We start from the raw sequence: 288,358 nt of genomic DNA on the forward strand, positions 1-288,358 counted from the left end.
AAAACAATACTAAACTAGCAAAACAATAAGGATTAACATCCATTATCCAAACCCAGATAGATTTATTTGATTAAAGTTTGAATTTGAAAGCATAAATTTGGAATCTAAACCAATTTCCATTGCAAACAGCCAATCTCAATTTTATTTTTTATTTTAAAAACAATCAGAGTAACCAAAAACTAAACTTGGAATGGAAACAACAAGAAGGGGTTTGGATTGGAAATAAACTTGCATCTGATTCATTTTCCCCAAATAAATGAGATTTTTCCCTCTTCACACAAATTTCTTAAAAATCCAAAACAATTTCGTTAGAACAAGGAAATCAATGAAATTAACCAGAGGCCTACCTGGCTCAGCAATCCTGGCAAGATTGAAAAAGAGCCCCATTCTTTAGCTCAAGAAATTCCCTTTCTTCCCAAAACCCCCAAATTTTCCATCCAAGAATATTTTCAAAAAAAATATTTTTCCAAAAATATCAATCTCCCATATTTTCCAAAAGTCTAGGTTAAATGGGAAAAGTTTGACCATAAATTTTATTTTTGGATTTAAAATTTTTATTTAAAATAAATCACAAAAATCATTATTTTAAACTATATCAATAAATTAAATTTTCTTTTCAATTTAAAATTGATTTTTCCAAATAACTGAATTTAACCTTTCTATTTCCAAAATGCCAAGAAGATAAAATTAATTCTGTTTCAATTAAATTTAAATCTTTCTTTTCATAAGCATAAACATAACAAATTTAAAATTAAAATTAACTATTTAATTACACTTGCTACCAAACTGAATCGAGCAGTTCAATCAATGATTAATCACATAAAAAGGGAGCCTATTTAATTTAGTCCCCAGAATACTAATGCGTAAACACACATTAAATTAAATCAAGCACTAAGGATTAAATATTCGATTTAACCACACACACCAAACACACAACCCAAGCAAGCCACACAGACAGACGACCCGCAAACCCAACCAAAGGGAATACCGACGACAACAGACGACGCTCACTTGAGCACGACTATGGTCAAATGAGGGTCTCACAACCACCTAATCCAACTCTAGGGATTAAAGAGGTACACTTAAACCTGCGAATCCAGGTGGAGACGAACCTCGCACCCATGCGGTACAGTACCTAAAATCTCTTGCAACCAAGAGTTAGACATGCATACATATATAAACTTAATGAAAGCGTTAGCCCGAAATAATAACACGAAATAGGAGAATTAATAACTTGCATACAAATTGGTGCAAAAACCACATTAACAACTATGCACTAAATCAAAACATCGGACTATAATCATTATATTATGATAAACTAACCAAGGTCAAACTAAGATTAGAAATTGATTAGAGTAGGGGTACTATAGATGATCCAGAAGAGATAGTAATTCAAGATGTTGTCGGTGAAGAAGTTCAAGGGCTTGAAAATCAGAATAATGAGAAGACCCTGAGGTATGTAAGATTAAATCATTCAGAGAATCAAATTATTGGTGAAAAAAATAAAAGTGTGATGACTAGGAGAAGAATTGTTGCTGAAGAGACATGTTTGATTTCTAAAATTGAACCTAAAGATATTGTTGAAGCTTGTAAAGATGAAAATTAGGTAAAATCTATGGAAGAAGAGTTACATCAGATTGAGAAGAAAAAACATGGGAACTTGTTTCGACACCTAAGGACAAGAATGTAATAGGTACTAAATGGGTGTTCCGGAATAAGTTGAATGAAGACGGAGAAGTCGTTAGAAACAAAGCAAGACTGGTATGGAAAGGATATTCACAAATGGAAGGTATTGATTTTGAGGAGACCTTTGCTTCGGTAACTAGAATTGAAGTTGTTATCTACTATTTCTTGCATATGTTGCTCATAAGAAATTCAAGGTATATCAGATGGTTGTGAAGTCAACGTTTTTGAATGGTGAATTGGAAGAGGAAGTTTACATTGAGCAACCAGATGGATTTTCATTGACAGATGAAGAAGACATGGTATGCAGATTAAAGAAAGCATTGTGTGCACCTAAACAAGCTCCTAGAGTTTGGTATGCTAGATTGGACAAGTATTTGATGAAGTGGGGATTCTGTAAAGGTACCGCTAATAGTAATTTGTATTACAAAATTGATAATGATAATATTTTGATTGTTGAAGTTTTTATTGATAACATTATTTTTGGAAGAGATGATGATTTGAGTAAGAAATTTGTTGATGATATGCAAAAAAAATTGAGATGTCTATGATAGGTGAGATGAAATTCTTTTTGGGATTGCAAATTTCACAAATTGACAAATGCATTTTTATATCTCAATCTAAGTATGTGAAGGAATTGTTGAAGAAGTTTGGGTTAGATGATTCCAAACCTGTTGGAACTCCTATGGTGACTGGATGTAAGATGACAAAAGATGATGAATCTTCGAAGGCTAACCAGACCCTGTATAGATCTATGATTGGTGGACTGCTATAGTTGACTCAGAATAGGTCTAACATTATGAATGTTGTATGTCTTGTCGCAAGATTTCAGGTTGATCCTAAGGAAAGTCTTGTTACTGTTGTAAAGAGGATATTTAGATACTTGAAGGGAACAATTGATTATGGTTTGTGGTATCTAAAGGATGATGATTTCACTCTAAATGCTTATATTGAAGCTAATTGGGTAGGTGATGATGATGACCGAAAGAGCACTACTGGTGGAGCATTATTTTTGGGAAAGAAATTGGTTGCCTGGACAAATAAGATGCAAGATTCTATTTCTTTATCTATTGCAAAAGTTGAATACATTGTTGTTGTTGGCAATTGTACTCGAGTACTTTGGATGAAACAGATGTTGAAGGATATTAGAGTTGTTTATAATGAGTCTATTGTTATATATTGTGACAATTCCAATGCTATCAATATTTCTAAGAATCTTGTGTTGAAATCTAAGACAAAGCATATATCAATCAAGTTTCATTTCTTGAGAGAAAAGGTGAATGAGAAGGAAGTCATATTACAATATGTACCTAAAAAGTAATAGATTGCAGATATCTTCACTAAGACTTTGCCTGCAGATATATTTGTATATACGGGAGAGAAGTTAGGGATGATTGCCCCTCCTGCTATGAACTAGATGCATTGAGTTGCATCAATCTGGTGGACTTCATTGTCTTGTCATGTTATCCAGATTGATGAGTTGGTGTTGTTGCTTCGAGGGAGTAGTCAGTGTGTGATTCAATTGTTTATATTTGTGTTTATGTAAGGAGGAGAGATTATCAGACTGAGAGATTAAAGATTTGTATGTGTCTTTGGCATTGTTGTCAAAGAGGGAGAAGAGCATGTGAAAAACCTTGAAGTATTTTTGAGTTGTTTGTCAAAGGGGGAGTTGATCCTTGTGATTTTTGGGGGAGATTATTGGTTATTGATTTCTTTCTTTGCATTTTATTGTTTTTCACAATCATATGTTGGCATCAATGCCAAAGGGGGAGATTGTTGGATATTAGAGATGTTGGAATGTGTTGTTGTCATTGATGTCAACATATTCTTGTGTTGCAAAGAATTGGTTTGTTGCAAAGAGTTGGTTTGGGTGATCTGTTGCAGATGTGCTGATGTGGTTTATTGGGTTTTGAGTATGATTTTCATGATGCTATGTTGTGATTTGGTCAAGTTATGAGGTCTGATATGTGGATTAATTTTTTCAGTGTTCGGTATCGCAAAGTTGTGGTATTTGATCCATATTTCTCTGGAATGATTATATCTTGAGTTGCAGATTTTGGAGAGTGTTTGGGACGTTCATGTGTGTCCTCTGATCGGATGGTTCACGATTTGGAACTTCGCAATCATATCTTTCAGTTTGTCAGTTGGTGTTCTTGAGCTTCAGTGATGAAGTAATGATGAATCATATTATCCGAGTTGTTGTGGTGATTGTGGTGGAATTCACATTGTTTTTTGATGCTCTATGATTGTGTCCTATGTGTTTTGGTGGTCCACGTTGATCGTGGTGCACATTATTGAAGATTTTATTGGTTTGGTGGTATTCTTCGTGTTATGTGACATATTCAGTGGTTTAGCATGTTGCAGATGATTTTGGTGAATTAATTGGCGGTGTTGCATGTTCAAGGATTTGATTTGGGTCCATGATATGTCCTTGTCGACATTGTATTGGTCTGGTTATTGATTTATGTATCGTGTGGTGTAATTTTATAATTAGGTCTTATGTGTTGAGCCGACCTTGAGGTTAAGGTTGGTGATCTGTACAAATAGGTGTTGTAATCATGTAAGTTGTGTGTTTGCGGTTTTGTTTATGATTTGAGAAAGTATTGTATGTGTGAACAAGAAAATCTATCATTCAAAAGTGTGGAAGAGCAGAGATGTGTTGTTGTGCAGGCAGTGTACTTAATCGGAACTGTAATCGAGCATTTGGAGATGTCATTCTTTTAGTTCATGTAATTTGAATTGTTGTCTATGATAACTCAATGATGAACTAATAACCCGGTACTGAGGGGGGGGGTGAATCAGTATAGACAAAAATACAGTCCTAAACCGGTCTGACAACAGACACTTCAACTGACTGGCAAACAGTGACACCGGTTTGAAACAGAGTGCAACCGGTAAAGCTAAGACTGACCGAGACAAGCATTAACCGGTTACTCACTTAGCTTTTCACTCAACTCAAGACTACCCTAACATTTCTCCCTTATGCATAAACAGGTAATCTATCATCAGATCATAATAACTGCTAGTTCAACATGTTTTATTGACAGGCATAAAACACAAAACCATCATATGTTTGACAGACAATAGCAAAGCATCACAAGATAAAAGCATCACATATGACACACATATTTTTCACGTGGAAACCCAACTGGGAAAAACCATAGTGGGGATGAATACCCACAAACTATTTTTGAACTCTTTAGAAGTCCGCTTTGTTAGGAGCCTTGTCCGGTTAGAGACATTACAATAGGTTCTGCTAGGAACCAATCCTGTTAGAGATCACTCGGTTAAGGGTTAAACCCTGTTAAAGGTTACCTTGTTAGAGGATTTCAAGAACTCAATAGCTAAAGGATTTCGAACTCAATAGCTTTGAATTACCCTGTTAAAGGATTTACAGCAAGTCGGTTAAGGCTACCCTGTTAAGGGATTTTCCAACTGTTGAGGTGGTTAGAGATCAACAGGTATTACAATGATTTGGTAACAACACTCAATGCCAGTGCAGATCCTCTTAAGCTCCTCTTCACCTTCTGCACTTACACTCTGTAGGTATCACTTCTCTCCTTTTGGTCTAGCAAGAATCACGTATCGCTTCTCTTGGATACTCACACACAACTTTTGCCAACAACCTCAAAAAAGGACACAACATCGACCTTATAGGAAAACAGATAGGTCGGTAGCATAAACCCTAAACCCTAAACCTGTTAGGTTAAGAAATTCAAACGGTTCAATCCTGACCGTTGAGCACACTACATTAAATGCATCAGTTCTTGATCCAATCTCAAGACATTCTCCATCGTCCACTTCCACCGATTTTATGGCGGCAGATAACCCATCACACGTTATCACTGTTTTACAGACTTCTCACATTCCTGAGGTAGATAGGAACAATCTCCTTCATGCAAGATCCTTCACGCGCACAAGGCTTACTTGGCAACACGGTCTATTCTTTGTTATCATGCTAACTCATCACACAAAGTCATCGGTTGAGCCACACAAGCTTGAAGCACTTCAATCAAAAACCCTAAAGTTGAGACTACCAACCGGTACTCATACAACGCTTCCATGTGCCGGTTCCCATAACCATATGTCGGTTCACCTTTGAACAAGCACACCGCTTCACTTTGGCACATATGTCGGTTCACAGAGTTATACTGATTCTCTCATATGCTAGTATTAACCTCTTCAGCATATTGACATCAATGACAACATACAATGTCATTATGTCCTCATATCGGTTCACATAATGCCAACAATCTGATCTTTGTAAGACAGTGAGCCTTCCTCAAGGTTGTAGTTGTTCTTGTTTTTTAGCAGTGGGCTCTAGGCAGTGTGCTTGAATGCATGTGAATTCCCTATTGTAATATTGCACATACTACTGCAGAGTATCATCTTATTGTGGGTAGGTTCCCACCGTGGTTTTTGCCTTAAATCGGTTTTTCATATCAAAAATTTGTGTGTTATGTGTGTTGTTGATGTGGTGATTATCTATGTTATTGTTGTTCATGATCAGATCTGAAGTTAAGGTTAATTTGTTTAATTTTGGTGAAAATTGATTCACCCCCCGCCCTCTCAGTTTTCCTACATTATTGCTGCCCTTCTACCAACACTAAGTAGTCTATGAGGTATATAAAGCCCACTTCTAGTAGCTTTTCTACCTCTACCTTAACTAGTAAAGCCACCTTTGGATGCATTTTTCTTATCTTTTGTTTCATAGGTTTCGCATCTGTATTGATAGCCAAATGATGCTCTGCTAAGGTAGGATCCAATCTTGGCATGTGTGTGTATGACCAAGCAAAATTAATCGATGCTTCATGGAGGAGAGCGCATAAGTCTCCCTTTTCTGCATTTCATAAAGAAGTTGCTACATAGGTGATGAAAGGATACTTAGGAGTATCTAGATTAATTTCTTTGGTTTCTTCTATGAGGATGGGTGACCTTTCTGACCTTATTATGTCCATAAGGGTTAGAAGGGGCTCCTCATCCTCTAGCACCTCAGAGATGTTTTCACTAAAAGATACGTCTATTATTTTTACTATTTTCTAATCTAAAAGTGCCTCAAAGAGGTTTTCACTAGGAGACCTTTGATTTTTCTTTTTATTTTCACTTTTGCAACTAAGGAGTTCTTCTACCCCAAAATAGGCCTAAGGATCAAGCTTGTAGACACACGTAGAATCATGCCCTTGGTCAAATGAAGGTTCTGTATCACCCATGAATTCTAGGATCACTTAATCACTCTGAAAAATGTCAAGGTGTGCAATTGTTTGTTGGTCCCAGTCAATAAGTTCAGGGTGATGAAAGGAAAGTTCAATGGTCATGATGGAATTTTCAAAAAAGGAGGGGGAGATATCGATATCATCACAGGCTCTCTTGACTTCCTCTTTGGTAATGTCTTTCATAGTCACATAGTCGTGCTCGTCATCATAGAAAATACATTCAAAAGTTGTTGATTCATTATTAGTGATAATGTCAAAACCTAAACCTTGAGCGTTTTGAGCGACATGTGATAGGAAAGAGTGATAGAAGGACAAATTTTTCAAGTATGAGTGATCTTGGAAGATTTGGCATGCGTTGCTCCAAATGAAAACACCTAGATCTTTGAGTGCCTATTAATTGGATTTCTTCAAGTCTCGGCCTCATTGTGTGGAAAGGTAGTTAGTTGTGGCACAAAGCTTCTGGTTGTGTTCGTGTTTGATTTTGGTTTCACTCAGGGCACACTTCGTCAACATTGGATGCATGAACTGCGAGGAGATGTTGGATGCTCAACTATGCAACTTGTTTATCTTAGAGGAGTATGCCTACGACGCTATTAAGGGACTTGTTGGGATCACGCTCAATTTCAACCGCCATTGGTGTGATTCCACAGTGTATGAAGTTGTTCTTATGCCTCTTGTGGACGTCATCGAGTCTAGGGAGAGAGCCGTGGAGTTGTTGTGCAGATTTGTCAAACCTGTCAACGAGGATAGCATTGCCAACTCCATCTTAAGCTTGCCAGAGAATGAATGAATAAGCATACTGAAGAGCTACTTCCAACCGAAAGTATTTTTGGCCGCTGATTCAGAGGACGACTGGGAGGAGTCTGAAAATGAAGGGAGTGAAGATTCGAACAACAGTGAAAGGATCAGAGTCAAAAGCAAGCGTTTAGATAAGGTAGAGGAAAGAGAGAAGATGAGAACATTCAGCGAGAACGCTTGGGAAGTTTTTCGGTGTGTAGTGCAGAATGGGAATATGGCTACATTTCGCAGGATAACAAACTCAGAGGAATGGTGGTTTTCGGATGGGGCTATTGAAACTGTGATTAATTTCGGAGAATTTGTTGGGGACATCATGCAGACCTTTAATGGCGGCGCATGATTTGTATTTGGTCTAAGTTTGGTTCTACCTTCTGGTGTGCATGTTTAGGCTTGAGTTTATGTATTCAGGGTGGTGGATGGGTTGTGGTGTTTTCTTTGTTTTTTACTATCAGACTTTGATGGCAAACTTTTATAATCTTTATATATTAATATAGGGCGCCATCCCCATAAACGATAGCACTTACCTTAAAAAAAAAACAAAAAAAACCTAAAGCTTGATTTTTAGGATGTAATGTAGGTTGCAGGGGATCTCTTACTCCATTTTCTTCATGACTTAAGCCACCACCTTGATAGTTCCATTTCTGAGTGACTAGCTTGTGATATTTTGGATACTTTTCCTTGAAATAATTGAGAAGTTTGTCATTGGTTTCAAGAGGATCTTGATACAACCATTTGTCGTCATCTTCTTTGAGCTCGTTATCATCCAAACTACTTGTTGACTAAAAAGTACTGTGACCCATTTTCTTGACAAGGGATGGCTTATGTTTCTGCTAATGGGTAGATTTACCATGTGTGTGCAGATTAAGAGGCATTGCCCCCATTGCAAAGGCATCTATGATAAAAAAAAATCCACAACATCCCTTGTTGTTGATCTTGACCTGGGTTAAGGTGGCGGCAAGTGTGGCTTCATTTTTAGTGGATGACTTGAGGGTCTATGGGTCCATATAGGAGGAGGAAGAACTAGCCTGTGAACTACCAATATTTGTCCTTAGGCAATAATTGGAATGGTGGAATAAATCCTCAATAGCGCAACAGTTTCAAAAGGTTGGCGATTTGCATGTATGTTGACTTCAGTGCCATGAAGTTAAGACATTTGTGGTATCTAGATGGAACAACTTGTATGGCGTGAATCCATGGGCAACCAAAGACGATATTACAGGGTAGGTCAAGATCAACAACATGACAAACTGTGTGGTGCAAGGTGGATCCTAGTAGAATAGGTAAGGAAATGGTGCTCTCAGAAGTGCATTCCAAGTTGTCATATGCTTTTATGGTGATGATTTGCTTCTAAATATTTGTTGCAATGTACCCCACTTGCTTAACAAATTTCAAAGTGCATAAATTAAGGGCCAAGCCATTATCCAACATGATTTGTTTCACGATAAATTTATTGACTATGATAGTGACCCGAAGTGGGAGAGTATGATTGGGTTGAATGGAAGTCATATCAATGGGTGAAAATGAGAGGCTATGGGAGGATGTTAGGTGTCCCGTGATAGCTTGGATTTGTGTGGGATCTATATTGTTAGGAACACAAGCATCTTGTAAAGACTTTTGTAAGGATCTCGTGATGGATAGGTGATGGGACAAGGAGATCCAAGATGGATATTTGCGTAGGTGCATTACCCAAGTGTTCCAAGATGTTGTATGGTGCCTTGGAAGAGGGAGTGAAAGATGCCCTCGCAACAAATATCCATCCTCTATGGGTAGTGGTTGCACAATGGGAATCTTGCCCCTTTATGTGGATCATGTCAATTTGGTCCTCGACCTAGGTGATGTAGCTAACTATATTGCCAAAGTCAAGTGTTGTAGTTGTATTATTGGTATTATTGTAATTGGCTTGATTCTTGTTATTGGTGTTGGTGTTTGAAGTACTGGCACCTTGATTATGCTTGGGGAATGCATTCTGGTAGATTTTTAAATTAGCATTAAATGAGGCATGATTGGGAGGGTCAATTATGATATCCTTTTTATCATTAAGATCTAGGGGATAATGCCTCAAGTTAATGCACTTGACCATTGCATGTCCCTTGACACTATGGTAATCACAATATTCATTCTCCTTATACCATGCAATATTTTGAGCAAATGGATCTAAAGGTTGTGTTTCAAGATAAATAACCAAGTTTGCAATAGCCATTTTTTGGAAGATCATATCTAAAGGCTCACCCAAAAGGTGTGAAATTGTTATTTTGCTTGCCTTGGTTCCTTTGTTTTTGTTGACCTTGTGGGACAAAAATTGTAGCAGTTTGACAAGCTACTTGTTGGATAACAATCGGGGATGAATTTTTGGTGGCCACTGTTTGAACATGTTTGGTATTAGTAACCTCATCACCAATGACATTCTTATTTTTGTTCCAATAACGGGATCAATCATTATTAGGTTTATCATTGCATTCTTTGTAATATTTAATGATCCCTTTAGATATCAATGACTTTTCTATGTCAACCCCTTTCTCACTAATATCCTTTAAGGGTTGATACAATTCATGTGCATATTGTAGGCCATCTTAGGATGCAAGTTGTCAATGAAGATGGTCACACGCCTCTCAGGGGGTTTGTAAGAAAGATGCACTAAAAGAGCCTTTCATCATTGCAAGTAATTTGTGAGACTCTCACCACCTTTTTGTTTCATGTTACACATATAAAGTAGCGTAAATTCACTTTCGATATTATATGAATATTGTACTAGGAACTTTTCTGACAAATCTATGAATGTATTGATTGTCCCAAAAGGGAGTTTAAGGAACCATTCTAAAGTTAGACCTCCCATACTTTTGGGTAACAGACGTAGGAGATAATTTCATTGTAGGTGACTTCTTGGCAAGACATATAGAACTCTTTAACATGATTGATAGGGTCACCTTTCCCTTTGTATTTATCAAATTTAGGAACATCGAAATGTTTGGGAAAGAGGACCATAGTGATGGACTTGTCAAACGGGTATAGACAAAGTTCCTCAAACTTGAATGTTTTCCCAAAGGTTCCCATATGTAGCTCATTAAGAGCCATTTTCGTTTCTTCCCACTCAGGATTGACAGGATGTGGAGTAGGTACACTTATAGAATTGGATCCTAGTATCGTAAAAGGATCTAATGGGAGTGATAGATAGGTAGATAGTTGATGTTGAGGGTGTGCAGAGGTTAAAGCATGTTGTTGTTGTGGTTGAGTTTTCTGCTAATAAATGGGGGTGGTTGCAGTTGGTATGTGGATTGTGGTTGCTACTGAGAGTGTGATGGCATTGGTTGGTAGACAATCGTTGGTTGTGGGTGATACTGTGGATACGTGGGTTGTGAAGCTCGAAGCTCCATCCTAAGGATGGTGGATTGATGGATTGGGAAGCTGAAAGAAGGACTAACTAGTGCATTGTTGATGCATGACTGTGTTTCCTTGGGGTACATGTGTTAGGTCTGACTTGGAAAGCTAATGTACTGAGAGGGGAGGGGTGAATCAGTACTACAAAACTTTTCTTGAAAAACAATTTTATTGATAAACACAAACTAAGTATTGCTGATCTCATAAATATATAATACTGAAACATAATCATAGAAATGACATCCATCAAAATTTCACTCCATAACACAAAGATTTTTGGTCACGCAGAAACTCTTGGTTAGAGAGAAAAACTGTGGTGGGGATGGCACCCACAACTTCACTACTACAGTAATCAAGATTGCTCGGTTCGAGCAACATGTTTAGCTACTTCTGATAGCTTACCCTATTAGGAGTCTAGAGATCTTTAGATCTACCTTGCTAAAGGATTTTACAAACACTTCTACAAAATGTTGTACCTGGTTAAAGGCTTTACAATTTATAGACTTTATTAGAGTCTTTTACCCTGTTAAAGGTTTCTAACACTTAATAATTCAATCAAAATCTTTACAAAATATCTGCAACTTCACATCTGAAATGTTATAGCAGACTCTATGTGCTCAATATAAAATTACCTTTCTCATAGCATTCCTCAATAATTGATAAATAAACTCGATAACCACTTCTGTATACTCTGTCCCTTAAACTGTTCTTTGAAACCTTCTCGGTAACTTCTGAATATCTCTATCAATCTTCTTTCTTCACTATATCATCACTTTGTATCTTCTCTCTTGATTTTCCATGTCATATCTCAAATACTCAAATCATTCTCTTTATATAGATCTCTGAGATGGTGATTTGTTCATGCTTCGATCATACAAACATGTTTTCTTGAATGAATAAACATAGATATTATTTCATTGGATATTCTTCCTCAAAATCATACAAAATCTTTAAATGCAATTTCCTATGTAATAACGGTTTCATCTTCTCGAATCTTGTAACACATTTCACATGTGTGTCCAGGTTCATTGAATCTAGTAACACGTTTCCACTCGGTTCAGATTAACTTGGTATACCTTCTTTGCTTCTCGGTAGACATTAACTCGATTCATAGCTCGGTGTATATCATCTCGGTGATTTGTCTCTCTACTGTAACCGACACCGGTAGCCTTGGTATTTACCTACTAGACTTTTCAGTAGTATTAACCGACTAGTGTATATAGGATGACTTTGGGCATAAAACTAATGACAACTTAGTAAATAGCAACAATCTCCCCTTTTGACATTAGTTTGGTATGTTTGACAAAACTCCTTTCAAAGTCATAACACAAAATCTATATACTTGCAAAATAAACTGAAATGTCAGTATATACATTGTTCAAATACATACTCCCCTTATCAATATTATGTACATAACTTGATGTTCCATACTCTGTATCCCATGCTCTTGATGTTTCATGCTCCCCTTGACAATTTCAACTGTACACTCGGTATATATGATAAACTTTGTACACTCAGATATTCTATATACTCAGTACACTCCCCCTTTTTGACAAACATCAAAACTAGTTACCATTTGGTGGGGGCAACTGATAAAAAATAGATTTATACTTTGTACGAGCTTTTGTAAGAGCATTGGTAAGTGCATCCTTGACACTTTCCAGTATTGTATTCTAAGTTGTAATATCAACTAACAGTGTGATCAAACCATCTAAAGTGCTTCCCTCTAATTGAGTTGACAATTGGGTAGCTCAGTTGATTTGCTCTTGAACTGATGACAAATGGGGAATAAATAATGTTTGAAGAGTCATGATATCCATCATTATTTTATGCTCTTCATTCCGAAGTTCTAACTGTTGAGCCATAAGGGTTTGTAGCCTTCTATAAAAATTCTGAAGAGAATTTGGCTCGGTAGTCAGTTTGTTTGAGAGATCAGTAATCTCTTTTTCAATGACTTCAGTCTTATTCTTGATATCTTTGATGAAGAATGAGAATGTACATAACTTCTAGAATAAATAAATAATATGCTTGAGTTGAGGGGACAACTCATCAATAAATTCAATAAGCTTTATTTTACCTATATCAATTGCTTTCTGCACTTCTTCAATCATCTTGGCAATTAGCTCTTTATCTTTCAATTTGCTAAGGTATTCTGATGCTTCTACTCCTGATTCCTCCAATTGAGTGAGTAGTTCATCCAGTTGCACATGGATGGCAACATCTTTATTGATGGTAGCTTCAGGTATCATGTCTATCAATAATGTTTTGACCTTCTGAAGTACTCGGTTCTTCTTCTGAATAGCTATCTGTCTTTCCTGCTCTGCTTTGGCTTTACAAAGCTCACCGACTTCTATCAATGTTTGCCCTTTCAATTTTGTAATGTCAACATTCGGTAACACAATGGGCTTTGACAGAACTATCTTAAAACTGTGTCTTTTTGCTTTCTTCTCCTTTGATGATGATGCCTTCTCCGGTTGAATGGGTACAATGGCTTTTGAGGCTTGTCCTTCCTCGGTATGCTGCTCGGTAGAGGCAACACTTTTGTCGGTTCCTGTAGCCTCTGTTGTATCCTTCGGTGTTTCCTTGCTTGGAGTTTCAGTGGCAATTGTCTCAGTGCTTGATGGTACTTGGGAAGTTTTCTCATCGGTGGCCTGAGAGGTAGATTCATCTGGTTTAACCTTTTGATCCTTTGTGCATTGATCTGTGTCCTGAAATTTCTCGGCTGTCACTTGTTGGGTGATCGAAGGATAGGACTTAATTTGTTCCACAACTGATTCACTTGATATTAGTTTGGCATAGGAGCTTCCTTCTATCATTTCTCCTTCTTGTGCTTCAGTGTCTATTACATCCTCATCTGACTGAATAGTGGAAGCAAGATCTTGCTCGGTTATGTCAACTATCTCTACTTCACCTTTTGGTTCTTCAACATGAATCTTGAATATTTTCTTCCATTTTTCTTCAGTTTATTTTTCAACTTCAAGAAGTAGGCCATTCATCATTTTCAAGGCCCTTTGTTTTACTTGAAAATTTGTCTGGTAGTTTTTCAAATGATCTCTTATCTCATCTACCGACATATCTAGAAAGAGATGAACCAAAACTCTTTCTCTTATTTGCTTCTCCAAGTCCATAGCATATTTCCATCTATTATCAATGTGAGAGTATAATGCTTTTGGAAGAAAACCAGCCACTTCCAATGGAACTACTCGGAACTTCAGAAGTACACAAATTACTATCTCTTCTATTTGCCTCTTCTTTTCATCTGTTCTAGTATCATATTTTACGTATCTAAACGACCCAAATCCACCATATTCCTTTAATTTTGCACAAAAGTTGTCAACACTATGTACATCTTCCTTTGTGCTTTTCACAACCTGAAATTTATTTACATCTTCTAACTCTGTGTCACTTTCCTCTTTATCCAAAATTAGTCTTCTAGTCTTCTTTCTATAGGTTTTTGTAACCTTAGGCATTTCTACATTCTTCTGCTTCTTACCAGGTGATGCAGCAGATGATCTAGTGTTCGGTCGCTTTGCTAGCATGGTCGATGACACCTTGGTTGTATCCTATTTCTTTCTTTTCAAAACTTTGCCCTTTGGCAACTCGGTGCTCAGTGTAATTGTTGCTTCTTGAGCTTCAGATTCTTCCTCGATCGAAAGTTGATCACTCTTCCTTCTTGTTGTCTTAGTAGGTGTGGAGGTAGAACCTTCTCCAAACTTCTCAGTTGAATCCTTGATCATTCTAGTGGCTTTTCTAGCAGCCTTTGGTACTACAATGCTCATTTTTACTTTTTCTTTCACCTCTTCATAGGTGCCATATCTGATCTCGGTAGCATGCCTTGGAAGTGCTAAAAAGGCATCTATCTGCTATTGAGAAATGTCAAAATCTATCTCATAACCCATAGGCAGTAATGATTGAGTCCTAGGTTCTACTGCATTGACATAACAATAGTCGGTATCCACTTCAAAACATATAGTATCCTTGTACTTTTCCACTAGCTGAGGTGGAATCCTGTACCTACTATGCATCTTTTCCTGGAATCTCTTGAAGTAATCATCCATTATCATATTGAAATTATCACCTAGCTGATTGATAAAATCATTTATTTGATGGGTGATAGGTCGATGTAATTCTCAAACAATGTTACCGACTGATGGAAAGAATTTCTGAAAATAGAAGAACATACACACTAAAAGTGACCCAAACTTTAGTGTGTTTGCAGTATTATTCTTCTTCGATTTCCTTATTGTATTGAGATTTTCGAAAAGATTATTCAATAACACTTCACATAAACCAATTTGCATACCCTTTTTAACAATTTTATAAGCCAAATCTACAACTGCACACAATACACTATTTTCTCTTGCAAACTGGAAGAAACAATAACCAATAACTCTAATAGCAAAATTGAGTTCTGCATCAGTCACATTGTTGAACTTAAGACCTCTGCTATTAGACTCAACACCTGTTAATGTTATCAACTCCTGTGAAATCATCTTCTGTGCTCGGGCATGGTCAAATATAGGGTATCCGGTTATCATGTGAATAATCTCCTTGGTGATCTTGAAAGGTTCATCCTCTAACCACATAAAATCGTCATGCACACGGCTCAAGACAAATTTGACCCATTGGGGTTTGAAGAGTCGAGGATAAGTTAGGGCTTCGGTCAATCCCTTAACTTTGATATGCTCAAACTTGCTATCTAGGTTTCCATCGGTGCACATTTTGTCATACATATGCTTAATCTCAGTATGACCTAGCTCTTCAACTCGACACTTGGTATAAAATCTAACATCTTTGATCAACATAACCCTATCCGAAATAAGAGAGAATGCAATTTTCTCATCGGGTTTGGATGCCACTTTGGGAGGTAAGGTGTATTTCAGTGTAGGCTTCTCAATGATCTCTACTACAACGGGTTTTTGTACCTTGGGAGCCATTTCAAACTTGAAATTCTACTTACGAAATGGCTTAGGGTTTCAAATAACCAGAAAACACTTCCAAAATACTTAGCAAATATTCACAACTTGACTTTGATCGGTTAACTGCTAAAAATGTGGTTTAGATTATGCTAAACACCTTGAATTCGCTCTTGGAAATGTTTGATCGCCTTTTGATTCGCTTGCTTTGCACTGGGAAAATTGGTAAGTGAAAAATGACCGTGCAAAATACTTTAAGTACCTCTTTTTGACCTTATCGAGTTTCGTGTGGTTAAGTAAAATAGGCATTAAATGCACTCGGTTCCACTATACCGACTATCTCTCTTATTAGCTTTTACCGACTAGACAGGTTTAAAACTTTTGTCGACTTCTCTAGTAATTCAAAAGACTAGATAATATTTCAAACATGCTATTGCATCTTAGCTATGCAGATTTTGGAATTATGTACATGATTATATAGGAACTGTTAAGATATTACCTTGTGAGAATGCAGTCCCTCCATAACTTTATTGATTAATTCGAAGTTGATGCACCTAACTCGGTAGGTAAGGTGCTTCCTTCATTAGTTGACACATTTTCCTTCTTTTTCCAAAATTTCTGTAATTTGCTTCTTATCTCCTCAGTATCTCCTCTAGGTTGGTCTCTGCAGTCTTTAGCCAAGTGTCCAACTTTGTGGCAACGAAAACATGCCATTCCGGAATTTCTCCATGATCTCCTGTTGTTCATTCCAAACCTTATCATACAATTTGCACTTATATGTTTGTATCTTCAACATCATTCACACCATATTCTTGTATTGTAATCCCATGGTACTGAAGTATATTGTCGATTGAGATCTGTGTGAGTTTGGTAGCTTCTATTGTTTGCTCGGTGTGGAGTCCACATATAGTTTTTCTGCTTAAACCAACATTTCTCGGTATTGTGTCCATATCTATTGCAATTTTTGCAAAACCCCCTGAATTTTGCCTTCTGATAATTGTTAACAGACTCTGTCTTACATTGCTTAGATGTGTGACCATACTTGTTGCAATTATAACAATAACCATCAAACCTAGTAACATTCGGTTGCTTACCTCTTCTGATCCGGCAAACGTTGGCAGTATGTCCTTGTTTTCCACAGTAGTTGCAAATAGGCTTCTTGTCCTTCATGTTATCTTTGTTTCCAGCTTTCTTTGATGATTCTCCTTTCTCAGTGGTGTTGATCCCTTTCTCGGTAGAGTTGTTTCCGAGTCCTGCAGCTTTGTTGGGTGTTCTCATATTTAGTTGCTCATCCAACATTCTTGGTGATTCATGGCTTTTCCTCACTGTTTCTTTTGACTTCTTTTCTGCTTCTAGTTCATCGGTCAATCTTGATAATTCAAGTTTCAATGCTTGGATCTCATTTTCCTTTAGAGTAGCTTCATGATGTGCATAATCCAATTGATCAGACAGATTATGTTGAACTTTGGTCATCCTTGATATTTCGTCATTCTTTGCAGACACCATTGCTTCTAGCTATTGTATTTCTCCTTCTATATTTTGCTTATTATCTTAAGTTGTTCTCAATGCTTCAACATTTTCAGTCATTTGTGTGCTGAAATACTCATGTTCCCTTCTCATTGCTTTTAACTATTTATTAAGTGCTTTGTTCTTTTCTTTCAATTCTGCAATCATTTCTTCAGATTCTTTTGATATGCTGTTCTCAGATAATGTCTCAATTTGTTCCACCAACTCTTGTGAGTCCTATAAATCATCAGACAACCTTCTTTTGACTTTTAGTGATCTTTGCATTTGCCTCTGCATATCTGCAATCACTTGATTAGCATGATCCAATTCTTCTTGAAGATTCACAATCCTGCGTAATTGTTTATAGCCTTCCATTGATAAGATCTTTCTCTTTAGGCTGTTAGTCCCTTTACCAAGAATTAAGCTCTGATACCAATTTTTAGGTCTGACTTGGAAAGCTAATGTACTGAGAGGGGAGGGGTGAATCAGTACTACAAAACTTTTCTTGAAAAACAATTTTACTGATAAACATAAACTAAGTATTGCTGATCTCATAAATATATAATACTGAAACATAATCATAGAAATGACATCCATCAAAATTTCACTCCATAACACAAATATTTTTGGTCATGTAAAAACTCTTGGTTAGAGAGAAAAACTGCGGTGGGGATGGCACCCACAACTTCACTACTGCGGTAATCAAGATTGCTCGGTTAGAGCTACATGTTTAGCTACTTCTGATAGCTCACCCTGTTAGGAGTATAAAGATCTTTAGATCTACCTTGCTAAAGGATTTTACAAACACTTCTACAAAATGTTGTACCTGGTTAAAGGCTTTACAATTTATAGACTTTATTAGAGTCTTTTACCCTGTTAAAAGTTTCTAACACAACTTAATAATTCAATCAAAATCTTTACAAAATATCTACAACTTCACATTTGGAATTTTATAGCAGACTCTATGTGCTCAATATAAATTTACCTTGCTCATAGCATTTCTCGGTAATTGATAAATAAACTCGGTAACCACTTTTGTATACTCTGTCTCTTAAACTGTTCTTTGAAACCTTCTCGATAACCTCTGAATATCTCTATCAATCTTCTTTCTTCACTACATCATCACTTTGTATCTTCTCTCTTGATTTTCCATGTCATATCTCAAATACTCAAATCATTTTGTTTATATAGATCTCTGAGACGGTGATTTGTTCATGCTTCAATCATACAAACATTTTTTTTTTTGAATGAATAAGCATAGAAATTATTTCATTGGATATTCTTCCTCAAAATCATACAAAATCTTTAAATGCAATTTCCTATGTAATAACGGTTTCATCTTCTCGAATCTTGTAACACGTTTCACATGTGTGTCCAGGTTCATTGAATCTGCTAACACGTTTCCACTTGGTTCAGATTAACTCGGTATACCTTCTTTGCTGCTCGGTAGATATATTAACTCGGTTCATAGCTCGGTGTATATCATCTCGGTGACTTATCTCTCTTCTGTAACCGACACTGGTAGCCTTAGTATTTACCGACTAGACTTTTCGGTAGTATTAACCGACTATTGTATATAGGATGACTTTGGGCATAAAACTAATGACAACTTAGTAAATAGCAACAACATGCATGTATTCTAAGTGGTAGTTGTGGTGGTAAGCATGGCTAAATAATTGACGTAGGCAGGTGCAAGAGTATCTTGTAGGTGAGGTTGACTAACTGGAGGAGGGACAGTGGTAGCTTGGGTGGCATTTTGCGAAGTGTATTATAATGGGTGCATGGTAGACTGGCTCGCTGGATGGTAAGTGGGAACTCTTTGTGCTTGAAGTGCATCTTGGGAGAGTCTAAAGGTAGTGGATTGGGAAGTTTGAGTTGAATGGGGGATGTGTGAGGATTTAGGGAGAGTGGTGACAAGCTAAGAAATAGGGTGAGATGCAGAATCGTGTAGTGCAAATTAACTCTGGATGATGGAGGCAACATATGGTGCGATAGTAGCAAATGAAGGAGGAATCGTAAGTGATTGATAAGGGATGATAGGTGTAGTGTAAGTAAGCCACATCAAGGGCATGCCAAATTGAAATGGAACCCCTGAGGATAATGGGAGACTATGATACACAGTCTGAATGGATTGTTGTGAGACGGGGTGCGATGAGGTGCATGCGATAACCAATGGCAGCCGATATTGGTGCGAAGTGGTGTGGACAACAAGTTGTGTGTCTATGGGTTGAGTGATTTGAGGTAAAGACCACCAGAGTTGAGTCAAAGAAGTACCATGATCCACTATCTACTGAATGACAGGGTCTTCGCTTTCTGGGACAAAACAATAGGTGTGACCCGAGAGGGTACATATCCTTGCGACAAAGGTGTACCTTGTTGTAGCAAATTGACCATGATGGCCTCACAATTGTTTCCAATGATTTGACTAATCATGGCAGCATTGTTAGCTTGAAAGTATCTGAGAGACTAAGACCCGAGAACCTTGAGATGATCTACCTAGATTTGCTCAACCTGGGCGGGTTCAGATAGTAACAATGTGAGAATAGCATCTAATGAGGTGTAGACGTATGATTGTTGATCCATTTTTCTCTTTTGCAAACATGTTTGGGGACAGGACATGAAAATATTTGATGACGTGGAGATGATGGGCAATAGATGTAGACGATAAGGGAAAACCTACCAACTAGTGATGATGGAAGGATGATGTGATGCTAGGAATTATAGGTTAACCAAGTGTCAACTGAGAAACACCTAATGAAGATCGTGATGGATGGGAGATATCGCTTCAGACGGACTAATGGACTCAGGCGATAAGAAGTCAATGTTAGCCTAACCTCTGGATCGAGGTGATGTAGTGAACATAAAAGAATAACGTTGACTTCTAGGAAATAATTAGCCAAGGAAGAAAATGTAAACATGATGAAGGATTAAGATGTCGGTGTACACAACTCAAGAACTCAACACTAGATAAAATTAGATTTGATTTGCTTGCGATGTGGCTGGGATTGGATATGATGCAACGGAAGTCCTACAAGATAGCTAATGAATGGAAGACAAAGATGACTCTAAAAGAGTTGGGATATGTTCGCAAAAGAGTTAAATTCTGGATCATAAAGAAATTGTCCAATGAAGTCAGGTGCAGCGAATCTGCCAAAAGGACTACCGAAACTACGAAACACAAAGTGTGTCCACCCAAACATGGAGCGTATTTGTGGGAATTTCGGGAAAACTAACCAAGTACGAGTCCACTGAACGAAGGAGCAGATCTGCTAAAGAACAAAGTGGATCCACCGAGCGACATCACCCTAAAGCCAAGCGAAGGTAACAATGGTTGCACTAAGTTTGTTCAAATTCGCCAACTGAAAGCACAAATCCACTAGAACACAAAGAGAATTTGCTAGACTAAGGATTGACAAAAACGTAAGTCTGCTCAAACACTGAGTGAAACCGTTGGACTGGAAAACCAAGGAAAAACGTGAATATGTCGAAACACCGAGTGTGTTCGAAGGATTGTGGACTAGATAAAGCATTGATCCGCCCAAACACGAATCGAATCTACTGGACTGGACATGGAAAAATCTGAATCTGCCCAAACACAGCGTGTATTCGCTGGACTGAATGACTTGACTATTTATAGCAAAAGGATTGAAAACACTAAAAATAGTAATGTAAAAGTTGACGCGGAGTGGATCGAAGGAGATAATTTGTTGGATATCCACAAGAATACACGCCAAAAACCTAGCTAGACAAGTAGGAATACCGAATACCTACTACACTAGGCTCACAGTGCAAGGGCTAATACCACAGAGGGCAGATAGTTAGAGCTCCAGGCCTATAAAAAGGTTTCTCTTCACTCTCTCTCAAGGAGGCTAGATAAGCCCATCCAAGAGATTCCTATCTCCACCCAAATAAGTACATCGTGAGTAACTTCAAGGCATGATCTACATCCATTGCACCAGTATAGGGATGGGAAAAGTCTTCTCTCTCAATTGATACAAGCAACTAAGAGCGTCCTCAATATACACAAGGTATGTGAGGCTCAACCATGAACACCACTCTGTCACAAGCGTGGGCTAGGAAGGTCAGTTAAGCCCTTTGGACCTGCCCTACACCCCTATCTTGGTATCACCCAAACCTCGAGATTTTGCTAAATACGATGTGAGATGGATTGGACTACAAGTTTAGTTCTCACCCCTTTATATACCCTATCGGTATGAATGGTTGAGGTCGTCCTTTGGGCTGATGAAATCACCAAACATGCCCCATATCAAAAATAAAAAGCACTTGTGTGTTTCTCTTACACCTAAGATCCTAAAAGGCGAGGGGAGAGGATATACACACACTGTCTTGGGAAGACAAAAATGTAAAAGTGCACCAGAGACAGTAGGCAATCAGTATTTCCTTTAGAAAATTGAGGTGTTCCTAAATTAGTGATAAAAAGATTGTCTTTGACCGTATCCTGCAAAAGATAAGATAGTAGTTTGTGTTCTTCTATACCATCTTTTCGACATTTTGGTCCTGCAAGAACAAGGTATTAGTAGTTTGGGAGGGGTCTTTGACAAACAAAGCAGGCTGCACATGCTAATTTAGTCAATCACAACAAGCAAACATTAGTAGATTAGTTCAAATTATAATGTTGGAAATTGTATGAAAAGAAGCTCTGCTAATCAGAAGATCAGATATGCTAAAATATTGCAAGTTCGTTGATTCACAGAACGGGTCCACTAAACAACAGTGTATCCACCAATTAGTAGGTGAATCTGCTAAAGTAATGATCGTATCCGCTAATGACGGGACAAATTAATTAACCTACGCACAAATCTATTAAAATATAAGTCATATCCAGTGACACACTTGGACCATCTGCTAAACTAAGTGCAAATCCACTAAACCTTCAGCAAATCCATTGAAATAATAGTGTATCCATGGAATATTATGGGTTTTGGATCATTTTCCACTTTCAATGTATCCGCCAATTAATGGTTTTTATGCTGGTTGAGAAATAAAGTGAATTTGTTGGAGTCTTTAAGTGAATCCGCTAATACGTAGAGTGTATCTTCTCATAGACAAAATGGAATCCACTAGTTGACTGGGAAAGTGTTTTGAGTCTTCGATTAGCGAATCCGCCAATCTAGGAGTGAATCTGTCGAAGCGACTGAAGATTCGCCAATCTACAACCTGCAAGCTAGTATACTAAAGACAAAAAAAATGATCAAAAGAGAACTGTGATGTGGGTTTCACTGGGCATGCCAAAATGTGTATGCAAAGGACATTAACAACAATGAAAATATCCAAAACACACAAATTAACATAACATCATGATTGTACAAAAAAGGAGATTTAACAACACTAACAAGAGTAAAAACTAAGCAAAGCCAATATTATTGAATACCCCTTTTGATGCAATGATATGTCATTTTCTTGAGGATTGGATGTGTGCTTACAAATTCGACAGCATAATAGTGTGGTAGCTACAAGATTGCTCAAACTTGCATGAAGACGAGATGAAAATTGCTCAAGTGTTGCAAATTCTAGGTTGCATAATGGAAGAATGAGGATTGTTTTTTGTTAGGTGTTTTGGAATTGACCAAATAAAGGGCTAGGATCAAAAGTGAAGATCCAAGCAATGGGAAGGCTTATGGTTCTCATAATCATTGTGTGGTTGACAAGTGTCAACATGTGATAAGGTGAGAGGATAAGGTGGTTAAGGGAATGGATGGGGAAGAGTGTAAGAAAGATTTTCCATAAAAGAATTTCTTGTCCTCATACTCCAAGGTACTTGAGTAAAAGGAATAAAAGAATCTTTATTCCTTGGCAGCGACAAAGTGGGAAGAGACCCATGTGGGGTCCTTCTCAAAAAGTACCTGGCATTTAAGGTTGAGGTGGACATGGGTTGACTTTCAAGAATAATCTTTAAGATTAGGAATGTGCACATGTTTAGTGAGGATGATTAAATCAAGGATTAAAAAGGAAAGTGGGAAATGTATGAAGATGTGATGGAGGTTTAAACAATGAGTGGAGGGAATTAAAAATTGATTTTAATTCCTAGTAGAGGAAGAAAGGGGACTTAAATTAAATGAATTTATTTATTTAACATATGTATTATGATTTAAACCTATTTTGGAGGAAAAATGAGGAAAAGGATTCTTAATTAAATAAATTATGAAATTTATTTAATCAATTGGAACCAAGGGAGAGATGGATAGGCAAATTAATTAATTTAGCTAGGATTATGGAAGAAATGGGCTTTAATTTAATTATTTAATTAATGTATAGACATTAGAAGAAATAAGAATAAATTTAATCAAATAATGATGATCAAATTTAGGTGTCTACATATTTTTCTATTTTTAGTTGATGACATCAAGCCAAACTCCTAATACTCATGAAACAATGGAGGTGGGCATTTCTACAATAGTTTTATCTTCAATGCCTTTGATAAAGGTATGAGCTTATAAATTTTATTTTTATATTTCTTTCTTAATCTCACATCATTTAGTGTCAATTTAAATGATAATCTTCTTTAGTCTAATTTTATTCATGTTTTTCATACGATACGACAACTCCAATTCATACATGTACCCCTCAAATAGATGAAGAGCAACAATGAATAATTGAGGCAGATTATCAACATGCAATACATAATTATTCACTTATTTCATTTTTTTTAATCTTAATATGTATATTATTCAATTATATTAATAGTTGAGCATCTAAAAAGTTTAAAGAGGATATCAAGTCAAAAGGTAAAGTAACAACCATTAATTGCTTCTCCATCTTCATCATAGAAAAATAGTTACAACTCTTCCATGAAAATCTATAGGACTTTTCATGTTATAAATTTGTTGTATACCTAGATGGTTATGTTGTACATATATTTTTTGTTTATAGATGTGTAACATTGTATGCCTATATAGCTTTGTTGTACATACTTTTTTGTTTGGTTGATTATAACATTCTATGTCTAAATGGATTTATTTATACATTTATTATATTCATAAAATTGTGTATACAGTATATGGCATTAACATGACGTTACCCTTTTTTAATGGTGGATTGATAGGACTCACTAATAATACTGGTATTATCATCTTTCCTTCTCTCTCCCTCTCTCTATCACTATCTCTCTGATATGTATATGGTTTTCGTAAGGATTCAATGTTGTATATGGCATACTATCATACAAGTGTCATGGATTTTGTATGAAGCATGCATCATGGCTATTGTGCATCAAAATCCTATGACCATTTGCGTAGTCTTCTTATTCCTACATTATGGTTAATAACTTTCAATGTTGTGTATGATCATAATTCTATATGAACGTCCTAATGAAATATATGACATTATATTATATGATTTTTTTAAAGTTTTAATGGAATATATGTCATTTTATTGAATAGGTTTCAATTGAAGGTTGATTCAAACTCTTATGGTGTCCCTAGTGTGCTTGTTAATGCACCATGGTTGAGTGAAGTTGATTCATATGAATGATATTATTCATCTCTTGCATGAAAGGTATAATTCTTAACATGTTATCAAGTTGTATGGGTTCTATTTGTTGTATTGTGTATCATAGTTGAGTGACATGACTCTTATTAATTAGGATTGAATGACTTTTGCATGAAGGGTTTAATGAAATTTTTATCAAGTTCTATGGAATTTGTTATAAGGTTCTAATCACATATATTTCATTGAGATATAATGAACTTAAATATTAACAACCAATCCTTTATTAACATGGTTTTGGCTCTTTATAACGCTTTAATTACCTCTATTATTAAGTGGGGTAAGTTTGTTCTTAGGCTTGCTCACCCTTCTTTTTCATGGTAAACGTCTTTATGTTTGTGATATTCCTTAGCACATTCCATGTGTTCTCATTCCATTTTATAATTTTTGTACATACATGTACCCCAATTATGTTAGATTTTGAGTCTTAGACCAACAATCAGACTTTCAATATGTAATTTCAGATTAGGATTCAGTGAATAAAACTAGTAAATGAAAGAAAGAAATGAGTGCACAAGAGACCAAATCAATTACCATGGGAAAACCTCCAAGGAGGAAAAGCCCAGCACTAAAGACCCACAGGTCAGATTATGTATTCAATTCTGAATTGTAATAATACAATACTTAGCTCCAAAATAAGATCTTCAAACTGCACACTTGCATGAATCAGATCTGCCCCTTTTAGACACCAGGTCTGCACTTTAACATCAACCAGATCTACACCTTGACATGCACCAGGTCTGCACTTTCTTGGCAACTGAATCTACACTTTATGTTTGCAATTAGGGCATAGAGATCTTCACACAAGGTTGAATCTGGTGTTATCAGCAGAGTCTTCAACTTTGCACAATAATATTTGCACTTCTAGGTTTCAAGGTCGCACTTAGATTAGACTGAATTTGCACCTTGACAGAAGTATTTCACATAGACTGAATTCGCACCTTGCTGGAGTTATTTCACATAAACTAAGAGCATAAGCAAAACTAGATGAATTTAACCATGCCAAACGTCCTTTATTTATATGGTGTGTAGGCTCATTTAGGTCGGCTATATTAAATTATTTTGGCACCAATTTGTAGCGTGGCGTTATAGTGCAAGTGTGGCGTGCTCATTATAGGGTTGGCCTTACACGCTATCTCCTTTATTATTTACACGTTATCCTTGAGAAAGGGCCCAACCCCTTTTTGGGATTCGAATGTTGCCTTAGGCAATCCGAATCCCATTTTCCCTAACCTAGTTACAACCAACACTCCCTCTTAACTAGGGAAGAAAATGAATACATAATCTGAACCTTTAGAGTTCCATCTAGCACACAAGCATAGAATGGATCTAGCACATAAGCATAGAATTACATCTTCCACCTAGCACACAAGCATAGGATGGTTCTAGCACAGAAGCATAGAAAGTGTAATACACAAGTGGGTCTTTATAATTACAATTATCCATCTAGCACACAAGCATAGAGTGGAACATTCCATTCTTGCACACAAGCGAAGAATGAACAAAACTCTGCAGAATAATGAATCACTGGGTTTGAAGCTCCCTCTCAACTAGGGCTTCATTTTCCACAATACCAAGTTTGTCCCTAAAGTATTCAAACTTTACTCTGGATAAAGGCTTGGTAAGAATATCTGCAACTTGATCATTTGTGCTGATATACTTCAGCTGAATGGTGTCTCTTTGCACCATATCCCGAATGAAATGATAATGAGTTTCCACATGCTTGGACCTGTCATGAAATACATGATTTTCCGACATCTTTATGCAACTTTGATTATCACAATGAATAGTGGTAGGGCCACTAGGTTGACCAAACAATCCAACGAGAAGTTTGTGGAGCCACACTGCTTCTCTAGAAGCAACAGATGTTGCAATGTACTCAGCTTCTGCAGTGCTCAATGCAACTGAAGATTGCTTTCTACAAGCCCAAGAGATTACTGTAGAACCCAGGCTAAAGTAAATACCCGAAGTGCTTTTCCTGTCCTTGGCACTGCCTGCCCAATCTGAATCTGAATAGCCTTCCAAGGCGATTGAGGTGTTAAGTGAATACTTCAGTCCATAACCAATAGTACCTCATAGATATCTCAGAATGTGCTTGGCTGCAACAAGATGAACATGTTTAGGCATGCTCATGAACTGACTGAGAGCATTCACAGCATAACAAATATTTGGTCTAGTATTGACTAGATACATCAAGGATCCGATCAACTGCCTGTACTCAGATGGATCTGTAAAATCAGAGTTAGCTGCAGAAGCACTCAACTTCTTTAAGTTAGATTCCATAAGAGTAGCTATAGGTTTACAATCCATCATTCTAAATCTTTTCAGAATATCAATAGTGTATTTACTTTGACTTAGAAAAATTTCATTGGATCTTTGCCATAATTCTAAACCTAGAAATTAATGCATTAGGCCTAAATCCTTCATTTCAAATTTTGAGGCTAATTCTTTCTTACATCTCATAATTAGTCTATCTTCACCAGTGAGAAATAAGTCATCCACATATAGAACCAGAATTAACATATCATCATTGCATATTTTCAAGTAAAGTTAGCATCAGCATCATTTTTACAGAAACCTTAACTTAGTAAATACTTATCAATTCTTTCATACCAGGCACGAGGAGCCTGTTTGAGCCCATATAAGGCTTTCTTCAATCTGCATACATGAGAATCTCTTTTACAGATCACATAACCTTCTGGTTGTTCAATATAGACTTCCTCCTCAATGACACCATTGAGAAAGGTTGTCTTAACATCCATTTGATGTAGCTTCCAACCTTTAGCTACAGCAATAGCTATTATAGATCTAATAGAAGTATATCTAGCAACAGGGGCAAATGTTCCCTCATAGTCTATTCCTTCCTTTTGAGAAAAACCATGAGCTACAAACCTAGCTTTATATTTCTCAATACTACCATCAGTATTATGCTTAATTTTAAATAACCATTTAGAAGAAACAATAGACTTACCTTTGGGTTTAAATACAATATCCCAAACATCATTCTTGATGATAGACTCACACTCTTCATCCATGGCTAACTTCCATGCATGATGATCCATAGCTTCTTCGATATTGTGAGGCTCAGACTCAATGATGTTACACATGAGTGCAATGTAGTTGGCATGGTTTGAAGGCCTCTTTCTTTCTCGAAAGGTTCCACTGGGGGTTGCAAATCTTTCAGCATCTTGAATGGTATTTCTTACCCAAAATGGCCTTTTCTTGCCGACCACAATATCTCTGGGAATATCTGTTGGGTTCATAGGTTCAGATGGATCATCCTGCGATTCCTGTTCGGGGGGATCAATAAACTCCATCTGAATCTCAAGGTTAGTGTCAACACTTCTTGATTTTTAGTTAAAATGTTATCATTATCAGACAATGAACCTTTAGATCTCTTAAATGCAGTATCTTCTTGAAAGGTAACATCTCTACTTACCTCAACATACTTTTGACCTGCAATGTAAATCCTGAAGGCTTTAGAAGATTCACTGTAACCTACTAAGATACCTTTCTTTTCGGAGGGCTCCAGTTTGGTTCGTTTTTCCTTAGGCACATGAACATATACAGGGCTCCCGAAAATTCTTAAGTGGCTGATGTCTGGTCTGATTCCTGAAAAAGCTTCTTCAGGAGTTACATTCTTCAGAGCACAATGAGGACATCTATTCTGGATGTAAACTGTTATTTTGGATGCCTCAGCCCATAAGAAAGGTTGCAAGTCCCGATCATGAATCATGGCTCTTGCAGCTTCAATGATAGATCTGTTCTTTCTTTCAACAACTTCATTTTGCTGAGGATTGTAGGGAATACAAAACTCCCTCTTAATTCCTGCTTCAACACAATAATCATGGAAACTACTTGAGGTGTATTCACCTCCATCATCAGATCTTAAACATTTAATTTTCTTTCCTGAAAGATTTTCAACCAAGGCTTTGAATTCTTTAAATCTATTTAAGACTTTGTCATATTCTTTAGACTTAAGAAAGTATATCCATGTTTTTCTAGGGAAATCATCTATAAAGATAACATAATAAAGAAATCCACTAGGAGAGGCAACAGACAGAGGACCACATAGGTCTGAGTGAATAAGTTCTAACTTCTCTCTAGTCCTGCTATCACTCTTATGAAAAGTACTCTTAACATTTTTACCCATTGCACAACCTTTACATGAATCATCATGAGTTAAACTAAGTTTAGGCAGACCTTTAACCATTTTACCAAGAGTGGGAAGAGCCTGGAAGTGCAAATGTCCAAGTCTTCTATGCCATAGCTCGCATGATTCAGGAGACTCATGAATGAGAGCTTGAACTGGGTTAGCTGCAAGCTTATACAAACTATCACATCTATTTCCAATAACACGAGCAGATTTGAAAGTAGATTTCTTAGACCAAGCAAGAACTTTACCTTCAGAAAATGCTACTTGCAAACCCTTATTTTCTAGAGCAGAAATAGAAATGAGGTTTCTTTTAATTCCAGGAACAAAAAGAATATCACAGAGTTGTATGGAGATACTAGAATCTAGTTTTAAGGAAGTAGTACCAAAACCTTTTACCGAATATCGCGCATCATCACCGATTACCACATGAAGGTTGGTGTCATTTTTTGTCAAATCTGAAAGATGCTCACGGAACCCTAAAATGTGTCTGGAGGCACCACTGTCAATTATCCATGTATCACAATCCGTAGGGACATTGCCTGATAGAGAAGAGATAAGAAGATAGTCCTCATTTTGTTCAACAACATTGTTTAGGTTGGCTTCACTTTCCTTGGAATCATTCTGACAATCTCTAGCATAGTGACCATACTTATGTGGGAGGAATCTCTTGACTTCTTTCTAGGATCGTATGAAGAAGGTCTAAAATCTTTGCTTCTCTTTTCTTTCTTCCAATGTCCACCTTTCCTAGACATAGCTATGAGAACATGATTATCATCCTTGTGAGAGTTCTTGTGTTTTACTCTTACCTCAATGCGGGATTCCTCTTCAATACAATTAGATTGAAGATGCTCAAAGTTGGGTCGTTTAGCTCTTCCACCAATGCTACGAATGAATGGTTCCCATTCATCGGGTAGACCATTTAGTGCAATCATAACAAGATCTTTATATGAAATTTGGCAATCAAGAGTACTTAGCTTATCCTTCAGTTCATTGATCTTCATGAAGTAGGCCATGATTGAGTCTTCTTCTTTCATTTTGATGTGAAGTAGTTGCTGCCTTAGACCAAGAGCCCTGCTGAGGTTGTTAACTTCATACACTCCTTCCAAGTGTTTAATCATTTCCCTGGCAGAAGTAAATTTTGATATGATGGTGACAAGGTGATTCTTGACTGATTCAATAATGATATTCCCGACCTTGACAGAGTCTTTCTTGAACTGCTTTAGTTCTTCAGCATCTTCAGGAGGGGACAACTTTTCTTCTTCTACAAATTTAAGTAGCTCATTTTCTTCAAGACACAATAGAATATGGACTTTCCAAGCAGCAAAGTCCAGGGCTCCATCAAGTCTATCTTCAGCCCTCAAACCTAACATTTCAAACTGAAAACAAACAACAACTAGATGCAACCAAATGATTTTACTGAAATCTGTAGTTAGTAAAACCTTAGCTCTGATACCATGTTAGATTTTGAGTCTTAGACCAACAATTACACTTTCAATATGTAATTTCAGATTAGGATTAAGTGAATAAAACTAGTAAATGAAAGAAAGAAATGAGTGCACAAGAGACCAAATCAATTACCCTGGGAAAACCTCCAAGGAGGAAAAACCCAACACTAAAGACCCACAGGTCAGATTATGTATTCAATTCTGAATTGTAATAATACAATACTTAGCTCAAAAGTGAGATCTTCAAACTGCACACTTGCATGAATCAGATCTGCCCCTTTTAGACACCAGGTCTGCACTTTAACATCAACCAGATCTACACCTTGACATGCACCAGGTCTGCTCCTTTTAACAGCTAAATCTGGACATTCACATGCACCAGGTCTGCACTTTCTTGGCAACTGAATCTACACTTTTTGTTTGCAATTAGGGCATAGAGATCTTCACACAAGGTTGAATCTAGTGTTATCAGCAGAGTCTTCAACTTTGCACAATAATATTTGCACTTCTAGGTTTCAAGGTCGCACTTAGATTAGACTAAATTTGCACCTTGACAGAAGTATTTCACATAGACTGAATTCACACCTTGCTGGAGTTATTTCGCATAAACTGAGAGCATAAGCAAAACTGGATGAATTTAACCATGCCAAACGTCCTTTATTTATATGGTGTGTAGGCTCATTTAGGTCGGCTATATTAAATTATTTTGGCACCAATTTGTAGCGTGGCATTATAGTGCAAGTGTGGTGTGCTCATTATAGGGTTGGCCTTACACGCTATCTCCTTTATTATTTACACGTTATCCTTGAGAAAGGGCCCAACCCCTTTTTGGGATTCGGATGTTGCCTTAGGCAATCTGAATCCCATTTTCCCTAACCTAGTTACAACCAACAAATTGCACACTTTACTTTCCTTTTTCTCCTTCATTCTTATGAGATGTGACCAACTCTATATCCTATGTACACTCTCATTCATTTGTACCATATTTTATTTGTGAACCTATTCTTAGTGTCTCAACCCTAAATATGTAGAAACAAGTTCTCTAATTTACATGTAGAATCTTTAGTTGGCCTAGGACGCTCTTTCATTAAATGAACAATGCAACATAGAATCTAAGCTCCTGCTCGCAAATAGAAATGAGTGGTAGTACATTCCTTGAGACAATGAAATAGACAAATTAGTTATCTCCCTTATTTGATGTCCCCCTTCTAACATGTCTACCTTTATTATATTTTCTTTCTTTAATTTTTCCTAGGTCATACACAATCCTCTTTCATTAAATTTTCTCTCTCCTACTCAACCTGAACTCACATATAGATAGGTTTCCACTCATTTATCCTTCCATGGAATTTGAACCATCCTTTCTCTTCCTTGCATGGGTTTTAACCTACCTTCACTTGATTTTACCCCTCCAAGATACGCACTCCTCTTACACTTTATTCTTCCTTCCATCCTCTCTTTGTAGGATCTTCTTCTAGTGTATTTTTGTACGCTTCCCTTATATCATTCATCTTCTACCATCACATCATCCTCACTTGCATGCTCCTCCTTAAGAATCCAAGGCTCTTATTCTTAACACTAGAGTGGTCTATCCCCATGCACACTCCATCTTTCACCATTTTTGATACCTATATTATAAATTTATCCATAAATTATTCATTTTTTACACCCTCTGCAAGGACCTCTTCCTTTGATAATTTTAACCAACCCCCATCATTCCTTACAAGTGTGATTCTCATGTAGCTAATTTTTTGTGTAGTTCTCTAACTACCCTCTTCTCTTATGGTTGGACCTCAAAATTTCGATCATATTACATTCTTGAATTGCCTCTTCCCACCTATATTATCAATTCCTCCTCTTTCTAACTCATTTGATTTCTTTTGCATGCTCTTTCACCATCTATCTTATAGCATCTACAATCACTCTAGTTGTAATTTTAGATGTATCACCTCATCTACAAGTTTGACAGCGATTTAGTTCTTGTCATGCCCACATTTAAGTGGACATATTTCACATTACAATTAAAAGGAGCTATTTTTCAAACTTGTTACATAATCTACATAAACAAAGACTTGATTAATATAATTAATATGATATAACATTACTATATTAATGCTTGTTTAAATTATGAGTACTTTTGAGGATAACCATGATAACACAATGAATACTTGGAAGTACCCCTCAAATATCTAAACACTCAATTACATCCCAATGCACCCATCTAGGATTAGCCATATATCGACTCAACACTCCCATTGCTTGGGAAATGTTTGGTCTTGTACAAAACATAACATACATAATATTTACAATAGCACTCGTGTATCGTACATTGGCCATGTCCTCCAGCACAAGAGGACATTTTGGACAATCTTTCATAGACAACTTCGTTCCCAATGCAACAAGAACTATCATAGATCTACAAGTTATCATGTTGAATCTCTCCAACATTGAATTTACATACTTTGGCTTAACCAAAGCTTTAGGTTAGATCTATCTCTTTTAATCTCCATTCCCAAAATGTACCTAGTTGTAGTTAGATCTTTCATCTCAAACTGTGCTAACAACTAAGACTTCAAATCAAAAATCAAATATTCATTCCCAAACGGTAACATATCATCCAAATATAATGCAATAATGATCAAATTTAGATCTTTGAAATCTCATACCGAACATAGAGGCATCACATTTTTTGTACCACATCCTAGAAAACTGTTTAAGACTATACAAAGACTTTTTTAACTTGCAAGACAGATTTTCTTTACCTTTCATCACGAAATGCTTTGGCTATGACATATAAATCTCTTCCTCCAAATCACCATGAAGGAATGTTGTCTCCACACACATTTGCTCAATTTCCCAATCACAAACTATAGAAAGTGATAACAAGAAGTGAATAGATGTCAACTTTGAAACGAGAGAGAAAATCTCAACATAATCTACTCCTTCAAACTAGGAATACCCCTTCATGACCAACTATGCTTTACGCTTCTCAACCTGCCATCAACAACCAACTTTTTGTTGAACGCCCATTTGCATCCCACGAGCTAATATCCTTCCGACAAAGGTACTCGATCCCAAGTATTATTCTTCTTCAAAGATGTCATCCCATCACTCATAGCGTACATCCAGGAATATGCATCGCTCATACTCATAGCCTACTAACAATCCTAGGATCATTAGTGTTAGTAATCAAGGCAAAAATACAATGGGAACCCAACAATAAAAAACCAAACTTATTTAGTTGCCGCTTCATTCTTGTAGACCTCGTAAAAAGGATGATGTTGAGGTTTTCTAGCTTATTCTGAACTCTCCTCATCATCAAGTCCATCAGGAGCTTGTAGTTCTTCTTTCTCAGGGGTAGAAGGAATTTGAACTACCTCATTTTGTTTCTCCTCTTTCTCTAGTTGTAGATCAAGAATGGGAGATTTCAACTCTTTGAAAATGACACTTCTACTATTGAAAATATTGGAGTTGGGAAAAAATCAACTCTACGGGTCCCAAAGATCACTTGCATGCAAACATGTCACAGAAAGAGAGAAGCAAAATAACTATGAAGACCAGAATTAAGAGATCTTGAAAAGAGGAGTCATATTGATTGTGCAACAAGAATGCAATTCAATAATTACAGTTGTTATTAAAATACAAAGAGAGAATCCTTATAAGAGGATACTCGAAACCCTAAAGAATTATAAGATTCCTAAGTTTAGCTTAAGCATAGAGTATAATGGACTAATAATTAAATAAATAATTATTTACTCTAACACCCCCCCTTAAGATGAACTTAGGGAGTAGCTAAAAAACAACTAAGGACTAAAAAAACATGTAAAAAATGCAGGAAACCAACAATGGGTCCCGACAACTAAGCCTGATGAGGTACCCAAGTACAATAAAACCTCTGTAAAGTGGAGAAAAATGAGAAAACCCTGTGGGAACAAAACTCCTCTCCAAGAAGAGATGAAAACTCAAGTGAAGGACTAAGATGGGAACAAAAAAAAAAAGCATGAAGAACACTATTGAATCATGAAATAGCTGCAAACATTGTCGAAGAGTAACTGTTGATTTGAAGAAGATCCACTGAAATAGAACATGACCAGGTAGAGAAGACTGTACTTTGCATGAATGCCTTCAAATGACACTACTCGAATCAGATGACAAACAAAGGCAAACAACTGAACTCGAAGATACAGATGGCATAAAACACCAAAGCCTAGAGAGTTGATCAATCAAACCAAGGAAACATTAGCAACAACAAGACAAACCTCCCCATAATGTTGAAAAGGGAGAGGGACAGGTATACTGAAAAGAACGGCCAACAAAAACTGCATGACGAAGAACCAGGAACATTGAAGGTGCAGAGAAAGTACATAGTGTCGTGGAAGGAACACTCACTTGACACACATCACGAGGCCAATGTCATGTAAGGAACACTCATGTGACAAAGGTAGATGGCAAACAAAGGCAAATATCAACCCGCCATCCCACTTTATAAGTAGTGCATGTACAATAAGGCACAAAATGTGCAAGATCCCAAATATATAATGCATAGTGGCACTTTATCTCAATGTGTTTGCATAAATAAAATGCTACAATGACCAGAAGAGACAAAAGACTGGAAATAGAAAGAACAACCAAAGACGAGACATCCTACTCAAAGATAGAGATCCCAGGACATGAATATCCAAGATATTCACCAAAGTGCTGAAAAACAAAAAACTAAATAAAATGTACTTGGAGCAGAATCTGGAAATAAAACTCATATGACTAGAAAGTGCACAGAACAAGTTTTCCAACGATATAAAGTTTTTGGAAAATGCAGTTCGGATGCTCAAGTTACGTCTCTCGGAGTGCAAAAAATAACTTTGGTCTTTGACAACAAAAAACGCTATCAAAATAGCAAAATCAAAAGTTCAAACCTCCAAATCTGGATAGAGTTTGGAAAGAGCTTTCTGACGATATAAGATTTGTTGAAAAATGCCTCTATATGACCAAGTTACGCCCAAAAGAAAAAAAAAAAACCCTCTTTAGGGCATAAAAAAATTGACGAAAATTTTCTAACACATTTGTAAGTACATCCGTACGGATTTTTGTGCCTCAAAAAACGTGCCAATCAAAAATCATGCCCCAAATGCCCTTGTCACTGAAATAGGTCGAATTATATATCAAAATTCATAGAATCGGCCCCCTGAATCCGACTGTGAGGTCCTTTTGGCACCAAAATGTACCAAAAAATCAGCTACCCCCAGAAATGGAAAAAAGCAACTTCACAAACCCTCGAATACACAGATTTGAAGAACAAGGCCCAAAATCTCTCATGAAGAGAATAGGGGCATGAAAATCTAGAGCTCTAATACCATATTGGAGTTGAGGAAAAATCAACTCTACAGCTCCCAAAGATCACCTGCATGCAAACTTGTCACAGAAAGAGAGAAGCAAAATAGCTATGGAGGCTAGAATTCAGATATCCAGAAAAGAGGAGTCATATTGATTGTGCAACAAGAATGCAATTCAATAATTACAGTTGTTATGAAAATTCAAAAAGAGAATCCTTATAAGAGGATACTCGAAACCCTAAAGATGAAAACCCTAAAGAATTATAAGATTCCTAAGTTTAGCTTAAGCATAGAGTATAATGGACTAATATTTAAATAAATAATTATTAGCTAATAAAATATTACTCCAACAGAGAACTATCTTTGTTATTGGTTCTCATAGCTTGTACCCTTTTACACAAACGCCATAGCCAATAAAGATACAATTAGCAACCTTGTTCTCCAACTTAAAATATTTTTTCACTTGTAACATGAGCATAAGCGTTGCGACCAAATACTTTGAGATGTCTCAAAAAAAGGCTTCTTTTTAGATCACACCTCCATAGGTGTCTTATCAACAGGTGTTAATGTAGGAGATTTGTTTATCAAATAGTATGCAATGGCTATAGCTTCGTCTGGAAACTTTTGTTTAAGGCTTGCACCACTAAGGATACTCTTTTCTCTCTCCATCAAACTCTTGTTCATCCTCTCTACAACTCCATTCTATTGAGTGGTGTATGGAGTTGCCTTATGCCTCTCAATCTCATGATCCTTATAGAACATGTCAAAATATACTAAGCAAAACTCACCACTATTGCCAACCCTAAAACACTTAATCTTTCTACTAGTCTGATTCTCAATGAGATCATTAAACTCTTTAAACCAACTAAAGAATTCATATTTAATTATGAGAAAATAAACAAATATCCTTATACTATATTCATCAATGAATGAAACAAAATAAATAGATTTTGAAATTGAAGGAACATTAACAGGACCGAAAACATCATAATGTATCAAGTCCAACAATCCAAAAGAATTGTGAGAACTAGAGTAAAATTGAACATGGGTGTTTACCATAAATGCATCAAGCCTCTCAACAAGGCATTAATTTTTTATGGTTTTGAGACCCTTCTCACCAATGTGACCAAGTCTTTGGTTCCATAACATTGTCTTATTTGCTTCAAGTTTCATCTTCGAAGAATTGGCACCCTTAGGTACCTAGAAAGCATGACCATTAGATGTAGAGGCAACAAGCCTCTTTGCAACTTGATCTGATGGTGAGGATAGAGAATCTAGAGCCATCTTCTTGAACTCCACATAAACACTATTGCACTAAACTGTGCATGCATCCAACTTATACAAGGTTCCTATTCAAACACCCTTGGTAACCACCACGAAACCTCTAGTCATTTTACATCTTCCTTGGGAAAAAACAACCTACACACCCACATCACCTCATTTACTTACAGAGAGTAGATTTCATGCCCAACCCAAGATGTGCATTACACCATTGATCCCCTTCATGCCCAACCCAAGATGTGCATTACACCATTGATCCCCTTCAGTCTTCTATAATGGAATCTAATTGGACTCTTCCACAACCAACAATTTTTAGATGAAGGATCATTGAGACACACCTTCCCACCATCATGCCTTAGACTTTCCAAGAGACTTAGATCTCCCACAAGATTTGGATCTACCTCTTTCATATTTCTTGTCTTTCTTCTTTCCTTTCTCTTTCCATCTACTACGAGCCACAAGAGCCTCTTTACATGACTCATAAGAATTCGTTTGCATCTCTTCATAAACTAACAATGCTACCACCTCATCCATCTTGAACTTGGTGGTTGTACTCCCAATAGCCATAACAAAATGGTCCCATGAGTCAAGTAAAGAACACAACATAATCATGCAATGATCCTCCTTGACCTAGTCATAGAAAAAACCCAACTGAACAAAAATCATGTTGAATGCATTGAGATGATCAGCAATAGACCCTCCGCCTTCCATCTTCAAAGAATACATCTTCTTTCCCAAGAAAATCTTGTTTACCAAGGATTTAGCTTGATAAACATCTCCAAGCTTCTTCCAAAGATCTTTTGCAATCTGTGGACATTTAACAAAATAGTCAATTAAACCTTATGAGGCCCTTAGCTTTTCGATCCATCGTATTTCAAACATCATATGCTATAGTTTGAGGTTTTGTTCCAAATATTGTAGCCCACATATTGATCTACAAGCATATCCTCCATATTTAACTTATACAATTTGAACTTACTGTCGTTAAACTTCTCCTCAAACTTTTGTGGATGTTCTTGCCATCTTTCTACAACAAGATTTTGAAAATACTCTGCAAAATCTCACACTCAAACAAAGATTAGTATTAAAAACCCACTACCCAACACCGAGACCAAAACTGGCTAGGCTCCAATACCAACTAAAAGGAAGATAAGATGCGAAAAATGCTTCCTAACACTAATCTAGTGGGAGAGAGAACACAAATTTTCTTGATAATTAGGAGGTAACACATATTTTCTTACAAATCTTAAACTATTATAGAATAAGGAACGCATACAAAAGGACATATAAAACATGCAAATAGATTAACAATAAACACAAGATACATCATGGGGAAAACCATTTCATGAGGAAAAACCCCCACTCCAAAAGCCGCCCAATATATTATTCAAAATTCAACAACATAATACAACGTACTTGCAGAGCAAGATTCTCATAGGAGTATCATCAACCTGAGATCTAAAGGTAACTCAATAGTTATAAGACTCTTACACAAAACCTCCATCTCATGCACCTAATGTATAGGAGTTAAAATGCATGAAACCGTCAAATGGTACTACAAAACCATGAGCTACAACCACTCAAAAAAAAATGGCCACCTTATCTCTAATCCAAGATACCCTATTACATGTCAACACACACACCAAAACACAAGAAGCTCCCTTTTACAACTCATTTATGTGTCCAACATGTTTTTTATATTTCCTATTTCAGGTTACCCAACTTTCAGAGACCGTAACTTTTGAATCGGGTGTCTGATTGACAAACCATTTGAAGTGTCATATCTTGCGACGTGTTCTATCAAGCTATAACTCGCTACACCAGTTACAACACTTTTGAGCCATTTCAGAGCCTCTTAAGTATCTCAAAATTGACTCCAAAACTTCCATCCACGGATTCCAAAAACATATACTTTAATATCTTCAAATCTAGACATGATCTCACAACAAAAGCTTGTCGACATGCTTTTATCTAGCCAATCTGAAGCTTATGGGAAAGTTTAGACTAATTTGTGCTCAAATGAAAACTTACTATAAATAGTAACCTTATGTAAGTGCAAGGTTGAGATGACATTTTCCTAACATCCTCTACCCTTGTCATGATCAGCATAAAAATGAGTGCAATCTTTCCATATCAAGTTAAGTGTTGTTCCAACATGAAAGTTCACAACTTTTACTTCTTGCAGAAAGACAAAATTTGTATTCTTATTAAGGTTCATGTAGCTTCTAGCTATGCATGTCCTATCAGGGGCCACTAGTCCCCTAACATTCCAACTTGTGAATTTAGGATCATTAGTAATTGTGTTTGAAGAATCTTCCTTCAAATTCCTAAATTTATCTAAGCATTGTGGATTTTATCTTTTTTTACTTTCCTCTTTAAGAAGGGTTAGATTTCTCCTTTGCTCCTTTATTTCTTTTTCTTATCAACTTTTATCCATCCATTTACTAGAGGGAGAGTTTCATCATCTCTTGGTAACTCATCATCATTAGCGAAGGGAGAAGCTTCAAGAGAAGTGTAAACACTCCCTTCTCTAAACTCCACATTAGACAAGGACTCTACATCCCCTATTGGTTCCTTATTTTTATTTTTTTAATTTATTTTTCTCATTATAAGTAGAGCAATACTCTACTTAATCTTGTCTATAACTAATTCCTGAGCATTTTTCTTGTGTCCAAGGTTAGAATTAGGCATAAAAATCATGTTGGAGCTACTCCTAGTATCATATTTCATTTAGGAGCTATTATTATGGAAAACATTTATGCCAATCTGATCAATAATTTTTGCCTCATTGATCTTGGTCTCATTGATATCATTTATAATGATATCATTATTATTGTTGGAATATGTATTTTTGACATTAGGGTAATCACCCTTTGACTATGTTGTTTCAATAATCATATTTTCATTATTAATATTAGGGTTATTCCTAGACATTGTTTTCTCATTACTATCTATCATTATAATGCAATATTTATTACTAGCATTAGGGTTTTCATCATTCTACTTTTCCTTTGCTTGTTCTCTAAATTAGGGTCTTAAACTTTTAGATGAAATCTAGAAGTCATCCATTTTCGTATTAACAAACTTGGGGTAATTTTTTCTCAAATGGCCTTATTTTTTACATAGAAAACATGCATTCAAACCCCCTAAAATCTCAATACTACAAGATAAAATCCTTCCCGCAATATCAACTCCAATCTCATCAAAGATATTCACCCCAAGAGATCATGAAACCAATAATCCTGCATCTATGTGCAAGAGTGTAAATCTAGCTTCTTCCACTTTCAAAGTTCTTCCTATTGGTGAAATCGATTGTGCTAAGAATGACACAGTTGAGGAGGCACATTCTTAACAATGACCCATATAAGGTAGGAGAGTGCTAAAACCTCCTCATTTGAAACTTCAGCTTTGATAAATGGGGATGAGGTCCCCCATTTGTGACCTCATCAATTCATAGCTATGGTTCAAGAGTGTTGCATGTGGTATCAAAGGGCGTGTCATGCCAACATCATCAGTTGCATTAAAAAGTTTACCTGACAGTTTTGAAAAAATGTATCAAAAAAACATAATAGATACTCTCTTTTTAGTAATCCTTCGCAATCCTTTCAATTCTTCTTAATCAAATCTTCCAAAACATCTAAGTGTTAAAATACTATTTGATCAATTAGTTGCTCCAATCATAATGAGCATGAGAGTTAAAGTTCATCCATAAGATACTTACCAATCTTTGTGTGCAATCATTTATTCCAATGCTTGTCTTCCTATGATTTATCCAAGGCCCCATGTCTAGCACACAATTCATTTTTGTATTGTCAATTTATGACTATGCTAATGTATGCCAATCTAGTTAGACCTCATCATTTGATGTGGCAAAAAGTATCATCTCAATTGTGGAAGAATCACTTAAAGCCTAGTATAAATGAGAGTTTCAGTGTTCCTAATTTGGTTACTAAACCAAATTGAAATGATCATGATAAATGATTAATAGAGTAATACTTGTAAATCATTGTGACATTAAGTTCCCTTTGATGTCAATGAGAGTATTTCCAACAACCCTAGTCATAAGCTCCCCATATTCCACTCACCAACTTGGGGGCCTCATTTGACTCCACTCTCTATTCAAATATGCCTTAATGAGTGTCATCACGTGTCATAAATTTGTAAAATATTGTAGCTCCCTCTTACGATTCCCTTGTGCATTACAAAATGTTCTAACATTTCCAATATGAAATACCCCATTTACAGAGGCCATAACTTTTGATCTAAGAAGACAACTGAGCCTATTTCTTTTATATTCAAAATTTCCAAAATATGTCACTATAACCCACATGCTCTAGTTAAAAAAAAATTTGACCTTTTTTTGGGGCCAAAATCAACCTAGAGAGCCCTCAAAATTATATTTTAATATTTTATAGCCTAAATATTGCCACTTTTAGTTCTTAACAATGCAAAGGTGAGACACCTCTCCTAAGACGAGGGCTACAAACACTTTTCTGACAAATCCGTGGTATGATGAAGATTGTAAGGCAGCCAAGAGATAATTAAAAGATGGTGGAATGGACAAAGAGCGCAATCAAAAAAGGAAAAATATGTTCACGAAAGAAGGAAGGAACTGCATAATCCCAAGGGTTTTTGGAAGGAGTTGCAGCAAAAGAAAAAGAAGACTGAAAATAGCATTACGGATGCACAATGGTTGGAATATGCCAAGATCCTTTATGAACGTTCTCATGAAAAAAACTATCGACTTGTTCTTAACACTTCAATGAAACTTTTCACAACAAAGGATATTCACCGAGGCATAAAGAATTTAGCAAGAGGTAAAGCAGAGGACATAGATGGGTTGCAAGCTGAATTCTTTAAATGGGGAAGCGAAAGGAGAATTTTCAATAACATCATTCAGAAAGGTTTCCCGGGGTAATGGACAACTAGTGTGGTCATCCCTCTCTTTAAAAATGCGGATATCAATAACCCTTCTAACTATTGCATGATTATGGTCAATCCTCTCTTTGGCAAGCTCTTTGGGAGAATGTTAGAACGTAGGATTAGCAATTGGGCAGAGAAGGAAGGTAAAAGGGCTAAAGGGCAAGCAGGTTTTAGGGCAAGACATTCTACCATTGATAATTGCATCACTCTTCGACACTTGATAGAAAAAATCTAGAACACTCAAGGTGAGGAAGCATATTGTTGTTTTGTGGACTTAAAGAAAGCTTTTGACAGGGTACCTAGAGATAAACTATGGCACAGAATGGAAGAGCTAGACATACTGTATGAGTATAGAGCTGCAGTTCATAGGTTATATGAGATGGTTAGAGCCAAAATCAGAACAAGTAAAGGCACGTCAGAGTGTTTTGACAATGATATTGGAGTTAAACAAAGCTGCCCTCTATCTCCCACGCTTTTGGGGTTATACATTGACAAGTTAGAAGCTTGGTTAAGCAAAACAGAGGGTGAAGGTGTTTAGTTGGCAGGTTATGTGGTGAAACTCCTTTTGTATGTTGATGATCTTAACCTAATTTCAAAAACAACTCATGGGTTAAGAGAACATTTGAAAGCTTTAGAAGTCTTTTGTCAGGAGTTTAGCATGCAAGTGAACATATCCAAGACCAAAATCATGATTTTCTCATTAAAAAGAAAAGACAAACAAGTTACCTTTCTTTTTGAAGGCAGTCCATTGGAAATAGTGAAAGAATACAAGTACCTTGGGATCGACTTTCACTACAAGTTCAATTGGGAGACTTGTAGGACAAAAAGGATACAAGGAGGTTGGAGAGCCTCATACTTACTTCAAAATAGGTGCAAAAAAGGTGGAACTTTGGGATTGGAAAACCAAGAAAACCCTTTTTGGTCTTCTAGCCACACCGGTTATTCACTATGGTTGTGAAGTATGGGGTAGCAGCATGTCAAATTGCAATTGGAGGCAACTAGAAAAAATCCAGAAGTATTTAATAACAAGCAATCTCAAAGTTAAAAGCACGATCCCGTATGAAATTTTGTTAGCTGAAGCAGGTACTTTTCCTCTAGAAGCCTCGGCTATAGTCTGATTGATATGTTATTTAAAGAAAGTTGTGAACATGGATAAGCATCACTAGCCTAAAATGGTTGTGGAAGAGATGCTAAATCAGAGGAAGAAAACCTGGATGAAGCAAAACAACAATTGGATGAACAAGTGGAACATTGATTTGCATGAGTGCCATAACACCAATTGTGAAATAAAAAGTTATGTTATTGAAAAATTTTGTATTACCATGTGGACAAAGCAGGTTGGGCGGAAAAAAAGCATACTACATCAAAGAGTTTAATCCAACAAAGGATCAGGATGAGAAAACATATTTAGGGGCTATTAAAGGTAAAGCGCATATGCTAATTGCACAACTGAGAACCGGGTCACACCACCTTAGATGTGAGACCGGTAGGTGGAAGATACCTAAAGAAGAATGGGAGGAAAGAACTTGCATATTCTGCAATAAAGGGGTTGTAGAAACAAAATGGCACTACATCATGGAGTGTGCGGCTTATGAGGACATCCGCACTCAGTATGAAAAGGGATTAAAGGTTGACAACATGCATCAGTTATTTGAAGAAGATAGAATTAAGCAAATTGCTAGCCTCCTAATCAAAATCAATAGTAGAAGATTGGACAAGGAAAAGAATCTAAAGATTAATTAAGAATGCTATCCTCGGTCCCATAGATTGGTCAGTCTCATGGGCGTCATTAAAATCTTTCATTCATTCATCCTCACATAATTCATGTCACCAATCTCAAAAAATGTTCATCTACAATTTTGCCAAAGAGAATATCCAACAAGTTTAAATCCTTCTCCTTCCTTGGGTTGGGTGGGCCCTACTATTCTAAGGGGCAGTCGTATAGAATATGAGGCATCATCATATTAACACCAGATGGACTCCCCATCATCCGTTGGGGCAACCATCACTCCAAAGGAAAAGGGCTGAACCCGATTTCGGCTTATTACCAGCATGACATAACCAATCAAAGGCACACATACCCACCCCCCCCCCCCCCCGCCCCCCCCGCCATTTGAGATATAACTTGATTCATCTTTCCTCTAATGTTGAAAAGATTTATCCCATTTTCCATAAGAAACCAATAGAGAGATTTACGTAGATTTACGTCTACAACAATATCATAGCCTTGCCTGTATAGGTAAAGTATCCAATCTTTATGGGATATATGACAAGAGGACGACTCGTTTTTTTCAATAAAATTTCACCAAGAGAAGAACATCAAATGCATGTCTTACTAATATGTAAAGTTTTCCCTAATGAGGATAGTTGAAGGGGTTGAGACTAAAGCTAACCAAAATTGAGGCTTGATTATTATGTGGTAAGTACATGAAGGTAAGGCTCGTTCCTAGATACTTTTTGAATTTAAGTGATAAAGTGAGTTAGAGGCAACAAAATAATTTTGTAATCAATTGATTACATACTATGAATCAAAAGATGTGAATACAAGATTAAATCTAGAAAATAAAAATTTAAAAAATTGGAAATGAAAAAATCACAAAATATCACTCCATAGAAAACAATTTTAATCTTAAAAATCAATTGACAATATGCGGGTGAGTGATTATAATGTTGTTATAACACTCCTAGGTATTTTTCTACTCATATTCAAGATTGAAAGTAATGCTAAACACTCAATTTGATCTAGACTTGCACCTAGTAGCAACACACCTCAAGAGGAAGTTGGTGTTATTACAATTTTATTTACAACTAGATATAAGTCTTATAATTTAAAAAAAAATCTCTAGCATCTCAACATAATGCCTCCATGAATAACAATGACACAAATCAAGAGAGAAAAAAACAAAGGTGATTTCCTTGAGGAAAGTAAGCACTAAAATTTTTAAAATAAGAAAATATAGACTCGAAAATATTAAAAAAAATGAAATCTAAATCCCATTTTACCAATCTCACTACAAACCTTAAAAAAATAAATGCCATTGTTTTTCTTTTGGATGTGAATGCCAAATCTCTACAACATAACACTATGAGTGGGTGAAAATTGATTATCCATTTACACAAAATGAATTTGCATAAAGATATGAGATTGTTTAGAATGATGAACAGAATGATCGTATTTATTTATTTATTGAAGAACTATGTACACAAAGTTTGCATATAGAGGTTGAATTGAAGGAAAAATAAATAAAAAATTAAATGATAAGGAGTTAAATTTAGGAAGTAATACTGAATTTCTAAACGGCGATTGAGTTAGCTGATTAGGTGGATATAACAACTTTAAGTGTCTTATTGAGGACTCGAGATGAAAATAATTTTATTTGCAAATGGAAATTAGCTCACATTTAATTAAATAATTGAAATATTATTTAACTAAATGGAAATTAGAAAATGAAAGTGACTCGAGAGATGAAAATAGAAATCATTTGCAAATGGAAATTAGCTCACATATAATTAAATAATTGAAATATTATTTAACTAAATGGAAATTAGAAAATGAAAGTGATAATTAAATGATAAATGGATAATTAGAATGAAAAAAGTAAGGGAATATTTTCAATGTCTACACAAAGCTGTACGAAATTTCAAGAAATAAAACTAAAAACAGTTAGCATGGTTAGAGAGGTGAAGAAAAAGAACACAAATGAAGCTTGCAGTTTCAAGTCATGACCAAGAAAAGGTCATCGACAATCATTACATTCCCAAATTTTGATACATCAAAGTGTTGTATACAAAAGGAACAAATCCATTCTCAGAGATAACATGCATGGTGTGATATGAGTGCTTAATATCAATTTTCAGATATCCAATGGTGTATGCAAGGAACTTCAAGATGTATGGCATGTGTCCCTACTTTGGCTTAGAAACTAAGAGCAATCAGGAAAATTGTCGATGCTGACATAGTGCTGTATTTTGACAGCAATGCGTGTCTTCTAAAAGACGTAAAAGGAACTATTATTACTGAAGGGGTTATCGAGGGAAACCTTGTAAGCTAATTCTAATCTATACAATACGCATTGTCCTTCAAGGTTTCATGGGTAAATACACACTGTAGTTAGTAGTTAGTACTGTTACTGCTATGAGATAGTAACTATGTGGTAGGACAATATGATCATGAAGACGATGGATTTGTTTAGTAACAAGTTACATTGCAACGACTACATCAGATCATAGAACACGTTTATATGGCAAGCCCATACAGTGGAATTCCTATACTATTACAACGATATCTTCAGTCTTATTTAGTAGATGAGACCAAGCCATGTTTTGTAATAGGAATGAATGCTTGACTTCGATCTAGATGATGGTAACCATTTTGAGAGCAACAGGACTGAACAAACACTAAGAGTTCGGGTTATAAGCTGTCTATTATTAAAGCCCCCATTTATGCATGTACGTACCTTATTGTATTTCTTCTAATATAAGGAATCGTGACACGCATTCATCATAATTAAGACACTGATGCCATTAATCAATCTTAGCATGCCTCCATGTATTATACAAGGTTTTATGAACTGTTCTGTGAAACATGATTTGTAAATGCCATTTGACTTCCATAGATTGCTTAAGTCACCTAGAAAAATGAGATATATATCCACCACCACATTCTTAAAAATATACCTACTATTTGATAAGATGGGCACAAAAACTAGAAGATCAAACGGCTAATGTACAGCTTAACTTGTTATAGAACTATTTAGTATTTACCTGTTCGCTGTTAATTCCCTGTGTAACTTAAGAATCAGTGAGTTTTAAAAAAGTATGTTGCAAAAGAAACTGGTATGACTTGTGTTAAATAGAGCTTATTATTAATCTCACAATATTATCTTGTTAACCCGTCCTATCCCTTTTACCCCAGATCTCTTAAATAAATAAAAATTGTTGAGCTTTATAAAAGCATGTTGCAAAAAAAAAGGTATGGCTTGTGTTAAATAAAGCTTATTACTAATCTCACAATACTATCTTGTTAACCCCTCCTAAGCCATTCTGTCTAAAACATGTTATATTAGGGAAGTGCCAAAAGTTAAAACTATAAGCTCAATATTTTCACGATCAAATAAAAATGTAGTAAAAATTTATTTCGCACATAGTTATATAACAAAATTGAACTTCAAGCTCAAACACAAGTTTCCACAACAGGCTTAAGGACAAAAGGAGCTTAAGCATACCTGGCGCATGTTTTTTAACAAGTTCGTAGCCTATTCTTTTCATCATGAATGGAATCAGCCTTGCAAACTCAAAATTAAAATCCTTCCAAGCAGGAGTACCAAAGTTTACTATTCTTTTCTGATATTCCTCTCCTCTTACCCACAAGGCTGCTTGCTTATTGTGGCCAAATTTGCATATAACAGCCTACTCATTACCCTGATCAACTAATTTGCAAAATTTCAGTCTAAGTGAACAACAACCTCACTCCATACAGAATTTTTCTGTTCAAAGCAAGTTTTATGTTCTTGTCTAAGTGATAGTACGAGATTCATTATTGGCAATATATCAAAAATAAAAAAGAATAAACTTCTCACATGGTGTAATTTGTTACCATAAATGCCACCAAACTTGACAGCGTGCCTTAACATGGCAGCATTGGTAGGAACAAATAATGCTTCCAAACCTCAAATTGCTAATTAAAGATGACAACAGAATAAGCTTGGAAAGAGTAGGACTTTATGGCTGATATTTGTGAGATCTGGACCTCTCTTTAACAGTTGGCCTTGAGATTTAACATCCTGAAAAGCATACTGAAACTAATTTAAACTTGCAATGGTTGGATGGATGTTATCAAGTTGAAGGATTCTGTTGGTCGGATTCATAAAATCCTGCAAGTGTGGCAACCAATACCCAAAACATTAGGAGAGCCACTATGATTGCCCTTAAAACGTGACTGCCAACATCTTGTGAGGTTTCATTGTCATAGGAAGTCCCTTCAATGTCCATTTCATCATTTCCGTGAAGCGATGATTTACTGTTCATAACAATATCCATGTCATCATTAAAGCGGACCCTGGTACAGCTGGTACATTTACAATCACCACCTAAAAAGGAGGGGACTAACTCAAGATATTCAGAAAGTATCCTTGGGTAGTTGTCTCCAAGAATATGTAGCTTCTCACGTGTAACAGGCTTCAAAACCTGAAAAAATGAGAATCAATTAACTGTTCCAGACACAAGATGCAGAAGACCAAATATGAAAAATATCATCTTTCTTACCTATCAAATATAACCAAAAAAGAACTTATTTTCATTACCTTAATGCTGGGGCATTCTTAATGTACAACATAATAAGTACTACAGCTTATGCAAAATTGCATGTGCATGTATATCAATCAGTCTAAGGTTTACTTAGAATAACAACTGTTGCAAGACTTCCATAAATAAGCATTTGCAATTAGCATCTTTTTAGTTTAAGAAATCTACCACTCCTCACAAGACATTTCATTATCATAGCTGAAATTCACTTTAGGTACAGTAACATCCAATCTTATTCCAGTATTGAAAATTAGTTTCCAAATTTACAGTTTCCCATGAAAAATCATGTTTATGAACAAACTTTAATATTAAGGAGCACATAACATCTCTTAGGTACAGAATAATTGCACAATAAATGTGTATAATCATATTGAATATAGAATAAAAGTATAATAATAGAAAAAGAGAGAATAAATGAAAAAGGTGATAGGAATTAATATATGGATCAAGGCACACATTCAATGAGAAATGTCTTATAAGGTAAGAAATCATATCGCTTGGTGACAACAGCTTAATAATTTATTAGGTCTATAACATGCTTCCCTGGATGGAAAGCTTCAACCTCAAAGCTCTGGTAGAATTAAATAACCAAGTTAATGCCAATTATATTGCAACTGTACTTATGATAAGAATCAAGATCAATCTGTCCAATATCAATCTTCATGTATGATGTAATTCGAGCAAACATTGGAATTATGCTATTGAAACAATATCTTCTACCATTATTCTGGATTTCTTGTCCCAAAAAAAGATGGAACAATACCATGTTTTATATTTTCCATAAATTTCAACAATTTGATAATTAATAGCAGATTGTTACTTTAGGATTTGAACAATAAATCAGATATAAAAATATTTTTTGTGTGATATTTGGCAATGTCCCATTAAATCTTAACTTTTATATTGCATTTGCTTTTCAAAACAAATCTCCATTAATTCTTATTTTAATTGATTATTTTGCTTCATTATAACCTTAATAATATTTATATTACTCTTATGAACATTAACTTATCTCTTAAGCTTGTTGACTTGGTGGTCAGCACCCCCTTCGGGGTTTGCGACATGGCTTAACCACCTCCCATGGATCTGGGTAAGTCTGGCGTTTGTAGCGGGGATTGATAGCTCGAGATTTTGGCGCAACGGCAAACATACCTACAATTGGTGTCAGAGCCTTGGGTCACGGGTTCAAATCCCGAGAGGTCTCCTTCATTTCGTTGGTGTGGAACCCTCAGTCAGTGCTGTGGGGGAGATTGTTGACTTGGTGATCAGCACCTCCTTCAAGGTTCGCGACATGGCTTAACCACCTCCCATGGATCTGGGTAAGTCTGATGTTTGTGGCGAGTGTTGATAGCTCGAGCTTTTGGCACAACAGTAAACATACCTACAAAGCTATCAATTTAAAATGTTTCATTGCAAAGGTGGTAGAAACATAGCGTAGGCATAGAAGACCTTTTCCATGCGCTAGCATTTTTACTTTTAATAACTGAATTTCTTTAGTGACACCACTTACTTTCAAACAACTTAAACTGTCTCTTATTTTATTTGCATTGTTATGGAAATTCATAGTTACAATTTAGACCTTTTCTCATCTAAGTTTGTCACATCTCATCTGTGACTTTATGTTTTTTATTTTGAATTCAACATTAATTTCACCTAAGTTATAGTTGCATTCTTAGAATAGAGAAGTTGACCTTTCCTATAAATAAAACTATGTTGGCTAGTGAACAATGGTATACATTCAACATAGTGAAGGTGGGCACTTATCTATAATCTGCTTCAGATACTCTCGGGCAGTCCTAAAGTAACAGATTATGACTTCATGACTACTCAAAACAACCTTCGATTGCATAAAAAAATGGTAGCAGTCCTTAGAAACAAGGGATGGTCATAAATATGCATCCTAAGTTCTAAACAATATCACCAAGCAATAAAAAGCATGAAACATCAGCAACAAATGCTGGGTAATGACTGAAACATGGGATATTTGTCTGGAGAAACCCCCCGAAGGAGAAAACTCTAGTTTAAATGAGAAAATCACTCTCCAACTCTATTATCAACAGTCATATACCATCAATGAAGATGAATATAGATCTGTACACAACTAATACAGCTCCTTAACAATTTACAAGAGAAAATTATCCATCTCTATGCTGTTCTCTGACATAGCTTAGAAAGCATCAAACCACTTATGCTGAAGGTAAAACAAGAGTGGCAAAAAATATCCCTTCTTTTCTTTCACACTACATATATACCTCTTCTCCTCATTCATGCCCAGATTGGAAGAGCAACAATCCTAGGTATCCAAGTTGCTTAAAACACTGACTTCTGGCTACTAGACAGTACCTGCTGAAAACTCTTCAACTTATGCTAACCCACCAATACTCTCTTTGCTGGTGTTCCAATCAAACTGTGGCATTTTTGCCATGTGCACTGCTGCTGTTATATTTTGCATGCCTGATGTTTTATTTGCCACTTAAATGATTGTTGCTATTGAAAACCATCAATAACAAAATCATCGATATTTGCCATCTTGCAGCATTGCTGCAGGCTTAACATTGTCCTATGGCACTATGAACATATCCTATGACATTTGGAACAAAGCGGGAAGATCAACCTTATGACTGTAGCAAATGTAATGTCCAACACAATCCTCATTTCCCCCATAAGGATAGGAAAATATTTTAACAATGGGGCCTTTGGACATTTAAATTTTGTAGTGGAAATAACTAATGATAAAATAATAACTTGGTAGAGCGTGGGATTATAGAAGTGGATTGTTGTAACCATTAGGACACTTGGCAGCTTCCTCATGACAGGTTTCTATACCAGCTTATTTATGAGGCCTTGCAAGTTGAAATCCATAACAAAGTGGAGGATAGTTTGGAAAAAGTATCTTGTTAATATTTTATTTGCTATCTTCGAGAGGGAAAGTGGGATATTAAAATGTGTGCCCCATTTGTGCTATATACTGAGGTGCTTGGTTTCCTTTGAGACATCTACCAAAAAAATTACTCTTTTCTGTCATAATTTGAGCCTTATGTTCCAACTAGGATTCAAGAATGAAAGCCCTTGGATACTAGAGATCAAAGGATAAAACCCCTTTGGTTTCCTCCAGATTAGGGGATGAAAATCCCTTTATTTCTTATAGTAATCTCATTGCAGCTATTCTTAATCAGAAAACTAGGAAATTCCTTTGTTCCACCAACTGTTTGACAAAATGTCAGTGTGCAAATATTTAAAACAATTGTGTTAAAATATCTCCGTAGGGACATTACACACAAAGGTTCTGCTTGTTCTTCAAACTTTGTTTATATTTTAGAATATATTTTGGTATTTGCAGTAAGTTTTGTATTACTGAAGCTGACACATATTGTGGAAACATGTATTTTGTAATCATTGAAGCAGCACAATTTTGTGGAGAAAGCATTGTTCATATGTGTATATTAATTTGTTGAAGCTTTAGCATATTCTATTATTTGTGCAATCCATTGTTACATCTTTCTAGGCATTATTGTTATTGGAAATAAAATATACAATAATCATTATTCATCCACCATATGCTCTCACTGTGCCCTCACCAATTTTTCATCACTTTTCTCCAATTAGAAAGCTTTTGGTCCCCAAAGCTTGGGAACTCATAAGATGCATTAATTTCTACAAAAGTTCCATGGTTCCCTAATCACTCAAGGGTTTAATGGTGATGTTTAAAAAATTGTAGCAAAAATCTTTGGTGTGTCAGAAATAAAGGTCAGACAATTAAGATGCATGGCCTTTTGCAACTTTTGGCTATTCCTAGCTAGAGGTAGGAACAAGCCTCCATAGACTTTAGCATAGGCCTTCCAAAGTCTGAAGGCAAGAGTGGCATCATGGTACTTGTGGATGGAATTACCAAATATGCGCATTTTTCTGCATTATCCCATCCTTTCATATGAAGTATAGTGGCAAAACCTCTTATGGAAAATATACAAAAGTTATGTGCTACCCTAAAGATTATTGTACGTGACCATGATCCTATATTTATTAGTAATTTTTTGAGAAATTCATTCTTTTGTTTGGGTACTTAACTAGCTTGCAGCTCTTCATACCATTCCCAATTAGATGGGCAACTGAGGAAGTCAATATGTGTGTAAAGGGGTATTTACTTTTTTATACTTCAGATAAGCATTCTCAATGTGTGGCTTGGCAACCACAAAAAAAATGGTGGTATAACACTTCCTTCCATGGTGCTTGAAAGATGTCCCCATTTAATTAGGTTATGGAAGGTCGCATGAATCATCAACAACGGGTACATTAATGTTATAAGAAGAGTTTGGCCATGCCACAAAAGTAAATGAAATAGCATACTAATACAGACCCTAGCCAAAGGGATTTTGAAGAATCAGGTCTTTTTGAGGTTGCAACGATATAAGCAAATGTCCTTGAAACAACAAAGCGTAACAAGCTCTCGCCTAAATATTATGGTCTATAATTTTGTACAGGATTGGTCGAGTAGCATACAAGCTGGAACTCCCTCCAACAACAAAAATACATCCAACTTTTAGTGTCTCGTGTTTAAACAAGAATATTGGTCAATGGATCTTGCACAAGTAGTGTTACCTAAGCTAGACAAAGAGGGAATAACCACCTTGGATCTTAGGTTAATTCTCCAAGCAAACACAAAGAAGTTGACGAGTAGGTCAATCATAAAGTACCTCATTTAGTAGAGGAATTTGCCTATTGCTGATGTCAAATGAAAAAAGGGTAATATTTTATGCAGAAGCATCTACAGTTGATGGCAATAAGGGCAATGATTGTGTGAAGGAACCTAAGAGACCATGTTATTGCCTTAACCTATAGCATGCATGGGTATATGCATAGAGAACTTGCAGCTACATTAAAACTTAATTAGGTTGTATGGTCATTTACATAGTCTTGATATACAAGTAGTTAGATCAGCGCCGGTGGCATCCAATATAGGAGGCAATGATTAATTTATTATAAGTATAAACATATTGTGAATTTTCATTTTTATTCTTATTGAAGACTATGGAAGTTTTCCCCTTGGAGTGTCTTATTATTATCAAGTATTGCAGCATATTTTCTGTTATATTCTTGTCTTGTACAAGTAATTTCATTGCATGGAGCAGCTACACCAATGTCCTATTAACCACATCAATTCATCCATCCATTTGAGTGGATAGTTGTACTTCTCTTCAAACAAATATCCAATTTATCTCATAATGCATGCTATAACTTACCAAGAAACCTTGAATCTTAGCCTGAAATGTTTCTTTGAAGCAAGCCAAAGTGAAAATAAACTTTAGAAAAGAAATTTTCAATTGCATCCTTACCCATCAAAGTCTTCTTGCATGGGATTAAGATACACATTTTACTAAATTTGTCAATCAAACAAATAGTCATGCCCTTTACGTGTCATGGGCAACCAACCTAAAAGTTCCATTATGATGTTCTCCCATGAACATGATGGAACTAGAAGTGGCCTACAACATAGTTGAAAAAATCAGCAATAACTCCGCAAATTTCTCGAACATTTGAAAATATATAATTTCTCAAAATATTCTTAAAAATACACATATACACTAAATTAGTATATTATGTTACAATATAATATTAATATTATAATATTATATAATATAAAATATCAGAAAAGTTAATATTAAAATATAATATTATAAAATATATATAACCAAAAATTAAAAATACTAGATGTAATATACTTTTTTTTACAGTAATTTAATAGCTGGTAGGGCCAACACCCCTTGTATTGATCTCAAAAAGTTTGCATAAATTGTCAACTTTAACCAGTCTGCACCATAACCGAGTTCAAAAGAGAAGAGGATGCATACCCATACCTATCATATACATCAAAATGTGCCACCAAAACCACAATATTGGCAGCCCCATAGCAGCAAATAAAACATACACCAAAGCATTCTATTCAAACTTCTATCGTATCATCCTAAATCTGACCATTTACATTACTACTAGCTCAGTGTAAAGCCATGACTTCTATCGACAAAATATTAACATAACAGAAAAAATAAAAAAGTTTTGCCTTTTTGCCCACCGGGCAGCCAGGACCATAGTTCAGATTTACAACACCATCGTCAGCCACCACAGCATCCTCCACAGATGGTCCCTCTTTAAAGCCTGTGACACCTTCATCTTCTCCAACCTCTACCCCATCCTTCTCCATCCTTCGTAGCATTTTACTTTCTAGGGCCTTTGCCACCATTGGACACTCCAGGCCCCAGGCATCATGGGCAAAGCTCTTTGCAATTTCTTCAAAGTCTCATCCATCATCCTCAAACCACTCTTCTCCTTGCACAAGGGGTCCCAAACCCAAGTCGCCAAACTCATCTTCATCCTCTTCTCCCTCTTCTTCCAACAATCTTTCCTCTTGCATATACTCCTTTACCCACCCTTCACCCTTGGGCTCCATTATCCCAATCAAGCATCGTAGAAATACAATACTCCGCTCAATGCCATTACACCTTCCCTCAAGCATTTCCGGTTCCAAGGTTCACACGATAGGAAATTTCCCAACTTCCCCTTTCTCAGCTACTCGACATGTAGTATTTTTGTGACAAAGGAACAAGTAGATTTTTGTCTACATTGTCCAAAGTCATATCAATCTCCCCTAGGAAGGAGCGCTTGAATATATTTGGCAAAGCTTTTCAGCTTTGGCCTTTGACACTCCCATGTACAACTTGATAGCCGAAAACATTGTTGTTATATTTGTGTTGACCTTGTACCGGTGATACACCATGAGAAATTCCCATCCCAACACAACCTTGACAGCATGAGACCAAAGGATGACCCACCGCAAGTATGGTTTCCATCCACTTGTCAGTGACTTCGCCAAAAATGTAATATACATATTTTTAATATTTTAAATGTATAACAATATTTATAAATATTCGTATGCATGCTTTCAAGATATAAAAATAAAGAAAATTAACCCCATCAAAAGGATGCAGTTTGCACCTGACTAAGAAGAATAAAAATCATGCATAGTTCATTTATTGTTTTCTGTCTTGGTGGAGAGATAAATGTTAGAGTAAAGTAATTAATTAACTTTGCTCTCCTCTTAAGATTTCTCTTTATGCATACATTAGTCATTTAATAATTAATATTTAATTATTAAATGCTCACACCTTAGGGTTAGGTTTTCCTTTTGGTGTTGATCTCCTTTATAAGGATTGATCTCTTGTATTATTCATATTCTTGATTCATTTTTCTCTGATAATACATCTTTTCTCTTTGTCAGAGCCAAAACCCTTGTATTCGTTCTCTCTCTTTCTCTGTGACAGGTTTCTTGCATGCAGGTTTCTTTTGGGTTCTGTGGATTTGTATTTCTCAAATCCTACATGGTATCAGAGCTGGATCTGCTGCAGCTTGTTCAGACTTTTGAAAGATTTTGAGATCCAGGTTTTGGTTGCATCAGATCTGTGTTTGTCTTCTGTTTTTTATTTTGGAATAGGGGGTATTTTTTTTCGGTGCACTTTGAGCCCAAACGGACCTCACCGTTGAGCTCGTAGCGCCCAAAAACCCCTATTTCCATATAAAATTCGTCCGATTTGGACACAGTTGCTCCAGGAGGCAAAAAAAATTTTGGCCCCAAGGCCGTACGGCCAAAGGGCACGAAAACCGAGGCGGAAAAATCACAAAAATCAAAAAAATATATATAAAAAAAACAACGCAGTTTTTATTACAAAAACGCGCAGCCCAGCGCGCCGCCGGTGCGCTTCCAGGCGGCCCCCCGCCCGGCCACCGCCGCCGCCGGCGGTAACCTCCGCCGCGCAGCCCGCGCACCGCCGCCAGCCGCCCGCGCGCAGCCCGCGCGCCGCCCGCGCCCAGCCAGCGAGCCGCCCGCCGCCAGCTGCGCCGCCCCCGCGCCGCTACCTCCTGCGCCCACCCCTGGTCACCCAGAGGACCAGGGGCTGATTTTTTTTAAGCCCTTGAGGGCTTAAAGGCCCATCTGGGTCCCTTTAGGAGCAGTTTTACAAAATCGGGCATAACTTGGGCGTCCGATCTCCGTTTTTCGAAAACGAATAGGCGTTGGAAAGCTGGTTCCGAGCCGGATCTAATTAATGGAGATCTTTTTTTCTGATTTTTTCGTTTTGTAGTGTTTTTTGCCAGTCGAAGTCAGAACAAGTTTTTTGCACTCCAGGAGCCATATCTTTTGCATACGAACTCCGTTTTTCGAAAGCGAATAGGCGTCGGAAAGGTGGTTCTGTGCTCTTTTCAGATCTACAGTCTATTTCATCAGAAAAATCTTCAGGTGCTCCAAATTTTGTCTCAACCCGTTATTACTTTCTATCATTTTCTGGCTTTCAGTTTGTACTGGGGATTAGTTTTTTGCATTGTGGGGGGGTCTTTTCTCTTGCTTTCTGTTATTTACATCAGAAAACCAGAATTTACAAACACCAATACAAAAAAATCAAACCCCCTTCTGCATCTTCTGTCTAGTTCTGAAAGACCACTTAATAATAATTAAAAATTCAGAGCAGTTGAGGCACAGTTCACAGGATGGCAGACAGACCTATTGAATCTCTCACACCGCATAACTACCACACTTGGAAGGGTCGCATGATGACTCTTCTCCAGTCAAAAGGGTTATGGTCCTGTTTGGATGAGGTTCAGCCTCAGTTGACACGTCCTTTTGAGATTATGCAGCACAGGAACAATATGGATCAGGCTATGGGATTGATGGCTTTACACATTTCTGACAGTCTTCAGTTTCATCTTGAGGGTTGTCTCACTCCTCGAGCCATTTGGACCAAGTTTGAGGGACTTTTTGGTACTGTCAACGAGTTCAGAGCTTTGCAGCTTGAGGCAGAGTTAACTTCCTTGGTACCTGATTCATTTCCTTCTATTGAGGACTTTCTGATGAAGTTCAAACAGCAAAGATCTATCTTGCAAGGTTGTGGTAAGACTAAGACTGATACAGAGTGCATTTTCCTGATTCTCTCTAAGCTTCGGGGTCCATTTCAGATCTTCTCTTCGACCTTCTATTCCACCATGGATGCCTTGGGTGCTCGACATGTCATGCCTTCTTTTGAGGTCTTTTGTGATCGTCTAACTCGTGAGCAAGCTAAGCTTAAGCAGTTGGATTCACTTTCAGGTTCACAGAACCAAGCATTGGTAGCCCAGTCCTCCAAAGGAAAACAGAAGCAAAAACCGAAGCCTAAGAAAGATTCAGAGGCTAGTGAGAATCCCTCCAAGCCACCACCTAAGTCTGATTCAAAACCACAATTCAATTCTAAACAGGGCAAATCTTCAAAGTCTGGTGAGTCTTCCTCCAAGACTAAGAAGAAATCAGGTGATCCTTGCAGTTTTTGTGGCAAGGAAGGACATCCCGTTTCCAGGTGTTGGAAACGTTTAGAGGCTTTGGAGGAAGCCATGCAGCAGCATAATATCAGTGCAACACAGCCTCCTTCACAGCCCACAGGGAAAGGTCATGCTCTTTCTGCACGAGCATTGTCCTCAGCGTCCACTTGGATTCTAGATTCTGGTGCCTCTCACCATATGACACACACACAGGATTTGGTCACTGCTCTTGCTCCTACAGGCACTCGACATATTGCAGTTGGTGACTCAGCACAACTTTCCGTTCAGGGTTCTGGTACTGTTTCATTGGATGGTGGTTGTCTTCAGGATGTGCTTTTGGTTCCTGACATTTCGACAAACCTTCTATCTGTTTATCAGATTTGCCACTCTGGCTCTGGTAAGACAGTTGAGTTCTCTCCACATGATGTGGTTATTCGAGATCTTCATGATCCTGACTTGGTTGTGGCTACTGGGAGTGTGGATTCTGCATCTCACTTATATAGTTTTGATGGCTTTGAGAGTTCAGACACTGTTGGTTCCTCTCTTATAGCACATGCAGATTCAGTGAGCAGGCTTTGGCATGAGCGTTTTGGTCATGTCAATTACAGATATCTACAGCAGATGAGTACACAGGCACTTGTGATTGGGCTTCCACAAATTTCTTGTACAGATGGTGTATGTCATGGTTGTGTCCTTGGTAAACATCATCGAGATCCTTTTCCTAAGGGTCGAGCCTCTCGTGCTAGGGCAGCCCTAGAGTTGGTACACAGTGATCTTATGTCCTTTCCGACTCCTTTTTCAGGGGCCCGTTATGTACTCACTTTTATTGATGACTTCTCCAGACGTACATGGGTGTACTTTCTTAAGTACAAGTCTGATGTCTTTGACTCTTTCAGGAAGTTTAAGACATTTGTGGAGAAGCAATCTGGACTTTCTATCAGGAGGATACGCACAGATAATGGGGGGGAGTATGTAAATCAGGCTTTCAGAGATTTTTGCACTGAGCATGGTTTACAGCATCAGTTTACAGTTCCTTATACCCCTCAACAGAATGGTGTTGCTGAGAGAAAGAACAGAACCTTACGGGAGATGGCAAATTGTATGATACAGTCTCGAGCTATGAGTTCTTCATTTTGGGCTGAGGCAGTCAATTGTGCCAATTATATTCAGAACCGGATGCCCCATAAGGCATTACGACATATAACTCCTGAGGAGGCTTGGACCCATGTCAAGCCTGATGTTTCTACATTCCGAGTTTTTGGTAGTGAGGCTTGGGCATTTATTCCTGATGCTCAGCGGATAGCCATGGAGAGGAAGAGCCGACCACTCATATTTGTTGGCTACTGTGAGGATGTTAAGGCATACAGGTTGTTTGATCCTGATTCCAGAGAGGTCTTGTTTCGGCGGGATGTCCAGTTTGATGAGTGCTATCCTCAGATGGATTCTCCATCACCAGCTTCTCCCTCATTGCCTACTCCTTCCTCTTCATCTCTTGAGGATTACTTATCTCTTGAGGATGATGTAGATCATGATCCACCATCTCCACCACCACCAGTTGCTCCGTCTTTGCCGAAGTGGGCCCGTGATACTGTTGATGCAGCTGGTTCTTTGGCAGGTGATCCTTCAGATACTCGTCGCACTCGTGCTCAGACATCTGGTTCTAGTCTTTTGAGTCATACCCTTTCAGATGATCCTCAAAAGTTTTCAGAGGCGACAGGACACCCAGAGTGGGATAGGGCCATGGATGAGGAGTATTCTTCTTTGATGAAGAATCATACTTGGGATCTTTGTCCTCTTCCTAAGGGAAGAAAGTTGGTTCGGTGCAAGTGGGTGTATCGTACCAAGTATGCTGCAGATGGTTCTATTGATAAGTATAAGGCCCGTCTTGTTGCGAAGGGGTTTTCTCAGGTAGAGGGTATTGACTACTCTGAGACCTTTGCTCCTGTCGCCAAGATGAATTCTATACGCCTGGTACTTTCACTTGCAGCTTCACAGGGATGGACAGTGTTTCAGATGGATGTGAAGAGTGCCTTCTTGCATGGAGACCTACATGAGGAGATCTATATGGACCAGCCTCAGGGTTTTGTGCAGGACACTTCTTTGGTTTGCAGACTTCGACGTTCATTATATGGTCTCAAACAAGCCCCCAGGGCTTGGTATGAGAAGATGGACTCCTTCTTGCTTTCCTCGCACTTCACACGCTGTCATTCCGATCACACAGTCTATATTCAGCGTCAGGAGGGTGATCTTTTGATTCTAGTGCTATATGTAGATGATCTCATCATTACAGGTAGCTCATCCTCCATGATTCAGAGTGTTCAGAGAGCTTTGATGGAGCAGTTTGAGATGACCGATCTTGGTCTCTTGCACTTCTTTTTGGGTCTACAGGTTATTCAGTCTTCGGATGGGATTTCCATTTTTCAGGAGAAGTATGCTCTTGATATGCTTCAGCGATTTGGCATGCTTGATTGCAAGTCTGCCCCCACTCCATTTCAGTCAGGTGTTGTTTTGTCTTCCACTTGCTCTACTCCTTCAGTAGACCCCACTTTATACAGGCAGTTGGTTGGTAGTCTGTTGTACCTGACACATTCTCGTCCTGATCTTTCCTTTGCGGTTGGCCTTGTCTCTCGATTCTCCCATGATCCTCATGAGAGCCATTGGCAAGCAGCCAAACGTATTTTGAGATATATTCGGGGCACCACACATTATGGCATTCACTACTCTTCAGGATCCCCTCACATCATTGGCTTCACTGACTCCGATTGGGCTGGTGATGTCAATAATCGGAAGTCTACTTCTGGCTTCGTTTTTTGCCTTGGTTCTGGTCCTATCACATGGTCTTGCAAGAAGCAATCTGCTATTGCATTATCATCTACAGAGGCTGAGTACCGTGCAGCAGTGTTAGCTAGTCAGGAGGTTTTATGGCTTCGGCAATCGATGACAGAGTTTGGGTTTCCTCCAGATTGTCCCACTATTCTTTGGTGTGACAACCAGAGTGCCATTCACATTTCTCGCAACCCAGTGGAGCATCAGCGGACAAAGCATATTGAAATCCACATGCACTTCATCAGACAGTTGATTCAGGATGGTTCTCTCATCTTGGAGTATATTCCTACAGAGGAGCAGGTTGCAGACATCTTCACTAAACCTTTGGCATCTCCGCGCTATCTTCAGTTGCGCTCAATGCTTGGGGTGAAGGAAGTTGTCCTTGGGGGGTCTCAATGAGGCCTTCCTTCCTTCATTCATGTTTTCTTTTCAGCATGATTCTTTATCTCTTTTTGGAGAGGAGTTTTTTCCCACTGGGTTTTCTCCTTTACTCCACTTTATAGAGATTTTCTTGTATTTGGGTACCTCATCAGGCCTTGTTGCCGGGACCCTCTTTTGCATTGTAGTTCCTTTGCTTTCTTCTGCATTGTTTGTAGCTGCATTGTAGCTCATCTTAAGGGGGGGTGTTAGAGTAAAGTAATTAATTAACTTTGCTCTCCTCTTAAGATTTCTCTTTATGCATACATTAGTCATTTAATAATTAATATTTAATTATTAAATGCTCACACCTTAGGGTTAGGTTTTCCTTTTGGTGTTGATCTCCTTTATAAGGATTGATCTCTTGTATTATTCATATTCTTGATTCATTTTTCTCTGATAATACATCTTTTCTCTTTGTCAGAGCCAAAACCCTTGTATTCGTTCTCTCTCTTTCTCTGTGACAGGTTTCTTGCATGCAGGTTTCTTTTGGGTTCTGTGGATTTGTATTTCTCAAATCCTACAATAAATATTTTTGTAGTTAGAGAGAGACCATTCGTGTGCTCATGTAGTCATACTAACCAGCAACCACAAAATGCCCAAAATGGTTCTGTGATAATGAGAATGTTGGATATTGCTGAGAAGTTTGTTGGAATGATGTGTTGTCATTGATGTCAACATATTCTTCTGTGTATTCATGTGATTGGATGAGTTGGTTTGGTCAGTGTGTTGTAGTTGAGTTGTTGCGGTTTAATGGGTTTAGAGATACTTATCTCTAATTGATTCAGCAGAAGTTTCAGTGGTCAGCATGACGATTTGATCGAGTTGTGTGATTCAGTATTATGGTTGATATTCAATTGTTCTTGTTATTCGGTATTCTGGATTGTGCTCCGCATTGCTCCGGAATTGCAATATCTTGGTTTGCAGATTTGGCAGAATGTTTGGGACGTCCATATGTGTCCTCAATTCAAATGGTTTGTGATTTGGAGGTCCGCAAGTGAATCTTTCAGTTTGACAGTCAGTATGGTTGGTGTTCTTGAGGTTCGGTATAATGATGATGAAGATTCTAGTTAGTGGTGATGTTGCGGTTGTTGTTTTGGTGATTCATGTTGTTTGTGGATGATTCTAGATCGTGTTCTATCTGTGTTGATGGTCCGCATTGATAGTTGTGTGTGTTGTTGATCATTTTCTTGATCTGGTGGTGTTCCTCGTGTTATGCAACATTCATGATGATTGTAGCATGTTGCGAATATTCGAGGCGCAATCTTTAGAGGTGTTTCTTGCATGTGGTGTTGGTTTAGGTCCAAACTATGTCTTAGCTAACATTGTTTTGGTCCGCATGTATTGTTGTAGCATGTGAAGTTATTGCTTTGTAATTTGTGTTGAGGGTTTAGCCGACCCTGAAATATAGGTTGATGATTTGTATAAATATATGTAATAGTCATGTTGCAGATGCATCTGCTTGGTATCCGCGTGTGCGAATATTGATTTGATCTTTCAGTAGCAGAGGAGAAGTGCAAAGAAGTGTGTAGAAGTGTTGAGGAGCAGAGTTTGAGTTTGTGCTTAAGCAAAACTGTAACCAGGCATGAGAAGATGCTATTTTATCAGTTCACGATCCTCCGGATGTAATCCGAATGTCTTTGTAAGGCAATCAGCCTTCCCAAGGGTTGTAGCCCTTCTTGTTTTGTGATATGAGCAGTGAGTTCTAGGCAGTGTGCCTAAATGCATGTGCATTCCCCATTGTAATATTTACACTTACTCCTAACAGAGTATTATCTCATTCTGGGTAGGTTCCCACTATGGTTTTTACCTTAACCGGGTTTTCCACGTCCAAAATCTTGGTGTTATATGTGTTATTGATGTGGTGTTGATTTATGCTTTTACTGCTTATTATCAGATCTGAATTTAAGTTTGAGAAACTAATTCACCCCCCCCCCCCCCCCCTTCTTAGTTTGTTGCATTGTTGCCAACAAAGAAGAGTAGCCAAAAGTCGTGTTTTTGCTCGTCGTGCCCTACCAATCACGCATTGAAAAGAAGGCTCTCGTCATGTGAACAAGAAAAAAGAAATTAGGTTTTCTAAAGTTCGCTTTACGCTTTCTATAGGGACCGATTTTTCACGATTATTTTTGCAACTTTTCACAATTTTTTGATAAAAAATAGCTACGAGTTTTGTGCAAGTGACTCGCAGCCAAGTCTAGCTCGCAAGTCTAGCAATTTTATGGCGATTTTTTCAACTATGGCTAATACAATCCTAATCTCTAGTTATCAAGCTTCCTTACACTACATTACTTACAACTTCAAAAAAAGTTCACATCTTTCTACATACAGGGCCAATGAACATATTGTTGCAAATATGAAACTATTTTTGTAAAACCAAAATGACCAGCTACTTGTGAAGTATCTGTTTTCCTCAAAAACACGTCTCCTCTTTCAGAACACAAAAAAAAATACACTTGAAGAGTAGCCCATCTCTCAAAAACTAAATCAGTTTTAGGAATAAAATAATCGTGCTTACCTTACTTTGGCTACCAGTACAGCTCTCCGAAGTTTGTCATGCTCATAGCCATCTGCACAAACCTCCTTTCCAAAAGGCTTGAAAAGAGATAAAGTGAAAGGAGTGGAAATCAATAGTGGCTTTGACAATAAAATCAGCAGTTTTTTGTTGCATCTTTCTCGTGCTTAATAACCAATTGGAATTGTTGTAGAAAGCCCATCCACCTGTAATCTATCAGATTCTCTCTTGTTAATGTTTTGTTTGAGCTTAAAGGTACTGGAGTGATTGATGATCCATAAGCACAATTGCCCAACAAGTAATGCTTCCACCTTTCAACTACTTGCACCAATGCATATAGCTTCTTATCATAGGTGCAATACCCAAGGACAGACCCATGAAACAATATGGAATGATAGCAAATAGATCTTTCACCATGTATCTTAACTACTTGCATCATTTCCTACATCAAAGGGAAGTTGCAAACTAGGTAAATCCAATACAAGTGCATTACTGCTTCACTTCTTCAATTCATCAAAACTTTTACAGCACGTTGCACCACTTGAATCTCTTACCATGACCTAATATTGCATGCAACAGAGCTGTAATAGAAGAAAATGATTTCACAAATTTATGCGAGTCTTGGATTACCCCAACAAATCTCCTTGTTTTGGTTACACTTGTGGGCTCGGTCCAATTCACAATGGTCTCACCTTTTTCCAAATAAATTTGAACTACATTATCTCCCACCACATGTCCAAAGTAAACAAAATTTGTTTCACAAATTCACATCTTACTGTTCAACTGAAGCTTTTTCTCCTTCAAAATTTGCAACACATTTTCCAAATGTGCAAAATGTTCTTCATCATCAACCTCATGAAGCTTGTCAACGCATTACACAACCCAATGGAAGCACCAACCATTCAAACAAACTTCATCTAATCTTCACACAATTTTTCAAACATTCTCTTCTCTTATTATTAATTGATGATAATCAGACCTCGAATCTAATTTTGTTACATATCTAGCATGCTACAATTGGTTAATAAAATCATACATGCCTTGTAAAGGGTATAAATTTTTTACTGTAAACAAATCTCTATAATCAATGCATATGTGCCAAGATCCATCGTTCTTCAGCACCCCTAAAACTGGAGAACCACGAGATGATGTACTAGGCCTTATAACTCAATGCTCCAGCTAATCTTTTGTTGATGTTTTGTACCTAGGTCGGATTCCTTCTAGGGCCGACCTAGCATATGGGTGATATGCAAAATTAAAATGTAACTTGTAAATAGGGCTGACCCTATAATGTGCAATGTAACTTGTAAATGCATATAGGGCTGACCCTATAATGGGTGCCACTCTAAGAGCATATTATTATTATTATTATTTGTTTATCTTGTGAAGCCGACCTAAGGAGAATAAGGTGGCTAAAGCTCATATATATACAAAGCTCATTCATGCATTTAGGTCATTCAATTCACTCACATTCACGCAATCAAGTACTCAGCAAATTCTACTACAAAACATCAGCGAATCTTCTAAGAGCAGTGAATCATTGTCTAAGGGGCAGCGAACTAATTCCTAAGGGCAGCAAACTAATTCTGAGACAGCGAATCTGCTCCATGACCAGTGAATCAAATTCACGATCAGCGAACTGAATCCATGATCAGCGAATGATCCCTGTGATCTGCAATTGATCTTCATGTCAGCAAATTGTCTTCTTTGATTTGCACATCATCTTCAGTCAAGGATATTCCAGATAAATGCCCTAGATCAGATTTACATGCTGCTGTTCATACCGAAGTAGCATTAATCATTTGGGGAATAAATCCGCAAACCAAAAGTATAAGATTTTTTGAAAAAATCTGGAAAAAATTGGATAATATAATATTTCTTATTATATTATATTAATATTTTTTTATTATAATATTATATAATTATGATATTCCTATGGATAGAATTCAAGTGCTCCCACCGATAATTATCAAGGCCGCAGGGGTAAAAGGTATGCACAGAAATGATATGGGGGCCTCTAGTAGCCGTGCAGAACCAAATCGAACTGGGAAAAGTACCCCGCACTCCGCTGCAGAGGATATTGTGGACCTATCAGACATGGAAGAGGATTAACGGAGGTTCTCTGATAAGGGATAAGGGTTAGGAATTAACCAGTTTACATAAGACTGTTTTTTGAACAACTTAATCTCTGTTTTTAATAATAGACACTCTTAGTAAACTTTAAATAGACCCTTGTATAATGGGGCTGAACTTCTTTTACTCTTAAAAATTGTCAAGGACATATATTACTGTGTTCTATAAATATATGATAGTACTAACGGGGTATGTATCTACAGGACTTTAGCTATCTCTTGGTTTTTAAGTAAACAAATTGGAGGATTAGATTCCTTCTTGGTTAGATGGAATTGACATATTATTAAGATTCATAGTAATATATTGTTCTTGCTTCGGTGATGTATAGTCTGATGTAATTCAAAGGGTAGGAATTTTGTGTATTGCCTCTTCTGTTTATATATATATATATATATATATATATATATATGTGTGTGTGTGTGTTTAATATATTTAGTTGGTTCCAATATTCAGAGACAATAGCAGGCATTTATTAGGCAAGGAGCCCAAATCAGCAGAAGGGCTAGGATATGTGTGATGTATTCGTTTCTTTGCTTAGATCTTTGGTTAGATTAATGATAGACCTTTGGTGCTACTCTTTACATTGACTAAAAAGCTCAGTAGATTCGATCTCCAATGTTAGGCTTAAAATAGCATGGCAATTGATTGTTTTTCTGCTATGAATCTGTCATTATTCTTATATGCTTTGTCCTTCTAGGATATGGAGGAGGACAGGGGCAGCCTTTTTCTGTTTATACACCAGATTTAACATCTTGATCTATGCAGGGATTGTAAAGGTTCGATGGCATATAACAGAAAAAAATGTCTCTAATATTGGTTCATTGGTTCTGACATTACAATCATGATATCTTTTTACTCTGAATATTTGGTTATTTCACCCCTCCTTTAGGTTGTTGTAGCCATGATAATCTCTTACATTGGAGTACAGTCCCAAAATGAGAGATTAATCAGGGTACAACATCCTTTAAAGGCAGGAGATTTCTGATACTTAGTAAGGAAGTGTAAATTAAATTAATTAGTTACATTTTACTGATTAACAAGGTTTCCTAGAGCTACTGACAATGGTCTTGGCTGTGAGGTGTGGTAAGGTGCTCTTTTTGCAGAACTCGGATACTCGGTTGCTTCTAACCTGAGCTAAAAGAAGTAACAGGGCTTTTACCTGAACAAAGAATTCTAAAGAGGTCTGATCTCCAATGGATAAAGGGTGATCCTAAGACAATTCCATTTGATCTTGGAAACATATGTAACCAGGAATGCATGTCTCCTGGAATGTAAGCATTAGTATAGGTAAATTATGAATAGGATTTTCTGATCCATTATTGGATCTGGGCTAGACCGGAGGTTTTCTTCCCTCCATTATTTCCTATCGGTGCCCACACAGAATGGAGGTGTAAAACTCATTTTTAATTATAAAATTTCAGCTACGGCCTTTTACCGATCAAAAAAAAAAATATATATATATATATATATATATATATATATATATAATGATCAATCATCATTTTAATATACTTGACATTATTATATTATAACTATAATATGATAATGTATTAATATTATAATAGTATTTTATCTAATTATAGATTAATACTAAAAAAATTATTATAGTATTAATCTATAATTAGATAAATATACTATTATTATATTAATACATTATTATATCATAACTATTATACTATAATATTCTAACTTATACCATTATAACATTATAACGATTATATAAAAATTTAATTTTGCCAAAGCTGCGTGATGTGTGAAGGTGCACAGTGTGGCATGGGCAAGGAAGCATCTGGAGATCAAGGTCAATGCAAAGATGGTGAACGAGGACTGGGGTCAAGCATGGGAGACTGGCAACAACTATCAAGGAAGAAGAAGAAAGAGAGGACTTTGGCAAAGAAGGGCTTTGAGCCTCATACGAGAAAGACTAGGTCACGGAAGTTGGGTGACGATGTTAGGGTTTCTTTGGATGAGAATTTTTTTGGCTCTATCTCTTGCTGGTCTAGTGAATGTTGATGCTCAAATGACGGCCCCATTTTTCACAGGCCAAAGACACGAATCAGATCCTCGAATTGACGTATAACTGTGTGTTCAAATCTGTAGACCCTCAAAACTCGTCAGGAAGATGGTCAAAGTCGTTGGTCAACGATTTTATATAGTGCCGTGATTTTTTGGGGGAAAAAATCGGCATTTCAAAAGTTTCACGATTTTTGCCAATTAATCCGAGCTTTTGCCGATTAATGCTACTATGGTTCATACTACTGTGTATGCCCTAATTCAGTTTTATATTCTGCTCTTCATATTACTTCAAGTTGTGAAGCAAATTTGTAAGGCACACACTGATTACTGTCTAAGATAAACTAAGATTCATTGCTGGGTTTTTCACCTCCAAGAGGGAGGTTTTCCTAGGGTATTGTGTTCTCTATGTTCATTGTGTTAATTTTGTTAATTGCTATCAGTCTGATCTAAATCTAACATCTTTCAGCTGTTCTTTCATCTCACTTGCCTCTAGCATGTTTGAATCAATAGAGAACTATATTTGGAAGTGGGAAACTACGTGACAATTGAATTCATGCTCAATAGATCTGCAAAGGGGCAGCCCCTCAGGCTCCTTAGAAAGGTCATTAAATTGGCAACAAACCTTTGTACCTCCAAGAGACCTCAATAGAAGAAACCCAAGACTAATAATTATACCTTAACAATACAAGGATCCCTAAAACAGCCTCTTCAATCTTCAAAGGAATCAAGACCATAGAAAAAATTTCCAACAGCTAGCAAAGAGTATAGTACTACATAGAGCATAAAAACAGGTTTTCAATGCTTTGAAAACTGGCTCAAACAACATTCGTATGCAAAAGTTACAACTTACACAATCCAAGTGCTCAAATAGCACTAGATGCAATCATACGACCATCAACCATAACCATGCCTAGAAGTTTAAATTTGAAAATCATCCAAGTTTCAGAAAAAATTAGGAAGCACCTAGTGCAACATGTGATGTTCACAAATCTGCCCACTGAATGCTAAATTTGACTACTTCCAGTGATCGTGTAAGTACACTTCTCTTGTTGATCAGTTTGATGACTGGACAACTGATTGGAAAAATTCAAAATAGGTATAAATACGCCAAACTTTTGGCCAACAACACCATGCACATGTTGGCCAACTCAACCCATTTTTTAAATATTTATTGAATTTTGCCATTAGTATGTCTGCTTCAATCAGAACATGTCATGCAGCACCCACAATCAAACATTTATTCCCATGACATATTAACGTCTTCTTAATATCATCCTCTTTGTTGACACCATTATCAACTTCGAACAAAACCAAGCAAAATGGTGTTGGTGGCATTTGAAACCCAATATCTAAGAAAGCAACACCTTCGTGCCAAAAGCATAACAGCTAGGAAAAATCCACTGCCACAACTGTCAGCATCATCCCCTCAGACAAATCCACTCACCAACACTAACTATTCACTCAACTATATACTCTACTTCTCACTTCCACTAATCAAACATTACCCATCATGCAAGAATCTACTAGCCCTGGGAATGCTAATCCTTGAAAGTATTCTCAGAAAAATCTGAGGGTACATAAGAATGAACCAAATATGGGTTTAACAATTTTTTGCAAAGCATTCAAAAATGTAATCAAATCTAATCCATGGCACACCTGAATACAAATTGTTTTTTATCTCCTATGTAGGTAAAATCTTTCACTTGATGAGATACATAGAACCAATTCTTTTCAATATAACTCCACCTTGAACCTCTCTCCACAAGAAATGCAAATCTAAAATTAGAGCATCCTTTTAATACAAAATTATTAGATCTCACTCTTTCAGAATATTGACCCTTCAGGGAACGAAAATTGCAACCATACATAAAATAAGAAACTGCCACTTCTCCAAACCCACTTCACAGCACTAAAGGACCATAATCTAGGGCATTTAAACCATAGAAGACTCGGACTCGGCAAGGCAGACCCGACTCGGGACTCAGCAAAAAAACCAATTTCTAGTGATTTTTGCCTAGAGCGAGTCTTGGAGAGTCACGAGTCCCTGAGACTCAGCTAGGGTCACTCGGCTCGGGACTCGCCAGGACTCTTGGAACTCTGATTTAAACCCTAGACTCTAATAACATATATTATACAAGCAAAAGCAAGTCCATATCAAAAAGATAGATAAACCCCACAAGCAAAGAAAATTAACACCAATATGTAGAAGAGTTAAAAGAACCCAGAAAGAAGAAATTGTTTCATATTTTTCGAAATGGAATTGGAATTAATTAGATTAAATGGTGAGAGGAATTGTCTTTATACACCACTTACAACAGAAGAATGGGCTTACCCGAAGAGTCAGTAATCCCAATATAACAATAAAAGATAACTTACATGTAATCCCATTAATAGAAACAGGATCTATACACAAGATAAGATGCAGATAACCCGATGGTGTACCACAAGCATAGCCGCATCAGTAACTCAAAGGGGCCCAACAATAATGGTTCTACATTCTAACAAACAAATTTAGCTGCATTAAAATATAGGAAGTAACATAAGATTGTCAACGACTTTAGATTACCAAAGATTAGGCATAGCTCAATAAGAGAAAATTTGTTTGTTTCTAAATTAATAATTACAAGCAGATTATCTTTTGAGATTTAGAACTTGTGCCCAAAAGTATAGTGCCATACATTAATATTTCATTTTATCAAGCAAATATAAAAAAACTAATATCAAGGATACTCCTCTAAAGAAATTTTGCATACTTGATTTAGGTCCTTGGCTTTTCGCCAACTTGAAGAATGAACTCTATCTAGCAAGTAGCTCTTGCAGATGAAGATAGCCGATCATTCAATAAGGTTCAAGAAAAGCATGGAATAATCTACATTATAGACATGCAACTACATTGACTTAATCAATTGTATTTCCCCCCGAGTTAGCCATTTGTTTGTCCCTTTCTCATTTCTAGCCTTGTAGAGCATAAATTGGTAATCACTACATATACAGGATAAGACAAATTAGTGAATAAAATAGTGCGCCATTATTTGCTTGAACGCACCTAAAGTTTGAGTTAAATCATATTTTTGAGGGTTGTCAGATATAATAATTGTTGAGGCCAGCCATTGCACCTAACAGTTCTTCAATACATGCACATTATCATGAGTCATTTGAGCTCCAGCATGTGTCTATTTCCATGTTATGTCAGCCTGCACTTGGGTTTCAAGTACATCATGTTCACATACATTGATGACAACACTCCATTCCATTCTTTGTTATGATGTTTAATAATGTAATGATGACTGTTGATGTCCTTAAAGATAGTTCTTAGTTCTCTATATCATCAGTGTTCAATTTTTGTTTGTATTGCACACCTACATTTTTGGCACAATGTTTCCAATCTGTAGCTCAAGTGAATTACCAGTGCCATTGTCATTCATTCTTGCCATTTAGTAATGTAGTTTATGGGCATTATCATAGGAGTACACAACCTATATTGTTGGTTGTATATAGTAGTTCACCCCATGAACCCAATTATAGATGACAGGAAAATTTGGTGGCAGAATTCGGTTTGCCCTGGCATCTGATCCTGGATGATAGTTTGTCGCAAACGCAGAAGACAGGTTCTAGCTAATCAAGTGACTTATAACCTGATACAGAATTAACACATTGAGAGATCAATCTGCCTGATTTTCTGACATATCACTAAGTTTACTTAAAGAATTACAGAAAAGAGCAGCATCGTATATGATAATGTTGTGAAGACTACATGAGAAGAGAGCAAGATAAAGAGAATGGCGTCATTGACAATTGATGCATTTTATCATCCAATCTTATATAAACTAGCTAATAGGTATCTCCAGGAAGAGATGCCTAGAACATCCGAGGAACCAGCAAAAAGTAACAAGAATGCAATCAATGTCAAAGGCAATCATGTATATAATGTTGAAGATGTGGAAGAATAAGCACACAATTTTTTTATTGACTGCAATAGATAGCCAAATAGAGATGGTAAATAAAAGCCTTAGAGGGGTAGCTCCATTGCTTTGCTTCTAATAAAACAGCACTGGCCATATAATTACTTATGACTAAATGGTGATAAAATAATTTGTTTTACACAAACCAAAATGGCATCCTTTGAGGCATTATACAACTATCCTTCACCATCCACTACTACATATCTGCACAAAGTTTAAACACTCCAAGGTCAAGGTGATGAGTCATATTAAACATCAAAATGTCCTACAGATCCTAAGGGATAACTTGGGCACCAAAGAATAGAATGAAATAGCAAGTAAATCAACATACAAGCAAGCAACAATTTTATGAAGTGTATTGGGTTCTCTTTGTCTACTGCCATACAACAAAGATCTCCTGAGAAGAGAAGGGAAACGAAATTGGGTCCTGAATTTTTTGACCCCTACAAGATAGTTTCCAATTTTGACAACCTCCCTTGCAAGTTGGATCTATGTCTGTCCTCAAGGATCCATCCAGTTCTCCATGTCTTGTTTGAAGAGAATGATCACAAAATTGGAAATCCTTGTACAGACATAGTTGTTACCAAAATTGGATGATGAGGGACAAATCATATTGGAAACAAAAGAGCTGATTGGTAGGTGAGTCAAGCAACTGCACCAGAGTTATCATTGGATTTCTTATCAAGTGGGATAATTTTCGAGTCGAGGATTCAATATTGAAGGACAAATATTTCATGAATAGAAAATGAAGGGAAGTGGCATTATAAGCTCCCATTGTACAGGCTTTATGTTTGGATTAATCATTTAGTAGCCTACAAGTAGCATGTATAAACCTTTTTAAGTTTTTATAATCAAGTAGAAGTTTCTACATTCTAGTAGGAAGACTTTCCATCATTAAATTTTATGGAGTACACAAACCTAATTGAGCTATAATAGGTTTTAGATATCAATTCAGTCATTCTCAGTTGTTTGAATTCATCCATCTTAGGCATTTAGGAGATCACTGAATAAAGTCGCCTTGATTTCTTACATACACAGTAGTTTTATATGACTCCACAATTTTGTAAATATTTACTCCAATTCCTGCATCTATGGTTAATGTTATTGCAAGGCTAAATAAGCAAGACGATAGCCACAGCCTCAAATCAATAAGGCAATAACCATAGATAAGTTGATCCCCTTGCCTTATAACTGTTGCCAACATGCATCAAAAATATAATTAGTGTTATGACCACTTATTTAGATTAACTTGACATGACATAAAAACACACATGGATCCAATACCACCCAAAAAAAGTACACTATATTATTTCAAGTGGAAGCCTTCAATTACGTTGCACAAATACCCAATTGGGTTGTAACTGGGTTACTCCCGCATTGGCAATAATTGTGGCACAAGGGTATTTTATAAAGCATTACATGCTCCAAAAGCTTTGCCAATGCAAGAAGATGCTAAACGGTAGAAACCACAAAACAATAATTTACATTCACCATTTGTCACTCTTACTAACATAAGCTTGAAGGTGGTTTGTGTTTACTGTTTCCTTTACCTTGCAATCATTATAAATGTATGAAGGAAAATCTCAGTAGCGTGATATATATATCAAACACATAAAGAACCAAGATATTCATTGACTAAATAAGAAGCCAAAGCTTTCTTATATTGGATTACAATGAAGGACAACATGTGACAATATTAATGTGGGATAAATAAAAGAACAAACTACAAGCAAATAAGATATAAAGTATATCCTAAAGTTGGAACAACTTTATTAAAGAATATGACTAAAAACTAATTAACCTTTACTAAATAAGTAGTTAATCTACTCATTCCACCAAGTTTATCCCAAAATTTTATAAATTTCTCAAGTCCCAAAGACTTGGTAAGAATGTTTGCAATTTGATCCTCAATTGGACAATACTGCAACATAATAAAACATAGTCACCAAGAGACGGGGATGCTTGGAGACACTAGAGACTAGCACCGGTACCAGTATGGCTAATTTTCAAAAATAGGAGATGGGATACTTGGAGACACAATTTATTTTTTAAATATAACTTGATAATCTCCAAAAAATATCACAGCATAGAACTTTGAAAACAAGAACAGTATTTTAGTCAAGGGGGTCACCCATGTAGTACAGCGGTTAAAACACTTGCTTGGTGAAACCGTCACCAAGGTTCAAATCCACGCTAGGCCGCTTGGCTCGCAAGCTTGGTACTTTTGTTGGGCTGGTATGCTCACAGATTTGAACAGCAAGAGTGTTTGACACCTTAAAAAATGCCCACTACCGACCAAAAAAACAAAATAAAAGAACAGTAAATCAGCCATACAAGAACAGTAAATAGTTAAGGCAATTTCTCCTTAGACGATTACAATGACAAGGAATCAGCCATACAACTGTTAATGTCCCTCTCAAAAAGTCTACATTGTCAATAGATCCAAACACTATAACTTTATATGGATTTTTGTATCATCCAAAATATCAACATGAAACATTATGTGAGCTTATTTTACTTTTTTACCTTTTTAACACGTTTGGCCATAAGTTTTCTAGCGAGAGATGTTAATATCTAGTCAGGAACTTTAGAGATGGTAGCCAAAAGAACCCTATGCATCAAGATGTTTCCAGGGACATCTCTGTTACTAGAATCGCGTCTCTAGGGATGGGAGACACATCACTAGGTTACCATGTAATAAAACCATCTTCTACAAGTTGTCTAAAGAAGTGACAACATATTTCCACATGTTTGGTACACTCGTAGAAGACTAGATTCTTGGCAAGTTTGAGCACTCCAGTGTCACAAAAGAAGGATGTAGACTTCAGGTTTGAAAGCATCCTTCTAAGCCACACTGCCTCACATGCTACTTTTACTAATCCTTGATATTCTACTTGAGTCGAAGAAAGAGCTATTGCATCCTATTTCTTGCTCCATATGACCACTTGTTTCAAGGCTGAAAACATATCCAAAAAGTGGACCTTTTTGTCATCCATAGAACCTACCCAACCTAAATCTATAAATCCACACAGCCTAGGATCTTTGCTTCTACTATACAAAATGCCAAAGTCAAGTGTTCCTTTCACATATCTCAAAACTATCATGTCCCCTCCTTGATCGTTATATATATCCTAAATGAGGCAAGTATTACTATTAATTAATATAATGATTAACAACGAATGATTATTTGAAATTTATAATATATTAATATTTATTCTTGAAATGTGATAAAGTCAATTATTAAAATGATGTTAATATATTAAATAATGTTAATATATTAAAAGAGGAAATGAATTATTAAATAATATTAATATATTAAATAAGTTAAATATAAGAAATAAACTATTAGAAAATGTTAATATATTTAAATATATTAAATGATGATAATATGAATTATTAAATAAATATATTTAATTACTACATGAAATGAGGTTTAATAAGTTACAGCATTTTACAGGAGTTAAACACCAACTACCGTCACACCCCTTCCCTCAGAAAGGAAGTGGTGGGACGGGAGTCGCAGCCTGGGCTGCGACTACCGTCACACCCCTTCCCACGGAAGGGACCCCGTGGAGGGACACAACCATCCCCCTCCACGGGTATATAACAAGACAACCGCAGAGACAGTGGGGGAGCACAGAGAATAAGTAAAAGGGTAGGAACTGCAGCTACATCGGCAGAGGCAATAGAAAAAGCAAGAAGATAGCAGCGACGCCACAAGTATGTATATGTGTGTGGATGTGTGTGCCACACACACACATATAAATATACTTGTAGTTTTTGGTAGATCTGTCATTATTATTATAATGTGTATGTTACAGAATTATGTCATCATTATTATAATGTGTATGTTACAGAATTATGTCATCATTATTATAATGTTGTATGTTACAGAATTATATCATTATTATTATAATGTTGTATGTCACAAGATTATATTGTTACTACCATGTTGTCTCATACAGATATATAAATATGTGTATAGGTGTGTATCCACACCATATATATATGTGTATATATCTACAGTCTATTGTTCATGTAGAATCGATAGTAGGGATAAGGAAGTAGGTAGAGGCTGACATAAATTATAATTTCAATGATAATGATAATATGAATTGTTATGAAATGTTGGATATCAATGAATGACAATAATGTGATTATATGATGGAGGCAATTGGGAGGAAATCCCCGTAGTCTAATTCACGGATTATGATAATCCCTAGTAGGCAATATATACTGAGTATCTATATGCATATATGTTATGGCTTGGGTGACAAAGGCTCATCCAAGAAGAGACGGATCTGGCTGGTCCTCTCTGGTAGACTTGGATGATGAGATGCATCATCCAAGGCAAGGAATTGATCATATATGATGGTCTTCCTTGATAGGCTTGGATGTAAGATGTACATCCAAGTCAGGAATCGAATTTTCCATCAATTTCCTGGTATGGCTAGGAACCAAGATGGGTTCCAAGAAGGCGAGCATTACAACCGCCCAAGGACATGTCCCGGTGCTGCACTCGTATCCTTTTTATTAAATAAGAATTGAGATTAGTGTTAATTAAGTAATTGAAATTTCATGGCAAATTAGATTAGTTACATATATATTTCTTGCATTCTAACAGTCTGTTTTGCAGGACAGTGATCCCTAATTAGTAGGGACATTAAAAAAACCTAATTGTAGTCCAAAGTTATATCTTCGGTTATGAGTTTGGAAATCAAACTTAGTGTGGCTAAAATTAGGTCTAGTGGCTATAAGATATATTAGGCTACCTACTAGCTGCTTGTAGGCTGAATTATTAACTATCTTAGAGTCAATTTTGACTAAAAGCTTCGGTCCTTTCTCCATAAGTGAGATTTTGTAATTTGTCATTTTAAATTTGTCAAGCAAACTCTTGGCATGTATGGATTGTGAGACAAAAAGGCTACACCTAATTGCCGACTCTCGACACCTAGGTAGTGATGTAAGAAGCCTAGAACAATCATGTCCAAAGATTTACTTATCAAAGTTGATCTATCCAATGGCATGTGCCTCACTACTTGTCTTATTGATGCCATCTACATATATGAACAATAGAATGAGATCATTGCAATGCTTTTGAAATACAAATTGGAATCGAAAAGACTTTGTTGGACTCCCTGTTCAACCTAATGCCTGTCAATTTTAATACACCATGCCTTGGGTGTTTGCTTCAAGCTATAGAATGCTTTCTTCAATTAGCATACAAATGCTCTTTCCCTATAATCTAAAAACCATGTGGTTGATACATGTAATTTCTTCCTCCAAATCTCCCATTTTTTACAACTATTTGATAGATTGTCGAACCAAACTAGGTTGTCATGGTTAGGTCGAACTAGATAGTATTCACTCTTTGTTGCAAGGGCAAAGGTTTCCTCATAGTTAATGCCCTCTTTCTATTAGGACCCTCTCACAACCAACCGAACTTTGTATTTTTCTAAAGTGTCATTTGCCTTGTACTTGACCTTGTACACCCATTTGCAGCCAATATATTTCTTCCCTAATAGAAAAACTTTCAGGTACCAAGTCTTAGTTTTCATAAGATTTATGTTATGTTGTCATAGCTTTTTCCCATGCAAGTTTTCCTTTTACCTTCTCAAACACCTATGGCTCATAAACTTCCTAAATATTGGCCACTAGAGAAAAGTTGATTGTATTCCTCTTACTCCTGTCTTTCAGTGATCGCTCCTTGATAATTTCACTTACCTGGACAACTCCAAAGGTGCTTTGGCACCAATTTGGTCTCTTCTTATGACTCTTCATCCAAATCAGGGTTGTCACCATGACTAAGGCTACCTCTTTTTGTGTCATCTGAATGTTGAGTTTAGGTTGTCATCAATAGACTCTAGGACTATTACCAGCCCAAGAGACTTCTCATGCTCAAAATCCTCCCCCTTTCAAGTGAGGCTACTGAAAGTTGAACACCTAAATCCTTTGCCATAATAGGATGTTCTTCGATAATTTTGAACTCTAGAGAAGATTGGAAAGGTCTAGTTTCTTCAACAACCACAACATCTTGGCTAAAGGTAAACTGATTAGTGTCAACATCAACCCATTTGTAAGCCTTGTGTGTCAATGAACCCAACAATTATCAGTTTCTTACTCTTGGGATCTAACTTGGTTCTCTTCTCATCTAGAATCCAAGCACAGGCAATTGAGCCAAAAAACCTTTAGATGATTTACTTTGGGCCTCCTCAAAAACCAAGCTTCCTCTAGGATCCTCTACTACACCTCTTATGTCAAAGATCTATGTAGCAAATATACTTCTATAAATACTACATCAGCCCAAACCTCTAGGGGAAATTCTCATTCTCCATCATACTGAAGGCCATCTCCATAATGGTGTGGTTTCACCTCTCAAGTACTATGTTTTGTTGTGGAATGTAGGGTGTAGTGAACCATCTTTTTGATACCATGTTTAATACAAAAGTTGTTGAATTCTTTTAAACAAATTCTCCTCCACTTTTAAATCTAAGAGTGGTTATATCTGACTTTTTTTCTAATAATATTTTGAACTTTTGAAATTCATTAAACACATTTGATTTTAATTTAAATAAAGACACTCACATTTTCCTACTAAAATTATCAGCACAAGAAACTACCTAACACTAGTGATAGATACCATGTACATTGGTCCAAAAACATTTGCATGAACCAATTGTGAGATTCTCTTTTCTCTCCAATCTTGTCCATTATCAATTGGAGCTCTCAATCGCTTGCCTACCTGGCAAGCTCCACAAACACCCTATATTTGTTGTTGAATGCCACTAAGTGCATCTACCTTGTTCTCTTGAGCCAATTGAGAGACATAGTATAAATTACAGTGCCCATACCACTAATCCTAAAGTGTACAAATGTTTGATGCACACTTGGCTACCAATGCATGCTCCCTAACTTGTCCACTGTCATCCATACAATCCATGATCTTCTACACCAAGAGCAATAGTCTTCTTGGTCTCTTTGTCAACCATGTAGCATTTGTGGTTGCTAAAGATGACATCTAGATGGGGACAATGTCCCATAATTTGATCAAGAGTAGATTAATCTCTATTCCCAACACATTGTACACATTGAAAAAAAAAAGATAACATTTCCCTCCATTCACATTTCCGCTACCAAGCACCATGTACTTCTCCTCACCATCAAATATCACTGAATCATTGCAAGCAATGTACCATGTGAACCATTCTTACCTATTGGTGAAATGACATTATGCTCCTAAATATATGTACCATGCAAATGACCTAAATTGATCTATCAGTCTTCATTTCACCCATCTTACCACAATAGGATCATGTGTCATTCTTCAAATTCTTAATTGCATCTAAATTGGATTTGCCCTTGTCTTTGGATGCAAAGGCATATTCTACACCCTCTGTTCATTGCTACTATCAAGTTGTTTCTTCCATTGGTTCTGCTATAAGAGCAGAAAATTATTGCATAACTCTTCAAACTTCAAGTCAATTTGTAGAGGTGATATTTAGGATCTCAATAAAGTGTTCATAAGCATGTGGTAAGTTTTTCAACATGATTACCACCATGTCCTCTTATTCCATTTTCCAACCAATTTCCACCAATTGATGTTTGATGTCCATGATCTCCAGTAAGTGCTCTATAATGAAGCTTTCTCATCCATCCTGATCTGTCATGTCCCTTTTTCAAAAGAAAAAAAAACTATATGATTCCTGCTAGAACAAATCCACAATTCAATAAATTTCAGCCCATAAATCCCATGAAAGAGGCTCGCTAAAAAATCCTTTTGGCTCTTTACTTTGCTAGCTAACAATTCCTCAAATTGTCTCTATCAACAGCAATACCTAGGTCTTCATGCTCCAAAAATCATGGCTCTAGCTAAAGCTCTGATACTATACTGTGGAAAATGACACATAAGAAAGATAGCTGTAATGTCCCTTCTTCAGATGCTTTGAATGTCCTTTCAAAAAGATAACTATAGCTTGCAACTAATACCATTAAGTCACTTTGGGTTACTTAAGGAAACAATTCTATCTTAATAATGGTTTGATACTTGATCACATATGTATATTTCAACAGAAACAATGCAATTAATAACAGTGTAATATTCTGATCTGAATCACAGTCATTGAAAATCTGATATAATGATTCTCTTTAAAAGGAATAGAATACAAACAATTCACTGTTTCAGATTACTCTATATGATCATGTGATCGAGATATCAGGGCTATCCCTCACTTGATTAGCTGTGTTTGATTGACCTTTATATCCTTGCTATATCTTGCACTGTATCTGATTATTGCTTTCCAATTGTGCGCACTTAACCTTGTATATGGATGGTTAATGCCCTCCTTGCACAAGGCTGATAATGGCTTGATTGAGCACTGCTAACTGCAGAAGTATATATTAAAAAGCAATTCTTCACACACTTCAATTGTCTCAAAATAACCTTTCATGTATATCTTTTCCAAGAGAGTTGTCTTTTCACAAATAGACACACTCCAACCACCGGTCACATCTCTTTCATTAACAAATTGTTTCTTTCTTTAATTGCACCCTTTAGATAAGAAACATTTCTTTAAAATGTTTCCTTCGAATATTGTTTCAACAATCTTAACAAATCGCACCTCTTTTGAAGAGTATTTTCTATTTAAATAAAAACAAGATACACTTCTTAATCACACCGCATCGAACGCAATAAACTGCTGCAAACTAATCACTATTTAATTGCTGCATATTAGTGACTATGATTATCTGTTGTCATTTTATGACACCCTTGGTCCATCAAAAAGAACCGATCAGAGATATGTTCCATAGACCAGTGCTTCCCCAGTTGATCAAGGATAAAAACAGTGAAATCATGGTTTGAAGTGTTGCCTTGTTGGAAGTTCCTAGGCCCTCTTTTCTCTTCCCCGGTAACTCCGGAACCCCGAAGTTCCGAAGTTCTTTGCCTTAGCCACTTTCTTTCCTGCTCCAGAACTCCGGAACCCCAAGGTTCCGAAGTTCCCTTCCTTCCCTTAGCTTTTCTCCAGTATCTCTGGAACTCCGGAACCTCAAGGTTCTGAAGTTCCTTCCCTAGCTTAGCCCCTCCTCTCCTTGGCCTTTCTCCCTCCTCCTCCGAAACCCCAAGGTTCTGAAGTTCCTTGTCCTTTTTTCTTCCCTCTTCGGAACTCTGGAACACCGAGGTTCCGAAGTTCCTTGCTCCTTCCCTTGTCTTCCTCACTTCGGAAGTCCGTGCTTCCGAAGTCTCTGAACTTCCTTCCGACTGACGACACTTCCAGATGGCGTGATCAGCACTCAAGGCTTTTAATGCTCCGACAGTTTTGGTGACTTATGCACTTTCTTTTGTGGGGTCACAAGGGTGCATTAAATGCTTTTGACAGGATTTCCATCAAGGGAAGTACGGGGCCATGCTTGGTGACTTATGTCATGTCTGACTTTGGAAGGTTAGTTAATCCATCTTCTCAGGATTGCCCTTTGTGGGTATGGCTAGGTTGCTTGCATGTACACGTCAAGTGCATGCACTTCAAGACTGACATGCAGGGGTCATGATCACCCTTGTAACTATTTTTTCTATATAAAGGTTGTTAAGCCTCATTGTAAGGGGTTCTCTCCCTGTTGGGCTTGAGCTATTCCATGCTCTCCCACTTCTCTTGTATTTATCTTGCATTTATGCAACTGTAAGTTTGGCCATTGGCCTTATAATTAATTGAAAATCACCACTCTTGCCTTCTTTCAACCTATGTATGTTGTGTATGTTTTCTTACCTTCATTATAGGTGTCTGTCTTGCGGCTTTTCTCTCCCTATATGCTGTGTTAACTTGTTTTTTGAGTGTGACTTGTGGGAATCCTTCTCCCCGCTTGACACTTAGCGAATTCTAACCTCCATACATGCATTGGAGACACTCATGCAGCTGAATTTTGTGCATCTCTTGGGTGTTTCAATTAATTCTTTGTGTCATCTCGGTGGGGAGAGGAACAATCTCTTCTTGGTGCATCACCTCCTACTTCAAGCATTTATCTCTTCCCTTTACCTCTGCAATTTGTTAGGATAGGCCTAGTAGTTAGTTTTGAAGTGTTGAGTTGGTTCAAGACCTGCACCTAATTGAAGAAGGAAGTCGGCCTCCTTCGGAGATTCAACCCCTTGCGCAAGGTCCCACACTTCGGGGTTGTTTCCATGTTTCATAAGGTTGCTGAGTTGATAGCTTAGCAAGGGTGCAAGCTTTTGTGATAACAATTTTTGGCACGCCCGGTGGGACTTCATTCGAATTACATACTAAAGATTTAGTGCTATTCTTAGTATCTTAGCTTTTACAGGCAGTCATCTTCAAGCACTTGGCGACTCTGCTTACTTTTTGAACCCCGAAACTCCGAGCTTTCCGTTACTAGTCACTGAATTCCGGAACCTCAGAACCCCGGGTTCGTGAGTTCTCTCAACCTTGCAACTTCAGAACCCCTAGCCTCCGAACTCCCGAACTTCCTCACTTCGAAACCCCGAGGTTTTGAGGTGCCTTAGTAGTCATACTCCGAATGTCCAAGCTTCTGAGGTCAGTTGCAGATTTCATGCCCAGAATTCATACAAGGGCGTCTTCTAGAGGCAGTTTCCAATTCGTAGAGCTCCCATCTGCAGATTCTAGAAAGCAGAGAGGTAGACCTTCATTGTCACCACTCAGGGGTGTCAAGGTTATAAACACTCCATCTCCCAAGTCTCGTTCTACTCCTCCATTTACAAGACCATTACTATCAAGGGCTCCCACCACTCATATCAATAGACCATTGTTTCACATGGCAAGAAATCAGGTTTTTGTTACCTTCAATGGAGGGAGTCCCCTTATTTTGACTCAATGGAGTGACATACCAGTGGCTGTGTTGAAGAGTATACCAGACTTCACTGGTGAAATAGCTACTACCCCCATTGAGCACATTCAAGACATTGCAAACATCTACTACGTCCATAATATCACTCAGGATGATGTTGCTGTCAGACTCTTAGCCACATCTTTGAAAGGCAAAGCTTTGCAGTGGTATAGAGGGTTATCGTCTAGCTCCATTCACAATTGGGGTGAATTGGAGGAGAGTTTGTGCAACCATTTCGAAGACAAAAGTGATCACCTATCATTTGTGGAGCAGTTGACTACAATCAAGAGGGCACCCCACGAGTTCATGGGAGATTTCAATTTCAGATTCCATAAGACATGGAATAGAATTGTTGCTCTAGTGAAGCCATCTCCAAATCATGCCTTCTTGTATTATCTTAGAGCTCTCAACAGTGATATAGCTGTCATGGTACAATCAATGGGTGGAGCCTCTCTACCGGGTGCATATAACATAGCCATAAGAGCATAAAATTGTTTGATTCAGGTTGGGAACATAGCTCCAAGGCCTCCAATGCCTCTCTTCCCATAAGCTCCTACTCAACAACCCACCTTGGCTCCTATCCCCATGGCTCCCGCGGGACAATCATCCACACCCTCTACTTCCTCCAATGAGCTCCATGAGGTCAAGGCCCTACTACAAAATTTTGGCAATGAATTAGTGGCACTAAAAAGGCAACAAACTCAATATAGCAGACCTTACCAAGCACAAAATCTGAACTATCAGCAAAATAGGCCACCCTTTCAAGGGCAAAACCAATGGAGCAATGTCAGGTCGTTGAATAGTGTGAACCCCACAACCGCAAGCAACTCAAAGGCGATAGTTCCAATGCAAAATAACCTCGCTCAAGAGCAAGATTGGTGTCAACCGTGCAATCAGCCACACAACCAAAGTGCATGCCAAAATGGAGGGTTTGTCCAAACTTTAGTAGTACAAGATGAGCCGGCCACTTCTGGCCAGCAATATGACCCAAATCAGCCTAGTGTTGGCACTCAGGCTCACTTACAAGGAGACTCTACCTTCGTCAATTGGCAGGAGGCAGAATTCTATGGTTTGAACCAAACAAATGGTGAGTACATGTTGCAGTATGCAAGGTCAAAGAAGAGAGTCATGGAAGCTGCCTCAACTTCAACATCAGCCCAAGCTCCAACACCCAATGTAGTCGTCCATGATACAAGCCAAAGTACCATGCAAGGGAACAAGAGGCAGGAGGAGACCCAAGTCGTCCAAAGAGCAAAGGCAGACCTTGTAGCCTCAAAGGGGCCTCTAAAGTCAGTTGGTGTTCCTTTCAACATAGTTGATCAGATGAAGAAAGCCAACCTCAACATCACTATGTGGGAGGCCCTTTCAATCCCATCTCAAAGGGATTTGCCTAAAGAGGCACTGAAGGATGTCAATCAGTCAGGTGATGAGGCAGCAATCAGAAAAAAGGCAGTCTCCACCAGTTTGGTGCAACCCAAGGAGGAGGAAGATTCAAGCAAGATCAGCAAGCCTCCCCCTTTCTATCTCTCCTTAATCATAGGAGATAACTTGGTTCACAAATGTATGATAGATTCAAGAGCTAGTAGCTCAGTCATGCCTAAGAAGGTAGCTAATCTTCTTGGCATAGAATACGAACCTGTGACCAAAGGGGTGGTCCAATTAGATGGCACTTCTATTAAGACAGTAGGGGTGGTGAAAAATTTGAAGTTAACCTTGCATGCATGCCCTAGTTGCACTGTTTTGCAGGACATATCCATCATCGACCTCCCTGCCTTCTTTGCCATCTGCCTGTCTAGAGATTTCAACGCCAAGATAGGTGGGTACCTGTCTTCTGACTGGTCCCATATGCTATTTCGAACAAGGTATGGTACCAAGGTCACGATAAGGGCAGAACCCATTGCCCAAAACCACATAGAGCCCTACACCCCCAACCCTATAAACATGAATTGCACTTTGCATGAAGAGGGGGAGGAGTGTGTTGTCTGTGAGCCTGCTACTCTTTTGCAGGAGGTCCCTAATTGCTTGTTGGACAAATGGGCCAGTGCTTTTCAGTTTGATCCATTAGCTAAGACTGAAGAAACTGGGCTTGGCACCTATTGTATCCATGAAGAGGATACTCCTATCCCTAACCTCATCAAGACACAAGGAGATTCATAGGGGTTATGGAACATGTTTTTTGATGGTTCAAGAAACAAGAATGGTGTAGGTGTCGAGGTAATGCTTGTTTCTCCTGAGCAGGAGAAATATTTCTTCTCTTTTAGGCTTCAATTTGGTTGCACTAACAATGTCGTTGAGTATGAAGCCTTGATCCAAGGTCTCCAACTTGCACAAAGTAGAAAGATCAGATCTTTGCAAGTATTTGGAGATAGTGAGTTGGCTGTTAACCACATCCGAGCCCAGAGTATAGAAAAGAACAACCTACTCAAATCATACAAACACAGGATTTGCATTTGATTGAAGGATTTGAGGCCTACAATATCCAGAGCATTCGTAGGGGTCAGAACAAGCATGCTGATAGGCTTGCAGCGGTTGGTGCTCAATTCGACATACCAGCGCATGTTGCAAGTGTGAAGGAGCAACATATCAGGCTTGTTGTGACGCCTGTTGTCCCAGACAATCAAGTAAATTGGCAAGTATTCGAAAACGATCCGCAGATTGTCAACTTCTTGCAAAATGAAGCACAATTTTCTGCTAAAAATCAGTCTAAGCTGCAAGACCAATATGGAGATCAAATCATGCAGCTCAACTCCAACAAGTTGCCTAAAGGTCTAGTTACCTTGGAAGGCATTTTCAACTCGAATGATCAGTTGAAGAAGAAAATGAACTTGGCCGCAAAGAGGGGTGATTACAAGCCAGTTTTTGTTGTTGAGGGTAGGTCCTTAAACTTGGGCAAGTTGTGTTCCTCAACCGAACAAGAGGCCTTTGTTGAGCTTTGCCAACAATATGATGGCATAGTTGCTTGGACCTATGAAGACTTGAAGGGTTTTCACCCTAGCTTAACCCAACATACCATAGAGCTAAACCCGAATGCAAAGCCAGTGAGACAAAGTAAAGGCCAATAAACCCCAAGATTGAGCCACTAATAAGGAAGGAGTTGACCAAGCTCATAGAAGCCAATATCATCTTTCCTATCAAGCACTCCTCCTGGGTGGCCAACCTTGTCCCTATAAGGAAGAAGAATGGGGAAATTAAACTATGTGTACACTTTAGGGATCTCAATAGAGCCTCCCTCAAGGATCACTATCCCCTTCCCTCTATGGAGCAGATTCTCCAAAAGGTCAGTGGCTCGGAAAGATTTCCATTCTTGGATGGGTATTCAGGCTACAATTAGATCTTGGTCCAAGAATCAAACCAATCCAAGACTGCATTTACTACTAAGTGGAGTACCTATGCTTATTGTAAAATGCCCTTTGGGCTAACCAATGCAGGTGCCACGTTCCAAAGAGCAATGGACATGCCTTTCAAGGGTGTATTAGCAAAGTTTGTGCTTGTATACCTTGATGACACAACTGTTTATTCGAAGCATGCAACTGACCATCTTGGTCATCTTGAGCAGGTGTTCATGAAATGTCGGGAGTATGGTGTGTCCTTCGTTCCAAAGAGCAATGGACATGCCTTTCAAGGGTGTATTAGCAAAGTTTGTGCTTGTATACCTTGATGACACAACTGTTTATTCGAAGCATGCAGCTGACCATCTTGGTCATCTTGAGCAGGTGTTCATGAAATGTCGGGAGTATGGTGTGTCCTTGAACCCTAGCAAGCATGTATTTGCTACTGATCAAGGAAAATTGCTAGGACACATTGTATCCAAGGAGGGTTTGACCATTGATCCAGAGCGAGTGGAGGCTATTCTTTCTCTTCCACTCCCCAGTCACAAGAAAGGATTTCAAAGTTTCCTTGGTAGGATCAACTTTGTGAGGAGGTTCATTCCCAACCTTGCCACCATGGTAAAACCCCTCACTTCCATGTTGAAGAAAAACTTGGCTTTCAGTTGGACCAAGGAGGGAAGGGCCGGTTTCGAAGAGATCAAACAAGCAATTGCTTAGGCCCCTACCCTTGTCAATCCTAATTATGAAAGGGATTTTATCCTCTATACCTTCGGAGGAGAATCCAGCATCTCAGCTGTCCTAACACAGTTGAACGATCACAATTTGGAGCAACCTATTGCTTTCTTTAGTGAGGGGCTAAAGGACTATGAGCTTAAATATAGCTACGTAGAGAAACAGGTCCTCGCTGTTGTAAGGGCATTAAAAAAGTTCAGACACATGTTGTCCAACAACAGGATCCAACTCTTAGTTCCACATGCAAGTGTCATAGATTTCCTTCTAAACAAGGATATCAGTGAGAAGAGGGCTGGGTGGATAACCAAGGTCATGGAGTATGACATCAACATCAAGATCACCAAGCTTGTAAGAGGCAGGGGCTTATATGAACAACTTGTCTCATCTTCTGAGACCACTTCAGAGGTAACACAAGAGGATCAATCAACTGGCAACAACACTCAATTCAGTTGGGTAAGTGACATGACCACCTTCTTAATGGAAGGTAGATAACCCCCAAGGTCTGGACCGGACCAAAAGAAGACACTTCAGGTTGCAGTCCATTCCCTATGTCTTAGTGAATGGCACTCTTTTCCGAAAAGACTCTAAAGGAGTCTTACTAAGATGCATCGAGCAAAACCAAGTCAGCAGATTGTTAGAGGAATTTCATGATGGCTCTTCAAGGGGGCACTTCTCTGCAAGGACTACGGCTATCAAAATAATGAGGACTGGTTATTACTGGCCATCCTTATTCAGTGACTCACATAGATGGGTGAAGAATTGCAAGAAATGTGCTCTCTTCTCTGGGAAGCAAAGACTAGCTGCCCTACCTCTTCATCCCATCCAAGCAGATTAACCGTTAGCCCAATGGGGTTTAGACTTCACTAGCATGATCAACCCACCTTCTAGTGCTGGCCATAAGTGGATCTTGGCCGCAACAAATTACTTCACTAGGTGGACAGAGGCAGTTGCATTAAGGGATGCCACTGAGGCCTCAGTGTTGGAATTCCTTGAGGAAATTGTGACAAGATTTGGTGTCCCCTCCACCATCATATCAGACAATGCCAAGGCATTTGTTGGAACCCAAATCAGTTCTTGGGCAGTTAAGCATGGTGTATACTTGAAGACATCATCCAACTATTACCTCAAGGTAACGGCTTAGCTAAATTTTCCAACAAGAACCTCATCAGGATAATTAAAAGGACAATTGAAGACAATCAGAGGGCATGGCACACTGAGTTGAGGACAGCCTTAAGGGCTGACAGGATCACACCTAAGAGGGCAATTGGTAACTCCCCTTTCATGCTGGTATATGGTAAGGAAGTAAGACTCCCAACTTCCCTGGAGTTACCCTCTCTTGAACTAGCACATCAGCTGAAATTAACAGAGAATGATGCCATGACAGTAAGGCTAGCAGAGTTGATGGAGCTAGAGGAGGTTAGAAGTCAGTTTATGCATACACTTGAGACTCATCAAGAGCAAGTCAAGAAAGTTTTTGACAAAAAGGCGACTAATAGGGTCTTCAAAGAGAGAGATCTAGTTCTCAAGTGGGATGCAAACAAAGCCAAAGCTGGGCGGCACTCCAAATTTGATGCTCTCTGGAGTGGTCCATATGTCATCACTAGTTGCAAGGAGGCCAATGCATTTCATCTCTCCAGGCTAGATGGCGAAGTCCTTCCAATCCCAGTGAATGGGGTTCATCTCAAGCCCTGCTTCTAAAGAGGGTGTTGATGACTATGTAAATATTAGACTAGAGGTTGTTTTGCTTTCACAAGTGCTTATGCACATGCCAAGTTCTCCTTAAGAGGGTGTGCGCTCTAGTTTCTAGTTTTCCTCCAAGTGATGACACAAACATGTTTTGGGTCTTTTCAATGACTCAGTTCCCAATGGATGCTCAAGGCTTTTGGATATCATGCTTAGCAGGCAAGCATCCCGCAAAAATAGCCAAAAATGTTGTCATTTTATGACACCCTTGGTCCATCAGTAAGAAGTTAGAACCGATCATAGATATGTTCCATGGACCAACGCTGCCCCAGTTGATCAAGGATAAAAGCAATGGAATCATGGTTTGAAGTGTTGCCTAGTAGGAAGTTCCTAGGCCCTCTTTTCTCTTCCCCGGGAACTCCAGAACCTCGAGGTTCTGAAGTTCTTTGCCTTAGCCTCTTTCTTTCCTACTCCGAAACCCCGAGGTTCCGAAGTTCCCTTCCTTCCCTTAGCTTTTCTCCAATCTCTCTGGAACTCTAGAACCTCGAGGTTCTGAAGTTCCTTCCCTAGATTAGCCCCTCCTCTCCTTAGCCTTTCTCCCTCCTCCTCCTCTGTAACTCCAGAACCCTAAGGTTCTAAAGTTCCTTGTCCTTTTTTCTTCCCTCTTCGAAACTTCGGAACAAGTTCCTTGTCCTTTTTTCTTCCCTCTTCGGAACTCTGGAACCGCGAGGTTCCAAAGTTCCTTGCTCCTTCCCTTGTCTTCCTCACTTCGGAAGTCCGAGCTTCTGAAGTCTTTGAACTTCCTTCCGACTAGCAACACTCTGGATGGCGTGATCAGCACTCAAGTCTTTTAATGCTTTGATAGTTTTGATGACTTGTGCACTTTCTTTTGTGGAGCCACAAGGGTGCATTAAATGTTTTTGGCAGTATTTCCATCAAGGGAGGTACGGGGCCATGCTTGGTGACTTATGTCATGTTTGACTATGGAAGGTTAGTCAACCCATCTTCTTAGGATTGCCCTTTGTGGGTATGGCTAGGTTGCTTGCATGTACAAGTCAAGTGCATGCACTTCCAAACTGACATGCAGGGGTCATGATCACCCTTGTAACCATTTTTTCTATATAAAGGTTGTTAAACCTCATTGTAAGGGGTTGTCTCCCTATTGACTTGAGCTACTCCATGCTCTCCCACTTCTCTTGTATTTATCTTGCATTTATGCAACTGTAAGTTTGACCATTGGCCTTATAATTAATTGAAAATGACCACTCTTGCCTTCCTTCAGCCTATGTATGTTGTGTATGTTTTCTTACCTTCATTATAGGTGTATGTCTTGTGGCTTTTCTCTCCATATATGTTGTGTTAACTTGTTTTCTGAGTGTGACTTGTGGGAATCCTTCTCCCCTCTTGACACTTAGCGAATCCTAACCTCCATACATGCATTGGAGTCACTCATGCAACTAGATTTTGTGCATCTCTTGGGTGTTTCAGTTAATTCTTTGTGTCATCTCGGTGGGGAGAGGCACAAGCTCTTCTTGGTGCATCACCTCCTATTTCAAGCATTTCTCTCTTCCCTTTACCTCTACAATTTGTTAGGATGGGCCTAGAAGTTAGTTTTGAAGTGTTGAGTTGGTTCAACACCTGCACCTAATTAAAGAAAGAAGTCAGCCTCCTCCGGAGATTCAACCCCTTGCGCAAGGTCCCACACTTCGGGGTTGTTTCCATATTTCACAAGGTTGCTGAGTTGATAGCTTAGCAAGGATGCAAGCTTTTGTGATAACAATATCCACAACCACTTCTTAATTCCCTTCTTAATAGAGTCATTGTTTTTGGTTTAGCACTAATCACTGTTTTGTTGTTCTGTTGGTTGCTGCCATAGTTGTTCATTATGTTATTAAAATCATTGATTCCAACTATTACTTTGATTCATCATTTAGACTTTTTCCTTGGTTGATTCTCATATTTGTAAACATATCACTGTCACTGTATATTTATTCACTGACCTACATCACACAATCACTGGTCTGAATTCATTGCATGAAATTCTTCCATTAAAATGCTACTATCTTAATATTTTGTCGATACTTGGATCATGGCATATTCAGCATACTCATTTAACTTTTCTAAGACAGCTTCCTTTGTCCATGTCTTGCAAAACTGCTTTGTCTTACAAACTTATCATTGCATATTAATGACAATATTCCAAAGTTACCCCGAGTTTCCGGGACGGGGATGGCGGGACGCGTTTCTGGGACGGCAATTTTTTTGGCCAAATTTGGGGACGGCGGGGGACGGCAAAGGGGACGGCTATATAAAATATAGGAAAAATTTTAAATATATAGGAAAATTTCAAAATTCTAAATGTTCACATGAAAACATGGATAAAGCATGCATACATACATTATATTCATATGAAAACAATAAAACATGGATATAGCATGTGTATGATACTATGAAAAGTTGAAAACATTTTAGAATGTAAATTCTGAATTTTCATTGTTAATACTCAATACACAATATGTAATTATGCATTCATAAATCAGAATTTCAATTCATTCACATTGTCAATATGCATATCAATAGACTCGGAGGTTAAATTTTCCCTACTTCGATCGACGCAGTTTCCCCCCATATTTTTCAACAAGGGTTTGGGGGCAGCGCCCCCAAGGTGGGGTCAAGGGGCATCGCCGAGTTTGGGTGTTATTTTTCTATTGACTCGCCGAGTTTGGCGATTTTCTAATCTCTGTGTCAAAATGCCCAAAGGCTACACTGCTGCCATATAGTTTCATTGTCAAAATTATGAATTAAATTAATAAATTTAAAATTTAATTAATGTTATCTTTTAATTTTTTTTATTTTTAATAACAATTTGAATTAATAAGGGGCCTATATTAGAAAATTTAAATAAAAAATTAGAAATACAACTTTTTTAATTTTTTTAATATTTTTTAAGGGCCTTAGAATGGGGGACGTATGGCCGTCCCCGGGACGGATTGGGGACGTCCCAGCCGTCCCCGGGACGTACGGACGTCCCCCAAAGCTAGGGCAGGCGTCCCCCCGTTTCGGGGACGTCCCCTCCAAAAACAGGGCAATTTGGGGATGGGGGGAAACGTCCCCTAGCCGTCCCCAAGTCCCCGAAACGTCCCCGGGAGGGGAACGGGGGTTTTCAGGTCGAGGACGCGTCCTCGGGTAACTCTGCAATATTCCCAATATTGTATGCTATCATCCTTTATAAAGATAATACAAGGAGCTTTCTCAAAACTGTTTGCTGCATATCAAAAATACCCAATGAAGACTCATAAACATCTTTATTTACTTATTCTTGCTAAGTCCAAATGCCTGCCACACCTAGACCACAAAATGTTTGGATTCAAAAATGGGGAAATATTACAATAGCCAAGATTTTCATCGATTAAATAGAAATCAAAAGCTTTCTTATATAGGATAACAATAAAGGACAATAAACCATTCATCAATGTGGGATAAATAAAAGGGCATACTAAAAGGATATAAAACATAAACAATATATCCTAAGTCAAAATGACTTTATTAAAGCCTACGATTAATAACTAATTGACCATTACAAATAATGATTACTTATACACACAAACATTATATAAAACCAAAAAAGTCCATGGAAGCCTTCAAATACTTAACATAGATAATTGATTAGAATGTTACTAAGTTAATCCGAAACTGAAGACAAGGATCACTTGTAAGGCATTACATGCTTGAAAAGCTTTGGATAATGAGGATAGTGACAAGAGAGTGAAAATCCCAAAGCAATGGACTAAATTTTGTCCCTCTTACAAATGATTGCATAAAGGTGTTCCAAGGTGAAGTGATCTCCTGGCATTCTAATTTTTACCAACATAAATGAGGAAAAACGGTATTAATTTAGTGACTTAGTGGAGGTCATATGGAGATGACAGAAACACACACAAGTCAAATCTAAAAAAACTTTGAAACTTCAAAAATCTAATTACAAATACCTATGGTAATCTTCAATTACTTTTAACATGATACGTAATTGTGTTGTAATTAGGTTAATCACATAATGAAAACAATTGTGAGATGAGTGTGATTTATAATTTTGATCTATGTTACCCCAAGTTTCCAAGACAGGGACGACAAGGGATAGGGGGAAGAGGTTCCAAGACGGCATTTTGTTTTGCCACTTTTGGGGATGGCTATATAAAATATAGGAAAAATTTTAAATATATAGAGAAATTTTAAATGTTGATATGGTAACATGGATATAGCATGCATATGAAAACATTATAGAACCTTAAGTTTTAACCTACAACATTTGTGTTCAAAATTCATTGTCAATACTCAATAAGACGATATGCATTCATTATTCAGAAATTAAAATTCATTGTCAATATGCATGTGATCTTAAAAACCTAACATACAAAATGCCCAAAGGCTACACTGCTGCCATATAGTTTCATTTTCAAAATACCAAAAAACAAAGTATAAACATAAGATTTTGAAATCATGGCAAATGAAAGGATTCCAGCAAAATCAGTCTCCAACATCATGGCCTTGCAAGGCTGCCATGAAGTTTCCACTTTAACATTCAGGATGTAAGGGTTGTAAAGGAGTACAAAATATTAGTATTTGCAGAGATTACGGGTTGCAATACTTCAACTTTAAATCTGAATATACACCTTTGACTGTAAACATTTCTTGTATCAACAATATTTATTGTTAAAGAAGCAATATAGAAAAATTACTTGATCAAAATACCTCCCAAAAATTTATTAGATGTTTGATCTGTAAATACAATGCAACATGCCTTCCAAAATGTGGGCAACCAATAGATTCGAATATGTAATAACTTATTTGCTGAAACAAACTAAACAAAAATGGCAACCATCAATATTTCACTATCAAAATACAGTAAACCCCCCATTACGGAAATGTACTATTGCTGAGGTGTGGGGACCACAAAAAGAAATAGAAAAATGTTTTTTTTCTTTTCAAGCGTTTGAGTCTTTTTTAATATTTAAATGTGCTGGGAAAAGGGGTACGGCTGGTCATCCCCAGGATGGTTAGGGGACATCACACGCATCCCCAAACATTGAGGGTACGGGGGGGACATCCTCTTTGACAATTACTACCATCCCCAAGTTTCCCACAAATTTTGCAATCTTGGGGACGGGGGGCTGTCCCCTAGCCATTCCCAAGTCCCTGAAACATCCGAGGTATGGGGATGGAGGATTTTAGCCCGGAAACATGTCCCCGAGTAACATAGATTTTGATATATTTACACAACAAGAGTTGCCCAAGAATTGCCAAAGGCATTGAACCTGAACCTTAAGTGTTAAAACTCTATAACTTTACTACTCCACCATGCTTATCGAAGTCCATTGTCTTGCACTTGTTAGTAATTACTAACATATATGAAGAGAAATGACTATTTAAGATAGTCATCTAGAGATGACTTTAAAATTTGTGTTGAATCCCACCTATATATCACTAAAAATATGCTAGGAATCCTTCACTTACTTACCTTCTAAATGTTCCACCCCCTTCAAAGGTGGACCGGAGAATCCTAGCAGTTTTTTTCCATGAAGCAAGGAATAGGGCAAAAGAACAAGTAGAAAGAGGTACTCAATCCTAAACCCAAAGCTTTAACATAAGGACTATCCTGTAAATATGTTTGATGTGGAAAGTAAATAAATACAAAGTAGAATTGCTAGGAGTATTTTCTTTATGAGATACCTCTCAATGTAGTTTTCTCTCCTTGTTGCCAATGTTATAAGGAGAACTATCATTATTACTCCTCAAGGGATCCTGGGCCCAAACTCTAAGAAGGTAAAATTAACTCTTCTCGCAAAGAAGAGGGAAGACATTGATGCATTATCTTCCATGAGTGGCTCTTGGAGAAGTACAGATGTAACAATTGTGCCAACTAAGTAGACAAAGCAAAGGCCAAACCTCTAGATAATGGCATTGCTTCATCCTCATTCTCTCTCTAATGCTCCGATGAGTGTTGGATAAAGCTACAATTGGATGCAGTTCCTTGATATGGATCATCAAGAACCCTAATGAGGCCTAAGACTTGCGAATGTGAATGATCTGAAAAATGGATCAATTTAATTGGACCAGAGGGATCAATCTACAGTGGCGTAAGTGCTGCTTTGCAGTGTTGCAAGTTCACCTACAGCAAAACCCACAATTGCTAGAAAACTCAACTGAATTGCTTCAGTAGGGGCAATATAAATACTTGCAACATTGCTGCAAGTTGCCCGAATGGTGGAGCACATAATCAAGCAGCTTCTTGATAGTTTCCAACAACAATTTAGACAGTAGAAATAAAATTCCTGCAACCAAATAAACCATAAATTACACAAAGGACAAATGCTACAGGTGGGTATGTTGGTGTCAGCAGAGAACAATGCGATAGAGGAAGTTGGAGAGTTAAGAAACATTCTTATGTGGCAACTGTTTACCCTTTCTTGGGAACTGGCCATTTTTTTCTCTATTTTGACAATGTTTTTCCATTCATTGGTGCATGACTTTTCTTATTTTGGCAGCAACCATTTTCCCCTATTCTTCAGCGGCATCTATTCATCTTTCCTCTTTGGCAAAGATTCTTTCATATTCCCTAGGCAACAAGTCTATTTTTCGAGCACAATCATTCATTTTCTCTTCTCAGTGTGTTTGTTCTCCTTTGCCAGGTGTGTGTATCCCTTTTCTAAGTGGCATTTTTCCCCTAATGGTGCACCATTTTCTTGTTTCAGTCACGAATGTTTACCCCTTGTTGGGAAACAATAGTTTAGGCCAGCATCCATTCATGTTTCTAAGTGGCAGAAATCTAAAGGGATACAAGTGGAAATTGAAGAATGGAGAGTAGATGAGCCTCCTTGTTTTATGGTATAGGAAACCATTTTTTAGGAGGCTTGGGTGGCTAGTAGAGAATTTGTTGAAGCCAAGTAGGATGACTGGTAGACCAAAGGCAGGCTAGTTGACAAAGCGGGAGGAAGAAAAAGGCTGCTATTGCAAGTGTGGCAAAGCAGCTCCTTTCAGACATCTAAATTATGTGTCCATTTTTGTCCCAGTTGAGTCGTAGAAGTAACTCTCTAAACAAGTTGCATATTGAACCATGATCTTTAATATTAGTCATTTCTTTAGTTTCTTAAAATTCGGGGGCTCTTGTTTCCATCCTTCATGGTTTGTACAAGATATCATGAAATTGTTGATGACAAGGCATATGAGAGGATTATGACTTCATTTTATGTGCAATATATGCACACCCCTCATCTGAACTAGGAAAAGACGCAAAATTCATTGACAAATCTAGAGCATCTTGATATGAAAAATTGGATTTTAACCCAATGTTTGTGCTTCTATATCGTTTCACAAGTATAAACTACTTGCATCAGTTATTTTTCATCATTTGTATCATACATCTAATGTATAAGCTAGCCTTTTCTTAATGATTATTTACAATTATCACACCATAATAATGAAACATCAAATTGCAACCATGGTATTTGATAGGCCATATAGACACGATCCAAGATGATGTATATGTTGTTGGTAATTCACTCTTGTGATGAAACCAAAGACAACATTAGCCACAAAAAATTAACTTAGTCATCGAGGGCCCATTTAATCCTTCAATGAGAATTTTGATCACTTAAATAATTGAATCTTGCGAGTCCATTTACTTTCTATTTGCTGGGAACATTGGTAACAAACCATTTTATGATATAGAGTAATAAGCTAGATGTGGCAGAGTTGGATGAAGTCGGGAATTAGTGAGCAAAATGCCAGGAGGATGTTGATGCTAAATGTTATATGGTTGACTCCTCACTAAAAAATATTGTGATTACCATACTCCAGTCTTCACCCTGAGGACTTAGAAAGTTAGCAGCAGTACTTTTACATCATTTCTCTTAATTTGTAATCAGCAAGTGCATTGCAATCTACATTCTAATTTTCTTTGATTGTTTTCCACCTATGAAACATGGAGACACATCCCCAGGGTTTTCTGTCCCTGTCCCCCCACCAGGGACGTCCCGGGGATGACAGACGGCTTGGGAACGTTTTCCAATCGTCCCCAAGAAATTTCAAATGCCCAAAAACATGCCGGAAACGAAGGGTAACTAGGAAATGGGGCGGGGACAGCCAGCTGTCTACTATTTTCCACAGCCAAAAAAAAAAAATTTAAAATGCCCAGAAAGAAAAAAAAAAACACATTTTTAATTGCTCTTTGTGGCCCCCATGCCCCTCCAGCCATAGCATGACAACACAAAACACTTCATTCGTAGCATTTGACTTCATTGTTACATGTAAAAAATATTGCAGCCAAGTTAGAAAGACAAACAGCAAGGTTTCAAGGTGCTGTTGGAAAAACCAGCATTGATTAGCAACAAAGGAGAGAATTGAGGTAGCAACCAACAAGAGAAGTGAAAGAGATATGTTAATCAACAATTTGTTTCTTTTTTTTTTCAATTTTTTTCCAAGTTTAAAAAATGAAATGCATGATTCTTTTTTTTTTTTGGTTTCCAAATACCAAAACAAAACAAAATGAGCAGCACTAGTGGTAGTGGGCATGATGAGAGGAAAAAAGAAAATGAAAACGAACTTGGGGGCTCATCAAGGTGTGGGACTGGTATGGATGAAGGGGGACAACCTCAAAAAAATCCATTTGAATGCCCTTTCGAAGCTTTAAAAAATAATGCAAAAGGCCCCTTTGATTATAAAAAACCTCTTCTTCAATTGGTGATAACCATAAACAAAGAAAAAGAAAACTTAGGGGGGTAGTAGATTGTGGTTGTGTCACATTTGTAAAGATCATTTTAATGGGAGCTATACAAGAGTGTATTCTCATATATTGGGTTTTACTGGTCAAGGGATGAAGGTTTGTAAAGAGATAAAGGAAAAGGAGAGGGTAGAATGTTATAGATTGCACATGGAGGTAGAATCAAAGTCTACAAGGCTTCCAATGCAAACACAATCTAAACAATCAGCTATGCATATGCCCTCTATGTTGGTAGTCCTAGTGGTAGTGCTAGTGGTGATATTCAAGTTTCCACAAGAGGGAAGAGAAAGAATAGTTCTAATGAGCAGCCAAATAGAGTTTCCACTTTGTTCAATGTACATGCACGAGATGTGGCAAAGTCCTCCACAGCCATATTTTTCTATGTCCATGTCATCCCATTCCATGTAGCACGTTCTCCTTACTTCAAACAAATATTCAAAGATGTAATTGTTGTTGGTCTCTCATTCACCCCCCTAGAGAACATAAACTACTAAATACATTCCCTGACAAAGAATATTCCAAGGTGAGTGTGGTGATGGATGAAATGAGACAGTGTTGAATTAGGATGGGCTGCTCTATTGTCATGGATGGGTGGACCAACATTAGACATTGGCCACTTACCAACATCATAGTCATAATCAGCTGGCTCGTATTTTCTTAAGAGCTATTGACTGTTTTGGGAAGCACAAGAATGCAGAATTCCAATTTCATATTTTGAGAGATGCTATAGAGGAGGTTGAGGCCTCCAATGTTGTGTAAGTAGTCATTGATTCGTCATATGTGTACAAAACAATGGTTTGATGGTGGACGGTGCTTAAAAGCACATTTTTGGACCCCTTATTGTGTTCATGGATTGAACAATGCACCGAAAAACATAGGGAAGATAGATTGGATGCAACAAGCAGTTATAGAGACTACAAATATTCAGATACTTGTTGCAATCATCATACCTCGCTCTTTTTAGGGCATTTTCAAAAGGGATTCCTCAAGCCTATAGAGACAAGGTATGCCAGTAATTTTTTATTTTTTAGAAAGGATGCTTGAAGTGTAGGAGGTTCTACAATTGATGATGGTTGATTCAAAGTGGAGTAGATGGTCTAATGCAAACACTTTGGAAGGGAAAAGGATCAAATGAAAAATTCTTCATCATTGGTGGTCCAATGTGAGGTAAAAAAAATTGTTATTAGTATTTTTTAATAACTTGCTGATTTTCATTTTATTAATACATTTAAAATTTATGATTTTATTAAAATAAAATAAAATTGAATCTAATTTTCTAACTTGTCTTTCAAATTTTTGTTTGCAAATATATTTGTTCCTTCATTTCACTAGTTGTGGATGTTATTAAAAATGCTAATATAGACTCTCCAAGTCTTGGAGAGATTTATGAGACATTTGACAACATGCTTGGAAAAATGAAGCAAGAAATTTCTAACAGACATCCTCATTTGGAATTATATGAGCAACAAATTAAACCCATTGTGATGCGGCCGTGGAACACTATGAACAACCCGCTTCATATGGCAGCAGCCTTTGCTCTCGATCCCAAATGGTATGCACCAAAACTTGGTAGGTTGCTTCCTTGTGATTATGAAAAGGTGAAAGAAGGGTTTATGAAGGCCCTTGGAAAGATGTATTCAATTGAGGAGTTGAATTTACTTCCCACACAATGGCTTTCCTTTACTAATCTTCATGGTCCAACACTTGGCAAACCAGAAGCGAAGATAGATAGAGCTACATTAGCTCAAAAGGATCCTATTGGGTGGTGGACATGGCATGGAAAAAATGGACCAAAGTTGAGAATTCTACCATTCACTTCCTTTCATAAGTTGCTAGTTCATCTACTACAAAGAGGAATTGGTCCACATACAATTTTATTCACTATATTAAGAGGAGCAGATTGACCTCTAGACTTACAGAGAAATTGATGGTCGTGCATAGTGCTTTGTGACTCTATGATCATCAAACTTTAGATTATCGACAGACTCCAGCTTTATGATGGGATGTTGATCCAAAGGATGCCACCCAGATTGATGTGGAGGAGATATAGGAGGAATTGGTTGGAATTCCATAGAATGCGACAGCCACTCATACTCATAGTGGCAATGACTCAAAGTCAAACTTCGATTATGATGCAGTGTTGGCAAATGCTGGTTAGAGGCAGCCATCATACTTTCCATCACTATGTTTTACAGTTTTTAACATTTGTGACTTTTGTCATTTTGACATTTGTAGTGCAAACTTGTAGCCTTTGGGCATTTTGGTGAATGCAATATTAATATTTTTCAATTTTATATCATATGCAGATTGACATGAATTATGGAAGCAATTAAATATTAATTTGTGACTCTCATGTGAACTCTATTGTTGTGTTTTGAGGGTTCTATAATGTATATGTCAATATGATTAGAGCTTTGCAGCTTTATTAATGTTATTATATGAATATTTGAAATTTATTTTTTAAATTTATATATAAATAACTATATTCTTATATAGTCGTTCCCTTTCTCATCCCCTGCCATCCCCAAAATTGGCCTAAAAAAATCCCGTCCCCGAAACACGTTCCCTCTTCCCCACATCCTCACATCCCGAAAACTTGGTGGAACATAGTTTTCCCTCACCAGTTTTCTCCAATAGTAATGAAACCTGATAAACAAAAGGCATTCTTTTTCCTAATTTCATTAACCAATCTCTCTCTCTGCCACAGCAGTATTTCATAGCATGTAATGCAGTTTGTTGATGATCAATAATGAAGCCTTTATTTTCTCAAAGCTGCAACTCTACCTAGCTGATACTGAAGTCTGAAGCCTCATAACACCCAAAAAAGTACCTTTATAATTTATGATATATGATAAACTCATTTATCACTAATCAATAATTCTTCGATGTAAACAGTTAATATTTGTAGCTCTGTATTTTGACTTTTTCACATCCCCTTGTAGACCTCCAAAATTATTTATTAATAACTTGTAGTCTATTTTCCCTGACATATACAACATCACAAAATAGCTCTTTTGGATTAGTTATAGCCTGCCATTACTTTCCCTATTTGCATGAAGAGCAAATAATCAATGAATTACATTGACAATGATAACATGAAAGAGTTAAAATGCCTAATGCATATATTATACACTGCATTGCTTTCATACTTTGAAACACAGCATTCCAAATCAATTAGATCAAAAAGGCTAAACAATTCCATTGTAAGAGAATAAACCCATTCCTGTACAACCTCAAATAGTAAAACTTACCTGAATAAGAGTTTGTGCAATGACTCGCACAATAGGAGAAAGATTAGTCACATATAAGGCAGCAAGGCGAGATGGATAATGATTTTGTAGAAGATTAGAGCAAGACTTCACCATATGCATTGGAAATCTTAAAGTAGATATCCCTTCACAGTCCATCAGAACTGTAATCCTTGGATCCTCCAAATTTAGTAAATTCAAGATTCCATACTCTACCTGGGAAACTGGAAGAGATTAAAGAATTTAGGATATATCAAACCATATTGATTTTTAGAAGCAACAAAATTTGTTATCAAGGAAATCAACATTCATAAGGACATTCATAAAATACTTATGATTAAAATTTGCAAGAAATAACTGAAAAAAGTTCATAAAGTCAGAGAATGGCTCTGAAAATAGATTCTTGTGAAATTCAAATATGGAACACTGCAAAAATTTGAAGAATTATATTGAAGCACAAATGCAAAGCAAAGCTATAAAAATGTCATTTAAAGTAAAGAATGGAAATTCGAACTTCCTCAAAAACCATAACTTAGCAATTATCACACTGTTTAGTTGAAATTTCTAAATCTGTTAAATTGCACCAATAATATAATGGTTATATCATGAAGAAGAGCTTTACCACAAATCGAAATTTTGATTTGAGAGTGTGCCTTTGATATACCTTAGGATGCATAACAAGAAAAATTCTTAATAGATGGAATGTATTGATATACAAATAGATACACTTGTAAGATATCTACTATAATATAAATGCAGATGAAATGGCATATCTTGACAGAACACAACCTAGAGTTAACAAATTTACCATCACACATTGCTTGGAGCCAACGATAACCTTCTTAAAACAATTCAAACTCATATAAAGCAATGGCAAATGACAGTAAGACTGACACAAGTACATGTAGAAAAGCAGTGCATAAAAGAAACAGCACTCCAAAATCATTCTTTAGAGAAATCACATATGAAAAAATTCTTCAATCAAAACTATTTTGATTGTGACTCTACGATCAATAATTTGGCACTTGAAATGTTTTTGTTCATTTGAAATTTTTGTTGCCTTTTATATGATGTGGATGTCAATAAACTTACTATCCGAAATAATAACTTACATGACCAGGAAGATTATATGGTTCTATTTTAGGATGTCCCTTGGTGATCTCATGAAGAGTCTTATAACAATCGCCCATCAATTTAGGGGTAGGAACAAAGTTCTTCATAACAGCAACCGTTGCTATATTAGTAACAACATACTTATATGAGTATTAAATTTTGTGGACTTATTTTGTCACTAAAGTGCATCCGATTTCATCCTACAACATCCTACCCTTCAAACCTTTGACTTCAGTAAGCAAACCTTTGACTTCAAACTAGTGATTTTAATCTCTTTGGGATATAGCTTCATCAAAATCTTGCAATTTTGTCTTGTCAATTTCACTTTAAAAAAATATTTAATTGATATCAACAGAATATTATTTACATTCCTTGTTCTTACTATCTTGTAATTTCATTCTCTCAAATTAGGTTTTCAAGGTCTTGAATTTCACCCCAAATTGAATTGGGACAAAGCTACCATCAAATTTCCATAGGGAAGTGTTCCCTACATTCTGAAAGCATAAGGGGATGTCCCTTTTGTTTTGGCAAAGTGGGGTTGTGAATATATATAGGGACAAATCATTCCCCATGTATCCCCCATTTTCCATCTCTCCTTGCCATCTTCAAGGAATTTACCATGAAAACCCTGTTATCATCACCTGCATGAGTGGGCGTCCCTGGTACGTTGGGACTTCAATCATCCCAGGGATCAGTCAACTTTAAAGAAAAAAATAATAATAATCAAACTTATACCAAAAAAATCAGATTTTATTTATAAAATTACATTTTGAAATTTTACCACAGTGCTTTAGAATGTTTTACAATGTTTATTTATGCAACTAAAAACCCATAAAATCCTTGCCATCCTAGAAACTCAAACAGACATAAACCACCAGTACCACTAATAAACTAATATCAAACTTGGAACCGATGTATTCATTTTACATAAATTTCAGTGTTCTGTATCTTAACCAACAAAAGTATAAGTATAGGATTGCTAACATCTAAAAATGGCATCATTTCTTATAACCTTAGATACTCATAACAAAGTTTTGAATTTATATCCTCTATTTCTTTTTTTGTGTTCACTTAAATCTGAGATTGAATAGAATATTTATCACATCAAAAATGGGAAGATTTTTATGGTTAATATTTAATATCCACTTTGACAAAACAATCTAATACAAAAGATAAGATCTGGAACAAGTATTTTGCAATGAAACTTGGAAATGCAAATGTCTCTCAAACAGAATTTGTTTTTCATCCTCGCCCTTGTTCAGTGCATAGCTCTGGTGAAAGTGTTTTTGGAAAGATTACACAGATTTTACATTCCAAACAATAAAATTTCACAAGGGCAAATTAATGGCCCTACATCCATTTCTCTTATTCATATTCATCCAGTAGTTAGACATTTCCTGCTTTTCATCGAGTCCTGGGTGCAGCTACAGCAGAACTTGATGCTATGGATCAAGCAACAGTGACTGACGGATGCTATGAAGCCCACAGATCATGTTTAAAAGGCTTCTAAGTCATAGCATTTTCTATTGCTTTGATTTGATCTCCTGTTGTTCATCAGTTTGTGAACATTTAGTTATTTAATTCACAATTTGCTTTTTCATTTCTAGTTTTCCCAATGATAATAAAAAATGATTTGCAAAACATAAGATCAAACATTGAACAGTAAAAAGATGGGGGCAACTGCACACCTATGTATAGAATTAACATAATATTTTCTCTACCAAAACAATACATAGACCAAGATCCCAAGGACAAGATAAAACATAACACACTCCCATACTATGTTGTGTTTAGATACATCTTTTTCTTTAATGCTCAAATTGAAAAATAAATTGAAAGAATGATTCAATAATCGGATAAATACATTGAACAATATACACACGTATATATAGAGGTTACAAGACGATGTTCTATAAATAGAACTAGTCGTTAAAGTGAAATCAAATAAGCTAAAAAGCTTAAAAAGCTAAATATAGCTTAAAAGGGTGAATATTAAAAAGCTAACTTAACAAGATAAATAAGTCGACTAAAAAGCTAAATAGTTAAATAAGTCGACAACTAAGATGACTACTAAAAATAGAAGATGACCATTATAGAAGATATTAATATTATTTTAACACCCACCCTAATGGTCATCGTACTCAATACCCTACAGAAGACACTGCAGGTGTTATGATCACAAATGCAAAGACCATCTACTACTACAGAGGCCCTCCCAAGATCTGCAAAATGTAAATGACCAATAGTACCAAAAGCCATCCAAGCTAATGTAGCCTTCACACGCGAATTAGAGATCTGACACATATGAATTACTGAAGCCTCAAACCATGATTTTGAGGAAAAAATCAGCAAACCCTTTTGCAGAAGAGTACTGAGAACTGTTTGCTCCAACAACTCCTAAACAGACTGCAAGATACCACGATTGCAGATGTTCGCCCTGACAGTATGACCCAAAACTAACTGCAACAAAACACAATTTTTTAGGAGAAAAATCGATCAAAAATAGAGAATTTCGCGAATCACAAATCCCACGCGAACTTCATGCATTACAGATGATTTTTGAAGAAAAAATCGTAAAAACCAACAAACAATTTTTGAAGAAAAAATCGTGAAAACCTAGAAATCCCACCCAAGCTTTGTGGATGACAGATAATAATTTTGAAGGAAAAAATTCTAAACCCTGTGAACAATTTTTGAGAAAAAAAATGTGAAAACCAGCCCATGATTTTTTTGTGGAAAAAATCAAAAAACCGACAGACAATTTTTCAGGAAAAAATCGTGAAACCCCTAGGACTGTAAGATGAGGTCTAGCCTAAATCAATCTGATAAAGGTCACGATATTCAGATATCGTGAACATGCACTGTTTCCAAGTGTTGTGGCAACAGTTGAACTTTTGACTGTGTTCCAACATAATGTTAATCAAATATGCCATCACGAAAATGGAGGTTGAACGAGGTCAACCTAGTGAAAGCATGAGACAAAAGAACCTAATTCAAAAATCAGAATAAAAGCAACTGCACAAAAAATCTGAAACCTTGGAGTGGAAATCGAGACACGAATCCCAATGCATGAATTTTGAGGTTTGGAAGAAACCCATAAATTAAAATTTTCTGCAAACTTAAAACCTGAAATTTTTCCTGAAAATAATCAGAAAATAAAAAAATACTTCTGATTTTTTTTGTAAAAAAAAAAGAAAAAATAGATGATTTTATTTTTTCAAAAAAAACGCAAAAAAAAATAGGGGCAGAAACCCTAGGTCAGATGTACAACATAAGCGGTGCCCAGAAAACACCACAATTTCCGATGTCCACAGAATTAGCAAAAATCGCGGACTGTTTTTAAATTCCAAGGCAAATTCGCTGGCACAAAATTCGAGGCATGGAAAACGAGGCACCCAAAAAAATATGAGACCAACCCAAAAAAGCTCTCGAAAAACCCAAGAATCTGAAATCAGAATGCAAATCTGATGGCTCAAAAAATTGAGGTACGGAAAACGATGCACCCAGAAAAATTTGATGACGATCCAATTGAGGTCTCAAAACACCCACCAAGAATAGCAACCAAAATAAATTTTCGACTTGAATTGAAGGGTCAAGACCCTAGTTGAAAATTGCAGAAACCCTAGAAAAATTTTCAACCTGCAAAAAATAATCCGCCCAGGAAGAGAAAAAGAACCTGCTCTTTTTAAAAAAAAACACTTTTTAAAAAAATCTCTTCAATAAAAACTTCAAAAAATTTTAATAACAAAAACTTTCGAAATTTTTAATTTCCATGCTCTGATACCATGAAAAATAAATTGAATGAATGATTCAATAATCGGATAAATACATTGAACCATAGTTGAACTACTCGCGACTCAGCTCGACTCGCCGAGCCCTTGGAAAAAAAACTTGGCGAAAAACTCCGCAACTTAAAAACACGCTTAAACTTAGTAAAAAATGCATTTTTTTTGCAAAATTTAATGAGAAGATGCATCCAATGAGTCAATAAATGATAACACAAAAGAAACAAGCTGGTTCTAGATATATTTAAATGCAAAGTGTCTACAAAATCACATCCTCATGAGGAATGCTGATGGCTGGAAGCCTGGAAGCAAAATAGTAAATTACTAAATAGTTTTTGTAAAAACAAAAGTAAATACATCATTACAAATTACAATTACAACTTCCCCTTCCCAGCTCTAGCAAAAACTTGGGGAGAGGTAGAACTAGAGGGTCTAGACTGTCTAGTCGTATAAGTCTGTTGTGGGACTGGGCGTGACTGTGCCTCCTCGCTTGGTATGGTTGATTCAGACTCATCCTCCATCCTGGATGAAGCTATGTCTCCACCTGCCTCTGGCACTGGCAATGAATCCTCATCCTCATCCTCCTCAATGTCATCCAACCTGAAACCAAATCCACCCCCTCCTCCATAGCCTGCCTCTCCAAATTAGTGATGTCAGTGTCGGAAAACAATGGAGGTTGCTCCTGTGATGTCCAATCACTGTAAGGATCTATATCATCCAAATCAATTGGACCACCTTCTAGTTCCTCTACCTTCTTTACACGCAATTGAAGATTATATTGCACCTAGACAAGGTCATTGAGTCGTTTCTGCGCTAACTTGCTCCTCTTCTTCGTGTGGATTGCTTCAAACAAGCTCCAATTGCGCTCACAATTGGATGAACTGCAAGGCTGACATAAGACTCTGAGGGCAAATTTTTTGAGATGTGGGGTGTTTCCACCCCAATTTTGCCACCAAGCATCTGCAAAATAAATAAAATGGAAAAGTTAGAAAGCTAAAAGAAAAGAGAAAACATAATTTATCAATCATTTAGTCTTTAGATCCCAAAATCCAAATGGCAAATGTTATACCTGGGGTTTGAGTGGTTCTTCCTCTCCTAGCCAGCTCTGAAGAGAATAGCTTACCCCTTCCTCCCTCATAATTTTGGAGCTCACTCACAATGAGGTCTCTCTCCTCAACATCAGGTACCATCCTCTCAATGCATGTACTGAGGCCCTCCATGACTTCTCCATTCGAATCTGAGTAAGAACCCCCGAACCTAAAACGAGGGTTGAGGAAGTACCCTGCTGCATGAATGGGTTGGTGGAGCTGATTGTTCCACCTCCTATCAACAATTTCCCAAATGGGATCAAATTTGAGCCTATCCCCCTTGTAGTAATTTTTGATAGACTCCCTGGCCCTATCCATGGCCTCATAAAGATATACCATTGGGGTTTTATCCCCATCCACCAAGCGAAGAACTCGAACCAAGGGCTCTAACACCTACAATTGAAAAATACAAATTACAAAATGATCAAAATTTAAATAATGAAGTCACAAATTAGTAATGAGAGACTTGAATCAAGAATAACTAAAATTTAAAAATTAAAGATTTGAAGTAACTTAGTAACAACCTTCACAATCTCTGCAGCCCTTTGTGCAAATTGGTTGTCGAAGACTATGCATGCGATAGCCTCTCCTTCAGGCTTCTTTGAATAAGGTGAGTTAAGCCATTCTCCACTCACAAACATTTGTTTCAAAGAAGTCAATGCAGCAAGAATGCTTTGCAACGTCAAGAAAATCGTTGCAAACCTTGTGACACCAGCTCTCACCAAATCTTTCCCTTGGGTGTGCTGTCTCATCAAATTTAGGACCCAAGGGTGATTGTAAATATATTTGGTGATCCTTCTTGCATCTTCCACAACTGGAGTCACCCACTCAAGTTTTCCTATGTCCTCCAAAAGAAGGTCAAGGACATGTGCTACACAAGGTGTCCAAAAAAGAGTGGGGTGCCTCTCTTGGAGGATTCTTCCTGCAAAAGAAGAATTTATTCTTAAGAAACATGCAACCAAGTAAAACAAAGCCCACAACAATAGAAAATATTGATAATGCCTAAAGGTGATAATTCAAAAGGATTCTACCTGCTGACACATATGTTGTTGCATTATTTGTGATAATTTGCACCACATTCTCTACCCCCACCTCCATGATGACATGCTCCAACATTCCAGCCAATGTTTCTGCATTTTTCACCTTGCTGGAGGCATCAACAGATTTCAAGAACACTACATTGTCCTTGCAAGCAACCAAAAAATTGATGATGGTGCAGTTCTTGCCATCTGTCCACCCATCAGAAAGAATGGTGCAGCCATTATTTGCCCATTCAATTTTTTGATCCTCCATCACTTCTCTTGCCCTAGCAACTGCATTTGTGAGCAACCTATAAGTGCAAAGTGAAATTAGGTCTTAGTACACAATTTTGATTTAATAAACAAGAAATCTAAAAAATAGTTAAAAATGAAATCAAGTGGACTATGTAGTAATTTACTAACCTCCCACTCAAATCCTTGCGAAAAGGGGCCTTGCACCCCTTTCCTGAAACTATCATAGCAATCACCAAATTCAGCCAATAAGCATTCTCCGCCACATTGAATGCAATGTTGTTGAAGTACCAAAAATCAGCAACTGCAATGTCAGTTTTCTCATGTACCTCCTTATTCCATCCAGTGGCCTCTAATGATGGTTGTGCTCCAGGTGTGTTCCTAGGCACAAAATAATCACCTATCGACCCTGATCGTTGTGATGGAAGTGGAACAGTGCCAGGTACTCTACTAGAGGAAGCAGAAGCAATGGGCGAGTTGATGGTGGGTTTGCGGATACGTGGGCCACGCCGAGAGCCCACTATGCCCTCAAGTGCTTCTTCTTCCTCTTCAAGGTCAATAGAAACACCTTGAGATTCAGCTATGGCTGATCTCATGGCTAGCTTTGCCCTCTTCCTTTGCAATTTCTTCTCTTCCCCAGCTGCAAGTAGGGCAATCATTTGTCTTTTTATTTCTTCACTGGTCCCAGGGCATGCTCTAGCATCATGCCTATCTATTCCTGCAAGGTGGTATTTGAGGCGGTTGATGCCTCCATGAAGTATTTTCTCACACTTTATGCATATAATTGACCCAGGATTGGGTCCCTCATAGGCATACCTCCATGCCCCATCTCTAGCACCTCTAGGATGGGTGCCTATATATCCAGATGGGCATGGATCTAGTGGCCATTGCTCCCTTGCCATGATTAATGCTTACTTAACCTACACATACAAAGTGAAAAAAAAAATTAACATTTTAGTTAAACAATTTAGCACTAAGTAAACTATCTACATTAATTTAAATAAATTTAGACATCATTCGAAGTTTTTTTTTTAAAAAAGTAGGGTTTGAAAAAAATTTTGAAAACTAGATTCTTCAAAAAATTGTGAAAATTCAACAAAACTTGTGTTAAATCTTGTGTAAATAACTTAGAAATGATTTAGACTACCGAGGAATCATTTGTAATCAATCTAAATGCAACAAAAAATAAACAAATTATTTTAAAAAAACATAGAAAAATAAATAAAAAAACTTACCTGGAATCTGATTTTCCCTTCAAATCCCCTTCAAATCCACTTGGAATCACTCAATAATCACTCCAAATCACCTTGCAAGCCCTTCCAAGTGAGTTTCCCCCTTCTCAGCCCAAAACCATATTGAAAAACAAAAAATGAATGGATTTTATGCCGTTTTCGGCTGATAAGGGAATGCGGGCGAGTTTTCCTTGCGAGTAGAAGTCATTACTACTCGCCAAGTCCAAAAACCCGGCGAGTTTTTGTCACTCGCTGAGTTTTCGGTGAGTGTGTCATCTATGCATTGAATAATATACACACGTATATATAGAGGTTACAAGACGATGTTCTATAAATAGAACTAGTCGTTAAAGTGAAATCAAATAAGTTTAAAAAGCTAAATATAGCTTAAAAGGCTAAATAATAAAAAGCTAACTTAACAAGCTAAATAAGTCGACTAAAAAGCTAAATAGCTAAATAAGTCGACAACTAAGATGACTGCTAAAAATAGAAGATGACCATTATAAAAGATATTAATATTATTTTAACACCAATGGCCATCCAACAAATCTTCCTTTTGATTACTTGAGAAAATCTCTTAACTTTTGGTATTCTTAAAGGTGCACATTGGAAGGGGGTTGATCCTACAGTGTTATGGTTAAGTTGTGGAATATATTGCCACCAAGGTTAAAATCCTTGTTGGGCCACTATGATAGCGGGCTTGTGCCTTCGCTGATCCAATGTGCTCACGGATTATGAACCATAGTGGCCTTCATGCCATTGGTTTCACACGTGTTAATATCTATGCCAGACCCTCGCTAGGTTGGTGGGCTCGGTGGCCTTGTGCCCCAGCTGGACTATCGTGCTCACAGGTCTAGGTTGTTTTCGATGTGTTAATGTCGAGGATGAGGTCCCCCATTTGTGGCCTCACCTAGTGCAAGCCAGGTTTAAAATCCTTGCATTTCACCAATCAAAAAAAAGAAAAGAAAAAAGTGCACATTGGAAGAAAATTTTAGATAAGCTTCATATAAAGATTAGTTATTGGACATTCAAATGGTAATCTATTGGAAGAAGGTTGACTCTCATAAAGTTTGTTTTGCAAGCTCGTCCTCTTTAGAGATTTATGATTTTATATGCTCCAAAAAGCTTCCTCAAATGATTCTCATAAAAATTTCTTCGGGCAGGAAATTTGTCCCAGAAATGGAATTTAATTAGTTGGGACCAAGTTTGTAGTCCTAATCTCATGGTGGCCTATTGTCACATTTTCACATTTTCACATATCACCCCATTGCAAATGGGGGGACCCCCACATTTTCGCTTTTTAGGGTAGGTGTTTTGCTTGGATTACCATAGTTTAGCAATAATTTCCTAGTGTTTGCCTTTGCTTATGAGAGGGTGTCATGTCAAAATGCAAAAGGGTGTTAAAATTGCAAGGAAATGATCCTAGGTGTCAAATTGCCTTAGCAGCTTGTTAGTTTATTTTTCTAAGTGTTGAGTCACGATTTGCCTTCAAAATTTGAGCGAAAAATGTTTAAAATGTTGCAAATTGGTGTGAGTTTCGGGCTAGAGCATCAAAAGTCCTTATAGGAGTCGTTTTTCCACTCCTAGGAGATAGAATAAGTCAAAAATGCACAAAGTCCCGATGGACTCCTGTTTTCCACCCCTCAAATCCAGTTAAAATGTTTTAAGTCCCGATGGAAATAGAATTTCCATTGCACGAAATGACAAAATTAAGTTTGGGCTTTTACAGTGTGAAAATCATCAGAGTCCCGATGGAAGATAGTTTTCCCCCATGAAATTAAGGTGTTAAAGTAAGTTGTCCTGATGGAGGTTGTTTTTCTACTAAGCCTACAAGAGCAAAATGTATGAAGTATGTGTCCCGATGACCCACATTTTTCCACTAGGAGGTAAAATGACAAGTTTTATGTGTCCTGATGGGGTTCAATTTTCCCCTGGAGGACATTATGATGGAATTTGATGATTTTTAATTGGAATTTGAGTCCCGATGAAGAGCGAATTTCCATCGGGGGGTATTTTACATGAAAATGATCAAATTTGTGTGTCCTGATGGCCATCAATTTTCCCTTGGAGGGGATTTGTCAAGTGGAATGAGTTAAATGAGGAAATTATTGTGTTCAAATGAGGGTAGATTTTCCCCTCAAGGTTTTAATTTGCAAATTGGGATGAATTTAAGTGAAAATATGTGTCCCAATGGGGAATGAATTTCCCCAAGAGGCTGAAAGTGAAAGTCAAGTGAAATTTTAAAGATAAATATGTCCCAATTGGCATCGATTTTCCCCTACCACATATATTTAATGATTAAAGAAGGTAAAATCTGAAAACATTGTCTCCAGCCATTGTCTACACCAAATACGTGGTGATTTTCAGTTGATTTTGGGCAAATCGCATTAAGGGTTGGTGTGGCACATTGATCATGAGGGTTTCCAGCCATTAAAACTCAGTTTGTAGAGGTGTTTTCAGACCTCATACTCAGAAAATCAAACCTGAGACAACATTACCAGCCATGGTCTCAAACTGAAAACACATAATTTCCAGGCATTGAAACACGATTTTCAGAGGTGTCCTCAGAAATTTAAACTTAGCAATCAAACCTGAGACAGTGAAATATCATTCATTTTCTGAGTTTAAGGGTGCATTTTCAGACTTAAGCATCAAAATCAGACTTATCCTAAGTCTGAAAATCAGGTTTTCTAAAGACAAATTTTCCAGATTTTGATCAAATCCTTTGTATTTTCCAGAATTATGTTACACAGTTCCAATTTTCTGATTGAAATCAGAACCTAAGTTAACTCTGGAAAATTGATTGTTCAAATTACCTATCACAAGCTGGGACAAAAGTAAGGAACATTGAAGTGTCCAGATGAGGTTTGAATTTCCACTCCATCAAATGGTGATCAAATCAACACAAATTTTTCAAGGACAATGAGTCCCAATGACCGTTGGATTTCCACTTGAGGGCAAAATTATAAAGGAAGAGCATAAGTCATGAGGAATGAGAAGTCCCTATGGGCATCAAAATTCCACCAAGTGAAGAAATGGCGAAAGATAATGTGGATGTTTTAGGAACTGATCTATCTTTCTGAGGATCGATTTCCCACCAAGGTTGAAACAAGGTTTATCCCCTAGGTGTTTGATTCAATATTTGTTTGTTTTGCAGGTCTGCTACAAGGAAAGGAAGCATGATGATCAAGGCTTGAGGTGAAAGAGGATTGCCCAAGGCAAGGAGGAGACTTGACAAAGATATATTTCCAGGAAGAAGATCAACATTTCAAGGATTGGAAGGGGATTTCGAGACAGAGATTCCAAAAGCAAGGATGTGGACAAGCTCAAACATGAAGCAAACTTCACAATGATGGTGAACAAATGAGGAAAGACAAATCCAAGACATGAGCACGGGGGATTCCACATTACAAAGTAGAAACTTCATCAAGGGATCTCAAAGTCAAACAACGTTAGTGGGGAATTTGTTCAAGGGGAATTCCCTAACATAAGGATGAAATGCAAAATATCACAAGGAATTCCAAACATCATGAGGAATATTGAAGGCAAATTGATTAAGTCTACAAGGCAAGCTGAGGTGGCATTCCGGTCACCATTTGACCAATCAAAGGGGTACCAAATCAGCATTCATTCAAGGATGGAGCAAGTAACACGTGGCGTTACATCAAATATTATTTATCTTACCTATCCTCATCTCTCATTGGCCAATGTAATGGTGGTTGTAACAACCCTAATTAGGGTTTCTATCTTTTGATCTTGGCCATTGATTGTGAATCAATCTGAGCCATTCATTGTAGTGAGACCTCTATATAAGGCTCAAAGTTCTCATTTGTAAAGGTTTATAGAAGAATGTTAGAGGAGTAGAAGTTGGTAAGGCAATTAGGAATTAGAAGTTAGAGTAGAGTAGGGTACGAGAAGAAGAAATTGTTGCTAAGACTTGTAAATGAATATACTCTTTTCATTGAATATATGGTGAAATGTGTTGTTTCAACAAGTTGCATGGTTTCTACTTCTCATTTGTTTTAATGTTTGTTAATTGAATGAAAGATCTTGTGGATTATTAATGGTGAAGTTCGCATATCCATGCTACTAGCAGTTTGTTGATTGTAAACTTGCCTTGTGTGGTCAACTAGAATCCTTATTCAAGCTTAACTTCAATTGCTATTAACACATTGATATGCATTGTCTCGATGGTGTCTATGTTGTCGGTGGTAGTTTGAACATCATATATTTACCTTAGAAGATTGCACTAGTTTTGTGGAGTTGTTCATTGATGTCAAAGCAAAGTCTAGTTGAGTTTCACCAAGTCATTCATTACTTCTTACATTCTTAGAAGTAGATTAGTCTTCCTAAACCCTTCCCCTTTTGTCCTTTTTTTTCAGTTCAAGTTAGTTTAGGAAAGAAAGCATCATAAGATTTCAATATCAGATAATCAAGTTCCAACAACATCCAAGTATCCAAACATTCATACATTCAACGTAAGTCCCCTTGTGATTCCAGCAATATCACATCAAACCATTGAGCTTATCCGCATGTCAAGACTTGACATTTCAAAATATTCGAGTCTTCCAATTGATCACATGGTTTTACATTTGGGAAGATTTTGTTCAAGAGAGGGTAAGATACCTTGGTATTTGTTCTATGTTTGAGGTGCATAAAAAACACATCAGCATGGCCTTAAGCCTACGGCGGTTGGAATTTAATTATCAAGCTCATTTTAAGTATTTGGGAGGAATTATTGAATGGGACATTCCCAAAATTGATTCGATTGGGAGAGGTTCTATGGTCCAAAATGCTATCAAGAGAGGAGCTTTTGTTATTAAGGAAGGCTTGTTCCAGATTATTAATAAAGGTAATAAAGCTCTTTTTTGGAAGGATTCTTGGGATTCTCACCCTTCAATCCTTTCAAGATTCATGCATCTTCAACGCTTAAGTGAATTTTTTTACGCAACATAGTGGTCTACCATTGCAGATTTTAAGAATAGTATTTTAATGAGGGAATCTAGGATATGCTATTAGAAGGATCCTAAAGTTTGGCCTAAAAGGGGATCATCTAAAGATTGGGCTACTATTTTATCAATTCTCAAGAATGAATAGGCCATGTAATTCTTTGGAGGGATATGATGTGCTTGCTTGGGCTAGTGACTCTAAAGGATTTTATTGAGTTTTTCTTGGTTATCAGTATCTGGAACAGAAGCAAGGTTTTTGTGGAGAGCTTCATAGATGGAGAAAAATTTGGAACAAATTTAGTTGGCTGACTATTCAGCCAAATGGGTTTCCAAAATGAATAATGACTAGAATGTCACCGACTAGGAGGCTTTGCCTTTAGCACACACTTATACTAAGAGGGAGGGTGAATCAATACAAGATAATCCCTTACTTTTTCAAATTAATAACCACAATAATATCTATTGCAAAACATCAACAATTAAGAACACAAGAAGAACACAATTTATGTGGAACCCCTTCAACAGAAAACCATGGCAAAATATTGCTTATAAAAAATCTTCTAACAGACTTTGTAGGCACCAACCTACTAGAGATACCAATCCACACTACTGAGCACCAACCCAGCAAGAGACACAACCTCTAACAAAAAAATTCTTCTCCAAAATCTCCTATAAATCTGCTCCCAAAATCTGCTATAATTTTGCTCACAGATCTGTTAATAAATCTGCTATAATCTTGCTCTCAGATCTGCTATGATTCCTTCACAAAATCTGTGTTGACAATCTTCTACGTTTCCTTCTCCTCAAATCAACTTGTGCTTGTATGATATAAGTTTATAACTTTTATTCAACACACACAAATCTGCTGGTGTATATATGATATATCTTTATCACTCAACAATGTTCACTTCATTTATTTCCTCCATGATGATATCATTTATCTCTTTAATCATAAATATCCTTCATATATCTCTCACATTTATTTACCTTCACAAATAGGCTCACACATACATTCTCCTTCACAATAATCTGCCTTCTATCAAATGATTTTTCTTTTCTTCATAAAAGGCTACTTGAGTTTGAATTATAGATCCTTTTATTTTGCTCTCACTTGCCTTTCTTGAAAAAAACTGCTTGTGTTTAAATGACAAGACATTCTACACATTATACATTTTCCACTTATTCCTTATTTCCTTTCATATCCTCATGTCTCTATATGAAGGGAGGTGATAGCATAGAAGGGAGGTGTTGATTCAAAGGAGGGACAAATTCTCACCAAAGGTGACGTCCCTTTGTTAACAACCCTTAACAAACTTAATGTTGTCTTTTGTGAATGATTGATCGCTTCTCTTTATGCTTCACTATCACTGCCTTATTAACCTCTATCACTTAATCTCTGCCTTGCAAATAAATCGATGCCTTGTAAAAAATAATCACTACTCCTTACACATAAATCGCTGCTTCTTCAATATTGATTGCTACATCTTATAATTGCCTCCTTATGGAATCACTGCTCTTAAGGATAATTCTATTACCTTTTAAAACTTAGAATTTAAACTTTATTTACAAATGGCTTTGGAACATTTGTTGTCGCCCAGCATAGAATATAGTAACTTTATTTATATGCCAAAGTATGGTTGGCCCAAAGATAAATATTAAGGTAATGTGAATTTGCATATAACAAAGGGAGTCCGCCAGCAATCTTCAAAGGGAATAATATAAGTATGAGTGCTGCTAAGGAGAAACGATTAGCGGCCTTTGGCCTCTTTCTCAATGAAGACATTGATACGTTGCACCAATTAGATTTCCTTTGATATCTCCTTTGACATCAATGGCAATAATTTTAACAGGATCTACACCAACAGCTTCATCATGATCAAACTTAATTTCTTCTTTCTGAATCTTGTTGGGGACATGAGTTTGGTTTAGGGGCTTGGTGGTATTCTGTGAAACCTCCCTAGATATTTCAGCTTTTGACAATCTTGATAGCTATGGGTATTTGAAAATCTCAAATTTGTATTTGGATGTAATTTATTTTCATTAATTTAATTTATCCTTTCTGCAAAAAAATGTTCTGCTTAATCTTTGGATACTAAAGGCTTTTGAGATGGTTTTGATTTTTCAACATGGTTAACCAGAAACACTCATACTTGTCTCCCATATAATAAAAACATCCCCATCTCAGAGACATATGGGGATGACTTAGACATCAAGAAAGTTTAAATAATTTATTTTTGTGTCTATATACATCTCCAATAAGCATCCCTTATATGTGAGAAACTTCCTATAGATGCTTCTCATAAATATCATAGAAACTGAACTGATTTTTCCTTGAGAATTTATATAAGTTTGACAAGAGCTAAAAGAACTAAAGATACAAACTAATAGAAATGTATTTTATGCTTCAAATTGAGTTATTTATCAAAGCCTAAAGATCTAATTATACAAAATGAACAATAATAATTCTTAAGATGCCTATGTGCATAGGAGTTTTATTGATTGATTTATGATATAGCCACCTCTAAACGCCCTGTTACCATTTTATTTTTTTAATGCCATTCCTGTCCTGAATTTCCTGTCATTTCCAAGTGTTTCAAAAAAAAATTGTCATAATAGTGGTTATCAAATATCAATATAATTAATCTTTGCTTTGTTTACATCTGTTTTTACACTTTGACATGTTATTTTTTTTATTTTTAAGCATTTAATATAGCCACCTCTAAGTATACTCTTACCACATTTTTAAAATAATAGTATAATACCATTCTTGTCCTGATTCTCCCATCAGTTCCAAGTGTTTAAAATTAAGTTGTCTGTCATAATGCTGGTTATCAAATATCAATTTAATAAATCTTTGCTTTGTTTACATCTGTGTTTTCACTTTAACATGTCATTTTCTTTATTTTTATACATTTGATATTCTTTAAGGTGACAGCATAAAATTATTTTTACCAAGTTTAGATTATATATTTTTTTTTTTAATTTCTGCCATTTTGACATACATGTCCACAATACCAGTTCCAGTCCCTGCCTCCTGTTAACTGTGATTATAATAGTGACATTTTTATGACATCAATATCTCGAGAAACTATTTTATAAACTTGGAATCTTAATTTCAGAAAGAAGAACAATTTACAAACCCTTTAATCTTCAACCTAATATAAACATCTATCTATCTATATGTGTATACAGTTACTGACAGTATACACACACATGCATACAGTAAGCCTCATATTGAGCTTCATTTTCAAGTTTTGTCGTCTTCACTTTCCTTTTATGTCTAAATTCAAGGTTATTTAAACTTGTCTATCAAGACCATATTCTGTCTTTCAAGCCATATATTTAATTTACAACTTGTCACCAATGTTTCATCAGTTTAGTTTGCTTGTTGACAAATAGATGGACTCCAATATATATCACTTTTTTATTCAACCAAAACACCTTTGACTGGTTAAATTTATACCTTGTACTTCTAATATTTATCACAACTATTTGAATAGGCCCGCTTCAAGGATTCTTCCAATGCCTTTTTTAAAAACTTTTCTAACTTGGCCTAAGTTTAATAATCTTATGGAGGCTTCATGATTCTAAAGGAGGTTTCGTTTATGGAGGCTCACTCTTATTATGTATAAGGAAAAATAATAAAGCAGAATGGGAATGTTGCTTGCAGGTCTGCAGCTGCACTTTGCAAAAGGAAAATTAAGTAGTTGAAAATGATTCAATGATGGTAATAAATGCTGTCAATAAAGGGAGCAATCTGAATTGGATGCTAAATAGATATGTAGAAGTTGTCTCTGGGTTAAAGGAGAAATCTTATTTTATCAGCTTTCATCACAAGCACATTTAAACTTTGCAGCAGATTATCTTGCTCGTTAAGGGATTTTTCAAGAGCCCATAACAGTCATATAGTCAGTTCCAAAGTTCATGGACCGATCAAGTTAGCCACCTAAACTTTCAGCCTCCATGAAAATGCAAACTAGGCTCCATGTTGGCAGGCTGATGTTAGGCCAAATCATTATTTAAATGATTTGAGGGCTTCATATACCATTTCCTAGTGAAGTACCCACATTATATGCAAAGCATGTGTGAAATTAAATGAGTATTTTGTCAATTATGGTGCAGAGGATGGGGATTAGCAAAAATGTAGGTGCTAAATCCTTTGGCAATGGTATGGTGGACAACAGCATTAGTTGTGTTAATACCTCAAGCATGCCAAGGAATTGATATCAAGAGACATTAAAGGCTCTAGAGTTGTCTAGTGGGTATTTCTCAGGTTGTAGTCTGGTGCAAGATTTAGAGTAAGCAAAGTTCAGAAAAGGGAAGACACGCAATATTGTCTCTAATAGGAGGCTAAAAATAATCTTTTCCTATGAGTCTAAAGCAGCATTAGGTTTTATGAAAGGTTTGCTACGCAAAAAAGGGTTGGAGGTGACTTCATTTCTAATCTAGCATTTTATATTGCTTAGGCAAATTTAAGGCTCTGACTTCTAAAATTGTTTCTCCTTGATCAATTTGGAAGATGGCAATGGCAAAGGTATAAGATGCTATAGGGATGGCAAAGCATAGGAATGCTATATTTGATGAAGGTGCAGCCTCTGCTTCCTTGCTAGTGCCAAAATGACATGAGGAGATGAAGGAACTTCATTGAGAAGTGTCATGCCCCCGAATTGACAATCTTAATTAGCAAACCAATCTAGGCCATGAAATTGTCTTACAAAGTAAGACATCACAATTTCATGGGATCGAACCCTAAGGTCAAATCATCCAGTTCCTATCAAGCTAGTCATCCCCTAACTCATATCGGGTTTGTTTAGCATTAAAAAGGTGCAACGATTTTGTTATCAAATTATTAATTCCCAAGGATTAAGTAAATTGGTTCAATAAAGATAAAACGTGGATTATGAAGGGGCAACAATTAATTATAGAAAGGTGCCAATTCACAAATGAAATGACTACAGGGAATAGGCATGATCCTCCAGCATGAAAGAAAGGCTAAAGCGTATAAGAAACTACACAAACATCCAAGGGACTATCGATGGCATAGAGGATCTGATATATCTCAACACATAATCTCAGGCAGTCCGTCTAACTACTTCTATGTGGTATGGTCATTCTGTGCAAACACCTAAATGCTAAAACAATATTATATATGTCTATTTCTACACATCATTGTCTCCATAGCTATTTCAGCATCTTTGTGATTATTTACATATTGTTGACTTCACTAATTATATCATAGCTAATGTAAACCAGACCCTTATATTCTACAATTTCTTCATGTAATATCTCAAATACCGGATTTTGCAGGTAAGGCCCGGAATCAAAGCCGGGTACAAGCCAGGTTTTGGTATGAACCAGGTTCACCCCTGGATTCATCCTTGGTGCGGCTCAGGCAGATTCAGAAAAAATTGTAATTTTTCATTGCCATTTGCCATTGTTCGGATTTGTCAGAAAATCATGGCATTGCATCCGTGTCTCACCTCCATGTTTTGCCTCTGTGTGCAGTTCCTCAAGCTTCCATCCAAGCCATATAAATTTACTTTTTGAACAAATTAATTTTTCAACAGTGTTTATTTTTGTCATTTACTTTTCGTCATTATTTTTTGAACCATTAATAGATATATTATTATATATGTATTATTTATATTATTATAAATTGATAATATATTAAAAAAAAAAATTAAACATATTTCATTATAATCTATATAGATATATATATATCGGGTATTAAGTATATTTTTTATTTAATATTATATATTTATTTTATCACTATATATATATGTGTGTGTGTGTGTGTGTGTGTGTACAGACGTACCCGTACCCGTAAATTGTTGCTTCCGCAAATCCATACCCAATTATTGTTAATTTTAGCAATCAGATATAACAGACTGAAAGTGCAATGAAAAACACAAGACAACAACACACTAATACCCTAGGAAAACCTCCCTCTTGGAGGTGAAAAACCTAGCCTCAAATCCAATATGTATTATCTCAAATGTAGGCAATTACAAGGCAATAAAACTTATCTCAGTTTGCTGTTCAGACAGTAAGATAGCTAAATCAGATTTGAAAGGATGCTTCCTGCACCCTTGAATACATAGACAATGTAGTTCGCTGAAATGGAAAAGGTATTTGCAGCCTTGAAGTAACAGACAGCAGATGACACCTTCAATTCCTTCAAGGGATTCGCTTGAAGAGAGACTTCAATAAATTCACATGGATCTTGAACAAATTCACCCCACTATCAGCCTTAATAAATTCACACAATTGACTTGAACAAGTTCGCACAAGTGAAGGAGAAATCGCTGATTTGGAGAGCAGATTACATTCGCATAAGATGGTGGTGATGAATGCCTTGAATGATGTTTGTTATATATCCAACTTTGGGCGCTATCTTGCAAGGTCGGCCTTGCTATGATATTTTATTTATTTACATTTTATTGAGCCACCTTAAATAGGACAGGACTCATAATGATAATATTGCCTTTATCAAATCATATTGCCTTTATCAAATTACATTGCCCTTTTGGGCCCAGCCCCATAATAGTTCGATTTAACATAGATAAATACATATTGAATTTTAATTGTCCATGACAACATTCAAATTCAAACAATCAGGTATCCGAGCTAGCTATTATTTTCAACACTCCCTCTTAGCTAGGGAGGATTCTAGCAAATAGTGTAATCATGCATCATGGACTTCTTCATCTTAAATTGCCCGCAGTGGATGAAAAAGTAACCTGCAAGAAGACAACAAAACTTTCCATCTTTCATTGCCCACAGAGGATGGATCCACCTTGCATTGCCCGCAGAGGGTGGAAGAGGTCTTTCACCTCAATCTTCTCCCAAAGAAGGAAATACTGTCACCATGCATTGCCCGCAGAGGGTGACTCCACCATGCATTGCCTGCAGAGGTTGGAAGATGCAACTTAGTGCATCACTAAGACTGAGACTCCCTCTCAGTCATAGCTGGATTCTCCACAATTCCAAGCCTATCTCTGAAGTATTCAAACTTCACACGAGCAAGGGGCTTGGTGAGAATGTCTGCAACCTGCTCATCAGTGCTGACATATTTCAGTTGTAAGGCACCTCTTTGTACCATATCACAAACATAGTGATAGTGAGTTTCCACATGTTTTGATTTGTCATGAAACACAGGATTAGCAGACATTTTAATACAACTTTGATTATCACAATGAATAGCTGTGGGTTCCCAAGGTTGTCCAAACAACCCAGCAAGAATCTTTCGAAGCCACACTGCTTCTATCAATGCAACACTCGATGCAATATACTCAACCTCTGCAGTACTCAAGGCTACAGAGGACTGTTTCTTGCTAGCCCAAGAAATCATAGCAGAACCCAAACTAAAACAGATACCTAAAGTGCTCTTCCTATCGGTAACGCTTCCTGCCCAATCAGAATCTGAGTAGCCTTCCAAGGTAATGGAAGTGTTCATTGGATATTTTAGCCCATAGCCAACAGTTCCACGCAAGTATCTCAGAATATGTTTGGCTGCAACAAGGTGAACATACTTTGGCTTGTTTATAAACTGGCTGAGTGCACTCATTGCATAACAAATGTCTGGTCTAGTGTTAACTAGATACATCAATGATCCAATCAACTATCTGTACTCAGAAGGATCTACAAAATCAGGGTTAGCTGCAAATAAACTCAATTTCTTCAAGTTAGTTTCCATAGGAGTAGACATAGGTTTGCAATCCAACATTCCAAATCTCTTCAAAATATCAACAGTATATTTTCCTTGACTTAGAATAATTTCATTAGATCTTTGTCACACTTCTAACCCTAGAAAGTAATGCATTAGGCCTAGATCCTTCATTTCAAATTCAGTAGCTAATTCTTTCTTACACCTAATGATGAGACTATCTTCATCAGTTAGGAATAAATCATCCACATATAAAACCAGAATTAGCATTTCACCATTAAATACTTTAAATGTAAGGATCAACATCATTCTTACAAAACCCTAAACTAACCAAGTACTTATCAATTCTTTCTTACCAAGCTCCAGGAGCTTGCTTGAGGCCGTAAAGAGCTTTCTTTAATCTGCATACATGTGATTCTCTATTATGAGTCTCATATCTTTTTGGTTGCTCAATATAGACTTCTTCCTCAATGACACCATTAAGGAAGGCAGTCTTTTCATCCATCTGATGTAACTTCCAACCCTTAGCTGCAGCAATGGCTATAATAGTTCTAATAGAAGTATATCTAGCAACAGGAGCAAATGTTTCTTCATAATCTATGCCTTCCTTTTGAGAAAAACCACAAGCTACAAATCTAGCTTTATATTTTTCTATACTACCATCAGCAGCATGTTTAATTTTAAACAACCATTTAGAAGAAACAAAAGACTTACCTTTAGGTCTAGGAACAATATCCCAGACATCATTCTGGATGATGGACTTGTATTCTTCATCCATGGCTTGCTTCCAAGCTTGTTGACTCATAGCATCTTCTGTGTTGGATGGTTCGGTCTCAATGATGTTGCACATCATTGCAACATAGTTGGAGAACTTCTGAGGTCTCTTACTTTCTCTGAAAGTGCCACTAGGAGCTACAAACTTTTATGCTTCTTGCACTATACTTCTAGCCCAAAGTGGTCTTTTCTTGCTTACTGCAATATCTCTGGGTCCATCAGTTGGATCTAGAGGCTCAGAAGGATCACCATGCTCAATAGGTTCGAGAGACATAGAAAACTCCCTCTGAATCTCAGGGTTAGTATCAACATCCATATTTTGATTATCATTAACTTCTTTACCATTATCAATAAGAGAACCTTTAGATTTCTTGAAAGCAATATTTTCTTCAAAAGTAACATCCCTACTTACCTCAATATACCTTTGACCGGGAATGTAGATGCGAAATGCCTGGGAGGATTCACCGTATCCAACAAGGATACCCTTCTTCCCGGAAGGCTCTAGCTTAGTCCTCTTTTCCTTTGGTACATGAACATAGACAGGACTTCCAAAGATCCTTAGGTGGCTGATATCTAGTTTGACTTCAGTGAAAGCTTCCTCAGGAGTTATGTTCTTCAGGACACGGTGAGGGCATCTATTCTAAATGTACACTGCAGTCTTGGATGCTTCGGCCCATAAGAAGGTCTGCAGGTCCCGATCGTGAATCATAGCTTTGGCTGCTTCAACAATGGCTCTATTCTTCCGTTCAGCTACACTATTTTGTTGAGGATTGTAGGGGATGCAGAACTCCCTCTTAACTCTTGTTTCTACACAAAGGTCATTGAAGCTACTTGAGGTGTATTCACCTCCATTGTCAGTTCTTAATACTTTAATTCTTTTACTAGACATATTTTCAGCTAGAGCTTTAAATTCCTTAAACCTTCTTGCACTTCATCAGATTCTTTTGATTTTAGAAACTAAATCCAAGTTTTTCTAGAAAAATCATCTATAAATGTAACAGTGTAGAAATCCACTAGGAGAAGGAACAAACATTAGTCCACATAAATTAGAATGAACAAGTGCTAGTTTTTCCTTAGCTCTATTTTCACTTTTATGAAATGGACTTTTAGTGTTCTTACCTAATGCACAACCTTTGCAAGCATCATCATAAAATTGACTAAGTTTAGGCATACCTTTAACCATCTTTTCAAGTGAATGAAGTGCCTGATAGTGAAGATGGCTGAGCCTTCTATGCCATAGCTCACTAGATTCAGGAGCTTCATGAATGAGTGTTCGAATGGGGTTAGCTAAAAGCTTATACAAACTATCATATCCATTTCCAATAACACGAGCAGATTTAATACTAGATTTCTTAAGCCATGCAAGTACTTTACCATCAGAAAATGCTATTTGATAACCTTTATCTTCTAGGGCAGAAATAGAAATTAAATTCCTCTTAATTCCAGGAACAAATAAAATATCACTAAGATGCAAGGACATGTCAAATTCTAAATTTAACGAAGTATTACCAAAACCTCTTACCGAATACCAAGCATCATCACCAATTACACATGAAGGTTGGACTCTTTCTCCATCAAGTCTGAGAGATGCTCTCGATATCCCGTGATATGTCTAGATGCGCCACTGTCTATCAACCAAGTGTTGCTATCAGTTGGCACATTGCTGGACAAGGTAGATATGAAGAGGTAGCCTTCATTATCCTCTAAATTTGCAACTTCATTCAGGTTGGCTTCTCCTTGCTTGGGCAGATTCTAACATTCTTTAGCATAGTGACTAAACTTGTCACATCTAAAGCACCGGATTCATGAAAGATCTCTTTGCTTCTTCCTTGAATCATGGACAGCAGGAGGTCTGAATTCTCTATCCCTTTTGAAGTTGTTCTTCTTCCAATGGCCTCTCTTTTTAACATGTTGAGATGCAAGCACATGTTGATCTCCTCCATGAGTGCCTTTATGCATTCCTCTTGTAGCTAAGCGTGACTCCTCTTGAATGCAATTTGACCGGAGGCGATCAAAGGAAGGAAACTCAGCTCTTCCACTTATGCTTTGAATGAATGGATCCCAAGAGTCAGGAAGACCATTCAAAGCAATCATGACAATATCTTTGTCCACAACTTCGCTTCCAATGGCGTTGAGTTGGTCCTTCAATTCTAAAATTTTCATGAAGGACATGACTGAATCTACTTTGCTCATTTTGACTTGAAGAAGTTGCTGCCTCAATTTAAGTGCCTGACTGATGTTGTTGATCTCATACATCCCATCTAGATGTTTAAACATCTCTCGGGCTGTCTTCAATTTGGAGATAACTAGAACAAGATGATCCTTCACGGAATCAATAAGGAACTTCTTTGCCTTGAGAACATTCTTCTTGAATTGCTTTAGCTCATCTAGATCTGAAGGCTCAGTCAGATCCTTATCTTCCACAAACTCTAACATCTCTAATTCTTCAAGGGCAAGGAGGATACAGACCTTCCATGGTGTAAAATTGAGGGCACCTTCAAGTCTATCCTCTACATTTAGACCTATAACCATCTTGCAAAAGTAAAACAGCAAACTGAAAGTGAAGGACAACTAATAATCTGATTATTTAGAATGAACCTGAAGATCTGATACCATGTTAATTTTAGCAATCAGATATAACAAACTGAAAGTAAACTGAAAGCGCAATGAAAAACACAAGACAACAACACACCAGTACCTTGGGAAAACCTCCCTCTTGGAGGTGAAAAACCCAGCCTCAAATCCAATATATATTATCTCAAATGTAGGCAATTACAAGGCAATAAAACATATCTCAGTTTGCTGTTCAGACAGTAAGATAGCTAAATCAGATTTGAAAGGATGCTTCCTTCACCCTTGAATACATAGACAATGTAGTTCGCTGAAATGGAAAAGGTATTTGCAGCCTTGAAGTAACAGACAGCAGATGGCACCTTCAATGCCTTCAAGGGATTTGCATGGATCTTGAACAAATTCACCCCACTATCAGCCTTAATAAATTCACACAATTGACTTGAACAAGTTCGCACAAGTGAAGGAGAAATCGCTGATTTGGAGAGCAGATTACATTCTGCAAAAGATGGTGGTGATGAATGACTTGAATGATGTTTGTTATATATCCAACTTTGGGCGCTATCTTGCAAGGTCGGCCTTGCTATGATATTTTATTTATTTACATTTTATTGAGCTGCCTTAAATAGGACAGGACTCATAATGATAATATTGCCTTTATCAAATCATATTGCCTTTATTAAATTACATTGCCCTTTTGGGCCCAGCCCCATAATAGTTCGATTTAACATAGATAAATACATATTGAATTTTAATTGTCCATGACAACATTAAAATTCAAATGATCAGGTATCCGAGCTAGCTATTATCTTCAACAATTATGTATCTTTACTAGTACCCAATCGGTAACTCAGTGTAATTTATATAACCTCATACATTCTAAGTGTTTTTCATGCTGTGATAGAAGGAAGAGGGTCTGCAAGAGGGGTACGGTGATGAGGCATTCCTCTATGGTACACCACCTCTATGAGGGAAACAAATTGTCCCATGAGGCCAAGGGGGTATAGTGGGTACTGCCCTTGGGCCTAGAGGAGATCATTTTTATGGCACCCTATTGCAACCTCTCTCTCCTATCATGATGCATAAGTACAGGGGGAGCAATCATAAAGAGAAGGAGAAGGTTGGCAAGATGAGGGGATAACAGAAGGAGATACCTCACTAGGTAGGCCACCTCATCTGGATGGTGTGGGCCACATGAGGCCAAGAGAGATGGCATATCCGCACTTGGGCCCAGAGTAGAGGGTCTGAGACACCCCATCGAGGTCACTTTTCTCTATGCTCTCCTATAGTTGAGCCTCCAAGGCATTTAGAGTATTTAAAGGATGAATCACCACGTCTGTATATATATATATATAATACTGTTGTGGATTCACTAATCTGGTTACTGTTCTGCTATGATTTCACAAATCTGATTTCTGAGATTATTGTTGTGATAAATTTCTAATCTACTGCAGGGTTTCAATTGGGTGAAAGGTATTCCTTAAATCCACTTATCCACTTGGAAATTAGGAAATTAGGGCAAACTTACGGCATGCACACTTAGAGCACATTACAAGAAGTGAGGATGCTTTGACCCTACCACCAAGATGTGGACGAAGTTCTAGTAGGGTTGTATCTTTATCACTCTCATGGTAATTTGGAAGTGGTTACCAATTTCATGACTCCAATATCTTGCGGCATCTCTATGCATAGGGCATATTGCTGTCGAAAAATTTACATGGAGTCTACTTCCCCTCAGTAGTAAAGTCTCTACAAGGGAAAATGGTTCTTGGGGTGGTGAATTGGGTTGAGGAGGTTATAGGAAGCAGCCAGCTATTAGCACTTTGGAATCATCTATGGATGGCATTGGTGAGGGTTTTTGCTCAATCATTATGTAGGCTGGTTTCACATGTTCTCTTATGTTAATTTTTGTTGTGCAATAATATGTTGTCTGAATTTTGGATTTTTTAAGTTTCATGCTTATGGGTTTGTTCGATATTGTCTACTGTTGGACCATAGAGCCATTTTGTAAGCAATGTCTCAATGTAATATTTTATGATGGTATTCAAGATGTATGAAATTATGCAAAGGGTCCCAATAGAACCCCCACTAAATTATCTGTGAAAGGAAAACCTGATAAAGTTACTTACATTAGCTTATTTATATATAAAAGTTCTTTAAACAAAATACTTCATACTTCTTAACCATTTTTCAGAACCTAAGAAGGCTTTTTAACAAAACAACTTGGACTTTATATGATGTCATAAAAACTAACAGGAATTTTAAACTTAATCACTTCGTCTTTTTTATCTAATGTCAGAAGTCTTTAGGCAAAATGCTTGAAGCCAAACCCGAATCAGTAGTAAATAAAACTTCAATCCTTATCAAATTAATTCTTAAACAACTTAAACTTTTAATAAGCTTCAATCTGAAAACTGAAAGGAATGAAAAGAGATGCACAATAAAGACAATGCACAAGATTTACATGGAAACCCAGGATGTAAAAACCACGGTGAGCACGCTGCTAGGATCTACTGTCCTAATCCAGCCTCACGATCGAAACTTCAATTACAATGTTTAAGGGCACCAACCCTAAGGAGTCACCAAACCCCTATCTATATGAGCACCAACTCTATCAAAGTTCTTAAGAGGGCACTAACCCTCCAAGTACACAATACAATGACTTAAGCACCAACTCCAGAAATAACTCAGTTACAAGGTATGTTTATTTTCAGATCAATTATACAAATCAACTCCAACAATCTGAAACATTAAGACAGAAAAATGTATTAAATATAACAAGTCTTGATGTCAATAGTCTCTGTATAACTGCAAGATAATGCACTCAAACCAAAATTGAAAATTAGTGTGTTTCTGTATATCTGAAAAGAAATAAAGATCCACAAACAGAACTTTTGTTTACTGTCTTCAACCTTCAAATAATCCTGTTCACATAACTTGATAGCAATTAGTCCTATTCCACCTTCAAATAATCATGTTCATCAAGTTTTGTTTCTAGAAACTTGCAAAAGAAACTTACCGAGTTTTTGGCGAGTTTTTCACAAAAACTCGGCAAGTTTCTAGAAAAAACTCGGTTGTATTAAAAAAAGAGACCCAAACATGCCAAAAAATTATCTCTCTTTTTTTTTCAAGTTAGTCTCATTCTCTTCATCAGAATATATACATGAAATATAACATTTAAATGTCTTTTTCCTTTCTTATACTTTAAGTTATATTTTATGTATATATTGGCAGGATGTTTGAGAGTGGTTTTAGATCTCTAGGAGTTATAATGCAAATTCTAGGTTTTAGAAGATCTTTTAAATTTTCAGACTTAGTCAAATTTCAGTAATCAGTAGGTTCCTACCAACATTCTCTCACTCTCTACATCTCACTCACTTTTTCTTGCCCCAAATTTTAGACCTATCTATCTCCCTATCACTCTTCCTCTATCCCCCTCCTCTCTACCACTCTCCATCTCACTCTCTCCTCTCCCCCCCGAGATCTAGACCTATCTCTCTACCCCTCTCTTTCTCACCCTCAAACCCCTACGAGGGGTGCTACCCTCAACCTAATTTTATTTTGCAGATGCTTGGTGGCAAAGTTGGGGTGGAAACACCCCAAATCGCAAAACAATTGCCCTCAAAATCTTATGTTAGCCTTGTAGTTCATCCAGTTAGGAAAGCAATTGGAGCTTGTTTGAGGCCATCCACATGAAGAAGAGGAGCAAGTTAACTCAAAAACGCCTCAATGACCTTGTCTTTGTGCAATATAATCTTCAGTTGCGGAAGGTAGAGGAAGCACCAGCCGGTCTATTGACGTGTTTTTTAAGACAGCATCCAACACAGAATAAAGTCACCAACAATCACCTTATCCTCTCTTGATCAAGATTAGTCCGTATGCTAGGATTGCTTAAAGTTGAAACGGCTAATTCCAAGGTTCCTTCAGTGCGTGGACGTGACTCAATTGTTTGATGGGTTTGTTGATAACCCAAGGGGCCTTACGTATGTTCAATTGAAGAAAACTTATGCAAGCTCAAGGATTTCTACAGGGATGATTTGCAATGAAAGCTCTAGTTTTGGATCTTTTGGATCTTTTGAAATATGCGGAAAATAAATGAGAGTAGGGTAGAGAAAACTATGCTAAAGCTAATCTAATCCTAAGAACATGAGACAGGATAACTCATGCAAAATCAAACCGCTTCGTTTCACCAACAAAGCACAACTACACGAAGGCGGTGCAATCTTCAAAGGGTGCGTGGAGGTTTTTCAGATCATCAATATAGACCATCGGATCAAACAATCTTTACTGATGATCGAAATTAAGCGTATACACATCAAAAGGCTCAGACTAACTTTGCACGGTATACAACAATTAGCTGCACACCAAAAGTATGAGCTCGGATTCCGCAACAAGCAATCCTATCAAATCCAGTTCTCCTAATAACATATAAGCAAATCTAATCTAATTGAAGAGAGCAAGACCATGCAGATTGACAAAATAGAACAAGAATACACCATCGAAATCGAACAATGTATTAAGTTGGCTACTTCACAATCCTGATGCAACAATCTCAGATAATAATCTCTCCCCCTTTTACAAATGAAGGGGGTCGCCCCCTTATATAGGTCTCAGGCCATGCAAACCCTGATTAGGGCTTCACCCCAGAAGATTCCCCACTCAAGATGCAACAAGGTGGGAATCGACAATTAATAACCCATCATGCCCATATACAATTAATTCAAAAGCCTAAAAGAGCGCTCACTAGTGCATTAAATGTGCCCCATGATGCTGATTATGCCCAAAATATAATAAACACCTCCATACAAGGAATAAATGTCCATCATTCTTCATGTGACGGCGACATGCACGAAGAATCTATCATAAAACCATAAATGAGGAGGCTGTATGCAAGAAGATTTCTCATCCAACGGCGACATGCATTGACTGGACCCACACTTAGTCAAAATACCCCCAACAGTAAATACGCCATCACTATTCAACTAAAAGATTCTCATCCAAGAATGGACAACCATTATCCCGCTCATTTAAGGTGTATGCAAAGGAACCTGCTGACGATGGCTTCCAGCTCTTCGATGGAGACACTTGGCACATTTTCAATGTCAAATTCCATCAAGGCAATTTCTTCCTCGCTCTTGGAAAAGAAGCTCTCCCACTCCATCATGACTTCCTGTGTCTTCTTCATTATACCGGAGAATGAAGAAACATTTGCATAATGCTCCTTGGGGAATGAACCTACGAAGAAGAAATCGTGCAACTGAGATTTCAGGAAGTTCACTATTATTCCACCGTCATTGAGTTTCCTTACGAACAATGCTTCAATTGCACTAATGATTTCCTCCTGCACCCCTCTGATGGACTCTTTCAAAGTAAAGGAGTCTACGCTGAATTTATCGAAGGTGTTCTTTCCTAAGCAAATGGCGTAGAACCATCGAGAAAAGTCATAAGCTTCATTTTCCTGAATCACTTTCCTGTCAACCAGAATTTGCCTTGGAACCTTCGTCAGAGCCCTGAGTCACGGAATGGTTAAGTCCTGGTAAATGTGCACATCCTCCCATAATCCTTTTGTTGTCTCTAATTTGCTCAAGAGGGCCACGAACTTTGAATGAAGGTGAGCTAGGTCTTCAATGAATTTTCCTGCTTCGGTATAAATATCCTCTATCCATTCCCTGGAATTTTGCGCCATCGCTCTAATAACTTCTGCATCATCAACCACTTCCATAGAGAAGGAGGAGGAGTGAATGAAGGACCTGCCTCCCTGAGGGGTCTTTTGAAACTCCTGACGTACTCGCATAGGGCTATATTTTCTTCCCTCAACCGCTTACATTTCGCCTTTGATTTCAGCATCTTCTCCTTCATGGCCAAGGAAGATTCTTCAAAGTCTCCCGTTACTTGACTTGTGGAAGCATGGCCAAGGTCAATTTGTCTGATAACATAATCCTCCTGCCTGATTTCGTTTCTGTCTTTATCTACTACAGGCTCAACAATGTGCAGGGTCCGAGATCCAGATTCTTCCCTAACAACCTTGGAAAATTTCCAGGGATCCTTCCTTTCTGCTGGTTGATCCATCCTTTTCAATAATTCTTCCAACTCCCGAGCAGGATCAATTTCCCTTTCTGATTCCCTTCTCAGCCTTCCCACCAACCAATCTGGAGTAGGGATGGAGTGACTATGATCCTCTACGTGCTCCTGTTCCTATGACTCTTCCTCCATTTCACCAAGGATAGCTTCCACGAAGCTAACCTGGCAAGCCTCTTCCTGATATGGGGGACTTTCTTGCCTTTGACTTCTTGGCTGATGGTGTCCCTGTGAAGCGTCAATGTTGAGTATATTTGGTGTCGGAATGCTCTCTAGAAGTGGACCTGCTGGATGTGGAAACATCTCTACCTCCTGCACACTCGAGGAACTTGCCAGTGAATGCTCCCTCTCCGTCCTCGCTTTCTTTTATGGAGGTTCTTCCTATTGGACTTCCTGTTGAACCTCCTGTGGGATTTCCTGCTGGATATCCTTCTTCTTTGTTGTCCTTGGTCTCTTTGGGGCATTTTTTCGTTTATCCATCCGAACTTCCTTTCCTGCCTGAACCTATGAAGAGCCCTCGATTGTCTCACTGTGGGAATCTAGACTTCCTACTTGTCAATCCAGTGCTTAGTGAATTTCAACACTGGTCTAGCTAAGACACTCAAATCATCCATCTCGAGCTCAAACCAATCTGGCAACTGAATAGGCTGATCTTTCACTCTCTCAAATTCAGGTTGTATCAAATCTGAGTCCTCCTTTACCTGATCTGGTACTTGATAAATTTCACTTAACTTGATGGTGTCGAGGGGCAATCTAGAATGCATTCTCTTCCTGACCTCAAGGTCATCCTCGGCACCTGCCCAATAATCTTCTAAGTGAAACTTGTGTATGAACTTGACGCCAGCAACCTTTCTTATTTGGCGGTAAGGATCATACTAGGCCCTGTATGTATAAAACGGCAAGCGATAGAATGTCAATTCCCCTGCTGCACTTTCAGCGGCTTCCAAGCCTGGGCATATTTCCATGAAGTCACCCAAGACAATTGGGAATTCAATTGATTGCTTTTTCTTCTTCTTCAATTGATCATAGGCAGTTAACTGTCTCATGAGCTCCAGCAATACGAGCTTGTCTAATGGATATCTTGGCAATTTGTATGACTGGAATGAGAATCCTTGCGTCTTGATGTAGGTGAATTTAGGAAATTACAAGAACGCAGCTCCATACTTCTGGACCAAGGCACTTGCTTGCGGCAACACCCTTACGTGCAACTTCTTCTGCATAAGCCGTGTCAAGTACATGGTGAAGGTGTCATTTGCCAACCTATAAGAATTGACATTGTGAAGATGCAGCTGGGGATAACACTCATGTACTTTCAGCTGAGCTGGTCCGCAACCCATAATTCCTCTTGTTGGTAGACCATCAAATCCTTCCCTTCACGCAAGCATATAGAACAGGTAGGAGCTCATGACAAAAGGACAGGGACCTTTTTTCTTTTAAGTTTTTCAGCTGCTCGTGCAAGTAGTGACTGATCAATCTGGCCTAGTCGATTAGCCCATTTGAATTCATGATCTCGCCTATGTAGAAGAACATCCAGGTCTCAAAGTTCACAGAATCCGAACACCCCATTACTCTGCTCAGCATCTTTATCAGGTCCACATACTCCTGCTTGAACTTGAAGATAGTGAGAGTCTTTGGCATCTTGGAGGCATGCACCCTAGGCTTCAGCAACCACTACTTATTAATCAAATCAGCACACCTAGCGGGACCTGCTTCATATACTGCCTAAGCTCCACTACTGGTCCTGTATGTCATGGAATAGTGCGAAGGGATTTTGAAAGCCTCACCAATTGACTCTGGAGTCCATGTTGCCAACAACCTGCCATCTGGCGTTAAGATTGTCTTTCGCTCCAAATTATAATGTGTTGCACGTTCCTGGACCAAGTCTGGGCACTGAATACCAGGAGGAAAACCAGCTGCCGCAACAATTCCGCTTTTGACAATTTTGACAGCTGTTAGTGATGGACTGTGCCCTGTTGTCCCGAACATTCTGATCTTGAATGCAGCCAAATTGAATGTGCCTAAATTAGTATCGCTCATTTCTTCCCATCTTGAATTCAGTCGAGAATGGGGAAGGAAACCTTTCATTTCTACCTTGATCAATGCCTGCCTGGAGAGGGTAGCTACCTTGCTTGATTTCGCCATCCGGGAAGCACCTTGGAAATGATGAAAATAGAGACTAAGTATGACCAACCTTCGCTTCTCCAACTCTTCTTTCTTCAATCTTGCATGTGAGAAATGAAATGCATCTCCAAGCTTATATAGAATTCTCCAAAACGTCTTGCTAAGTTAGGAGGCATTAAATTAGCAATTGCATTCATGATGCGTCATACTTTCCCAATCACTGCGCCATGCCAAAAGAAACTTCCCATGCGAGTGAGTTTGAATTTAGAAGTTTCATTAAATGCACTGAGTCATGCGTCATATTTGGAAGATTCTCTTTACCAACTCATTAATTTCCATTCTTTCCAATTTCGGATGGAAATTGAAGGATTTTTTTCAAGATTTGCTTGATTTCATTCTAACTTGTTGTCTTCCGCTTTTGAAGGAATTTTCACGCCTCTTTTCAACATCCCTATTTTTTAGGGATCCCCCTAAAATTTAGGAGCCAGGTTTATTGGATAGAGAATTTCGCCACGATTTCGAATCTATAAAATTTTCCACATTCCGGCGAGATTCGGTGTCTAAAAATAGTAAATTCAACAAATTTGCTCGAGGGGATTTTTACTTTTTGATTCCTCCTTGACCCCTTGGCTTTCATGCCTTAGGCAAATTTTCAATTTTCAAGCTTGAGCGTGGATTTTCACTGGTGGGGGAAATTCCATCAATTTCATGAATCTTCCATGGATGCTTGATTTTGGCGCCCAGCTGGGGAGCAGGGCGGAATTTTGCCTTGGTGATGGAATTCATAATTTTTTATCCATCCATGCACATTACATTCTGGCGATTCTCATCACCTTTAGGCGCTATTCTTCACCAAGCGTGGAATTAACACTTTTTCATTCTCTCCATGCACATCTCATTTTGGCGCCCTCCACAAGGCTGGGGCAGAATTTTGCATAAGTGAAGGAATTCATCATTATTCCTTGCTCTCCATGGAATGCTGAGTTTAGCGCCCTCCCTAGCACTTGGGCACATTTTGACTTGAGGAAGGTATTTCCTCACTTCCATGGATTTCTTCTATCCCTCAATTTGGCGCCCTTTACCTCTCTTGGGCGCTAAAATACCATGGAGAAGGATTTTAGGTCTTTTCCCTCCTTCCATGCCTTGGTGGATTTAGCACCCTACCTCATCCCTAGGCGGATTTTTACCTTGGCTGAGGATTCACGGACTGCGGCGGGAATTCCATGGTGCATCAACTTTGGCACCTTTCTGTGGCCTAGGGCGGAATTCTTCACTGGTGGAGGATTCAATGAATTTGTGAATCCTCCATGCCTCTTTCATTTTGGTGCCTGGCCAGGACTTTGGATGATTTTTCCAGACTTGAGTATTATCCCGAGCTTTCCATTTCAGGAGTGGGCTTTCAGCATTCAACCATCTTCTGGCTTTCTCTGTCTGCTTTAAGACTTTCCGGAATAAGAAATAGTTGCGAATGTATGATCTTTGTCACCTTGCCCGAATGGTCCTGTCAGAACTGACTTTCCAAAATAGAAAGCTTCAAAGTGTCAACGTTAGACCCCTAGACAAGATACAAGAAAGACTTACTATAAATAGAAACTTGCTAAAAAATAAAAAATTACTAAAAATAGTAAGTTTAATTTTTGGCAAAATGACGACATTCTGGGACTCAAAAAAATCCCTAAAAAATAGGAACTTTCTAAAAATAGAAAGTTACTCCGTTTTGGCTCAAATTTTACTGGGAGATTCCTTGAAGGGCCCTGATTCCAATCGCATGTTCAATTTTTCCAAAACCCTAACAGAAACCCCTAACATCTAGGGCAAAAGGCAGAAACCCTAAAAAAGAAACAACAGGCCCTAGACTTCACCAAACTCGCACAAACAAAAAGCAAACTAACTCCAAATGACCCCCGAACATCCGCAAAGCGAAGAGACTGACGAGACTGCCACCAAAACCCACAAAAAACCAAAACCAAACGACCAAAAGGGCCTAAAGGTTAGGGGGGTCCCTATCTGGGATGGGGTGATGTGTGATTAGGTCACAACACAGTCCAATTGATTCGGATGATATGGATCCTTACAGTGATTCGGATGACATTGAGGAGGATAAGGAGTCATTGCCAATGCCAGGTGCAACTAGAGGCAGAGCTACATCCAGGATGGAGGACAAGCCACACCCTAAGCCAGTCATACTGAGCAAGGACACACAATCGCGCCTACAGCAAACTTCTAGGACTAGACCCTCTAGTTCTACCTCTCCCCTAGCTTTTACTAGAGCTAGGAAGAGGAAGAGGTAATTGTATTGATTTATTTACTTTTAGTTCTACAAAAACTATTTACTATTATGCTTCCAGCCATCAACATTCCTCATGAGGATGCGATTTTGTACCCACTTTGTGTTTAAATATATCTAGACTCAGCTTGTTTCTTTTGTTTTCTCATTTATTGACTCATGGGATGCATCTTCTCATTGAATTTTGCAAAAGAAAATGCATTTCTAATTAAATTTAAGCAATTTTTTAAGTTCTCGAGTTTTTTGCTGAGTTTTTGCCGAGTATGGGCCAAGTTTTTCACATGTTTTTTTTTTTGAGCCTTGGCGTGTTTTTGGTTTTGGTGAGTAGTTCAACTATGGGATAAACAAAATTACTTTTTGCCTTTTCCTTTTTTTTTGAGATTTTGCTTTTTTTCTCCTATTTTCTCGCAATTGCTTTCTCCCCCCTACTTTATTGTGATTGCTTTTTTCCTTTAATATTTCCCATGGCATTTAAATAATTTTCCCTTCAACTTAAGTCCCCAAACATTCTCTGTCTCCAATGTGTTATTAAATAAAGGGACTTTAAATACTTCCACTTAACTATAGTCCCGCATTAATAAAGAAAAATATTTATTTTAACTTTATAACTTAACTTTATTGATAAATAAATTAATAATCGCAAACAATTATTAAGAACTTCAATCAAAAACAAGTATCATCATCACAATATTATTTATGAGTTCACTATTGATCTCAACCTAGCCCAGCTAACTTACTATAAATAGTAAGTATCACAAAAACCCATCAAAACACATCAGAATCACTTGCAACTGAAACTGCCTAGGCCAAATATCCTTAAGATCTCTAAAATGTCCTAGTTAGCCTACAGGACCACGGAGAAATAGGCTAACAACAACCTCATACAACATGTGCTAGAAAGGGGACATTACAAAATGATATTTGCCACTGCTGACTCTGTTCTCAATCTGATTCTACAGAAACTTATACAGAATTCTGGAAACTGATTTTCATTTTCAACAATAAAACAGACTATGTATGGCTGCTAAAGATGAACTCGATTGCTATTTAACTTGTCAAAACTGAACAAACATAGTATGCCTCTCTTTTTTCTTTCAAAACTTAAGAAAACCTCCAATACACTGCATTCATTCCAAGTGACTCTTTGACATATCATTCATTTCTCAAACATTATAAAGTTTTTTAACATTCTCCAAGATCATTGCAATCTGATTACAAATATACTTCAGGTTTCTATCTTCAAAAACTCAGTCATCATTTGAAGATTCTTACACATACGCTGTTCAAGATTGGAAGCCAATGCCAATAACGTGAATCCTTGGTCAATATTCTGAGACAATTCTTCTAACTGAGAACAGACTGAAAACAAATCTGATTGCTGAATGAATTCGGTGAACAACTTAGAAAAGTTTCTTTAATCTGAAAGAAAACCTAAATCTGTTCGTTACTTAGAAAGTAATCTAATCTGAAAACAAACAATAATCTGTTAACAGTGTAGAAAGCAATACCCTGTCATAAATGATCCTGAAAATGATAACAGGAGACTTTATCGAACTCTCTTTTGTTGACTGCAATAAGTTCATCCTTACTGATAAAACGCACCAATCACTGCTCACAGATCTTCCTTCAGTTTACACGTACTTGCACCACAAAAGCATCATCAATCCATACAGCATCGGCACTCTTAAATAATGTCTTCATTTATCTCATCACCAAGTCAGTTCTTGTGGTTATAATTCTTAACCCACAACTAATCATAACCAATACTTGCGATCTGTTGATGAGAGAAATACACATTAAAAGAAACTTTGTTGTTAAGAATTTGTTATCAATTCTTCCAACCGAACCATAACTCCAAATAACTGTCACACAATCTTTTAAGGTTGCAACCAAAACTTCAGTATTATTCGTAATGCTGTGTGAATAGAATTTGATCATAATATCATTTGTATGCAAATATGAAGCAGCATCGAACACAATACATGTTCTGTTCTGAACGAAATTATTCTCTCTTTTCTCTGCAAACTTAGTACTGTAAGTATTGACATAGGAACAATGTATCATTTTAAGATCATGTTTGAAACATATATAATGACCCTGTTTCATTTTGTGACATAAATGACAAAAATGGTAATACCCTTAAGCAGAATTACAGAGCGCAAGGTACTAAGAGATTTTGGAGTATGTCTGAGACTTCCAAATTTGAGATTTTAATTCTATGCATTGGCATCCGCATAATGCAAGAACTTTTGTTTTGTTGGTAAAGAAGTATAAAGCATAATTGATTAAAGTATAGCAGGACTTTAAGAGGAATAGAAGTGAGTGATTAGGCTTCAAAATTTTGTTTGGAATGAAGAAACTATCTCAATAGGAAGCAGATTCCTAGATATTTCTTTGCAAGCATGTTCAATTTCTCTTTTCCACTATAGGATGATTTGTTTACGACAAGATGATAACCATAAAGTTTGGTCTTGATAAGCTCTCCAACGTCTGATCACCCTCTCCAGCATCTCATCTTTTTGAAAAAAACTATTTTGAATCACCCTCTGTTTGGGGTGACCATTCTTTAGGACTAGCTGAGTGTTAAACCTAACTAAATTTTGAGTCTGAAGTCCCTTAACCTCCAGTACTTTTAAAAATATATGTATAGAAAAGAGAATCTGTTATTTTATTTTATTTTTTACAAAAATTAATTATCTCTGAAGCATGCATGCACTCTGATACACTTAACTCATAAAACACTCATACATCTTATAAAGATCTTACCAACTGCCTGAGAAAAGCGTGCTCGTGCATCCGGTTGCAAACAAGAGCAAGCAAGGCCAAGGCGAATAAGAAGACACGGTCTGAATTGAATGTCATAACCATGCCAAAATACCAAGTCTGACCAGCCATCTAACTCTTGTGGTGTGAGAATGTAGTATGTTTCCCGCCACCGTATGGTTTTCTTAACTGATGACAATAACATAGAAAAGTCACCACCTGCTGCAATATAGAACCTTTCTAGTTCATCATCCTTTATCCTGTCAATATAAGAATCAGATTGTCATTAAAAGATACTGCTCTATTAAGATGAATCAGTTTATCTTAACACTTTGATATAAGAGAATGAATTAAAATCATAGAGGCAAAAGTGTACAAGATATAATAGATTCCCTTCCAACATGCATAAAAAATAAATCTAAGAAAAAACCATCTCTTAAACTAATATATACATGGTATAAAGAAAAAAGCTACAACTTTATGATTCAAACCCCTATTTGAAAAATGTAAATAATTCTACTAGCTTTTCAAACTAAGTTCCTGATTCTCATCCGGTGCCTGTAAATTTGGGAAAAGTTCAAAGATACAGAATGTTTCAATAAAATTTGTAATTAAATTCAAAAAATATCTGTAAGTTTTATTATAAAATCACAATTCTTACAAATACAAATAAAAACAAATTAATGACTCAAAATACTCTATTTTGTACAAATATTATTTGTGTCTAGTTGTTAATACTCGGTGATGAATTAGTGATAATCCAATAAAATTATAAAAATAACAAGTATATCATTAAGTCCCAGTAAAATTTTGGATGTTATTTTAATTTTTATGTACATTCTATTAACAAACTATAGTTATTTTAATTTGAGAGAGGTTTGTTCACAGTGTATTGTTTTGCAGCATTCCTGCAGATTAACTTTAGAGGGTTGGCATAAAGCTGGTAGAAATTCTTGTGCATAATTTATATCTAAACTTAAATTCAAAGTGTAAAGCACAAATAGTAAAACAGATATAAAAGGATAATTTTAGTAACAAATGAAACAAGCTTTTCCTTTAAATAAAATAGTAAAAATACTTTTTAAGTCTAAACTCTACAAAAACTAAAGAAAACTGAAATACATAGACAGTATACTGACTTCAATGACGTCATATCTATATTTTACTCTAACCTGTTCAGCTCTCCCTAAACTAATCAACTCTCCTCATGATGGTCACTTTCCAACAATGGTGTTCAAAAGGTCATCTCACTCAACCTCTAAAATTAGACCTCAACCCTGCGAAACTGGTTCAAGACAACAGGCAGATCGACTCTAAAACAGACTTCTACAAATTGGTGGCAAAGGAGGGAAATGATAGGAAGAAGATAAAACTCCAGAAATTGATAATTTATTTATTTATATATTTTATCACTTCTATAATTTTATATTGAACTGAAGACCAACTTCAGGAACTTGATGGGTTTTATCATCCATCACTCAACCTGGCCTATATTGCTCAATGAATGCCACAATGTGTCTACCTACGGCATTTAAAACAGTAGTAGAAGAGAATTTTTTCTTCCACATTTCTTTAGCACTTATACTTACAAAAGAAAGTTTCAATCTTACATGACAAACAAACAAAAAATACAATTCTCCAAACTATCGAAAAAACATACATTAAGTAGCAAATATTTGGAAAGTCATTATTAAAAATGTGTCATGTCTATTGATCTTATCCCTCAAACATTCTCTAAAAAAATTGGTAGTGAACATTTTGAACACCCTTGGGAGCGAATTTGATGGAAACCCTAATTTTGCAATAACTGCTTGAATTTTGCTCCAAATGACCTCAAATCTAGACCAAAGTAGCTTCAATATGTCCTTGATCAACCCTCCAAAAATCAGAAAAAGATTTGCAACCTCAGGAGTGAATTTGGTAGAAATCCTAATTTTGCAATAACTCCTCTGAATCTGCTCTTTGCCAATATGAGAGAAATATGCACTTCCCAGTATGATCTCCAAAATTTAAAAAAATTGTCTTGTTTCCTGCCTTCACATTGCCAAGATCATGTTTTGATGCCACTTGGAATGAAACAATTTTCAAAATAGATGAATATGAAAGGAAATATGCTGCAAAGACTTGATAATAATATGCCACTTCAAGAGCACAACCTCCTAAACCACTTCAAGACGGGTACCTCCACTAGTCTTAAATAAGAACACAATACTCAATATTATGATAATAACTAACCTCTACCTCCTATATATATCATATGTGCGCCTTCAATGCCACCTAACCTGATTAACTACCTATATTGTACTATATTAATGAATATATAACTTAACTAGCATAAAAGATAGCAACAAGCCAACTACACATAACCCTGTGCACACCATAAGATTAAGGGTATAGCACCACAAATGTTTACACTTATTCCTTGATATAAGTTCTCTCTAAATAGTTTATGTTCTATTGAAATCACCTCGAACATAGAATGTTGAGAACTAAACCATAGTTATATAGAGAAGATAATACCAAAATATATTTTGATTCCATCAACAGGATAGATTTTACATTCATATGCATTGGCTTTATAAAAGACTCCTATTAACTACCTATCGGTGTGGTTTTTATGCACGCTCAACTCAGGAAATAAAATATCCAGAGATATCCTATTCTCTCTTGATCAAAATCTTCTATGTGCTAAACAGATGGACTATGTGATGACAAAGACAACTCCGGGGTTCCCAAATCCATGCGGATAGTCTCTGTTGGTATGTTGTGATTTGTTGGAAATCTCAAAGGGGACTTACATAATTGTTCGAGGAGTAAATCAATCTAAGGATTCTGCTGATTCCTGATTTTCTTTTCTTGGGAACGATTTTTCAATAAGTTCTACTTCTACTCAGACTTGGAAAAAAAGGGCAAAAGAATGAGGGTTTAGGAAGATAGTTCTAATCCTAATCTAATCCTATGAACTCCAAAGACGGAAATTGCAAAAGTGGAATTTAAACCAATCCTTGCTTCGCCAAATTCAACAACTACATAAGAAGAGTGCTATATTCTGGGGAATTCAAAAGATTTTCATATTACTGATATTCACCAACATATTGGACACATCGGCTCCACATTAGGCAATTCTATCAAATCCTTCATTCAATCCACCAACTTGGAAATGAAATCTATTCTAATGAGAGCCAAGGAACCATGCTAACTTGCAGAAGTAGACAAAGATTCACCAACATTTTGAACAATGAATTATGTCTTAGCACTTAAGAAGTATCACTACAACAATTTATCCGAAATCTTTCCTCTAACAAATGAATCTACTACTGGTGCTTCCCCTGCTACTGCTTCTAATGCTACTGTTGTCATTGGTACTATCTTATGTCGATCCATCTTACAAAAAAGAGGGGTTTAGGAAGGCACACGCTAATCTACTTGTAATATCCTTCTTTCCCATCCCGTCTAGCCGTTGGTACTCCGCATCTTCACGGAGAATTCAATTTCACTGGAAGAAGAGGGTTTATATAGACACCCCAATACAGAGCAACGGTCAAGATTAATCTATGATCAACGGCCACGATTAACAGATAAAACCCTAATTAGGGTTTGTTACAACAAACTTCTCATGGCCAATGAGAAAATTACAATATTTCGAATAACCAATGAGAAAATAGGAGCCATTTAATATCTTCCACTTGTTGAATCTGGTTCATTGCACCTAGACATACTTGACTTGGAACCCTTTGATTGGTTGATTGATGACTGGGATGCCACCTTAGCTTGTCTTGCAGATTTGATTCCTCCTCATGAAGAAGTATCGATACCTTAGGCAATATCTCTTGATACTCGACCTTTCCAATTACTGATGTGATGAAGATGCTAGGACATATTCCCAAATTGCATCATCTTTGGATGATCAAGTTTTCTAACTTTGATTATCTCCCCTGAAATTGTCTTTCCTTCCTGATCATTCTTACATTTTACTCTCATATTTGGGAATTTTCCTCCTTTATAATGCATTTCATCATCGATCCTTGCTTTAGACTTGAATTCCTTTAATTGATGTAGGGATACCTCCGTGTTGCAATATTTCTCAACCAGGATTACTTTGATTTTGTGCTTCTTGAACAATCCTCCATATTGACAATTTCTTTCTTTTGATTTTGGATTTCCAAAGGAAATCCAACGTCAATGTAGAGTCTTCAATCCTTGTATGACTTGATCTTCTTGAATGTCTTGATGAAGTGCAAGTCCTTCTTCTTTGTTCTATTCATCCTTGGATTCCACATTGAAGCGTGAATGTTGTCCTTCCATGCATTGTGGAATCATCTTTCCAACCAGTTCCTTTAATCTTGAACACCTTGAGATAGTCCTTTGTGCAATTGAGTCTTCCTAGTTCCTCCTCCCTTATTCCTTGGTGCAAACATGGTACCTGTACAAAGCTTATAGTTAATGAATTTTAAAACAATTATTGAAATGTCAAGGATGATAGATTGATTCCAGAATTCCTTAAGTTCTGATTTTGTTTATGAATTCCAGACATTTTGATCTTCCAAAATCAGAATTCAAAACTATGAATGCTCAAACCTTAACAAAATCTGGAAAATGGAATTTTAAAACCTGATTTTTACCTTTCAAGGAAGTCTGATTACATTTGGAGCTTAGAAATATAAATCTGGAAATATAATTTCAGTCCCAAAATCGAAAGACAAAGGGAAAAAAATTCTGCAATTTTGAGCTCAAATTATGATCACCAAGGCTGAATATATCTCTGAAACTTCTTTGCCTGTAAATAACGAGGGCTTTGCTTGGTTGAACAGCCTCTCTTCTTCACGAGTTTGTTGTTGCTAGGCTTGCCTAGAGCAAAATTGAACTTGTGAAATGAAATGATTGTTGTTCGTCCCTTTAATAGACTTGCAAATCCTTCTAGGAGGAGGATGACCCATGCCTTGTCTCTCTTTAAAAAAACAAAAAACAATAACTCTAGCCTCTCATAAGCAACTTGCAAAAAAAGCAATAAAGCCTTTGCTTTCTTTCTTTAATGAATTTGTGAATAAAGCAATAAAACTTTTTGATTCCTTCCATGAGCGATTTCGGCAAATAAAACAATTAATTTCTCTTTTTTTTGAATAAAATTAATGATTTTCCCCTCTCTAGGAAATCGACCTCATGAAGGAATTATTCTTTCACATCTAAGTGGATTTTCCACTTAACCACCTCATGAAGGAATTATTCTTCCACATCTAAGTGGATTTTCCACTTAACCTCGCTTACTTCTTTACTTGGGAAATTCAACCTCCAAGTGGATTTTCCTTTTTATCTTGCAAGGAATTTTCAAGTACTTCGAAAATTTTTGCTTGCCTATACTTAGGATTGGACCTCAAGTGGATTTGTTCACTTTTTCTTTGCAAGTGGATTTTTCTCTCTTCCAAGTGAATTTTCCACTTCCTTCAACTTGGAAATTCGAACTCCAAGTGGATTTTATCTTTCCTTCCAAGTGGATTTTCCACTTCCTTCAACTTGGAAATTTGATTTCTCCTTGGGTGGATTTCATGCCTTCAACAAGATTTATTACTGAGGTCGGACTTCATAGGATTTTCATTTCCTTGCACACAGAAGTAACCCCTAACAACTCCCAAAATAGAAATTTCTAAAAATAGAAAAGCAAAAAGCAAAAAAGCAACTTCCAGAATTGGCCCCAAAATGCCAAAAACGAAAAAGCAAAAAAGCATTTTTTCTAAAAAATAGGAAGTTGTCATTAATGATCCCAAAAATTTGCGATTTTACTCCTTCGATATGTCTGAGCACATCCATAGCATTAGAACGCTCTTTTGACCATTTTTTCTCTTTATTGATTTTAAAGACTCATCCAATTTTCGAAAAACTTGACTCATTTGCAAAGGTGAGAGATCAGAGCAAAGATGAAAAACTCTACAAGATTTAAAAGACTCACGAGCCACAGTTGCTCGCGAGTCACTCGCAGATAAACTTGGCACTGACTTTTTTAAAAATGCGCAGCAAGGAAAACCCTAAAAACTCTTCAAAAATCGCAAAGACTCGCAGAAAAAATCAGCACTAAAGATTAATAAAGTTTTTCGTTGCGAAAAACTAATTTTTATTTCATATTTTCGCCTTTGTAAGCCACGACGCGAAAGGTTATTGCGACGTCGCCAACACGAACAGGGCACAAAAATGGGAACAAAAAGTGGATGCACAAAGTCTTTAGGTTATAATCAATTTCCACTGTAAATGTTCGGTTTCTTTCTAGTTTCTATCAGCGCTTTAGGAATTGTTAAACATATTATTTGCTACATCTTTAACATTGCCCAGAAACACTGCAATATCAACTATGATTATACAAGTTGTATAATCGTAGTTGATATTGCAGTGTTTCTGGGCAATGTTAAAGATGTAATTTTTACTAATAGTTAATAGTTATAGAACAATGTAATTTTTTTTTAATAAACTCTTGTAATTTACATTAATATATAAAGAACAATCTATTAAAAAGAATAGTTCAATAGAGATTAAATTAAAAGAACAATTTATATAAAAAACACGTAGATTGAGTAAAATATATATGTTGTAGAAATATTAAAATTTAAGATAATCCTGATTCCTGATAATGCAACATTTAGAAATGTAAGGAAATTAGTAATATAGCTAGGAATTGTTTAAACTCTTTACAATTGCTTGATAAACAAAAAAGGTAAAATAAAAAATAATATTTGCTAAGAATGTTGAACAAAAGAGAATAGCTATTTTTATAAACTAGGTTCGTTGTTAATGTGAAAAAACACTCCAACAGGGAGTCAAAGTCAATTGACTTTAACCATGGACTATAGCACTTTCAGAAATCAACATGTTATGAAAGTCAACTAGCTAAAGTCAAAGGCCCAAAGCACTATAACAAGTCAGTATTGAAATAAAGTTAAGAAATTTGACATAAATATGTGTTTTTGAATAATATTTTTAAAAAATGTATTTTCAAATATTCGATAAAGTTGTCGAGTTATTGCCGATTTTTTCCCTGAGTTTTTGCGAGTCTCGAGCTTTTTAAAAAATTTGGGCTTCCTGAGTCCAAGTTTTTCAACTATGGATCGGAGACAAAACTCTAAGACGCCGAAACAGTACCCTAAAAAGAAAAAACAAGGGGGGGTCTTGTTGACGTGTATTTTGTACACAATCATACACAGAATAAAATACCCAAAGGCATCTTATCCTCTCTTGAATAAAGTCTCTAACTGCTGACGATATCGCAAGAAGGATCAGTTAGGGTGACTCCAATGTTCTTGTAAGTAGGGTCTCTACGTGTGGATAAGCACCAGTGGTCGTTGTGATTGCTGTGTCATCAAGGGGCCTTACGTTTCCGAAGAATTTTCTAAACTAAACAAGCTCTCAAAAAATATCAAAGGGGAGGGTTTGCAAGAGATCTAATCTAGTCTAATCCTAAGAATGACTCCATGTAGACGAGACTTGGCAAGATTCTACCAACTTCAATATTGCCATAAATTAACAACTCAATTGAAATTGATGCGATCTTCTAAGGTAACAAATGATTTTTCAATACATCAAGTATCAAGGACACTATCACGAAGGTACATATCCAAGATACAACAATGATTGAAGGTTTAAGCGATTCAAATATCTCCAATTGACCACGCAAGGCGTTCCTACAATCAGCAAGAAGCTAGTGGTTTGGAAAGCGAATCCTACCAAAGATCAAGTCCAAAACTTTGTCCCTCGAATTAACACACTATTTTGATTGAGAATGATTCAAGAAAATGAACAACCATGAAGATAACCACGAGAATTGCAATAAAACACCATAATTTCAATATTTCATTGATCTCAAAGCCATCATGTACAACAATTGTTTGAAATTCCTCCCTCAAAGCTCAATCTTGCTACAAAAACAACTTGCTTCTAATCTCTCTAATTTCTCCTTAATCTCTAATTTTTCTAGTTCTAGTTCTAATTACAAAATGAAAAGAAATGAGGGTATATATAGCATCCTCAATTACAATGAACGGTCCAGATCGAAAGAAGATCAATGGCCAAGATTATGACACCTAAACCCTAATTAGGGTTTTATTACAAAAGTCCCCATTTTATTGCACAACATTAAATGCATAGCCAATTATTAAATTTGGCACGAAAATCTAGGAGACATAAACCAATGACAATTAAGGTGCCATGTCATCTATAGCAACCTCTCATCTAAAATCTTATTCCCTTTCCAATGCTCCTTTTTAGCATATGCAATGAATCTAGACACGATTCCTTCGATCTCAACAATTAGAATCTCGGGAAGATTCTTCATTCTCTCTTCCAAGTGGATGACCTGATCAAATGCCTGGAGAAGAGTAGCGTCCCAACCAGGTTCAAGTTCCTTAGTCTTCTCAATCAAGAGCATGGTAGCAAACATCCGGTCCCGTTGCTCATCTGTGATAACATTAGCATCCTTGCAAAAGATGATTTTGACTTTATCCTCCAATTCCTACAAATCCACATCTGTCTCAACTTCGATCCTCCTGCCAAGAATGGTATGCAGTACCTCAAATACTCTGTCCTGGATCGGGTGGATAACCTCCTCAACATGATTGCACCTAGTATTGATGTCCTCGAAGAGAACTTCCTTCATCTGGAGTAAAGTTGACCACTGAAGCAAACTATGAAGTCCTCCATCCATTATCTTTTCCTGTGCCAGGACCTTCCTTGATGTTTGTCTGATTACTTGCAAGACAGGAATGATAACATCTTTAGTATGAGCAAAAGCAGCTACAGTTATCATCAAGTTGTGGATGACCTCAAGAACCTGAATAGCTCGGTGAATGGTCTGCATCATCCTTGTTGCAAATTCAATAGCAACCGTATGGGATTTGTCAATCCATGAGCTCATAAGCTGAACCAAACTCTTGACTCTCTCTGCCTCACCAATTGATTGAAGGGGAAGTGCCTGTACGGGTGATCTTGCTGGATCCTGACGTCCCAAAGGTTGATTGAGATGGCTGAAGTATGTTCTCCATGCACCAACCTCTCTCTCAAGCTTTCTATTTTTCTCCATTTCAACCCTAAGCTTATCTTTCAATGCCTCAAATGAATCGGTGGCATCATCTAGTGTCTGCTCGGCCGTGAGTGGACCAAGCTCAAATGTCTCTACATCATATTCTTCTGCAAGGATCTCACCTTCATACTTGTCCACGGCCGGTGTAGCTATCTGCAATATTCTAGATCCAGTCTCATCTCTAATCATCTTGGACATCTTAGTAGCCTTCCTCTTCTCTGTCACTTCCTGGGAATGTCCAACGAGACTCTCCAAATCAATCACATTGTCCTCATCCTCGACCACAATTACCTTCGTTAATCTTTCCTTTAACCAATTTGGGATGGCAGATCTTGTTTCTTTAACCTAAATCTCCTTAAGCAATTCTTCTTTTCTGGGAGGAGATGTCACTTCGTTATCTTGCCTATCTTCATGCAACTCATTATCTTGGAGAGATCCTCTTGGTGACCTTTGAGATGCCTGTCCTTCTTTATCATTCTGCACCATTGATTCCATGGATTCCTCTATCTCAAATGTCCTCTTCTCCTGTCGAGAAGATGTGCCGGATGAACGATCTCGGTTGGCCTCTTGCTTCTTCTTGGAGGATTCCCTTTTCTCAGGTCTTTCTTTCCTCTTCGAGCCTCTAGGATGGAGATTGCCTTCACTTGCGCTTCGAAGGTTGCCTTCACTTGTATTTCTGGGATTAGGATTACCTTCGCTTACACTTGCCCCACCTTCAACTGGTCTCTCCTCCAAAGTGAAAGTCATAGCTATGCCCTGTTCTCTCAACTTTTGATGTTGCACATCAACCCATCTGCGAGTACAAGACAAGACTGGAGCCATCAAGGCATCTAGATCCACAACCTCGGGTTCATTCCAATCTAGCTTCACTGATTTGCTTTCTCGATCATAAGATGATTGAAGATGTCTGCCACTGTCCTGAGCTTGGTCGGCCACTCTGTAAATTTTGCATTTCTTGATGAAGTCCAAAGGTAATCTGGAATGCATTTTCCTTTTCACTTCAAGATCATCTAAGAGATTCATCATAAAATCTTCTATTTGAAACTCATGCTTATATTTCCTACCGACTGTCTCTTCTATATATCCATGTGGATCAAAGCTCTCTCTCGAGGCAAAGAATGAAAATGAATACAAAGCTAACTCCTTCTCTGCGTCATCCATGGCTAGAGCATTAGGACATACCTCAACTAAATTTCCTAATATGATAGGTACAGGAACTCCATTTCCATGTCTGTGTCTGAATGCCTTCGCATAAGCTGCCAACTGTCTAGTTACTTCAAGTAACACTATTCTGTCTGTCGGATATCTCGGCAACATGTATGGAGGTGAAGGACATCCATGAACTCTAATATAAGTAAATTTCGGAAATTGGATAAACCAAGCACTGTACCTCTTTACTAGCTCTTGTGCATCCTGTGATAGCCTATTGTGAATCCTGCCTTGCAACGTCCTGGTGATGTTCATCGTGAAGGTATCATTAACTAACTTGTAGTTACTTCCTGGTGGATGATGCAAGTGGACATAGGAATCACAAACTCTGACCTCACCGGGTCCTCTTCCAATCACTCCTCTGTGAGGTAGTCTTGCATATTCAAAGCTCCTGATTAAGGCATATATGACGTATGAACTCATGTGGAAAGACTTGGTAGCCTTCAGTCTCCTTAACTGTACGTCCAAGCAATGGCTAACCATTCTAGCCCAATGAATTGTTCCTTTTCCCTGAACTATCACTTGGATGAAGTAGAACATCCACTTCTCGAAATAGAAGGCTTGAGGGGCTCCTGTGACTCGGTTGAGCATTGTTATCAAATCTTTGTACTCCTCCTGGAAATTGATCCTATGTGGTGTGTTCGGGATCTTGCTCAGGCGAGGACGACTCTTAAGTAACCAATTCTTGTTGATGATGCTTAGGCAAGCATCTGGATCATCTTCGTACATGGACTTGGCTCCTTCTAAGCTTTTATAAATCATATCTTTATGTTCTGGTAAGTGAAGAGCTTCACTTATAGCCTCCTCTGAAAGATAAGCAAAAGTGTCTCCTTCCTTGGACACGATCGTTCTGGACTGAGGATCATAATGGCGAGCACACTCGATCATTAACTCATGGCACTGGACTGCTGGAGGGAAGCCGGCCGCCTTAATGATGCCACTTTCAATTATCCCCCTGGCGATAGGTGATGGCTTGCCAATGTAGGGGACCTCTCGAAACTTCTTCACACTGAAGTTGCCCAAGTTGCTATCTCCAATGTTGCTCCACTTAGACACGATCTTGGTCTCCAGTTCTTCGTTCTTTTGATCTTCTTTCATAAGAGCTGGACGACTGGTGGATGCTCCCGCCTTCGGGGTCGCCATCGTAACACCTACACAACATTTCATAATAAGTAATAGATTTTGCAATGTAAAACATAGATTAGATTAGAGATTGAATTTAGGAAACTTCACGATAAGTCTTTGAGTTATCATTTCCTAAAAACGATTAAGCTACTTGAAATTCAAAATTTCAAAAATTCAAAATTTAGGGCTATGACGATCAAAATTCAAAATAAAAGAAGATTTCACCATACCTTTCTTGAGAGCTAACTCTAAAATGCAAAATTAAGAAATTCGCCTAGGCAAAAATCAATGTTTGATGACTTCAACGTAATCTCTCTCAAACGAACGTCCTCCTTAGCAACTTCGCCACCTTTGGGGGGTCTTCAATGTCTTGATGGCAAGTTCGCTCAACTCCAACCAAACTTCGCACTCCTTTTGATGATGTTCACACCTTGTATCCTTGATGAAATTCACACTCCTCTCTAATGATAATTTCGCACTTCCTTGTCTTCTCCAAATCGCATGCAAATGAAGGTTGAATGATGATTTGAAAATGAAATAATTTACCTCCCCTTTATAGGCGCTTGCCCTTTCAATTACCTCCAGGCCGACTTGGTAAAATAAGGTAATTAAAAACAAATTTTAAATAAAATTAAGGGCCGACTTTATAAAATAAAGCAAATAAAACCCAAGCGCCCCAATTTTTTATTTAAAATAATAATTAATTTATTTAATGCCTTCGTTTTTAATTAATTGGATTTTTTAAAGGCAACAAATAATTAATAAATGTTCATGCACAATTTTAAATGCCAATTTTAATTAAATATTTCAATTTTCATCGATCTTAGCATTTAATATAATTTGAAAAATGTCATTAGCGCCAAAATTTGGGAGATGAAAAATACAAACCATATCGCTCTAGTCCCTGGGAGAGGGACAGGAGCGAATTAGCATTTTAGCCTTGATTCTCTCGCCTTTTACGTTCAAAACAACCTTCTCCACGTGGAAACTGGCATCTTCGTTGGGTACCTCGAGCTTGATCGACTCAACTTTGTGGATAAATGCCTCTTAAGGTCAATATCGCCCTGGTCCCTTGGTGAGGGACAGGAGCGAACTTTGTGTTTCTCCTTGATCCTTGTTTCTTCGATCACCAATCTTCATCACAAGGCAAGTAACAACGTTATCCCTTCATAGCACGCATAATTTACTTGTCTTTTACAAGGCACATTTGATGTTTGAATGATTTTCGCCCTGGTCCCTTGGTGAGGGACAGGAGCGATCCTTGTGTTCTAGCCAAAACTCGTCATCTCTTAACCTTAACTTCTCGTTCATGACCTTTCAAATGACATATTCGATCTTGTGTACCCTTGCTTGACATGATCTTTTGGGACGAATGATAGATTTAGTGAATATCGCCCTGGTCCTTGACTGAAGGACAGGAGCGATATTGTCTCCTTGCTCAAGTTGATCACTTTTTGACGTTTGATTTCTCGCATATCACCTTCTCAAGAACACTTTTGCCCTTGTGCAACCTTGTACGTCCTTGCCTTGACGTGATTTTTGAAAGAACTAGCTAGTGTAGTGAATATCGCCCTAGTCCTTGCCTGAAGGACAGGAGCGATTTTTGATGTCTTGGGCTCATCCTTGTTCCTTGGGCTCATCCTTGTTCCTATCAACTCTCAATTGCCTTCACAATGTAAAACAATGTCCTTTGATCCTTTGTGAACGTATGAAACGAGATTGACATTCAAACTTAAGCACACCTAGAGATTTCGCCCTGGTCCCTGACTGAGGGACAGGAGCGAACTTGGGCATATAGTGCAAATCCTTCATCTTTGGCGATCTTTGTAACTTCATTCTTTGTCGAGGCGTTCCAGACATCATCGCTTCCTTGTACCCTGACTTGGAGTGATTTAAAACTTGGAGGAAAAGCCACAAAACTAATATTTCGCCCTGGTCCCTGGCTGAGGGACAGGAGCGAATTTACACTTGTAGGCTCAATCGTGCTTTGCTAACTTCCAAATTTATCTTCAACGGACTCGTTGTGCCCCCTTTCACTTATCCTTGGCATGGTATTTGTTTCAACTTGGTGAGAAATTGGTCTAAGGAAGAAATCGCTTTGGTCCCTGACTGAGGGACAGGAGCGCCTAGGCAAATATGGGCCTCACTTCGGTGTTTTACAATCTTCAAATTATCTTCAATGGGTTCGTTACACCCTCTTTACTTGCTTCAAACTTAATCTTCACTTGATCTTCGCCCAAATTTTGCCCTATAAGGAAATTCGCTCTGGTCCCTGGGAGAGGGACGGGAGCTAACATCAAATTTCGCCCTGGTCCCTGGCAGAGGGACAGGAGCGATTTTGCTTCTAGAGTCCATTTTCCTTACGTCGGCAGTTTCAAGTTATATTCAACTGATAAAGTGCACTTCCTTGGTTCTCCTCAAATCGCGAAATTGTTGAAATCTTGCAAGGACAAGGCAATGTTAGATTTTAAGCTCTGGTCCTTCAGTGAGGGACAGGAGCGATTTTTGCTCTTGGCAAATTTCCATGTTTGCGAAATTCTTCAAATTATATTCAACGGAAAGAACATGCCTCCCTTTATCTCTTCCAATCCAAAAATCGTCTTGATCCTGCGAGGACAGTAAAATTTTGAGAAACAAGCTCCGGTCCTTGACTGAGGGGCAGGAGCGATTTTGCTTCCACAGGCCAAAATATCATGATTTTAAGGGTTTAATCACTTGACAAGGTACAATTAAGCCATTTCCAATACTCGGGATCAATTATTAAAATTTTCAAAATTTGGTCAAAATCATTCAATCAGACAAAATTCCATAATCCATCATTTAACACTTAGGCAAAAATTGGACTTTGCATTCAAAATTCCGACTGAAACTAGATAGATTCACTTGACCACCTGACGAATTCACCCTATTCAAAATTGCATCCTACAGGAGGAAGCTCAATAGCTCTCAAGATTAACTGGACCCTGGCCTGAAAACACTAAAACGGGAACCCTAAGGCCTGACCCTAATCCAGACACCTGACACACTAAACCAAAACCCTAAAAAGCAGAGAGAAAGGCGAGCAAAAACGAGCAAAAAGAGGGGGTCCCCATTTTAATGGGGCGATGTGTGAAATGGTCACAACAGGTCCCCATTTGCAATGGGGGAATGTGTGAAAATGTCACAACACTACCCTAACTACCGTAAGCAACCTCCATGCAAGATGGTAACTCTTAAATACCTAATCTAACATTGATTACTAAACACATTTAACTAAATTGCCAGTGTGTTTATTTACTTATCTAAGCTAGACCATATATGGTATATACCATAGACGTAATATAATCTCAAACATTACCCCCCCCCCCTCGATTACATCAATCCGAACAAAGGATAAAACACTACATGGAGTGAACAAAGCAGCCCATCTAGGAATCTAAGGAATAGATTCCATCAAATCTCCTCGCTTGCCAAGAACAAACCATACTACTCACATCAACAAATGTCCTAACAATGCAACAATACTTTTGAATTGTGGCATACTTAACTATTCACAAGTGCATCAGTATGCATGTGAATCGAGACATATTCAACTATTTACATTGCAACAACACCAACCAGCTACAAATCAAGACATACAACTATCTACAACAACAGCATTCCTTATTTTGTGGATTGTGGCATACTCAACTATTCACAAGTGCATCACTCTATATGTGAATTGAGACATACTCAACTACCAACAGCAAAAACACCACCCAGCTAAATCAAGACATGCTCAATTATCCACTACAGCAATATTCATCCTATGGATTGAAACATAATCAACTATCCACAAGTACACATGTCCAGGTTTGTGGATCAAGGCATACTCAACTATCCATAGATACAAATCACCAAACATGTGGGTTGAGCTATACTCAACTATCCAAAAATACACCATGCTTTTGGATTGAGCCATCTCAACTATCTATAAGAAAAAACAATAAATCTGTTAAGCCCCCCTTGCTCTAGGAAAGAGACACAAATGAAGAGTTGGTGATCTCATGCATAGTACTACCTCTAAGCGAAAAGCTAGTACTACCTCCAACCTCCTTTGTCCTTGAGCCTACTTACAAACTTTACAATCTATTTACTTGATGTCACATGTGAGTCTCTGAAAGCCCCATCAAGTGTTAGGTAGGTTCAAGCATAGTTGTTGGACTCAACCAATAATGAATCCTTTGAAAAAAAATGAACCAATAAGTAATATTTTGTGTATCCTCATAATACTTATACCTTCTATGTAGTTTTTATGATACATAAAAGAATGTGTACAAGTTTCAAACCATTTGCAGCCAGACTTCCTACCAAATCCATTATTACCCCAGTTACAATAGTTTGAGATTTCATACTACAAAAAAATTTATGTTAAATGAACACTTAAAATTAACCTTATACCTTCAAAACACACCCTTTATGTCTTCTTGGGCGGCTCGGCCTTATGTGATAATGCAATAAAATCTTAATCCATGACAGCAAGTAACACTCAATCCTCTAACCTCTTAATCCCCACTTGAATATTTTACCAAATAATCCCGCTATTTACAAAAATGGTGAAAAATAAAAAGGAAATAAACCCTAAAACAGAATAAATCTCAATTGTTCAAAAGTCATGCTAAACAACACTTGTTTTGAGCTCCACTATGCATTATTTGTGTTGAAAAATTTTAAATCATATTTTTCAACTCACTTTGTCTTGTATCCCTCCATGCAGACCTTTTTTAATTTCTAAACTAAACTTTCAATTAGAAACAACTTATTTTGAAGACAGATAACAATGTTTCCTCTCAGACAACTCTAATGCAGCAGTCCAACAAATCAGTTTTTCATTTTTATAAGTCAATCCAAGGTTTACCACATCATCATGCCAAAGCTGGATAGGGAAAGAGAAGATTTTACATCGTAGATTTTGCAGATTAATGGCAAACTCACAACAAGATGTTATTAGCTAGTTCACACAACTCAAACAGCGCGGAATATTATGCTTTCCTTTCATGTAATCACACTCATGGCTCTACCACATAAGTGGTTGCCTCCTTATTGCAGCTATGCTTCTCCTTGCATGATTGGATTCAAAGGTTAATTAATGGAGTAGGATCAACAAAATGCTCAAAATTGAACAATCACCACGAATATTTCACTGCAGTACATTGCAAATATTGAACAATCACCACCAATATTTCACTGCAGTACATTGCAAATATCAATGGACCGCAAAGGAACTTAATTGATATTTAGGCTGTGAAGATATAATTTAAAGATAATACACTAAAAAAAGATGACAAATGAAGAATGTCAAACGAGATTTACGACTTCAAGAAATTATATCCAATGTTTAAAGTCATCCCCCTTGCTCTGATTTACAACTTTTATTCACCTTCTCACCACACCTTTCTAGGATCTAGACTGTTTATTGGGCAACAACTACTATATTTACAATCAAATATACAACTTAGGAGTTGTGGTGAAATATGGAACTCTAATCACAGTAGTCAAACTGTTGAGTATTGGAAAACAATTGTGCATTCAAATCAGGCTCGACAATATTACGGAAAATCGATAATATTAATACCCTCCCTTAATACTCAATCTATCAATGACACCAAGCTGCCCCTTGAATTTGACAAACTTATCTAGACTGTACGACTTGGTGAGAAAATCCGTTGTCTGCTCCATTGTTGGAACATATAGCAACTAAACTGAACCCTCTTCAACAAGCTTTCGGATGAAATGACAATGAGTTTCCACGTGCTTGGTTCTTTCATGGAAGACGAGATGCTTGGCAAGTTTGAGCACTCCCCGATTATCAGTATCACAAAACAAGGTAGTCAGACCTGCTTGAGATATCTACATATCCGCAAGCATCCGACGAAGCCAAACTGCCCCACATGTTGCCTTAACTAAGCCATTGCCTGCTTCTTTTTACTAGTCCATGTGACTGCACCAGATCCCAAACTGAACACATATCCAGAGGTTGATTTCCAGTCATCAACCGAACCTACCCAATCTGAATCTATGAACCCACTAGGTCTAGGATCATGACTCCTAGTGTAAAGAAGTCCATAATCAGAGGTGCCCTTCACATAACGCAACACACGCTTCGCTGCTACCCAATTATCAGCCTTGGGGGCTGTCATGAAGCGTGAAATGTAGCTTATTGCAAAACTGAGATCAAAACTTTAAAGAATCCCATCGACCCACTCTGATACCATGAAAAATAAATTGAATGAATGATTCAATAATCGGATAATGTATTCAACAATATACAAGCGTATATATAGAGATTACCAGACGACGTTCTAAATTAAGAACAAGTCGTTTAAAGTGAACTACCAAAAAGCTAAACGCTAAATAAAGCTTAAAAGCTAATTAACTAAAAAGAAAAAGTTAAATGCTAAATAAAGCTTAAAAGCTAATTAACTAAAAAGCTAAATGACCATTAAACAAGGAACTAAATATAGGTGACTAAAATATAATTAAATATTCTAATATTAACATCCATCTGATGGACTTTCCATCCAAACTGAGCTGCAATAGCGAGAAGAAGACGGATGGTACTCATCTTCGCAGTAGGAGCAAATGTCTCCTCATAATCAATGCCCTCCTACTGTGTGAATCCTCAAGCAACTAATCTGACCTTATATTTATCCAAAGTACCATCTGCATGATACTTGACCTTATAGACCCATTTGCAGCTAATGGGCTTCTTCCCTAGAGGAAGATCAGAGAGAACCCAGGTGTTGTTCTTCAGAAGGCTCTGGTATTCTGCGTCCATTGCATGTTCCCACTCTGGAATCCCTTTGGATTTTGTATAGGTCTAAGGCTCATAAATATTAAATACTATGAATGTTGGCCATGAGAGCAAAGTTAACTGTATTTTGTTGCTAGCTCTTATTTTTGGAAGATCTACCCTCAATGAGCTCATCAAGACGAAGATCACTGATGGTCTTAGCCCACCAATTAGGTCGGAGAGTAGAGGTGCCAACATCAAATACGGGAGGAATAACTGGAACTGGAGGTGGAAGAGGATCTGGAACAAGTGGAAGATTAGCATCATCCGAAGGAAATTCAAGTAATGCATCATCAAATACAGAATCAGCATCATCCCTCCCATCAAGTGAACCGAATGGAATATGAACACTTATATCAGAAGCCTTCAAAGGCTGATCCTCGGAATTCTGCTCAGACGAGGAAGGCTGAAATGGTCCTCGATCTTCATCAAAGACAACATCGCGATTGAAGATGAGACGATCAGTGTCGACATCAATCAGTCGGTAGGCCTTATGGTTGTCACTGTATCCTGTAAACATAAGCTTCTAACTCTTGGAATCCAACTTAGAGCACTTGGCATCTGGAATCCAAACATATGCAAGAGAGCCAAAAACTTTCAAATGGTTGATCCTGGGTTTGCGACCAGTCCAGGCTTCCTCAGGAATCTTCCCCTTAACAAAATGGGTGGGAGACCTATTAAGGAGATAGACTACAGTAAAAACTGCTTCTGCCCAATACTTCTTAGGAACATTTATGTGTTCCAACATAGACCTAGCCATTTTTGTAATGGTGCGGTTGCGACGTTCTACAACACTGTTTTGCTGAGGGGTGTAGGGCATGGTTAACTGACATTTTAAGCCATTTGTATCACAGAAAGTGGAGAAAGCAGTAGAACAAAACTCCCCCCCATTATCAGACCTAAGAGTATTAATTGAACAACCAGACTCTTCTTCTACCAAGGCCTTAAATTTCTGAAATACATGAAACACCTCTGATTTCTGTTTAAGAAAATACACCCACATCTTACGACTGTAATCATCAACAAAAAGTAAGAAATACCTACACCCAGTAACAGAAGGAGTATTCACTGGACCACATACATCAACGTGGACCAACTGTAGTACCATAGATGCTCGCCACAAGTCACCATCCTTGAACGATGTCCTATGCTGCTTCCCAGCCTAACGAGAGTCACAAACTCGTTGATTCTGAGTTTGAATTTCAGACAGGCCATGTACTAAATCTTCCCGAACAAGCTGAGCAAGATAATGAATGTTCAGGTGACCATATCGTTGATGCCATAGATGGGTGATCGAGGAGGATTTTGTTGCGAAGGCATGCTCAAGAGAATCACTTGTATCCACAAGTTTGTAAAGACCATGACCCTCAATACCAACAGCAACAGTAGTTCGTGTCACACGATCAACAATCGAACACTTATGTGCACTGAAGATGACATCAAGCTGAGGAGAATACCGCATAATCAAACTCATAGAGAGAAGGTTCGGTTCCATGCCAGGAACGTAGTACACATTGAGGAATATGAGATTCCTCCCACCAGACTGTATCTGAATGTTGCCCTTACTGACAACGGTATACTCTTCACCTCCTCCAAAAATAACTGAATCGGTATAGGGAGTAAATTCTATAAACCAATCACGCCTCTGAGTCAAATGCCGAGAAGCACCAAAATCAATATATTAAGCAGAAGATTTCACATGGTCTACAAGTCTTTTAGCCATGAAGGCGTAAAAGGCAAATTCTTTTTGCTCTGTGTGTTCAGCGACATTGGCTTTAGGCTAAGAGCCCCCTCTACTTCCGTTGTTCGGAAGCTATGCGATTGCGAAAATCCTTAATCATATGACCATATTTGTGACAATAATTGCATTAAACCATCTTCTTCTTTGAACCTTCCTGTTACTGGCTGGAGCCCTTCTGCTGAGAGGACTGAGATGACTGAGATTTGCCTTTATCCTTGTGAAAGGATTTGGCTGCAAATGCTTGCTCTGAGGAGGATGAAGTGGCACTACCACCAAATTGTTGTTTCCAGTAATCCTGCTGCAGAAGTTTGGTGCACAACTCTGGAAATTTCAAATCAACATTCGTAGACGTAATGTTGAGAGTCTCTATGAAGTGCTCGTAGGATTTTGGTAGACTCTTCAAGGTTATAACTACCATATCCTCTTCCTCCATTTTCCGACCAATAGCTTCGAGCTGATCTCGAATGTCCTTAATCTTCGTGAGATGCTCCTGTAAGGACATGCATTCATCCATCATGATGGAGAACAATTGGTTCTTCAAGAAGAACACTCGGCTTTTGTTGGATGTCTCATGCAACTCCTTCAAATGCTTCCAAATTTCTAAAGCTGATTTGCCAGAAGGAATCTGAGGTAACTGATCATCTGTGACAAAGAGCTTAAGAAACATGACAGCTTCCCTATTGCGATCATCAAATTTGTCCTGATCTGATCCGGTTGCAGTAGGACCAGATTCTTTGTCCAAAACAAGATCATCAAGGCGGCGGTATTCAAAAATAATCAACATGCACTGCTTCCAGGTGTTATAATTCTTGCCATTAAATCGCAGACTGTCTTCCAACATCAAGTTGGTCAATGAAGCCATCTTGCACGTTTCCCAATGCATGGAAAACAAGAAAATCTGAAAAGGCATGAATCTGAAACAAAGGCAGAATCAAGTATAGACTTCGAAAACAAAATGAAGTATGGCTAGCACGGATTTTGAGAAAATTTTCTAGATGAACCAGAAAAAACTAACCCATATTAGCTTTCAGGAAACCCACAAGGAATCTGAAATCATAATGCAAATATGACGGCCCAAAAATTGAGGCATGGAAAACGATGCACCCAGAAAAATCTGAAGGTAACCCAATTCAGATCTTGAAAAACCCACTAAGAATCTGCAATCAAAACAAAATTTCGACTTGAACTGAAGGGCAAAACCCTAGTCGAAAATTGCATAACCCTAGGTCACTATGAAAATCGCACGTTGTGAAGGTTGCAGAGAAAAAAGATGCACAGCCGCCACGGAAATCCAGAAAACCCTAGCCGTCAGCACAAAATGCAAAGGCGATTTTAGCAAGAAATCACAGAATAGATTCAGCTCGCGTGGTTTGAGAAGGACGCAAGAGATTGAGGAGAAAATTACAAGAGACAACTCGCGATTTTATAAATCGCGTCACAAAAAAGGAGCCACTGAAAAAAAGATCGCAAAAAGAAGAAAAAACGCCAGTTCAGGCTGAAAACTCCCGTGAAGAGCACAAAGATCGTGAACGCGATTTTCAGGAAATTATTCTTTGAAAATCTTTTTACGAAAAACGTTTTTCAAAACTTCAAAATTTTCTTGAAGAGAATTTTTTAGAAAAACAAATTTTTTAAATAGAAGGCTCTGATACCATATTACAGAAAACGTGATTGGAAAAAAATTGATTGTTATTAACAATGAGCAAGAATGCTCAATAAATAGATTACAAAGATCTACTGAATAGAAAGTTTCTAAAATAAAATATATTACACGATTGAGCATTAATAACTGACTTAGGAAAATATAATATTAATAGACAAGACTGAACAGATTAAACTGGATGACTCAATGAATCTTTACAAAGATAATTCTAAGCATGACATGTAAAGCCCAAGGCTGGTGCCATGAATCACATAGAAATGGCAAATAACCCCGAACAAGAAAAGACCCATCACTCACTCATTCAATTTCAATTTGAACCTGCTAGACAATGAGAAAAGAGTTCCAAAGATGAAAAATGCATTTATTTAGTGAGTCCATTTGCAGCATTTGCAGAGGAAAGGAGGATTTTGTAGCAGTGAACACCATTTGGACAGAGAGATCTCTATTTCATCCATTTGTCACAATTGTAAGGCAAGCACTGATTTCTTTCTTTCTATATAGTTTCTTCTGAATATTTATAAGCTATTTAATACAGTGGTATGTCACTTCCTCTTGTCCATCTCTTCCTCCTGATTTTCCACCCTCAGTTATTCTTCATTTCTCCACTTTTCTCTACTCTCTAATCCTAAGTGTTCTTTACTCCTTTCTTAGAAGAAAACAACTGTTACAGCCAGAAAATAGTTTTTAAGATTTTCTTTTCTCTAACAAAACTGTTTTCCTCTCTATTATCTGGTGCTAACCCTTTTTGTTCTATATAATGGCACAGCTGCAAGAACAAAAACTGACACAGAAGCATGGCAATAAAGATCAAATAAGAGGCATGGTAACATGGTAGTATTACACTAAGCTAGTACATAGAGACACTAAACACCTCAAATTACACCTTACTTGCATGCCTAGGCATGTGTGTAACATTTTTCAATATACAGATTCCTGGCAGACAAAGGCTAAGAGGAAGAAAGAGAACGGGGCAGCATTCTCTCTTCCTACTCAATCCACTCTGATAACTACATTTTTGCTATCAGTCAAGGAAATGTTACAAGAATTCAGCTAGATTAGCATTAAATAAAGTAATATTAATCTTGTTTCTCAATTTCGCTTGGGAAAGGGAAATGGACAAGGCAACAAGACATGCAATTGGAATTTCAAACCTAAATTTTTGGTTTTCATCTGATATACCATTAAATACAAGGGTAGATATTGTTGAATTTTAAATGCTTTTCAACTACCATTCACTCTTTACGGTATAATTTTTTGGAGATTTTATTTCCATTTTCAGGCCCCTTAGTGACCAGAGATGATTAACACATTGACTCTGGCTGGTTTGGGGTAAAAAGCCCCTACTCATTATGAAATTATAGGGGTCAATGTTAGAACAAAAGCTAGCACATAGGCACGCTGATTGACCAATCGCACATATATAGAGAAAGAAGGGATGCACTAAAATATCTAAAGGTTGGAAGGAAGTACAAATCAGACACTTCAATTTCCTTATTACTTTAGCAGGGTATCTTATTTTCATCAAGTCCATTGATGATTTAGGGAAAGTGAAGAATGCTGTTTATCTACGTGGCAACATATTAGACAAAGTTGTCGTGAAGATCAAAGCTTTAAAACTCACAACTTGACAAAACTTAACAGACCCAATTTTGACACAGACTTGGCAACACACCAAAAAATCAGCAAATTAAAACAATATACTTGAATTCATTAACTCTGCAAAACGCAGCATAGGCAAGTAAATGGGTGAGTTACTCGGCTATGATATTTTCTTACATATCATGAGTTTTCAATCTATGGTGATGATAGTCATCAAAAATATTTTCCATGTAGTCACCAAGAAAAATTCTAACGCAAAGTGGCACTCAAGTATTCTCCAGATTCCTTGTTTAAGTCAACTACTTGATCAAGACTGGAGGATTTTGAGCTGGATAGACCTGTTGTAGAATGAAGGAGAAACATTCGTAAATACATCTATAACAACAGATGGATCCTCAATATTATGAGAAAGTTCACATATGCAAGAAAGCCTCTAAATCCAAGAATCACTTGATTTGCCATCACACTTACAACCTTTACAATTCCTACTAGAAGCAAAGGGTAATCTCATTAATTTATTTCTTTGTGAGAAGTGAGATTCTATGGAGAATGCAATTGAGGGGACCAGCACTTAAGTACCACATTGGGTTTTTATTAATTTTAGGCTCAAGGTGAAAAAATATTATAAATTTCAAAAATCTATTTGTTGGTGAGATGTGTGCTTCTTTGGTTTATGCAATGAAGAGGATTGACATTGATAAACCACATTTAGTTTTTTGTTAAAGCTAATTTTAGGCTCAAAGCAATCAATCTCAAAAGTTGAGTAATGAGTTGTTTGTATTCTTTCTGAATTTTCCATCTTTATTAAATACGTTTAGTTAGACATCTTTTTGGCATTGATGTCAATTCCTCTTATATCAGATGTATTGATTCCAGTGTACATTGCAGCAATCCTGAAACTACATTTTGGCAAATATTGTCCAGGCAGTCAATTGTAACAACTTCTTGCTCTTTTGAATGGTCTGTAATATAGTCGGATCTGAAAATGAATACTGTTATGTAACACAGAAATAAACATACAATGTGATCTTCATGAACAAACGCAATATCATATATTACCTGTAGCTGAAATAAGATAGTGTTCATAGTGTACAGATGGACAAACTGGTATGATTCGCTGAGAGCCATCATGAGTCAGAGACAGTATAATGAATCTTCATCGGGTATCCAGTTCAATATCATTCTTGCGAATGATCAAATGCAAGTTGTGACGCTATTATTATTCCTGAAAGATTAACTGAAATATTTGGTTGGGATTAGTTTGGTTTCAGTTTGTAACTGCTCACCATTTCGCAACTATCTCCTAAACTGACTCTTAATCCAATTTCTGTGCACTTGTTGACAGACCTTAAATAAATGATTGATGCATATGTCTTTGTCATAAACAGTTTGAACCATAAAACAGTTGCTGGGACAGTTTTAACTGTCTTAACTGGCACTTTCTCTTTATATAGGCCTTGTTTGAAGTTCGATTTGACGTGAGAGCAGTTGTTGTGCAATAAGAAAGACGGAGAATTATGATCTTGTGAGGGACGATGCAGAATATTGATCTGATTTAAAGAGAGGTATCTTCATAACATTGATGAGGTAGCAGTACTGAAAGATTGTTTTGGAACATTACTGAAGACTGTATGCTACGTTGGTGATCTGTATAAAAGTCTCTGCAAAACAAATAAAGAATATAATTCGTGTGAGAATGGATGCCTACAGGAAGTATTATTGAATAAACACTGTTTCAGATTTTTCAGGTATAACTATAACAGATTCGCAGATCTTGTTTTCTGAGTTAGACATTCCTATAACTGCATACACTATTAAGAGATTATTTGAATACAGTGACGTTATAACAGTGACAGATTGTGGAGTTGATTTTCAGATTTTTGAAATTTGACAGTATTATAAGGAGTGTTGATTGCAGGCTTTTCTCAGTACTCAGATATACTGAAATACGTTGATTATCAGTTTGATCTGTTTATTTTCAGAGCATCATTATTATAAATATTCAGACTTTTCTCTTATTTTCAGTGTATTTTTTCTTCTGTCTTGTAAAGTTTCAGATTGTCAAAGTTCATCTGTATTTGTGATCTTTGAAGAAGTTGTTGAACAAACTTTATAGCTGTATTGTTTCTGAAGTTGAAACTGTGAGACTCTTGAGTTGGTGCTCAAGCCATTGTATTGTGTATTTGGAGGGTTGGTGCTCTCATAAGGATTTTGATTGGGTTGGTACCCAAAAGATTGTAAGTGTATTAATTGTGAGGCCGGATTAGGACGGTAGATCCTAGCTGCATTTCTCACCGTGGTTTTCCCAAATTGGGTTTCCACATATATTCTTGTGCATTTTATCCTGCGTGGTTGATTTGTTTTACTTCCAGTTTCCTTATTGAAGTTTAATAAGTTTAAAGATTACTAAAGAGAAAAAGGATTGAATATACTACCAGTTCCCCCCCCCCCCACCCACTCTTGGTATCAAAGCCAGTGCTTGAAAAAGACTTAATCAGTAAGTAGATCTTGAGTATAGAACACATGGTTCGTCAGGAGGGATCTTCTTCTAATAGAGCACCATCGTTTGATGATAATAAGTTAATAACTATGCATTTTGGAATGCAAGGATGGAAAGCTATTTGTCTTCTTTCGGGTTTGATGTTTGGATGTCAGTACTTAATGGTTATACAATGCCATCAAATACTTTAACTAATCCTACAAAAAAAAGAGATTATGAGAATAATGCTAAACCTAAAAATGCTATACTTTGTGGAGTGTCTAACACTGAGTTTGTTAAAGTATTGCATTGTCAAACAGCCAAGGAGTTATGGGACAAGTTGAAGAGCATCTATGAGAGAGATGATAAGGTTAAGCAGGCAAAGTTGCAAACTTACAAAGCTAACTTTGAAAAGTTGAAAATGAAGGAAGAAGAACGAATTGCAGACTATCTCCTTAGAGTTGAGGAGTTAGTAAATGCAATTAAGGGTCTTAGAGAAGTAGTGAAAGACTCGGTGGTTGTGCAGAAAGTTTTACGATCTCTACCCTCTAGGTACGATGCAAAGATCTCTGCCATTGATGAGAGGTGATCTACATGGCATCCTAACTGTGTACGAAATGAGATTGGTTCCAAAATAAACCACTAATAGAGAGACTGCCTTCAAAGCAACAAAGAAGGCAAAAAAAGAAAGTTCAGATTCAGATAATAGCATGGAAGAAGAACTTGCATACCTGGTGAAGAAACTGAAAAGAAGTTTTGGTAAGCACAAAGGAAAGTTACCCTTTAAGTGCTTCAATTGTGGAAGAACCGGGCACTTTGCTGCTAAGCATCCATATGACAAAGATGACCAAGATAATGAGGAGGGTTTCAAAAAGAAGAATAAAGGACAATCTTCTTACAAACAACAAAACTTCTCAACAAAAAAGAAAAGTTTATGCATTAAGGAAGGCAGCATAAACTCAGAGGGCAATGAAGATTCTGGTGCAGATTCTTTGTTTATGGCAATTGGACCTATTAATGCAAATCAAAATGTTAAGGAGTTGAAAGATGATGAAGAAAGTGAAATAAGTCTTAAAGGAGAACTTTTGTGTGCCTTAGAAGAAATCAAGAGATTGAAAAGGGAGAATTCACAGCAGAAGGTGTTAGCATTAAAGGAAAGTGATACCCTAAAAAAGGAACTTGGGGAAAGGAATCATATGATCATCAACCTCAAGGTTGAAATCGAAGAAGGTAAAAGACAAACAGAAATAATCAATTCTGAACTCTTATTAAAATCTGAAAATTGTTTAAAGTTAGAAAGTGAAGTAGTCAATTTGAGGAATGAACTTAAACTAATGAAGATAGGTTTTAATAAACAAGTTAAGTTTGATAAGAGTTCAGATTTGTTAGACGAAATGTTAACCAAACAGAGGTCAAATAAGAATACATCTGGTTTCAGCTTTGAAAAAGGCCAAGTTCTAGTGACAAAGACAAAAGCAATAAATTTTTTAGAGTTAAATGACAACAGAGGTATTCACAATGGCATATTCCTACTAGAAGATTGACAACAAACAAATATTATTCTTTTCATGGTTTTTGTAATCTTTGTAACTATTTTGCTCATAAAGCAGTCAATTGCAGAGTTGTGCCACGAAGGAATGTTAATTTTATGAGTAGAAATTCTTTTGATTCTTTGAAAGATTTCAGTGTGATCTGTTTTAATTGTCTGAATATTGGTCATCAAAAAAGAGCAGGTCAGAGAACGGAGTCTTGAAGAATGAGGCAGAAAAAGTACGGAAGAAAAAGGAGAAGAAATCCATGATCGTTCAGACAGCATTGCATGCTAAGAAGGAAAATCTTTGAATAGTGGATAGTGGTTGCTCGAATCATGTGACAGGTGATAAAAGTTTAGTTTACTACTTATACTGATTGGAATGGTGGTCCAATGAAGTTTTGAGACTCGTCTTTATTTCAAATCCCTGGTAAAGGTTATTTGAGCATTAATGGTACTTTAGAAACAAATAATGTTTGGTTTGTTGATGGCCTACAATACAACTTACTTAAATGTTAGTCAAATGTGTGATAATGGATATTTTATTATTTTGTGGTCTTTAATGCTCAAGGATGTGAAATAAGGAAATCTAAGTCAGGAAAACGTGTTGCTGAAGGCAAAAGAACTGAAAGTAATATTTATGATTTAAGGGAGGTAAAAGGTAAAAAATGCATATTGGGTCAATTTGATGAAAGTTGGCTTTGGCATAGAAGATTAGGTCATGTGAATTTTGACAATCTTGTTAAAATCAGTTCCATGAATTCAGTTAGACACATGCCTAAAATTGTAAAGCCTAAAAATATTATCTGTAAGGAATGCCAACAGGGAAAGCAAATAGAATTAGTTTTAAGCCAAAAGAATATTCAAGTTTGCAGCCCTTAGAGTTAATTCATATTGATCTTTGTGGACCAACTAGAACTAGAGGATTTAAAGATGAAAATTTTTTATGCGGTTTGTGGATGATTTTTCTAGAATGACATGGGTAACTTTTCTAAAGAAAAAATCAAAGGCATTTGAAATGTTTAAAATCTTTAGAGCAATGGTTGAAAAAGAAAGTGGTTTTCAAATCAAGTTTCTTAGATCTAACAAAGGTGGTGAATTTGTTTCTAATGAATTTGATGAATATTCTGAGAAGTTTGGCATTAAAAGACAATTTTATGCAGCAAGGACACTACAACAGAATGGTATGGTCAAAAGGAAGAATCGAACAGTTAAAGAAATGGAAAGGACTCTTCTTAATGAAGCCAAAATTTCAAACAATTTTTGGGTAGAAGCTGTTCACATAGCAGTATACACTCTTAACAGAGTAGAGTTGAGACCCAATAGTAAGAAAACCCCTTTCAAACAAATTTTGGGTAGAAGTTGTTCACATAGCAGTATACACTCTTAACAAAGTAGAGTTGAGACCCAATAGTAAGAAACCCCTTAGGATCTTTGGTATGGCAGACCTGCTTTTGTTAAGTATTTTAAAGCCTTTGAAAAGATGTTTTATTAGATGAGATGAAGATAATTTGGGAAGTTTTGATCCTAGATGTAATGAGAGTATTTTTCTTGGTTACTCTACACATAGCAAGGCTTACAAATGTTATAATACTAGATTGGAAAGTGCTAATGTGAAAGTGGATGAAATTGTGCAGAAAGATAACTCTGAAGAACCTATTGTAGGCAAGGAATCTGAAAATGTTGCTACTGAAAATAATGCTTTTGAACATGATAGTGTTGAAACACATTCTGAAGATGGTGGTGAAGGCCCCCTCAAAATTTGTAAAGAAAAACCATCCCGAGTAGCAAATCATTGGTCATATAGATGATGGTGTTCAAACACGAAGAAAAGTTGCCAAACATTGTAATGAAGAGGTATATCTTTCTTTGATTTCTGCATTTGAACCTAAGTCTTATAATGAGGCCAGTATTGATGAAAATTGGGTTAATGCAATGAAAGAAGAATTAACCCAGACATAGAAAAACAAAACATGGGAACTTGTACCTAGGCTTGCTGATAAAAATGTAAATGGTGCTAAATGGGTTTTTAGAAACAAGTTGAATGAAGATGGCAAGATTGTTAGAAACAAACCTAAACTTGTATGCAAGGGATATGCACAGATTGAAGGCATTGACTTTGAAGAAACATTTGCACCTGTAGCGAGATTAGAGGCTATTCGTATGTTTTTGGCATTTTCAGTTCACAAATAAAGTCTAGCAAATGGATGTTAAATCCGCATTTCTAAATGGATATTTGGAAGAGGAAGTTTACATGGAACAACCAAAAGGCTTTGTATGTGCAAGTAAAGAAGATTATGTGTGCAAGTTAAAAAAGGCCTCGTATGGTCTAAAACAAGCTCCTAGGTCTTGGTACTCCAGGTTGGATCAACAACTTCTTCAACAGGGTTTCAGTAGAGGTAATGCAGGTAGCAATCTATATTTCAAGTCAATTGGTGATCATGTCTTTGTGGTAGTAGTTTATGTTGATGACATTGTTTTTGGTGGTGATGATAATGTTTGCAAAGATTTTGCCACCCAAATGCAAACACAATTCAAAATATCTATAATAGGAGAGCTTTCATTTTTTCTTGGATTGCAAGTGTCTCAGTTGGATGCAGGTATATTTCTCTCTCATACTAAATACACCAAAGAGATGCCTAAGAAATTTCAAATGGAGGATTGCAAACTTATCAGTACACCAATGATCATGGATTGTAAGTAGACTAAAAATGATGATTCACTACACACAAACCAGACAAAATATAGGTCTATGATTGGTATTTTAGATTTCAATATGCTCCTAAGGTCTCTCATCTTAATGCAATTAAAAGTATTTTTAGATATCACTATTAATTATGGTTTATGGTATCAATGAACACTAGAGAGAATTGATCTTTAAATGCATTTCAACTCGACAAATTTCAATTTTGGTAAATGCCCTGAAGGGTTTTTTGAAGCCACATGGGGGACCCACTTGTGCCACCCTCTTTCACCTTGTCTCTTTATATTGATGAATAACACATTGAAGAAAAGCATCTATCTTTCCCATGTTGATGGTGACTAGAACAGAATCAAGGAAACAAAGTACATAGAAGCTTTCGCCCATTTACAGTTAATGGATGTCACCATACGTTTTGGTGAAGCTAGCATTCTTAAGGCAAAGTAATAAAAACTATCCTCTTTGCCAATATTGCAACCTATAGTTAGGAAATCAATGAAGTCAAATCGATGGTGTTTTTTTCTAATCTCTCCAAGATTGCAAAAATGAATTACAGGTGTTTTGAGATTTCACAAAGATACTCTTTTTAGAAAATGCTTGGGTGTCACCTTATTTGTGGGGTCTTGTAAAGACTCCCTCTAGCCTCCCCCTGTTGAGGCATCAAATATAGATTGGCATCATGCTGAGGCAAGTGGTTGAGTTTTGTAGAAAGAATCACTATGATTAAATTGGTACCTCAAAGCTCTACAAATCATAGTAGAGTTGTTGAACAAAGCAATTTCCATTGAAAAAAGGCACTGCAAATATTATGAATCTTAATTTTCATAATCTAGCACTTAGTGGGAAGCTAGCATGGAATATTTTTGCAAAAAAGGACTTGCTATGGACTAGATTAATGAGGAAGAGTTTTTAGATTCAATGGATGAGAAAGAATCTTTGTTGTCACAAAACCTTGCACCCTTGTTGAGCTATCAGCTCAACAACCTTGTGAAACATGGAAACAACCCCGTAGTGTGGGACCTTGCACAAGGGGGTTGAATCTCCGGAGAAGGCCGGTTTCCTTCTCAATCCAAGTGCAGGTGTTGAACCAACTCAACGCTCCAAATCTTACTCCTAAACCTATCCTAACAGCTTGCAGAGGAAAAGGGAAGAGAGAAATGCTTAAAATGAAAGGAGGTGATGCACCAAGATAAGAGATGTTTCTCTCCCCAGCCGAAATGGAACAAAGAATCAACTAAAATACCCAGGACATGCACAAACTTCAGTTGCATGAATGACCTCAACGCACGTATGGAGGTTAGAACTTGCTGAATATCAAGAGGGGAGAAAGTTTCCCACAAGTCACACCCAGAAACAGGTTAACACAACATATATGTGAAAGAAAGCCACAAACATACACTTACAATGAAGGTAAGAACACACACACAACATACATAAGTTGAAGTAAGGCAAGAATGATGATTTCAATTCATTATAAGGCCAATGGCCAAACTTACAGTTACAGAAATGCAAGAATAATACAAGTCTTTAAGAGAAGTGAAAGAGCATAGAATAGCTCAAGCCAACATGCAAAGAACCCTTTACAATGAGGCATAACAACCTTATCTAGAAAATTGGTTGCATAGGAGAGACCATTGGTCAAGGAAGAGAAGCCTTGACCCTTGTTTGTGCAAGGAATGTCAGTCAGGGAATGGAGGGAAGTGCATGCACCTGACATTGTGTACATGCAAGCAACCTGGCCATACCCTGACAACACAATCCCAAGAAGAAAGGACTCCCAGAAGGTGGATTGCTTGACATTCCAAAGTCAAAGCATGCAGGCCTAACATAAATAACCACAAATAAGCATGGCCCTATACTTCTCCTAATGGAAATCCTGCAAAAATCATTAAATGCACCCCTGTAGCTCCACGAAAGAAGATGTACAAGTCGCAAGAGTTGTCGGGGTTGAAGACTTAGGAAGTTGGGAACTTGGGGATTCCGGAGTTCCGGGGTTGAGGACTTACGAACTTGGGAACCTGGGTTGAGGACTTAGGAACTTGGGAGCTTGGGTTTCGACAAGACAACAATTCATACTTCATGATTCCATTGTTTTCTCTTTGATGAGTTGAGGCAGCGCTGGTCCATAGAACATATCTCTGATCGGTTCTCACTGATGGACCAAGGGTGTCATAAAATGACAACAATCTTCACAACCAAGAATTCTCCATTGGTCTCACATATAGGGAACTTTATCATTAAGAGCAAATATTGTCTCTGATTACCTTACATGGAAGGTCAAAAATAGGAGAAAGGCAACCTTTTAGATTAATTCTTGGAATGGTCATTAGCTATTAAATGAGAGAACGCACATTAATGAGTTCTGGAAAATGTGTTCTTACCAATGAGGCCTAAAAGTAGCAAATTATATCCAAATTCATTTTGCTAATTGAGTCAAGGTAAGAATATGGAAATTTTTGCATCTACTCCCAACTCCTAATGAACGACTCAAGACATTCACCTCAATTTTGACTAGCCAAAGGATTCGTCTTTACAATAAAGAGGATGAACTTTGTTGGTCATGTTCTAAAAGTGAGTCTTACATCGTCAAAGTTGCCTATGAATCTCTCACAAGTTTTTTGGAGGATCGATATTGGCCAGCAAACAAGTGTTTGTGTAAGGATTGTTTGCCCAAAGTCATAGCATTTACATGGGCAACTATGAAGAGGAAAGCCCTAATAGGAAATAGATTACAAAATATTGGCTTACCAAGCCAGCATAGATGCAATTGTGTATGCAAGAGGAAGAAACAAATGAACAGTGGTTCAACAATTTCTCATTCGCTTAGTGGTGTTGGAAGTGGTTGTGATCATTTGAAATGGTCTTTTAATCTCTTGGACTCTTACTGCTCCTATTCAACAAATGGCCCAACAATAATCCAAAAGCAATTCTTTCTAGCCTATATACAACAAACCTTTCATTATTAAGTTGGCACATTTGGAACGAATGCAACAACAAAAAATTTATAGGAAGGAATGAAATAGAAGAAACTTTTAAGAGAAGATATTGAATTGGGAGACTTTTCTCTCCAAATCAAAGACTACCATTTTTAAGAAGATAACTAACTAGTCATGCCTCCTCCAAGTCCAATAAGAAGAGTTCATTTACATCTTGGGATCCACACACATTGAGAATCTAGAAAGACATTTCTCTTCCTACCATTCATAGGCTTGCTAGTCATTCACTCGATTCAATTGAAAGATCTGATACAATCTCCCATAAGAATGTGGAAATTGAATTTGGATGGTGTAATGAGGGTAATCCAAGACCCTCTAGGATGGGATGCGCAATAAGAGATCACATAAGTAATCTGATTAAGGCACCTGTGAAAAAAATTAAACCTAGAATGAACAGTGAGGCAGAAGCTATGTTGCTTCTTTTAGAATTACAGCTGGTAAAAACAAGTAATTAAAACTATGTGGCGATACAAGGTGATTCTCAAGTCATTATTCTGATTCTTAGAAATTGCCACTTGGGTTAACTTGAAGATTAACAACATTCTAAGTGAAATATGGCCAATACTGTAGCCTTTTTGTGATGCCCACCTATTCCTTGCCCTGAGATTTTGTATTTATCATTGCTTTATGTATTTTGAGATACTATATGATCATATTTTGATGCTTATTTGATGTATGTGAGATATGCTATGCTTCGGCTATATATTGAGCAAGAACGCTTGACATGTGTGTTGAGTGGTTATAGGTACAAGGTTATTTCTTCACCTAGATATACCTGTATGAATTATTCCCCAACGGTGGTTATTTCAGAGATGTCACACTAAATTATTCAATCGGAATAATCAATCATACTCAAGAGTATGAGATGCGTTGTGAATGACTGGTGTTAATCCGGACCCAAATTAGACTTGATTTTGAAATCTGATATTGTTGTAAAACACTAGTATATGCATGAGTTAAATGATAGTTTAAATTTCTCGTTGGTCATAAATAAAATTGATGAGTAAAAAGAATGCATTTTCTATTGAATGTTTAGTTTCCGTGAAATTGGTAAAATAAGGGATAAATTAATTGTGTAAGGAATATCTTGTCGGATAAGAGTCAATTGTCTATTAAATATGGTAATAAAATATTGTGAGCTGTTCATTTTAACTCAATTGCTTGGGAAGAAAATAATAAGGAAAAATAAATAAAGTGAAAAATAAAATAAATAAAGAAATGAAAATGGGTTAAGTTTGAACAAAAGGAAAAAGACAGTTGCTTTTGGATTATTCATTATTTTGAAGGAAACTGCTATCAAAAGTCCAAGAAAAATTAAAGATTGGGATCATTTGAATTGAAAAGGATTGGATTCTAGATTGGTTGCAATAGGAAAGGGAATTTGAATGTTTTGGGTGTGTTCTCCATCTCACATTTGGAAAATTCCGAGTTTTTCCTTGATTGTTGTGTCTTTAAAATTGAGGTAATCTTCTCATTTCTCCTCCTTTTGTTTATGGTTTTGTATGCAGATGCCATGCTCATTTGGTAGCGTGGAACAACCGTTGGGGATTTGAGAATCTTGTGAGGAGATCCAGGATCATGATTGATCTTGTAAAAGTTTTTATGCATTTATTTCTATATAGTACAATGTTGCAAAAGTGTAATTTAAGGACACTTGAGTCCTCACATCTTTTAATAATGTATTTATTTGACCTCCTTGGTGGGTGGATCATAAACGGACCACATAAGTGGTACTAGTGTTAAAAAATGTTTTTACATGTCTCAGTGTTGGAGCCAAGCACACATGCTATCATGTATGATTTTTAAACTTTATTCTCATTTGATAAAATGAACTTAGAGCACCTTCATTTGGGTTTTAAAAAGAATACAAGTTTAGATAACACGAAACCAAAAATCAAAAACTATAGGATTCCTTTGTGTCCTTAAGTGTGTTTTGTTGTAGGGATGCCTAGTTTAGAGGCCATTTAGGGTCCCTTCAGTGGTGTTGGAGTGGACGAAGGTGTGGAAACACAATTTACCCTTCATCCCTTGTATCTTGGATCTCATGCTGGAGTTTGTGAACATTCTCCAGCCCTTGGTATTCTTCTCCTTCATGGGCTGGTGTGTCTTGTGACCAAATGGTCTAGGATAATTGTGAACTTTGGGTCGTTTTCATTATTTTTAAAGTCTAATTCTTGGTGTATGTCCTTGTTTGTAGTTCCTAAGGGTTTTGCATGTCTTGAGAACCAAACCTTGGCTTGGGTTTGCTCGTGAATCAAGACACCTAGCCCAAGGGACCAAGACTATAGCGCTTATCTAGGACTACAACACTTGTCTTGGACTCCGACACAAAATCAAGACTACAATGCTAGACCTGGACACCTGCAGCTAGGTACTAATGTCCCCTATGGGTGCTAGTGTACTTTGGTGTCCCATTTTCTGGCGTTTCATTGGTTGTTGAGTACTCCAGCCATTTCATGAGCTTGTTTACGAAAGTTTGTTCCCCTTGGCTTGAGAAGAATGTTGTTGCTCGTAAGCAACCTATCATTGTTCCAGTTTGTGGAGGGCTTGTACCTCCCAATAAGGCAACCCCTTGTGAAGTTTGCCCTTGTGTTAGTTGTTTAAGTGGATTATTGAGAGGATTAGATGTAAATGTTATCCTCATCCTACTCTCCTCACCAAGAATAGGTGATTGAATCATCTAGTCAAGATGTGTTAACTCTTTGTCGTTCATCCATCTGCAAAGGTTTTGTGGTATCGTAAGGGTTGTACAAGTCTCTTGATGTAGATTTGAGGTAGATGCTTCCTTCATCCTACCCTGGTGTTATGTTTGCAAGAGAACGTGATCATGGGTTAGTATTTGATCATCATTTGGGTGTCGTCCTCCTCTTATAGGTTCATCATGATGGTTTCATTGCACAATTGGTAAGACTTCCGCTAGTGCCACCTTGCTTGTAGCTATGGTGAAGTTATTCTTGTGGTTAGTGCCTTTGTGTGATTGTGCATCACACGACACTTGTGTGCACGTTGTTGTGAAAGTGCAACATGTTTTAGATTAGGGGAAAAACAGATTTTGAAGGGACCCAAAACCCTTTACAACCAAAAAAAGATAAGAACTGGAATCCTCAACCAGAAATTTGTCCGAATAAAAGGAACAAGAAAGCAACAGACAACCATGGGTAAAAAGGACACCCAAAACCAAAAACAACAAAGCTGCAGAAAGAACAACCTGCAGCCAACCAAAAACCATCCCCTACCCAGAAACCATAAAGGTTTACATTTAGAATTGCTCTTATCAGATCGGAGAGTCATATCGAAAAAAGGCTTAAAGGACTTAGTTTTTTTGCCCTTAACAGAAATCCATCCCTTCTCCACTTGAGTTGCTTAACATGCCAATCCAACGCACCAAAATCCTAAGAAGGAGAGCTAGCAGCCGCTGTCTCAACCTCACTAGAACCAACGACAGCAAAGGCAAAACCCTAGCATCACCAATCAGCCCCAGTCCGACAGACACAGCCTCACCAGAACCAGCAGACGGCAAAACCCTAGCATCAGCAAGCAAGTCAGCAGATTTGGTAAAAACAGGAGTACTAGCCAAATCATTATCACCAAAACAAGCCTCCTAAGTCTCCTTCACACGAGAGACATCAGGAGACACGTGCACAGTTTCAACAGCCCCACCAAGAGAGACAACCGGAGGGGATGCCTCAAGATCCTGTGGTTCCAAAGCAACCACCTCTCAGAAAAACTCCTAGGTTGATCGGGTAACTTCGACACCGTATAATGTTGTATCGATGCGCCTTTCCACCATGTAGCCTTAGTTGCCTTATTCTCAAATCCACAATGCTCAACAGCATGCCCAGTTTTAAAACATCTTCTACATCAAAAGGGAATCCCTTCATAGTCCAAAGATTGGACCCAAGAACCCTTTGAAGAATTAAGTAAAATTTCAGCAGACAGCCCATTTGAGATATCCAAGTCAACAGGTATGCGGGCAAATGTTGAGTGGAAATATCAAAGGATTCAGCATCCACCATTAGAAAATCACCAAGGGCATCTCCCACTTCCTCTAAAAGAGAGTCATTCCATTAATGAAGTGGGAGATTAGGAAGCCGAAACCAGGTCAGAATCTTATTAAACGTTTCAGTAGAAGGGTTAAAATCAGAGTGCCATGGCTTAATCATCAACAAAAATTTATCCTCCCAGCGAAAAAAGTGATCTCATAAAAAAATTTCTCTGTCCTGGGCATTATCAAACTTTGCAACAAAAAACCCCTTAGCCATGGAGAAAATATGAACTTTACCCATGATAAGAGGCTCCCAGTGTTCTGATATCCAAGCATGCAACTGAGGAAGAGAAGGCCAAAACCCCCTAAAGCGGCAGATCACACAATGTAAAGAGAGGATAGAAGCATCATAAACAATTTCCTCTACTGTATCATCTTTCAGATTGACAGATATGGCCTTAGTAACTGGAATTAACCCACCAAACGGTCTAGGTCGAGGCTTTCAAGTCACACCAGGCCACACACCAGCAGCACTGGGACGAGAGGACACCGGGGAGGAACCCATCGCACCCAAAACCCCAGCAGGAGCATCCAAGGGCCGAGAGGCATCAGACTCCCCCTGGACATGAGAATCCACACCAAGCGTCGTCTGAGCATCGCCCTGCAGAGTCAACGCAGCAGCAAAGGAGACACGAGCAAAGGAGGAAGAGTTTGAAATTTTTTGGGCGGGAGACATCGCAAACCGTAAAAATTCTCTTGCTCAAGCGTTGGTTTTGAAAGTGCGACATGTTGTTGCATCTTCATTGCTTTAAAAAAAAAAAATTGTTCTGTTGGTTTTATCCTAGGCATGTGGCTTGGGGTATTACGCTTTTGAATTGTGCAATCAATCGTTGTTATAAAGAAGGAGGTAAAGTCACAAATCTCCTTTTCTAATCAAGAAATTGATCAAAATAATCATTAGCAGTAAAGTGGACACATAAACCAGTTTTAGGAAGATTTGGAGCTTGCTAGATGTAAGCACCACCATATCACAATTAAATCATCAATGCACGTGTATGTGAACATCACATGGCATTGGTGTAGGGTAATAGGGATACTTTCTGAATTCTTGACAGTTCTTATTTTAGTATCCAGTCTCCTGATTTCGTATTTCAGTTGTTGAAGCAGAATTTAGGAACTGGCTGATAGGAATACATGTATAGTAGTCTAGTGTATATCAGGTTCTATCACCATAAATCTGGTTTCCCGGGCTAACTATCATGGCAGGTTTTGAAAATGTAATTTTTTATATACTTTGATTGAACAGGAGAGTGCCCTTACCCCTCACTTGACTAGTAAATATTAAAGTGAGGAGTAAGGGCACCCTCCTGTTCAATAAAAGTATATAAATAATTACATTTTCAAAACCTATCATGATAGTAGTTAGCCAGGAAAACCAGACTTACAGTGATAAAACATGATAATGGAATTTATCTCACTAAAGTAAAGCTGTATTTTTACTAAAAAGGAAGTCAAGAAAATTAAAATATGTCACTCGCATAAGCTTTAATCATAGATATATTCAACAGAGAAAGAAATAAATAGATTATATATTTAAATGAAGCCGAGAAAATATGTCTCTCACATAACTTTTAATCATAGATATATTCACAAAGTGATATTGTGAATATATCTATTTCTTGGCTTCTTTTTTAAGTAAAAAATACAGCATTACCTTAGTGAGATAAATTCCATTATCCATCAGCTAAATAGATTAGATTTATGTGAGATAATTTCAGCAATCCAGCGAATTAAATTACAAACAAATTACCTTTCAGGCAATTCAATACCCTGTTTCTCCAATTCCTCCTTCAGTTTTTGCAAGATATTGCGTTGCTTCACATTTTCCACAATTTCCATCTGGTCCCTAGCAATTAGGGCATCAAATCATTGTCATATTGTTAGTCAGATATATGTCTTGAATACAGATAAGTCCCCATAAATTATAGTCAGCAACTAATAATGATATTTAAATATTAGAAAATAAGAAAAGTACCTAAACAAATAACTATTTGACATGGCATTTATGACACTTCTACAATCTCAAATACATAGATTGCCTTGTATTGCCAAATGCATAGCAAGGGTTTTTCAAAAGAGGAGTCTAATAAGTGTACAGCAAAAAGCATCTTTCTAAAGGTAAGATACTATACTTTATTGTGATATGTAAAATGGTTTGTACTATCACATCAAATTTTTGTTGCAGATTATCTATTTTCTTTAGGCGAAAATCTAATTTGGAATGTTATTTCTTTCTTGCCATATTCCCAGCTCATCCAAACATGATTAATGAACAGTGCAGAATTAATTGTAGACATTAGGTTTCCACAGTCCATGTAGATGTGATTTGAGCTTCTGAATTTGGATGTGTATATCTTTTTTCCATCAACATGTCAAATAATCCTCTATGACTCATCATCAGGATAAAGAGCTACAGAAGAAAATGATGAATCATAAAGTATGATTTGAAACATCGATGGAAAAAGGTTTACATGGTCAAATCCGGAAGCTCAAATCACAGCTGACAACTAAATTATATATGCAATCATCATACTGTAACCACAACAAAACCCATTATCATTTCTTGCCAATATACAACTTCCAAGTTGTCATATTTTCTTCATTTCCTTGTGACCTAACCCTTTCTTCTGAACTTATTTGAAGCAAACTTATATCCTATGGTTCAGATTGAGAGTAACATCCTACCTTTCACCAACATCTATTTGTTCTGTACAAACTGAATCTGAAGCTGTCGAATTATCAGCTTGTGTTTCTGTAGAGTGCTCCAGCTCCTCAGGCGAACCTACAAAAGCTGTAGCAATTGACAGACATAACAATGGTCCTGTAAATTCCTGCAATATTCACATCAAACATCAGAAAAAGAGTAACTGTCAAGCAACAGGGTACTCCTACAAATGAACTGTCTATATCATTAATTGCATCTTATCTTCAGCAATAGCATTTTGGGAGTCTTGCTCTAAGATAAATGTAGCATTGACCATAACTGTACTGCTGCCTGATGAACCAGTTAACTGTTGACTGTTGACAGTTTTGACTTCTTAAGTCCATCATGGACCATAATGACACTGTTGACTGATAGAAGACTACAGCATAGATTTTACTTTTGCTGTTTGACTAGGCAAATCAATTGACTTTAGCCAGGTTGGCTATCGTGCTGAAGTGAATGTACACACTTTTAAGAAATGAAATATATGGTTATTGATGAAATAGACTCTCATTACTAAGTTGGTTTTTAAAACAAATGTACTTAGAATTATTATATCCTTATTTGATATGGATTAATAGTTATACGAAATATGGTGCTTCACTTAAGTAGTGCAAGGTCCAGTCGAGCATATGTGGATCATTTGTTATAAAATGTCTCTTGTCACTCATTGTAGGTTCAAATCGTGTATGCCATGTCCCTGGTAAGTGATATCAGCTTGTGCTGGGGCAGGGAAAATTTTAAGAGATGGAAAACTTTTATAGGAGTAGAACATCTAGCAAATCCTTCTATCTCAAGATGAAAAATAAGTGGCATACATTATAGGCCTATTTCTAAGCAAAACATAATATTTACTATGAATAGTTGTAAATTTGGTAAATCTATTAACTAGTTGCAAGGATCAGCTCCAGTAGTTCATGTTCCTCTGACAGTCGTGGGTTCACTTACAGTAACTACTGTTCGTAATGATTGATCCCAAGACCTAAATTAGACAACCCGTACCCCAAAGGGTTGATATGAGGCCTTATTAAAGGTATTTCATGAACCTTTCATTGTGAATTTATAGTTGCACAAACTTGTGTTTATTAAATTGAATTGATATTAAATTGGTTTGCTTGTTTATGTTTGATTGAGTTTAATGGAGAACATAAAATTGATCGAAGTCTCAAATTAGTGATAGTAATGTTACAAGAAAAACAAATCACTAGAATTAAAAGAATGTGTCCACTCTATGTATAGCTGTTACAAAATTAGATTACCAGAATGAAATGAAAGGCGAACCAATAGACATTTGCTTCAAAATTACTCTACACAAATTGAATGGAAGAAAATTAAAATGCATAGTTCTTTTTGGCTCTTTTCAATATTTGGAAAACCACAAGACAAAAAAAAGTTATCTTTTGCATCATGCAAAGAAACCAATACAAGAAATCAAGGAATATGGGCTATAAATTTGCTGATGAAAAGACATTCATGGGCTACCTGCTGTAAATGGTGGAACAAAGATACACAAAATTCAAATATTCTATCTTGTGCTTCATCCTACACTTACCAGAAATCAAAAACAATCCCTGTACTATCAGCAGGCAAAGGGTCAAAAAATAAATGTCACTAAACCCAGTGTCATTTTTACCAATGTCCACATTACAGATAAAAGGCTACTCTCAATATCAAGGTATACAAAGGATTTCATACCATAATTACCATGGATTCACAATTCATTGAAAAGCAACAATAACCACTGTTTCTCTGAGTTTCAAGGACAGGGAGACAAATTTTGGGTATAGAAACAAAAGAAAACAGAAAAAGAAAATCTAGATTTTGGGGACAACAGAGGGACAACTTTTTAGACAATATTAAAACTAATACAAATAAATCAAAATACGTAGAAATAACATAGACAAACCAAAAGAAACTAAAATTTAAATAAGTACAACGACTATTGTTATCAACAATTCATTGATTCCATAATCCATCTAATAGACTTATAATCATAGACATTACATGACATGATTTATAAGCAAAGATGCCAAAAATAGAAATGTTGCCTCATGCATAGTACACAAGCACATTGAGCAACAAGCTTAGAGCCTTATTATAGACTGTCCGTATACATTTTCTTGCCTTCATCAAGATTCTAGCTAGTGTGAAGCTGAACATCAGCATGCAAAGGAATTTTCTATGTCAAAGCACTGAGGCATTCAAACACCCCTGGTAGCCGAGAAAGATATCAACAAAAACAAACAGAATGTTGAGCTGAACGTCAAAAGCATTTGAAACTTCAATCTTTCTCTAGCAATGTAATTAGCATGAAGCTAAGACAATACAAGCCTTCTCCTTGGGCATGCATAATCAGAATAAAATATATGACCAACCCTCTTCGAGACCCCCTCAACTGCAACTGGCAGTCACATTTGGCAGCCACTGTAAAGCTTATTGAAATAATCGTGTTCAATTTTACTCAGGGGACTACTTGAAAAAACAAAACAAAACAAAATTTAGATTCAAGTTTAGTGAAGACCATTGGAACACTCGCACTCCTTTGGTTAATCCAGCCATACCCTTCAACACAAGGGTTCATCACTGTCCCAAACTAGACCATTGATATGGATAATGTTAGAGTAATCTTTTATTAGCTAATAATTATTTATTTAATTATTAGTCTATTATACTCTATGCTTAAGCTAAACTTAGGAATCTTATAATTCTTTAGGGTTTTCTCCTTTAGGGTTTCGAGTATCCTTTTATAAGTATTCTCTCTTTGTATTTTCATAACTGTTGTAATTATTGAATTGCATTTTTGTTGCACAATCAATATGACTCCTCTTTTTTGGATCTATGAATTCTGGCCTCCATAGCTTTTTTGCTTCTCTCCTTCTGTGACAGGTTTGCATGCAGGTGATCTTTGGGAGCTGTAGAGTTGATTTTTCCTCAACTCCAATAGATAACACTCAAAAGAAGTCAAATTTCAAGCTTTTCCAGCCTCAAAATATAAAAATAAAAGTTGAAAAAAAATATAGTTTTCAGACAAAATAATGTGGTAGTTTAAAAAACAACAGTCGTGGAAGAATGTATCGCTCCTTCAGTGTATTGGGTAATAAACATGGACTCCTCCAATTCAAGGTAAAAAATGTTTAACTCCAAAGCACACTACCAGAGTGTTTAAGTTCCCCATCAATGCACCTTTGATTCATTTGCTAAGCAAGGACATCGTCATTTATCCTTATATCAGCATCTACAAATCTTACTCTCTTTGTCACACCCTAGAAAAAGAAGGTTGAATATCAACAGAGACATTAAATGTAGCTCGATAAGAAGATCTGGATCACCCTTTGCAGATTTGCACTTACAAGAACATTATTTATTGCACTCGAGAGAGATTCAGAAAAAACACAGAACTAAGGTAACTGCAAAGTTTCAGGCAAGAATTAACAAGGTGTTTATAAGTGAACGGGCTGGTGATGCAGATGATTTGTATATCTTTAAACTCCATGTTGTCATTTGAAAAGATCAGAAGTGGCCTTAAAAATCAGCAGAATCCCTCCATATTGAGTCTGCTTAGGTCATCACATCTCACTTAATCTGTGTCTTCAATGCCAACAGCTTGAAAGGTCTTTTCACCTTAATTTATTAGGCCTGTGCACACAAATCTTCATCAAATTGCAGCAGAGGATAACCCCTTAGCTCGTCACAAAGGTCATATAAGGTGATGTGAGCTACTGCAGATATAAATGTCTTTATGTGGCTAATAAAACCTTGAAGATTTATCATAGAATAAAAGATAGAAAAGCTTTCAAAACCAAATTTGCAATCATGCAGGGATATGAAATGCCTGTCACAGCCACCCACAACATTGAACCCATAAGAGTTGAAGAGAGGAAGGATACTGACATCTGGAATAGTATCCCTACCAACAAGGAACTTGCCCGCTATGTTTGTCAAGGATTTCCCTAGGCCTCTTTTATCCTAAAAGAACATGTACGTTAACACTTTTTCAAAACTCTGCTTTCTCAAATCCCACTTTCATGTTGACTAGAAAAATCTCTGAAACTGTTGACTTGTTCTACCCTGTTTCCCTCCCACAAATAAGCCTGAATAACCCTCCCCGCTTTAGTCAATGTCTAATATTCAAATGCTATGGGAAATAAAAATACTTATCCGGTTAAACCAACTCCAATCTCCAAATGCTATGGAAAATAAAAATACTTGTCTTGTTAAACCAACTCCAAATGCCATATCAAGTCATTAATACTTGTCCTGTTAAACCAACTCCAATCTCTGCTCCTCCATCCCTCCCAAGCCCCACCCTAGAGCAAGGTACCCATTCTACCCATTCCCACAATTCCACCTTGATAATATAATTGGAAATATCAATGACAGTATTGTTGATGTGTCTTTTGTACACGACCAAACACAAAATAAAATACCTAAAGGTACCTTATCCTCTCTTGAACAAAGTTTCCCGACTGCTGAAGATCTCGCCGAAGGATCAATCGGAGAAACTCCAAGGTTTTGTTATGTAGGTTCTCTACTCGTGGATAAGCTCTTCGTGGTATGATGTGATTTTGTTGGAATCACAAGGGGACTTACATTCGATGACCTGAACGTCTGATTTGTTGGAATCACAAGTCCTATTTACTAACTGGAAGATAAAGAAATGGCAAAAGATACAAGGTTCAGGAAGTCTACTCTAAGACCTAGAATGCGAGAAGATGGATGAATGAGGAGGTGGAGTCCTACTGGGCTGGGTTTCACCATTAGGTTGAACAATTCAACACCAACTCAGTGCGATCTTCTAAGGGATGTTTCAAATATGTCTAAATCGTACACCATCAGATACCGATCACCATTCAAGATAATGCATGAACAACAGAGGTGTTATGACTTGGGATTAAGCTCGTTCTATGCCAGTTGACCACACAAGGTGCTCTTACAGTCAGCAAAAGGCTAGTGGTTTGGACTAGGTGGATACGAGTGCATTCAATAACTTCTTTCATTCAATTTAATTATCTATCATCTAAAATGAAGATTCAACAAGAGACCATGCATATTGCAAAGAAACAACACACTTCACCATAACTTCAATGAAAATGGAGTTTATTAACAATCAATGGCAACAATTTCTTGCCTTGTCCTCCTAATCTACTCTAATTGCTATTCTATCAGCTGACTATTCACTATTTCTAACTATTCACCCACTATTACCTATTAACCCTTACAAATGAGGAGTCAGGGCTTTATATAGAGAACCCTTTACAAACAGACGGCTCTGATTGACTTAGAACCAATGGCTAGGATTACAAGATAGAAACCCTAATTAGGGTTTGTTACAACAAACTTCCTTAGCCAATTAGAAAATTACATTTCAGGAGTGAGGACCAATAAGAAGCAGGGGTAGGTACATCGAAGTTTGTGCCCCCTCCGATGAGTCAAGTACATTGAATCTGGACATGCTGAGGTGGACCAATCCGACTGGAAGAATGATGATTGGGATGCCACCTTGTCTAACGCCTGTGTCTTCGTTGATCTCCTTTGTCCCTGATGTACTTTGATGAACAACGTACCTCCTTGACTTCCATGTGCTTGATGAGACTTTCTAATCGTCAAGTCTTCCTTTTCTGGTAGCATACCTTGCCTTGAAGTGTTGGCGAAGCCTTTCTTTGTCATCTTGTGGTAGAATGAAGTTTTGAGGCTAACTTGAACTCCTTGAACACCCCTAGTCTTCCAACCCTTGAAAGCACCTTGAATCCTCCCTTTCTGCATGTGGAGTGGAACGTCCTTGATGATGATGGACTGGAAGAGGTCGTCCTTGTCCTGGCCTGGTCTTCTTTCATCTGCAAAACAAACCAAAAGATGATTAAGGACACCTAATAAATTCACTCTAACATAGCATTTTCTACCTTATATCATCAACAAGAAGACATCAAAATGAAGTTCGCTCAAGATTCTCCCCAAGAACAGGCCCTATAAGAATTTCGCTCTGGACCCTTTGGAAGGGTCAGGAGCAAAATTTGCATTCCTGGCCAATTTAGACCTCATTTCATAATTTCATAATCTTAGGCCTAGCCTTCAAATCTCTTCTCATCATAATCTCACAACTAGCCCTTTGCCTAGCTCGAACAAGGTGAAAAATAGGAGTTTCAAAGGATTTCGCCCTGGACCCTCTGGAAGGGTCAGGAGCGAAATTTGCATTTTAGGACAAAATCTTCACAACTTGTGACCACAACTCACTCAAATGCATGTCTAAGGATCCCTTTAATCTCAACCAACATCAAGCTTGATGCAAAATTGGAGAAAAATGGAGTTTTTGAGGATTTCGCTCTGGACCCTTTGGAAGGGTCAGGAGTGAAAATCTAGTTTAGGCTAAAGTTCTATCACTCCTCCACTCTGAAATGTCTTCCAAGGCAAGAATACACTAGTCTTCTCTCCACCAAGGCCTGGAAATCCATCTCTTGACCTTCATCATGAGCAAATTAGGTGAAATGGAGAATTTCGCTCTAGACCCTTTGGAAGGGTCAGGAGCGAAATTCATTCTTTAGCTCAAAATCCTTACCTCTTGGACTCATAACCTATTCAAACACATGCCTATGGCCATCTTTAAGTCCAATTCACCTTGATCAATGTCCTTGCCTAGCACAAACTTGAAGGAAAAATGACATTTTGAGAATTTCACTCTGGACCCTTTGGAAGGGTCAGGAGCGAAATTCAAGTTTTAGGCTTGATCTTACACTTCCTTTACCTTAATTCATCTTGCAAGGCAAGAATACCTCACTCCACCTTCAACCATGCCACAAGAACCAATGTTTTGGCTTCACCCAAGGAGAAAATGGTGGATTTGAAGAATTTCACTATGGACCCTTTGGAAGGGTCAAGAGCGAAATTCATGTTTTGCTTGCTTTCCCTCACTCAACTCCATTCCCCTCACTTTGTTCTAACTTGCTTCTATCTCTCGACTTGCTTGACAACATTTGCTTGGCCTCAAAAATGGCTGAAAGGAGAATTTCGCTAAAAAAACATGGCCAGGGACAGGACCTATAAGAGATTTCACCCTGGACCCTTTGGAAGGGTCAGGAGCGAAATCCTTGTCCAAGCTTAGAATCTTCATTTTTGGAGGCAACAATCCATTCAAGGGCAATCCTAGGGGCATCCCCCAACTTCTCTCACCTTGGTCTAGGCTTAGCTTGGCATAAAAATGAAAGGAAAAGGGTGTTTTAAGGAATTTCACTTTGGACCCTTTGGAAGGGTCAGGAGCGAATTCCATATTTTGAGCTTATTCCTTCATTCCTCTCACTTCAATTCATCTTCAAAGGCAAGGTCATGTCACTGCACACCCATCCAAGCCATAAAAACCAAAGACTTGACTTGCTTTGAAGGGAAAATAGGTGATTTAAAGAATTTCGCTCTGGACCCTTTGGAAGGGTGAGGAGCGAAATCCTAGTTTTTGCTCAATTCCTTCAAGTTTGAAGATCACCAACAAGTCAAAGTCATGCCTAAAGACATCTCCCATCTTAATTCACCCTAAAACACACTTGGCTTGGTACAAAATTGAGAAAAAAAGGAGGTTTTGGGGAATTTCGCTCTGGACCCTTTGGAAGGGTCAGGAGCGAATTTCCCCCTCTAGGACAAAATCTCCACCTTTTATTGATTTCAATCATTCCCCAAGGCAAGAACATGTCCATCTTTCTTCCAACATGCCTTGGACACTAAGAACTTGGCCAAACAAGGAAGAAAATGAGGTCCATGGAGATTTTCGCTCTGGACCCTTTGGAAGGGTCAGGAGCGAAAATCATGTTCTAGGCTTGATTCTTCATTTCTCCAACTCCAAACCACCTCAAAAGGCAAAGACATGTTATCTCACTTCCATCCACGCCATAAAAACCAAAGACTTGACTTACTCTAAGGGAAAAATAGGTGTTTGCAAGAATTTCGGCCTGGACCCTGGCCAAGGACAGGACCTATAAGGGATTTCGCCCTAGACCCTTTGGAAGGGTCAGGAGCGAAATTCTTGATCTTGGACAAAATCTTCACATTTTGATACTTTCATTCACTTCTTAAGGCAAGAACATGTCAAAACCTTCTCAATATGCCTTAGAAACTAAGATCTTGGTCTAGTCAAGGAAGAAGTGGGTGTCTTCTAAGAATTTCACTCTGGACCCTTTGAAAGGGTCAGGAGCGAAATTCTTGATCTTGGACAAAATCCTTCATTCTTTCACATTCTATCACCTCGAAAGGCAAAGACACATCATTCTCCTTCCAACTACGCCCAAGGAACAAGGTTTGCATGCAAACAAAGAGGAAAAAAGGTCTCTTCTAAGAATTTTGCTGTGGACCCTTTGGAAGGGTCAGGAGCAAAATTCTTGTCTTAGACAAAATCCACATTTTCCAATGCCTTCAATCACTTCCTAGGGCTAGAACATACCAATTTACCCTTACCACGTCCAAGGAACAAGACTTTTAGTGCAAACAAGGAGAACAAAGGTGTCTAGGGAGAATTTCGCTCTAGACCCTTTGGAAGGGTCAGGAGCGAAATTCACATTTAGGCTCAAATCTTGACTTCATTTCTCACATTTCTTCATCCAAACAAGTGTTTTACCCTCAATAATGTCTGGGAATGAGTTAGTTCTAAGTTTGGGTCAAAGTAGAATGTCTTATGAAGAATTTCGCTCTGAACCCTTTGGAAGGGTCAGGAGCGAAATTGAAATTCGCTTTGGACCCTTTGGAAGGGTCAGGAGCAAAATTTGACATTTTGGTCTCTTCGTCAGGATTCATGTATGGAATATAACATTTCACTTATACTTTAAAGTTATATTCCATATATACTGTCAGGATGTTTGAGAGTGGTTTCGGACCTCTAGGAGTTATAATGCAAAATCTAGTTTTTGAAGGATTCTTCAATTTTCGAGACTTAGTCAAATTTCAGGATCAAGATGACATTCCAGACAGCCAAATTTCAGGACATTTGAAGATCAGGATGACATTCCAGACTTCATCACTCACCAATTTGACCTAACTCAGACCTTCAAAGATGATATTCACTCACCAAGCTTCATTGACCTCCTAAAACTCAAACAAGACACAATTAGCAACAAGAGCAAAACTTTGTCCTAAGGAAGACTTTCAAAGATGACCCTAACCCGGAGCATCCACTGACTCCCCCTGGCTCAAGTAGAGCCAACCATCCTAGTGATCCCCTGGCGACACTCAAAATGCAAAGGCTAACAAACAAACCCTAAAAACCTAGAAAGCAAATAAAAAAGGGGTCCCCATTTGCAATGGGGCGATGTGTGAATACGTCACAACAAGTATATAGGGGCTAAATCTAAAAATGGAAGAAAAAGGATTTGATATGGCATTGTTCTTAAAATGCTTCTCACTCCTCTCCCACATTCATTGGTCAAAAGATAATCAAAGTTCAAACCATCCTACAAGATTGTCTTAAACAACAAATTGATTAGACAAATCTAGTTAGACAATGCTACTTCAAGCTCCAAACAGCTCCTCTCCAATGAAAGGCTAAAAGATACCTTGCTCAAATAATTCATTTAAAAGAACAAGGAGGAAGTCTCAAGCAGTAAATGGTCCTTCCAGACAAACATCAATAAGAGGAATCTCAATTCAATGAGGATTGGTATTGAACACTCACAAGAGAATTCCTCTAAGGATTCCCACTTCATGGAATCAAATCTGCCATCCAAAAAAATGTGAGGCATCAAAAATTGGCCTTTACCATACCTGTGCAAAACAATAGCTGAAGCTGCTTCTCTATGCATATTACACTTTGTTTTGAAGTATCTATAAATGACGTTGAGAAGAGAATGCTGGACCTCTATATACATTAGTCTTTCTTCTGTTACACCACGTGGAAAGAAGATGTTGAATAGTTATCTTTAGTTTCTATTTTCCTTGTTGAAGTTGTTTTTAGTACTCTCTTTATGCCATTAAGGATTCCTCCCAGTAAAAGTGCAGTGACTTCTCCTTCATAAGGTTTTTGTAATATACATTTTCCATAGAATATGTTTCTCATTTATCCAACAAAGCAATCAAAGAACGAGACTTCATTATGATGAGTGAAGTAATAAGACGAGCATATAGTGTGTTCAAGAGAGCATTCCTTATAATTGATAAAAATGAAATCACAGCAGGAATCAAAAGAATGTTGCTTCTGAATTGCGGTATTTCTGAGATCAGGATAGTCACATAAGCTAACCACATAAAGATATGTTTCATATTGATTACATTAAACCGGTTTGTGGAATAATGCCATGATCTCATGGCAATGAATACATATTGAATGTACAATAATGGCATAATTGTATGAAAGGTAACTAAGATGCTCAGCGTATCAGTTCTGAAGTTGCATGTATCTCTTCTGAAATTGGAAAGAGCAACAATGGAAACAAAAGGTTAATATTTTTTAAGAAGAAATACTAAACAGAGTACTCCATTAACAGTTGGAATAAGGAATTCAGCATGGCAACCACAAAATAACATGATTTACAACCAACCTGTGCACCCTTTCCAAGATGCCTGAATGGCATCCATTTCTGCAACCAGCTGAATGGCGGGTAATTAAGCAAGCAGATTCCCTGTATGCTATTCCATAATAGTGGAAACCTTCTTTTGGAGACCCTTCTTACCACCTCTAATGCCACAGTTTTGAGTAGAAAGAACAATAAATGACTTGAAGATTCTCTAGTTATTTTAACCTCCTTCAACTTAACAATAGGAGCAATAGTATTTTGTAAAAGAGCCTTTGGAACTGATGCTATAAAGGAAGACCTATGAGGTGCCCCTTTCTTCCCTTTCATATTGCTCAGCTCCAAAGTCCTGCTTGAACTTGATTTTTTGATCGGGTCTTCCATGTCTACAGTGAACTTCTGTTTCGGATTAAGCAACAATTTGTGTACTCCTTCACAAGGTAAATATCATGCCAAGTTGTGTAGTAAACAGCCATGGATTCCCATTGTCCTTCAAAAGTTTACTGAAAAAATCTTAGTCCGTGTTAACCTACCCAATGAAAGAGCCTTACAGTGAGAACATTCAATAGGTATTGGCATCAAAAATGGTTTCACGTGATTTGAGTTATTTTTATTTCAAGAAACACAATCTTGTAATCATTCACGTTTTAAATATAAAAGACAGATACTGGTTAGCAGTTAAGATCTGTGTTACTTTTGCATTTCTAGATCTGAATACTGAGATGACAATGCCCCGTTTCTAGGAAGATTTCCATCTTTTCTGTGCTAATCATGGTTTGGAGTGTGGTCCACAGACTGCATCTTTGCAAATTATTCTTCAAAACCTTAACCAAGATTTGAGATCTCCAAGCTGGTAGACATAAGAAACACATGAAAGCATTAATAAACACAGAAATATGTCATTATCATAGCATAATGCAACCAACAAGAAGAATAATAATTCTACAACATATTTATTAGATTAAGAGCTATGAAAGAAACACACACCTTCCAACAAGATAAACCACATGAAGGAACATCTCAAATTTCGAACTTCTAAATTCATGCAAAGTTCCTAATATGCATCTTCCTAGAGACTCACTAAAACTTATAAACAACATTTCTCAAGAAAACATTTAAGTTTAATTTACGAAGTTGACAAAATTATTAAAACAAAGAAATAAAATACCAAGATCAATATAATTCCACACAATATTGTTGTTTCAAAGGGTTTTTCAATAGCACCTATTTTCATGATTAGCTAGCTTGTAAATCCAGATCTATTGTTGTCTCTGAAAACCACGATTATGCAGATACTCGTACCCTAACCCTTAGTACTTGTCTCCCATATCAGATACATGTCCTTGTCATGTAGACACATATGCGGATTTATTCAAACATCAGGAAACTTCAGATGAAATTTCTTCACATCTCTATACATTTACTCAAAGCATCCCTAGATAATTGGAAAACTTTCTATAGAAGTTTCTAAGACATGTCATATGATTACACTGGATTTTCCTCAAGTTCTTCAATCTGATTGACCAAAGCTAAAATAGTGAAAGAAAAACACTAATAAATTAGTAATTTTCTAGTTTTTGCATGAAATTTTGCAAAGAAATTTGTAGCAGAAAAATTTCTCATAAAAGCCCAAAGACAAACTGGTACAAAGAGAAATAATGACAAGGATTAAGATGCCAGTGTAACTGAAATTCTGTTATTGATTGGAAATATACGCATCTCTAAGCACCTGTACTTTATTTTAGATAAACAGCATTCTCATCTGTCCTTGTCTGCTATTTCCAAGTGATTATGGTTTAAAATTGAATTGTTTACATAATGGTTATGATTATCAAATAATAATATGGTAATATACTTAATCTTAGCTTTCATTTACAATTATTTTTATACTTTAATATGTTGTTTTTTGTTTTCTGAGCATTTTACATTCTTTAAAGTTGCATAACCATTGTACAAATATTTTCTTTTCTAGCCTTTAATTATACATTTAGATGATGTTTTATTTATGCCATCTTTAAGAACTTGTCTCCCTTTTTTGAAAAATGGCATACCAGTACCCATCCCATCACCCATATCAATCCTAGTCCCCACCTCCCGAGTAACTATATTGTCAACAGATCTAAGATTTGTGTAGATGGTAAGTCAGGTCTATGTTGACGTCTTTGAACTTGGATTCTTGGATCACTCACGATCAGGAAAATGCATTGAAACAGAATATAGAGAAATAAAGTGAACTTAGACACACACTTTGCAAAAATTAGAAAAGATCAGAGGTTTAGAAAAACACCTCATGGAAATGAATGAATCGCATCTGTAATTGATGGAAACAATCAGTCCAAATTCATGCCCCTCGAGAATGAACCCAACAGCAAAAAAAATAGAAAATTCGGAATATAAACTGTACAGTTGCCGCTCAGGCTTCCTGTGTTTGTGAGAATTCTTCTAGGACCTGGGAGAACCTTGCTATCCACAGAGATATTTATAAGGTGGATTGTAGCTTGTTGGAAAGCATTTTATTTATGATTGGAAAATCAGAGAAAAGTGTAGAGTTCAATTGTTCCAAGGGAAAGGAGATAAACAAAAGCAGAGAGCAGAAATGGAATCCCACTTTTCATAATCATCTTCCCAAAATAATAGAGGCGGCAGAAAGGCCTTTGCCACTACCATAAAAGTTGTTTTTCTTCCACATTGGGGGTTCCTAGAATAAAATCTGAGTTTGTGAGTGAATGTTGCAAGTCTCATTTATGTTTTCACATGGTTCTCTTCTCCTAAAAAGTAAACTTCATTTGCATTAGCAAGTAGCAAGTAATAAAAATAATTTGTTGATTCTTTTTAAATTCTAGTTTAAGAATTTTCAGAACGATTGTGGTATCAGAGCGGTTTGAATATTATGGGGTTGCAAATAGTTTTTTATGCCACTTTCAACAAGAGCTCAAAAGGCAGCCATCAAAGAGTTCTATATAAAGAGTGACAACACTTGAAAGTCTCATGAAGGACATCGTGGATAATCAGCAATGGTCAACACAACAACATGAGAATTTGGCTATGCAACAAGGTAAAATGGTGCAAGAGCAATCTTTAATAGGTGATTTAGAAAAACCACTTGCCAGAAAAATTGAAGTCACCGAGGAAGATGAAATCAAAGAAGAAATCCTGAAAGAACCAGATGAGAATGAAGGAAAAAATATATGTCCATTTAACGTACAGACAAAAGTAGAAATTAAAAAATCAGAAGAATTCAAGGAAAAAATGACCATGGAATTTTTTATCTCATTGGGCATAAAGTGGATCAAAAGATTAAATAGATGTACTACAAACAACAAAGTGGTTAAAGTGTGCACAATTACACTATGGATACTCGTCGGCAACCCTTAACAATGGCATGGATTTAGATGAGTAAACAATGACAAAGCATCTGGTCACATTCCATTCCCACATCAAAAGGAGGGTAGTCACTATCAACCAAAAGGAATTGGACAAGGCATGTGTCCAAGCTTACGGCATGGGGGAGGACAAAAGATAAGGAGGTTTGTCTTCCAGATACAAAGGTTAAAAATAAGAATAATAAGCAAAGAAATTAATATAGTTGTTTTCAGATAGACAAGTGTGTAGATTCAAAATTTTGAAAGCTTCATCGTGAACTACATCCTAAAATTAAGAATAAAGTTAAGAAAAGATAAAACCAGGAGATCTATGCTAACCATCCAAGATAATGATATTGTAATAGAAAATAGTTCAAATATTGATAATAAACTTGGATTCCAAGTCACTAAAGAAAGAGAAAAACTTGAGAGATGAACAAGCTTTTTGTTTTGAAGTTACAAATTAAAACTAGAGTAAATGCATTGGTAGATCCAAGTTCACAATGTAATCTCATTTCAAAAAGAACGATCAAAAGGCTTGGTCTGAAAACATTGTAACTTCTACATCCATACCATTGTGATGGGTGAAAACGAGTCTATAGGTTCAAGTAGCAAAGAGGTGTAAGGTTAAATTTGAGGTTAACACCTAGTACATAGATGAGATTGAAGCAAATGTAATGCCTCTTGATGCTTTTGATATCGTTCTTCCTAGTCTTTATCTTTACGTTATGGATGGTATTTCATAAAGGGCTAACAAGTACAAATGGATCAAAGATGGAATTAAGTAGATAATCAAAAGCAACAAAACAGGGCTAAAGTAGCCATTGTAAGTTGTGATCAAGCCATTAAACTAATTCAAGAAATCAAGTCGTTTTATATATTTTTGTTTGAAGATAAGAAAGAAGATGAATTACGAATTTCTAGCACAACTATAAATTGAAAGTCGGGTGGCATGATAGAGTGCGGTAGTGGCGGAGGTGCGAGGAATCGAGCAAAGCGAGGAAAGGATACTAGGGCAGTAGGGCCGAGATGGCGACGGCAAGAAGAGTACCAAATTACTCCACCAAATGCAATTCCCCCTTTCACGACAATGGCTAACAGAGTCCCGTTAGGGCAGTAGCAAGATAGTCAAATTCAAGGATGGCTAGGGTTAGTTAACCAAGGCTATTCAGGAAGATTAGGCATTGGAGTAACCAAATAAATTCTTTGTAAGGAAGAGATGACCGGCAAGAGGAATGGCTTTTTGAAAATGCCAAGGATCAAGGCTATGGTCGTGCCTTCAAACAACCTAGAACCTAGCAAAGGGAAACTGGAGGAAAGGGCTTTTTCTCGCTAAATGGGTAGAGCAACGGCCCCATAGAAGCAAGACCTTAAATTGGTGGTAACAAAGATGGGGAGAAGAGGTAAAGGTGTAAGAGATCCCCAATGATTTCTTCATTATAGAAAGTAAATCTTGGATCTGAAGGAGATTTTACAGAGTGGGCCTCTAATAATGGACGAAGTTGATTTTTTCACCAAAGAATAGGAACCAAATTTTAAACTATTCACTTAGAGGTTGAGAAAAACCCCAATGTAGATCAAGTTAAATAATTTGCCCACAAAATACTAGAGTGAAGAGGTTCTAAGTCTGATCGGAGAAGAGTTGGGGACATTTGTGAAAATCGATGAGGACAATAAGATAGTTGCCAGGATTCGTGTGATAGTCAACATGGATGGTGGTGTTTGGGAGGATTTAGAAATTCTAACAAAGACAAGATCGTATTGAATTTCCCTAGATCCAAGGAAGGTTGTTGTAGAATAAAATTCGACCTACACGAGGAAGGGAAGCCTTTCAAAAATGAAGGACGAAATAGAATTGGAAACCACATCAAAGAAGGTTATCAAACCTAATGAGAACTCCCCGATCTGTAATTTGGAGGGATAAGGCTTGGGTAAGGACTTCAAAGAGCTTTGCAGGCAAGGCAAAATAAAAAGGGAACTGCTAGAGGCAATCAAGGACAAAGAAAAGGGGGATTTGGATCTTAGAGGAGACCCAATTAATAAAGATGCAAATGAAAGAAATGGCAGTTTAGCCTTGGGGTTGCTTGACACAAGCTACAAAACAACTTCTAATAGCCCAAGGGAGCCAAAGGTTTTGGCAACAGCGAAAGTGAATCTGGAGGTTGATCAAAATTCAATAGTCATAGAACGAGTTAATACAATGGAGAGGCCAAGCGACCCCACAAAATCTAGAAATGATAACACATTTTTTGAAGGGTCAAACAGCCACACAGCTGATATGAAAGCATTTGTTGTGGAGACAGCAAAAGATCTGTTTGGGATTTACTAATAATCAGAGAGAAATCTTGAAGGCGGAAAAATGGGATGTGAATATAGATCCACATCTGGTTAAGGATAATCCAGGCAACATGGATGAGATAGAAGATGTTGATGAAGATAGCTGACAAGAGGGCATGGGGAAGATTGAAGCTTCAACAGAGGTAGTGAAGATCCTTGAGAAACTAAGGATTAGCCAAAAAAAATCAAGAAAAGGATCCCCAGACTGTGGAGAAAAGAAGTGGGTAGGAAGGAAGACTAACCAAGAAAAAGGGAGCCTAGATGACAATGTGGATGGTCAAGTCAAGATAACAAAGCTACTAAGATCATGGAAGGGAGTTCCCTTCCCAAGGGGTCATGAAGCTCCTATCATGGAATTTTAGAGGCTTAAATGCCCCTAACAAGCAGTGATTGGTAAAGCGAGCCCTTGAAATAGTAGATGCAAACATCCTCATGATCCAAGAGTCAAAATTGACCAACGCTACAGGAAAGCAGTTTAAAAAAAGATTGAAAATTTAGCAAGGAGAGTGGATTTGAGCGAAAGGGCTTCAGCGAGGCTAGCAACGTTGTGGAGGCCTCAAGCGGTGGTACAGGAGAAAGTAGCAGAGAGTAAGCAATGGTTGAGCTGCAAGACAAGTTGTTTAACCTTCCATCTTTCATTCATTTTAACCAATATTTATGGTCATGTGGCATGCTTACGAAGAAGGGAAACATGAGCAAAAGTAGAGCAATTCCTCCTAGCTAGGCCAAATGACTTCCACATTTTAGGAGAGGATTTCAATCCTATGTAGTAGTGATAATATGGGAGGGGCCAACAAGAAGCTCCAATCACAATCCGATTTTGACAAGTGGGTAGAGTGAAATTAGTTAGTGGAAATTCAGACATATAATGGTACATATACATGAACTAACATGAGATTAGATTTCAGCAACATCTCGGAAAAATTGGACAAGTTGTTTTGGATAACTTCGCTCATATGTCTGTGGCCAAAGAAGGAAAACTGCATTAATGGAAAGAGCCCCAGTTATAGAAGAGTTCCTACCATTAAATAGTCGTGCCAATACCTTAGTGATCCCAAATAATAATCGGCTCCTCCCTTATTTCTCTCTTATGGCACCTTTAAAGGCTATCCTTATGCATTCCACAACAGCAAGGCCAATAATAATAATATTCAGCAAAGGTTATTAATATAGTCCACTCTTTTATTTTCCACAATCTCTAATATTTGACTTTGTGCTACTAAAATATTATTCCAATATCTCAACGTCTCGAAAATATAAATCCTAAACCTATCATCTTTTCACTAAAACCGCAATATTTATCTTCCTTTGCATATTATATAATCGAGCAAGCCACCTTAAGAGTTATGTGATATAAAATGGACAAATATATTCAAACCCAACGCTCGAAAATAACTGATACTTTTAATGTGTCAAACATGAAAAGCATTAATCTCTCATAATGAAAGTCTCACGACGATAACAATAATAAAGATCTTACAAACGAAAACAAGGATTGGGCCACACCAAAAGATGATACGCCAAACGTCAATCGGCAATAAAATATATTACAATAATATTATATTTCAGATAATCAAATGAACACCTGATAAAGTATCCTTCATTATTTCTGAAAAAATCATCAAATTTGTCTCCAAAGAAGACTTCACAAATTTGCACTGATGTAAGCTTTGTCATGAATCCATCCCTTTGGAAGAGCTAGGTTTTCGTCCAACCCTTCTATAAACTCTTGAAGGTTTCTATCCTCAAAAATCATAAAATCAAATCCATAAGCATCTCTAATACAACACCAAAAAACCTCCTTATAAAGATCTCCAGGAAACATCTAAAATATTAGGCCGACTTGTCATAACGGGAGAAATTTATTTAATAAAGTGACTATTTTAATATTTATTATTTCTACTTATATTTTTAATAAAATTAATCAATTAGAAGTTATCCTTATAAAATAAATTTAATTTTTGGAAAACTTATTTAATTAATCTACTATATATGTTAGGACCCGGAGGCAACTGAGAGGGGGGGGGGATGTGAATCAGTTGTCTATTAATTTCAACCCAAATATAACTTAACCAAACTTAATGCCGGTAGACAGTTTAACAGTTAATGACAGTACCGGTAAAGTTTAATGCATGAAACAAAAAGACAAATAACATCCACAACACATAACACAGTTATTTGTATGTGGAAACCTTGTAAAGGAAAAAACAATGGTGGGAAACCTTACCCACAATCAGATGGTACTACTACAGATAGTATGTGTGTACAAATGGGGTTTGCACATGCAGAAAGGCCAACTGCTTAGAGCTCACTGCTCAATCACAAAATGGGAGTCACACTGACTACAATTGGATGGTTAAATCCAATGATAATGTACTGCTCAAAATAGCATCTTCATATGTTGGATTAGTACCGATTAAGCTCTGATTGTCTTCTTCATACCTTCATTGAATCTTCAAATGATGTCTACGTGTATAGCTCTGCTTATATTCGCATATACCTTATTACAATCCTTTTCACACCTTCACTATATTATCATCCTATCTCATAACTGAGATCTTAAATATATACCAAAACCTAAGACCAAATGTGTAGGTTGGCTCACTAAGAATATTAAAATTAAAACAATTACAAATGAATCAATATGCGATGCATGATGTCGGCTCAATGCATTTACAATAATAACCAATCAATAAAACATTTCCATAACGTGTCGTGCTGATCTAGAATAGATAATGTTTGCCAGTCCATAACTTAGACCTATTTGCCAGTAACAGCAAATATGCAAACTCGATTTAGACCAATAATCAAACAATGTCTTCGACATAACCAAGTAATCTCCAGATGATAACAGATCATCCTCAGTGCCGGTGAACAATATAACCTGTCGGTGAACCAAATACCAGTGACTGTGCATAAGTTACTGAACATGCCGGTGAACATAACCAAAGATCTCCACAAGGATAAGTGTTGACAAGTGTTGACATCAATGACAAAACTAATGCAACACATCCATAATACCAACAATCTCCTCCTTTGGCATTGATGGCAACACAAGATGGAAAAACCATCTAAGTGCCAAAGCAAAAATGCCAAAAACCAAAAACCAACAATCTCCCAAAGAGATCATTAACCAGAAATCAAAATACAGATACAGAGAGTAACAATCTCTCCCCCAATGAATAATCTCTCCCCAAAAGATAATGTGTTTTTCCATAGATATCTCTCCCCCTTTGACATCAAATGTCAAAGCAATACAAAACCAAATACAATCAGTTCATAGAACAAATACCAATTGCTATAACCAAATTTATTCAATCTACTCCCCCTAAGAAGTAGCTCTCCTTCATCAAAGCCGGAAAAAGATTTCTCTGTTAATTTCGTCGGTCTGATGCCATACTTCAACTGTCTAAGTTTCTACCGGTGAGGGTATAACTCCAAGCTACTCTCTTAGATATTCAAAAGTTTCCTTAGGCAAAGGCTTAGTAAAGATATCTGCAATCTGCTCTTTAGTATTCACATAAACCAATTTCACTTCTTTTGCTTCAACATCTTCTTTTAGAAAATTGAATTTGATAGAAACATGTTTAGTTTTAGAATGAAATACCAAATTCTTTGATATATCAATTGCTGCCATATTATCACAGTAAATGATTATAGGTTCTTTGCATTTTACCTTTATGTCCTTCAACATTTACTTAATCCATAATACCTGTGTACAATTAGTTGCTGCTGCAACATATTCTGATTCTGCTGTTAATAGTGATGTACAACTTTGTTTCTTGCTCAACCATGAAATTAGTCTGCTGCCAAGAAAAATGCTCCACCGGTGGTGCTTTTTTTGTCATCTACATCTCCTTCCCAATTTGCATCTGTGTATGCACATAAATCAAAATTTTCATCTTTAGGATACCATAAACCAAGATTTGTTGTGCTTTGTAGGTGCCGGAAACTCCTTTTCATAGCTGATTCATGATTTTTCTTAGGATTACTCTGAAATCTTGAAAAAATACATACTGCATTCATAATATCAGGTCTTGTTTGTGTCAAATACAATAAACCTCGTATCATAGACTTGTACCTTGTCGGATTAACAGGTGTTGATTCATCCTTCAATGATAGTTTATCGGTTGTAGTCATAGGTGTACTTACCGGTTTAGAGTTTTCCATGCCAAATTTCTTAAGTAATTCCTTCAAGTACTTTGATTGATTTATGAATATACCTTTATCAGTCTGTGAAATTTGCAGTCCTAAGAAGAATTTTATCTCCCCAATCATAGGCATTTCAAATTCTTCCTGCATTTTATTAGAAAAGTCTTTACACAATCCATCTTCTCCTCCAAAAATGATATCATCAACAAAAACTTCAATAACCATGATGTCATCATTATTCACATTGAAATATAGGTTGTTGTCAGCATTACCTTTAATGTAACCAAGCTTCAAAAGATATTTGTCCAGTCTAGCATACCAAGCTCTAGGAGTTTGCTTCAATCCATATAAAGCTTTCCTTAACCTACAAACCATATCTTTGTCATCTGTCAAAGAAAATCCATCAGGTTGTTCAATATAAACTTCTTCTTCAAGATCACCATTCAGAAATGCACATTTAACATCCATTTGATATACTCTATAGTTCTTGTGTGCTGCAAAAGCTAAGAATAATCCGACTGCCTTAATTCTAGCTACAGGTGCAAAGGTTTCATTATAATCAATTCCTTCTTTCTATGAATATCCCTTACACACTAATCTTGCTTTGTTTTTTATTACCTTACCATATTCATTAAGTTTATTTCTGAATACCCATTTAGTTCCAATTACATTTTTATTTTTAGGTCAGGGAACCAATGTCCATGTGTTATTCTTTTCAATTTGTTCCAATTCATCTTCCATAGCTTTAATACAATGTTTATCTTCACATGCCTCATTAATGGTTGCTGGTTCAATTTGAGAAATTAGACATACCTCTTCATTTGTCAGTTTTCCTCTAGTCATAACTCCTTGATACTTATTCCCAATTATCTGACTTTCAGAGTGATTCAATCTTACATACCTAGGTGTATTCACTTCTTGTTGTTCTTCAGTCACTGTGGAATTCTCAAATGATGTCAATGTGACTGGATCAACATTATGTACCGATGTACTCATTGTAGGTTCATTTGTGATTATCTCAACTGCCGGTTCAGAGTCTATAGACCTTCTAAACTGTTCATCAATCTTCACATTTGCACTTTCAATGATTTTCTGCAATCTCTTATTAAAACATCTATATGCCTTGCTCTTAGATGAATAACCAAGAAATATTCCTTCATCACTTCTAGGATCAAATTTGCCAATATAATCATCTCTCCTAATATAACATTTGCTTCCAAATATTATGAAATATTTAAGAGGAGTATTACCAAACCATAGTTCATGAGGGGTCTTATCGGTTTCACCTTTGATGTGAACTCTGTTGAATGTATATACAGTTGTATTGATTGCTTCTCTCCAATACACATGAGGTAGGTTTGCTTCTGATATCATGCTTCTAGCTGCATCCAAAATAGTTATGTTCTTCCTTTCCACAACTCCATTTTGCTGGGGTGTCCGAGGTGCTGATAATTGTCTTATGATTTCAATCATTTCACAAAATGTATTAAATTCCTTAGATGTGAATTCACCTCCTTGATCTGATCTCAAACATTTGATTTTCTTACCGGTTTCATTCTCTACCATGACCTTGAATAGTTTGAATTTCCCAAAGCTTCTGATTTCTCATTGAGAAAAGTAACCCAACACATTCTAGAATAATCATCAATGATTAGCATAAAATATCTATCTCCTTGTAAACTTCTAATTCTTGCTGGACCACATAAATCAGTATGAATTAAGTCAAGAACATTATTGGATTTTTCTGGATTACTCTTAAAAGTTGCTCTAACTTGCTTTCCAAATTGACATTCCTTACATACCGGATTGTGAGGTTTAACAATCTTAGGTAAATCCCTTATTGCCTTAGTTGTACTAATTTTCACAATGCAATTAAAATTTACATGATAGTCTTTTATGTCATAACCAACTTTCATCAATATGTGCAATCAAGCATGTCTTCTCATTGTTATTCAAATGAAAGATATTACCTCTAGTCTGATTACCGGTTGCAATTTCCAAACCAATTCTATTCATGATTTTACATTTACCATTCTTGAATTGTAACTGAAATCATTTTTCAACTAATTGACCAACACTCGAAAGATTATACTTCAAACCTTCAACATAATAAACATTATCAGTATTGTGCTTACCATCAAAAGATATAGTCCCTTTTCCTCTAATCAAACAAGCTTTGTCATCCCCAAATCTTACTAGACCTCCATTGTATTCCTGAAAGGTTAAGAATTTACTCTTATCACCAGTCATATGATGTGAACATCCGGAATCAATGATCCATTCCTCCTTTTCTTCAATTTTAGCTGCCAGGGCTTGCTCTACTGGTTGAATGGTAAGTGTCGGTTGATCTTCTGTTATTGCAACAAAAGCCCATCCATTGTCTGTCGGTTCCTCATCAGAATCATCAGTAACTCCTTCATCAGCATAGCAACATGATTTGTCTCTATTCTTCTTAAATTTGTATCTCTAATATTCAGGGTTAGGCTTATATGTTCTTTTAGCTTCTTCTTTCAATCTTGCATGTCTATCAGGACACCTAGATGCCATATGACCAATTTTATTGCAGTTAAAACATTTGAATGGTGCTTTACCTTCATACTTACTTCCAATTGGACCTTTAGGCATTTTCCTTGCAAATAGTGCTTCAAGTTCTTCAAGTTCTTCATTCTCTCTTCTGATTTCTTCAAGTTCTCTTGCATAGAGTATTTTCCAATCAGATTTTTCAGACGATGATGATGATGTTGTAGATGATGAAGCTCTGAAAGCCGAATCTGTCTTAATTGTAGCAATAGGACCAAATTCCTCAAGTTCAAAAGCTGAAAGTTTTCCAACCAAAGTATCTCTAGATACTGATGTATTAGGCATTGTTCTCAATTCATTAATAGCACTTACTTTTATTTTGTATGCCGGTGGCAATGCTCTTAAAACTTTAGAAACAATTTCATCTTCACTTAAGGATCCTCCACAACATTGTATACCCAAAACAATTTCATTAACTCTTTCCATAAAAGCAGAAATCCTTTCATCTTCTTCCATTTTCAAATTTTCATACCCGACCCGGAAGCATTCCAGTTTTGCAATTTTGACAGTGGTATCACCTTCATTCAATGTCTCCAATTTATCCCAAATAGCTTTAGCAATAGATCGGTCTGATAATCCCATGATTTGTTCATCTAACAATGCGCTCAAAAGGGCTTCTCTTGCTTTGCAATCATTCTCCTGATCTTTAGCCAAGGTTTGTGGATTAGGTTGACTCTGTGTAGGACCAACATAGCCATTCTTTGTAACATTCCATATGTCTTTTCCAATGCAATTCAGATGAGTCTCCATTATGATCTTCCATATACCATAGCTAGTTCCATCAAGCTTCGGACTGTCCTTCCTGAAATAGTTAGTTGCCATAGAATCTCCTCAAGCTGTTAAACTTCTGCAAAAAGAGGACTAGGCTCTGATACCAATTGTTAGGACCCGGAGGCAACTGAGAGAGGGGGGGGTGAATCAGTTGTCTATTAATTTCAACCCAAATATAACTTAACCAAACTTAATGCATAATACCGGTAAACCAAACTTAATGTCGGTAGACAGTTTAACAGTTAATGATAGTACCGGTAAAGTTTAATGCATGAAATAGAAAGACATAACATCGACAACACATAACACGGTTATTTGTACATGGAAACCCTGTAAGGGGAAAAACCATGGTGGGAAACCTTACCCACAATCAGATGATACTACTACAGATAGTATGTGTACAAATGGGGTCTGCACATGCAGAAAGGCCAACTGCCTAGAGCTCACTGCTCAATCACAAAATGAGAGTCACACTGACTATAATTGGATGGTTAAATTCAATGATAATGTATTGCTCAAAATAGCATCTTCATATGCTGGATTCAGTACCGGTTAAGCTCTGATTGTCTTCTTCATACCTTCCTTGAATCTTCAAATAATGTTTGCGTGTATAGCTCTGCTTATATTCGCATATACCTTATTACAATCCTTTTCACACCTTCTCTATATTATCATCCTATCTCATAACTGAGATCTTACATATATACCAAAACCTAAGACAAAATGTGTAGGTCGGCTCACTAAGAATATTACAATTAAATCAATTACAAATGAATCAATATGCGATGCATGATGTTGGCTCAATGCATTTACAATAATAACCAATCAATAAAACATCTCCATAACATGTCATGCTAATCTGGAATAGATAATGCTTGCCGGTCCATAACCTAAACCTATTTGCCAGTAACAGCAAATATGCAAACTCGATTTAGACCAATAACCAAACAATGTCTTTCACATAACCAAGTAATCTCCAGATGATAACAGATCATCCTCAGTGTCGGTGAACAATATAACCTGCCAGTGAACCAAATACCGGTGACTGTGCATAACTTACTGAACATGTCGGTGAACACAACCAAAGATCTCCACAAGGATAAGTGTTGACAAGTGTTGACATCAATGACAAAACCAATGCAACACATCCATAATACCAACAATATATATATATAGGGATATTACAGTCCTCCCAACCCAAACATTGCTCGCCCTCAAGCGATTCGTTGTTGCACCACCACGATCCCAAACCAATGGTATGTAAAACACTACATCACCTAGTACTCCACTCTGATGCAACCAACAACACTAAAACGTACAACTCTATCAATTTGAAACATTCCCATTACCTTGCTGAGTAATGGATCCCAAATTTTCGAACTATCATGACTCCTACTGGAAAAATCATGATTATCTCTTATCCACTCGCCTACCAGCAATGTCTCATCACAATTCCACCACTTCATACTCATGGTGTAAACTGAAAATTGATCAATAATATGATGCATACTCATGAGTTTTTGCATACTCATCCATCCAACATGCTCCAAACTGCCTATCGTAGATGCATAAGAGATAGGAAACTCATCAAAAAATGTCATACCTAAAAAATCTCTCACATCAATATCATATCCACACCTTGGAAAATCAACCAATATAGTTGCCCACTCATTCACATCAGGTTTGCTCATCGCTATAATCATCCTTGTTGCTACCTGTGGTGCTTCATCCACCAAGGCCTTGAGTATTATCTTCTTTCCATTCACCATGAACTCCAACTACATCTGTTGGAAATCCTAAATGTATCATCCAAAAGAATGCAACCAATGAATTCCTAATATGATATCAGAATCAGCACTTCCAATCATATAGAAATCATCGGTGATTGTGTAGTCATCAAACTCAATACTCATCTTCGGTACCCTCTTGTTGCATCTCATCCTGATCCATCAGCCATCATGACGCAAAATCCTAAAAAATCCTCTAATGGCAATCCTCCTCTTGCTACTAAGCTATCACTCACAAATTTGTGAATTGCACCACTATCCACCAAACATGTCACTTGTTGTCCATTAACCACTCCTCTTACTCTAAATGGTTGATATTTGGGAGTATCTGGAAGTAAAACTATATCACCGTGTGCTAAGGCTATATTATCTTGCTCCTCATTGTCACTTTCTAAAGTATCATCAATTGCATCATCAACATCAACTGTAACTTCAATACAATGCAATTGACCTTTCCCACGACATCTATGATTGGGCATCCATGGCTCCTTACAAGTGAAGCACAAATTCTTCCTACGCAACTCATTCTTGCTCTCAAAATCCAGCTTCTTATCATCTTCCTTGCTTGGCTTGGACTGGACTTTAGACTCTTCTTGTGATAACTTCTTGTACTTGGTACTAGTGTCCTCATGATTGTGCTTTCCCTTAGAGGTAAGTTAAGGGCTCTTGTGATGGTGTCTTGCAAGGTATTTGGGTTGAATGCCCTTACTAAACGCTTGAGAGATTATCTAAGCCTTCAACAAATAGGACTGAGTCTTCTTTTTGTTACATCCGAAACCATTACTACAACCCTTTAAAATTCTGCTACAAAATCCTCCACTCTACCTTCTTGTTTCAGCTAAGACACCGATCAAGGTATGGGTACGAGTACGGCTATAGGTACAGATACGCGGGTAGAGCAAACAAAATTCCTTGGATAGAGGTATGTCCATACATAAATACATACATACATACATATAACTGCCAAAAAAATAGAATATTTAGATACTTCATATTCATAATTTGCAAAAACGAAAAAATACTCAAGTCTCAAAACATCATTACACAATGAAAATTCAAATTACAATTGATATTTACTATTGATGTTCTTCATCAGAAGCGTCAAGGTCAATATCAGCATTTGGTTAAAATTCATTTGAAGCACAATCAATTGGATTGCCACTACAACTAGCTGTGTCAAGTACAAAAGCTGGTTCAATTCTCTTTTTTAAACATTTGACAAAATGCCAAATCATTAAAAACACAAGGAAAGTGATTTCACAAAACATAAGCAAACAGCTGCTACATATGCATAATGTAAATCAACTGAAATCAATCTCATTAATGCTGATATAAAGTTTACTAGCCCTATGTACATAGGTATAGCTCACAAATGCAACTGAAATGATATTCAATTGCTTGCTTGCTGGCATATTTTGATTAAAAATGCTATCACAAAGTTATGAAGAGTAAAACTAAGGTTTTAATGTATGAAACTATGCTTAGGTACGATTTGGGTTCTTCTTGGGTGCCTGGGTTCTTGTGAGTCCTTCATAGAAAAACCCACAGAGAATCCAAGCATCCAACAAGAACCCAAGTCATACCCAAACCATACCCGTACTCGAAACATACTAGTACTAGGGCCCGGGCTTTACTAGCAATACCCAATAACTGAGTGTTTCGGCTGTACTAAATCCCCAAAGTAAATTTTTGGATTCTTCCTATCAAAATCTTTCAGTCAACCTTTGGCTAGAATTATGCCCTTCATTTATCATGCCATGGTGCCACCATTCATGGGCTAATCCTTTGAGGTGTAAAGTAGCAAACTTGATGGCCTCATCTTCAAACATAGATTTAAAGAAAAGTTGGTGTCTGATTTCTGGAACCAAGCTCTTGCTGATGAATTGCTAAATTCATCAAAATTGGGAGTGGTAATTTTGTCCAATTGGTTTTGGATGTCCTTACTTTATTCATACCTCCTCCTCCTATGCCCACCTTTTGTTTTTATCTCAAAGAATTCTATGAAGATAATATCATTACGAATGGTAATGCTCAAGGTATTGTACTCATCATGAAGCCTATCGATTTCACTTACTTGATCAAGTTGCTCCTCTCCTCAATTAGATGATCCATCTTTTTGCAAGAATTTGGCTCTGAAAGATCAATTGTTGACTGAAACTCTCTCATTCATAGTAGAAGTCTTTTCTCCTTCAGAAGTGCTTCATTTGGCACTATCGTGTGCAGACTTTGTTAAAATAATATTAATATATTCTATAATTGCCATCTATTTTTAGTGGTCATCTTCTATTTTAAGTTGTCGACGTATTTAGCTTGTTAAGTTAGCTTTTTATTATGTAATTAGCTTTTAAACTTTATTTAGCATTTAGTTTTTTCGTTTTAGTTAATTAGCTTTTAAGCTAAATTTAGCTTTCACGCTTAATTTAGCGTTTAGCTCTTTAATCTTTTACTTTAACATTATGTTCTAATTATAGAACATCGTCTTGTAACCTCTATATATACATGTGTATATCATTCAATGCAATCATCCAATTATTGATTCATTCATTCAATTTATTTTTCATTATATCAAAGCGGGTCGATGGGATTCTTTAAAGTTTGGCGAATTTTTTAATAAAAATTCGTGGCCTTCTTTCTGCAATATTTTTCAGATTTTTTTTTATTTTTTTTTAATGAAAAAACAATTTTGCTTTTTTGAAGGCTTTTTGAGGGTTTCTAGTTCGTGGGCAGCAGTTCATGTTTTTTTTAGGGTTTTGGAGATTTTCGGGCTTGCAACCTGGAGGTTTTTTTTTGTAGATTGAAAATTTTCCTAGGGTTTTGCAATTTTCCACTAGGGTTTTGACCCTTCAGTTCAAGTAGGCATTAGTTTACACTCTGCTACCCAATCCACCATGTCATGTCTGATAAGTCTCTCCATTCTTTTAAGAGTGATTAATTTTAAGTTGCTGGCCTTGATAGCTTTAAGAACATGATTAGTCCCATCAACCTTGAATTTCATCTCCATATCTCTAAAGTTGAGTGTAAATTCACCTATTGCATGAAGCCACGTCATGCCAAGGACCACATCCATGTTTCCCATGTTAACCACATAAAAATCAGCTTTGAATTCATAATTATTGAGTTTCATGGGTAAGTCTGAAATCATTCTATCACAAGTCAGCACATTACCATCAGCAACTTTCACCCTTATACCTTCAAACTCTTGAGTTTGAATCCCACGTTTCTCCACCAACCGTGCATCTATGAAATTATGAGTTGCACCTGTATCAAGTAGAAAAATGACTCTTTGACCAGCCAAGAGTCCACGCAACCTAAAAGAACCTTCTCCCTACATGCTAGACATATGAGCTTCTCGTAGATCAAATTCTCCTTCATTTTCAACTCCCTTCTCTGAATTTTCAGTCTCTGAATCATCTTGATCAGCTTGCTGGTCTGTGTTATCAGTCGTGTTTTCTCCCTCATAAAACTACTCCATATGCCTATTTTGACCCTTAGGCTTGAGGGGACAATCATGGTTTTGATCATAAGGGCCCTTACAATGAAAACACAACTTCCTTCTACGCAAGTCATTAAGTGTTTCCCTGTCCAAAGGTGCTGCAAACCTCTTCTCTTGATCCACATTTTCCGATTTCTTTGGATCAGACTTGCTGTCATTAAATGATGAGGACGGTTTTGAGTGAACTTACTACGACGAGCAGTAAGTTCCATGCTATGTGCCTTCCTCATGGCTTCTTGCAAGGTAGGGGGATCAAAAGCCTTAATCCAACCTTTCATAGGCTCATAAAGACCTTCAACAAAAAGAATAACCAACCTTCTCTCTGAGATTTTAGTTACCATAACCGAAACCTTCTGAAATTCACTATATAAGATTTCAAGCTGCCCATTTGTTTCAGCTGAGCTAAATCCCTGAAATACAACTCTGGATCTCTTTTATCAAAACGCTCAACCAAAATGTCAGTAAATTCTTGTTATGTAGTAATAAGGTCAAGATGCAAGGTCACCATCCCATGGTGACTCCAATCATGGGCTACCCCATCCAAATGCAAAGCTGCAAACTTAATAGCATCTTCTTCTGACATAGGATGCAGGGTCAAGAAGGTATCCAACTTGCTAATCCAAGCTCTGGCGGTAACTCTACCGCTGCCATCAAAAGTAGAAAGTGTGAGCTTGTTGATTGTATATTTGAGATCATTAGTTTTGTTCCAAGGTTTCTGATTATTCCAATTCCTGTTATGATCTCTCTTCTGACTAATAAACCTGTCAAAGTTAAGGTGATCCTTAACTCTTTGTGGTAACCTATCCCACTCATCATGCATTGCCATGATATTGTCACCAAAAACCACGTCATTGTTGGTATCCAAGAACACTGAGAAGAGGGGGGGGGGGGAATCAGTATTCTGTCGGAATGAATAAATTTAACCTTATTAGCACAACAACTCAGCAATCGGTATACATAAAAGCAGATAACAATAAATAATAATGCAACCACACAGAAGAACACTACGACACCATAGATTTATACATGGAAAACCTCAATGAGGAAAAACCATGGTGGGATTGGAGACCCACAATATCTATCCACTTATCAGACGAATAAATATTACAATAAGGGGCCTGCACATGCAGGAAGGCCAACAGCCTAGAGCACATTGCTCATCACAAAAGGAGTCTCACTGACTACAGAAACATCAGACTACAATCCGGAAATAAGAATGAACTGCAAGAATAGCATCTCCTATGCCTGAGTACAATTCCGGTCAAGCTCAACACCGGAGGTCTTAAACCTCTTTCACAAACCCAATTCAATCACCTATGATTGACCAAATCCTCTGCATATGATTACAACCTTATTCGCACACAGATAATCCCATAACCATCCGTAACCATGATCTACAAAGAGATCTTGCATCATATATATACCAGCCTAGGACCTGAACAATTAGGTCGGCCACCTAAAAGATAATACAATAAATCTGTTACATAATCCCGCAAACCAATGATAAACCAAGTCGGCCTAAGACCAAAACAACAAAAATCAATCAATAAATCCAACCGGTAACACATCGAGAGCATCAACCAACACGCTACATAAACCGGTCCATAACCTAGCAAAATAAGACCGGACCTAAAATAGGTCGCCATAAGCCAAATGAAACACCACCGATCAACTGAAATACGACCATGATAACCATCAGCATCCTGATAACCTTCTAGAAGCTGCACCAACACCATTATCGGATTCATCAAAAGATCTTCAACAAAGCTCTACCGGTAAAACCGTTATCGATAACCAAAAGGCTTACTAGAACATATGATAGCTTCCGGATCACCATATCCCGAACCAACTGAATGTGACAAGCATCTGAACCACATGAATGACCAAACCAAACCAATTCCACCAATCGGAATATACCGAAGACAAATCTCCTGATCATTATCAAAGTCCAACCACTCTACCGGAACCCGGTAGACAACCAAACAAGCTAGTGTTGACATCAATGACAAACATCAATGCAACACATAATCAATTCCTCCAAATTGCCAACAATCTCCCCCTTTGGCATTGATGGCAACACTAGATGTGAAAAACATCCAAGTGCCAAACAGGTCTTCCCCAATGGAAGACATCAACAATCTCCCACAAATGGTATATCATTACGTAACCTAGGGACGCGTCCCTGGGTTAAAATCCTCCGTCCCCGTACCGAGGACATTTCGGGGACTTGGGATGGCTAGGGGACGTCCCCCCGCCGTCCCCAAAATTGCAAAATTTGTGGGAAACGTCCTGGAAACTTGGGGACGACAGTGACTCTCAAAGGGGACGTCCCCCCGTCTCCAATATGGTTTGGGGACGTCCACCCGTCCCCTAACCGTCCCGAGGACAACTAGCCGTCCCCCTTTTACCAGCACATTTAAAAAACAAAAAAAGACTCAAATGCTCAAAAAAACATTTTTTTATTTTATTATAGGTCTATAAAATTGGATTTTCATTAATATGATGGGTAAACATGTCTGAATCACTTCCAAAAGCACTTAGAAATAATGAGCAGCAGCCTAGTAATAAATTTCACAAACACTTAGAATGCGATAGTGCATAAAAAAGTGGTTGTAGGTCTGCAATATTGGACTTTTCACAATTATGAAAGGTAAACAGGTCTGAATCATAGCCAAAAGCACTCAGAAATATGAATAACAGCTTGGTATAGAATTTCACAAACATCCAAAACTTTGTAGTGCATAAAGAAGCGTTTGTAGGTCATAATAGAAATGGAAGACTATCAAAATATCCTTCAACCAGAAATAAACAATGAACTACATGCAAACAAGTGTTGACATATTGACAATGTATTTTCAATTATGAATGCATACAGAATATTGACAATGAATTCTGAACACAAATGTGGTATGTTAAGGTTCTATAATGTACATATACTTGCTTTATCCATGTTTTCATATGAATATAATGTATATATACATGCTTTATCTATTTTTCATATGAACATTTAAAATTTCACTGTATATTTTAAATTTTCCCTATATTTTATATAGCCGTCCCCTTTGTCGTCCCCACGCCGTCCCCAAAATTGGCAAAAAAAAATTGTCGTCCCGAAAACTCGTCCCCTACCGTCCCCGTCCCAAAAACTCGGGGTAACATAGTATAATATCAATGAAGTTTTGAACCAAATATCTCTGTACCAATTAACCATCCATAGACCTGAACCAAACTCCCTCAGTGGGATACAACCAATCTGAAATTATGTTCCTCCCCCTTTGACTAATATCTCTGTTAAGCTCTGTTTTTCACATGTATATCTCTCCCCCTTTGATATCAATGCCAGAAATCTGACATAAACATCAAAGAAAAATCATAAATCCTCTGAACTACACAGCTGACTACTCCCCCTAAGTAGTAGCACCAACAAATCAATCTGGAATGAATGATAGCTCTGATAAATGCAAACCAGACTAATGCCAATCAACGTCACTTAAGTCTCCACTAGAGGGGCAGAAACCCCTAATTTGTCTCTGAAGTACTCAAATGATTCCTTAGGCAAAGGTTTAGTGAGGATATCTGCAATTTGCTCTTTAATGTTCACATAAACCATTCTGACTTCATTTGCTTCCACCTTCTCCTTCAGAAAATTATGCTTGATTGATATGTGCTTTGTCTTAGAATGAAATACCGGATTCTTTGATATGTCAATAGCAGCAGAGTTATCACAGTGAATAACTACCGATTCATTACAATCTACCCTTATATCCTTCAACATTTGCTTTTGTAAAGTGGAAAATTGGATCCTAGTGACTCCCCACCTAGGAGAGAGAAAGGAAGCCACTAGGATGATTTTCACTTGGAGGAACTTTACATTCAAAAGAGGGGCTTGAATCCACTAGATCCAAATCCAAGGGAAACAAGGATGTGAATTCCAAGTGGATTGCAAGGGTTGAAGTGGGATTTACCCTATTTTATAAATAAGAAAATTGACTTGTTGACTATGTGGAAAAGAGAGAGAAAATGAGTGAAATGAGGAGCTACCGGTTTGGGATCGCGTTGTAACTTCGGATCTAAGCTAACTAGACTAATACAGATATGCCCTGCAAATTTAGAGAAAAGTCGTCGAGACCGTGACGGGAGTGTACATGGTCCTCCACAAAATCCACGAAACGAAAAGGGTTCTTCTATCTCTGCAAATGAAGCCCAAACCTGCAATTATAGCTGCGCACCTGCAACCTACACACAAAAAAGAGAGGAAAAGGGGTTGTGGATAGGGGTTTGCCTTAGTCAAACCCCGGTTGAGGAATCAACCATGAAAGAAATTAATTGTAAATACTTGAATGTAAACAATAGAAATGTATACCCTTGTAGATCTGCAACTTGTTGATGATGATTGCTTTGCTTTTTGAATGTAATCACAAGTGTTGCATGGAATGGCATGTAACATGACAAAACCCTAACACACATATATGCTTGCAAATGAATGTTGAAATATTGCTCCAATGGATGAATGAAGAAGACTTGAATGCTTGAATGCTTGAATGCTTGATGATGTATATATTCGCCTATGCTTGCTTATCTCATTCCTGCTTATCTGAATGAGAAACCAACTCCCTTTTTATACATGCCTCAGAAGATTAATTCATCTCACCAAAGGCCGACATCGGGGAGATTTGGGATCCCGAAGTGCAGATAGGTCCCCCGGCCCTATCTGCCACGCCCCTGTCCTGCCTTATCTTGGGGTTCGGACAGGGCCCTGAGGCTACCTCAAGGCTTAAACAGGAAGGGGTCAAGGCGTGAAAATGCAAAAAGAGGTCTTGGTCAAAAAGGAGGGTGTCGTCACCAAGGTGAGGACCTCAAATGTCGTTAAAATTGCAAGAGGCACAATTTTATGACACTACAACTTCATCCACGAAATTTGTGTTCCCCAGAATTTGTGTACAGTCAGTAGCAACAGCAACATACTCAACTTCGGCAGTAGATAAAGAAGTACATGACTATTTCTTGCTAATCCATGAAACAAGTTTCTTTCCAAGAAAGAAAACACCACCGGATGTGCTTTTCCGGTCATCTATATCTCCATCCCAATCTGCATCTGAATATGCACATAGTGTAAAGTCATCATAAACCATAGACCATACCTGAAAATCCTTGAAAATATCTAAAAACCCTAGCTACCAAAGCAAGGATTCAACATAATCAATTCCTTCCTTTTGAAAATATCCTTTGCAAACCAATCAAGCCTTGTTCCTCACAACTTGACAATCTCCATTCAATTTTATTCCTAAAAACCAATTTAGTTCCAATAACATTCTATCTGATCCAATTTCTCTTCCATAGATTTCATCCAACATCCATCCTTACATGCTTCATCTACTGATGTTGGTTAATTAAACATACCTTGTCAGCTACCAATCTTCTTCTTGTCCAATTATCTGATCTTCTGAATTATTCAACCTTACATACCTAGGAGTCTTCTGACTTTCTATTTCTCTGCTCAGATCTTCAATTACTGTTGAATTTTCTGATACTGCTGGAGTAACTGGTTCAACATTTTGTTCCGATACAGGTGCTATCGATTCAGTTATGATCATTTCCACTTCCGGTTCCCTCTCATAAGTTCTAATTTGACCTCTAAACTACTCAACCACCTTGACATTAACACTCTCCACAATTCTCTGCAATCTTTTGTTATAATATCTATATGCTTTGCTTTCATTAGAATAACCAAGAAATATCCCTTCATCATATCTAGGATCAAACTTTCCAATTCACTACCAAGGATTTTGAAACACTTAACTGTAGATGTATGAGCAAACCATAACTCATAAAGTGGCTTACCGATTTCAAACCAGATCCAAGATCCAACAAATCTTCGTTGGTTAACCTTCAAACTGACTACTCCAAAATCTGAAACAGGCTTTCAAACCACTTACCAAGGGTAATGCAAGATCTGTCATTAATTTGCCTCCCCCTAAGGCGAATGCCTTAGATACCGGATGAGATTCTTGTCGGTGCAGGAATAATCTGCTCCGCCAATTGAGTAACCGGGGTATTTGCTTCTGTTGATTGATCCTCAGACTTTCTAATCCATTTCTTCTCATGCTCCTTCTAGATATCATCAACCTTCTGCTTTCCCTTCTCATTAGATTTGTCATTCCCTGCCGGTAGGTTCTTGCTTCTGCAAAATTTAGCAATATGTCCTACTTTGTTGCATACATAACAATGACATTGTTCTTTTGAATTGCCTTGTTGAAACCTTGACCATTTCTCGACCTACATTGATTAGCCATATGCCCAAACTTTCCACATGCATGACATTTTACATTCATTCTACAATTTGTTGTCCTATGACCATACTTTTTGCAATTGAAACACTGACCGATACCTGAATTATTATTCTGATTTGCTCTATTTCTACATTGACTTGCCATATGACCAAACTTATTGCAAACAAAACATCTACCACTAAGTTTATGTGCATTGGGTTGCCTTACTGATGACCTTTGATTCCAGTTGACTGGTGGATTCTCCTGATTGATCTTCTGACTGGATGTGTCATCCTGATTTGCAGTACCGGAGCTTTCTCCATGCTCAAATCCAAGACCTCTAGTGTATCCATTGTCCCTTTGATTCTTCAATAATTCATCAAGCTTTGCGGAACTGACCCTAAACTTTTCTTTGTATTCATCTGCAACATCCAGATCACCTCTTAGGACTATTATCATTCTTTCCAACTCTTGCTCATTGTTCTGTGATTGTACCAATTCAGATCTCAATATATCATTCTCATGCATCAACCTAATGCATTCTTCAAATCTGTCTTTCAGAGATTTAGCAAGATTTTCTTCATTCTTCTTCCAGTCTTCAATCTCCTTGGACATCCTCATGGTTAGGGCTTGCATCTCATTCTTCATGACATTATTCTCCTGACTCAGCTTCTAGCATAATCCTTTAAAGCATTATTTTCTCCATCATCTTGATTTTGTAATTGATCACAGAGTTCCTTCCTTTTGGCTTGCGCAGATGACAACCTCTCCTGCAGAGTAAAAATGAATTCCTTCGCAGATCTCAGCTCATCTTGCAGCTTCATGTTCCTCAACCTTTCAGCATCATAGTCCTCAAGAGCTACTTGAAGTTCCTTCCTCAAACTTATCTCCATAGATTCCGGATACAGGATCTTCCTCAAGCTATTAGACTTATTCCGAGACACCAAGCTCTAATACCAATTGTTGGTATCCAAGAACACTGAGAGGGGGGGAGAATCAATGTTATGCCGCAATGAATAAAATTAACCTTATTAGCACAACAACTCAACAACCGGTATACATAAAAGCAAATAACAATAAATAATAATGCAACCACACAGATGAACTCCATAATACCACAGATTTATACATGGAAAACCTCAATGAGGAAAAACCACAGTGGGATTGGAGACCCACAATATCTATCCACTAATCAGATGAATAAATATTACAATAAGGGGCATGCACATGTAGGAAGGCCAACAGCCTAGAGCACACTGCTCATCACAAAAGGAGTCTCACTGACTACAGAAAACATCGGACTACAATCCGGAAATAAGAATGAACTGCAAGAATAGCATCTCCTACGCCTGAGTACAGTTCTGGTTAAGCTTAACACTGGAGGTCTTAAACCTCTTTCACAAACCCAATTTGATCACCTATGATCGACCAAATCTTTTGCATATGATTACAACCTTTTTCGCACACAGATAATCCCATAACCATTCATAACCATGATCTACAAAGAGATCTTACATCATATATATACCAACCCGGGACCTAAACAATTAGGTCGGCCACCTAAAAGATAATACAATAAATCCATTGCCTAATCCCGCAAACCAATGATAAACCAAGTCGGCCTAAGACTGAAACAACATAAATCAATCAATAAATCCAACCGGTAACGCATCGGGAGCATCAACCAACATGTTACATAAACCAGTCCATAACCTAGCAAAATAAGACTGGACCTAAAATAGGTCACCATAAGCCAAATGAAACACCACCGATCAACTGGAACATGACCATGATAACCATCAGCATCCTGATAACCTTCTAGAAGCCGCACCAACACCACTTATCGGATTCATCAAAAGATCTTCAACAAAGCTCTGCTGGTAAAACCCTTAACGGTAACCAAAAGGCTTACTAGAACATATGATAGCTTTTGGATCACCATATCCCGAACCAACTGAATGTGACAAGCATCTGAACCACATGAATGACCGAACCAAACCAATTCCACCAATCGGAATATACCGGAGACAAATCTCCTGATCATCATCAAAGTCCAACCACTCTACCGGAACCCAGTAGACAACCAAACAAGCTAGTGTTGACATCAATGCAACACATAATCAATTCCTCCAAATTGCCAACAATCATCTCCAACTTCGGTATCAACCTCATCTTCAAGTTCAACTCTAACAAAAGTGGGGCGTGTGGGTCTGTCATATGTGCATGTGTTAGTCACATGAGCTCTGGAGTGACCAGCAATACTACCATTATCTTCTTGATTCTGATCATTAACTTTAGGTATGGAAAGTTGTTGTATGGCGGTAGTCAGTTGTTGCAACACTGTTGTTATCCAGTTGCTATACCTCTCATGACCTCCCTTGCCTCGTTATCATCATTCTGTGTAGTGTTTCTGGTGGCTTCTTCATTCCTGTCACCCATATTTTCAATTTGGTTTTGGCCAAATTAATAGTGGTTTCCCTGTAAACCAAATCTCTTGCGAATATAAAACCTGTGATGCCCAAACTGTTGGTGATGCATATGAAATCCCCTAACCCTCCAGGATGGCAGGATCAGAGCTCTGATACCACTGTGATGAACCCTTGCTAGTTCAATTCCTCAATCTGTTGTGATTTAATATTTTTTTGTGTTTTTTATTATTAGAGATGGTCTTTCAGAAAATAAAAATAAAAAAAAGTTGCAGAAGGGGTTTCATTAATTTTCAATACATATTCAAAGAAAACATGAAATTAATCAGCTGAAACAATAAATTGGAGAATTTAGAAGCATAACCGTAGGTCCTTAGACAATTTATTGAAATTAAAAAGATTCAAACCAGCAACTTACAAAGTTCTGATTTTTATTCTAAAAACAATTCAGATCTGCTCTTATTTAATAATAAGACGCCCAAACAGTAAGGAGATGCCGCCAATAAATGAGCAAGTTGTGTGCTTGGAAAAAGAGACTTCCAAACCACAAAAAATTACCAGCAATAACAGCAAATAGAAAACCTACAACAAATCTGCCTTGTAAGAAGCAAAAATCTACCCCCAATTTGATTCAATTTGACTTTTGGATGAAGCCAACCAAGCTGCAACAATTCGATTGATCAATCACAATCTCAAAGCTACTAAATTCTGAAGAATGCACGCTCTCCAAAACAGGTCCAAACCCTAGCCGCCATAGCCAAGTGCTCAGAAGAAATGTCAAATGCTCCATATCAATTAATTAGGCCTAATTTCATCTTGGCCGCCTAAATACCCAAAAGGTGGGATTTTCAGCAATTAGGGTTTTAAAAATAATAACTTGCTTTTAGGGTTCCCAACTTAACCCTAAAAGGGACGCCCAACTTAGGAGATATAGAATTTTCACTTAAATAAATTTAAGTGATGCACTTTATGATTTTATTTTAATATTTCATTAAAACATTAATTGCCTGCGAGAACCCCACTTAAATTCATATCTCCCTCATTATCGCTCAAAAACTAAATCCGTTAGAAGCTGGGACCACAATTCGCCATGCCAGTGAAAATAGGACAATGTCTATTTTTAGCAGTTTTTCCCTAAAAAAATAGGAAATACTCATATGATGTCAGAAACTGATGAAACGAAGACCAGAACTGAACTCAACACTGAACTAGAACAAATAGACTGACCACTCCTCAAGATACATCATTGACCCCCTTATCCATACCTTGTTAGCCTACAAGGATCCAAAAATAGGCTAACTCCTCAAACCACTGCCTGTGACTGGGATGGGGACACTACAAATGCTTGATAAATTTGCCATCTTAAAATGAGATGTTTAATTGGATGATTGGTGACTTGAGAGAATGTCATGAAGCATGAGTTATGTTGCAATCAATATAAAGAAGAGTCAATTGGTTTCTTTCGACTGGGCTCTTGTATGAGATTCTTTCAAAAACTCTTCATGCCTTATCATTCTGAAAGTTCCTCAAAAAATAAATCCCCGAGAGTCCAAGACATACTCCCGCAGTTATAGCATCTTGGGGACAAGTAGAATTCTAGACATCCCCAAAAGATAGATGCACTCCTGCAGTTATAGTATCTTGAAGACGATTAGAATTCTAGACATCCCCAAAAGATGGAGGGCATGTTAGGGGTGTAGACCCTCATGTAGGGGCTATCACAATGTGACACTGTGCATATCTGCCCTTGTATGATAAGCTAAGTTACCGGTTCTTTGGGTATTGGCCTAGGTCCGGGTCCTGGTTCGTGCCCGGTCCTGGTCCAGCCCAAGTTCGACCTGGGTTCCACCCGGGTCCTTCCCAGGCCTAGGTTCGGGTCCTGGTTCGTGCCCGGTCCTGGTCCAGCCCGGGTTCGACCTGGGTTCCACCCGAGTCCTTCCCATAGGGAACCCGACCACCTAGGAAGGACCCAGGTCGAACCCAGGAAGACACGGGTGAACCCAGGCTCGTGGGTTCCCAAAAACGGGGCCCACGGGTCAAAAAACAATAAAAACCAAAAAAAAAGTACACATTGGCAATTGGCAATTATGGATTTATGATTTATCATTTATGATTTATGTATGGAAAGTCACATTGTATATTTTATTTTTGTATGGATATATATAATATATATGTATATATATAAATTTATAATTAATATATGTATATATGTACGGACGAACCCATACCCGTACCCAAGAAAAAAAAAATTTTGCCAAACCCACGAATCCGTACCCGAACCTGAACCCGAATTCGAACCCGAACCGGTAACTTAGATGATAAGCTGTTTGGTTTTCTCTCAATCAATAATGGACTTAGGGAAACCAAATCCAATGGTTTCTTGCTAAAAAATTGTTATCAAGGTGATTTTCAAAACTGGTATCAATAAAAAATAAAAAAAGCTTATCATTTTGTTTAAAGCTCAAATGGGATCTGAATAGGAATGCTATTGTAACATCTTACCAACCATAGTAATTTGACTCTCACTCCTAAAGGTGGTGGAGGCATTTGTCAAAGGGAAGGTAATTTTCAAATGATCATCTTATGTGGTAGGTTATTTATCTCTAGAACTCGAAGAGGTGAAATTTTATCTTGAGTTGTACTTTTTGTTAGAGAAACAGTGGTAAAATAATCATCGATCTTAAGAGGGAACTTGCTTATGTTTTATAATTTTTCTTATAGCAGCATAAGTCTATTTGGAATACATGAATGAAAAAGCAATTGAATTTAACGATCAAGTAAAGAAATTTCCAAGAGTTATTCATTATATATATTCTATCACTTTCAAATAGGTGATTTATTTTAGTGAATGTTACTACAATGGTCTATTTATTTTTTGGACTCCATTACTAGAGTTGATCTATTATTGAATTTTTAGGATTTATCGATATGTACTCATAGCCTTTCTTTCCTTGGTTTAAGCATAATAGCATTGCATTGGAATAGAGAGTACCAATCATTTTACCATGCTTGTTTGACCCACTGCATGGAAGAACAGTCAAACCTGGGTATTACACAATAAAACACACAAGTTTTTCACATAAACTCTAGTCAGTTCAAAAGAATGTGATTTAAATGAGTATGATAGAAAAATTCAAGCTTCTCAAAGAAAGCAACAGTTTTCCACATATAAGAAGTTGCCAAAATATTTTTCAGAGTAACTGCAGAATGGAAAATTCACAACACATGTAACCATTGACTACAACGATCTGTCAAATTGGCCTGGACACACCCATCTCCAGGAGAGTATTGAAATGTTTTGAGTCTTTCGACACGTCTACAGACATTTTCATTATAGGTATGATAATTTTTTGTTTAGTACATGTTTATTATAATGTCTATCAACTATATAAGCCATGAAATAACAAAAACCCCTTTTTGTAATTTTATAAAGACCATGTCAATTTTCTAGTGTTTAGTGTTTTGCCATGTTTTTCCTATTTCAAACACTGTGTAATTGAAAAACATACCCAAATTTTCCTAGCAGCCATTGGTGTAACACAATGGCTTTTTCCTATAAGCTAAAGAAATTATTAACACACAAAAGCAGTTTGATGACGGGGGATGGATCCACACTTTTTTCCTCTGTAGACCATATATTGACAATACAGACCCAAAGCTTAGAAACAAGATATATGTGACAGTTGTACAAGTGTAAGCCATAGTGGCAACAAATACAACGAAAGATCAGAACTATAAGCTTCAAACAAGTCACCACTATAGACTAAAATAACAATTGCATTATAGCAATTACTGTATTACTGACTGCAACAAAAGTTCACAACACATCCGCAACAAGACAAAATAACATTACTTAAATGCCAACAGTTTTAGAAGCATAACAGTTACTGCAATTAAATCATATTTAGATACATGTGTCAGTGTAGCCATACAAAATAGAACTACTATAACTCTGGTTCTTTACCCTTCAATGGAGCACGGCCTCTACAACAGAATTTCAATTTATTGTACCATGTTCTGAACAGGCAGCTGTGGGTATCATGACCTGTGTAATTTTCCATTCAAATAATGATACAACTATCAAATATGATAATATCTGCTTGAATTTCAAAAAGAAGAGTTAGAACATGGTACTTGTCTAATATGGTCTAGGATCCTACATTCACAATATTGTCTGTGAAGAGTTCAACATGTCCCAAAAAATACACGCCCAGTTGACCATCACCCTACCTTTAGTAGCATTAACTTAAAGAAATATCCAATCACATTAACTCTTGAGATAACTGCACTATGAGATCTCGTAACCACCTTCTAACATTCCAGTAGTATTTAATAAATAATGACTCCCAACTTCACAGCCTAGCATTTCAAATCTGCATCGCCCATGGGCCAATAATCCCCAAATAAGATCCCCCCATACTGCCACTTAGGTTCCTTCACTAATTCTAGCATACTCTCCGTGTTATTCGTAATCCTCAGATCATCGGGATCACCTGGCATCAGTTTTCAATGCAGATGCACCGCAGGAAATTCCTTGGCAGCCAAGCTTTAAACTTGAGCATCCTAATAAGGGATCAGCAAAAAGCCTAAACCTCAACACATTTACAAAAGCATCAATACTAATAGCTTGATTCTGATCCCTAGTTAACTTGTGGAGTGTGTAGAACTTACTGAAAGGATATGGTGCAATCTATTGGACTAAAAATTCACAACACTAACATCCTTCTTAAACTCTCCCCTAAACTTATGATATGATCTTGTATAACCAATGTTCACAAACTGATCATTAATCAAACCCATCATATTTCCAAAGTCCTTGATTGTGATTGATAGTGTTTATAGATTCAACTGTGTACAATTTTTTAGAATAAATGTTTTGGATCACACTCCATGATCCATCATCAAGGTAAGGAATTTTTTTGATAGAGTGAAGAACTTACCCATTAAAAAGAGGAGAGGGGAGGGAGATGGAACGAGAAACAATAAAAAGGGAATCTCCATTCAACAAGGCTGAGTCAACTAAAAATTCAGAAAATACTAACCTAAAATGATCAAAAACAAACCAAAAGGCTTAAAAGACGATGAAAGAGCATGTGCATTGAACCCAAATGACAAATTATTGCAGAAAACATTCAAATTCAGAATACAATTAGCATTACCAATAAACATACAAACATTTTTGCTACTAGCAATACTAATTGTGGAAAACATTCAAATTCAGAATACAATTCGCATGACCAACATGCACGCAAATTTAAAATAAAATTAGCATTGCTAATAGCAAAATGAAAGTTGAGAAAGAGGATGCAATCAGAACAGTTAATTACTCGTCATTCCTTCCTATCCATGTGGGTTTTATTTGCATCCTTTTTCAACATCTTATAAGTTATTTTAGTTTGTTTTTGAATATTGTAGATTAGTATTTTCTGAATTTCTAGTTGGTTCAGTGTTGAGTTGAGATTTCCGATTTTTTCATTTTTCATTCCATCTCCCTCCCTTCTCTTTTTATAAGGTGTTCGTTGATGCTAAAAACTCTATATAGTTGAATCCAGAAGCACTGTCAATTATGATCATTGATCACTTATATAATATTATTATCCTTCACATCAGAAGTAATTTATTTATAATGAATCGAATCAAATCAAAGAGAAGCTTCACCACGCGAAATGTGCATTAATTTTAATCAAGATTATATGGCTGGACAAAATCAACTTACTCTTAGATTTCTAAATTATCTGGCGCTTGAAATAAATTATGAAATTCACAACTTCTGCATTGCATTGAAAATCTATTTCCTCGTTCAATATATATCAAGAAATTGATCAACTAGTTCCAAGGGGTATGACCAGTGTATTTCATAAACCTGCCACCACACATAGATCATCCCTAAACCTGCACAATTCTATAGAATTTATTTTAAGCTCCTTGAACCCTAATCAAATTATTAAACCCACACCCACGGGAATCTAAACAATTGCAGAAATGATATAACCCTATCGCACTGGACAGAAAGCATACAAAGAATTATTCTACGATTTCAAGTCCGCTGATGCCGAACAAAGACATGCCAAGCAAATTTTCTGACAAATGAAAACATTTTTTCATCCAAAAAGATGGGATATTAGCAGATTCACCGCTTACCTCATTTCTTTGGCGAAAGTATCCTGAGAATGAAAATTAATCCTGCATACATCGACTTTTAGAGCTTATGTTAAACTGAAATTTGATATCGTCAACATGGCATCGGCGAGAGTCGATCCCAGATACATATTTGAAATTATATTTAGGAATCTGTAATTTGTTTTATTACTTTCAAACAGGCGTCAAACGATGGGCAATTGTTCGGCATTAAACCCGGCGACTATCTAGATAAAATTGTTGGCGGCGTGATGTGCATGTGATGATTAAACATTTGTGGTTGCTTTTGCCCGTCACCGTCTAACTTCATTGTATTCCGTCTACCCTTCTCCCCTTTCCATGAGTTTATACAGTTCTTTTATTAAATTTTTAAATTTAGGTGAATCGGCCTTCATATATTAATTATAAGCTTCTAATTCTTCGTAGTAAAGTATTAGCTATAAGTATGATTGAATGAATGAATGAATATTTTTAGTGAAGTTTCCTAGGTCAAAGAGTTTATTAGCAAAAAAAAAAAGGCATGCAAAGCTGAACAAATCCAAACTATTAAACCTCTTTCTCTTTCTTTTGAAATATAGAAAATATTATTTAAAATTATAGAGTTGATAATGTTAATAAAATTAATAAAAATAAAATTAGGAGTGGTATTTAGTTTAAGATTTAATATATCAAAATATTTAATAATGTCGAATGAATATTTTGAATTTGTTATTTTTTCCTTAGATGTTTTAGTTCATTTTTATGATTAAGGAATTAATCATTATGAGAATGGATCTCAAATTATTTATAAATATGAACAGGTGCATATAAATTTGAATTAAATTGATATATCTATCAAAAGTATTCTTGTCTCGATATCTTCAATTTTAATCTTGAAGGTGTGGTGTATGTAACATCATTTAGGAGGTTGTTAGACAATAAATGTTCTTTTTTTATCAAACCTCTATTATTGACTCCCATATAATAGAAAAACATGCAATGACGCCTAAGATGTTGATGTAAGTAGTTGATACAATGTTGATGTTCTCTATGTGGTAATACCATTGGAGTAAGAGCTCCCAAATGATTTCGAATGAATTATAGTGTATCCTTAAATATAGCACACAAATTAATGATTTTTTAGCTTTGGTTGGCTCATAATAATACACAAATTAAATTTGAACTTTGAAGTTCAAGGGTCATTTTCATATCTATGGAATTGAATTGATTCAATTACCTAACTACAAATATAATCTAAGTAAAGAAATGAGTAAATTGAAAATCAAAATCAATTTTGGGGGATGTGAACAAATGAAATTAGGTAAGGATTAGATTATTTTCCAATTTATATGCTAGAATACACCACTTGTACGCTATTCATTACTCTGAAGACAAATAGGTCAAAGTAAGTTAGGAGAAGTGAAAAGTATGCATTTATTCACTATTACATTTTGTCCCCACTTTCACTTGCATGTGAGTGTTGAAGTAAAATAAATAGTCAACATGAAAATAAAATATTTTGCACACTCAAAATGGATACAAATAAGGATATCATTTGAGTACATTCTCCTTTCTTTGAATGCTCTGTCTTAAAAATTGTAAAACAAAACAAAAATTCAATGAGTAATATTTGTCAAGCATTTAAAATAGGTAGCAACTAAAATGCACTTGAAATTTCAAATATCAAAAGTAAAAGGAAAATGTAAAGGTGAAGTGAATACGTCTATTATAGAAGTAAGGGTTTTTGTAAGAAATAGAAAAATCAATGCAACTCCATCTAAAAATGGAAATGATCATGAGCTATTCACCACAACCATACTCACCAAATGAACGTTGGCGACATTATTTCCCCCTTTAATTTTTTACCTATAAGAGATGTAAGAAATTGGATGAAAAGAGAAACAGTTATTAGCATGTAAAACCCTCAAGTTTGTAAGAATATATTAACATCATTGTATGATCTAAACATGCAACAACACAGTAAGATATAATCACGAAAGTATATATGAAATACTTGTCCCTAATGAGTGCACATAACAAGTTCTAAAGCCATGAATGATTGACAAGAAACATCTGATCAATGTAAAATGTCATCATGAAAAGCATTGATAAGTGTGTAGTGTCCTAAATTACGCCTGGTGCATTTATGACACTTACGTATGATGCCTAGTGTATTTATGACAAATCCATGATCAAAATTATGTTATTTTGGCATCTTGGATTCGAAAGACAAAGTGCCTCAGAATGCCTTAAAATCCCCTTTGGTCCTACTTTTGGATGGATGGCAGCACGACATGGGGACGTCTGCGCCCCGCGCTAACGTCTTGAAAAGCTGGCGGAATCTCAAACCTAGCAGAGAGCTAAACGTTGGCCAACCCGTGTCCTTTGGCTTGGGTTTCGCCGTAACAGCTCTTTGTGCCTCGTCCGAGTTTAAAAACCCTTCCTAGCTCATTTTGAAGGGTTCCCACTTGGGTTCTTGGCTCTTGGACTTTGGTTGCACTCTCACGCTCGCATTGCTCTCTTTCTCTCTTCATGCTCTTGGATACACACTATACTAATATCAAGTTACAACTATCTTGTGGTGACTCTTACCAACAAATACTATGGTGGGATTCGTCAAGCTCGCATCTTCAACAAAGAGGGGTTTGGCTTTATCCCTCGTCTTCTCTTTTATCCATTTTCATTACATGCAAAGAGTCCTTTGCATTATTGATTGTATATATTATATAGGTGCATTCATTGTTTCTAATATTCCAATATTTAATACATGCAATAGGGGTTTTCTTCCATTAAGCATAGCATAGTTTCTATTTACATATTTCTAATTTTCCAATTTACCTTTCCAATCTATTTATTTGGATGTTTGTGGCGATGGAAAAACCTAAAGGGGGGTCTGACTGAGGCAGGCCCCTATACAGCCCCAATAATTTTTGTTGTCTCAATGTGTGCAAGTGACGAACGGATTCTGCGTATAGGGTGCTCTGCATGGAACCAGATTTTGATCCCTTTGTCCATGCATTGTACAAAAAACAACGTGTCGCACTAGTGTCTACGCCCTACGCTAGCATCCGAAACCCGAGAGCTCCCCAACTAGAAGGTACAATCGGCTTTTGGTATTACACTGTTCGGTAATCTTAGTTTTAATATATTTATTATTCCTGCACTATAATCATGTATTTTTGTTAGTTTGGTTGTTATCCCCTGGCTCATCTTAGCGCTAGTTCGAAGATGTAGTGGGGAACTGATTTACCTTTTGAGATTCATCATCTTGGAAGGGGGCAAATATCCTCCCCTACATTTTAGTGAACCCGATGTGAATGCTTAATGTCAGATATTTTCCTCTTAGAGTTCGACACCTTTAATAAGGCTTTCTCAAAGGATGATTTTGATATGTTGGATGAAGTCTTGGATGACTTCCTTGACGCACCTTCTCCTAAAAGAGATGTAAAGAGTGAGTCATCCTCCATGACATCCTCATGCAAAAATGAAGGGTTTGTGAATGTCATTGTTGTCCTCGTGGCCCCATAAAGGCCTAAGAGACCTTACATCCATGTGACAGTAACAAGTCCTCCTAATAAATTCAAGACCATTAATGGAAAACCTTTCAAATTTCTGATTTATGCAATCCGAGCAACCATCTTATAATAATATTGCACACATGTATAACACTCAAAAAAAAAAACAAGTTCCTGAACCACCTCGAACTTCTTTGTACCTCCTTCTCAACTTGTCCTTCCTAAGGCACCTTTGTCGGCGGACAAACAACCAAGTGATTATGATCTTATCAAGTAACTTAAGGTTACTCCAGCTAAGATCTCACTTTAGGATATGCTTCAAACTATCCCGATGTATCAAGGTATGCTACAAGAAGCTTTGCAAAAGATTTTGCTACCTTCTTTTGCAACCAACTGATGTGAATGCACTAATGGATCATATTCGTGCAGATTCACCAAATATTACCTTTTATCTGCATGAACTCCCACCTCCCGAAGTGAGGAATTTATTGGATCCATTGATGATCATTGTTCATGTGAATGGCGTTGGTATTAGACAAGCGCTTGTTGATACAGGTTCAGCATTGAATGTTTTACCAAAGATCAAGGTGGATCCAAATTCTTTGGCAGCCTCCTCCTTGTTCATTTGAGGTTTAGATAACAGTGGTAAGACCATTGTGGGGACTACCATACTATCCTTGAAGGTTGGACCAATCACTATTCCAACCCTTGTGCACGTTATGCCAGACCCTTTATCATACAATCTTCTTTTAGGCAGACCATGGCTACATTCTTTGGGAGTTGTTTCATCTACACTTCATGGATCAGTGAAGATTGTGGCTAATAATCAGGTTGTCACAGTTAAGGTTGCTCTTGAGGCTATTCAATTATGTCAAATAGTCACAGTCGGTCAGGCTTATGTTACACCTTCATTTCACAATTATGTACCCACTTTATCTTCTTTGATTGTAACTTCTACTTCTATCTCATCCCCTAAAAAGGAAGAGCCGAATAAGGAAGAAGTCACTAAGGAAGTTGTTAAAAGGGAGAGATCACCTAAGAAGCAGGATTCTTCGAAAGAAAAATTCCCAAAGGTAGATACTCCTAAGGTGAAGATGTTGGAGCCTACACCTAAAAAACCTTCCTTAGCTAAATCACCTTCTCCATCAAAAGTCAATGCATGTTTGGGTGATGATTGGGGTTCTTTGGATTTTACTAAGTCTCGTGTTGGTGAGTACAAAGTAGACCCCATCCATCTAAGCTTTCCTAAGATTTCATTCACCTCGGCTACAAAAGATGATTATGTATCTATAAAGCCAGGTGGTGCTTATCATGTCAATCACCATTTCTATACAAAACCACCATCATTCAAACAATTACAAAACATCTATGGTCCTGGATACAAGCTTTTGTCTCAACTTGGGTATGATGGAAAGGGTTGTGGACCTAATGAACAAGGTATTTGGATTCCTTTGGAGGTTGAACCTCGTCACCACAACATCGGACTAGGATATCAACATACAAGTCAAAAGGTGAAACCATGGTTAACTATTAACATGATTTTGACCGATCCCCTTCCCTTAAAGCTCGTTCATCTAGAACTCATTGACACTAGTGTATCACCTAACTAAATTCCCTTCGAAAGAATCCTTGAAAGAATTTTTGGGTGAATATGATGGGTTGCCCTCTTATCATCATAAGTGTCGATTCCCATATTGCTTGAATACCAAGGCATACTTTGGGGAATCTGTTTCACAGGGGGTATCTTTATCTCACAATGAAGAACAAATATCTATACCTCATCCAGAAGACTGTAGTGTGCTCCTTAGTGGAGAAACTACTAACGTTATCATGAGAGATAAGACTCCTGACAAGGTCATAAAAGTGGGAAAATGCTTATCCCCCCAAGAATTCAAGGAATGTTCCAACTTGCTACATCAATTCCCTGACATATTTGCTTTGTCTTACAAAGAGATGCCTGACATTGATGAGTCCATTGTGGTACACAACATTGTGCTTAGTCTTGATGCTAAGCCGGTGAAGCAAAAGATTTGAAAAATGTATCCTAAAGTGGCTTTATTAGTCAAGGTCGAGATAGAGAAGCTCCTAAAAGCTAGCTTTATCTGCCCCATTGACTATTCACCTTGGATCTCGAACATTGTCCCAGTAAGAAAACCCAATGGTCGCATTCTTATTTGCATTGATTTTCGGGATGTGAACAAAGCCTCCCTCAAGGATGGCTTTCCTCTCCTAAATATCGATATGATCTTGAATTCAACCGCGAGGTATGCTTTACTCTCATTCATGGATGGCCTCTCAGGTTATAACCAGATCTGTATTAACCCAAGAGATCAATATAAAAGTGCTTTCACAACCCCTTGGGGGACCTTTTTCTATATCGTTGTGTCATTTGGGTTGAAGAACACAGGAGCGACCCATCAATGAGCCATGACCTTGATTTCCATGATTTCATCCATAAGGTCTTAGAAGACTGTGTCGATGATATCTTGGTAAAATCCTTATCATATGAAATACATATTGAAAATCTCCATCTGGTCTTTGAAATACTTTGGTTGTATAAAATGAGATTGAATCCTCTTAAGTGTGTCTTCGGTGTTGAGGTCGGGAAGCTCCTAGGATTCATTGTCTCCCGCCAAGGAATCAAAATAGATATGGATAAGATCAATGCTATTGTGAACATGCCTCCACCTAAGAATATCTCTTAGCATCGTAGCCTGCAGGGGAAGATCCAGAACATTCATCAGTTTGTGGCACAATTGGCTGATCGTACCCTCCCTTTTATGCGATTTCTGAAGAAAGATACCCATTTCAAATGGAATAAGGAATGTCAAAAGGCATTTGATTCCATCAAGGATTACCTAGCTAATCCCCGTATCCTAATGCCAGCTATCTCTGATAGACATTTCTTTTTGTATGTTTCAGCTTCATCTCACGCTTTGGCGACATTATTAGCCCAACACAATGATGAAGGGTGGGAAAGAGCAGTCTTTACATCAGCCACACTTTAATAAAATATGAAACCTAATATTTTACTATGGAAAAATAGTGTTTGGACCTTGTCTTTGCGACTCAGAAGCTGAGACGCTACATCCTCCATGCAGAAACATAGGTTATTGCTAAAAATGATATCCTCAAGCACCTCTTTGCAAAGTTTGATCTCTTAGGAAGGTTGGCCAAGTGGGTGATGTTGCTCTCTGAATTTGACTTGCACTTCATAACTCAAAAGTCAATCAAAGGGCAGCTCATTGTTGATCAGTTAGTTGACACTCCCTCAGACAAGTCTATTCCCACCTTAGACCTCTTCCCCAATGAGGATGTTTTGATCATTAACCAGGACTCCATGTGGGACATGTCTTTTGATGGTTCGAGGTGTCAAACTGACTCAAGCACAGGTGTGGTTTTCGTCTCACTCAAAGGAAAGCTAGTTCCTCTCTCTTTCCATTTAGAATTTCATTGTACCAATAACATCACCGAGTATGAGGCCCTGATTGTAGGACCCTGTGTTGCGATCGCCATGGGAGTAAAGAACATCCACATCCATGGAGATTCTAAACTTATTGCAAATCAAGTGACAAGTCCCTATCGTGTTAAGCAGTCAAAGTTGTCTAAGTATGAGGATTTGGTATTGACCATACTGAAGCAATTCACTACTTACACGATCGATAGCATCTCATAGAGGGAAAATCGTTATGTGTATGCAATGGTGAGCATTGCTTCCCTTGTAGGTCCAAACTTTGGTCAAGACAAATATCGCTTTGTGGTACAAGTCCTCCGCTCTCCAATCATATCTGATCAAACTCAATTCGATGACCTTATGTGTGCCTATGTCAATTCGGGAGAATGATTCACACACAATTTCAATTATCTAAAAACTATATTTTTTCCTGATAATGTCAGCAAAAGTTTGCGCGTACGAATTCGGAAGCTAGCGACTCATTACATTCTCCTATCTAGCGTGCTTTATAGAAAATCATACAACAGTCTTCTTCTGCGATATCTAACAAAAGTTGAGATCCCCCTTGCCCTTCAGGAAGCTCATTCAGGCTCTAGAGGTGGGCATTTTGGAGGAAAATATTTGATACACAAATTGATCCATACAAAGTACTATTGGAAAACAATGGAACAAGATTCCTTTGCCTTTTTCAAAAAGTTCCCCTAATGTCAACAACATAGCAACTTGATTTGAGCCCCTGCGCAGGAGCTCCATAGTCAGGTCTCTTTGTGGCCTTTCCAGACTTGGGGATTGAACATCATTGGAAATATATTCCCCCCTTCGTCTAAAGGTCACATCTTCATTATCACCGCTACAAATTACTTCACAAAGTGGGTCGAGGCAGTGTCACTCTGATCGACTACCACTGATATGATTTGTGGCTTCATCATGGATAACATCATTTCTCGATTTGGCTTGCCTGATACCCTTGCTTTTGATAATGGTGCACCTTTTAAGAACAAGGAGGTTAAGCAGTTTCTTGAAAAATTTCACATTCAACACCTCTTTTCTACACCTTACTACCCGTAATCTAATGGTCAAGCGGAAGCATCTAACAAAACCATTGAACAAATCTTATGCAAGACTGTCATTAAACATGGCAACGATTGTCATTTGCAGTTAGTATACACGTTATGGTCCTATCACACGAGTGTTCGTATGGCTACCGTAACGATACCCTACAATCTTGTGTATGGTGTCGATGCTATTATACCTCTTGAATTATAGATTCCCTCTTTGCGGGTCTCCTTAAAAGGGGTTATTGATGATGATTCCTAACGCACTCTTTGTTTAAATCGACCTGAATTGTTGGATGAGCGCCACTTAAAGGCCCTTCAACATCTTCAAGCTTATCAAAAGTCTCTATCCAAACAATATAACCAAAGTGTGCTACCTCGGACCTTTAAGATAGGTGACCTGGTTCTTTATGAGAACTAGAGAAACGTTAATGCACCCCCTGACCAAAGAGGGAAATTTAGCCCGAATTGGTTAGGTCTGTACATCACCACCTATGTTTATGGTTCTAGTGCCTATGGTTTATCCTTCATGGATGACACTTCTCTTAAAGATTTAGAATGTGTCTTGCGTAGTATGTGTCTTGCGCGTGATACCTAGATGCCTATGGGGGGGTCACGTCCTGACACATATCCTTCATCGACACAACATTCATCTTGTGTTATGAAGAGACTATGTATTGTTACATCTGTGTATGTGTGCATCTACATGTGTTGTATCTCTACATACCTCATCATAAGATTTAATCGTGCATATGACCATGTGTAACTTAAATCATGATAAGCATTTACATCTAAATAATCCATCACATGAGCATATAAAATAACCACAACATCCATCAATGAGAACACGAGATAGAACCACAATGTTGAATCTTATGTGTGTGTGTGTGTGTGTGTGTGTGTGTGTGTGTGTGTGTGTGTGTGTGTGTGTGTGTGTGTGTGTGTGTGTGTGTGTGTGTGTGTGTGTGTGTGTGTGTGTGTGTGTGAATGTACATGTATTGCATCACTAAAAAAACACGTGATGTTGTCATATGTGTCTCTAATACATAAATACATTTGTGTATATATACCCAAATAAAACAATGTTGTACATGGAATGAATAAAAAATGTGTCATGACTGCTCTGTTGGACGTGTCCCCAAGGTCGATGGTGCTAACAAATCTTGGTCATGGTATGGAGGTTGTCTAACTAAGGTCGACTGTGATCTCACGACAGTGGTGCTTCATGATCGCAAACCCCTCAACTATCCTCGTAACTCGGTGACAATCTCTCGTCGTGTCATAAGTTCCTCTCATGTCGCCATCTCTCACTGGTGTGATGCCTCAAGATCTCCCATCAGCTGCCACTCTTGGGGGTGGTCTAAGTAACTTGTGATGCCCTATTATGTGACATCTAGCTATCATCGAAGGTCACTGACCTAGCTCTACAGAGCATCACATGGCCTCTCAGCACTCTCAAATCGTGTCATTGCCTGGTCTCTTTTTTCTAGAGCAATGCAGACCGCCTGATCTCGTTGCCCCGTCACAGTGGCTAACTATGTTGCTCCCTACACCAGCTCCACTCGACCCTCCTCGTATACTATTTGTAGTCATGCTATAGGCTCTAACAACTGCACATGTCTCCCTGTTGACTGGAGGGGTCGGTAGACATCCAACACATGATCTCGGGTCTGCACATCAGGGACGACCTCTGCAAGCGCCTAGTGGATGAAGCTCAACCACTTGGCTACGCTCTCTGTAGGCACAAAACATTCCACATTAGTATCCATCATGTCCAAAAATCTCTACATCTATGCATATATAAAGAAAAGACTAAAGTACATCAACTGAAACTACAAGTACATACCAGGATAGCCCCTCTGCCACTCTGGATCCTGCGAAGGCACCCTATTGGAGGATCCCTTTGCAATCGTTGCTACTTGTAAAGCGGAAAAATCGAACCCTAGTCGTTCTCCCCTCCCCAACTCCAAGGAGAGAGAAGGGGGAATCACTAGGGTTGATGGTTTTCACTTAGGAGAGACTTTACATTCAAAAGAGGGGTTGAAACCCACAAGATCCAATCCCATGCAATGCAAGATTGGATTCTATATGATTTTCAAGGGTTAAGACATCAAGGATACCCTCTTTTGTAAAGAATGTAGATAGAATGATTGAACTAGGAATGCATGTAAAGTAGGAAAGATTCACTTGTAAACAGAGATAGGGATACGGGATGAAGCTGCAGACCTGGAATTAGCAGTAAAATGTCGAGACGGTGTTGTCCTGCAAATTTGAGCGAAAGTTGATGGGACGATGGCGCCCGGTGTGCACACGGTCCTCCGAAAAATCTGTGAAATGAAGGTGGATCTGTTCGTCTCTACACAAGGATTCCAGATCTTCAATTACAACCGCGTACCTGCAACATGCGAAGGTGTAATGTATGTAGTATGTTGTATGTTGTATGTGATCTCCTCTTCAATGGTTGAATCCTTGTCTTGAATGCAACACTTAGCCTTGAATGGAGACTTAGAATGCTTAATTGCTTGAAGGAATGCTTGAATGATTGAATGCTTGAATGTTTGAATATCGCTTCCATGTCTTGCTCTCGCTTATTTCCTTTTTTTTCTAACCTCCTCAAATGGGAGAGGAAATGTAGTTTATATACTTGTCAATTAGGGCTGATAGACTGATTTTTCCGACCTTGGGCTGACCAGGAAACAATATTTTCCAATTTGCAAACTTAAAGACCCGAAGCCCCAAAAGAGACCGGGCCCAAAATAGGGCCAGGGACCAGGGCGCTGGGCGCCATGGTCCTGGGGGACCAGGGCGCTGGGCACCCTAGTCCAGAAGGACCAGGGCGCTGGGCGCCATGGTCCCACCTCCAGGGACAGCAGGGTGCAAGGAGGATCAGGCCAGGGTGCTGAAAAATGCAGTTTTTGATGTCATGAACAAGTTTCGGGGTCTCCATTCAGGTTCCATGTTGCATCGCCATCATGAAGACCCAAATGCAGTTGAAATTGCAAGTGTCGCAATTTTAGGACGCTACACTACTATTGGTTGTTCTCTGGCACCACTGGTGGTGCAACTGGCAATGGTGGAAGAGCCCTAGTAGTCGGTATAGCTCGGTCTAGACTCAGACTCCTCATCCGTCATCTCTGTTGTGGCCTCTCGCCCTCATCGCTCGTAGAGGCCTGCTCATCATTGTCTCCCCATAAAGCTCTGACGTCTCCTCCCTCTACATCTGGCAGAAATATCGGTGACAGACCTACTCTGCCCCACCAACCTACGAACCTCAGCGTGACTCTAACATCGTCTATATCAAGTTGTGGGGCTATGTTGTCGTCATCACTCCCCTGTAGACTGTCCTATACATCTCTGAGGGTAGGGTGGGGCATGTCCTGAGGTTGCAACGCACTCCTGACTGATCATGCATAAGTAGGAGTAGTAGGTGGAATAATGTGCACCTATCTGAACTATCACATGCATCATCACCAGTAGTACGACATCACCACACGATCCTGGCGGTCGAGTAGGAAACAATCTTTTTGCATTCGTGGGAGCTTTGTGCGGTCTATGTTCAAGACCCCCATGTCTTGATAGGACTACTAGATCACATCATCGATCCTGAGCTGGTCGATGGTGACCCTCTAGTAGGTGAGGTCCCCCATCAGCCATTCTCCGTGTCGTAATGGATACACATGTGCACGTGGCATGTCTAAGGGCATCAGTGCCGAAAATCCAACTGGTCGTGTGCAAGTGATATGCTTGAATGCCCAGACCTATAGCAGGGTGCACACTTTTAGGCTCTAGTACTCATGGTGCACGTATCGAGAGAGCTCATAGTATAGATGGGCCAGCATACTACAACCCCATGCGTACACGTTCTGTCTCTCCTCCATCTCTTAGATCAAGGGGACAAAACCTGCAGTAAGCTCTAAATGACGATTGTCTATCAATACTCATCGTGTAATGGTCATGATCATAATGCATTGTACCAAGGAATCAACGCTCATCCCTAGCCCAACACTTACAAGTATACATGACTTGTAGCATCTATCCTCTGCCCCAAGGCCCACTCCTATTGACTGACTACCTCTGTTGTAGAAAGGATCATTGGTGACACTTGCTCTCCCTAGATGGGAAGTCATAGAATGCAGTAGATGTCAATCAATGCCATAATCATCTCTCTTGTGGGCAGCTAGAATGACATGGTGTTCGTGTCCCACCTCTCCATCAACGACCATAGCATAGGGGCATGGAACTGAAACTCGAGCAACATGTATGTCCACCATAAACCTACTCTATGGAGGATTTGTCTATCGACAATTGACAACTCATCTACTTGACTTGGCAACATCTGCAACTTGTGCCCGAATGTATGTTCTCACATCTCGGGCAATGTTTGCACATAGACAAGTTTGTCATTAGTTTTGATTCTACTTTTCCAACAGACGGCTACATGCCCAGAAGATGACATCGCGTCTCCTGGATGCCAACGCCCTTTTAGGATAATAGCGTGTCGTCTAGACAAACGCATCCATCTAAGACGAAGGTGCGTAGACTGGATGATAGCACATCACAAGGATTCATGCACAACCATCTGAATAAAATGCTCCAAAAAAGCACTAAAAACACAAAACAAGGCATGTTTTGAGTTGTACCTGGTCGGGGCTCATTGCCCTACTCGATTGCGGTCCGCAACTCTTGGATTCTGCTAGCCCTAAGCTCTCATCTGCATAGAATTTTCTCTTGGATTCTATTGAAATCTCAGCTAGAACACCCACAATGAATAGTAACAATGACCCTTCTTAGGGCCCACGTTCGAGTATATAGCCTAATTTTTGCCCGAAATGGCTTTTGCCCATTTTTGGACAATTTTGGCTCGTTTTCCTTCCTGTTTTCCCCACCTCGTTGGGGGTAAAACATGAGGGGGCATACACTTGCCTTCATCTAGTTTTTCTCTTCTATCTATACTAACACTCTGTAAGCATTCTTCTCGTTGAAGTAGCTTCCTCCATTTTTCGTGTTGACAACTTTTCTAGTCTTGCAGTATGGAATTTGTCATACCAAATATTGGGTTTCCTCGTGAATACTTGGGGGCATTTCTCATGATCGCTAACAAGACTTCTGTGGTTTCTACAGTATCCTTTTTGGCTAAGTATTTATTACATCTACTACGTTTATTGCACGACATGAGCTTAATGAACATATCTTTCCAAACTACTTTAGTGCGATTGATCCTTAGAGCCGATCAGTCCACTAAAGTGGGGGCAAAATGTAATGTCCTAATTTACACTTGGTGCATTTATGACACTTACGCATGACGCCTATTGCATTTATGACAAATCCATGATCAAAATTATGTTAATTTGGCATCTTGGATTCAAAAGACAAAGTGCCTTAGAATGCCTTAAAAGCCCCTTTGGGCCTACTTTTGGATGGACGGCAGTGCGATGCAGGGACGTATACATGCCGCGCTAACATCCTGAAAAGCTGGTGGAATCTCAAACTTGGCAGAGAGCTAGACGCTGGCCTATGCATGTCCTTTGGCTTGTGTTTCGCCGTAATGACTCTCTATGACTATTCCGAGTTTAAAAACCCATCCTAGCTCATTTTAAAGGGTTCCCACTTGGGTTCTCGGCTCTTGGACTTTGGTTTCACTCTCACACTCTCATTTCTCTCTTTCTTTCTTCATGCTCTTGGATACACACTCTACTAACATCAAGCTGCAACTATCTTGTGGTGACTCTTACCAGCAATTACTATTGCGGGCTTCATCACACTCGCATCTTCAAAAAGAGGGGTTTGGAGTTACGCCTCATCTTCTCTTTTATCCATTTTCATTACATGCAATGAGTCCTTTGTATTATTGATTGTATCTATTATCTAGGTGCATTCATTATTTCCAATATTTCCAATATTTAATACATGCAACAAGGGTTTGCTTCCATTAAGCGTAGCATAGTTTTTATTTGCATATTTTCAATTCCCCAATTTACCAAGTTTCCAATTTATCTTTACAATCTATTTATCTGGATGTTTGTGGCAGTGGAAACACCTAAATGGGGGTCTGACTGAGGCAGGCCCCTATACAGCCCCAACAATTTTCCCCGTCTCAGTGTGTGCAGGTGATGAATAAATTTTGCGCATAGGGCAGTCTCCACAAAACTAAATTTTGATCCCTCTGTCCACGGGCCGTATAGACAATAGTGCTCCGTGCTAGTGTCTGCGCCCCACGCTGGCGTCCAAAACTCGAGAGCTCCCCAACTAGAAGGTGTAATCTTCTTTTGGTATTACACCATTCTGTAATCTCACTTTTTTGTATATTTATTATTCCTACTCTGTAATCTTGTGTTTTAGTTAGTTTAGTTGTTATCCCCTGGCTCATCTTAGCGCCAGTTCGAAGAGGTAGTGGTAGATTGATTTGCATTCTGAGATTCATCATCTTGGAAGGGGGCAAATCTCCTCCCCTATAAAGTGTAAGCATAAGACCATGAGATGGAATTACATTAAGTATAAGTGAGTATATAATCATCATTGATGTAAGCATATAGTTAAACATGATATAACCATAAAATGTAAACACTATAATCATGTGGGTATGACATCACCAAATAAAAACATTGCATGTGTTATAAGGGAAATTCCCCCAAGTGGGCAAACACATCATGGAAGAAACATGTAACAAGATGTAACATAAAATATAGAAGATGAAATTAGAAAAATAAATAAGCCATACACACAAACAAGGCTAAAGTAAAAAGTGAACATGAAATAATGGAAGATATTGCAATCAAGGAAAACAAAATGCATGGTATAATAAAAAAGTATAAAGCATAAACACAAATCATAGAAAATATGTCTTTGGTCAACATATTAGGAGTGGTTTTCAATCACTCAATACTTTACATTGGATTGTAAAAATATATGACATCAAAAAAGTAACATGAAAGTAAAAGAGAAATGTATAGATATAACAATAAGGCTCAAATAACCAAACTCTTAACCAACAATGTGGGAAGAATCTTCTATCAATATGTATGTCCTCCCAATCACAAAAAGATATCTCATTATCACGTGATATCAAACCCGCATTCACATGCAATGTGTAATTTTAATGAATATGCTTGAAAGAGGTAGAATTTATATTTTAGGTGTTTGTACCAAGTGTTCTTGTTTTTTGGGAGGTGGCTCTATATGACCATTCTATGTTGGTTTACCATATGATTTATCCTTTGGCATCTATGTAGTTGTTAGACACACGGGGTGTGAAGTATTATATACCAAATTTAACTTTCAATCTAATGTAACATTAAACCATTATCATATCTCATGTTATCATTAAATCAATTATGCAAATAATGAACAGAATCACGCATCATCACATCATCACATCAGAACGCCAAATATACATTGAAACCTAGAAGGGAAAAGTCATAGTGAGAGTAGTTGCTTAGATCTACTGTACAAATCCAACCTCACAAAGATAACAAAGAACTTACATTATTTTGCAGGCATCAACCCATAGGAATTACAACCCAAGATGGAGATACAAATCCCTAATCGGATTTGCATGCAACAAGCTCAATACAAATAAGAAATACAAAAGATATATTATGTGAACCTTCACAACTCAACTTTCAACATTTGCCTAGTCTAATCTGCATTAGAGCACTCACTTAGTGTGTATAGGATCTACAAATTTATTTTCACACTTAAACTCATCTGTACTCCTTATTGAATATACAACTTGCACATCCTTTTGCCACTTCATGTCAACTACAACACTTTGGAATGAATTTGATTTATGATATTGCTATCAAAATTTAATTGTGTATTTTTTGAGTCAAACTCATTGACCCATGTTTCATGTGTAATGGTTCACAAGAACCCATCTCTCATGAGAATGAATGGCCTACACTTAACACTCGTTGCATCTAGGTGACACTAACAAATGTGAAACATTGGACCTTCACAAGAGGTCACCCATCCCAACCACATAAGACATGACACTTTTTGAAGGTTTTGAAAATGGGGTAACAAGTTAAGTGGTCTTAACCTTAGAGGAAACTCCGCGCTTATGTGCACTTCAATTTGAGTAGTAATGAGATGGGTGACCTCTTGGGAAGGCCCAATGCTCCACCTCTGTGAGCGTCACCTAGATGTAATGAGTGATAAGTGTACCATTCATTGTCATGAGAGATGGGTTCTTGTGAACCACTACTCATGAAATATGGGTCATTGAGTTTGACTTGAAAACTACATAGTTGAATCCTGATAGCAATATCATAATTTGACTTACTATAGCAAATATCTTTTTCTTATCAATGAATTTGATTGACATTATATATGCATTCCAATGTTAATTACATTTACATGTTGTTGTAGAGCATATTTACAATATCTGCAAGTTGACTACAAGTATAATCCATATGCTAGACATGAAATCAAATAGGTTCTAAAGCCAACACGTTATACTACGAGCAGGATCACACTATGATTCACCCAACATAAACTCAATTGGTCCCAAAATACCTTCACATGCTTCCTCTAGTTGAAAATTGTTACTAGCCTTTGGTGCAACTAATGGGAATATCATCACACTCAAGAAGAAGACACAATTCTCACTCTATAACTTATAACTTTTTGTCCACTTGAACAAATCCTTTAAAAAAATTTACTTTACTTCCAAATCGTAAGCCATAAATCTCAAATGCAACAAAATGTGGTACCAAAAACCATGATAGTGTAACTAGGTGCACATATTGTCTCTGAGTAATAAACCTCATAAAACTACCACAAATACATTTGAACATTTGAAAATATGCTAGAAAATCAGGAGAAAAAAATACCAAATCAACATGATAACATTAAAAGATCCATTTAATATAACTCAATCTATGTGACATCAATGACAATACTAAGCTCAACAATAGTAGTAATTTGTTCTTTTATGATGAACCAAGATTTTGACTTATCATCTACAAAACCTTTTTTATTTTCACTTTTTTGCAATAGGTGTGTAATAGGTGTTCATAAGGATCTCTTGAAACCATGTGAATGGCTAATCTTTTGTTGAAATAAAATATAATGTGCAACATGATATGCGCTAAGCCATTTATCTTCATTGACTAATTTGAAATAAGAAGTTGTATAAAAACTTTTTGATTTTATCATTATAGGCTCATTAGGTCTTATAAATTATTGATTCTTGTATTCATTTTTGCATGTCTATTCTTTCTTATGATACTTATATATTTCATGAAAATCTTCTTTTCTTTCATATAGAGTTATTTCAGGGGGTTTGATAGAAGTATCTAAAGTAAAATTACTTGACTTGGATGAAAGTTTGTCTATATCTCTACCAATTTTATATGATTTACCCTCGTAAACATATTTGATAAATCGATGCAACATAACAAGTATTGCTTAACTCACTCTATCTATGGTCTACCAAATAACACTAATATTTTTCAAAGGGAATAATATGTCAAATTTTGTACTTCTTTTGGACCAACCTCTAAAGGTAAAATAATACAACCCATACTTTAAATCAATAAACCATCTGTGATTTTTTATTGATACCCTTGAACATGTATAGCATAGTATCATTGTTCAATATAATGATTAAACAAGATTTCATTTGTGCAAACATCAAAGTAGCAATCTTTATCAATTAGGATAGAAATACATGGTGAACAATCCATATATCCTCTGACATATAATGACCCATAATGTAATCATTCCATAGAATATTGTGATCTAAAAATGTAATAGGTGGTAGACAGGAGGAAGAAGAAGAATATTTACCATAAGTCATTCCCATGATCAAATCTATAAACACCTAAAATGGTCTACATTCTAACCACGCCCAATTTTAACCCCTTCTAATATTAATTGAATAAAACTACTATTTAATTAACTTTCATAGTCATCCTCTTGGCATTACTATAAATAAATTCAAAATATTTATTTAAATGTATTTACCATTTTCCCCCTCCCCTCTATAGTCTACCCCGAATTCACTCTTATATAATTAAGTTCACCATTCACATTTGGGTATACATGCACCAAGATGGTATATAATTTAGTGGCCATATGCAAAAAAATGCAAAAAATGAACAAAACATGTATATGTCTGGCTCATAAAAAGAAGTGGGTCAGGGCAGTGCCTCTTAGATCGACTACCACTGATATGATTTGTGGCTTCATCATGGGTAACATCACTTCTTGTTTTGGCTTGCCTAATACCCTTGTTTATGATAATGGCACACCTTTTAAGAACAAGGAGGTTAAGCGGTTTCTTGAAAAAATTCACATTCAACACTGCTTTTCTACACCTTACTACCTGTAATCTAATGGTCAAGTGAAAGCATCTAACAAAACCATTGAACAAATCTTACACAAGACTGTCACTAAACATGGTAAAGATTGGCATTTGCAGTTAGTATACACGTTAGAGAGAGAGAGAGAGAGAGAGAGAGAGAGAGAGAGAGAGAGAGAGAGAGAGAGAGAGAGAGAGAGAGAGATGTGTGTAATGAGACATGAGACATGGAGGGAGAGGTAGAGAGGCAAAGAGGGAGGGATGAAGATACTTGGGAAGGGGAGAGATGGAGAGATAAGAGAGAGAAGAGAGGGAGGGAGACTAGGGAGGATCGATAGAGAGGGACATGCAAAGGTAGAGAGGTGAGAGAGAGAGAGAGAGAGAGAGAGAGAGAGAGAGAGAGAGAGAGAGGGGGGGGAGTGAGAAATGTGTGTAATGAGACATGGAGGGAGAGGTAGAGAGGCAAAGAGGGAGGGATGAAGATACTTGGGAAGGGGAGAGATGGAGAGATAAGAGAGAGAAGAGAGGGAGGGAGACTAGGGAGGATCGATAGAGAGGGACATGCAAAGGTAGAGAGAGAGAGAGAGAGAGAGAGAGAGAGAGAGAGAGAGAGAGAGAGAGAGAGAGAGAGAGAGAGAGAGAGAGAGAGAGAGAGAGAGAGAGAGAGAGAGAGATGAGTAATTAGACATGGAGGGAGAGGTCGAGCGGTAAAGAGTAAGGGAAGGAAAGAGGAAGGGAGATACCTAGAGAGAGGGGGTGAGGAGGGAGTGAAGGAGAGGTATAGAGGGAGAGATCAAGAGACCTAGAGAGGTGAGAGATAAGAAAGGGAGGGAGAAAATGGATGATTGATAAAGAGAATTAGAAAGGAAAGGAGACAAGGAGAGAGAGGGGAAGAGGAGATATTGAGATAAGTAGAGAGAGGAGAGAGAGAGTGAGGTAGATAGGGGAAAGAGATATGAGTTAGAGAGAAATGAAGAGGGAAGGGGGGATAGAGGAAGGGAGAGGGAATATAGAGATAAGTAAAGGGAAGGAGAGAGATGTGAGATAGAGAGAGAGAGATATAAATAAATAAAGAGGGAAGGAGAGGGGAGATAGAGATACATAGAGAGGGACAAAGATAAAGAGAGGGGAGAGAAAAAGAGGGAGGGAGGGGTAGGTAGAGAGAGGTAGGACGGGAGAAATAGGTAAGTAGAGAGAGTAGTATGAGAGGGAAGGAGAGAGGGAGTGGTATGGAGGTAGAGAGAGAGATGAGATAAAGAGTAGTATAGAGGGAGAGGTATGAAGGTAGAGGGCGAGGTGAGATAGAGAATAGAATGGAGTAGAGTGAGGGGAGATAAAATTAGAGAGGGATGCAAGGATAGGTTGGTAGAGAGAGGGAGAGAGGAGATAAAGAAAGGGAGATGGAAGATAAAGAGCATATATAAATGAATATATAGAGACATAGAGAGGGGGAAGGAGGGAGGAAGGTAGGTATAAAGAGATAGGGTGGGAAGAGAGATGTATATAGTATGGAAGGAGGGAAAGGGAAGATAGATATAAGTAGAGATAGAAGGGGAGAGAGGAGGGGAGGAGGGAAGGAGAGGTATGTATTGAAATAGAGCTAGGGAGGGAGTGAGTGAGTGAGGGGGAGGTATATATATAGAGGGAGAGGGAGAGGGAGAGGGAGAGGGAGAGGGAGAGGGAGAGTGAGAGAAAGAGAGAGTGAAGGACGAGAGAGGTATGTGAAGATAGGCATAGAACTTGGAGGAAAGAGGAGACGGTGAAGATATAGAGAGATAGAGAGAAAGGGGAGAGAGGGAGAGTGGTGCAGGAGCACCTAGTTTCAGGAGGTTCCATGAGGTCAAGAGTGATGTCATGAGTAATTTCAATAATGTTTGAGTTTATAAGGTCTATTTGATTCATTGTAAATCATAATGTAAAGCCATGTAAGCCATTTTTCATAATTTGTCCAAAAGGTCCTCGTGAGGTTGAAGTGTTCCAAAGTGTGTTAAAAGACCCAAATAAGGGTAATAAAGATGTAAAATGCATAAATGAGGAGGTCCAAATTGGTTTAATGGTAGTTATGAGAGTTCCAAAGGATGGGAATCACTATTTAAATGATGTAATGTTGATCCAAATCGAAGAGAAAGAAGGAGTGCATTTTGATTGAAATTGGGAATTCAAAAACCTTTGTTTTGCAGTCCTAAAATAATTATTTACTCTATTTCCAGGCCTTGTACGGCCATGTAAGGCCTAGAAATGGTGTATAATTATTATAAAAAGTTAGGTAAATGAGTTAAATTTATTTTGGCTTTGGTTTGGTGTTTTGTTTATGAAGGAATGAATGAGTTATGTTAGTTTTTGTAAAAATAGTTTGTAAACCCTCATTTACAGAGGTGTGTGCAAGGGTTTGATCATATTCCAACTTTCAACCATGGGAAAAATCTAAATCTTAGTTATTATGAGAGTATATTCAAGGGGATTTCAGATGGATTTGATTTCATATCAAATGGGTTTGTATTTTGGGAGATATTTGATGCCCTAGGCGGAGTGTACATGCACAATTCTTGTTTTTTCTGTAACAGTCAAAACGGTCTCGGTGCAGAGACCATAACTCGTAACTCCACCATTGGATTGTTCTAAAGTTTGGATATGTTTTAGTAATCCTAGTTATCTACATCTCCACTGGAGAGATTTAAAAAATGTTGTCTGTTTTGAAATATGTGAATAACAAATGCAGGGTATAAAATTTATCACAACTGAGACAGATTTGGAAGGTGATTGGAAGCATGAATTGGATGGACTCATGATTTATTGGTATGAGTTTGTAAGGATATGGTGAAAGTTTTGTTATTAATTGAAGGTTATTGATTGAATGTTTAAGTTTATGGAATGTAAAGGTTGTAAGTATCTTTGATAAGATTGAGGAACCTATCATATTTGTTATTGATTCAATGATAAGGTGTGTTGTTAAATGAGAAATGCCTCTAAAATGTTGTTCAAATGATTGGATCAGCATGATCCTTGATGGTTGGTTGGTTTTCCATGATTGTCTAAATCAGAGAGTGATAAAGATAAGTATAAATATCAGGGGAGACAAAGAGAGCAAGATAGAGAGAAATAGAGAGAGAATGAGGGAGGGAGGGAGGGAGGGAGGGAGGGAGGGAGGGGGTCATAGATAAATAGAGATGGAAAGGGTGAGAGAGAAACTAGAGAGCGAGAAGGGGACTATGGGAGGGAGAGAAAGTGAGGGAGAGAATGCAAGGTATGTAGAGAAATAGAGGTAGGGAGGGAGTGAGGGGAAGTATGCAGGGAGATGAAAGGAGGAGATAGAGATAAGTAAAGAGAGGGAATGAGAGAAAGAGAGGTGGGGAGGGGGAGAGAGAGGTGAGATAGAGAGGAGAGAATGTGTGTGAGGTAGGAAAAGAAGAGAGAGGAGATAAAGAGTAGAGTTAGGGGTGAGAGAGAGAGGTTTAGATCTTGGAGAGTGAGTAATGAGTGAGATAGAGAGAGGGGGAAAGAGGGGCATAGGGAGAGTGATAGGAAGATATAGACAGGTTTGCAGACCAAGGGAGACAAAGAGAGTGAAATAGAGATAGAGAGAGAATGATGATATAATCTTGGCAATTATTGAAATATGAGTAAGTTTAAGAAATTATAAGATCTATAGCTTGGGGGAGAGAGGACAGAGTGATGTAGATTAAGTTTTAAATTTGAGAAAGTTTGAGTAAGTTCGGTGATTATTGAAATTTGAGTAAGTTTGATAAATTATAAGATTTGAATTTTGTGTAAGTTTTCTAGTAATCTTCTCAACCACACAATTTGACAAGCTGTTGATGTTGTCGCTTGGTATTCTGCATCTGTTGTAGAAAGTGATATAGCTGGTATTTTATTGGACTCCCAAGAGAATACCGCAGAACCAAGACTAAAAGTGTAACCATAAGTAGACTTTTGACCATCTCTAGAACATGCCCAATCTAAATTTGTATATCAAACCAAATTACTATCCTCTATATGCTAAAATTTGAGACCACATCTCAATGTACCTCTAACATATTTGAGAATCCTATTAGTTGCACTCCAATGTGTTTACTTAAGATTTGACATAAACCTAGATACCAAGCTCACTACATATGTGATATCTAGTCGAGTAGTTGTTAAGTAGACCAAATTTCCAATTAGCTTTCTATATAGTGTAAGGACCTGCTTGTCCTAACCCTAATTTAACCACCATAGTAACTCATAATAACAATTAATTTAAATTTTCATTAATGCATATGCAAAGTTTACGATAACTAACATGCAATTAATAAATAAGTGAACTTAACATCCATGCAATTCGTGTCTAACACACAAAACTATCATGCAAGTAGTAAAGTGAAACATAAGTAAATTGAGCATGATGGTAAAATAACATGCATAATCTGCAATGTGTGCGTCATAATTAAATTAACGTTTTCGAATTTAAGTGCATACATGCATGAAAAAGTATAGTTGCATGAATTATCAAGAAGTTAAATTAACATGCGAAAATGCATAATTAAGTTATCTAACTAGAAATTAAATGCAAACATGCATGCACGCGGAAAGAAAAATTAATCTACGGAAGTAAATCATGCATGTTAGTGGGTTAGTATGTTAGTAGGTTTCCCTTCTTTCTGTTAGTACATATTACATGGTGAATTTCTATTGCATTGCATCATAGGACCTTTCAGGTCTTTTACATAACTCTTACATGCGACCATTTTGGCCTTTTACAATAAGATAAATACACATCATATATTTATTACAAAAAATTATCTAAATTTTCTGATTCTCTATCTTCGGATGTGCCATCTTTGTTGCCCTGGACAAACTTCCACCTGCAAACCAGAAGACAGACATATGACCCAGGAGTTTTATCCACTCGACCAAATGAAGCTTACGCTTCTCGGTACTCATGATAAGCTCCTGTCGTTCATGATGGAGTATCCTAGCAAGTCGGTACCAACTGGTGGGAATGGAACCTGTGCATGCATGTAGAACTAACAACCCATCTGTTGAACTAACTACATGTTGGAAATTGACACACATTCGGTGCATTATGATGCTTCATTAGTGGTTTAGGGTTGTCATTGATGGCAACTCTTCTTGAGAATCCTATCCGATAATCATAGATCTTGATATCCAGAAGCGGATGTCAACCGATAGCTAGTTAACTGGTACTTTAGGTTGAACATAGCAATTTTGGTCCGAAAGCTTTCTGGTGATTGCAGTGTTATGAATCATGCATGGGATGGTAGGGTCGACATGGAGACATAATTTTATCATTGATTTGGTGATCCACATTTATCTTTGGTGATCCGACATATGACTACATGTTACATTAGCACGCTGATTTGATAAATGATTATTTTGTGATTGCGGATATATAAGACTGATGCAAAAGACCTTTTTGGTGTGTGGTATGATTGATATGTGAACGAGTGGTGATTGAGAATCCTTTGTAGCGCAGTTTCACGTGCGCATTCTTGATCTGGTAGCTGACTAAGACAGGAAACAGAGTAGAGTTGCAGAGCAAATACAGTCAGAGTTTTGGCGCTTAATAGAAACTCATCCAGGCATTGTTAGATGCTATTTTGGAGTTCTTTCATTGTGTTTTATCATTATAATTGATCAGTAAGGCAGTGAGCCTTCTGAGGTTGTTGCCCTTATTGTAAATGAGCAGTGAGCTCTAGGAAGTGTACCTAAATGCTTGTGCATTTCCCCTCATGTAATATTATTTTCATACTGGCCATAGTGGAATAATATTGGCTAAAATCCCACCATGGTTTTTCCCATTTGGGTTTCCGTGTAAAAATCTCGGTGTTATGATTTTGTGGCTGGTTGTTTTGATTTTCTGCATTTCAGTTTCATGTATTTGCTTCTGGTGGTTTAAAGTTAAGTTAGAAAATCTGATAACCAATAGAACACTGATTCACCCCCCCCCCCCCTCTCGGCGTTCCTTGATTCCAACACTACATGTTTTATGGTAGGGAGAAAAATTAATAATTTAATGGCTGGCCATTTTACTCTATTGGGGTAGGTGAAAGAAAACTAACTCTTCCCTAGTTAACCCATAATCAAGCACACTTTTCCAATCATCCATCATAGACAAAAAATAAATTAAACTCCTCTCAGATTAATTAATTTGATATAATTTTACCTTATTTCTCATTTATAAAAATAAACTATTATAAAATTTCAATTTCTTTTCCATATTCTAATAATTAATCAATCTCTTGCATATATATATCTATGTATATACTTGTAATGATTTATTATTTTCTAATCATACGCTAATCTAAAACCCTCTCATAGTTAGAATTTCCCAATCATTATAAATTTCAATAAATTTCCCCTTTACCATATTTGGTATTGATAAATAAAGAAATTTCAACCCAAAACATGACTTAGTAGAGACTAGCAACTAAAACTACAACCAAATAATGCAAATAAATTATGAAAAAGAATAAAGACCAGCCAAAATCTGTGAGAAGGCATGGTTTGGAAAATTCAAAGTCTAAAATAAATAAAATAGAAAAATAACTACCAATCTCCTGCAGAACAGAAAGGCGTGGTTGGAGGAAGGCGTAGAAGAAGGCGCGGGGAGATGTAGAACAAGAGGGGAGTAGGAGGAGATGTCTTTCCTGCTGAATCACATCGCCCTCCCTCCCTTCACCACTCAACATGATTTGGTCATTGCAGCTTCTAAATCACCCCATATCGTAGACAGGTTATATTATTATTATTTTTTAGTTTGTAGAAACAAATAAATCAGACAACAACCTAAGTATAGATGGCATGGGAGGATGGGTAAAGGCGTGGTAGAAGATGGAGGAGAGGCGTGGGAAAGATAAACCCTCCCTCTACATCACACCCTCCCCAAATTCAGCTTTAACTCAGCTAGGCGTGGGGAAGATAGAGAGGAGGAGGCGTGGGGAAGGTGGGTGAAGCAGGCAAAACAATCACTACTCCTGTCGCCCCCTCTTATTTTCTCCATGCAGGTCGATGAGTGAGCAGGCCAATGGAAGATAAGCGAGTATAAGAGATGGAGGTGCTGTTCTAGGAAGAATTCGACTGGCAAAGTAGAAACAACAAACAAAGCATCATAACCATTTAAGGCTATATTTATAAATTTTAAGGCTAAGTTCGATTTAATGCATGTAGAATGCATGGATTAAAAATAATTTAATAATGAGTTCTAAATGTAGATCTTAGTTAATTACATTACGGTGTTTGATTTTTATTTTTTATTTTTTATATTTTATATTATTGAGTTCTAAATATAAAATTTAGTTAATTACAAATTACAAGTGCATGTGCTATCTCATGCATTCTAGATTAGCTTTAAGTTTTTTGTAAACAATTAATTATAACAAATATTTTATTCTATTATTATTTCTTTGCATGTCGTTTTATTTAATTATCATTAATTTTCTTATAAATTTACAATTTATCCTCTCTCTATATTTTTTACTATCTAATCCATGCATGTAATTTTATAATTTAAGTATTTTAATTTATAGCTTAAAATATTACACTTTATTTATTTATATCTTTAAAAATTTTTAATATATTTTTTATAATTTAATTTTTGAATAATCAATTATTATATTTTAATTATTTAATTCTCTAATCAATTTGTTTTAAATTTATAAGTTTAATTTATTAGTTATTATCTAATTTGTGTTTTTGCACAGGGTCCCATTCCGTAGGTCATTGCCGACAAGCTAGAAAACCCGTCCTCGGTCATATGTCTGCCTTTGACGATCAACCTGCAACCAACTCAAACTCGACAAAAAGTCGTCAGATCACGATAGAAATGCATTATATATCATCACATTAATAATCTAATAAAATCATTAATAACAGTAAACATCATCAATAAATAACTAAAACGTCATAAATAGCATCTAACATCATTAATCACATCAATAATCTAATCAAAGTAATTACGTGCATTTATTAACATAAAATGTCAACAATATAAGTATCTGGCATATCAAAGTAATCTCTAACTAGGTGGTCTGAATCGGGTCGTGACATATAAAGTGAGGTCCACTGGATCTAACACATTTAAGTTAGACAATTTAAGTCCAACTTTTATAGGAGTTCAACTCCTTGTCTAATTTTTTTAGGATATCTAAAACATATTTTTTCCAAGACATGAAAATTCCATCTTATCTTTGCCATACTTCTATACCAATAAAGTAGTGCATTTGTCCTAAATTTGTCATTTCAAATTTAATAATCATGGCTTCTCCAAACTCTAAAAATAAAAAAATAATTATTCCTTGTGTGGATAAGATCATCAACATAGAGAACTAAGATAAAAATATCCTTAGCAAAGCATCCGATATAAAGATTTGAATTTGACTAACTTCTTGAAAAATCTTTTTGTTGTAGGTACGAGCCTATCCTTAAATACCATGCTCTTAGTGCCTGCTTGAGACCATACACAACCTTTTTAATTTGTAAACATAATCATCTTTAGAAGGTAATTTCAAAACCTTTTGGTTGTGAAACATACACTTCCTCATCAATATATCCATTCAAGAAAGAACTATTTACACTATTTGTTAAACTATCCAACTCTACTGAGCTATCAAAGCCAAAACTAATTTGATAGTATCCATTCATACTATGGGTGTAAATGTTTTAGTGTAATCAAAACCTTCCTATTGAGTGTACCCTTTTGCTACCAATCTAGCCTTATACTTATCAATGCTCCCATCATATTTATTAGGAGGTAACTGAACCAATAATTTCTTTACCAAGAGGTAATTGAACCAATAATTTCTTTACTAGGAAGTAATTGAACCAAATCCCATATGTCATTCCTTTCAATTGTTTCTATTTCACTATTCATTGCTTCAATCCACACTTCTTTTTATTTAGCTTGCTCAAATCATTGTGGCTCATTATTTTCCAAGATTTGAGTCATCAATGCAAAATTCACATTTGCATATGACCTTGTTGTCATTTAAAAAAAAAGTAAATCCAACATAAGATTTTATGGATGATTCTTTTCTATCCTTATTTGATATTTTTTATATTTATTTCTCCTACAATAGATGATTCAAGTTCAACTTCTTCTTGTTCCTCTTCTTCAATTGCCCCAATCACTATCTATTTTCCCTTTGTTTCATTTTCTTTGGTATACTCTATTGCTTCATTAAAAACCACATCTCAACTTATCACAAGATTTTTTCCTACTGGATCATACAACCTATATGTTTCATTTTTCAGTTCCATATCTAATAAAAATGCATTATATGCAACACACCCAAATACAAAAAAGTGATCAACACTTGGCTTTATCCTAGACCATGCTGGTAACTTCTTTTGTAGGACTTATATTTAGAAGACACACTGTTGTGCATACTGATTCTACCCAATTTTTATCCAAATTGTTCTCTTCATCAGACATCTTGCCATTTCAAAAATTATCCTATTCTTCCTTTCAACAACTCCATTTTGTTGTGGAGTGTAGGATATAGTGAATTCTCTCTTGGTTCCATGATTTTTGCAAAAATATAGGAATTGTTTTGATTTGTTCCCACCTCCATTATAAGGCCTTATCACTTTGATATATTTATGATTTTTTTTTTCAACCATCCTCTTCAACTCTACTAATTTGTCAAACATTGATTTTGTAACCAAACAATATGCCCAAGTTTATCTAAAGTAATCATCAATGAAAATTAGAAAATATTTTGATTTATTCGAAGAGGGTGTTTCCATGGTACCACACAAATCTATATGAATTATCTCAAGGTGTTGATTACATCTACTATATTTTCCAATAGGAGAGCTTACCCTATGTTGCTTTCCAACAATATAGTTTTTGTACACATCTTTTGTATTTTCTATAAAAGGTACAACTTCAACCATTTTTAATCTTTTAAGTAAAATAAACCCACTAAAACTAAGGTGAACATATCTTTTGTGTCAAATATTGCTTTCATTCATTTCACTAGACCTCAATGATTGGTTTCCATGAGTGAAATGAAGAGGAAATATCCTACCACCTATCATCTTTTCTCTCGCAACAACTATATTCCTTGTTAACTTATCATTTATTACTCACTTATTCTCATAAAAAATCACTTGGTAATTTTTCTCTAACATTTATCCAACATATAATAAATTGTTTTTGAGTGCTAGAACCAATAGTGTTTCATTAATACGTTTTACTTCACCATATTCTATTGTAACTGCAATAGTACCCTTACCTTTGTTTTCAACAAAATTATTATCTCTTAGTACCAATATACTATGATGTTTTTTTTTGTCCAAATTGACAAATAGATGCTTATTAGATGTCCATATGTGAAGAACATCTAGAATATCTAAAACACATATTATTTTCACTAACATTTGTATTGAAGCAAGAAATGAACAAATTTTGTTTATCTTCAATAGTACTGTGATCACTTCTATATTTTGTTTTATCCTATTTAAACCAACATTATGAAGTATAGTGTCCAAACTTATTGCAATGAAACCATTGGAAATTCCTTTTATTATTGTCTCCTCCATTACCTCTTCCTCTTGCTACTCCTCTGAAGTTGCTACTTCTTCCTCTAAAATTGCTAGATTTGCCTTTGTATTCATTTTTATTGCTATATTCGCTATTAGTATGATTTTTAGAGAATGTGTTTCTTTTTCCCTTTATATTTGCTTTAAAGGAAAATGCTTGTTTTAAGCTTTCTTTATTACTTTTCATTCTTTCTTTAACAGTTAACAAAATTCTAGTTAATTTATCTATTTTCATACTAGAGAGATCCTTTCAATTCTCAATTGTAGAGACCACACCTTCAAATTTAGGAATAAAACTTCTCAATATTTATTTGATGACAAACTTTTCATCTACATTTTCTCCTTGTACTTTCATTTGACTCACTAGACCTTTTACCTTTGCTAGAAACTCATTGTCAAATTCACTAGTAGTCATCTTCACATTTTAAAAGTTTTTCATGGGCCAGGCCAATAGAAATAATGGAAAACAAATATATTAATATATATTGATCAGACCAAACATTACATCTATCAAGCTAAGATTCAACTCATTCAAGCAACAATCTAATGTAGACACAACTTCACAATTGCTTGAGTTGTTGCTCATACAATCTTGCATTTTCCTTATAGCTCTACAGAGTTGAACTGATGAAAGAGTGAGTAACAACTACAAACTCATTGCAATATATAAGGTTATACATATATGATGGATAGTGAAATAGGTACATAGAATAATATATTCCTTGCACTCACAACATGTGATATCTGTAGATGTGACAGTGAATAGATAAAATAAACTCTATAGAAAGGAGACAAAGAAGATAAGGTTCATTGTTACAAAAATTAATTTTTTTAATACTGCAACTATTGTGTTGCCTTGCCTAATTGCAGTGATGACTACTTTAGTTGCATTGGTGGTTGGGATTGCTCTTTCCAACCTGGATTATTTATTGTGGGAGAAATAAAATATCAAAAATATCAAACAAAGACAAAAAATTTAATCATCCATCAACTCTTATGTTGGATTCAAATTTTGGAAAATTGACAACAAGGTCACAGAAAAAAGTGAATTTTACATTGATGTCTCAAGTCACACCAAGAAAATGGTATTAAAAGATAGACTCATTTTTTTTCTTCAATATATCAGTTAGATCTTAATATTTATAATTGAAGCTCAACTAAGGATATTTTTATCTTAGTTCTCTATGTTAATGATCTTATTTACACAAGGAATATTTCAACTTTATTTACAGAGTTTAGAGCAGTCATGACTACTAAATTTGAATTGATAGGTTTGGGACAAATACATTGCTTTCTTGGTATAGAAGTGTGGAAAAAAAAGATGAAATATTCATGTCTCAGAAAAAATATGCTTAAGATATCCTACAAAAAATTTTGATGAAGAGTTGCAAGCCAATTGCAACATCTAATTGAATTTGAATTTAAATTATCTAACTTAGATATGTTAGATCTATCATACCACACTCTATATAGATGACTAATTAATTGGAAGTTCGATCTGCTTAACTACTATTCGACTAGATATCACATATGCAGTATTTGTATTTTTTTTATTGTGCAAAACAAGATTTTATACTTCAACAAAATTCACTATGTAAGCAATTTTTCTATCAACCTCAAGGTGACATCAATTATTATCTCACAAAAGAGAAGAATTAAATCCTTAATATACACTATGTGTAGTATCTAAGTTTTGAGTAGAAGGGGAGACCTAGAGTAACCAAGGTTTAAAGTGTGCAAGATATTAGTTTTACGAGTGTATCTAATCAAACATCAATATGAGATTAAGACCTTAAAATTTATTCAAGTAACCCATGCATTAAATGTGTGGTTTTAATTTTAGGCAAGAATTCCAATAGGGACTAGGTGAGATGTTCAAATTGCACACAACTCAAATATTAAGAGGGTTATAGCGTTTTATTATTGTTGCTTTTGTTATAAATCACATTAAGGGTTTAGAGATCTAATCCTAATCAATCATGACCCCTATCATACTATTTTCTTTTGAGAGTCATATACTTTGTCTCATTTGATTTCAAGTTTTTCAGAATTAGAGTTTTGGTGTTCCACACTAGCATCATCCTTTTGCCCAATCATGTTCCTAACAAGATGGCCATATTTTTAAAAATCAAATATACCTCTTTAGAGTTTAATAAAATGAAACAATAGAATTGTGAGATTAGCACAATAACCCTTGTTAACTAGAGTGACTTTTTCTCTAATCATCCCACATATGACTTAACTATAGAATTCTTGTTTGGTTTGGGTTTTCTTCTAAAAGTTAAATGTCTTAATTAAATATCTACTCAATTCATCTCTAAAGGTCATTATTTAACCGTTGGATCCATAATGACCCTAATTAGGTTGGATGATTAGAGTTAAATTTCACATCTTTGATACAAGATAATTTCATTAAAATTTTGTAACTCTTCCACACTCTATTATATTTATCACCAAGTAGATTACATGTTCCCAACATACATACTAAAAACCAAGGCCCAACTAATTCCCCTAGCTCCCTAGAGTTGCAACCTAGGGCTTTGATACCAATTTCATGCCCAAATTTTGATTAGGCAAAAAAAAAAAAATGCAACTTTTTCTTTGTTACAATAGACTAAATATCTCTCATAAAGTTGAAAAGTCCATCACTTTTAATATCACTATGTAATCAACTAGCCTAGTTTATATGTAAATATCATTAATGGAAATGATAGCAATATTGACAACTGATAACTAAAATTGGTACTATTTATCATGTTAACGAGGTCTCTAATAGTGCAAATAGAGCAATAATAACTTCCTTGGAAAACATGGATGTAAAACCATATCAATGAATACATAAAGTAATTTTCTCAACCCTTATAATGTTATATATATGATTTTGAATGGTTGGACTCGAAAGTGTGGGATGCCAAAATTCATTCTTCTATTAACAAAGTAATCAATTAGAAACAAGGGAAATCACGAGTCCCTTTCCTAATCAGAATTTAACAAACAATACAATGAAATAATGCAAGATCAAATAAAATAGGAATTATAAATCAATTCAAATAAAACTCCCTATTCCAAGATTTGCATATTGCTTCCATTGCTCTTCTCCTCTTCGTGGTATGATGACTCTTAGATATTGCGCTGGTAACCTGCAAGTGACACAAAGATTCAAAGTTCATGATTGTTGAAAATGGAGATTGGATGCTCAATTTATAGAAAATTGGAGAAAATTGATTGAAAGGAGGAACATAATGATCAAGAGGTGTGAACTCAGGTGAGCTCAAATGCAAGTTGATAGTTGAACTGCTGATTGTGGGAGTAAAACTCAATAGATTGCATAGATTAATTGAGTCAACTGATTGAGAAAAAGCTGACTGAAGGAAGAAAAAAACTGATTGGAGGAAATAAAGAGGATGACACAAAGAGCTTAATTTAGAAAAAGCTAATTGAAGGATGGAAATAGAGATTGGAGAGATAAATGATTTAATTAATTGATTGATTGAATTAATTAATTTAGCATGTGCTTGCATTTAGATTTAGATTTTCTATTTAATCTTTGCATGAGACATTATTCAAATAATTGAATTTATTAATTCAATTTAGCATTTGAATATATTTAGAACTTAACTTTGATTTTCAATTTGGTTTTTGAAATCATGCACATGTATTTGAATTTGGAAGAAATTAGAAGAATATGAAATTAGAATTTGGAGATTTGGAAATGGAAGAACTAATTAGTTAATTAAATAATTTTAAGAAACTATTTAATTATTTAGAAATGGAATTTAATTAAATAATAAAGATTATTTAATTTAAAGGATTAAATCACAATTAATTAAATAATACATATTTAATTAATATTTAGAAAATGGTTGAATGATTAAATGATGATAGGATTGAGATAGAAATTGAGAATTAATTAATTTAAATAATAAAGATTATTTAAATTGGGGAATTAATCAGAATTAATTAAATAATAAATATTTAATTAATATTTAGAAAATGATTGAAATGATTAAATGATGATAGAATAGGAAAATAGAACAATTAGTAAGATAATGAAGAAATATGAAATTAGAAGAATTTAGAAGAATAAGTTTAATTGACTTAATTAAATAATAAAGATTATTTAATCAATTAGAGGAATAATTAGTACATGATCAATGAGACATTTTTAGGTGTCTACATTTGCCCCTCTTTGAGACGATGTCGGAACGATATTGTTTCAAAGAAAATGAAAAATTCCGCTCCAGTATGCCTTGGTATTGTTGTATAGTGTAAATATGCCCCCTTGGAAAAGGTGGTCGAAAAATTCAAAAATTGAGACCATGTTTTCGATACCAGTGTAAAGAATAAGCGTATGAAATTTTATGTCATTTCAAGATCGTTTGAGTAGGCTACAAGTTGTTTGAAGCTGGCGGGGACCACGGGTGTCAGGATGTCGTAAAACCCTAATTTTTGAGCTATAAATAGAGAATTCTAGGTTTTCATTTGCTCATTTGTGATTTGGTAGTTCCTTGGTTTCTTTGCAATTTCTGTGCCTATTTCTGATTATTTGATCATCATGGCTGGTTATAGAGCTTGATTGCACTTGTCGGACCGAGTACGTTCATTTCAGAGACCTCCTGGGACTGGCGGCATGGTATTTTTCATTGTTTATCTTGATTTTTGCCTATTTTTATGCTTGTTTTTCAAAAATTGTCCTTGATCATTTTTTGCTCTACGTTACGCAATCGCTTGTCGATTTTCACGCATTAGTGTTTAGTGTACCACAAACGCTTTAAATGCTACGCATGTGTCATAAGTGTCACACATTAGATTTATCATGCCACATTCCTGTATATCATTATGCATAAGTGTTTTTTGTCACGCATGTGCCCATTTTGTCACGCATTAGCTTTAATCGTCACGCAAGAGTCTTATTTGTACCACATAAGTCACAATTGTTACGCATTTGTTGTATATGTTATTTGTTGTCATGCGTTTGAAAATATTTTAAGTTTATCTGGATCTAACATTTGATATTTTGATCATTTTCTTGTTGCAGGAGAACATTGGAGTGTTATACTGTCAACAGAGCAGACCTAGTGGACTTGATCTTCGAGCTGACCTACCGGATGATGAGATTGAGCATATTCGTCAGCTTGGTCTTTACCATGTATTGCATTTGCCAGAGGGCCATGATTACAACTTTGATAGAGCGGTGGCACTCAGAGACGTGTTCGTTTCATCTTCCGACTAGTGAGGCATCCATTACCTTAGAGGATGTATGGCGTATACTGCGTATACCCATTCATGGTGAGAGAGTTATATATGACCATGATGATGGCATTGCTGGATTATGTACACTTTTTGAGTGTGAGATTCAGGATTTGCAGATCAGTGGCCGTTATGAGATCCCTTGGGCCCGATTAGACTATGATGACTTGACCATTATATTATGCGATATTGTCGGTGGTTTACTGATACCTGATCGAGGAGGTTATGGGTTTCTAGTTGGATGGGGCAGAGTGCTCCATGATATGATTGTGCATCGTCGACTATATGCTTGGGGTCCTTGTCTACTTGCCATGTTATACTATCAGATGCATTGTATTGTGTATCTGGGATACCGTTCTATCAGTTGTGGTGTTACTTTGTTGCAGACATGGGCATGTGAGCACATTTCTATTTCTAGGCCTATTGTTCATGTAGATTTGCAACCTGGTGAGCCTTATGCCTTTAGGTATACAACAGGTATTAGACACAGGGGTTTTAGGAACACCTTGTACTGGAGACATCAGTTGGATATATTACAGCATTTCATTTGGAGACCTTACTTAGATTGCCTCGGTTGGCCTGATGATGTAGTGCACTTGTCTTTCTGCCGACAACAGAGATATCTTATTGGGAGGACCTTTGAGACTCAGGGGATCATAGAGATGTATCTATAACGCATGCTAGAATTCATCTTCAAATAAACAAAGTTATCAATTAGAAGCACAAGGGAAATCACGAATCCCTATCTAATCAACAAATCTAACAAACCAGATAATGAAATGATACAATCAAGTAAAATAGGAATTATAATTTCAATCTATAAAAACTCCCTATTCCATGACCGTGTATTGCTTCCATTGCTCTTCTCCTCTTCGTGGTATGATGGCTCTCAGATATTGCGCCGGTAACCTACAAGTGACAGAAAGATTCAAAGTTCGTGATTGTTGAAAATGGAGATTGAATGCCCAATTTATAGAAAATTGGAGAAGATTGATTGAAAGGTGGAACATAATGATCAAGAGGTGTGAACTCGAGTGAGCTCAAATGCAAGTTGATAGTTGAACTGCTGATTGTAGGAGTGAAACTCAATAGATTGAATAGATTAATTGAGTCAACTGATTGAGAAAAAGTTGACTGAAGGAAGAAAATGATTGGTGGAAATAAAGAGGATGACACAAAGAGCTTAATTTAGAAAAAACTAATTGAAAGATGGAAATAGAAGTTGAAGAGATAAATGATTTAATTAATTAATTGATTGAATTAATTAATTTAGCATGTGCTTGCATTTAGATTTAGATTATTAATTTAATCTTTGCATGAGATATTATTCAAATAATTGAAATTATTAATTCAATTTAGTATTTGAATATATTTAGAACTTGACTTTGATTTTCAATTTGGTTTTTGAAATCATGCATGTGTAATTGAATTTGGAAGAAATTAGAAGAATATGAAATTAAATGAAATTAGTATTTGGGAATTTGGAATTGGAAGAATTAATTAGTTAATTAAATAATTTAAAGAAACTATTTAATTATTTTTGAAATGGAATTTAATTAAATAGTAAAGATTATTTAATTTAAAGGAATTAAATCACAATTAATTAAATAATAAATATTTAATTAATATTTAGAAGAGGGTTGAATGATTAGATGATTAGAGATAGAAATTGAATAATTAATTTATTTAAATGTTAAAGATTATTTAAATTAGAGAATTAATCAGAATTAATTAAATAATAAATATTTAATTAATATTTAGAAAATGATTGAAATGATTAAATGATGATAGAATAGGAAAATATAATAATTAATAAGATGAAGAAATATGAAATTAGAAGAATTTAGAAGAATAAGTTTAATTGACTTAATTAAATAATAAAGATTATTTAATCAATTAGAGGAATAATTAGTACATGATCAATGAGACATTTTTAGGTGTCTACAGTATCTTCCTAGGCGGGTTCTCAAACAGTTTGGTGAAGTATAGGGGACACCTGTGGTTACTGCATATTTTGCTCGTGTATCGCGGGATGTATCTGATTGGGGTGTGTGTATTCAGCCACATGTTGCTTTTGTTGAGTTCGATTCTTTGCAACCATTACTCTGGGGTTGGGGTAGAGGTGGAGCGGATCCGGGGATGACAATGGAGTATGATGCATGGTTTGCTAGGCATGGGCCAGTTCCTTTGACTGATCCTGCTGTTCCGATTACAACGTGCAACAGATTCGCCATCCCAGACAGTGGTTGAGGATAGACGCAGGGGAGAGAGCCGGAGGAGATGGTGGAGATGGGGGAGGAGGTGGTGGAGATGGGGGAGATGGTGGTGGAAGAGAGGGAGATGAGGATATAGACATTGGTGGAGACACTGAGTCTATTAGTAGTGAGGAAATCGATGATTCTTCAGAGTCATCGAGTAGCGAGGGTGGGGATGATGATGATGATATGCCAGAGCTGGAGGATGTGCCTGCTACCGAGGGTGGGATAGGAGAGGTTGGTGATGGGGATGAGCTACAGACTCTTAGAGTGCGGGTGCAGAGCTTGGAGGATGAGGTCGCTAGACGAGATATTGAGTGAGACACCTATCGTGCAGATTATGGTGCCCTTGAGGCAGAGTGAGTGCGTCTTCAGCGGGAGAGAGATGAGGCAGTGCGACGATGTCAAATCACTATGGATGCCCTTGATCAAATTTTTAGAGTAGGTACAAATGCATGTGACCAGGGGGAGAGATATTTCACTGCTGCACAGGAGGCTATTTATTATAGACAGGCATATGAGAGAGCCATCCCTGAGGGTCAGAGAGAGCCTAGCTTTAGTGCATTCATGGGGAGGAGATCGAGTAGATCTACTTCACAACAGACTAGTAGTGGTGGTGTTATGGGACCACCTCGACATTTTGGGGCATGATCTAGTGGACAGGATCCACCTGCTGATAGAGGCAGTGTTGGTTGATCATGTTATCTGAGCCTTCGGGCTTATTTATTGTATTCACACACATTATCAGTTTTGAGTTATATATATATGGCATGCGGGTCTTTGGAAATGATCTATGTATATTATTATTTTTTGCTTTCCATATATGATTTATATGATGTTATAAGTTGTATGATGCATATCTACTTGAATTCTATATGATTCTAAATGCAATGGTAATACATGTATGTAGTAATGATGTAAATGAAATCTAAAATGAATGCTAATGAACTCTATAATGAAATGCAAATGAACACTATAATGAACACAAATGATCTCTATAATGAAATGCAAATGAACGCTATAATGAATGCAAATGAACGCTATAATGAATGCTTTTTTGTATGATAATGGTTGAATCAATTTTAACTCAGATACACCTTGAAGAAATGTTAGTCAGATGGTAGAGAGAAAAATTGATGATAGAAAGAATGTTAGAAAGAATGCGATTTAGAAAGAAGATGAGAAACCAACAAACTATCAATAAGCAAATGAGATGAAAATAAGAATGAAATTGAATGAATCACGAACCTGTGTCACATATTTTATTGCGTCAATATATATTCATCACAGAGCCTTATTATTGAGCAATGAAACTTTAGCACATCAGGGTATAAGGAACCAGGATGCAAGGATATCTCATTGTAGAAACAAACACATAGCAAACAAGGAGTGAACCCTCCATTCTGGGAATTGCGTTAGGGGTCGAGGTATGTGTGGTGATTTCACCTTGATGTGAAGGCTCTTATCACAGACACCCACTAGAGAAATTTCCCTAGAATTTCATCGATTCACACCACAAATAACAAACAAAGAAAAAGATAATGCTCATCATAGCTCCTCTAGTCACTTGTGGACATCCTTGAGTAGCATAGAAACAATATCTGTCACCAAATGATAAAAAGATAAAGACTGACCCAGACAAAATTCAGCAGCTATACTGACCTTGTGCCTTCGTTCTCAGTTGTTTGATGTGATGGTTGATAATGTCTGATCTCAGAAAGTTGTGGACACCGTTTAAGACCGACCTGTCTGATTTTGAGTGTATCCTCTTCTATTTAAGACAAGATAATGACCACGTTGATATGGATATGATACAATTGATAAGACAATTTGATCAGTTGATTGCAGATGTTTGACTGGATAGTCGTATCCTTTGTTAACTTCATGTGAAGTGTTTGCTCGATATCTGCTAGGGTATTTGTTTCTCACAAGACATCTTATTGCAAGTGTTTTGATTGATTGATTTTCGATTTTTAGTTCTTTTCCAAGAGCTTTTTCGATGTTTTTGGATTATGTAGGTAGATTTTTGAATGTTTTTTGTTTGATTTTCTTTAGGATCGTTTTTGAATGTTTTTGGTTGATTTTTTCAGGACATTATATGGATGTTTTTGAATTTTGAGTTTTTCAATGTTTTTTGGATTTTGAGTTTTTCAATGTTTTTTGGATTTTTTCAAGACTTTATGTAATTTTTTGGATTTTTTAAGGACTTTTATCTAATTTTTTTGGATTTTTTCAGGACTTTATCTGATTTTTTGGACTTTATCTGATTTTTTGGATTTTTTCAGGACTTTATCTATTTTTTTGGATTTTTTTAGGACTTTATCTGATTTTTTGGATTTTTTCAAGACTTTATCTGATTTTTTGGATTTTTTCAGTTATGCCCCTAGTGTGCAGACCTGTATTACATGATGATCTGTAGAATGCATGTGGAGACAAAGAATTTTTGACATGACCTATATGAATGCAATATGCAGGACGAAAATGCACTTCCTATTCGAACACGGTTGACTGTCTTTGTATTTAGCATTCGTAATACACCGATTGAAAATGAAGGTGCAAAACATTTCATAGATAAGCAGTCAATCGATCTCTAAGGCCCTTCGGAACATTCATCTCAACACACTTAGTGACTAGGATTTACAAATGGAGACGCGAAAAACTTCCCCATTGATTCTTGAAACTTTGATCTTCTTTTGCCCATGTGTGTGCAGATGAGTTAATTCCCGCTCTTGTGTTCACTAAAGATCCTTAGCATCCTATACGACTAGCTACATGAATTATTCTAACTTCAAAAGCATCTCGAATAGAGCCTCGTTGCTAGCAAGCCTTGAGAGCTCCAATGAGGTTATAGACTGTATTTTCTCAAATATTTCTCCATTGCCAATAGGCGTTCATAGCCCTGATGGAGTTACTTGCATGTTCCCATAGTCAAGCTTTTTATCGCATTTTGTATACATGATATTTCAATTATATATCATTGCTCTTTTTGCCTTTAGATGGATATTTGGCTTATCTCTTTTTCTTTTTATTTTCTTGCCTTGACTTATAAGTAATGAAACCTACTTGGGTAAGACAATTACAGTGGCGCTGAAGTAGAATTTCAGATTTTTCACTAGTCATATGATCAATTAGGTGTCTAGAATGAATTAGAGATCTTGTTAAGGTGTGAGATATAGCAATTGATAGATTGTAGGTTAACAAGTCTCAAATAGTGAAATTGCTACCCAACCATAATTAAAGCGTCATCATAGGGTAATGTTGAGAATGTATGACTTTAGAACCCCAAAGACTTCATGTCCGAATATCTAAGAAAGGCGATGACCCTTGTTTTCTTTAGATGCAAACGAATGATAAAATCGAATAGTTGCCTTGTTTTATTGATGCTTCTATATGAGAATGCAGAACTTTAAGAATGTGATGCGTCTAAAAGGGAAACTACATGTTATGCAGTGTTTTAAATGATATGATATGCAATGCGGAAAGCAAAACCTAAACTACACAGCCCTTAGGTATAATATTGCTTAAGGTGCATGTTGTTCATAGGGTCAGAGATTGGATCTCCCTCCATGGTAGCCAAATGATAGGCACCATTGCCTATGACCCTTGTTATAATGAAAGGACCTAGCCAATCAGGTTTGAATTTCCTTGGCCTTTCTCATTCTACTAAGTTCCTTTGATTTTCTTTAAGTACTAGATCTCCCACTTGAAAGGTTTGTGGGCGGACCCTTTTATTATAACTTCGTCTCAGTCTGTTTTGATATCCTTGTAAATGATTGAATGTTGTTTGTCATTTTTCATCAAGGGTCTCTAGTTCTTGCAACCTTGCTACCCTGTAGTCTTCTTCTGATATAATGTTCTGTAAGGAGACTCTTAGAGATGATATTTCTATTTCAATGGGGAGTATCACTTCTATATCATAGACCAAGGAATATGGTGTTGCTCCTGTAGGTGTGCGCACTCCTGTTCTGTAAGCCCAAAGAGCGGGATTTAATTGGAGATGCCAGTCCCGTCCCGTGTCAGTGGCTACTTTCTTAAGAATTTTCAATATTGTTTTAGTTGTAGCCTCTTCTTGTCCATTACTTTGTGGATAATATGGCGTGGAAAATCTCTGTTGTATGTGAAATTTGTCACATAATTCTTTCACTTCCTGGTTTTTAAATGGACGCCCATTATTTGTAACAAAGCACATTGGAACTCTGTACCTACATATAATGTAGTTGAGCATGAATTTTGATATCTGCTTTCTAGTAGTATATGTTAAAGGAATTGCCTCAACCCATTTTGTAAAGTATTTGGTGGCTGTCAAGATAAACTTGTGCTTGTTGGATGAAGTAGGGTTGATTTTACCTACCAGATCTAATCCCCATTATGAAAATGGCCATAGTGATGTGATGGGTTGAAGATCTTGTGTTAGTGCATGAATAAGGTCTCCATGCATTTGGCATTGTTTACACTTTTGTACATACTTATAAGCATCTTTTTCCATGGTTGGCCAATAATACCCTATTCTCAGCAGTTTCTTTGATAATGGCAGACCGCTTTGCTGAGCCCCATAGATTCCATCATGGACTTCTTTTAAAGCAAGGCATGCTTCATTATCATCCAGACATCGGAGAAGAGTTCCATCAAAACCCTTTCTATACAGAGTATTAGCTATAATGGTGTATCTAGATGCTTGACGAATAAAGGTCTTCTTTTAATTTCTGGACAGATCTGGTGACATGTATTGGGTATGCAAATATGTATATATTTCATTGTACCAAGGTGATTCTAGACCCACAATTGCACATACATAGTTTGATAGGGGGGTCTCATATGCAGGTAGCATTAACTGTTCTATGATAAACTCAAACTGAGTTTCATTAGTAGGCATATTCATAAGAGATCCTATGGTTGCCATTGCATCTGCTGCCTTGTTTTGCATTCTGGGGATTTGTTCGAAGGTAATTTTGCTAAAGTGCTCCTTGTAATCTTTGACCAACTTCTTATAAGGCATGAGTTTGTCATCCTTTGTATTGTAATCATCATTGACCTGGTTTACAATTAACTATGAATCACCATAGACCTGTAACTCTTGTATTTTCCATTGCATAGCTGTACGAAGCCCTATGAGGAGAGCTTCATATTCTGCCATATTGTTGGTGCATGTGAAATTGATCCTAAATGACTTAGGTATAACATCTCCTTGAGGAGTAATGAAGAGAATACCTACTCCAGATCCGTGATTTGTATATGATCCATCGAAGTATAACTTCCACATTACTGAGGTAGTTAGTGTAAACATAGATTCGTCTGGAAAGTCTATCAACAATGGGTGACTGTCTTGTATAGGAGCCTCTGCTAATTGATCTGCTATGATTTGTCCTTTGATAGATTTTTTTTCTATGTATTCTATATCAAACTCGCTCAAGATCATAACCCACTTAGCCAATCGCCCGGTCAATGTTGCTCTGCTCAATAGGTATTTGAGTGGGTCAAACCGTACAATGAGTTGTACCTTATGACTCAACATGTAGTGTCTAAGATTTTAGGATGCAAAGATTACTGCTAAGCATTCTCTCTCTATGGGGGTGTAATTAAGCTCATAGCTGATCAAAGTCCTACTTATATAATAAATGGCTCTTTCTTTTCCATTTTTGTCATGTTGTGCCAATAGAGCTCCCAGGGCTGAGTTCATTGCTGATATGTATAACAATAGAGGTTGTCCTGGAGTAGGAGATATTAACACTGGTGTGTTCAAAAGATAATCTTTTAGAGCTTGGAAAGCTTCCTGGCATTGTTTTGTCTATTTAAAAGTAACTCCTTTCCTGAGTAAATGCTGGAATGGGTGACACTTATCTGCCAACTGTGCTATGAATCTCCTTATGGATTGCAATCTTCCTTGTAACCCTCTGAGTTGTTTAAGTGTTGATGGAGGTTGCATATCAATGATTGCCTTGACCTTGGCAAGGTCTATTTCAATTCCTCTGTTTGATAGTATAAACCCTAATAGTTTACCTGGTGTTACGCCAAACACACATTTCTTCAGATTTAATATGACATTATACTGTTCCAACCAATCAAATATCTGTGTAAGAACTGCAAGGTGACTTTCTCTGGTTTGTGATTTAGCCAATATGTCATCCACGTAATCTTCCATTATGTTATGGATCATGTCATGAAATAATGTTGTCATGGCTCTTTGGTATGTTGCCTCGACATTTTTAAGACCTAATGGCATCACATTCCAGCAGTACGTTCCCCATGGGCATGTAAAGGCCATTTTATGTTGATCTTCTGGTGCAATTTTAATCTGGTTGTATCCTGAAAAACTATCCATTAAGGATAGCATCTCATTTCCAGCTGTTAGGTCAACTATCATGTCAATATTAGGTAGCGGGAAGTCGTCCTTAGGGCAAGCTTTATTTAGATCTCAAAAATCGGTATAGATTTTGATGCCTCCCGTGGGCTTAGTCACAGCTACTAGGTTTAATATCCATTCTGCGTAATCAATAGGTCTGATAAAACCTACATCCAACAACTTTTGTAATTCTATTTTAACTAGTAATGCGATACTTGGATGCATTTTTCTCAATTTTTGCTTGTAAGGTATAACTCCTGGTATCAATGGTAAGTGATGCAACACTAATTCAGAATCTAAGCCCAACATGTCTGAATAGGACCAAGCAAAGTTGATAGGTCATTGTTTGAAAAAATGAATGAATCTGTCTTTTTCTTCTTTGCTCAGTGATTTTGCTAGATGGATGTTATGTACAACTTCCCCTTCTGCTATATTTACTTCCTTTGTTTCCTCTGTAAGTAATGCTGAACTTTCTCTTTCCATAGGAAGATTACCCAAGTCACTTTTGTCATTATGGGTAAATTGATCCTTATCTTCTGTTTGAGAAGTACTTCCTTCTCCAAAGTATTATGTTCTATTTAGGTCTATAGCAAACCCTGCCTTATGATCGCCTAGCGGAAATCCTTCCCTGACTCCTAGAAATTTTGAAATTGCTTCGTCATTTTCAAACCAATCCAGCGTTGGTTTTCCTTCTTGCCCCCAATCAATCAAGTGTGAATGTACTAGGGGTAAATCATTATTCCCTTCTGTAGTAGAGTCTGATAACTTGAAGACTTGATTGTTTGATATTACACTTTCTGGTGGAGTAGAATCATGGAGTGATAAGAATTCGTAGTCATGAGAATCTGTCTCACTATCAATATATGTTTCATCATATGGGCTATCATCACTTATTTCTTCTTGTTCCTGTCCCTGATTCCGTTGTAGATTAACTGGTCTTCTTTGTAGATTAGTGACTCTTCTTAAGCCAGGTATAAGCCTTTATAATCTTTCTTCATTTGTTTCGTTAGGTTGAGCCTAAGTTGCCTCTCATGGTAGAAGTAGTGACAATAACCATGGGTGGGATTCAGGTGGTGGGGGTAATCCTGCATCTGTTGCCACATTAGCCTGTACTGTTGTGTCAATAACTACATCATTTTGTAACTCCGCGGTGGGTTCTTGCAAGAGTTGTCTCATGTCTTCCCCATCTGATTCTGCGTTTGGTGATGTAGGTACCTGATTGCTTGTTTGAGATGAAGATGGAAGAGACTATGTGGACCGATTCCTTTGTGATATGTAATCTGATGGTTTGCTTGGTCGATTTAGTATATCAAGGGTATGATGTCTGGCTTGTGTGATATGTTGTACATGCTTGTATCCCAATCCTTGATTTCCTAGATTATCATTAGGAATAACAGGTTCTAGTCTTCCTTGCTTTTGTAACCCCAGGCCTGTGGTACCATCATATCCATGTCTTTGGAGTATTTTGAATCCATTGCCATACTGATCTGTGTGTATTCTGGGTGTTGTCATATGATCTTCTTCTCTATATATCCAATGGTTAACATCTTCGGTCAAGGATTCTTCCTCTAAGTCTTCCCATCTAATGAAAGAGCATGGGTTTGAGTATCTGACAATTTCTTTTCCTTTGTCTTTCTTTTGTATTGTAGTGTGAGGTTTCCCAAAGGACTTAGGAGAAAGAGACAACTGTTTCCCATTTAAAGTATTTGAAACAGAGTACTCTCCACAATCCATATCCTTTATTTGTAAGGAGGATGTCGTAGGCATATCTTTTTGTGTTTCTATAATCTTTAACATTTCCAACTATGTAGTGAGAGGTGCAGCCTGATTGATAGGTACTTGATTATCGACACTGTCTTTTAGATAATTACAATGTTGGAACAGATTTGGATCACCCTTTATGGTGATTTCAATACCATTGTATGGGAATTTGACACACTAATGAAATGTGGATGGTACTGCTTGCATGGTGTGGATCCATGGGTGGCCCAATAACATGTTATATCCTAGCTCTGTCCAAGACTTGAAAAGCAACCTCTGTCGTTATTGGTCCTACTTGTACAGGTAATGTTACAATGCCTTTAGATGGACGTTCTTCATCATCGTAAGCCTTGATGTTTATCCTTTTGGAAGAATCAATGTGAAGTTCAGAATATCCCAATGCTTTGACCAGCTTTAAAGTACAAATGTTTCGACCGGCTCCCCCATCTATAAGTACTCTTCTGATTCTTTTCTTGTGAATGTAAGCTTCCAGATGTAGTGGGTCATTATGAAGCAATTTATCTCTAGGAATATCTTGTTCTGTAAATGCAATATGTGTACCTTGTGTCAGATTTCCTACCATAGACTGGAAGGCACGTTCATCTATATCTCTGTCCACTACTGAATCTTGAAGTGCTTTGTCCAGTATAGCTCTATGATTGGGATAAATATGCAGTAGTTCAAATAATTATATCTGTGCCGGAGTTTTCTTAAGTTGCTCAACTACATTGTAAGTCCCTACTATTGGTGGTTGATTTTGTGGTATCCCTTGCAAGGTTACCTTGGACCTGTGAGTAACCACTACACAGTCTCTGTCTCTGGGAGTAATTGTGATTGTAGAAATTGTATCATTTGCATCATAGGCTGTCTTATCTAGATTTATATTAAATCCTTCTTCATAGTCCCAATGTGTATGTTTGACATTCACAATATGTTCAATGAGTTCATCTTCAAACCAATCTAAGTGAGATGGTTGATCCTACCCCCATTCTTGGAGACAAAGATTCGTATCATCATCGTACTTTGGTCCTTCAGATATCATGCAAATTTGGTTGTTATCTTTATGAGTGTCTTGATATTGGTCCTCCTGATCAGGTGTTTCTTGTGAATCATTGTTTGTTGTATCTCCTGAGCTAATGGCATGAATAGTGTAGTTGTATGAGACCTTCGTGTAGTTAGCCGTATTGTTTTGGGTACCTGATGTGGTAGCTTTTACCTTGTCATTCTTAACAAAAGGATCTTTAAAAATTGTATGATTCGTATTTGTTGAGGTCTTATCCGTATCAATTATGATGTCCCCTTGGTCTATCATATCTTGGACCAAGTTTTTCAATTTGTAGCAACTTGCCATTTTGTGACCTTTAGTCCTATGATAATTGCAAAAATCATTGTCATTCCACCATGTGGGTTTGAAAGGATCTGGTTCATATACTCTTACTTCAGGTAGAGTGATCATGTTTGTCTTTATTAACTTTTTGAGTGCTGACTCAATAGGTTATCCTAAAGGTGTGTAATTTCTTCTTGGAGCGTTTACCCTGGGGTATTTTGTGTTTGTATTTTGCATAGCATTTACATTGGTTGATGTTGTGTTATTCTCGGTATGTGGATTTGTTGTCTGACTTATTCCCAATGATAGAACAAGTTGAGTTCTGTTTATCGTTATGGCGTCTACAATACCATCATTGGTCACATTTTTGTTTTTTGACCAAAACTTAGATTTGTCATTGGTGTTGGTGTTGCCATACTTAATAAGACCTTGTTCTACCAAGCCCTTCTCACATTTGAGAGCCTTGTCTGTGACTTGTTTGAATATGGTTAAACATTGCATTTGTACCAGATATTTAATCTTAGGAATCAAATTTTATGTAAACATATCCACTTGCTTTGTTTCTGGGAAAACTGTCTTGCATCTCCTGTAGAGAGCCCTCCATCGTTGTATGAAGGATGCAAATGTTTCATTCTCATATTGCTTAGTGACACATAAATCCATCAAAGTAACTAGGGTGTCAATGTTGTGCGAGAAGTTTGCAATAAATTGTTCAGCTAATTCCCCCCATGATGTGATGGTTGGTGGTAGATGTGAAAACCACTCTAAAGCCGGACCTCCCAGACTTTTAGGGAATAGTCTCATTAGGTAAGTATCTTCTGAGGCAACTTCTATACATGCCGTAAAAAATTCTCTGATATGATCTCTAGGATCACTCTTCCCTTGATATCTATCAAATTTGGGTGTTTCAAAATGTTGTGGGAAAGGTGGCATGTATAATGTGTGATCAAATGGATAAGGACGTAAGTCCTGCATTGTGTAGCTCTTTTTATCGTTACTAGTTTGCATGTTCATCATCTGTTTTTGCAAACTATGTACTTGTTGTGTCAGAATATCTGTTGATGTCAAAGGTATACCTTGTGTGTGTGTATGTCCCACAAAAGGATTCGTGGTTGCATAACTAGGAGGTTGTTGAAAGGTACCAAGATTATAACCTTGTGTGCTGTGTGTTCCAGGAGGTACTGTGAAATAGGTGATATGTGAACCCACGTTTGGTTGACTTGTACTTGTTGTATTGGTAATACCTAGATTTGCATTTTGATAACCATATGTGAATCCCATAGAATAGGAAACTGGAGGTTGGGTTACACTTGTTGCTTGCGTTTGAATAGGTGCTAAGATACTTGACATTATCGGTATGCTCTGTGATGGTATACTAGCATTGATCACTGAAGATGACACGCTTGTTTGAAAGTTTGCATTTGTCTTGACATTTGTTGGAAGAGGTATGTTTTGAGGAAGACTAGAGGTCATTGCTTGTATTTGCGTCAAGGGTGGTGTTTGACTGTTATCTTGACGTAAAGTTTTTCCTGATGGTAAAATCTTTGTGACATTAAAATCCTCAAGTAAATTTGCCCCATTTTGTATTAACAACGAAAGATACTTGTCCCTATCGCTATGTATAAGTGCATCTAGGATCATGAGGACATGCGGGTCTTGCTGTGCGGACTCAATTTCTTCTTTTGTCAGATGTTGTTGTAATTCATTTATGGTGGACATTGTCTGTGCACCTGAGTGTTGACCTGTCGACATGTCCATGTTCCAAGTAGGGTTTATAGACTGTGTGTTATTCGGGTCCATTATTCCTTTTGCCTTCTGGGACCTTGTGACGGGCATCTAAAATTGCCTATATGATGATGGTTCTATGCAAGACGATGACCTAACACTAGACAGTAGACATAAATATGAGGTGTGCAATACTATACTAGACTCTCTATTGAGGATTTTGATGTGAGACCTTTTTAGCCTTTCTAGCTTTCTCTAATGCAAGTCTTTCCATTTGTTGATGAAGTTGTTCAGCCTCAATCTCTTTATCAATCGTACGAGCAATCCTAGACTCAATATCTATCTCGTATATAACTCCCATATATTGGGGTGCGCTTCTTCTTAAATCCCAAGCTAAGTTAGCTAGACCATCAATAATTTCTCGTTGATCACCATTTGGAACTAGATTAGGTTGCTCGAAGGGGAGCAAACCATCACCTAGGAGACCCATGAAGGCACATGCTATGAACCTATAACTGATAATAGACTTAGACGTATATGAGGTCTAGATGAAGACGTATATGATAAATGGTGGACTATGCAACTAATATGGATGATAATGCAAAAGACTTAGGATGATAATGAGGATGTAAGTGGGACTATGCAAAAGACTATGGATGATAATGAGGACGTAAATAGGACTATGCAAAAGACTATGGACGATAATGAGGATGTAAATGGGACTGCCTATGGTCACAAGTATGTAAGGACGTTTTGAGAATCAGTTTCAAAATGGACTTTGTTTTTGGTAACTTTGTGTGTAGGACAATGTTTTGCAGTTTTCCAAATCTGAGAACAATGGTTGGTAGGTATGTATAGCTGACTGACTCAAATTTCATACAATCTCATAAAATTTGGAGATACGTGGGATAGGGCCTGAAATAGCCCAAGGGAGTGACTCAATACTGGTCTATCACAACGATACATAAAAAGCACGTAATACAATCTTAGGCTGGATATTGGACACCATTCAGTGAGGCCCCCGCAACAAAATACTGAAACAAGATGGATAGATAGAGAGTCTGGCGGCACTGGCTCCACTCCACGACACACACTTCTCGGGCATGCCAGTCTCTCTTACCCCGAAGGTCCGAAGATCTTATCACCGAGGGATTTTTGTCTCATAATGTAAGGTACATGAGGGGTATCTATGGGGTACGATCCACACTCCTAGAACCACTGAATGTAGGATTTTTGGCAACTAATTTGGTTCTTAAGGATTTAGTTGAGCTTATCGGTGTAGGGAAGGCCCCCACATACGTCAAATTCACTCAACACTCTAGCCGTCTGACCAGTATATTTATATAGCAGCTCAAAAAACCCGCTCGAGAGTACGTTGGGAGAGATGATATCCCCAATGCATCCCAATTCAAAGTACCTCTGTGGGGTGATGAAATCCCCAGGAAAAAGATACCCCTCACTACGTAGAACAAAAAGAAAATTTGGATGTCGTTGTCACCTCCCTTCTTTCTCCCATGGGCCCGATGGCGGGTAGAAAGTCAGTTAGTGCAACAGTAGGTCCACCCTAGACACAATGAAAAGTTCTTATCCCTTAAGAAAATGAAAAATGATTTAATCTAAAGTAGCCTGATTCACGTTCATTTTATAACCCAAATTTAGGTGTTAGATCCGCATGTGCATGTCAATTTTAAACACCAAATCCAATAATGAAGGCATACATGTCAATTTTAACCATTTGTTGATTTTTAAGCACCAAAAACCAAGTGTGAGATACACGCATGTCAATTTTAGCCCATGTTCATTTTAAACATCAACAACGAAGTGTGAGATTATCCATGCATGTCCTTTTTAATTGTTGTTGATTTTAAGCACTAAAAATTGAAGTTTGAGATTATCCATGCATGTCAATTTTAACTGTTGTTGATTTTAAGCACTAAAAATTGAAGTGTGAGATTATCCATGCATGTCAATTTTAACTGTTGTTGATTTTAAGCACTAAAAATTGAAGTGTGAGATTATCCATGCATGCTCATTTTAACTGTTGTGAGATGTGCATGCAAAATTACTAATCTAATCCTCTTTGTGAATCTGCCACAGGCTGTAAACAGAATATTAGTAGCAAAATAAACAAACAAAAAATAGAAACTGAGAACTTGATAGAGGCGATTGCGTAATACTACCTGAGCGATTGCGTGATACTTACTGAGCGAATGCGTGAATCTGACAGAGAAAATGCGTGACGTTATCTGCTCAATTGGGTAACACTAATAGGTCGATTGCGTGACAGAATGTAGACAACAAAAAAAATAGAAAAATACAAGAAAACTAAACCCGATCAGGAACCTGCGAAACCAATTGTGAAACCCTAGCCAAATCCCTCATCGTCCATTCAATATTGATTAGATCATATTTAACTATATAAGAAAGAACTAGGCTATTATATCTGTCTAAGGCCAGTTGTTCTTTTGAATCTTGTATCAATTTTTTTGCCTGGAGAACTTTTTGATATTGTTTGGCTTCCCTCCTTTGTAGTTTCATCCTTCTTGCACCTGAAATCTTAAACTGAACTTTTCTTGCCATAAACTGTGTTAATCAAATCCTGAAATAAAAAAGTAATTTTGATCTCGGATTAACCAAATTTAAGACATAATTATACAGAAGCAATAACAAACAGAAGAAAAATAAAACAACAATTAACCCTGCGGATGCGTGACCCAGAAAGTGCGATTGCGTGATCTGGACAGGGCGATTGCGTGACCTTGTCAGAGCGAATGCGTGACCCCGAAGGGTCGAATGCGTAATTCTGTCTATGCGATTGCATGACGTTGTAAGCTCGATCGTGTGATGGAAAATCATTTCTCGAAATTCATGCAACCTGAAAAAATGAACAATCCGTACAATTTGTAAAAATCACACAGAACACAGAAAAAGGTTAAATTGCTATTAGTTCACGTCGGGTTCACCAAAATGTGGGATGCCAAAATTCATTCTTCTATTAACAAAGTAATCAATTAGAAACAAGGGAAATCACGAGTCCCTTTCCTAATCAGAATTTAACAAGCAATACAATGAAATAATGCAAGATCAAATAAAATAGGAATTATAAATCAATTCAAATAAAACTCCCTATTCCAAGATTTGCATATTGCTTCCATTGCTCTTCTCCTCTTCGTGGTATGATGGCTCTCAGATATTGCACTAGTAACCTGCAAGTGACACAAAGATTCAAAGTTCGTGATTGTTGAAAATGGAGATTGGATGCTCAATTTATAGAAAATTGGAGAAGATTGATTGAAAGGTGGAATAGAATGATCAAGAGGTGTGAACTTAGGTGAGCTCAAATGCAAGTTGATAGTTGAACTGCTGATTGTGGGAGTAAAACTCAATAGATTGAATAGATTAATTGAGTCAACTGATTGAGAAAAAGCTGACTGAAGGAAGAAAAAGAATGATTAGAGGAAATAAAGAGGATGACACAAAGAGCTTAATTTAGAAAAAACTAATTGAAGGATGGAAATAGAGATTGGAGAGATAAATAATTTAATTAATTAATTGATTGAATTAATTAATTTAGCATGTGCTTGCATTTAGATTTAGATTTTCTATTTAATCTTTGCATGAGACATTATTCAAATAATTGAATTTATTAATTCAATTTAGCATTTGAATATATTTAGAACTTAACTTTGATTTTCAATTTGGTTTTTGAAATCATGCACATGTATTTGAATTTGGAAGAAATTAGAAGAATATGAAATTAAATGAAATTAGAATTTGGGTATTTGGAAATGGAAGAATTAATTAGTTAATTAATTTTTTTTAAGAAACTATTTAATTATTTAGAAATGGAATTTAATTAAATAATAAAGATTATTTAATTTAAAGGATTAAATCATAATTAATTAAATAATAAATATTTAATTAATATTTAGAAAAGGGTTGAATGATTAGATGATGATAGGATTGAGATAGAAATTGAGAATTAATTTATTTAAATAATAAAGATTATTTAAACTGGTGAATTAATCATAATTAATTAAATAATAAATATTTAATTAATATTTAGAAAATGATTGAAATGATTAAATGATGATAGAATAGGAAAATAGAATAATTAGTAAGATAATGAAGAAATATGAAATTAGAAGAATTTAGAAGAATAAGTCTAATTGACTTAATTAAATAATAAAGATTATTTAATCAATTAGAGGAATAGTTAGTACATGATCAATGAGACATTTTTAGGTGTCTACAAAAAGTACTTGCATAAATATATGTAACTATGAGAATATATATATTTTCCTAGAAAAATTACAAGTTAGAGTAAGTGTAATTAATATAAACATTTTAGTGGCCTGTTAAGGGGCTTTGTTGGGTTAATTCAACTTATTTAATGGATAAGGATGTTGTATGGGAGAAACCTTCGAAAGGATAGTGGAAGATCAACTTTGATGGTGCTTCGAAAGGGAGCCCTGGACTGTTAGGTGCAGGTTTCATTACTAGGGATTGGGATGGCAATATTGTGGCTATGGGGGCAAAAAATTAGAGAATGGGACGACTAACTCTGCGGAAGCATCAACAACTTTGGTAGCGGTTAGACTTGGCAAGATGTTGGGATTCCCGAGAATACATTTAGAATGAGATTCTTTGATTATAATTCAAGCAATTATGAAGGGTAGAATTGATGCATGACACCTTCAAAATATGGTATCTATAATAGTGGAAGAATTGGCAACCTTCAAAGACTTTTGTATTAGCCATGCGAGAAGATTGAGGAATGTGGAAGTAGGGAAACTTTCCAATTGGGCTTTAAAATTTGATAAAGCTGGTGAAATGCATATTGAAGATTTCAGGTTTATACCATTGGAAGAGGATGTATAAATTCACACTAACAAGTACAATGCATTAATGAGCTTGCATTTACCCTTTGTATCAGAAAGGATGCAAAATTCTGCCAACCCAGCCTAGAAGGACGACAAAAGATGATGGGACAACAAATTTAGATGGCTTTTGGTTTTTGATTTGGAAAATTTTGTTGAACCGGTCAAAAAGGTGATGGAAGCCATACATCTTGAGGAATACTGTTTGGGCGTGGAGTCAATCATTGAATGGGTGGTTCATGGTGTTGGTTTTGTTATGTGTGAAGGAATTGAGAACTTTCATCAAGTGGTTGTGGGGAGTCACATTCCTTTTGTAAGGTGGTAGGAAGATGGTACAAAGTCACGATTCAGAGAGGAGGCAAGAAGGGGGTGGGAAGCCTTGAAGGTGTTCGTGCAATTAATGGAGGTTGATGCAACACTACAATAAGCCATTGAGGAGGAAAGAGCGATGGAATGTAGGAGGTTTCGACCGAGGAAGAGAAAGGCGGGTGGCGAACAAACCCTTACAATTAAGCTTCGTAGTCCTCTTTGAATTGTTTACAGGAAAATGTATTTTTGTCTTGGTCTGCGGGGGTTTATCCTTGTATCTGTGTTTATCTAGGATCTTATCAAGGCTAAATTGTGTAAAAATTTCCATTCATTATTGGACGATTGAAATGAGCTTTTTTGTGCTTGATGAAACTGTAAAATTTTATGGGTTGATGGTTTGTATAGGTGGTTTTTGGTTTTGTTGGGTGGTTTGGCTAGAGTTGTTTTTGGGTGTAATTACTGCATACTTTCCTTGGAGATGTAAACTTTCGTTTTCAATATTAATTAAAAAATCTTATTACCAACCAGAAAAAAATCTAAACATTTTAGTATACTAATGCTCAAGATGCAAGGCTGATAAAATTTGAAAACTATCCCTGATAGTTCCATTATTTATCAAAATTATATGTTAACTTAATCAATATTATAATTAGTTCCCTTATCAATATAAGTGGAGCTCTTTTGTTTTTACTAACATATTTCCTCTCATACCACGATTTAGATTAAGCTCTTATTCATCATGAAGATATAGGAAGTTTGAATGTCATTTGTGTTTTAAATCCTCATTATCACCATAATCTATTAAGGTCATTTTTAAAAATTATTTATTATTCAAATAGACTCAATCCTCTTATTAGATTATACCTAACACAATAATAAGAAGTAAATTCATGATGCTAATGTTATGGTTATTACCATTAGGATTTAAATATCTTAGTCATTTGTGCATATAGTTAACCATTAATTCAAAATTAAAGGGAAGAGTCTCTCATTTATTTATTAACAAATAGGTTTCCTTTGTTAGAAAGCTTGTTTATAGGGAGCTCGAACGAAATTTCTCATGCTTGATAACTGGTCAATACGTCATCTTTTTGCCTGTTGATGCTAGTAAACTATTGTCATTTGTCAGATGTAGATAAACAATTGTCCTTTGTCATATGTCAATAAACCATTGTCCTTTGTTTGGTAAATTGTGCCAAAAAAAAACTAGTAAGTATAATGCATTCAAAGATAAAATGTACGATATCTTTACAATGAATGCATATCACTTTGCAATATTTCTAGATTTGATCGATGGATGGTTGTCATTATTGTACCAGGTTCTCCTAAACTTCTTTTATCAGTTGAATCATAGCTTCTTCTTCTTACTTTTTTGTTCTTCCAAGTAAATTATTTTCACTTTTGTATTCTATATTTTATATTGTGAGATCTGCCATTTTGGGCTAAGCATGTTTGGGTAAATGCCATTCTCTCAATATTTCTTTTTTTGGTATCTCATATCGTTTATTTTATTTCTTCTTTCCTTCGATAACAATCTCTTCCTAATTGAGTGTGACTTGCACATTTTATCTTTCTCATGTTTGTAAAATGACTATATTTCTTCTTTATGGGTGTCTACTTAGTTGAAGGGGTCTTAATTTTTGATAAGGTTTTATTGCTTAGGTTTTTTCAATTTTAATTGGTTTTTGTGTGTTTATGATACAACAAGCGAGGGTAAGGATACACGATTTAAATTATTTTTCTTATTGTAGTATTTATGATTCTCAAGTATTAGTATTTGTTGTATTTTCATTTATAATAGAGGTAGTGAAGTTGTAACATATCACATTGCCTTTAATCACATTTGGGGGACTGTTGAGCCATGGTACTATGGCCTTCACAACATAAGCACAAAACCCAGTAGATCACCTTTATATTCGTCACATTTTGGAGACTATTGAGTTATTATATTTATAACCCTAAGAGCATAAGCACAGAACCCATCACGAGTTTACCCACTATAGGGAGGAAAAAACCTTGTGTGTATCTGTCTTTGTTTAAATGGATACAAAAAAATATTTTCAAGGCAGAGATACCACTTGTAAATACTAAAAAGAATGTTAAGGTCATATAAAAGTGTGAGAAGATGATTTTTCACAATAAAGATTGGAGCAAGGAGGGAATATAACATTTTTAGTGCATGTTTTCCTTATCAACAATTCTAAAAAAAGTGTCTATCCTTACCTAGAATTTCATGAAATAATCAATCTTCAAAGATCCCCTAGGTTTTTCACTAGTTGTCTTTCTCCTTGTTTTATTCTCTTCCAGTAGTATCACATCTCTATTCTATATAGGGCCATCTCCAGTCAAGAAATTCAATTTAAGGTTATATAGGGTCATCTCCAGTCAAGAAATTCAATTTAAGGTTAGGATCACCTGCAATACTAGAAGAGCACCAATACACGCCTTAGTATTTAATAATTATGTTTCTACTTAAAAAAAAAATATTCAAATTGCAAATTTAATGCTAAGACTTCAATTTAAACTGCAATGTAATTTACAACTTCCCTTGAGGTTTTGGGTTTGTGTTTATTTTTCCTACTATACAATTTTGTAACTCTTGATTATGCAAATTCTTGCTAGTTTTTCATTTCTTCACTATGCACAAGATGAGAATGAAAGTATTTGTTTTGATTGTGAATGCTTCCAATTACTTTTCTAAATCCTATTCAACCATTTTAGTTTCCTAACATCATTTTCCATTTTATCTTTCTTGTTTATCTCCATATCCCTCTTTTCATAGCCTTATTTCCTTATTGTCATTTTCATTATCTATTTAGGCTTGATCATTATCTATTTAGGCTTGATTAACTATGTTTTGAATTATTTTAATATATTAGATAGATTTAGTTTTTTATTTAATTTCCATCATATGGTCAAGCGAAATTCAAGATTAACTAAGGAAACATTCCCCCTCATCCACTTTGTTTTACAAGGCTTTCAGATAGATTTAGTCTTGTAAGACTATTATACAATATATACTTATCATATTTTGCTACCACATCTATTGGCATCTTGGACAGCCACCAACATTGGAAAATGATGTGTAATTTTCTAATTTCTTATAATTAAATAAAATGCAAATTAATCTACCATTATTGTATTATTATTCAAGTTTTTTTTTCAAATAATAATTTCAATTCATAATAAGCGCATGAGAAATTTGTGATAATTTGCACTTATACCAAAAGGTGGAAAGGAATTAACTTATCCATGCATTAACTTATTTGCCACACTAGTGTTAGGGGCAGTAAAAGTCAGTTGGTGTTAGGCGGAAACTACTCAATGCCCTTTTATCCAGGCATATTCTTGGACTAATAAATTTATAAAAAAAGCAGTCTCCCAAACATTAATTTAAAAAAATAGAATCACCTTTCAAATTATATGTACTATTTGTTTAATCATTTAATGCGCTTGAAACTAAATAAATGTTAATATTTAAAGTAAATCTCACAAGCCTTCACTGATCATAATGAACTAAGATATTATGTATTAGGTAATTCGACTACAATTATCAAGAAAAATGTTAGAAAGAAAAAAGTGGAGATTTAGTGTTAATTACCTTCATTATAGCGTTAACTGGAGGGTAATAAACTATGACAACTACAACACCATTTGCATCTTTATCTACTATCACTTTTGTAATAGCCATTTTTAGTATGGTTTTATTTAGGGTTGCACCATAATTATATATCTCTTCCTCAAGCTTAATTCAATTAATCCTTCTCACCCTCTCCATTGATAAAATCCTTTGACCGTACTCTATCACACTCTTAAGAGTTCACTAGGGGTGGGTAGAGGGACATAGGTGGGGCCTGAGAACATCAACTATAGCCACCATGCATTCAAGCTAAGTCTAAGATTGGATTGATACTTTCTTTGTTTCATCTCAATGAACCATATTTTAAATCCAATTATGGGAAAGGTATGCTTGAAGGAGTGATCCCTACCAACATTAGGAACAATTAGAATCTTTGGAAGGTTGGATTTTTGTAGGGTTTGTTAAAGACAATCAATTTTTCCACCAGAGAGTAGGTAGAGGTTTGAATCATAGTTAGTTGCCTTGATAAAAGTTGTTAGCTTCTGGCACTTGGTCCTTAGTTTCTTGCATGTGATTCTTGAAACCAATAATTCCAACTAAATTTTTAAATGTCAATGGTTATTTCTTCGACCAAATCTAAAAATAAATGTGAGAGGATTAGCAAGACTCCATGCGTGGCTACCAAAATATTATCTTGCACTATGCAAATGATAAGTGCATGAGAAATTTGTGATCATTTGCAGGCAATACCACATTAAAAATATTAGCACTTCCACCAAAAGGTGCAATGGAATTAACTTAAATCCACCTCACTTGTGTCAAGGGCAGTAAGAGCCAATTGGTTTTTGTTCATTGGTGTTATGTGGAAAACACTTAATGCCATTATATACAAGTTTGTTTGTGGAATGATAAATTAATAAAATAAAAAGAAAGCAGTCTCCCAAACATTAACTTAGAAAAAATAAAATCATCGTTCAAATGATAAGTATTGCTTGTTTAACCATTTAATGTGCTTGAACTTAAATAAGTGATGAATTTTTAAAGCAAGCCTTAATTGATCATTTTGACCTAAGATATTTGTATCAGGTAAATCAATTGCAATTATCAAGAAAAAGATTAGAAAGCAAAAAGGGGATATTTAATGTTAATTGTACCTTCATTGTATCATTAATTGGAGGGTAGTTGACTATTAATTGCAATACCATCTACATATTTATCTACTATCACTTTTACAATAGCCATTTATGAGGGGTGGGGTTTTATTCAGGGTTGCACTATAATTATATATCTCCTCCTCAAGCTTACTTCAATTAATCCTTCTTCTCATCCTCTCCACTGACTTAAGCCATTGACCGGAATAACTCACAAGTACTTGTTCAAAGCTTTCACTCTACTCCCTTCTCCCCCCATAATTTAGGAGCAAACTCTATCATAGTCTTAAGAGTTCACTAGGGGTGGGTGGGGAGAGATAGATGGGACCGAGGAACATCGACATTAGCTACCATGCATTCGATCTAAGTTTGAGATTGGACTGATACTTTCTTTGTTTCATCCCAATGAATCATATTTTGAGTCCAATTATGAGAAAGGTATGCCTGAAGGAACGATTTCTACCAACATTGGGAGTAATTAGAAGTTTTTTGGAAGATTGGAGCTTTGAAGGGTTCATTGAAGGTGATTGGTTTCTCTACCAAAGAGCAGGCAAAGTTCTTAATTATAGTTAGTTGTCCTGATAGAACTCGTTAGATTTTGGCACTCTATTTCTTGGTTTCTCGAATTTGATTCTTGAAACCATCAAATCTAGTTAACATTTTAAATATCAAAGGTTATTGTTGAGGCCTTAAATTTCTCCTAAGACAACAACCTTATGGGAGGTTCATTGAGCGGGGACCTATTGCACCTCAATGAACAACCTCCAGGATTTTAGAAGCCGACTCTTCATATGAAAAAGGAAAAGAGAGAGAAAGAGAACTGGAATTAAAATAACTAACTAAGGCAATGCGCTAGACATTAAAATTTTAGATGCATAGTAAACCATACATGAAATGTATAATTTAAAGGCTGGAAACTCATTAACCCCAATTTGTGGCAAGAATTCACAAGTAGTATAATGTAATTCAAAGACAACTAATACTGAATTGAAAGAGTCTGATAAATGATTTGACGAATAGAAGTTATGCTTGATATTACCAAAAACTTGTAAAACTTTAATTCTTTCTCAAAATGACATAAAGCATTATCCCATAAAACATAAACAAACATATGAAAAGGTTGAAAGTTGGCACAATCCAATTATTTGATTTGCAATGAAAAAATAAAATGCTAAAGTCTGAGTTACAGAGCTAAAATTTTGTTCTCCGCGTGAATCCCCTAAAAATGATATAAAAAATCCCTTTATAGTTTTCTTGGACATGGGCATAGGCCTCAAAATAACAGCCCCCACCTCTTCCCTGGCATGTGACTGGTCTTACCTTTTTTCTTTGCATCCCCACGCTTTTGTTGTCATTACCGTTATAACTAACTTAAGAAAATGGCCCTGGAAAACAACCATGAGCAGCCTCAGAACATGCGTCCACTGCTAGATGGAATTCCTACATTTTCACAAACTTCGATGCCTTTTTTCAAAATCGTGCCTTGTCGACCCATGGACCTGTCTAGACTATTAGTCGTGTGGCAGTGAAGCAGAGCCTCTTGCCTTCCCATTCTCTCTTTCTTTTATAGAGCCTGTGGGTGAGACACGTGGCAAACACGTGAGAAGTGTTGATGTGCTTGCCTTCCCCGTTTAGAGAAATCTTGTTTGCTTGATGCGTGGCGGGTTTGATTTGAAGCAAGCATGCCCCTTTTTGGAGGCCGAAACAAAAACACCGAGAGAGGATACATGGTAGCATCGTGGAGCCCAATGAGAGTGAAAAAAAGGGCCTTCTCAAAACTGTACCCATTTGATGCGTGGTAGAATAAGAAAAAGACCTCGAACAAAAGAAAGGGTCCAATGAAACTATGAAGGGGCCCACAGAAAGAGTCAAGATTTATCCACAGTTTTGGTGACTTGATGGGGTGATCTCCCTGCAGATTAGGAACCCTTGAACCTCTATTTTGTAGACCAGCTCCAGGACCTGCAAAGCAGCTGAAAGCTGTGAGAATGCATTATGTAAAGGAGCCCACTCCTCAAATGAGGGATGCATTTGAGCACGTAGAAACACATGTGCTTGATCCAATTGGAACGTCTCTCTAAAAGGGAGATTTCCCAGCATTCAAAATGCTTGTTCCAGGTGAAAATTAATATTTTCAAAAATTTGAGGTGTCGAGGACATCTCCAAGCGTTTGTAGGTAAGATTGGTCTTGTTGATACTACATGACGAGCTGTAACATTTTCTCCTCCGTTGCTATTGAATCATCTACAAAGAAAGGGGACGACTATCTCATTTTTACAAAGTATTCAAACTGTCTCTTACGATGAGAAGCGGTGGATATTAGTACAACCAAAAATTCTTTTGCGTGGATGGATGCTCTATTGCAATTAATAAATTTGTGAGCTTTCCGAGCTGTGTATCTGTTATCCTCCACACCCCGCGCTACTAGAACATCATCTGGTGCCATACACAACTTTTCAATCAACATTTCAGAATTAGGAACCCTCAATGCAATGTCTTGCATAATTTTCTCTACCGAATTCTCTACCTCTGAGCCAAATCGTTGTGCATCAACAACAAATCGCAAACCCGACCAAAGTGATGTGATAACAATCTTAATTTTCTACTAATATGAGAAATGCAATTATTGCACAATATGAGTTAAGTCAACGTGCGAGGTGGACATCGCGCTTGATACCTAGAGCAGGTTAATCTGGCCTTCTTTTGATCCCACTTCTATTATTGAACCTTCAATCTTTCCCTCTAAATCCAATTTTTGTTGCTATAGCTCTAAGGTCTTCTCCTGAAGGGCCTTCTCTACCACCACCTTGGACTCTTGTACTTTCTCACAAGAAACTTGGGCATCATGCAACTCTTTATCAAACTGTGTTTGTTTATAGATTAGATCCTGCTATAATTGAACTTGCGTAGTTGTGGAGGCAAAATGCTACTGATGGACTTGGGAAAGTTTGACAAGTTTATCGCGCAATTGATTGTCCAACATTTTCTTGGCATGTTGTCTCCTTAGGTAATTGAACTTATTTCTTATTCATGTCCACTTTAAACAAGTTTCTTTCAGCAGTTACGCTTTGTAGTTCATTTTAAATACAGGCCATGTCTGCGAGACTTGTCTTCGTTTGAGCAATTTCTTAGCTTTTATTTTGCAGCTCCTTGGATAAGTTCTCCTTTTTTTACTGATGATTTTGGATTTGGGACGCCAAGCTACTAAGCTGTTCTTGCAGTTTGGTCTTCTCTTCCCGACTCTATTGGAAAAGAGAAAGAGTTTTCTCTTGCAATTCTTTGGACAATTGGGTGATCTCCTTTGATGACTGATAAATTTTTATATCTTTTGCCTTCTCTTTTGATCTCAGGAGTTCCACGATACTCTTCACATTCTTTAGCTCAGCCTCTCTCTTTTCCAGAGGGCGCGTGATTTTTATAAGGTATGTCACCACTACCTTTTGTGTTTCTTCCATCAACTCCACTTTGTCTTGAACTTAGGCCTGACTTAGATTGATGCCCACTACATGAATTTTATAGTCTTCAGGTTGCATCTGACCCTATGACTTAATCACATTGGCCATTTTGGTGGCAAACATGATGGATTGATGCGCCTCATTATAGATGGTTTCAATACACAACACCATTGGTCTAACAACATCTTTCTCTCTTCTCCTCTGTGCATGCTTTGCCCGGGCCATTTTGGTGGTATTCGCTTGGTCTCTAAATTCAATAGGTGATTGTATATATTGGGCAACAATAGGGTACTCGAGGGGTAGAGTGAAAGGAATTGGAACTACAACAGACTCAGACTGAGTTTACTTTGGCAAATTTAAATCTAAAGGAGAGAAAGGGGGAATGTTTTGCCATTGTCCTGTGAATGCAGAGGGAGGTGCAAGGCTCTGTTGAGATACGAAGGGTGCTGGACTAGAATGTGAAACCAAGGAGGGTTTAGTGGAAACATTGGCAACTACAGAAGAGGGTGCATAAACTAGAAGAACAAAAGATGGAGCAGTCCATGGGGTTGTAAGAGCTAAGCCCGCCATAGATGGCGGTGTGGAAAATTGAGTAGAAGCCTCCGTGGACATGGGAATTTGAATAGAGACAGGGGTCTGTTCTGAGGGGAAATTGTCCACCTGAGAAATGAGGGGAACAAAAATTGACGGACTGAACAAAGACTAAGAAGATAGAAGAGGGGGATCAAAGCATACCTGAGCTGCAAAAGTGGTCGGAGTTGGATTTGACATGATTGTTTTCTTTGAGGATGCTCTTTGCGGGTCATCCACCTTTTGCCTCTTCTCAGTTGGTGGATTGTTTGTCTCGTCTGTTTTCTGGGATTGCTAAGTCTTTTAGGACCTCTTCTTTGAAGTTTGAGAGCACGACTGTTGGACTACCGAGAATTATCCACTCACAGAGGGAGCTACCACAGACTCGACTACGACTTTCTTTCCTTTAATCTCCCTAAGCTCATAAACTTCTTCTTTCTCATCACCCTCAGTATCATCATGCTCTTTGTTCCACATGTCATCAAATTAATTATCCAAGGGCCAAGCCAGATAATCCGAACTACTATCTTGTATCTCTTGTTGAAAAGCAAAAATTAGTGATCTTTTCATCTGACCAACCATTTTGGGCGAGTTTCTTTCTAAGCGAAACATCAATCGTCTTTGTAGGGTCCATTCGAGCTTTAGTTTCGTAAAAAGATAACCAGGATGGTCTTTCAAGATGAGAAGAGGTAATGAGAGTAGGAACTATGTGAATGCTTGTGGAATCCTCCAACGTGTAACGTCTTTCTTCCCAGTAGGGTCAGGAAATGTGGGAGACTTTATCTTTGCAGTTTGATAGGCAACCATTTGGATCATAATGCCACTTATCTTCAATATACACTAAACCCAAATGAGCTAGCTTAGCTATTAATATCCATGCACTAAAGTTATCAATACACAAAAAAATTGAGGCAAAAAAAGAATTACTATATAAAGAGTGATGCTCCATGTAATTTCAATTTCAACATTTCATCAACAACTAAATTTTAGTGTTTATTTTATAAAAAAATATATTCAAATAATTTTAAAAAATAAATAAAAAAATTACAGACAAAATATATTACACAATACACATTTTATTAGTTTTCATCATTTCAAAATTCAAAACATATATGTCACAAGTTTCTAGTGATGAATCAATGTGTGCCATTTCCTTTATAAATGTGTGATACAACTTTGTACCCATGTTTCACCAAATAAAGAATTTATTTTACAACAAAATATGTTCATTTCTTCTTCCCCTTTTACCTCTTGTATTTTTGAAAAAATGAGTTAGAGTAGGTTTTGTTTAGTTTTAACTTTAGTTTTAGTTTTCTTCACTACATTGATAAGGGATTTTTTATGAACATTCAAGGAAATTATTAGTTTTATTTATGTCTTTATCATATTAGTGTATCAATTAGACATGTTCAATGAGATTCACCAAAAAATTCATATAAGTAGTATGTTTGTTTGATATCCTATCCTTCAATCTATTATTTAACTCGACCTTTCTATTTGTATTCCCACTAGGACCCTTGCGAAATAGTAACACATCTACCATTAAGTTATCTTGTCACACTAATACTTGTTGAGTTAAAAAGTCTAGTGGATATTCTCATTTGAATGTCCTTTTAAGAGTGAACTTGGTCTTCCACCTCCCAATATTAGCCTTGTGTCTAATAATACCAATCAATAATATGAATAAAGTGATTCTTATGTTTTGAGTTTGGCATTTTTTAGATCCAAATGAAATTATAATATATATTAATAGTAGGATTATCATCCCTTTGAATGTGAATTTCATAAGGGGTTTGAAATCTCAATCTTCATTATAGTTTGATACACAAGATTTGAGGGTTGCTAATTTTTTCTTAGTTTGATGCATTCAAATGGATGACAATAAATTGACCATAATCCTACTATTAATAAATATTATAATTTTATTTGGATCTAAAAAATGCCAAACTCAAAACATAAGAATCACTTTTTTCATATTATTGATTAGCATTATTAGACACAAGGCTAATATTGGGAGGTGGAAGACCAAGTTCACTCTTAAAAGGACATTCAAATGAGAATATCCATATACATACATACATACATACATACATACATACATATATATATATATATATATATATATATATAGACACACACACTCACACATACACACACATAAATATACATACATACATACATACATATATGTATTTATGTGTATGTATGTATGTATGTATATATATGTATGTATATACATATATATACATATATATATATATGTATATATAAATATGTATATGTATGTATATATATAAATATGTATATGTATGTATATACATATACATATACATATACATATACGCATACACATATACATATACATATACATATACATATACATATATGTATGTATGTATGTATGTATGTACATGTACATGTAGATGTAGGGTATGTGCAAGATCAAGGGGGGCCAAAAAGTGGCAATAGAGAAAAAATGCGCTTTCAACCTTTCCAAACACGTCAAAATTTGCTTTAACTTTTTGTTTGGGTCAGGCGAAATTTGAATTTGGTTTGGTAATACCAAACCAAATCGGATATCCGATAATATCAAATATCTTATTTGTGATGTCACTATTGTGATGTCACCATTGTGATGTCACTAGTGTGATATCATACTTTTCAAATCGGATATCCAATTATCCGATTTTATCAACATAAAAAATATAGTTTAGTAAAATGGCCATAACTTTTGTGTTTCTTATCGAAATTTTGATTTTTTACAGGCGTTGGAAAGGTAATTCATAGACCTATCAAATGGATGAGGTAGTTTGATGATTTTATAGACCAAAAATTAGTTATAATCATTTAAAGTTAGTCCTTCAATTTTAAAACTTTAAATACTCACAAATTTTGCATACAAAGTCTCATTTTTTTTTCCTATCACCTCCTTTATCTATCACTTGTCTATCTATACTTATATAATATATTTTATATATCTCTTTGTTATCTACTTATGTCACTTATTTTCTCATTCCACATAGATAAATAAATTTCCAAGTTACATGCATCTCTGCATATATCTCCATCTTTCTATTCATATCTCTTCATCTCCCACTCCATCATTGTCACTCCTTATTTCTATATTTCTCTCTAATAATCTCTCTTCTCTCCATTTATCTCCCTCCTTTACCTTATCCTACCTATACTTATATATTACTTGTCTCTATCACCTCCTTTCTCTCCCTATCTTGTCCCCTCTCTCTCTATATCCCTATAGATCTATCTTCATGTATATTTATATTTCATTATCTCTAAATCTCACTTATTCACTCCATCTCTCCCTTCATTTATATTACTCTCTCTATCATGTTCTATCCATATCTATCTCTATCTCCATCTTCACATCTCCATCTCTTTCCCTATCAATATCTCTTTTTATATGTTCCTATATCTTTATATATATTCCTCTATACATGATTAATCTACTTCTCTGTCTCTTCCTCTATCGCCCTCTTGAAGTATCTTTCCCTTTCTCTACTTTTATCTCTTTATTTACTTGATCTTTATATATCTTTTGCTCTCTCCCCACATCCTTCTCTATAGTGCCTTTATATATATCTATATCTTCCTCTTTTTCTCTCTCCCTCTCTATCTATCCCTATCTATAATCTCTATCTCTCTTTCTCACTCTCTTGCACTATCTATATATCTCTATCTATCGATATTTCTCTTCCTTTATATCTCTATATCTCTTCCTTTTTTTATCTCTCTCTTTACCCCTCTCTGTCCATTTTTCTCCATCTCTTCATATATTTATCTTTGTCTTTACCCCTCTCTTTCTCTATATCTATTCACCTCCCTCTCCCTTTATCTTCATCTTTTATCTCTATCTCCCTCTCTCCTTTTCAATATCTAGATATGTCTACCTCTTTCTATCCATCCTTGTCCTTTAGTTTTTCTCCCTCTCACTTCATACTCCTTAATATTTATATCTCTATTTATGTCCTTGTCCTTTAGTTCTTCATCTCTCTTCACCTTTATATCTCTCCTTATTTGAAAATTAGTATATATGGTCTCCTAAGGGGTTATATCATGTCCTAAGGGGTCATAGAACATCATATGACCCCTTAGGACACAATATGACCCCTAACGACACCATATGGTCTCCTAAGGGGTCATAAAACACCATATGACCCCTTAAGACACAATAAGACCCCTAATGACACCATATGGTGTCCTAAGGGGTCATAAGACACCAAATGACCCCTTAGGACACCATACAACCCCTAATGACACAATGTGGCGTTCTAAAGGGTCATATTGTGTCTTAAACACCATATGACCCATAGCACCATATAGTGTCCCAAGGGGTCATATGGTGTCTTAAGGGGTCAAAGAATGTCATATGATCAATTAGGACACAATACGACCCATGACGACACCTAAGGGTCATATAATGTCATAAGGGGTCATAAGACACCATATGACCCCTTATAACACCATACGATCCCTTACGACACCATATGGTGTCCTAAGGGGTCATATAACACCATATGAACCCTTATAACACAAGAAGACCCATAACGACACAATATGGTGTCCTTAGGGGTCATATGGTGTCAGGAGACACCATATGACCCCTTAGGACACAATATGACCCCTAACGATACCTAAGGGATCATATGGTGTCCTAAGGGGTTATATGATGTCCTAGGAACCTTTAGGACATAATATGACCCCTTAGCACACCATACAACCCCTAATGACACCATATGGTTTCCTAAGGGGTCGTAGGACACCATATGACCCGTTACAACACAATATGACCCCTAACAACACCTAAGGGGTCATAGTGTGTCCTAAGGGGTCATAGGACACCATATGACCCCTAACAACACTATATGGTGTCTTAAGGGGTCATATTGTGTCTAAAGGGTTCATAGGAGACTATATAACCTGTAATGACACAAAATGACACCTAACGATACCTAAGGGGTCATATGGTGTTCTAAGGGGTCATAGGACACCATAAGGGGTCATATCACACCATAAAACCCCTAATGACACCATATGATGTCCTAAGGGGTCATAGAACACCATATGACCCCTTAGGACACCATATGATGCATATGGATACTATATGGTGTCCTAAGGGGTCATAGGAGACCATATGACCCATAACAACATGATATGGTGTCCTAGAGGGTCATAGAACACCATACGACCCCTTAGAACACCATACAACCCATAACGATGCCATCTAGTGTCTAAAGGGGTCATAAGACACAATATTACCCCTTAGGACATAATATGACCCCTAACGACGTCATATAGTGTCCCAATGGGTCATAGGACACCATATGACCCCTTAGGACACCATACGACATCATACCACCCTTTACGACACCATATGGTGTCCTAAGGGGTCATATGGTATCCTAAGGGGACATATAACACCATATGACCCCTTAAAACACAAGAAGACCCATAACGACATGATATGGTGTCGTAAGGGGTCATAT

At 36.9% G+C, this 288,358-nt stretch overlaps 2 protein-coding genes across 9 annotated transcripts; both read right to left on the bottom strand.

The window, feature by feature from the left end:
• Positions 1-47,232: 47,232 nt before the first annotated feature.
• LOC131079523 (uncharacterized) lies at positions 47,233-221,669 on the bottom strand. Of its 8 annotated transcripts, none has more exons than XM_058017494.2 (9): positions 221,407-221,666; positions 218,270-218,308; positions 188,783-188,938; positions 188,116-188,617; positions 177,592-177,737; positions 176,657-176,752; positions 137,952-138,208; positions 100,254-100,474; positions 47,233-48,318 (listed from the first exon to the last, which is right to left on the bottom strand). In XM_058017494.2, the coding sequence occupies exons 4-9, from the start codon at positions 188,470-188,472 to the stop codon at positions 47,968-47,970; spliced, it is 1,428 nt and encodes a 475-aa protein (XP_057873477.1). In that variant the 5' UTR covers positions 188,473-188,617; positions 188,783-188,938; positions 218,270-218,308; positions 221,407-221,666; the 3' UTR covers positions 47,233-47,967. The 8 variants fall into 8 exon arrangements, with proteins under 8 accessions (XP_057873477.1, XP_057873480.1, XP_057873479.1 ...); XM_058017497.2 differs by having other exon boundaries at positions 218,258-218,308; XM_058017496.2 differs by lacking the exon at positions 218,270-218,308.
• LOC131079525 (uncharacterized) lies at positions 105,382-106,616 on the bottom strand. Its single transcript, XM_058017499.1, has 2 exons — positions 106,218-106,616; positions 105,382-106,108 (listed from the first exon to the last, which is right to left on the bottom strand). Exons 1-2 carry the CDS (start codon positions 106,573-106,575, stop codon positions 105,933-105,935), a joined length of 534 nt encoding a protein of 177 aa, XP_057873482.1. The 5' UTR covers positions 106,576-106,616; the 3' UTR covers positions 105,382-105,932.
• Positions 221,670-288,358: the final 66,689 nt, after the last annotated feature.

The sequence above is a fragment of the Cryptomeria japonica genome, chromosome 8 (assembly GCF_030272615.1).
Source record: "Cryptomeria japonica chromosome 8, Sugi_1.0, whole genome shotgun sequence".
Taxonomy (NCBI): Eukaryota; Viridiplantae; Streptophyta; class Pinopsida; order Cupressales; family Cupressaceae; genus Cryptomeria; species Cryptomeria japonica.

What these genes read in the sequence shown, in the direction of transcription:
- LOC131079525 (XM_058017499.1), bottom strand. Translation starts at nt 106,575, where the DNA reads ATGGTATATCTTTATGAGGCCATGGATAGGGCCAGGGAGTCTATCAAA. An exon ending in AAGAACCACTCAAACCCCAG is followed by an intron (nt 106,109 to 106,217) that starts GTATAACATTTG and finishes TTTATTTTGCAG; the next exon opens with ATGCTTGGTGGCAAAATTGG.
- LOC131079523 (XM_058017496.2), bottom strand. Translation starts at nt 188,472, where the DNA reads ATGGAAGACCCGATCAAAAAATCAAGTTCAAGCAGGACTTTGGAGCTG. An exon ending in ATCTTGGAAAGGGTGCACAG is followed by an intron (nt 177,738 to 188,115) that starts GTTGGTTGTAAA and finishes TGAATATTGCAG; the next exon opens with GAATTTACAGGACCATTGTT. An exon ending in GGTATTGAATTGCCTGAAAG is followed by an intron (nt 138,209 to 176,656) that starts GTAATTTGTTTG and finishes TTATATTGACAG; the next exon opens with GATAAAGGATGATGAACTAG.